Raw genomic sequence first — 248971 nt, forward strand, 5'->3', positions numbered from 1 at the left:
TCTTACAGGGAAAAACTTAAACTGATGTACCCAGAGGGAGACACAGAAGAGGGGGCAAAAATGTATAAGCAAGAAATATTTCTAATTGTCTGAGAAAAAGAAATGAAAAGTAGGTAACTACAGGATGGTTCTCTCTATATTAGCTGTAGCCCAGATATAGTCAAGCATAAAGAAATAAGAATGAAGGGAAATGAACAAAAACGACTGTTCATCAAGAATAAACAGGCCAATAAAGAGGCCAGGGAGTCCGATGACACCATGTCTGCCATTGAGAAGGATTTAGTGAAATAGTAGCCAAGTAACGAGACTTTTTTCAGAAGATATGAAAGGAAAATGAGGAATCCAGCTTGAAATCACAACCGGCCATCCACAGGGAAGCAAAAGACTGAAAACAGATGCAACGTTGATCATAACACTTCAAATCAGACAAGCTCATTTAAAGGACTCAACTGGGGAGGGAGAGCAGGGGGGTAATAAAACACAGAGAATAAGAGAAGGAATTTTGCCTATGTAGCAAAAGCAAAGCTGGAAGGAAACGGTTTGGGTGTATTACCCCAGACCTCAGAACCACCACCACAAAAATTTCAGAACATAAATCCTGGATCTGTCAGGCTTCACATTAATTAACATGTTTGAATTACCAACAACACTTCAAATATACAAATATCCTCTGAGTGAAAGAGACTAATTTGCTTCAGGACTCTGTAAATAATGGAGAAAGCAAAATACTATAAAAAGATACCTTATCAAGGGACAACATCAGATTCGTTGTTTTGGTTTTTTATATGCTTGCAATAGAATGAATAATCTTATGGCAAAACTGTTTCTTACTTTATGAGATTAATTATACATAATGGTATTACTAAGTGTTACCCAATAAATTAGGGGCAAAGACAAAAGTATTTTTTAATATGGGGCCTACCATGACAGACCAGATCAATATTTTATCTCATTCACTACTTGATGATTCAGAAAAATAAACAAATAGTTCTAGCAAGTGGTTTGCTTGTGCCCTGGAGAACAAAGGTTTATATCCTCCCTCCACAGCTGATTGTAACAAAACCACAGATATTCTTCCTACTCATGTGTCTAATGCTTGAGAAGTGCCCGTCCTCAAAAGTAACTTATTCCGTATGTTATTTATATGACTGCATTAAAATATTTTTTGATCACTTTTTTTTCTACTTTTATATGTTGTCTTTGTTTTAGTGCAAGGCATTAATGGGAGATTTTCTCCACCGTGTAAAATTAATCACTTATTTATCTCTTCCTTCAGTAATTCCAATATTTTCCAGATTTCTACATTGGCAGTTTCAGGGATCAAAACCCTGGTCCACAGAAGTACTTTTGGGGAAATACTTGGTACATTCAAATCTGTCAAAACTCAAGTTTTCCTTGTCTTCACTTTACCAAAACAATATTGAGCACGTAAACTCCAAAGTGCCATTCCAGGTATTTAGCAAACTGCCGTGGAAACAAAGGCTCCCCCAAGCTGGTCTAGAAAAGCACATAAAGATAAACCAGAAATAAATATCACATGCCTTGCACATACACAGGTACTCAGTAGTTCTGCCAATATTCAAAGTGATGCCAAAGCTTAAAAGCTATTCTGCATACTCCTGAATCTGCTTGTAGAAACTCCTCTACTTTTAACCTAAAAGAATCAAGACAGAAAAGCTTGTTAAACTCAGAATGTAGGAGACTTAACAATGCTCTACTCTTCCCAAACCTGGTGGTATCTCCAAGCAGCAAAATATGAAGAAGACAGACACAAACCTCCAACACACACCTTTTCCTTTTAACCTGCTGGGAAACTGAATGTGCTGATCCTTTCAAGCAAGGGTGCAAAAAAATCCATTGTACGTGGCAGGGCTCTCCTGACACATTACAATCATGCAAAAATTAAGGGACTTTTTTGCAATTATATCCTTTCATTGCTAACTATCGGAGAAGACTCTATGAGAATGCACTCCTTTCCTCACTGCAGATTCCTTTATACAAAAGTACAAAAATTCACTTTATACATGCCAAAAAACTTAGAGGTCCAATGTAACTGAAATACCCTGTCACGCTGGAGACACAAATTCACTCTCAGATCTCTGAACATCACACATACAGCCCACTTCACCACAAACACTGGGTAAAGACGAGGAAAAAATCCTGCTTTATATTTAAGCTTACAGTTAACCAAGCAATAGCACACACACATGCCAAAGCAAACCACAGCCAACTATCTTCATTCACGCAAAGGACCTTTGTGACCGTGTCCTGGAGAAGGAAATAGAAAATAATTACAGGGTGGAAGGGAAAGCCAGTCAACTACTTTCAGAGAGATGCACCTTAAAAGCTAAACCCACCAAAAGCACCATCCATCCCTGTAAAAGTTTAAAAGTTTATTTCAAGCAATGGAAATAGCTTCTCTAAAATCTGCACTTCCCAAAGCCTACCCCTTTTAAACTACTGGATAATTTCAGTATGCGTTCCTTCAACTGTATCTTCATCACAAGCAACAACTGCTCACACTTTAAAGCTCAGTATAAATGTACTATATTGAAAGAAGTTTTAAGGTTGTAATTAATGCTCTGAAGCAGCAGAGAGAAAGTTCCAAGATTCACCAGCCCAGCACTGAACGATCAGTTTGGTTTAGGAGAGCATGGTGGTAAGTCAAGCAAAACCACAAAATGTTTGTTCAACATACAAAAAAATTGCTAACATGATTTCAGAGGTTTGATGTTACAAAGGCACTGTCTGAAGTGATATTGTATAACTGTTGGTTGGACGGGTTAACAGAACTGCTAATGCTGAAGATCATTAAAAAAGTTGAAACAGTCTCCCTAGTAAAGCCATGGGTCCAACACCTTCTTCAGATCAAGACCGGATGCCTTTCTTAAAAGCAATCTTTAATCAAACACAAGACAGTGGACTCAGTACAGAAACAAATGGATTAAATTCTGTGGTCTTGAGTTATGCAGAAAAAAAAAAAAAAACAGGAAAAGTATTTATCAAATTTCAAATGCTTTTTAGCTCCTTATCTCTCCAGTTAGTCCTACATAAAGTCCGGTTTCTTTCTCATGATGGGTTCACACATTTGCTTAAATCTGCAGATGAGTCCTCAGATTTTGCTCTCCTGCGGAACCTTGACAGGCAGCACAGTGAAAGTGACAGCTCCAAACCAAGGCAACACGGCTGCCCAGCCCACCACGAGAAACAGGGAACCTGTCAGCATCCATAGCCCCGCTGCTAACAAGGGTAGGAACACTATGAATGGAAAAAGATAGGCGCCGGAGCACGTTATAAAAAACAACAGTCTAACACTCATATGCTTCTCAAAGCCTTCAGCGGTGTTCTATGGGCAGTCATTATCACTATTCTGAAACTCCTGAAATAGTATCAGATGCGAAACCTCCACACAAAAACGCTGACAAGATTTACATCTGCAAATGTTGTCTCGCACATGCACCGAACACTCCGTTGCTCAACCATGGAACACACCACCCCAAAAACATCCCAGTGCACAGGAACCCAATTTTTTCCTGAGTGCTACCGTAAGAAGTCTCAGGTACGCTTTTAGGAAACACTCCCTCCCCTGCAGGGAAATGTGTGCTACTTTTCTGGAAACAGGCAAGAGTTTGCATCAGAAGCGAGAAAGTCTGAGAGATTTCCATCAAGTCACTTCTTCCCATCGCTAAGTTTAGCCTTCAGCTATGGTAACCGACTCAAATCCAGTGAAACTACTCCAATAAACAGCAATAATAAAAAACAACATAATCACTACATGTGCAAGAAAGGTAGTATTTCAAAGTAAGCTTTCATTGACCTAAATCTGCACTGTTTATGATAATGCATGAATAACCTGTATAGTCTCCGACCTAGATTTGGCCACTCAAGTCCTGATACAATACACTGCTACCAAAACAGAACACACGACACTTCAGTCCATGATTCACAAAACATTCCTGCCTAACCCAGAGCCAGCCAGGTTACCCAGAAGCCCAGTTGACAATGAAATAGCTCCTTTCCTTCCTTCTAAGCCACACACGGAAGGTACATGAATCATTATCAGGAAATTTAACTTGCTTGGGTTTTATGTGTAATAACTACTCTGCAATAAACATCACAGGCAGTGAAAGTTCAGAGAACTCTGGATGTTTCTCCATAGGCTCGCTCCTAATTCCTAGACAAAAGTAATAGAAAAGTTTTCATCTGTAAGATTTCATTTCATTTATCAGTATGGCAAAGAAGCATGCAGTCCAGTGATGCCAAAATTCCAGGCAATTAAGGATGCCCTTTAAGAGATATGGAGCAGTAACAGGACAGTGGTGGCACACGAGAAAGGAAAGGGTGACAGGCTTCTCTGCAAGTCTCCACATGGAGCTGCAAGAGCGAGACAGCGCCTGGCAATCAAGAAAAGAAGGCAACTCACGTTTATCTGTCAAAACTGCAGAGTGAAAATGAAAGCTAAGGTAAATACCGAGAGAGGGATTTTTCTTTCTTCCAATTACTTCATATTCTTGAAACTAAGAAACATGGTACCAGCTGAACTCGTAACCTACACCCTAAGCCAGCTCTGAGCCCTCCTCCTGCCAACAGCTAAGAAGCCGGCTCTATACTGGGGAAAAAAAGCTGTTTCCACCGATTTTTAAGCTAAACGACTTCACGCCCGGCACGCGGGGGTCTGTGCAGATGCGGTGCACACCCGGCCCCCCCCGGCCCCGCGCTCCGAGCCCTGACCGGGCCCTTTTACGCCTCCGGGCAGCCCCCACGGCCTGGCCCGGCCGCCTCCCCCCACTCCCGCAGCGGCCTGTCCCCGGCCCCCCCCCCGCCCCCGGGGCCGCCTCCGCTCCCTGCCCACCCCCCGCCGCCACCGCACGGTTCCCCCCGCCGCAGCCTCCCGCCAGCCCGCCCCCCGCGTCGCGACAGTATCGCGACAGGCACTCGGCCGCCCGGCACTGACCCCCGCATCCAAAATGGCGGCGCCTGCTCCCCGCGGCGGCGGCCGCTTCACATATCGGGCGGGCGGGCGGCGCCGCAGGCGGAGGGGCTCGGCCCTCCCTCTGTCCGCCCTTCTTCCCTTCCCTCCCCTCCCTCCCTCCCGGCGGCGGCGGCAGTGCCGGCGCGGCCGCCGAGCGCGGGGTCTTGCCGGGCCGGGGCCAGGGAAACCGGCTCCGCACCCCTCTCACTGACGTGGAAACAGGCGCACCGCAACCCGCTGCCTGGTTACTGCGCCAACGGACAGCCCGGAGAGCCAACCCGCGCACGATGCGGCGGGAAGCTGGCTAAAACGGCCAATGGGATCACGCTCTCAAACCGGAGGAGGCGGGTCTTCAAATGACAAGCGGTGAAGAGCCAATGAGAGGAGAGAGGGTAGAACTAGCAGAGCCGCTGGCCAATCGCGAAAGAGTCCTGCGGCGGCGGGGCGCGGCCTCGCTGCTGCGGGCGCAGCAAGGGTGGTTGAGCGGAAGGGCTGCCCTCGCAAAGCATTGTGGGCCGGGCCGCCCGCTCCCGTCGCGTCCCGGGGCCTATGGGGTCACCGCCACCGGCGTCGGGCGGGCCCTGCGCCACCGGGCCGCCCCGGGGCTGGCCGATCGGCCTGGGTGGGGATGTCTGAGGGGTGCGGGTCCTAGCCAGCCCGCCCGGCCACCCGGGCAGGGTGGGTGACCGTGCAAAGGCCCTTCAGACTCGTGTCTGCAGGCCTTCCTGGAGGAGAAGCACAGGGAGCGAAGGGTTGCGAGGGACATGGGGCCTGTGAAGCCACCAGCCACCTGTGAAGCCTGTGATGCTTGGACCAAACACCTCTTGTTGGCAGGGTGAAGCAGTGGCTGCAGCAGTGCTTGTCTGCCATGCACCAGGGGTGCCCCAGCGCACTCCTGCAGCCTCTTCTCTGGAGCTGGTTGTGAGGTCGTGCCCAGCAAGCAGCTTGTTTCCTCCTGGACACCTCCCTGGGTCCCAGTTTTTGTGTTCCCATTGCTGGAACAGCTTCCCCTGACTAGGCACCGAGTGGGAAGGCAGGAAAATTCAGATGGACAAAACGCAGCTGTTTATGCATAACCCCGCTGGCACGCAGCTGTTAGGAGAGCACACACAACGGCACCCAGAGGGGTACATGCAGCTTTACTGTCCTCTGTGGTCCTGCTCGGCTGGTAACTTTCCTCAAACCTGAAAGTGACTGGTGCTTTGCTCAAGTTGGTCTACAAGCCGTGTGGTACAGCCACAGTTCATCCAGCCCAGCTAGCCTGGCAGCCAGGGACCACAATTCAGTTTAACCACTCTTTGAAGCCAATTTATTAGCCAACTCTTTGCAGGAAGAGCAGTCACAGCTTTGCAACCGTACGGCACCTAACACAATGAATTCTTGGTGCTGGTCCAGTGACCTCAGCCACTTTTTTATGCATCAGTGTCAATGCAGTGTCCTTTAGTGGCACTAATTTGCAGGGGTCGTTCTGCTTGTTTAAGCCTCCGCCCGTTGAACTTGGGGCAGAAGACAGAAGGTCCCTGCAGTTATCCAACAGTTTTATAGCGCTGGCATCTGCAGCCAGGTCAGTTGGGGAATCTGTTGTGGCAGGTGTTAGAGTGGTCAAAGCAGCAGCTACCCCAAAGTCTTACACTCTGTACAAAAACACACAAATCAAACTGAAGGTGAAGGAAAGGTGAAAGGGTCAAAAAGTATTCATTTGCTGTCCTAATCACAACATCATCTGCTGCAGTGTGGTTGAAGGAGGGAAGTTCTCGCACCAAGGCTCAAGGAAATGTGCGACAGGATTTTTTTTCTTGTTCAGCCGAGACTGACTCCAGTGCCACCCTGAAAAATGTCCAGGTATCATCATGTCCTTCTCCTGAGGGCACAACCTCCAAGAGAGGGTGTTACAGGATGGGACACTCTGGAAATGGTGGTCACCAAATCCTTCCCTTTCCACAGGAATAGCTGCCCGAATATTGCCTGATCAAGAATCAATCTATCTTAGACTGAAACTACTGTTACCTCCCAGCTGGAGGCCAGGGGACCTTCTTCAGCTGGGCTTTACCTGATAAACACATAGGAAGTCTTTGGAGTTGGAAGCCACCTAAGCAATGAGTGAAGGTTTGCAGAACAAGCAGATTATTTGCTAGTGCTTTCTCCTTCCCTTCTGTCCCTCTCCAGCAGCCACTAAAGCCCCGTGAATCTCCCAGCTGTTTGGACATTCACAGGAGTTTGTCATTGCCACTCTGTCCATCCGCTCCCTGCTCAGGGAAGGGGATTTCGGGTGCTGGCTTGGCCATTTTGCACAGCGCACCTCAGTCCAGGTCTGCCAAGCTTCCCTGCCCTCCCAGGGAAGGGGCTGGAGCCCTCTCGCTGCCTTCCTGCCCCTTCCAGTGCCAGCTGGAGCTCAGGCTCCCACCGGGCCCGATCTGGTGAATCGGAACCTGCTAAGGTGTTATTTATGGAAGCCTGTCACGGAGCTTCAAACCAAGCCAGCCAGGAGCCTTCTGCTTCACCCGAATGCATCTTAGTGCATTAATAAAGAGCAAACATTGCAATGTGCTTTGCATTTTTTACTTACAACCCAGCACCGCATTGTCTGGAGAGAAAAACAATACGGCACGGCCCCGCGCTGCCTGGGGAGAAGAGAGTTCACTCGCACGCACTACGGCACCGCGTTTGTCAGCCCTCAGACAGCCCAGCACCGCCCCGGCTGCACAGAAAATCCTGCTGATGTGACAGTGCGGCACCAACGCCCCCAGCTCAGCAGCAGCGGAGCAACCTGGCTTGCCCGGACCGCCTGATCCAGCAGCACTTGGCCAGAGCGGCGGACAGATTGGGCAAGCGCGGGCAAGTTGGAGCACTCTGCATCAAACGATCCAGGTGCAGGAGCAGGACACAGGACAATCCCTTGTCTCTTTATTCTCAAGATATTGCACTGGTTCTTACACACAGCGTGGTGCAATGAAACCAAAGATCAGACCAGCACAGTCTGTGCAAATCCCTCAGGTTCCTGATGTCTGGTCAGGAAAGCTGCGCTTTATCCTCACTGCAAAGATGCAGCTTTTCAGCAGAGTTTCTGTCTGGAGTATTCCTCCTCATCCCACAAGGAGCATATGGAAGGGCTGCAAACTCACCCACAATCATGCCCTCAGGCCTTGCCCAGGTACCTGGTCACAGAATGATATCACAGAATGATATGGGGTTGGAAGGGACCTCTGGAGATCATCTAATCCAACCCCCTGCCAAAGCAGGTCCACCCAGAGCAGGTTGCACAGGAATGTGTCCAGGTGGGTTTTGAATGTCTCCAGAGAAGGGGACTCCACCACCTCTCCAGGCAGCCTGTTCCAGGGCTCTGCCACCCTCACAGGAGAGAAGTTCCTCCTCGTGTTTAGATGGAACTTCTTATGTTCAAGTTTGTGCCCATTTCCTCTCGTCCTGAAGATGCAGAGCAGCCTCCTTAGGCTACAATGCCCTGCCAGCTGTTCTACTGCCCGTGTCTCAGGAACACACTCCTGCACTTCCCGGTGACACGAAACTCTCCCGATGAACATCCCGATGTAATGTTTTCCATTGTCTCTTCTTGGCTGAGGCAAGCCATGCCTTTTTGGCAGGAGCAACCCGCGCTCGGTTAGTCATGTCTTCGTCACCTCTTGGCTAGACTACAGCTACGTGATACACCTGGGCATGAAGCCCACAGCACTTGGCAAATGCCAACCAGAGGAGCACGCTGCAGTGGGAGCCCTGGCTACCACAAACACATCAAATCTACCCTCTGCTCCCTAGGCCACCTTCTGGCTTGGAAGCTAAGCCAAATTCAAGCCCGAGTCCTGATCTTCAAGGCATTTGATGGCATGGGCTCAGCATGGCTAAAAGATCAGTTAAGACGCAAAGATGGAAACCATGATCAGCAATCAACAACTCCGCCACTCTCCGAGAGCAGTGGAGACATCCAGCCTGAGGAGCGGGTTTGCCTGTGGCAAAGACAGGGTTTTCTCTGAGAACAAGCTCTTTCCCGGCTGGTGAAAAATGAGGGATGTCTAAGATGCTGAGTAATTCGCTCCTTTTGCATATCCCCTCTCTCTGCCAAGATGTGAGTCAGGTTCACTCTGGGTTTAGTTTGCTTTTGCTTTATTTATTTATTCATTTATTTTTATTTTATATAGAATAGAATAGAATCATAGAATTGCCCAGGTTGGAAGGGACCTTTAAGATCATCTAGTCCAACCATCAACCTAACTCTGATAAAAAAACCATCACTAAACCATGTCACTAAGCGCTATGTCAAGCCGTCTTTTAAATACCTCCAGGGATGGTGCCTCAACCCCTTCCCTGGGCAGCCCCTTCCAATGCCTGATATAAAACAACAACGTCCGTCTCCTGAACTCAGGTGAGGTTCTTGGTCTCTTCCCCAGCAGTGAATTCTCCAGCTGGCAAGACAAGACGCTCTACGGCTAGGAAGCCTTGGCACTAACCTGCAAGATCTGCTGCTACTGCATTTCAACAACAAACGCGAGAGCGCTCCCTCCCAAAGAGACCCTCCGGGGGTCAGTCCAACAGTTGCACCAAGGTTGTCCTAATGAAAGACTCCTAGCGCCGGTCCCTGGATGGTCTAACCCAGCATCCTTCCTACTCCGCTCCACAGGGAGCAAGCGTGTGACATAGCGCCGGTTCATATTTCCAATTGCCCAGGGGAAATAGCTAAAAATACCTTTGTTTCATTATTCCTTGAAAGCGTAAGCGCTAACCGTACTCGCTGCGGGCTACTGACGCTGAAAGCTTTGGAGGGAAAGGGAAGCAATCCAAAATGGGGGTCCCTTCGTTGCGGCAGACCTTGAGTAAGGTTTTCAGCGTCCCCGCGGCACGTGGCGATAGAGGCAGGCTGCCCCGTGGAAAGCGCTAGTGCTGCCATACTGCGCCTGCTTCTCTTGATGGAAATAACCCTATGCCGGGATGGATTTAAAATCTGGGCTGGAAAAAAAATAAGTATTCTATCTCGCTGTCATTTTTGGCAGGCAAAAAAGCAGGAAGGCAAACACACCTCAGATTACCACCGTTGAAGGAACACGATTAGTTTCTCGTGAGCGCGTCAACATTTGTGCCTCCTTTTAAACTCTGCGCGTTTCTACTGAATCGACGTGTTTATGAATGTTTTTGAACTGTAATCCCTGACTCCTGGGTCTGCTTAACCTCTCTTTACGTCCTGTGCTGCTTCATGTGCATTTGTCTTCCCATACGTATCTATATGCCGTGTTATGCATTTGGCAGGCTCCCTACATAGGGCTCGTAAATCACCCGGGGTTAAAATTCACTCCTATCCTCACAACATTATTTCCTAATCTCTAAAACACGGCAGTGGAAGAGCTTGAGGGTGACCTTTGGCATCATAAATCGGCGAGCGGGTTGACATGGAAATGACCTCAAGAAAATCAGACCGTAGAATCCCGCATCCAACTCCGTGAGAGCCTGGAAAGGGGATAAACCTCTTCCCTGGGCTCCGGTGTCCTGGGACAGGACGGGGAGGCTGAGCCCAACTTCTGCGAACCCTGCGAGCCCTGGGAGAGGAGGGGACGTGTATGCTTGGAGTGAAATCTGTGTGCAAACACCTCCGAGGCTTGCTGTGAGCGGGGGACGAGCATCTGGGGACATTTCAGGGGGGGGGAATCCCACCCTGCACCACCCCACCGGGATTTGGCCGTGAATTTCGGCAGGAGCCAGGCTGGAGCCTAAACCACCGGCAGCATGAGGGTCCGCAGGCGGCCATCAGCAGGCGCGGTGTTTCCCGCACAGCCGGCAGCCCCCGTGTCCCGGGAAAAGCGGCACGGAATTGCCAGAGAAGCGCTTCTCGGTACGGCCGAGAGCCGGAACAGTGCGTACGGTAATTAGCCGGTAATTAGTATCCCCTGCAACGGCTGCTCCACCGTAAAGGGCAAGGCTTCCAGCAGCCGGCTACAGACTTGGCTCCCCCCAGAACGCTCTGCCTGGCTGGTGGCTCTAACCGTAAAGCCCGCACAGGCTCGCCGCGCCGGTACTGAGCGGGGGGGACGACCCGCACGGGCTCCGGGGTACCGGTTGGCCAAGCAGCGAACAAGGCACGCGGGCAACGGTAACGGCAGCGGTAACAACAATATGTAAGTGTATATATACGTAGATATACATATAGACACCCGCTACGTGCCCTCGGGGCTGGCAGAGCCGTAGCCCAGCGCCCGGGAGATGCCCTCGCCGGCCCCGCCGCTCCCCCTGCTCCGCCGCGGCGGGACGGGGGCGTGGCCAGCGCGGCGGGGGCGGGGACTACCGCCCTCCTCCGCCAATCCAGCAGCCGGGATGCAAATGAAGCGGCGGGCGATTGGGCGGCGGCGGCGCGGGGGCGGAGCTCAAGGGCGGGGCCGGGGCGGGCGGCGCTGGACGGGGCGGGCGGCGGCGGGCGCGCAGCTGGAATGGGGCGGGCGGGAGCGGGGCGCCCGGTGCAGCTGGCGGGGGGCGCCGGCCGCCCGCCATAAAGTGAATGGCCAGGGTGAATGGGAGGCAGTCGGCCGGCGCCCTCCGCCTCCGCCCTCCCCGTCAGCGAGGCGCAGAGTGCCCGGGGAGCCGGGGGGATTTACTTTCTGACAGCGGCAGAGCAGCCCGGACCGCGGGGCGGGGGCCAGCTTCGCCCCTCTCGCAGGATTAAGGCCGCTCAGCCGAGCCCGCATCTGGAGCCGCTGTAAGTGTCCCTCCGTCCCCGGCCTCCCGTGCGGGATTCTCCCCTTCTTTCCCCTTGAGCCCCTCTCGGTGCCAGCCGGCCGCAGCCCTTCCCAAACTGACGCGGGACAAGAGCATCCCCGGCGGGGCGACTGGGACCGGCAACGCGGGGGCAACCCCGCTCCCGCCCGCGCTCCGCCGCCTCCGGCGGGGCAAGGGGCGAGCGGGCGGATCGGGCGCTGCCTTGCCGTCCAGAAGGGGTCCCGGGGCCGTGTGCGGCGGAGCTGCCCCCCAGGCGCTGCCGGCACCGCTGCCCGCCCGGCGGCGGGGCGCGGTGCCTCCCCGTTCTGCCTTTGCGGGGCCCGGCGGCCCCTGCCTGCCGCCGCCGGGGTGCCGCAGCCCCGGCCGCCCCCTCGGGGCCGCTGCGGGCCCCTCCCGGCCAGCGCTACCGGAGCCTCTCGGCGTTGCTAAACTTAGTCATTTTCCACTCGGGCGAGCGGGGCAGGGGCTGTTTAAATTAGCCGGGGCTCGCTGTAAATAACGGCGCTGCGGGCTGCGGCTCAGCTGTCTGCAGGGTCCGGGGGAGAAGGGCGCGGGGAGCAGAGGCGGGGAGACGTCGCCGGGGAAAAGGAAGGCAGCCCGACGGCTTTTGGACAGTTGGATAGATGATATTTATGTAACGGGCTGGCTCCTGTTTACAGCAGAGCCGACCTCCCTGCAGCGCCGGGGAGAGGGCGAGCCGGCCCCCGCCGCGGACGGGGCGAACCTGCCCCGGGACGCCGCTGGCTGCTGCGCCCCGGCGGCCGGGACTCCCGGGGGCCCGACCGGGAATAACAGACCCGGTCGGGCTGCGGGGGAAGGAGCGGGGAGAGCGCCGACCCCCACGGCGGCTCCGCCGGGAGCTCCGAGCAGCCCCGGTGGAGAGCGGCCGCCCGGCGCCGGGAGACTGCGGGGAGAGGCGGCGGTCGGACCTCCGGGCGCTTGCAGGGGCTCCGCCGCCTCCCCGGCGCCGAGGACACGGTGCAAACCGGCGCCCTTCCGTCCCGCCGGGTGCCCGGGAAGCCCGGCCGACCGCAGCGGGAGCCCGACGGAGCCCGGTACCGGCCGCTCCCCGGGCTATTCCCCGCTCAACGAGTGCGGCCCCGGGGGAAGGACTAGCCCGCCAGCGCGGCACCCCCTTGTCCTTCCCCCTGTCCTCCTTCTCGGAGCGGAGGAGAGGGACGGATTCGCCGCGGCTCCGGCGGGGGAGGGCGGCTGAGGCGGGGACCGCCGCCCGCGCTCCGCCGCAGCTGCTGGAGCGGCCCCGGGGGGGCGGCGGGGCCCCGGGGGGTGGCGGGCCCGGTGCCGCCGAGCGGGGCACACCTGTCGGCCCCTCTCCCGGCGCCCCCGCGGCTGGACAGCTGAGGGGACGGGCTGGGGGGGGGGGGGGGGGGGGGCCGCTCTGCCCCCCCCAGCCACATCCCCAGCAGCGCTAGGCCCCTGCAAGAGGCGCTGGCGGGGGTCGGTGCAGCCCCCGGTCCCCGCCGGGGCTGGGCAGCCCGGAGCAGTTCCCCGGCCGCAGCTCCCGGGGCTCCGCACACCTTTTCCACCCGGCCCGGTGGGACAGGAGATGCAGAGCTCGGCTCCGCAGGGGCGGCCGCTGAGGGGTACGCTGCTGCGGGACCGGGGAGGCCCGGCAGAGCCCGGGTGTGAGCCCCCAGGCATCACACCCCTGATGGGTGTCATCAGCCGGCTGATGCTTCGAGGTGGCGGTGCCTCAGGAATCAAAAAGTGCCTCCTCGTTCCTTTGCCTTAAGAGCGAGGCATCCTCCCGACCGATGGGCCCGTGATCCGTGCACTTTCTAAGTGGAGACTAGCGCTGAAGGCAAAGAGGGGAATTTGGCATCCCCCCGACAAGCTTGTGGGTCCTCCACGCCCTGGCCCGTGGCCTGGAGGGTGCTAGGGATGAAATGGCTCTATCCCCTCTGCAATTTTGGGAGACTCTAAAAGCAACAGCTCAGGAAGATGTCTTTCGAGAGTGTCATCCCTGTTCCCATCCCACCTTCTAAAGGCAGGAAAAAGACCACCTTTTTGGCGATGGGGTGAGGGTCTCTCTGGCTCCCCGCACTCCTGTCGGTGAGCCGGAGGGATGGGTGTTTGTGCAGGCTTCGATGGTGCCTTGCTGTGAGGGACAAAGAACTGCCTGCTGGCTCCTGAGGGACCAGCAGAGCATGGTAGCTGCTTTCAGTCTTTGCAGATGTCTGTAAAAGCAGAGCAGAGCTTGATTTTTCGTTAGCAAATGGTCGTAGCATGCCCTGTACTCCTTATAGGGAGCCCTCACGGGGAGATGTCCTTCCCCAAGAGCCTGGAGAAGGGTCTGGGCAAGGGTGGTGCCTTTCCTGCTTTTACTGGTGTTACAGGGTTTGGGTGCCCTTCAGCCAGGGCTCCCGGATGAAAGCCCACCTGTATTTCTGAGTTGTCTCCTGACCAAGGCACTGGTTTAAAGACCAGTATCTCTCTCTGGCAGAGAAACTGTTGCAAGCCTCACTTAATATCTATTACATTTCTATAAGGGCTTAATTCAGGCAATTAATAGATCTGCAAATTGTGACTAGATTGCAAAAGTGTCGGTTAATGTACCCTACGGAGAATTGGCAAAAAAGAGCGGCATCTTCTCTCTCTGTCAGATGCTACCCAAAACCTTGAGATTGAGAGGTGAGGCTGACTTTGGAGACTGCCAAAAAGAAAAAGCCAGAAACCCGATCTAGGAGACCGCTCCAAAAGGAAGATGAGATGAGCTGGGGCCATGAGGTCTGTCTCGTGACCTGGCACATGTGCCCCGGCTCTGGGGACAGGGGAGGTACCTGGGCTGGGAGCGAAGTCCCACATGGGGAGAACCGGTGGTTCTGTGCTGTGCGCCCTGCGTTGGGAAGGCAGCGGGATGAGACCGTGGAGGGAGGGAGGGAGGGGGTCAGAAATGGGAGGCTGTGGCGTCTCTGAGAAGGCTCGGTGATTATCTGGCTGTTTGAAAATGGGAGATTGCTATTTACTTAGGGCCTGATGGCAGAGGGGGCAAGGCTCCCCCTCTTGCCTCTTGCCGTGGGCTGCCGGCGCTGAGGGCATCCGGCTGTGCCAAAGCCCGGGCATTTGCTGTTGGCAGGGGGACGGCCTCCACCAACTGGCATCAAAGTTAGTGCTGAGGCCGTAGGAAGAACCCTCTCTTGTCAACACCGGGCTGAAACGGGCTTGGGGTTTCAGATGGCTGGAAAACGAGGATTTCTGCGGCCAGCCCGCCGTGCTTCCCTTCCTCCCCTTTGTGTGCCGCTCCCCCTCGCCAGCACCCCTGCCCTCCTCCCGCCTCACCTCTGAATATTAATGCCTCTGGCAGATTGGATAATAATGTGACTGGGAATTGAATGAAGCTGGTTATTAGCTCTGGGCTTCCTTGGGGCATTTAAGGGAGTCCACAGGCTGTTCCTGGAGGCTTCGCAGCATAAGGGACCGGGGCCGGAGTCAGTGCGGGGGGGGGGGGTTGCTTCTGTGGGAAAGGATTTGCTCAAAATCCTTGTCTCCCTCTGACCCCGGAGGGGGACAGCTACGGCAGGCTGGCCAGAGCCACAAATTCCCGTGGGACGGTTAGTGATGGATCTGCTGGTTTTCAGCAACAATTAAATATGAAAAGTTGTTTTCAGGAAGGAACTAGGAGATCTAGCTGGGCAGAAGCTGAGAAACGTTTCTTTTATTATTAAGCTTTAAAAAGAGATGGGGAGCGAGCAAGGGAGGTCTCCTTCTTCCCTCCCCACTACTGTTGGAGTATCGTCTGGCTGATTTGGGAAGAGGGCACACTGAATAGGAAATTTCCCGCTGATTTGCGGGGTACAAGTTCAAACTCAGAGCCCTCATTTCCGCAGAGCTGCACCTTACGGTCTCTCTCCTCGGGAGCTACCTGGCCTTTCCATGGGCGTCTCTCTGGATGCTTTAGCACGATATACCCCTGTCGTGCAGAGGAGAAACTGAGCTCTGACAGAATTACCTCATCTGAGCCAGCAATACAACCTCTGTCCCTTGACCCTCAATCCGATGCTCTTTGCTATCTCCCAAACCGCAGCCCCACCAGAAAATAAACATCTACACCCTGTTAACTAGTGCAAAAGAGGAGGGAAACCAGAGCTGAATTTGCAGAAGCTGCTATTAATTTTGCCCATTTGATTTTTCAGCTGTTCAAAGCGGTCAGAGATGCATTAACGGGGTTGTAGCTGCTGGGCATCTCCGCTGATGGGGGGACCTGGGTCCTGCCTGCATTAAATTAACCCCTCAAAATCACCATCGGAGCTGCTGCGAAGGAGACACCTGGTTGTAAACCCCAATCAAAAAAGTTCCGCAATCCTAAACCTGAGAGCCTAAAACCCCACTCCTGTCTGTAGGATACAGCACGTATGCTGCTCCATGTCACATAGCCCCGATCCTGCAAACTCCTCTTATTAAATAAACGCAATTTATTTACTACTTGGGGAGCTGCAGTGGGATGGCACGGGCCGGAAGGGTCAGCGCCTGCAGAGCTGCCTGCAAAAACTGAAAAAGTACAAAGATGAAATAAAACGGACGACTGGAGAGTTCGCAGTTACTTTTGCCTCTCCCTCTTCATTCCTTCTTCCCCATAACCTCATTTCAAGCAGAAACACCCCCCCCCATCGCCTTTTCTCTCCCTTCCAATGCTCCCATTTATGCAAGTCTAATTTTCTTTAAAAAGCTAATTATAAATGACCAGTGAGAAGCATGAGGATTTAACCGTAAATCAAATTGACCTGTCTGTGTGTGGACATTTTTATTTACTCCTCTTTCTGAAAAACAAATAAACAGAGAGTCCCTCCCAAATAAAGCAGCTCCCCACTTAGATTTGAACACACTTTAAAAGAAATCTCTTTTGTTTTAGCCATTTTTGTTTCCTGTTTGTTTCTGAGCTTAGACTTGACAATGAAAACCACATGAAATTCCCTTTTTGTTCCATCAGTTTTATTTTTGGTGCCACAATATCCCAATTTCCAGTTCTACAAGTTGGGGTTTGGATTTTTGTTTCTCTTTTTTTTTTTTTTTTTTTTTTGGTGGTTTTTTTATTTGTATGCATTTATTGCAAGATTGTTTTTTATAAAGTAAACTCATGGAAGTTTTCCTCCAAAATAAAATAAGAAAGAAGTTCAAGAGGACTAGAGGTATCAGGATGATTAAAAAAGTAAAATCTAGATCTTTAAGCTAAATTACTGGAGCCATAAAGGTCAGCGTGAGTACGGATCCATACCTAACCAGGGAGAAATTCCAAAGTGATGAACAATATGCACTTTTGTGTCCCATTTAAATAGGTTTTGCGGCTTAATTTGTGTGGGTTGGGTTTTAATAACGGTGCTTAAGAACGTCAGGGCTTGGGCTCCGATGTTCCCCCAAGTCCCGGGCCAGGGGTGGGAAGCTGGGGAGCTGCAGGTGGGCTTTGCTGGGCGGCTGTCACAGGGGCTGGGAGGGGGGCAGAGGTAGTTTCGGGGGTAGTGTCCCTGTCCCCGGAGCCGGCAGCCTTTGGAGACAGCTCACATCCCTCTCCGAGCCCCGTCCCTTTTCTCTCCCCGACCGCTTTGATGGGATCGCCCCAGGGCCAGGCTGGATGAGTAATTAGTGCTCTGCAGCTTTGCTTTCCTACCCACCCAAACTGCCTACCTCCCAGGGCTCCGCATGGGATGCAGCCTCTAGCAGATGGAAAAACTAAGGATTTAGGGAAAAAAAAATAAATAAAATAAAAAAAAAAAAAAAAAAGACAGACTTTGTACGCAGTCCTCAGGCAGCACAGTGCATTTCAGGATCCTGAAATTCAAACCTCTTGTTTTGCTGCTTGCCACGTCTGTTGTGCCCCCGAATTTAGGGACACGGGAGCGCTTTGCCGTGGTCCCGAGTGGGACACCACACCTGGGCAAGTGGGGACGGGGATGGAGACGGGAGCTGCTAGCCCTCCCTGCTTGACCACCCGCCGTTCCTCCCCGTTGCCCGCGATACAGGCGATTTAACCGTTCGCCCGGAAAACCGGGTGACCCTGCGGGCCCGATCCTGCCCGCCCCCAAACGCTGCGGGGATCGGCCCCAGCGGTGTTTGCAGTGGGGAGGGGCCGGTGGCCTCCCTCGGTCCACTTCAAACAACGTCTGGGTAAACAGGCTGACCTTCAGGGCATGATGCAAGGTCCATAAAGGCGGCGTGGGGAGGGGGGGGTGTGTGGGATGGGTGGGGGGCGAGCTCCAGCATCTCTCCCGCAGCCGCCCTCCTCCTGCCCCAACCCTACCAGCCGCAGTATCCCAAGGAAGAGGGGAGGGATGCTGCGGGCTGAGATCATCTGCTTGTTTTATTCACGGCAGCCTGCGTCCTGCAAGGGTTTTCCTGCCAGAGAGCTTTTAAAAAAAAAAAAAAAAAAAAAAAAGAGAGAGAAAAAGACAAATCATCAGGAAACCTTACAGCCAGGCGCAGCAGACATCGGCTCCCTCCGGCGCTGCGGGTTTGCACTGTGAGACAACACATCCCTCGGAGCAAGCCAGCCGCTTCTGGGCTCGTGTTGCCTTAGTCAACGGAGCCACTCGTTGGCCATGGTGGCTGCGTGGCCGTCACAGCACCCTTAGCAGTCGCTACGTTTCCCTTCGCAGCCCTGCAACCCTCTGGGCCAGGTTGTTTTAAAACAACAATCCAGCACCACCGCCACCCCCTCCCTCCAAAATAAAAAGAAAATGCTTCTTTCTAGCTGCCGGTTTGGCCAAGTTTTGTCACAGAACAAATGTTTATGATCAAGCCAAACTTCTCCAGAAAGGATTTCCAGCAGAAGTGCTGACGGATGGCGGACACGGGCAGCTCTTCAGTGCACCGGGGTCGGCCAGTCCTAAGGGTGTTACATGCCGACGGCACGGCGGGGTCCTTCCTGACCTTCAACCTCCTGCATCACCCGCTTGATTAGGGGCTTTCTTGAGCTTGTTTACTAATTGTGAGAATCATTTACATCTTCTGAGTCATCCGCTGCCCCTCCATCTGCATACAAAACTCCTGACAGCAGCTGGAGTCACAGAGCTCCGGTCCTTGATCTCGCTATCTGAGCCTCCCTAAAATGGGCCAACTTTACGGCCGCAGAGGTACGGCAATGACCCTGCCACGCTGCTGCGAGCGCAGCCCCCGCGGGAATCGGGCCAGTTTTCCTTTGACTGCCGGAATAATTAGTCAAATTCATACAATCGCCCAAATAAATAACAGCGACGCATACCGATCTGCTGATGCCAGGCCCCGCTGCCCTTTGCTGCCGGGCGGGCAGCGCGTGCCCGGCCCCCGAGCTGCAGGCAGGCTGCCCGTGCCTCCCACTCCTGCCCGGCATCCTGGTCTCCGACCGTCTCGTCTCCCTCCCGGCTCTGCTTTTGCTCCATTTGTGGGTGCAAGGGACAATTGCGGTCCCTTGTAGGATGTGGTTGTGCAGACACAGGCTGGGATGGGACGCTTTGAAGCCATCCCTGCCGGAGCGGGCAAAGGCAGGCAGGCAGGCACCAGTGGGGTTGTTTTGGTTACTCAATTCTCCCAGGCAGAATTTCTTACTGAAACAACCTCTTTTCTCCCTTCCCCAAAGCAAAGGGATTAATTTCCCTGAAGGACTTTTCTCCCCCCTCCCCGGAATCACAGACCGCGCTCTCGCTCCCAGCGCTCCTGCGCCGTGGAGCCGCACTGCGCCAGCGACTTTGTGCCATCGCAACTCGTTCGGGCAAAACCGTGCCTTCGCTGGTTAATTTTGTTCCAGATGCCTAACAAACAAAATAAGCCGTACCAAAGCGTGGCTTTATTATAAATATAACTGCATAGTCTGTCAGAAAGAAAATCCCAGTCCTGGCTGGCGGAGCTAAGGTGCTGGAAGCCTCACTGAGGCAGAGCATCCAAGGGATACTGGAAAGCCAGCCGGACACAGCCAGACCTGCAGCGCAGGGCTTACAAGAAAACAAAAAGAATGAATGTTTAGTTTAGGAAAAAAAAAAAAACCAATTTTGCAGAAGGTCTGGCAGAACGTTCCTTCTGTGTTAGAATTAGCTCTTTGCTTCCAAATTTTGGGTGCTCTTTCAAAGACTATCCGGGCAGGCTAAGGGCAGCACTGGGGTCCGAAGATATTAATGCAAATAGCCTGCTTTAAGCCAAGCCCAAGAGCATTGCCCTGTCTCTGCAGACCCCCACGCTTGGTCTGGGGGGCCACAGATGCCCCCCCCTCAGGGAGGACGATGCGTTATATAGGGGGCATGGTTAAATCAGGGCGCTTCCCTGATGCGGGGGCATGGTGCAGCCCATCAAATAAGCGAACGGGACACATTCCATTGTGGGCTTTTTTTGCTGCGGACATGGGTATGGAGCTGTCAATCCTTGGGACGTTTCCATTGTGATAATCCTCCGGAATACGGGTGGTTTATTAACCCTCTGCTGTCCAGAGCAGGGGTTTCGGCTGTCACCCTCCTCCTCCTGTCAAAGCAGAGGAAGCAGGAAGCTTGCTCTCACCTTGCAGGCTGCCACCAGCCCCCAGGGAATGCATTAGGCAGTGTCCAGCGAGGCTGGGCATTTCCCTAACACCTCTTATCTGAGGATCTGGAAGCACTTAAAGGAATTTTACTTCATTGCCTCTATCAGCTCAGACAGGCTTATTAACATCGTTTCTGAGATGAAGGATGGAGTCCCAGCACAGCCGACTGGTTTTACCTACATTGTAAACGAAGTCAGCGACAGCGCCGTTATCTGCCCATCCTCTCCTCGCCTTGTGGTACCAGGAACTTCTCCGTGGAGCCATCCACAAGAAGAGAGTGGAAACAGCCTGGACACCCTCTCAGAAAGCCAGCCTGTGCCACTGCTGCTGTGGTTCGCATGGCACCACATAGTGCCAGCGGTGCCACCGTGTGCGGGGCAGCGCCAGCCAAGCCAGGCAACTTTCTCCGACAGCAGTAAGATCCCAAGCACCTCAGGGAGCTTTGGCAATTCCTACTGATGGAAGGGGAAAAAATCCCCACAACCCAAACCACCTTCCACCGGAAACCCACCACTACGAAACCACCCAGCACTGGAGCTCAGGGGTTAGTGCCCAAGTGTGAGGGACTAAATCGAGAAATAAAGTTTATTATAACCTGTGACTCAGCCCTCGCTGGAGGCCGATGATCCATTCCGAAAGCACTGCTCAGCCAGCCTGGAGCTGTGCACAGCCTGAAGATTTTTGGAGGCAGGCAGCTTGCTCTCCTGTCCCCTAATGGCTCCGTGCTCTGGGTCACTGGTTGGCTGCTGCTGTTTATCTTCCAGTGATTAATGGTCGCTCTCGGTTCCTGCTGCAATTCCATTAAGATTAGAGACTTAAAGCTACGCTGAGATGTTTAGCAGTGGGTGACCCTGGTCTCCCCGTAGTTGTATTTCTATAGTCTTGAAGAAATGGAGATTAACTCTTGTCTTGTGTCCCATCCTTTCAGCTTTCCAGCTGCAAGGAAGGAGCCCCTTGCAGGCAGCGCTCGTGTCGGCTGGCAAAGAGAGCCCGGGAGCGATTCATGGGCTGTTCATGCTGTGGCACTTGAAATCCCAGCCCGCGGGCACTGGGATGGCACCATCCCTCAAAAAAATGCATATATCCGGAGAACAAAAAGCTCTTCCAGGAGGGGAAGCTTCAGCCCCTTCCCCTTTGACATGGGGCAGAGGAAGAGGCAGGGGCTGCTCCACCTTAGCTCAGCCCCTCCTGGGGACCAAAGTACAGAGGCAGACCACCTTCCTGAAAATGTACAGTTGAATAGAGCCCCAGATGTTTATCCCTGCTCAAAGTAAGCCAGCACACAGGGAACTGAACATGAGAGGAGTGAAGCAATCAGCCAGACTCCATCAGGAATCTAGTGACTCCCAGCAGTTTGACTTCTGGGATTGATGAAGCAGGAAGAGACGGCTCTGACCCCAAGACATCCCGTGTAACATCATACCTTCACCTCAGGGAATGGAAGAAAGAAAAGACACTTCCCCCCCCCCAACTAATTGCGGAGCACCTTTCAGCCTGAGGGATAACCCTGAACCCTTTGTGGAGACCAGCAATCCCAAGCAGAGGCTGCAGCTTCTCCTGGACCACGAGGATGTGCCGGTCCCTCCTACCCGTGGGCCACCAGTGGTCCGTGTGCTGCTGCCTAGGGATCCCAAGTATCAGGTCCCTGCTGAAGCACCCCGACATGCCCACGGGAAGCCAAATAACATCAAAACAACCCAAGAGATGGCTTTTCCCCTCCAGACCAACCTGCCAAAGCAGGTTCAGCAGGTATCCTGCTCCCTGATGGTAGGGCAGGGAGCTGAGCAGCATGCACTTGTCAATCTGAAGGCAGCTCTCAGCGGGCAACATCCACATCACAAAAGCCACCACTATAATTAGCCTTACTTGGCGCGCAGTCAGCCTTTATGTTTCCTTCCCACCCCTCCAAAAAAAACAAGCAAAGGCATCTTTGCTGCCGGGTGATGGAGCGGCGTGTTACTGAGAGCCAGGAGAGAGGTCACAGGGACCCTCGCTTGCTCTTTCTGTGTAAACAAGGTTGCCCTCCTCGTGTAGAAGTGCCCTCCTCCTCCTCCTGCCCCGATGGCCCTGGCTTGGGCAGCCCGGCACTGACGCAGAAATAGAGAGGGGGTGAATTTGAAAGGAGAAGAAGCCAGGAGCCAGAGTCACTCTCTTCCTCCCCCTGCCCTTCACCGTGCCCGTGGGGCAGGGAGAGCAGCTCCCCATCTGCCAGCATCATCCCGCAGGAGCCAGGGAGAGGATGCGCACACATACCAAATGGAAGAAAAGGTGCGTTTGTTACAGATTTGGGAACCTTTATGTTGGGAGCAATTACGTACATCGATGGAAGGAGTTACAGGCGCTGGAGCTGACAAGGAGCCAGGGCTAGTTCTACAAAACCTGAAACCTCTGAGCAAACCTGGCAGCGTGTTACTAGCACAGAAGCTGACCCTAAAGAAACCATTCTTTTACGTTAAAAGAAAGCGAGATGAAGACTCAGATGGAGATGATAACTTTGATATTTTTCTAAAGACGTTTTTGAGATGCCGATTTCAGTAACTCCCTGAGACCAGGCAAACAACTTAGTAGAAATGCCATGAAGGTTTAGCGTTGACTTTCTTAATGTCTCTGCCTACAGCGAGATCTAGCCAATGTGGAAGAAAGGTCCTTTAATTAAATCCGAAAGGGCTGTATAATCTAGAGTAATACCTTCAGCTTTTTGTGTCAGTGATACGGGGTTGCCTTTGGGTAAATACATTGGTACAGAGCTCATGTGCTGTCCCCATCACAGGCTTTTCCTGGGGTCCTTCATACCTGTGTTGAGCAGATCCCCCTCTCCCTTTGCTTTTGCTTCTCTGTGGCCTGCTCACAGCGAGCTGAGAAGGTCCTTCCCTGATGCCACCACGTAGGGCACATGCAATAGGTATGTAATTCCATATACACATACAAAATCTCCTCTCCGAAATCCTCCTAGTTTTAAATTTGGTTCTAAAAGCAAACTTGGTCTGAGCCGCGAGTCCCAGCTTCAACGTGAATATGGGCCACACTTTACAACCAGTTTTAATCTAGGTGTCCACTCCACCTCTGAGGCAGGCCAAGCACCCTGTGATGCGCCCAGCGGCTCGGATCAACCTCGGAACCACTGCCCTGGCATGCTTCGGGATGGGGCATGAATTTTCAGGTTTCCCTGAGGCTTGTACCTTGTGGTGTTGGAACCGGCTGTAAAATACTCCCCTTTGCTTTTCCCATCCCCACTCCAGTTTGCACAGATGAAAGCAATGCAAGATGTGCAAAAAAGAGTCCCGAAGCAAACAGGACCCCGCGCAGGAGGACACTGTCCTTCAGTTACAGCAAGGCAGGAGTCTGAATTCCTCCTTAAATCTGGTCCAGTACAGAGTCAAGCCCTAGAAGAGAGGAAATTGTGCTTGACAGATGCAATCATATGCAAATGGCTGTAGAAGAGGGGAAATTATCATCTACAAACATTGGGCAGAAATTCCATCTGCCGCCGCCTCAAGAAGGGCTCTTAATAAATTCTGAGACAGCAAAGTGACACACATCTTAATCAAGACTTAATCCATGGAATTAATTCACTGCGCGTTTCTGCATAATTCCGAGAGTAATGCTAAAAGCCACGGCAATATCAGCAGCAGATGGACTCCCCCTACTCCATGCAAAGGTATTAAAGAAAACACAGCCCCTGTCACATCACTTCATGTACACACACACGGCAAAAAGCAACAGGGCTGTGCCCTGCCGCTGCCAGGAGCTCTCAGAGCCAGCGGACATCAAAGGTCAGGCTCGCAGCGAGGTGGAAATGGAAACCAGCATCATAGCAAAGATGGAACCCCGGCCACTTCTTTCCCACAGGAGAGGAGAAGCCTGGAGTGAGGCACAAGGTCTGGGAAACCAGCACCGGGTCCCTTCTTTAGCTGCTGTTTTTGGGGAGCGCTGATTGAGGCCGGTGTGGAAATAGATTCGTCGGCACCCGGGAGAGGCTGGGGATGGAGGTCGAGCGAAGGGGAAAGCGAGGGGAAACTGCTGGGGGTTTTGCGAGTGAGATTCTGCTGCAGAAACCAGGCGGAGAACCATTAGGAATGGCTGCCTGCCCTCTCACCACGGCCTGGGAAGCACGCTGCAGGTATGGGGGTCAGCCTTGCCAAGGGCCCCGCTCAAATTGGCAGGAGGTTTTAGACAGCTCTGAAAATATATTCTTAGTCACTGTCATCCACCTCCAAAGGAGGTGCAACAGCTACGTGATTAATCTCTTGTTTACATGTCTAAACGCTAGCGCAGTCCAGACGAAATACTGCCTTCAGCGGGCTCCCTCCCCGTCACACGTTGGTCGGAGGGGCTGGGGCCAGAATCCAGTCTTCACAACTGTCCTCCACATGCAGTTTGGGAGTCCCAAACACCTGGTCCTAACCCTTCTAAACCCAGGGGTCCTAGACTCTGGCACAGTGCATCAGCTGCCATTAGGTTTTAGGGCGAGGAGCTCCTGGACTGGGAAGGTGAGGTATTAACTGGGCTGACTGGAGCTTCAGGAGCTGCTGTGGTCCCCTCAAAGCAGTCCAGCCTTTGGAAACCATTACACCCACGCTGGTGGCAATGCATCATCCTGCATATGGCAGGGTTATGATCCAAAACTCAGATTAAGGGCTAACACAGGGCCAGCTCACCTTTCCAAGCTGATGTGGTTGGGCTTATAGCACTTACTGCTTCGTGCCTGCCTCTTTGTGAGTGCCCAGTGTGGTCCAGAACAAATCGGTGCTCTCAGCCAAGCTCTTCTGGGCAATACAGGAGAAGGGTGGTGAGGCACTGGAACAGGTTGCCCAGAGAAGCTGTGGATGCCCCATCCCTGGACGTGTTCAAGGCCAGGCTGGATGGGGCTTTGAGCAACCTGGTCTGGTGGGAGGTGTCCCTGCCCATGGCAGGGGGGTTGGAACTAGATGATCTTTAAGGTCCCTTCCAACCCAAACCATTCTGTGATTCTAGGGTGCGGGGGCCCCAAGAAGGGTATGATGAGAATAATTGATCCTGGGACAGAGAGGTGTGGAAAGAGGTGGTAGAGGAGTCCCAGTGGTGCCTGCAGGTGCGGGGAGCAGCACCGCCAGCTTCCCAGCTGGGATGCTTTCATCCAGGGGAGGTGGCTCACAGGGGCACAGGATGGTCACTTGAGGGGACTCAGGGAGCCTTCAGCCAGGATGACCTAAGGCTGGAAGTGAGCTGCTGCTGCTGCAGCCAGGATCACTCACCACCAGGCACCCAAGGGTGTGTAATGCGATTCCCGTGTTAATTCAGGCTCCAGAGATCCTTATGTGCCCTAAAGGACTCCACTCGCCCTGCCTGGGTCCCTGCTCCTGGCAGTGACTCTGCGGGCAGACGTGCCTTCCTATCGGTGCCACACACAGAAGTGCTTTTTCTCTGGAATGTGTGCGTGTACATCCACGTTAGTACACCCTGGGAAGCTCTCCTTGGGCTCGACCGGTTTGTGGAGAAGAGGAGGGAAGCTGGGCAGGGAGGATGGGGAGGTGGGATGTCTGGGGAAGGTGCTAACAGCCCTTGGCTGGCCCAGAACCACTTCCTCAGATCTCCGTTACACAGCATGCTCCTGGCGTTGCTATTTCAGTCTGAATGTCACCTATAAATTGGAGGCTCTTTCTCTGAAGGCTGCAAATAGAAGTGTCACTAGATGATCTTTGATTTATAGGGAAGCTCAGCAGAAAGCCTGGCATGTCCATTTTCCAGCCAGGAAACTCAAAGGAGTCCAAGGATCACACAGGGATCCTTTGCTTTTCCTAGACCTTCCCTCAAGGGTTGGCAAGTCCTTCCTAGAGGGGGGTGGGGAGAGGTCACACAGGCAGATTCATCTCCCTAATCATCCTGTGCCTGCTGCTTTTTCAGATTCCTCCTCCTCCGATACCCATCCCTGACCCATGGATTTCAACCTGCTGGCAGACGCGGAGGCTCGCAGCCCAGCCTTGTCTCTCTCGGACTCTGGAACCCCTCAACACGAACACAGCTGCAAAGGGCAGGACCACAGCGGTGAGTGCAAGAGAAGCCCCCAACCCATCCTTGCAGGTGGATCCAGGTGGCCAGTGGCTCATGGGAGCCAGCTGCGGTCCTCCTGGGGACACGCTGAGCATCCTCTCGTACCACGAGCCAGCACAGTGCCGTGGTGGCACGGCCATCCCAGCAAGCAGGGGAAAAGCACAGGGGACCCGTATTGCAATGACAGCCATGGGGAGGGCAAGAGCACCATCCTAGTGATGGAGTTGCCTGGCCCTGGCTACAAGAAGCCACAGCCCACAGCAGGCAGGAGTCAGGCAAGCCAGGTCACTGCCCAAGCAAGATTTTACTGTGTTTGCCTACACCGGGTCTCCAGAGCAGGAGAGCTCTCCTCACAACACGGGAAATCTCATCCAAGGCACAGAAGGCTACACCTGGTTATAAACTGCCCCCCCACCCCCTTTTTTTTTTTTTTTTTTAAAACTCCATTTAAATTGTTTAAGTTGAAACTTTCCTACGGATTAACCTTGGGCTGAACTTTGCTGGTTCAGGCAATAAGAAGGAAGAGAAACACCGTCTTGCCCTTGGCTTTAATTGAAAAAGCCTGCAAGGCTCTGCAGCGAGCTGCTCCTGTGCCAAGGAGCTGCCTCTGACCTTTCCCAAAGGCTGGACAAACCCCAGGCCGACCTCATTCTTTGTCAAGCTCTGAAGAAGAAACCACCACCATCCACATCTGCTCAGAAATTGGCTACCAAATGCCACGGCTTCCCCTGGATTTTGCATCTATCCTGTGACTGCTCCATCCCTCGTTGCTCTGGACGCGGCAGGACAACGGAAAACTGTCCCTGCCAGTGCCAGCGCGAGGAGGGACGAGGGCTGGGGACAGCCTGCGTAAAGGCTCCGGGCTCACCCACGTGCAAAAGCTAATAGGCATAATGATGCAGATTAAAATTCCCCAGAGTAAGCATCGTAAAGGGAGTGACGCTGGGATAACTGTGGTCGGAGAATCCGCCCACCCAGTTCCCCCCTGCCCGTGTACCTTAGTTGGGCACATCCCCAAGCGCAGCAGCTCCTTGTCAGCTGCTTCGGATGCACGGCGGTCGTCTCCATTCAAGTGGCCTTCCCGATCGAGCCCACCCTGGCACGCCGCAGAACTGCCAATTTAGGAGCTGACTTTTTTTTCCATTAGGCATGAGCAGCTAATTCCAGCTATGACCGCAGTCCTTTCATTGAGTGGGCGAACGTGCGCGAGATATATTCCACCGCCTATTTTGGGTGGACAATAAACGCCGGGTGCCTGGCTACGTCAGTCTCCCTAGCTGGAAATAAAGTGTTTCTGGGAGGCGGGTGGTTTTTGCCAGCGCTACCTGCGCGCAAAGGTTGGCAGCTTGCGCAGTCGCAGCAGAGAGGCCGATGGCAGCCCCATGTCACCGGCGTCAGGCAGAGCAGAGCGGACCACCGAGGGCTGCCCGGGACGGCAGCATGAATGCTTCTGGCATTCTCAAAGGAGCAGCCTCCCTTCTGCTTCCATCATCCCCAGACCAAGAGATCCTGAGGACAGGGAACTGCTGGAAAGAGTCCAGCGGAAGGCTACGAAGATGATCAAGGGAATGGAGCACCTCTCTGATGAGGAAACGCTGAGAGACCTGGGTCTGTTTAGCCTGGAGAAGAGAAGACTGAGAGGGGATCTCATCGATGCTTATAAATGTGTAAAAGGCAGGTAACAAGAGGATGGGGTCAAGCTCTTCTCAGTGGTGCCTGGTGAGAGGACAAGGGGCAACAGACAAGCTGGAACACAGGAAGTTCCGTCTCAACATGAGGAAAAATTTCTTTCCTTTGAGGGTGGCAGAGCCCTGGAACAGGCTGCCCAGAGAGGTGATGGAGCCTCCTTCTCTGGAGACATTCAAAACCCTCCTGGATGGGTTCCTGTCCAGCCTGCTCTGGGTGACCCTGCTCTGGCAAGGGGTTGGACTAGATGATCTCTGAAGGTCCCTTCCAAGCCCTCTGTGATTCTGTGAAAGGAACACAAACCTTGCTTGACTGGTCTCAGCTGTTGGAGAATCCCCAGTGTCCCACGATGGTGTGTTGTGGTTGGTGACACTCCCTTCTGCTAGGTTTCATCAGGCAGCACAGGTCAGAGGGAGAGCACAGATGAAGAGGGAGGATGTGAGGAACTGCCCTGCATCCCCCCATATTCTGCTCCTCAGCATGGATTCAGGGCACCCACAAGGTCCGTTCTTCTGCGAGTCCCTTGTTTCTCTATATTTCCATGTTTTTGGTCCCCACTGCAACAGCCATTTACAGAAGACACTTTTTCCCTGCCTAGTGAAGAAGCAGAAACAGAGGTGACACCCCCTATAAGCAATGCTCAGGAAGAACCACAAATAGCAGGTACAGAAACAGAGAGGACAATAAGAGGAATGTGCAGCTGCAGTGATTTTTCCAGGCTCAAAGTCAGGATTCCTACATCTCTTTGGGCTTCACGAGATTTGTAGGAAGTTCTACACCAGAAGATGAATACCAAAGCAAGATACTTGGTGAGCTCTTCCACACAGATGCTGCCCATAAGCCAGCTGTACCATAAGCCAGCTGTACCATAAGCCAGCTGTACCTCCACTGCGTTCTCCTTCCTTCTTGATCGTTTCTTCCTGCGTGAAGAAGGCCAGCCCTGAGCAGGAGCTCCCGATTAGAGCACAGCCTCCTCCTTCTCAACAGCCCCTTTGGAAATCCGCATTTGTTGGGGGCTCCTGTGGGAACATTTCCCCCATATGCATCAGGCTCTTAATTAACCCAGACTTAGCAGATGAACAAACAAATCAAATGTCCCTTCGCCTGAGCCATTCCTAATAACTAGCTCAGACGCGGTGGTGGCATCACTCACCTTTTAGTCTGTTTTAGAGATGGATAATGCGGGAATCTCCCTCTTCCAGCACTGGCTTAGGGCACCGAGATAGAGAAATCAGTTTTACGTCCTTGGCAAGAACCACTATAAAAAAGATCCACATGAAGAGCCTGCTTCCGAGAGTTCTGCTGAATGTGGATCCCCGCATGAAGGATGCTCATGGGAATGAGGAAAGTGCTACAAGACCACAGCCAGCTCCTGCCGTTCCACTTTTCAGGTCCTGTGGCTTTGTCTGTTTCCATAGTGCACTGGGAAAGTTCTCGTGCGGGTACACCCTGGATGGAAACACCGGCTGGTCCTGTCACTGGGAATGGGAGACAGCACCTTCCTGCTCAACTTGCGCCCTGTTGTGAGCAATAGCCAGTTCTCTCTCCTTCTGTCCGCTTTCCTGCTGGTGGATAGGATTAAACGTGCCACAGAAGCGGAGGCAGCTGATGGAGAACCCCCATGGCTTCAGTCGGTGCAACAAATCCCCACAGAAACAAACCTATTCTGGTGGCACCCAGGCTTTCCTCCACGAGGAGCAAGTGCCTCTCCTGCAAATGCTCTCCATGGCTCCAGCGTTGCTCCCTTTGGAGAAAGGCAGGCGCAAGGAGCTTTTGTGGGGCATTTTTTTCCACATCCATCTGACTTGAGGAACCCTTTTTTTCCCCTTGCCCACTTGATTCCAGGTTACTGTTTTCTTGCCTCCCTGCTTTTTAAGGGCTGTAAAGGACACCTTCCATGTTAGGATTTTTCTGGACTTTGAAGCCTTTTAAGCCAGCTTCCACTTAAAACACAACCAAACAAAAAAATCCTTTTAATCTGAATCTCAGCAAAGTGATGCCAGGATTTTTTTTTTTTAAAGGTTCTTCTCCCAGATACAGCAGTTTGGCAACTGTTTGCAATAATTTGTACGTAGTTTAGCTGAGTATTTCCCACTGTAAAAGAACATCTCCCCTCCCTGCTGTAAACCTGCTTTTCAGTTGGAACTGCTTCCCCTTGCTTCTAGATCAGAGGAAAGAGGAGGTGAACATCAGATATTAGTTCTTTTCACAGGAATAATTTTCTTCGATGGGGACTCGTCTTGGTTCCCAGCAGAATTAAGAAGTAGTTGTCCTCCTAGGATTGCCCGAATGCTCAAATGTGACATTTTCTTTTGACAATGGGAGACATTTATATTTGCATTCTGCCCCTGTCTGCAGAGCACCGACAGCTCCAGGAGAGGCTGTGGCCCAGGAAAGGACCTGGCTGGCCACCTCCAGCCACGGCAGCTTGAAGCTCAGCGTTAAGGCCTGGGTTTAATGCCCAGGAGGAGGCTGAACTGTACTTTTCAGTTAGATACCAGTGTGAACACTGGAGAATTTCAAGATGTTCATTTAAGGGGCAATGAAATGAAAGATGCTGCCTCTAGGAGAGGGATCTCGGAGTGAGGAGGAAGGCAGGGGCTAATGGACAGGGAGATGTTGGAGTACTCCATGGTAAGGTCTAAGAGAAGCTTTTTCCTACTTTCTAAGAATCAAAATAATGTGCACCTGAATAAGAAGGTAGAGGAGTAAGAAGGGAGGAAGGATAAAAGTTGTGCTCCTCAGGTTTAGTTAATTTAAGACCCTCAACTTGCAATCAAATAGCAATTTGCCTTCTCCCATCGCTTGCCCACAAAAACACTGCTGGATCTTTTGCTGTGTCCTAAGTGGCAATTTCTGTTTGATTTTTCTAAAGGGTGCCTCAGGCAGCAGAGTAGGAAACTGCTGCCCTGGGCAGGTTCTGCCACTATCACCCGTCTTAACTGTGACAAATGAAAAGCAGAGATTGGAAGCCTGGAGAATCCAAATCCAGTCACTTGGAAGCTGATACCCCTTTACAGAAGTTAAATGACGGCAGGACGTGCTGTATCAAGGAGCCGTTGGTTTTGGTATGGGGAGATGGGTGAGGGAGGGAGATGGGACACTTCTGTGGATGCTTCTGCAGCTGCTGGTGGCCAAAGCAGAGGGGGACATCACTGAGCATGCACTGGTTACCCCAAGGACGGGCTTCCCAAACCCATCCAAGCCCCCGACTTAACTCAAGGGGATCTTTCCCATCTCTCTGTTCCTCGCACAGACACCGAGAAGTCCCAGCAAAACCAGACGGACGACTCCAACCCTGAAGACGGCTCGCTCAAGAAGAAGCAGCGGAGGCAGAGGACGCACTTCACCAGCCAGCAGCTACAGGAGCTGGAAGCCACTTTCCAGAGAAACCGGTACCCAGACATGAGCACCAGGGAGGAGATCGCAGTCTGGACCAACCTGACAGAGGCACGAGTCCGGGTAGGTCTGCCGCCCTCCCACATCTCAGGCCCAAGCTTGTGGGGAGGAAGCCATCTGTGGTACAAGCCACCAAGCTGTCCCCAAACCGAGGAAGGAATTAAGGGCCCTAGAAAATTTCTCTGTCCTGAAAACACCTCACCAGGCTCTACATCTGAGATTTGACATCCAGCACACACATGGCCCAGGCTGATGGTGCCTTCCCCATCCAGTGCCACCTGACAATAGCAGGAGGATGCAAAGCCAAGGTTCTGCCCCACAGAGCCCCACCAGCTGGCTGCCATCACCCAGCAGGCCCCTTCCTTCCAGTGCCATCATCCCCCAGCCTTAGCCTTGCTGGAGGGCACGCTCTGGGGTTCCCAAACCACCGTGCAGTCACAGGCGTAGCGTGGCAGGGCTCCAGCTGGAATGAGAGCTTCTCTCCGCTACTAGAAATATGAGTTAGCAGCACCATGAATAGCCTTCCAGCAGCTTCCATGCTCTAGGAAGTTATATTGTTTGAGTCCCTCCAGCGCTAACAGATTTTCCTGTTAGAAGACAGACTTCTAACACCCCACCCCAAGCTGGTCCTGAGGTGAAGTCAAAACAAGAGAGGTTATTTCCTCCACTCAGCAGCTGTCAAACCACATCCCCAAAATACTTTGCTCCCAAGTCACACAACCCCAACGCCTCCTCCTGGGCTGTAGTCACTTGGAAATACAGCAAGTACTTTCCTCCCTTTTCCCCTATATAAAGGGCATCTGTTTTTTGGGCGAGGTGGGTTATTCTGTACGTTGGAAAATGGCAGTGGTTGGGTTTTGATGTAGGTGGTGATTCTCGCTGGGAGATGACCCTGCAGCCCAGACATCTTACTGCAACCCTTTCCTGATGCACAGCGTCCCAGCTCTCTGAGAGCATCCCTGTCCGTTTAACAGCTCTCGCCTTCTGGGAAAAGAGACCAGGGCAAGGTCCCTTCCAGGGACAGCCCAGAGCCATTCCCATCCCTTCCCTCTCTCTCATAGGTCTGGTTCAAAAACCGCAGAGCTAAGTGGAGGAAACGGGAGAGGAACCAACAGGCCGAACTGTGCAAGAACAGCTTCGGAGCCCAGTTCAACGGACTGATGCAGCCTTACGACGACATGTATTCCAGCTATTCCTACAACAACTGGGCCACCAAAGGGCTCGCCACCAGCCCGCTCTCAGCCAAGAGCTTCCCGTTCTTCAACTCCATGAACGTCAGTCCCCTCTCCTCCCAGCCCATGTTCTCCCCACCCAGCTCCATCGCCTCCATGACCATGCCTTCATCCATGGTCCCTTCTGCGGTGACGGGGGTACCGGCCTCCAGCCTCAACAACCTGGGAAACATCAACAACCTGAACAGCCCGAGCCTCAACTCCGCTGTCTCCTCCAGTGCCTGTCCTTACGCCTCTACAGCCAGCCCCTACATGTACAGGGACACGTGCAACTCCAGCCTGGCCAGCCTGCGGCTGAAGGCCAAGCAGCACGCCAACTTCACCTACCCGGCAGTGCAGACGGCAGCCTCCAACCTGAGCCCTTGCCAATACGCCGTGGACAGACCCGTATGAAGGGCCGCCCTCCGCCAACCGGGGACTTGACCTTAGCCTGACAAAAGGAGACCTTTAGCCCTACAAACAGCCTACGTCCTGCAGAGAATGAGAGTGAACACGAGAGAGCAAGAGAGCGAGAGAGAGCGAGCGGCAAGCAGGCAGATGGACCTCTATGAAGACTTGTCTAACTATCGTATGGTGAATTTTGACTGTCTTTCCCCACCCAAACCCCTTCCCCTCTTGCCCACCAAACCTCCTCCTTTGTGGTAAAGAAACCAAAACAGCCTACTGGAAGCCCCATGGGGAAATAGGAGCCCCGACGTGCGGGGTCCTTAACCCAAGGGCAGCAGAACCAAGTGTGTTCCTATCTGCCCTCTCCAAGCCCCGCAGGGGTGAGCTCCTCGAATCCCCTGGGACAGCACAGGCAGCCGGACACCACCCCTGCAGGGAACAGCCAGGGACAGGGCAACGCGGGGGGATGCCATTCGCTGACCAGTTCTACCTGCGCGTGCGTGAGGCTTCACTTAGAGATGTCTCACCCGCTTATTTATCACACAGCCAGTAAGGAAAGCCTTGTCTCAGTCGATTGGCATCTCTTTATAAGGCATTTATACACGTGGCCCTTCAGACTTGAAGCCTTTAGGAACTGGGAGTTGTAAGGATATAAATTATGTGTGTGTGTATATATATATCTCATATATATACAAATACATATATAGACATTAAAATACGCTTTTTTTGTTGTTTTGTATGTGAAATAACCTACAAAGTAGACCTTAAAACCAAAAACCCTGTAAAGCAAGCACATCCACCCAGGCAGCGTTCTGCCTGTCGTGCTTTACTGCTTCAGTCATTTCCAGTTAGACAGGAACACCTTTGCCAGTGTACATCCAAAGCATCCCCTTTTGCAACGATCAGCTCCCCCTTGCACATCTCCTTCCCTTCCCTTCTCCAAATCCCATTTCCAAAAAAAAAAAAAAAAAAAAAAAAAAAGATAATAAAATAAAAGTTGGCACAATCCCTTGAAGGCTTCTGCCTGTCTGGTTATTGAGAGCACAAACCTGCGTCTGAGGGCTCAGAAATCAAGCGCCGGCAGCCCAGGCGAGGGCGAGCATCCTCAGGAGCACCGGCACAAGGCAGCCCAGATTGAAACAAGAGCTTGAGGTTTGGAGGAGCCATCTCTGTTCCTCACTGAGAAATCAAATGCCCGGCTCCTCGGGACAGCCAAAGCCCACGGACACGGTATGAAGGGGAAAACGAGCCCCCCTTCCTGCTCCCTGCCTGCATGTCTCTCCTGGCTCAGGCTTCCCCGCCGCTCTGGATGGGGGCAGTGCCTTTGGGCTCCTGGCAGCCCAGGACAGGGAGGCCCCCAGGCACTCCTGCTCCAAACAGCAGTCCCCTGGGGAGAGGTGGCTGCAGAAACCCTCCCTGCTGGCCTGTCCCTGCACAGTTTCTCTTGGGAAAGCTGTAAAACCGAGGTGGGTCTCCCGAGATGTACATATCCCAGGGGGACCTGTGGCTTCAGCAGGTTCCTCCAAGGCCCCAGGGAAGCTCCACGTGCAGCAGGGGAGCAGGGCATCCCTACCCAGTGCAGTCTCCTTTCCCTTCATCAGGCACACGCTCCAAGGGGAAAGCACAACTCCCATGTTTTACTTTTCTCTTAGGGAAAAAAAAACACAAACAAACACACCAAAACACATCACCACAACAAACTATCGTACTTGGATGAATAGGACAGGCAAACCTGGCGTAAACCAGGTTTCTGCAGTGTTGTTAGCACACTGAGAGGAAACAAGCTCTTTGCTAAGAAGGGATCCTTGCTAGGACACAGTAAGAGGTCCCTCACAAGCAAAGCATACGAGCCAAAGCCTATTCCACAGGGAGCAGCTGCTGCTGAAGGTATTGGTGAGCAGATGCTGAAAGCAGCCACAGATGTTAGCCCAACTCCACTGTAACAAAATTGTTCTTTGCTCTGAGCTAATCCAAAATGAGGGAGCCAAGTTACCCTGCACTGAAACAGCTACCGCTGGAAGCACAACCCTATCTGCAACCTGCGTTCAAAGCATAAACATCTAAAACGTAAGCATAGAACATACAAAACAAGACCATTCATTGTAAGCTGGATCCTACCTTGCCACTGGGCACCAATGCTGCTGAGGTAGCTTCCGTGGTGAGTCTCCGTTCCATGCTGCAGCCTCCGTCCAGCAGCCTTCCCCCCAAACACATGGCTCATCTTGGTGCCATTGTGTTTAACTCCGTCCTCTGCCATGGCTCTTCCCCCTAAGGGAAAAAGGAAAAGCCTGGGCTTCTTTCTAACTAATCATGTCCTCCACTGAGCCTGACTCACAGCTGAGTCCAGCTCCTCTCCCTGATAACCCAAGCCAGGTGGTGCCACAATCCTCTCCAGTTCCTTGATGAAGGAGCTTAGCTCTTTGCACACCTGGCCCATCCCCTACACCTTTTCCATGCACCCTGCCCCTCCACCCTGTGCTGATTTCAAGCACCAGTGGGAACACAGCAAAGCCAGTACAAGTATCTCTCATATAGATACATCTTTGCCTGGAGAAGAAATCAAAGGGAGACCCAGCTTCCCTTTCACTTGGGTGATGTGTCTATGGAGGGAAAGAAAATTCTCCCTTCTCTTCTCCCCAGTCGAAGCCAAGAGCAACACGAGCTCCTCCTTCCCTTTTAACCTGCTCCAGTAGCTGCACTTTGCCTTGAGCAGTTTCTGTGCAGCTTTGCTTGTTCTCCATGTTGCTGTGATGCTTGTGAAGACCCTCTACTTGTCCCACAGAGAAGACAAGGTTCAGTTGGGGTGGGCCAGTACAGCCTCCCACATTCAACTCCCTCCCCATGGGGCCAGGACAAGGACATCATGCTTTCTGGTCCAGCATAAATACAGCAGGTGTCCTACGAACCTTCTCCAGGACCTCTCTGTCTCTCAGAAGTCCTCAGACTCTCCCCAGCTGCATCCCCTTAGTACTGCAACCCAAGGAAGTGGTTTTTAGCAGGGTCCTGCTTATTCAAAAAACCTGTTGGGCAAGTAACTTTGTCACTGGATACTTCCCGATCTGCAAATTTAGCAAGTGCACATTCTCCTCCATCATTCAGGTCGTTAATGGAAACGCTGAACAAAACCAGACCCGGCACAGATGTCCCTGAACTTCACTCAACAGATCCCTTCCTTTTCAACAGTGAACCGTAGATAACTCGCGGGGTATAATTATCCAGTGGGTTTTGTACCTGCCCAACATCCCATCTACATCACGCTTAAAAGTCTCTTAAATGGCAGCCAGGGCTCTTCTTCACCATGCCCTCACCCTGTCATAGGGGAAAAAATCAGATTATATTGACCAGATTCCACTCTTGATGAGTCCATACGGCTCCTGCTCATCTCCACTGCTTACAAGTAGGGAGATTATTTGCTCCAGCAATTTTTTGGGAGGCGGGTGGGTGCGAGGATTTAATGCTCGGCAGTTCTTGGCTTTTGACCCTGGTCCCCATTTTGAAGGGTGGGCTACAAAGCTTCCATTTTACAGTCTTTTCATGCCTCGCCGTCCCTGGGTAGTTCTCGGGGGCAAGTATTTCTGGGATTGCTTTGCATGAAGTTCACCACGCCCAGATGGTCTGAAAAAAAAGTCCCCATTTATCTAAATACTCTCTTACTTGCACTTTCCTTATTCAAGGCCAGCCTTTTACCCCCATCGCCGGCTTGGCTTGTGCCACCCGTTTCCCCGTAGCTGTCTTTATCTAAAGGCTAACGCAACGTGCACCCAACAGTTGGGGGGCCTCAGTGGTGACCATCTCCTTGCTGAAAAGCATCGCGACGCCGTCCTTGGTTGGTCCCTTACTGTTAATGCAGCGGAGAATTGTTTTCTTGCTCGCACCGCGAGTCTCAATAGAGCCCCAAATCACAGACTGGATGTGAACATCCAAGCTCCTGCTGGAGACAGTAAAAATTGGGCTCCGGCAGACGGGTAGCTGGAAGAGGTGGATCTAATTCCTGTCTTCATTGCCTTTTAGGACCTGGTTGCAGCTGGGGTATAGGGGGGGGACGGGGGACGGGACGTTCGTTACCGCCCGCAGCATCGGTAACGTCGGGGGGAACGGAGCGGGTCGGTCCGCGGGTGACAGCGGGGGAGCTGGTGTCACCTAGCTGCTGGTGTCACCTAGCTGCTGGTGTCACCTAGCGGCTGGTGTCACCTAGCGGCTGCCAGCACCCAGGGCAGCCCGGGGCTGCGCAGGGATGGGGGATGCCGCCCTCCTGCCCGCGTCCGGAGAGACGGGAAAAGTCTCCGGGCAAATCCTTTGCCTCTCCCGGTCGCCGCCGGCTCTCCGGCCCCGCTTCACCGGCTCTCGCAGCCTGGGGCTCCGTCTCCTCCCGCCCTTGAAGGCTTCCTCGCTGCAGCAGGTCCCATGCCCAGCCTGTGCCAGAGCTGCAAGGCTGCTGCCCTGCACCCCGCATCCTCCCCGCATCCCCCCGGCCACTCCTAGGACAAGCTGCTCCAGCTCCACAGGGGTCCCCAAAAGCACCTTCAGTGGGGACCACGGCTCCCCCTGAGCAACGACTCCCACACAAGAGGAGCAACTAATTGCTGTCTGTGCCCTCAAAGTAAAAAAGAACCAAAATAGACAAAAATTCAAGACACATCCCTTCCAAAACAGGTCGGTTGGCTATTTCAGCTCAGCAGCAACGCATAAGAAAGACTTTTCTCTTCTGCACAGGGTACCAGGAGGAGTCATTTCCACAAAGCTTCAGGGAAATAGCACTGACCTGGGGAAGGAGGATGCCGTTATTAGCTCCCCGAGCCCCAGCAAGCACCACCGCTTTCGTCCCACCCGCAGCTCAGCACTCCAGACAACTTACCGACAGCAGCAGCAATATAAAACACAGGAGAAATCAAAGCCTTCCCCTGCCTAGGTCTGGGCAATTTATTGTTATTTCTTGTTTAGCCAGAGAGAACAGCAGGGTGAAGGGACTGATGCTGGGCCCATGGTGTGCACTCCCTGGGGAGGGTGTAGGGCAGGGGGGTTAAGGCAAGCCCTCCTGGCAGCATTGGAAGTACCCTCGTTCTGGGAGGAGGGATGTGGCCCTTTGAAAAGCTGCATTGCCTCTTGGAGGGGGAGAGAGGGTCCTTAGAAGATGCTCTCACCAACCCCTCCTTCTGCTGGGGTGACTCCTGCCACGTGAAAGATACTTCCTACCCCAGAAGCCTGCATGGATGGACCAGCAGCAAAGAGCTCTTCCAGAGGTGAAGCCTTCTGGAGATGAAGAACCTTGCTCTGCACCACTGAGAGAGGCAGTGCTGGCAGAGCGAGGGTGGTCGGGCAGCTCATCTCATCCCACAGAGCATCACCTCTGAAGCACCAAGGGCACGCCAGGCAGTTTAGGCAGAAAAAATAATTTTATACCTCAAGTCTTAAACAATTCCCTATCTCAGGACAGTAAGCAGCAAATCGACTACGTTGCTGATAGACAGCACGTTTTACTTCTGCCAGGTCTGAAGAGTACGTAGGTGTTTGTGAAAGACTCCAGATACCATCCAGGACAAGTAACAGCATGCCAAATCCTGGTAGGATCCAAAGCGCAGGAAATGGTTTCTAGGAACACAGAGAAGGTAACCTCTTTCCTAAGAATCTCGCAGGCAAATTAACAAAAACTAAGCTTTGGGAAAGGTAAAGAACAACGAGCATCTGTGTCTCCCTGGCCTTGCAGGTCAATCACTTCCTGAGCAAGTGGCACAAAAAAGGCTGTACAGAGCAGTCTGTAGGAGGACTTGAATGTGGTGGCTGCGTAGGGGGAGACAAGAAAGAGGCTACACTAACTAGGACAGTGGCAAAACATTATCGGTGTGGGGGACAGGGACAGTGTAGGCACCAAGGTCTTCACCTGCTCGTTGGCTGCTGGCTCTGCAGCTGCACTGTCACCATTCCATGTCGCGCAGGTGGTGACATGGAAACAAGGAGGCGGAGTAGTTGATTTTTAAAAATTATTTTATTTTTTAATTTATTTTAATTCCAGGTGGGATATGCCAGTTCAGGCTGGAGAGAGAGTGCACACACAGCCAGCCTCGCTGGGGCAGACCCATGCTGGTCTGAGCTATGCTGCCACCCCCACCAGCGCAGAGGACAACCAGTTTTCTGCACTGGAGGCAAGGGCGAGCAGGCCAAGATGGCACATAGCCACCTCCAGATCAGCTTGTCGTCCTGCCTGTGACCATTACGTGTGGTTTACACACCAGAGCAGAGTGGAAGCCATTGAGGGATCTCCTTGCACAAGCACTGCAAGCTTTCATTAAAGCTTTGGGTAATGCTCTGATTCCTTATGTCACCTTTCACTGCGGAGAATATGACAAAAACCAAAGAACAATCTTGGTGTTCTTGATCAAAACATGTTTTACAACCCTTTTGGTGCCAACAGACGTGGCATGGCAGATAAGCCATGATTTTGTTACACATACTGCAGTTTGCTTTAAGTAGGTTTAAGAGGTGGGAAGAAACATCAAGGATAAGGAAATAAACTTTCTCTCCCGATTGACTCCCTAACTTTGGAAAGCAACTTCGGTTTAACACATATTACCCTGGGCTGTTAGGCTTATGTTCAGCTAATGCGAAGCTTATGCCCACATAAGTGGTTGCCCAGAGAGGTGGCGGATGCACCAACCCTCAAAACATTCCAGGTCAGGTTGGATGGAGCTCTGAGAGACCCGGTCTAGTTGAAGATGTCCCTGCTCATTGCAGGGGGGCTGGGACTGGATGACCTTTAAAGGTCCCTTCCAACCTAAACTATTCTATGAGAATCCCTAGATGCAAAAGCTGATGCAAAACAAGGTATTATTTACATTTTCTGGCACTTCAAGTGGGGGCAGCTCTGTAGAGATTTTTTTTAAAAAGGGCAAGAGCCGGTAATGCAACGCAACAAACAGCATAGCTGTTCGAAAGCCAAAGCTTCGAGGACACGAACACACACATTTTTGCGTAGATTGAGGCCTCATAAGCACCAGTCTGTTCATTGCTGGTTTGGGCAAAACACAGAGAGGGGGCATAACTTGTTCCAAGGAGAGGGAAGAGCTGCGAGTGCCAAAGGTAGAGATCTTCAGTTAGTGGTGTAGGCAGGAGGAGGTCCTGACTCAGGGAAGAGGCCGAGATCTGTGCAGATTTACCGATTTCCCTGCATCGCCTCTTTTCCCCAAGTGTAGCTGTAACCCATCCTCCAGCCACCACTACACAGGTGCATTTCTTGGGGGGGGCGAAACAGAAAACAAGCAGGGTAAAACCCAGCAATTGGGAATAGTCCTTCCCAGTAGCTCCCTGGATGGCGTTGGACTGGCAGTCGGTAAGAGACGTAGCAATAATGGCTCTTCTTTACCCTGGCAAGATACAGCCATAAGCAGCAACCTTCATGCCAGTATCCAACCCTCACTGTACAGCGGTTGAGCATGGTCCTTCTGAGGATGCGTGTGATGATAAAATTGGGCATTTGAGAAGAATTTTGCATAGAGCTAGGTAAAATATCATCCCTCGATGCATATATACTCTTCTGGGAAACACACTGGATGGGACTGCCCTCCCTCTGCCAGGCAAGACAGCGTTTCCCAAACAGGACAAAATCAAAGCAGACCCACTGCATGGGAAGATGAGGCCTCTCAGAAGGAACTACTTGGAGTCCTTACTGGTGCTCCAAGTTGTTTCTTGCTCCCTGACCTAGTTGCTCTTACTGCTGTGAAACATCTCCAAAGAGAAAATAACGTAAGTTGTAGCTGATGTCCTAAGGGTTAAACAAAACGATGGTGACATCAAGAGCTATTAACCCAAAGATGTTGTAATCTGCAATCAGCCTCTGGATGAACGCTATCACGGCTCTGAGCTGAGGGTTACAAATCCCCTGTGAAACACCAATGATGAAAACCACCTCTAAGAAGCACTCTTGCTGGTTTTGTGGTAGCACGTACCATTTTCTAAAGAACCTTTTGTTCTTGAAAGCCTGTAAGTAGGCCCACTGGTGTTTGGAAACCATGATTAAGACAAGTTCATTAAGTGAGTAGCTGGGCTTTTGCCTGGAGTTGCTGTGTCTTCAAACTTTGTTCTGAAAACAACAGTCAAATACATGTGCAGAATCCAAAGAACCTGAAATTAGCAGAGAATTTGTCAATTTAATTCCTCAGAGGCTGTTTTCACACTTGAAAATTTAGAGGCTGAAGGAGACCGGTCTGACTACCTAACAAGCTCTTGAACAAGTCCATGTACAAAAATCCTATTGAAGGACTTCTGATTAAAGGACTTCTGATCAAAGGTGTCCTTTAAACAACCTGACCAGCTACATCTTTATTACAGAAGTCACAAAACTCAGGCTGAGTTTAAGGACATCTACAGGCATTCATGCATGTACATACTTGGGTTTTCTGAACTGTTCATTAAAGAGAGGCTTTGTACAAAACAACACGCAGAATTTCTCAGCCAAAACAGGTCTGGTGCTTTAAACAAGAGTAAAATAAGGCACAGCACAATAACGATGTTATTGCATTAGCCAAATTGCCGCCATGAGCCTACGTTGGTTACGGTGTGTAAGAGCTCTCCACCCTGCATTCTCAACCACACGAAACACCTTCTCCTTTGCTAAGCCAAACAGAAAAGCCCCAGGGTCATTCACGTGGCCAGACCTTGCCAAGGGCTCTGTGTTGGTCCCTCTCCACTTCATCATTCTCCTGCTCCAGAGCCCAATTAAGTCACCTGCACTTACAGTTAGAAGTTACTCCAACACCAGACACACACAGAACACCACCACTTTCCTCCAGTTGAAGGCTATCAAGGCTGCAGAGTCTCGGTCTCTTTGCCGATCCCAGGCAAAGCTGAGAGAGCAAAATGAAATTTCAGTGCTTTGCTTTGTAAAACCCACTGGCTGCAGAACTGGGACTAAAGTGCTGTTCCTGTAACCGGACCAGAAATTGTTCATTTCTGTCTTTTCACTAAAATAAAACAGTCAGCATTCATCCTATTTAATTCTGTCTCGGGAACTATTTTGATCCCTGGTAAAGCTTTGCTCGCCACCACCAGCTACTTGCCTTTTTTTTCCGGCTTTTTGGAGAAGCCCTCATGAAAGGTCTTTGGGAAGTCCTACTGATGAGAGCCCACGCTCCTTTATTTGGCACTGAACTAATGCAGAGGATTCCGTGGTTGGCAAGGCATGACCTGCAAAAGAGGACAATATTCAAGCCTTTGGTTCGACATTTGGGGGTTTTTTTTCAACCCATTCTGTGCCAGGGTTACTGTAACACAACTTCCATGATCAGACTCAACCTCTTCTTACAATATGGGTGCTACTGGGCAGCCCTGACAAACCCTGGATGGGTTGTAATCCAAACGCTGAGCTGGGAAAGGTGTCTCCAAAAGGTCTGCAGTTGTTTCTTCAGCTCCTCCCTGCTTCCTAACCCAAACCACAGCCGGGGAAAGGATGGCCCATTCGACTCCCAGGAGCTAAGGCTGAATAGGAAAGCAGCTTTGCATCCAGAGCCGAGGCCTGAGGGAGCGCACACAGGTCTGGAGGTGGGGGTATTATGAAAACATGTTTCTTCTGAAACAAGAACAAGGCCCTGAAGGCCACCTCAGCCAGACCTGGGATGAGAAGGTGGATGTTTTTGCTCTTAGGCAGTGGAGGGCAGGGGCAGCAGCAGACGGGCTCATTCATGGCTTGAAGGGTTCTTCTCCCCGTCGGCTCCAGCCCTGTGGTACTTATAACTTCTCATCTTAGCCACGCTGCTTACAACTAATTATTTCAGACTTCCTCTGAGATGCCTCCCGGCCTGATCCTAATTCAGCCATTTTTTATTTTTTACTATCTGCAGTTACTCTCAGCTTTGTTCATTCATCTCCTGCCAAAATATGTCTTAGGTACCACCCCTCACTCTGCTGATCCAGGGGGCAAGTGTGAGAGAAAAGAGAGCAAAGTAATTCATTTTAAATTCACCTTTTGCCAAGGTCTCTGTCTTTTGTTCTTGCTGAGGGCCCCTCAGCTTCTTGCCAGCTTAGTTTTAATGAAAATTAACCATCAACTCTTCTTCCCAGTTAGTTTAGATTTTAAAAAGACTGGTCTTAATAATAGTCCATGCACTTCATTGATGGGTTCGGGGCAGTTTAACTCCGGTTGAAGCCTCTGTTGAACTCGTATCATTGGGATTATAACACTGAGTCTACCACTTGCAGAGCATGTAATGTTGTTTGTGGGTTTTTTTTCTCTCTTTTTTGGCAAGACACACAGCATCACTGAGATACCGCTCACCCCTCCAGGGAAACCTCCCTCCTCAAATAAATCAGGGTTGGGACCTTTGTACCAATCTGATAACTCGCTTCTCCTGGGAACAGGGGTGGTTATAGGTATGAGGTGCAAGCCCTGCTGTGGACACAGCTCCAGGGAGGTCCTTAGGGGTACAGGAGGACTTGTCTGCTCCAACAGTGGTCTCCATGGCAAATGGTCACTGCTGGAGACTGGACACCCACAGAGCCTGGGCTCATTCCCTTCCCCCATGGGAAGCATTTGCAATGTGCAAGCATCAGAGGAGGGCATGATCCACGATCTCAAGAGCATCGAAGAGACGCATGGGGACCATGAGGGAGAAGTCCATGGGCAGAGCCTGCCTGTTGGAGGAGAGTGGCTGGGGCAGAGCCGTGCACAGGTCCCTGCATCAGCCAAAAGGAAGGGTTTCCTGGCACGGAGCTGCTCTTTCCTCACTGTTGTTTAATGACGGGGTGAGTCCAAAATCATTGTCTGTGAGGAGCCGTCCTCCTTGAGGCTTTCCTCTCACAGCTGGAGTGATTGCACACTTGCCTGCAGAGGGAGACGGCTCCTCTTTATTAGCCAAATTTTGTTCACACAGTTTGGTGCCGCCACCTTACCAGGCTGGAAAAACCAGCCACGGAGCTGACGTGGCCCTAGGGCAGCCCACGACCAGGCTCTTCCGGAGGGATGCTGCCAGGGAGGTATGTGAGGACCCCCCCCCAACAAAAACACTGGGGATGAAGCAGCAGTAGCTGTTTGCAAAGTTGTCCCAGTTTGAGTGACAGAGGACTAACTTCTCTTCTAATGCTTGGGAAAAACTGCACTTTTAGAAGACTCTAGTGTCTGAATTTGTGAAAATACTTACTTTATAGCCAGCTCTGGTGTGCAGGTTTCAAGGTCTCAGTGTTTTTGAGCCTTGCCAGCTGCAGGGACGAGGAGGAGCGAGACCCGGGCACTTGACCCAAGCTGGCCAACAGGATTATTTCATACCACGAATGCCACATTCAATATAAATTAGAAAGTTTTCTGAAAAGTTCTCTCTTTTCCTTGATGGCTGTGATTCTGAGAACTTCTTGCCCTGGTGCTGGACCTCTGAGGTCTTCCCTTCCTCCCAAAGCCGTAGCAATCACAGTGTCCCACGCTTGCTGTCCCTGCTGGGAGGCCACAGCTTCCTGCTGGAGGAACGTGCTGAGTATAATCCTTGTGTACTTTATATCGATATTGGGACCAATATTGGTTCTTTAGTATTATTAATGTTAATTATTTAGTCTTATTCTATTAAATCTGTTTATATTTCAACCCTCGGATTTCCTTTTTTTCCCTCCAATTCCCCTACCTGGGTGGGGAGGGGTCACCAGGTGATAGAATAGTTGTCTAAACAAAATAAATTGTTGTGGGTTCCTCAAACCACAACAGAAGTCCTGCAGGAGAGCAGCATTTGAGGCAGTGCCAGGCCCTGCTGTGTGCTCCAGCAGTGATACGGCCACCAACGCTGGGCTAAGAGAGGGGTCACAACAGGAGTGGTGTGAGCGTCTGGCTTCATCCCTTCCCTTAAGGACAGGGAACTGCTGGAAAGAGTCCAGTGGAGGGCTATGAGGATGGTCAAGGGAACGGAGCACCTCTCTGATGAGGAAAGGCTGAGAGACCTGCGTCTGCTTAGCCTGGAGAAGAGAAGACTGAGAGGGGACCTCATCAATGCTTATAAACCTCTAAACGGCAGATGACAAGGGGATGGGGTCAGGTTCTTCTCAGTGGTGCCTGGTGACAGGACAAGGGGCAACAGACACAAGCTGGAACACAGGAAATTCCATCTGAACATGTGGAAAAACTTTACTTTGAGGGTGGCAGAGCCCTGGAACAGGCTGCCCAGAGAGGTGGTGGAGTCACCTCTGGAGATATTCAAAACCCGCCTGGATGGGTTCCTGTCCAGCCTGCTCTGGGTGAACCTGCTTTGGCAGGGGATTGGACCAGATGATCTCGGAAGGTCCCTTCCAACCCCTACAATTCTGTGATTCCCTGTCCCCAGAAAAGAGCTGCTCCCAGCAGAGATGCTACCCTCAGCCTAGGGTTTGTTTTTCCCGTAGCCACCACCTGGAAAACATGCTCATTTGCAAACCCAGGGTGTCTCAAACACCAGGATGTCTCCTGCTCGCGGGGCTGCCCTGCCTCAGCATCCAGCAGGTTTGCGAGGAGCTGGGAGAACCTGAAAAGCTGGCTCATGCGTGCCCCAAACGCCTCCCTGCCCGCAGAGCCACTCGCAGGGAGTTTTGCAGGCAGTAGCGAGGCTGCCAAGCTTTCGGCATCCCGCTCCGGCTCCCCCCGTGCCCTGCCAAGGGCGAGACCGAGAGGCAGAAGGGCTCTGCTGGGCTTGCAGCTCCTGGGTGAGGCTTCTTCAGCCCTCCTAAAAAATATTGACTCATGACCTCCTACTTTGCCTTGAGGGGGACCAAAAAAAAAAAAAAAAAAAAAAAAAAAAAAAAAAAAAAAGGCTTGTTCCCTGCTTGCTGCCTCATAAACCACGGTTTTAATTTCCCACATTACGCCACAGCCCTACCTGCCCGCTTCAGTGCCTGTGACAGGGGAGGGCACACGGTATCCCAGGGGCACCTTGCCCGGACATCGCGTACCGAGCTGAAGGCAGAGCTGCCTGAAGGATAAAGCCCACCCACATCCCTTCCCCCCACCAAGGCTTTTAACGTGCGTGACAGGCTACTCATTATTTGTAACTGAACTTAATAACTAGCTTAAGGCTTTTGTTATACTTTCCTTCTGTATTCAATATTGAAAGAATAACAAGGACAAAAGTGAAGAGAGAAAATTCTCTCATTAAAAGAGAGAGCCCTCATCACTAATGAGTATATCCAAATACTTCCAGAACCCACCCCCCCATAACTCGAAGAATAGCTCCTGACAGTTTCTAAGCCTGTACACAGCTTTTCCCTCTTTTCACTTCAGGGATGCTTTTTGAATATCCAGTTCTTACTCACAGGATGCTTGGGCAGGTTTGTGCTTTAATCCATTAAAAGTAGTTCTCACCAAATTGTTGAATCATTTTTTAACACACACTATATTTTGACTCCCTGGCGAGGCAACTCCCAACTCTGCTCCGCTTTTGGAAATGAAAGTAGTCGTGAAAAGCTCAAGGAGTTAAGGACGTATCTGATCGGAGACAACACGCTAACGCTGCGGGTGATGCCAGCTTGACCTTCTTTCTGAAGTTGTGACTGGCAAGAAGGCAGCATCCCCAGTAAGATGGAAAACAGACTCAGGTTTTTGTAAGCCTTGAGACAAGCCACTCAGCTGGAGCATCGGTTTGCAAACACGGTGCATTTGTCCTCTCGCTCTTTTTTCTTCTCTAATTTCAAAGCAAACCAGCTCTGTCTCCACGCCAAGGCTTCCCAACTCACTTGCTACATTCAGCCTAATCTAAACAGCCAAACTCTCACACAGGCAGCAGTAACGGTGCCCCTCTTCCACCCCAGAGATGACAAAGAACTGAGAAAAACGTCCCACCTCCACCCCCTTGTCCACACTCATCTGCCAGGAGATGACAATAAAGCCACCATAGGGCAACTGGCAACGAGCAGACATGCTGCAAAACTTGTAACAATACCTTTTTTCCCCCAAAAAAGGTTGCAGGTATCCACATTCTACCACTTCTCTACAATCCCCGCTTTTCCCTTATTACCTGTTTGTTAGCAGCTCACCTTGCTCCTATCTCCTCCCACCCCTCCTTGGAGATGATTAGGCTCTACATCCTCAGCTCAAGAGGGCACGAATCCACATGGGACTGCTACCGAGCAAGGCCAATGGGTTGCCATGCCCACCACTGACCATGGCCAGGCTTGGGCATCCCAGGAGGCAGCAAGGAACGCCAGGAAGAATGACTTCTGCCATGGGATGGTTACAGGTCCCAGCTTAGGTCTATGGGCTCTTCTCATCCATCCCTGATGGCAAATGGGATTCCCATCCGGCGCCTTCTTCACTGCGGCCCCTCTGCAAGCTGAGGGTTGGGAAGGGAAGGCAGCACTGCCAGGATACAGAGGAGCCACTGAGATGGGCACTGTCCCAGCCCAGAGCATCCCAGGAGCCCAGCCAAACTGCTGATCACTAGGTTGCACATGGCGACACATCTTTCATCTGGAAAGAGAAACACGTGCAATAGCAAGCAAGAGCAGAGCCTGGAAACACCAGCGAGGGCAGCTGTGGCAGTGAGGTTACCCTCCAGCTGGTGCCAGCGCTGTGATGGCTCCAGTTGAGAGCACAGAGTGGAGCCCTTGACCCACAGCATGTGGCATTGCCAGTTGGACCATCAGCCAACACTGCGGGTGGTGTGTACAACTGGGTTCACCTTAGAAGCCAGGGTCAGTAGAAACACATGGGTATCACGCATACCATGTCCCCAAGTGGGGCAACGCTATGTCTGCTCACGTTGAAATGAACAGACATGTCTCTTCTTCAGAAAGAGCTGAGCTTGTTGCTTCTATAAACGTGCTGTATGACCTACGACCAGCTCTCCAAGCTACTGGCTGCTCTTCCTGTGGTCCTGGAACTTGCATCTGTTCCAAATTCTTCATTTATCACAGGTTTGGAGTCTCCATGGGCATGGGAGTGTGTGTCACACACTGGCAGAGGAGGAAAGACACTGCCCGAAACCCTGTGGGAAGACCAAAACGAGTTGCTGACAGAGGTTTGTAAGGATCCAGAGGTACATGGAGACCATAGCAGCAGTGACAAGAAGAAAAAGCGCTTTAATCTTACTTGAACAACATCCTGAGAGAACTACCACACAGGGGAAAGAATATAACTTTATTTAAAAAAAAAAAATAATAATAATTTAGCTCAAACACAAACAGGATTGCAGAGGGTTGATGGAAGCAGGAAGAACAGTATTTACCCACAGAACTTAAACCAGACCGATTTCATTCTCTTGTAGATGATGCTCTCAGCGCCCTTCCCTGTCCACAGCTCTACTTCAGGTCCTCACCTGCACATAAGGGAATCCTGACTCCCGGGGCTCTTGGTAACAAGGCAGAGGAGAAACGGTGTCTGCCACACATGAAACGTTATTCCCACACCTCCAGAGCCTCCACGGACATCCAGAAAAAAAAAAAAAAAAAAAAAAAAAAAAAGCCAGAAGAGCAACACCAGCATCTAAACCAACGTGCAATAGAAAGGGAACAACATCGCACTCCTCCCTGGAAGTCTACCTACCCATGCCCCATTCCCAGCGTCCTGGCCAAGTGCTTCCACCCCCGCCTGTATCCGCGCCCCCGCCCACAGGTGCTGTACACAGAGGTGTGCACGCAGGGCTTCGCAATACTCCTCCCTCCCTCCCCCCGGCTTCCTCAGTCTTCTCATCCAGACCTGCTGATCTTTCACCCCTCTCTCTTTCTCTCTCTCTCTCTCCCCCACTCCGTGCCTGCGTGCCGTACATTTCTTGGCACAGCAGCAGTTCGTTTTTCACAGCGACGGGATGTGCCCTGGAACACGCCGAGCCACTACTGCAGTTTCTTCTCCTCTGTGAAGTGGCCTTTCAGGCAATTGCCGTTCTGGTACACAGGGCTGGCCCCCTTCCTCCTGCACCACGCCACCGATTTGTAGAGGACGAATCCGATACCGGCCAGACACAGCAAGAGAAGAGCCAAGATGTCCAGGCAGAAGTACTCGTACAAGGAGAGGTCGTAGACAGCAGGGCGAAGATACGGAGCCCCCTCGTGCCGAAGGATGTACTCCAGCCAGTACACCGTCCTGTTGAGAGCATGCATCGGTCGGTCCAGGTGCAGAGCCGAGATGAGCTTGGCCGCTTTTCTGTAGCTGCAAGGGAAGACGACAAGAAGTTATCCTTCTGACGGGAGCTTCAAAGCTGAGAAGTGGTCCCAGATGGCCAGTGGTGCCTTCAAGTTCCAAATGATACCTTGGGAGAGTGGCAAGTTTCTCCCACCACTCTCTCCCTATCTGCCTCTGAAAGCCACTCCGATAGCGATCGTTAGCCACGGCAGCGCTAGCCAGAGCGCGTTGATACTTTTGTGTGTTGTTAACAAGACCAGCGGTTCAGCTCCTGCGTCCCCGCTCAGCGGGTTCACGTGGATTGTCGCCTTCTGAGGGGAGTTTTCACCCAAGGACCTCACCCAGCACCAAGCCACAGTTGCACGCTTGATAACTGGCAAAATCCTTCAAGGTACTGAGTCACAACAACTTACGCTGAGATCACTACACTGAGATCACTTACACCTGTGCCCAGGTGGCCAAGAAAGCCAACGGCATCCTGGCTTGTATTAGAAATAGCGTGACCAGCAGAAGTAGGGAGGTGATTGTGCCCCTGTACTCAGCACTGGTGAGGCCACACCTGGAGTATTGTGTCCAGTTTTGGGCACCTCAATCCAAGAGAGATATGGAGGTGCTGGAGCGAGTGCAGAGGAGGGCAACGAAGCTGGTGAAGGGCCTGGAAAACAAATCCTATGAAGAGCGGTTGAAGGAGCTGGGACTGTTTAGTATGAGGAAGAGGAGGCTGAGGGGAGACCTCATCACTCTTTACAACTACTTGAAAGGACACTGTAGAGAGGTTGGTGCTGGTCTCTTCACACAGGTAATTAATGACAGAACGAGAGGGAATGGCTTCAAGCTCCAGCAGGGTAGGTTTAGACTGAACATCATTAGGAAAGAATTTTTCACAGAAAGAGTGGTCGGGCATTGGAACAGGCTGCCCAGGGAGGGGGTTGAGTCACCATCCCTAGATGTGTTTAAGAGACGTTTAGATGTGGTGTTGGGGGATATGATATAGGGAAGAACTTTGTAGTGTAGGGTAGATGGTTGGACTTGATGATCCCAAGGGTCTCTTCCAACCTGGATGATTCTATGATTCTATGATTCTATTGAGAGCTCCTAATAGCTCATAAAAAAAAAATTAAATAAATAAAATCAAGCTCTCGGACAACATTTCAGCCACTAGCAGTTGCACGTGTCCTGTTGGAATGCAGGAGCCCCGTGTCACCGTGCCGCAGCAGACCTAGGAAAAGGCAGAGTATCTGGCTGCCAGAAGGAACAGAGGGAGCACTGCCTGACATCCACGGCCTGTGCTAACTGCTTCTACAGAAAGCTGTTTGGACAAGGCTGGGGAGATCCCAAGGTGAGGTTGTGATCCCACTTTCCCTGTGGACAGGCTGGCATTGAAAGGAGAAGAGGTTTGGGCCTCAGCATCTCAGAAAGCTTTCTAAGAAAATCGCAGTCAGAGCCAGAGGGCTAGATTATGCTCTCCAACAGCAAATGCTGGAGTATCTCCTCCTGGACCGCATCTCAGGACTTCAAGGCACTAACACGTCTGGCCCGCTGAGCGACGCTTGAAGCTCTGCTTGGCCCAGAAGCCACCACAGGCTGTGTAGGCAGGGGTCAACACAAAGACACACTGGTCCCCACACACAGACTGCACCAAGGAAGAAGCTCGATGTGTCCAGACACCTCACCTGGGGTCAGAGATAACTGTGACGATGGCCTGGTAAAGGTCCTCCTCTTTTACTGTGCTCCAGTCCATGAGGATGCCCATGCCCTTGGCCTGCACTCTGGTCATGATGTCAAACTGGTCCCCGTAGAAAGGAAATCCCACCACTGGCACACCGTGATAAATGGCCTCAAACACGCCGTTCATCCCGCAGTGGCTGACGAAGGCTTTCACGTTGGGATGGCCTGCAGGCAAAAAAACCAAAGGCAGCAGGTCAGCGCCTTCCACGCTGAAACAGAGCTACCGGTGGCTTCCTCAACACACAACGTTGGTGCGTGTTTAGAGAAAACCAGGGACGCTGAGGAGAGAGGAGGCTACCCTTTGGGAACACACCTGGATTTCAGCAGCCCAAAACTCGCCAAGTAGCACCTGGAAGAGGAGGGAGATGGAGGAGGGAGATAGGGGCCAAGAAGCAGCTTCAAGCAGGTGTTAGGTGAGGACCATGTTTTGTACAGATCAGAGGGCGCAACAAGCAACTGACTGAGACCCACAGAGGTGCTGTTGTCCTTGTGTCGCCTTTGCTGTGGTTTGGGCTAAACTCCAGGGATGTTGCCAGGGGTGCGCGCACACACACACACACAGCCCAGCCTTACCTAGCAGGTCGTTCTGGGGCAGCCACCCCATCATCAGCGTGTTCTCGCCCAGGTTTCTTGGCTTCTGCCCAAAGTATCTGTGGGAGGAGGTAAAGGACAGGGGAAAAACAAAAAAATAGGAAAAGAAACACACAGAGAACAATTATAAATTTGGTCAAGATCAAGAGATGGAAAGCAAATTCTGTGCTTTGAGATGTTTGAGATTCCTCAGGTTAAGAGGAATCCCATTCCCTCCTCACCTCCACACCACCCTTTGTGGGAGGCGAGCGAAGGCACCAGCCATCTTCTCCACCAAGTCGCTCGGAAGAGCTCGGATCCCAATCCCAAAGGAGACGACGACAACGCCCGCATCTGCCGCTTCCACCCAGAGACGCAGACCCTGCGGGTGAAACACACACAGCTACCTTGAGGTCTAGTTGGAGAAACGCCCTCCCCACTGTTGCTTCTGCCAGTGGAAAGGACGAAGCCAAATCCTCCTGGAGCACAAAGCTACGTGGTTTTGACCCAGCGACAAACTCTAAACCCGCTGTGATTTCTGCATCCAGCCAGGCAGAAATTACTTGAGGACCTGCTGGGCTTGGGAGCTTGCAGGGAGGTGTCAAAAACGTGCATTTCACAGCTTTACCTCCTGCTTTGGAGGTAACACGACTACTCTTTGGCGAGGAAGGCTCTGAAAATGTAGGGCCCACATAGGAACAACCAGAACAGCCAAGGAGATCGGAGTAAAAAGAGGAAGGCTATTTTCCACCACCACTAAGGCAGGAGGCCTGTCAGGGTCTCTCAGACAAAACATCGTGTGGCCAGAGTGGGGAACAACCTCTCGCTGGAGATTCCCCACAAACTTTCCACTGTTGAAGGCTTCTGGAGGTGGCAGAAGGCTTTGCCATCCTGCCAGGAGACTTCTACCTATCCTTGGCAACTACTTGCAGGTAGATTTAGTGTTTGGCCATTAGGCAGAGAGGTAGCCACAGCTCCAGGAAAAAGCACAGCTGTTTGTCCGTCATTTAGAGGCTACCTATGATGCTACATAAACAGATGTGTACCTAGAACTGAGCCTATACTTTTTTTCAACTGGGGCCAGAAGGCTGCAGGAAGAAGAAATCAGCCCCCACAACTACTCTGGAGCAAACACAGACTATTCCCTTTTATGCCAGACTGGGCTGAGCCTATTTCTCACTGGGGAGTCTGTCCTGCTTCAGGTTTTTCAGGTATCACAGTCAGGAGCATTTTAGGGAAGTTTCCTAAAAATCCTTCTTTGAATATAAACACTTCCATGAAACAAACACTGTAGAAGAATGTGAAGGGCAAAAAAAAAAAAAAAAAAAAAAAAAAGTTCTTCGTGTTATTAAAGGAGAAAAAAAAAAAAAGGACGGTTAATTCAGAATATCTCATTAGTATTAACCTACAGGTTGGGGGACCATGGTACAGGAGAGTTCCAAAGCACATTTCAGTGTTACTTTCTGTGGATGTTTGTCCTTTGTTGTGTGCTTCAGGGACTCAAACCTAACATCGCAGAAGAGCTTAAAAAGACCAAGAACAACCCAACAACCAAGAATCAAAAAGTTTTCAACTAAGAGATTTTGGCTTCTCCATTCTCTTGAGTTTCACATCTTTTGAGCAATACAACCACTAAAACCAGGAAAGAAGTGAAAGTGCTAGTCTTGCTTTTCTAGAAAAACTTACAGTGACCCATAAACCAGATGATTACGTTATCCATTATAATTGGGCCTTAACCTTTGACTTTCAGAAATAGCATTCAAGTTGCTAGGGAAGCATGGCTGACCACCAAAGGTTCTCACCATCTCCTAGGTACATATCTATATTTCACTGCGTCCTAATTAAAGGAACTCGCAATCATAGCGTTTCAAATGTGAGGAAATAAACACCTTAATTATATAACTCTCTCTCTCTATATGTATAATTATATAACTCTGCTCCAGTTTGGATGGGAGATTCCTTAAGCTACACCTAGACCTACAGAGGCCCTCTCTTCTGCTGGCATCCTGTAACCTGGGTACACACATGCCTGTCTCCTAGCATGACAGCCACCGCCTACTGCAGGTCTACGGACTTACCTCCATCATTCTTCCCTCAGGCGCCCTGGGATCAGTTCTGGAAGCTGCGAAGCACATGAGTAATGCCCCAGCAAACAACTCCCTTCTTTATAAAGGCAGGTGTGTACGTGGCCAGATCGGACCAAGCCAGTGTTTTGCAAGACCTGTGAGGTAGCCACTCTCTGACACAGCTTTTGGAGCACCCTACACGTGTTGCATTACCTGCATGCAGTGCCAGATGGGAAAGGGTGATGTGCATCCACACACATCTGGAGAACTTCTGTTCCAAAGCACCTGACCTCACTTTTTCCTTTCAACTGGAAAAAAATGGCACCCAAAAAATTGTCTCTATTAAAGCTGCCATCAGAGATCTTGACAGCCCTCTAATCATTTGAAACTTGAACCTTATCTCCATTTCAGTCCCTTAGTTGGGACACCAGGACAACCTAACTGCCCGAGTGTCATTATCCAGGTCTACTTCCCCTGAGGGTTTGTCGAAGTGGTAAGGCAGTGGGAGGAATGGCAGACAGGTCCTGCACTGTTCCAATATTGTCTCCAGTTGGAGGCTTTAAGAACTTGTTCCTCTGAACTTATTACTGGAGATAGTGAGGTACGGGCCAGAGAAAGCCTCTGGGATGCCTGGGGAGTTTTCCCTCAGGGCTGGACCTTGAGAAGAAGGGGATGATACACTTCAGTTTTGTACACATTGGGATTCCACATTGAATTTGATAAGGGAAAAAGCAAAGCTCTCCTCCATGGGTTCTTGATACTACAAGCTCAAGGACAGAAACGCCGTGCAAGAAACAGGATTAAGGAGGAAATTCTGGACTGACATAGATCAGTGATGAAGCAATGAAGACTTCTTGTTCTTCCCATTTCCGCTTCAGGTATAGGAACAAACAAGCTACTCGCGATCAAGTCCCAGGGGCAACACTGCCAATTTAAGACTTCCACCACCATTTCATACGGACAGTGAAGCCAAATACTGCTTCAGCGTGGACAACTTAATTCTGCATCCTCCATAACTCCCCAGATTATTGTGCAATCCCACCTCAAAGCTTCCCTGCACTTACCACTGGAAGGGGCTTTGCAGGCTCCGCGAGGATCCCCCCTGTGAAAATAACATGGGGGAGAGTTGGCCGGGGAAAGTCCAGCACCACATCGTTACAGAGGAAGAAGAGGCTAGTTCCATGGACAAGGTCCAACATGGATGTCTTTGGCTCCACTCCGTGCTTCTCCATGAGACGTTCAAATTTGGGCAGGATGATCAGCTTTGTGGCCACGCGAGTGATCATGTAGACTAGGAGATTCCAAGTCCTACCAAAGAAGCTCATCCTGTCTGTCATCAGGGAGTTGAACTCGGGGACATAGGCAATGGGGGAAGTTGCACCAATCTCCGCTGGGAACCAGAAGCCAGTGGAGATGACAGCATATTTGACATGGAGAATGTGGGCCAAAATAAAGCCGCACATCTCATTGGGGTCCACCAACAGCAGGTCAAAGTGCTCATGCTGGAGTTTCTGCAGAAGGGTCGAGTTTCCCAGCACTAGGTCACAGTTTTCCAGGTACTTCTCCAAAAAGGAAAACATCTCTAGAGATGTCATCTTCCCTTGGAAGACACGCTTTATCTTCTCCTGCACCCAGGCATCTGCGCTCTCGGTGCTGAAGATACCCCAGTACCTCTGCATGCGGAAGCCAGGCAGGTAGGTTTCCACATCCCGACCCTCGTGAAGAAGCAGCACGGGGTCATGGCCCCGGTCAGTCAGTGCCTCTGCCACTCGCATGAAGACTCGCAAGTGGCTGTCGAAGACTATGGTGGGCATGATCAGCACCTTGGCACAGTGAGACGGCTCCAGGCTGAACACAGCCACCAGGAAGAAAAGAGCAGCAGGGCATGGTAGCACCTTCGTTACCTTCATTGCTGCAAGGAGAGAAACGTGCCATTAATATAATACGAAATGCTCTGTCGGAGGCAACTAAACTGGGATTGTTGTTGCAAAACCAGAAGCTCATGAGCTGGGAAAGGAGAGGAGAGCAGTCTGGAGTTTATCACTGGGGAAAAAAACCCCCAACAAACAAACAAAACCCCACCATAATAAAAAGCAATAAAGAAAAAAAACCCACAAAGATAAAACCCCAACAAAGTCAGATACCAGGGTGTATCAGGGGAGTTTTCCAGAAATTCAAAACATCTTCTCTGTGCTCTTAAGGCTCAAAAACCAGCAGCCTGACTTGCAGAGAGGGAGCTCTGCTGGGTCACAGCACCAGCAGAGACACTCGCTGCTCGATCCCCGGTTACCGCTACAGAACCAGCGCAGCTGGATTTCATTTCTATTTCTGCCCAGCCAGAATGGCCGGTTCCCTCTGAGACCTTGATGTCTGCGCAAGCTCGCTGGGAGGCCTGCAGAGCCCGGTGGGAATGCCAAGAGGCACACTCCAGCTTTGGAGCTGGCCTCCAAAGCCTGGCAAGCCACTTTGCTCAGCACAGACAGGGCAGGAGCCAGCCCAGGTCACAGCAGAACCCTTCAAGAGGAACCGCAACCCCAGAGGTCTGGATGGAGAGCTGCTCCACCATGGATCAGTCATGGGAGAATGGGGACACTCAGGGAATCATAGAATAGTTTGGGTTGGAAGGGACCTTAAAGATCATCCAGTTCCAACCCCCTGCCATGCATGGGCAGGGACACCTCCCACCAGACCAGGTTGCTCAAAGCCCCATCCAGCCTGGCCTTGAACACCTCCAGGGATGGGGCAGCCACAGCTTCTCTGGGCAACCTGTTCCAGTGTCTCACCACCCTCACAGGAAAGAATTTATTCCTGATATCTAATCTAAATCTCCCCTCTTTCAGTTTAAAACCATTACCCCTCATCCTATCACTCCCCGCCCTGATCAAGAGTCCCTCCCCATCTCTCCTGTAGCCCCCTTTAGGGACTGGAAGGCTGCTGTAAGGTCTCCCTGGAGCCTTCTTTTGTCCAGGCTGAACAATCCCAACTCTCTCAGCCTGTCCTCATAGGAGAGGTGCTCCAGCCCTCTGAGCATCTTCATGGCCCTCCGCTGGACCCGTTCCAACAGGTCTGTGTCTTTTCTGTGCTGAGGACTCCAGAGCTGGACACAGTGCTCCAGGTGGGGTCTCACCAGAGAGGAGCAGAGGGGCAGAATCCCCCTCCTCACCCTGCTGGTCATGCTTCTTTTGATGCAGCCCAGGATGCGGGGGGCTTTCTGGGCTGCCGGCGCACGTTGCTGGCTAATGTTGAGCTTCTCATCCACCATCACCCCCGTGTCCTTTCCTCAGGGCTGCTCTCCGTCCATTTTCCGCGCAACCTGTATTTGTGCCTGGGGAAAAGGGCTGGGAGGGGAAAGCCGGCGCCAGGATACTGATGCGCTGGAAGGCAACAAACCCAGAGATAACGTGCAACACCCGTGGCACACTGACGCCCCTTAGTCACACTCCTACAGCCGTCATCCCATTCCCAGTTTGGTGAAACACCCAGCATTTCTCTTGTGCAAGGGGTGTTGCTACATCACTGGAAGCGAACGCGCCTCACCCACACCTTACATTATTTTGGGAGAAGAATTACATGATAATTATTTGGGAACAGTCAGAAGCAGAGCCGTGTCCTGAGGACCCAGTTCAGACATGCTGGGGGGGGGGTGGGCGGGGAAGAAGTTACAATGGGAACAATTATAAGTGGATTTTGGATGGCCCCACATGCTAAAACCCAGAGGGGCGGGAGGGATGTGGTGGAGCAGAATTTGGTCCAAGGTTTTCTGCCAGCCTCCCCACTATTGCTTGATCAATTAGGAGGCAGGAAAGAAAGTCACGGATAAGATCCTGCTAAATACAATCTCCAGGCTCCCCTCAGCAGCTGGGTATCTCTGGCCAGAGACAGCGCTTGGGGGTGCAGACATGGGAGAAAAAGTGCCATATTCCCTCCCCCATTGCTTTCCTGTCCCATGTGGGCATGGACATGGGACAGAAACAGCAGCCACTGGCTGAGACCCTCCCCTGTTTCAAAGACAACCCCTCCTAGAGCTTGGATTGTCACCCTTCCCACCCAGGGACAACTGGATGGCTGTGCCTGCAGGAACCACGAGAAATGCAAGAGATACCAAGGGAGTGGTTGGACCCATAGAGCAAGAGCTCCAGGAGGACGGAGACAAAGGTGATGGGCTGGAGAGAAGAGAGCAGAAGCCCTGCAAGGAAAGTAAGGATCTGCCCAGGATCCTGCCTCCCTGCCAGCAGGAACAGGCTGGTGCTGGCCACCACGGAGCTACAGCCTACGAAGCTGGTCCAGTTCTCAGTGTACTTGAGAGGTCCAAAAGGGATTTATCCTGCCCACACCAGGGAAGGTAAAGCATTTAGCAGTTCCAGAGCACATAAGCTTCCAGGGCAGAGAGGGAGGGATAGCAGTCCCGTGCTGCTGGCCTTCTCCAGGACAGCAGGATCCAAGGACATGCTCCACAACAGGAACAGGTACAGGCTTGTCCTGAGGCACCTGGTGGGTCATACACATACCTAAGTGTGTTGAGAAGAGCAGAAGAGGTGGTTTTATATGTGGGGTGGGGTTTTTTCCTCATTGGACAACAAGGAAAAGGTGAAGAAACAGTGCAGGTGAAAGGAATAGTTATTTAAAAAAAAAAAAAAAAAGTCACCCATCTTCAGCAAGGACAGTGTCCTGTCACAGACCTACATGCCAGACATTTCTGAGACACTCGGCTCTGTTAGGATCCTCTGGGGGCTACCAAAATCCAAATGACAAGCACGGGGTCAATCTCAGCCCCCAGGCCAGGGGCAGATGCTGCCACAGGAGACTTGCAGACTGCTCTTGCCTGCTTCATCCCTTCCAACATCAGGAGCAATCCCTCAAAGGTGCTGGCTCAGGAATCCCTTCTCCCTGCTCAGGCAATAAGGGAGGCTGTAAATCTTCCCAGGTGGTGGGAAGATGCCAGGCTGCAGGAAGGGACCATTTTCCTACTCCAGCTCAATACCACCAGAGCTCATCTACGCTCTGTCCATGCCCGGAGAGATACCCTGGCCACAGCTTCAGCCCTAGATCTGTGCTGGATGCATCAGGCAGGTTTTCAACCAGGCACATCCCTGATTTTCAGTGCTCCTGGAAGATACTGCAGGCATAACGACCACCTCAAAGAGCAGCACTCCGCTGTCTCCATCATTTGTTCAGCAACTAGCCACTGTTAGGGTCTCTGGCTGATAGCAAAGGGGAAAGGAGAGAAGACCTAAACCTTATGCACACAAGGGCTAGATGAGGAAAAGCTCAACATCCACCTCCTCATCTCCTCACTTCACCTCTTGCCGACACCCAACACGTAGCTACAGCCACCCCAGGAGCTTTGCAGCAGGATCCTCCAGCAAGGGCAGGAGCTGTAGCCACTGCAACTCTGTCCACAGCCTAGCCCAGCCCTCTTGGCTACCTCACTGTTGGTCTTCAGGAAACCTCCAAACCACTGGGCACAGGAATGGCATTCTGCTGGGAGGTGAATTCACAGCCTGTGCCTCAGCAGAGTTGCAAAATGTAAGTAAAGGACAGATCCCGTGCTAGATCTGAGAGCAGAGCAGACAGAATCACCTCCATCATAGAATGGTTTGGGTTGGAAGGGACCTTCAAGATCATCCAGTTCCAACCCCCCTGCCATGCACAGGGACACCTCCCACCAGACCACGTTGCTCAAAGCCCCATCCAGCCTGGCCTTGAACACCTCCAGGGATGGGGCAGCCACAGCTTCTCTGGGAAACCTGTTCCGGTGTCTCACCACCCTCACAGGAAAGAATTTATTCCTAAAATCTAATCTAAATCTCCCCTCTTTCAGTTCACAACCATTCCCCCTCATCCTATCGCTCCCCTCCCTGATCAAGAGTCCCTCCCCATCTCTCCTGGAGCCCCTTTAGGTACTGGAAGGGTCTATAAGGTCTCCCTGGAGCCTTCTCCAGGCTGAACAACCCCAACTCTCTCAGCCTGTCTTCATAGGAGAGGTGCTCCGGCCCTCTGAGCATCTTCGTGCCCCTCCTCTGGGCCTGTTCCAACAGGTCTGTGGTCTGAAGTCCTGGGCTAGGGGCTAAATTAGGTAAATATTGCAAGAAATAGCATTGCCACGGAAAACAGAAGGCTTGGAAAGGCAGAACATACCCCTAACTAGTGCTTGGTAAAGCCATGCAAACTGGTTGATTTATGCAGAGCAATCCCCCTAAACACCACAATTAACGCTAAAAGTCAGAAGTCAGGGCTCAATAAAACTATTAAAACAGCCCATGCCACAGAGGCTTGAAGTTTCACTGCCACAGAAGTCAGGGCAGAGGTAAGAGCCAGGACCAGAGCCTGCCACAGGAGTGGTGGGCAAGGGGTGGCCCTCGGGTGACTGCCACCATGGGCAGCAGCATCCCCGCCTGCCCTGCGCTCCTGGCCACCATCAACTGCTGGGAGTTTGCTTTCAAACCCCTGGCAAAGCACTGAAATCGAAACGGGAGGCAGCACAAAGGGAGCAGAGAGAAAACATCCCTCAAACTCCCCTGAGAAACCTCATCCTGGGCTGAAACTGGCCCTTGGTTTTGCCCTATTTAACACGTTTGACAGGGTATGACTTTGATATCATTAGAAGGCTACATCAACTTAACTTCAGGGAAGTAACTGAAGAGCTACAGCTCTAAAGATAGACATTTCTTTAATTCAGCTGCCTTCTATCAGGTTGAAATACTAAAACCTCTGACAGCCAGCAGTCCAAGCAGAGAAGCCCAGGAAGAAAGGGCAGCAAACAGACCCCATTGCAAGGACCCTGCCCTTTACATCTCTCCCTCTCCTCCAGTATTTTATTGCCTAGTTCCTGCCAAGGACCAGGAAACCCTTAATGCATGTGGCCGAATTATTTCCCCTCCTCATCCTAGTCTCTATCCGGTGTTTTCGCTGTAAACTTCTCAAGAGTTAACAAAGCAGCACAATTCATTTGAGGCCAAAAGGAAAAGGCATCTTCACTTGGATGCTCAAAACTCTTCCTGGAATATGAAACCAAAGTTTGCCTCATCTGTTGGGCACAATCCAGAACAAACAGGACCATCTGCTACCTTCGTGTTGATGACAGCCAGCCCAGTTGTGGCTAATTTATGGAAGCCAAAACTCCATGCAAACAGGCAGGTATGCAGCTCGGAGAGCAATTCTGCCACTGCAGGAAGATATCGCGCTACAAGCAGGAGCTGCCCAGGGGAATCTCGAGTAAAACCTAGAGGATACAACGCTGTATAAAGTAAACTTAATAAAACATACGTTGAAGCAGGGAAATCTAACCAGCAATCGCATCCAACCCAGTGCTTGGGGGGCTTCTGTGCTCTGGTTTTGGATTATCACAGACTCCTGCTTCACCAGAGTCACCCAGGTAAATAACTCTAAAATTAACTAACTATTATAGTATACTAATATTAGTGTTACAGTATACTAAGACTAGTATTAGTATTTTAGTATAGAAAACAGTGCGGAAGGAAAAAAACTTGCCTTCAAGTATAAACTTCCCCAGGCAGCCTCCAGCCCTGAGTTTTTTTTAAATATTGTTTGCACGCACAGCAAATAGTGCACAGTCTGCTCAAAACAGCGTGCCTTTCTACCATTTGTCTTTTGACACCTTCACGGTGGCTCACAAGAAACACAGAGAACGAAGCAAACCCAGATGCCCCAAAGACCAAAGGGAACAACCAGAGCAGCGATCGAGTCAGCATCAGAACGACTCGTACTTCGCACCGCGCTCCGTCCTACTCCACCCACGCAACGGCTTCAGAAGGGCTCTGCTCATCCTCATCCGTTTTGGGCAAAGATTGATGTAGTCCCCAATCAGTTCCAAACTTTTGGGACCCTTGGGCCATCTTCAACATCCTTCCTGGATCATCGGAGTTTTATGGAGGAAGCTCTACAAGGATAAGTAGGAACCTGTGGGCCAGCAGGAGGCTGGCAGTCCACAAGTCACAGCCAGGGAGCCATGATACTGAAGAAAAGAAATAAAGATCTACATCTCAGCTTGTCAAGGCATTTGAAACTACACACATCTTCATGAACCTGAGCTGGGGGATGGTGTCAAACCCCACACATTTGCTTCCCCACCTCATCATACATTAAATCCACGTAGGTGGTAAGCGAGATTCCCGCCCACTCCATATCCACAGGCTTCCTGGTCGTCTTCTGGAAGGGACAGAGATGGGTTTGTGACACCATGCGCTCTGCGAGAGCAAGTTTTTCCAGGCGGCCTTTCCCCCTTGGCTTGCAACGCGGCTGCAAGACAGAGAAGCGGCCGACGGGAGGCTCTGCTCCTTGCGAGCAGCCTCAGCTCTGCAGCGTGGAAGCACTTCAGAACATGATTTGTAATCCCTGGATGCAAGAGATAGAAAGGCTCGGGGCCATTGCCAGCTATTCGTGTGAGCCACAGACCTTGAAGTGAGAGCGCACGACAGCTCAGCGCACATTTTGGTCTTAAGAAGGGATTACGTCTGTACGACAGTCAGGTTGAACAAGTTCTTGGGACTGCAGAGAAAACTGGAGAGATACAAGCGCACCAACCTTCAGAGAAGAGGTCAAAGGGGATGAGGAAGAAAAGTCTCCCATTCACTGCCCTGTCATTTCAGCTTCTTTCTGCAGAGAAGCGCCACATTAAAAGAAAGAAGACATTAAACTCCCTAGAAGGTTGTGAAACCTTGTGTAGGAAGCACTGGGGATTGATAAAGTCCTGACAGACAAGTCTGATCACATTTGACAAAATTACAGCAGTAGAGAAGGTAGAGGTGAGCCTTATCTTCAATAAAACAACTGACGCCCTGACGTAAAAAAAACCCCCAAAGAACCAAACCAAACAGCTCCTTGGCTCTGAGCACACCGGAGGAATGAGACCTGGCTGAGCTGCCATAAACAAAGGTTGAGGAGGGACGCAGAGGAAGAGGAGGCAGAACAGGAGAGGGAAGGCACTCCTGAGATCCAATCTCCTAGGGGAAGATGAAGCAAGCTCCACAAAAGCCCTTTGAACGTTTGTTCGGGTGCCAAGGCTCTGATCCCGCACGGTTAAGCAGATGCTTAACTCGCGCCCTTCAGTAGCCCCGTTGGAGGTACCGGGGCTGCCCACACCCGCCTCCTGGCACAGCCAGGGACCTCAAACCGCCTCCCTCCCTCTTTTCCAGCCGCGGAGGAGCAGCCGGGAGCCTCTTGCCAGTACCTCGGAAAACTCAATCCAGCCCTTCGGCGCCCACCCGGACGGCGACCGACAGCGGCCCTGCGGCTCCCGGGGCCGTCACCGCCACCCCGGGGGCTGCCTCCGCCGTCCCGGGGGCTGCCACCGCCGCCTGCACCCCCAGTTCACCCCGAGCCCACCCGTGACCCCGCTGCCGCCGCGAATACCCGGGGGCAGAAGGACCCTCCTCCCCGCACGGCAGCCGGGCAGGACGGCGGGGCGGACGCCGCAGCCCGTGGCCGCGCTCGCACCGACGGGGCGCTCCCCGGTCCCCGTCCCCGGTCCCCGTGGGGTGCCGGCACCCACCTGCAGCGTGTCCCGCGGGGAGCCCGGCCCGAGTCGCGGCGCGGCGGTAGGAGGGGAGCGGATGCCGCCCCTCCGCCTTCCCCTTTGGGGCCGGGCGGCGGCGGGCGGGGCCGGGCGGGGCCGGGCGGGGCTGCCCCGGCCCACGGACCGCCCCGCCCGGCCGGGCCGAGCTCGGAGGGTCGGGTCGGGACGGGACGGGACGGGGTACGGAGAGCCGCCCCCGCCGCTCCGGCAGCCCCAGCGGGCAGGAAGGCAGCGACTGGCTGCGGGGTTGGTGGGGGGAGCCCAGCTCCCGCTTTGTGTCTCCCACCGCGCCAGAGCGTCAGAAGGATGTCAAAGCATCTCCCCAGCCTCCGGTGATGGACCCTACTGGGGGTCTCCCAGGGCCAGAACCCCCCCCGCGGGGGCTCTGTGAGAGGAGGGGAACGGGACGCGCTAGTCGGGATGCGATGGTGGCGGCACAGGGACAGTGTCCCAGGGCACCCGCACAGGCCGGGTGTGTGTGTGTGTGTGTGTGTGTCCTGTTCGTCCAGTTCCAGCGTTAACCACATCTGGAATTGCACAGGGAAACTAGGCTCCATAGGGTGATTCCCTTACAGCAGGGCGGCAGCGCAGATGTAGGTTAAGCCCACCCGGCAGCTGCGAAAGCTCGGGGAAGGAGCAGCGTTTCCCCCCTAAGCGTGAAGCACAGGGAAGAGCACGTAGCTTTGAGTCCCACAAAGCATTTCCCTCCCCCGGCACTGGTCCCACTTGCTCAGTCAGGCTGCGGATCTCCAGGGAGACTAATGACACTCTTTTTGCATCTGCTGCTGAAACTTCAGAGAGTGCTACACCTTCTCCTACAGCATCACGGAAGGCTGCGGCAGACAGCGTTTGTTGTGGAGCCACCCAAGGCCCAATGCGCCTGGTGACTCCGTCCAACCTTTCCATAGAGAAGCAGCACAAAGGGTAAAAATACGCGTTACAGCACACAAGAGCTATTAGTAAAAGTTTCTTTTCCCCGCGCACAGGAAAAGATCACAGGGGACACAGAAATGACTTCTTTTAACCAGGTATGCATGGAATTTCTGAGTTATACCGATTGTTTCTTATTCCCATAGGCTGGTGCTATTTCACTTATATCACTCAGGTGGTAGCCATACTGGAGAAGACCTCACAAGATATTCTGGCGTGAAGGGACTTGAGAAGCCTGTTCGGATTGGTGTTAAGTCAATATTCTTTCACTTGTTTTCCCCAAATTTCTCGCAGTTACTCAACAGCCAGCAGCACAGGCCACCTTTGAGTCCTGACGGCGCTACCTACACATAACTAAGGAGAGAAAAATTGATTGTAGATAGATGTAGCCAGATTTATCACTCGAGACAGTGCTTCGTTACCCCCAGCACTGACACCCTCCCCGTTCCCACCTGCTCTTCCACACCTTTAACTATCGGATCCACTCAGACTACAAAGGCAGCAATCTTTATTTCCCGAGACATGTGTTAAGCTCACACTTAAAATAAACTTTTATAAAAACTTTTGATTTTGGGGGTAAGAGTTAACAAATGTTAAGCTCCTGATTAACAGAAAAAAAAAAAAAAGAGGGCAAGTTAACAAGTCACAAGCAAGATGATGTTCAAATCCCCAAGCAGAAAATACTCTCTTCCCACCGTCCTTTGGCCTCTAACCTTTAACGCCTTGTAATAACCGTGGTCTCCTGGGCCCCTTAACACCGCAGCCGGGAATCCAGGCACCGGCCTGATCAGTTGCGGAAGCCAGAGGGGGAACTCCTGAAAAATGCTCACTGGAAAAAGGTGCAGCTCACATACACGGGGGTGGCTCATCGAGTCTCATCCAACCCTCAATTAGGCGACACTGCTTTGCACACAAATGTAGCCTCCTTGTAACAACAGGGCTCTTCTCATTGTCACCCTTCGGGTGGGAGGGAACGGAAACATGGAAATTGGGCCCTGCGTAACCTCTCTGGGTGGCCGGCAGTTTCATGAGATGGGGGGAGACAGTTCCCACAGCCCCGTTTCCCAAACACGCACTGCCACTGTTCAATCCATACCGGCCATGGGCTCAGCAGACTGCTCCACAAACTAAAATTAAATTAACCCACCTGACGGGGGAAAATTGTGCGGGAACCATTTTCTACCAGATGTAAATTACACCAGAAACGAGGCAGTCACTGAGGGAAATGTGGGAATTCAATGAGGAAAATCAAACCCTCCTCTCAACAGCAGCAAGCCATTATATTACCTCAGTTGCTCATGAAATTGCAGCTTAAGCCACAAGTTACTGAACTTGTTTGAGGCTCCCCATATCGAAGATGTACTTGTAGGGAACTCTTCAAATCTTACAGCACCGGGCTTGCCTTGCCTTGGTGCTATGGGGAAAGCAGCATTTTACTTCTTGAGAGGGATTTAACAGATGGAAAACAGCTCCAAGAGCAAGTGATCCAACCCAGAAAAGAAATTTAAGGCATCAATGATACATTCATCTCGACTCCTAACAAGCCACACGGCACATTGCTGGGAGCAAGCACAAGCTGGAACATTTTCCCTTCTGAGAGAACAAGGAGAAATGCCACACCAGTCAGAGCCTGAAACAAAACCACAGCGAAAAGCAGAGCCGGGTGGAAAAGAGGGCTTTATCTCCTCTGCCTCCTTACCCATTCCCTCTGAGCCAAGCATCACAACCTCCATGCAGTTCCTGCACATCTCCACTCCCCAGCTACGTTCCCAATGAAATCGGTATCAGGAGAGCCACAGTAGTGCTATAAACCTTGGTCTTTCGGACAACAGACCCCAACTTGCAACTTTAAACAATAGTTACTCAACTACTAAGGTGTATTTAGACTCTGCTTCTCTAAATCCTCTGGTCGTTGGCCTCGACAGGAGTGGAAGGAAGAGGAAGGTGGGAATTTATTGCAAAGTGAAACCATAAAAGAAGGAAACGGAAAAGAGGAACCCTGTCACACTGCCACTGTGAACTTGAAATGTCAGGTGGGGGTGGGGATTACAGCCAGAGGGTTCAAATCAGTTGTTGCTCTTACAGTAAGTAGCCAAAGGCAAGTTACAATACTTGCCATTTCACAGGTATCTGAGTTAAACTGACTGAAAAAGAAGTGAGAGGTTAAGATACAGGTGTGAGAATGATTTCTTTTTCTTCTACTACCTTCTGGGCAGCAAACCAAAACAAAAAATTACTGCCAGCCTTTTAAAATAAGACTGTAGAAAATTTAAGTCTTGGAGGTCACCCTAGTGGTGCCGATAACACCAGCTCAAGGACGGTTTCAAAGCAGGGGCCTAAAAACCAGAATTAGAAATAAAAGAGGGAAACATCCAACCATTTTCCCACATCCCGACACTGGAGCTGCCTGCCTCACAAATGGGCTAGGGGAAGTAGCATTCCAGGCAGGCTTCACATCCATAATGTCCACATGCCCATCCCAAGCCATTCCAGTGAGCAGATGGTTTATGAATTCCCAAGGAAACATTCTCAGTCACTTTCAAACTTGACAGAATTGACTTGGGTCGATATAGTGCCCCCACGGTAGCTGCCTCGTTTTTTCTTTGTCTTCTCATGACGGAAAGATTTGCCTTTAGTGAATTTCAGGATATTGTTAGCCTTCTCACCCCAGTCACCAGCTGCTCCTTTCTGCGAGGGATGAAGGGGGAGAGGAAAAAGAAATTCAGGTCAGTACCCAAGAGAGTAAAGGCAATGCTTTGCACTTCATCCTACCCAGCAAACACCAGTACATTAATACTGGAGCTGATAGCACTCTCCCACACACCTCCCGCCAGTGCTCACACACTTCCTAACAGCACCTCCTGGTGGAAAAAGGTCCCACCAAAAACACTGCCCAGAAGCAGACCAAGGCTGCTCTGCCGAGCTTTGTTTGCAGAGGTCAAGCGTTACCACTCTGGGCACTACCTAGTCCTACCTTTGCCTCAAATGAGTTATCAGCGACGCGGGCATCCAGCTCAATCTCTTCTTCCCTTACGCGGCGGAACGGAGAGGCTGGCTGTTAAAGAAAATGAGATACAGTTAAGTGCATATATAGTGACAACCTCCTTCCTTCCTTCCCCTGCAAATATGGAGCTCTGTTCACGTCATCTCAGCCATAGAATTGCCCAGGTTGGAAGGGACCTTTAAGATCATCTAGTCCAACCATCAACCCAACTCTGATAAAAACGATCACTAAACCATGTCACTAAGCGCTATGTCAACCCATCTTTTAAATACCTCCAGGTATGATGCCTCAACCACTTCTCTGGGCAGCCCATTCCAATGTTTAATAACCCTTTCAGTGTAAAAATCTTTCCTAATATCCAATCTGAACCTCCCCTGGCGCAACTTGAGGCCATTTCCTCTTGTCCTATTGCCTGTGACTTGGGAGAAGAGACCGACCCCCCCTGGCTACACCCTCCTTTCAGGGAGTTCTAGAGACCAATAAAGTCTCCCCTCAGCCTCCTTTTCTCCAGGCTGAACAACCCCAGCTCCCTCAGCCTCTCCTCATAACACTTATTCTCCAGATCCCTCACCAGCTCCATTGCCCTTCTGTGGGCCCGCTACAGCCCCTCAATGTCTTTTTTGTGGTAAGGGGTCCAATCTTAAAGTGTTTCTCAGATTCATAATTCTTTCCCTTTTTCAGATCAGGCAGCTCGAGGATGCTCCTGGGCAAGCATATTCAATCAACCTTTGCCAGAATAATTTTATGCACATATGTGCACTCCTGAGGGTTCTCCAGCCAAGGTTCAAGTACTTGAAGAAGGAGTAAAATACAAATAATCCTGTGGGCCCAACCTCCCCCAAAAACTCAAAACAAGCCCACCACTTGTTCAGGAAGCAGAGATGCCTCTCCCGCCAGTCACCACAGTTCACCCTCACTCACCCGTTTCACCTTGGGAACTGTGTGTGGTGTTTTAGCTTTAATCTTTGCCTTTTTACTCTGTGGTGTCTCTGGCTCCTGAACATCTTCCCTCTTCTGTTTCTTCCTGATCGTGCCTGTTAGATGTACAGCAGTACAACTTCAAAAGGAGTAACTGCAGGGTTGGGAAAGGTAATGACATCTCTCCCCCAGAATGCAAACCCAGTGTTGACACAGGTGTGAGAATCAGTCCCTGCATTACCTCACCCAGAAAACAGACACTAATAGCCATTCTGGGACAGCAAGGATTTTGCCATCCTATCCTAATGGATAATTTTGTGGAATAGGGTACCTCTATATTAATGATTTAGTGCACTTCAGAAAGTTCTGTCGGTTAAAATTTGACAGTTCTTGGAGTCACACAGTATGCACTTGCACACATCACTAGTGCATTCAAGGCAATTTTCCTCCTGGAGGATAAACACTGAGATTGTGCACTGGGGCATCATCTACTGTGTCCCCCTCAACACAAACAAGGTCCTCCAGCAGTCTGCCTTCCTGTCACTAACAACCTTGTGCATCCACAGATGGCAACTGGCAACAACTGTACAGAAATGTACTTCATATTGCCACACATTCCATTGCTGGCAGATATGAAATACAGACAAAAAGGATCACGTTAAATTAAAAACTAGCCCTTTCCTCTCAGTACTGCACCAAATGGCATAATCTAATAGCATATAGAGATCAGACTGAATATTGTTTAGGAAAGGCTCCCATTCCCGCTTAGCTCAGTGACATTGCCTGACAGACCCACTTCCCAGACTGTAAGTAATACCTCCATTGACTTTTCCAGTCTCTTCTTCAGAGCTGCTTTCGCTGCTGGTACTGCTGCCACCAGCTGGCTTAGACTTCAGGTTGTTTGCTGCTGGAGTGGATGCTTTTGGTTTCTCTTTGGAGGCAGCGGTCTTAGAACTGTTTTGTGCCCCTTTCCCTGCCTTTTTGGGCTTCTCATCCTCTTCACTGGAACTATCCGATGAGCTGCTGCTACTACTACTAGCAGCAGCTGCCTTCTTCCCCACAGCTGCTTTTGCTGCCCCTGTAGATTTGGTGGCTGGTTTCGCTGCTGGCTTCTTTTCTTCTTCTTCACTGCTAGAGCTCTCAGAGTCAGAAGTGCCTGCTTTGGGAGCTGGGGTAGAAGGTTTGGACAGTGGCTTACCCACTTTGCCAGCTAATTTAGCTGGAGTGCCTTTTTTCTTCTTCTTCTTCTCATCCTCAGAGCTGCTGGAGCTGCTATCTGAATCAGAACTGCTTTGTGCTTTCTTTGTGACAGCTTGTGACTTCTTTGTTGCAGGGGTTGCTGCTTTAGTTGTGGGCTTCACAGGGGCCTTCTTGTCAGAGCTATCAGAATCTAGAATGGAAAGGAAAAGAATCATCAAGGTTAAGCCCCATTCCTTCAACATGAAGATAACATACAGATTCAATGTTGATACACAACATTAGCTGCTTGAAACACCACTGCAGTGAGTATCCCTGTCTAGCTGCAACCTCAGACCCTGCCCAGAAACACAGAGGTCTGAGCAAACACAACATGCAGGTGGAAATTCTCTTCTCCCACCCCGATACCTGAGCTGTCTGAGGAGGAACTGGAGTCTTTCTTTGCTTGTCCAGGCTTGACAGCTACTTTTGCTGGTTTGGGACTATTCTTTACGACAGGTTGTTTAGCTGGGACCTTACTCCCTACCTTCTTCTTGTCATCTTCAGAGCTGGAATCTAAACAAACAAACAAAAAAGTATGTTCTTAAAGTTAATAAGCTTCTGGTGCAAATTACTTTAGTAATAACATGTACATCACTCGTGGGGAAGTAAAAACCAAAATGGGTTGTGGCCCAAGGCTGAGCCACTAGATAACTGTCACTAAGTAGCATTTGATGAACATAAGCATTCATCTTTCCACATATCTTCTCTATTGGGAGGAGGTGGAACAAACAGTTTAAGTTCTTCACTAAGGCATGCACAAGGAAGCAGATATTTGGAAAATAATGTAGGAGAAGAGGTATGAAATAAGGGACTGGAGAAAGTACAGGTATCACCAAGAACAAACTCGGGGAGAAGAAACATCGAGAAGCTATGTGGTAAAGATGAAAGAACAGGCAAGAAATGAGGCGATAAAACTGACAAAGCAGGGAAAGTGAGGCAGCAACAGCACAGTATCTCATTTTAGTTTTCCATTTCTTGTATCAGATGTGTTTAGCAGCAGTCTGAGGATGGACTGGAGACTCCTGTGTACAGATATGCCTTCCTATTGTGTGTCGCAGCAATCTGGAATGCCAAGTCTGATCTATTCCACCATTTCTAAACACTTTAATAATAGTAATCAAAACCTTGTCCATTTGTGAGAAACTAGACAACAAAACCAGAAAACAGAACTCCTGCCACCTGTTGAAGGGTGACACAGTCTAGTGCTGGCTGGCTGCAGACACGGTGCCCTGCTGTGGCACCAGAGCTGTTGAGATATACAACAGGAGGACCTTGATCTTGGAGGTGAAATGTAGCACATCGGGAACTTACATGGGAAACACGGCATTGCAAACCTTAAACCTCATCAACAGAAGATACAAAGCACACTGCCGCCATTTCTAGGGTCACATTAGAAGGCATCTTTTGAGTCTATTTCAAACTTGGTACAGAGATAACATTTTTTATTTTGGAAACTTCTCCGAAACACAATGGGGTAACAGAAACCAAAAATCTGAAGAGACAGATTCTCAAAAAGTGTAACCATTAACCATCATGGTAAAACCTGATACATGATGCCCCACCCTTTCTACACAGTAACATGCAGACTTTTCTGCACTTGCCAATGGTCTCAGTGTTGTTTCATGGTCAGACTCCACTCCACATAGAAGGCTGCTGGTTTTTAATTTCACACCTTGTTGCTATGGGGAGTGGGAAACTTTCAAGCTCATACACTAAGCATCTTAGCAGATATATCATTATACAGACACCTGGCCAATAAAAACATTAGCAAAAAAAAATAATCAAAACTTTATTTCTTGAATTACCTGAGTCACTGTCAGAACTGGATTCAGCCTTCTTGGTGGCCGCAGCTTTGTTTTGGGGGGCTGAGACTGTTTTAGCTACTACTGCTTTGCCTGCAAAAGCAAGTTTAAAATTAACTGGCCACATCCACAGCAAACCTTTGTCCCAAGATACAACCCTTTCCAGATATGTGTTATGGTTTCAGCTGGGATAGAGTTGACTTTCTTACTAGCAGCTTGTATAGCGTTGTTTTGGGTTTGGGATGGGAATACTATTGACAGCACCCTAATGTTTTTCGTTGTTGCTACGCAGCCCAAGACATCTTGGAGTGCACAAAACGTTGGCAGGAGACACAGCTGGGACAGCTGACCCCAACTGACCAAAGGAGTACTTCATGCCATGTGATGGCATGCTCAGTATATAAAGCTGGGGGAAGAAGAAAGAAAGCGGTGACATTTGGAGTTAGGGTGCTTGTCTTCCCAAATAACCTGCTTTCCTGGAGATGGCTGAACACCTGCCAGCCGACGGAAAGTAGTGAATGAATTCTTTCTTTTGCTTTGCTTGTGTGTGGCTTTTGCTTTACTTATTAAAACTGTCTTTATCTCAACCCACGAGTTTTCTCATTCTTCTTTCTCACTCTTCCCCATCCCACTGTAGGGGGAGCGAGCGAGTGGCTGCATGGTCCTAGCTGCTGGCTGGGGTTAAATCATGATAATGTGAAAAAGCTCCCTTCTCAGTGCCACCAGCCGCTCAACCAGCACATCACAAGCCAAGCAAGGACCTGGCCAGCTGCAGTAATGGGCCTGGCTTATTCCCGTTAAACTGGACGCTGATGACTTTTCAGACCAACACATGCCAAATAATCCAACCCGCACAGGTTGGATCCACAGGTCATATACAGTACGGTTTGGGATGCCATCAAATGACTCAGAAGCTCCAGAGAAGTAAACAGCAACACAGACCAAAGTCAAATGGCTTTTTTAAGGAAACCAAGACGTTGCCAAAACTGCACCATGTAGTACTTCCTCTGCAGCCTCCTCTCCTCACAACATACCTGCTCCTCCCTTTGGGGGCGCCTGCTCTGCCTCATCGCTGCTGTCTGAAGAGTCACTGCTCTCAGCCTTTTTTGCAGGAGCCTTGGCAATGCCTTTCTTCGCCTGCGCAGCTTGAGGAGGTGGTACAGCACTGTACTGACCTACAAAGAGAGACACAGCATTCAGATGCTTGCCTGATAATGTGAGCAGCACAGGATATGTTTGTAGCTACAATAAAAGACACTAGTTTATAATTTGAAAGGTTACATCCACCCCACTGCTACCTCCTGTTTCTACTGTGAGTTTAACTCTCCACTTGGGGTTCAGCTGACACAAACATCTCTGCAGAAGTTTTCTTTGCATTTTAGAAGAATCGGAGCTTGTGTTGCCAAACTTTTTAGAAAAAAACCCAGAGATGTCAATTGTTGATTGTTTTCATTTACTACCTTCTCAAATCCTCCAGTTAATCCAACTGAGTTTTGATGCTTGATCCTCCATTCAGATTAGCTCTCTACTGGAATCCTAAAAGCGCCACTCTATTGAACAGAGGCCCATTTAGCCCATCAACTTCACAAAAAGCCTAAAAAAGTTTCAATTGCTGCAGTTACAGAATAACCAAACCACCGGCAAATTAATTCCCAAATCCCAGCAGACAAAAAACCTGCAAGAAGAATGTACTTAAAGGCTACCTGAATAGGAGACATGCAGCAAACTAGGCAGAGCTTGTCACAATCTCTCTCACTCCCCATCCCTTGCTTGAGGAAGGAGCTGAATTTGAAGCTCAGCCCCAAGAGCACATATGAAAAGAGCTGCTGTATTTCTGGTTCACGATACCACCACCAGCACCACCTGGAACCTTGTGTGCAGCAAGATGTGCCTGTGGCCTGCACAGACTTCTCCTGGGACAGCAGGACTCGCAAAAAGCATCCTCCCACCCAGCAGCACCAACATTTAGTGCTTACCGGACTTAGGCTTTTGTTTTGCAGGTGGTTTTTCATCATCTGAGCTGTCAGATGAGTCCTCACTACTGGAACTTTCCTTGGCACGTTTTTTTTTCCCTGGACATACTTGAGTGGCTGCAGGTTTTGGCAGAGGTGATTTCTTGGGAACAGCCTTATCACAAGAAGGGAAGAAACGCACATTAAAAAACAAGTTACAAAAATCTTGTGGGGACAGCTGGATGTGGATCTTGTTTAACTCTATGCCTCACTAAAGAGAGCAAATTTTGAAGACAAAGCAAGAGAGATTTACGAAGATTCTCAAATGCAAATTTTAGGAAACACAGGAGCATCATGATCTTTCTGGCCACTCTGCTGTGGTTTTCTGCTGCATGAATCCCTAAAGAGGAGCTCCTTTAAGGGGCACAGAATTGACTGAAATGGTAGCAACTGCCACTTGATTAAACACAACTAGGATTATTTTTGTGTTGCAGAAAACATTTTTAAACACTCCCTAGTGGAAAACTCAAAGTTACAGATAGCTAAGCACAAAAAAAGTCATGCAAAAGTGAACATATAGCAGAGAACACAATATGGTTATAACACAATGGGATGATTTCCTGTAAAAGGAAGAAGCATAGGAAGCAGTAAGGAGATAAGAGGTAAGAAAGCACGTGCATGGAGAGGTGCTGGAACACATAATCCCGCTGTATAAGGAGAAGGAGGCATAAGAGCCACAAATACTGTGCTAAGCACCTGTGTAGTCTGTGCCTTTGTCTACACATTTCACAGTCCCTGCAAGACAGAGATACACCCAGTTACTAGACCCCTACAGTGTTCAGGAAGTTTTTTATGGTCTAATTTACCTTCTTCGGTGCAGCCTTTTCCTCATCTGAATCTTCACTACTGCTGCTACTGCTCGCTGCTTTTCCATTCACCACCTTGGTGGCCGCCGGGGCAGCTTTACTTCCTTTTGAGATAAGTGAAAATGGACATTACAAAATATGCTATGGTAGATGAGGGGTAATTACATTCAGCATAAAGCCAATAGGGCAGATTAAGGTTGTTTTATCCTACTGCAAGCTTAGAGAAAGTTTTCTGAACTATAGCTCATTGGAAGTTCTAGGGCTAAAGACTCAGTAAAGATCTTCCCTGCTTTTGAGGGGAAGACACTGGCAAAAACACAACTTAAGCAGTTAAGGTTACTGATTACAGCTACATATGCAAACAATGCAGCATTTGGGACCAGATATTTTATTTGCAAACATTTCTACACCCCTTCCATGACAGAAGCAGACTGGACTGGAGTGTAAATGGCCATGTCAGCAGATTTTCAGACTGCTATATTAATGCATATGTTTTTGCATGTAGGTACAGCCCCCATCACTCCTCCCCTGGTGTTTTTGGTTTTGTACTTTGACTCATGATACACAGTAAGAGGTACCTGATTTAGGTGTTGCTGGTTTTGGTGGCTGTTTCTTTGGTGTTTCTTCATCTGAGCTGCTCGAGTCAGAGCTGGAACTCTCCGCTTTCTTCTGAGGCTGAATTTTGGTTCCAGCTGGCTTCACCACGGGTTTTGCGCCTTTCTAAACAACAGGAGGGAAAACCGATCAGCCCTTGGAGCCATGAAAAGGAGGCTAACAAGTGGGACATAAGTACAGAGAGTATAAACAGCTGTCTTTCACAGAGGTTACCATTTTGACTTGGAAACACCACTTTTCCTAATGGTTAAGGCCTGAAAATCCCTGGATAATAATTTTGCTCTAGGAAACCTCCCAGAAGCCCATGGGAGACTTCCTTTGCACCTCAGTCTCCAGTTCTGCCTCCTCAAAAGGGGGCAGCTGTGGGGCTGGCACTGCTCTCTTCCTTCTTCAGATTGCACTAGTCTGAAGATGCAACTCTAGCTATTCTCCTCTACTGTACACTGACATCACTCTTCCCCACCAGCCCTTCTTAAGACTATGACTGCAGCAAGAAAAAGGAAAGAGAAGATTTTCTTTATATACGTAGAAAAAGATAAAATTTGTTTTAGCAATTGTAAATAAATCTTTCCCTGAAAAAAGGTAAGCCCTGGCAGTCTTCGGACAAAAGCAAGAAGCAGACTTGGATAGGAAACAAAGTAAGTGCTGGACATTAATTTTTCACAGGATCAGTTCAAATGGCACACTCCACTACAGAAATGTCTTCTCACACTGCACCTACAGCTGTCGAGGCACTTCACAGTTCAGGAAAAGTGAGCCCAATTTCAGAGAGAATTCTGCTGGCCAAATTTGCTGTTACCCATCACTGTCAAACACACACTGAAGAGGCTGGAAAGAAGAGCTGACCTTTGCTGGCTGCTTCTCCTCCTCCGAATCTGAATCATCACTGGAGTCCTCGCTGCTGCTCTCTGCCTTCTTGGCTGCAGGAACCGCTTTTGCCTTGGGCACAGCTGCTGCTTTAGCTGCAAATAAGGGACAGCACATGTTGAAGGTAAGTTAATTCAAACTTTCACATACCTATACCCTGAACTAGTGGATATCAGGGCAAAAGGATACACTAATGTCATTAAACCATGACTGACTGTTTCTTGAGCAGGGTACAGCAGAAGACTCCAAAATGGGTAGACATGAGGATAAAACAAATTCTAGATTTTATCTTTGCCATGTACCACATTTAAGTGCAGATTTCTATCATCAAAAAGGACACCCCACAAGGTAAGCGTCCCCACAAACGGAGATAGCATTAACTAGGTCTGCACACCTCCCAGCTTACAAAAACCCACTGAACAAGCACAGACTTCCAAAGCGAACCACTGCAATGTTTGTTAAGCTTCCAAACACTTTACTTAACATATTTTAGCCAAATCTACCCTTCCTGGTTACTGATTGCTTTTTAATAACGTGGAGCAAAAGAAATCACTTTGCCTGAAGTTATATTTGCAACTGTCCTTGTCAAATAAAAATCAGACCTAAGTTCAAATTCAGCTTTAGGATGGCTCAAGTTGAAGACCAAATTTTCTTTCTGTGTGTCCTTGTCTACTCCTTCCCTCCCACAAATCTGCTGCTATACACACAAAACTGTGCACATCATGATTAAGGCAAGGCACACAAACAATGCCAGGAATTGTTCACCACATAGAAAGTGCAGTGGAGAGACATATTTTTTGTAGCACTGGGACACAGGCTTGAGAGAAATGAGAGTAGTAATCTCACACAAGAAGCAGGTGAGTAAGAATGCTTAACATCTCTCTGGAACTCGAGGATACTCTCTACAACTGCCCTGCATCAAACACGTCATGGTGCCCACCAATACACAGAAGAGCCTGAAAAATTCTAGCCGTGCAGGAGTTTTGTCAAGTTAGGCATATGTTAACAAATGTGAAAGCTTTTATAAAACCTGAATCAGTTTTCCTACAACAGCAGGATGAGAAGCCATTCTTTAAAGCTCTCAGTGAAACTGGGAGTCCCTGGAAAATAGCATAGAAAAAAATGAGGTACCTAACATCCCATGAAGAGAGTATCAGCCCAATCTGCATGCACTTAAAACCCAATTTCACTCAATATTTAAATCAACACATAATGTGAATGTATTGAAACAAGTAGGAGTAACCCTGATGAGATATTCTATCAGCGAGTGTTTGGAAAGCAGAATCTCTATACAGACGTGGTAAAAAGGTAATGAAGGTGTTACTTCAATAGCACCTTCAAAACTCAATACAGCCTGATGCCTTCACCAGTCTCAGCTAAAAGAGACAAACTGAATGGCTAAAACCTTCTCGTGGACACAACCCCTGATGAGCTTAAATTATCACTGGATAAAGAGATCACCCTTTGCTAAGATAAACATGCCATAGGAAAAAGACCTGCCAGAAACAAGATCAGTCAATACAAAACCAGTCCTCAATAGCTGCTGATGGACCTCAAATGAGTCGCTGAAGCTGAGCTCTATATCCAGGCAAGGAGCTACCGTCAGACACAAACCCGGCCCGCCCCAGGGCCACTCGCAAACCCCACCTTGTTTCTTGGCTGGGGGAGTCTCATCCTCCTCGCTGGAGCTGTCATCGCTGCTGGAGGACGGTTTCCTCTTTGCCTGGGAGCCATTGGGAACTAGCTTTCTCTTCTTGGCTGCTGGAGACCTACCGGGAGAAAGGGCAAGCTGGGAACTTTGTGAGGCGAGGGCCAGCCTGGCGGGAGCCTGGCAGCACAGTGCTGACACCCCCGCCGCCCCTCCTCAGGCCCAGTAAGCGCAGCCCCCGCCGCCAGAGGGGCACTTACTTCAGCCAGTAACTGAAGATGTCCAGGAGGGAGGCGGCATTGGGGTCCTGCTCCTTCTGCAGCAAGAGAGAGACCATAGTGGTCAGTCGGTCGGTTGGTCAGTCAGCACCCCCCCCACCCGCCTCACCCCTGTCAGTCAGTCGGTTGGTGGGTCAGTCAGACCCCCCCGTCAGTCAGTCCGTCAGTTAGTCAGTCAGCCCCCCTCACCACCGCCCACCGTCAGTCAGTCGGTCGGTCAAGTCAAAACCCCCCACCTCGCTCCCCGCTTCCCCTCTCTCCCCTCACCACAGCCCTCCCCCCATCAGTCAGTCAGTCAGTCAGTCAGTCCGCCGGTCGGTCAGTCAGACCCTCCCCCCCCCCCACTTCGCTTTCCCCTCCTTTCCCCCCGGCCCCCGTCGTCGGTCGGTCGGTCGGTCAGTCAGACCCCCCCGCTCACCGCCGCCCCCCAGTCAGTCAGTCAAAGCCCCACACCAGTCAGTCAAGTCACTCCGTCGGTCAGTCAGTAAGACCCCTCTTCACCTCGCCCCCCCCACCGCTCCCCTCATCGCCGCCCCCTAGTCAGTCAGTCGGTTGGTCAGTCAGTCAGTCAATCAATCAATCAGCCCCCCCCCCCCCCCCCACTGCCGCCCCTCCGTTAGTCAGTCTGCCCGTTGCTGTCCCTCCCCTCAGCCCCCTGCCCCGCTCACCGCCGCCGCCTCCTTGGCGAAGGCGCGGGCGGCGCCCTCGAAGCGGTTCTCGCGCAGGAAGGCGAGCACGAAGGGGAAGAGGTCGCTGGGCACCGCGCGCCACTCCGCCATGCTGCCCGCCGCCGCCACGTGCCGCCGCCCTCGCGCAGGCGCACGCACCGCGCCGCGTTACGCACCGACGTACGCCAGCCGGGGCTCCGCCCTCGCCGCCATCTTGGGCGCTGTGAGAGGAAGGCCCCGGTGCGGTGGAGGGGAGGCGGGCGCCGTGGAGGACCACGGGGCCCGCCTTCGCTTCACCGCGCCGGGGCGGGTAGGAAGGGTGCCCGGAGGAGGGGCCCGCGAGGTAGGGCCGTCCTTCCCTCCCGGTGTGAGGGAGTTTGGAACGTCCCCGCCCGGTGGTGGCGCCCGACCCTGGGTGAAGGCAGCAAACAGGGCGGGAAGGTGGTGCAGAGGCAGGCTTAGGGCGGAGAGGAGGAGGAGAGGCAGGCTTAGGGCGGGGAGGAGGAGGAGGGAACCCATCACAGGAAACTCAGGAGTCTGCATGTGGCCGTGGGAGACTTCAGTGCACTTAAACCCCTTTTCCCCCTGTCAGTTTACTCCTAGTTGTAATCCATTTTAAATATGGTCACTGGAAGGAGAATGGTAGGGAGCAGAAGAGCTGTTCTATAGAGAAGAAACCGGTAGATGTGGGCAACTTAAGTGCAGGCAGTGTCCTTACCAACAGGGTGCAGTCCTACATAGCTTGAACATGGCAGGCAGAGCCAGATGCTGACAAGATTTATCGGTAGTCTCAGGAAAGGTGAGCAATGAGCCAGGCCTAGGATCCACATGAGGAATCTATTCAGGAGCAAAGGGAGATAGTGCTAGAGAGATGGGGCAAGTGAGACAATGTGCGTGTAAAGGACTGTCTATACAATTGAGCCAGAAAAGAAATTAGGGGTAGGGTTACTTAGAACATAAGTTTGAAGGGTATCAGGGAGGTGAGGTTGGAGATAGGACTTGAAAAAGACACATCTACAAAATAGGACAGGCAAGTACTAAAGGCCCAGGCCTCGGCTTAAATGGAGCTTCTGGGCCTATGGGCAAAGAGTGGGTGTGGAAGCCCCAGGTGAGGCTGATCAGGACAAGCATGGCCTGTTAGCGAACTCAGGACCCTGGTCAGGAGAAGATTTCATTCAGCTGTTTTATCTTGCGATGGCTTTAAATTAGTCATGTCTCCACTGAAGTTTTTTACTTCTGCGAAACTGAAGGTTTGCTCTGATGATTGTAGTGCTTTGTTCTCATTGCCCTTTGTGATGGGGCTTTTTTTGATTCTCCTTTATAGAACTATAAAGCCTACTGAGGGCAAAGGAAGAAGAGAGCCTCATGCTGAAAGTCTTGAGTAAGAGCTGCCAGGGTCAAACCAGCAGTAGTAGGTAGGTTGTGTTATGCTTTTTACGCTTTCACTACCTGGTCTTCTGCTCTTAACCATCTCTAAATGCTGCCACACCCTGCTGTGCTGGGGTTCTGTCCCTCTTGTGTGCCTGCTGAACACACACTTGGGCAAGTTCTATGCCCAGCAGAGACCACCTGGTGCTGGTGTCTCTGGAAGGTGCTGCATTTGCAGTGCTGGGGAAATATAAGCAGCTCATGCAGAGGTAGATTGTACTGTAAGATTTTGTCATTTTGTATGGGTGCTGTTGCCTGTATTGTAGAAAAAGGACGTTCAGCTGAGGGCTTGTTAAATGTGTGCTTTGTTTTCAGATGCCCCTGCTATGGCCTGCCCCTGTTATGTATGGAATAACTCAGGGCTCTGTTGCGGAAAGGAAACTGTTTCCAGGAACCAGTATTTCTCTCAGTTCTTGTAGCTTCCATCCATAGCAAGCTACAGCTGCAAGCTTCATCTGCAAAGCTCAGCACAAGTTCTGTGCTTTTGTCAGCATCAGAAAGGAAGAAATGCTGGTATACTGTCCTTATTTTAAATCCTGCTGTCTGAAGTAACTGCTAGGAGGAACCAGGGAGATTACTGGCTGTGTTTGCTTTGCTGGCTCACTTCTCACCTGGGCAGTAAGCATTTCCCTCTCTTGCCAAGCCTTTGCAGTAAGGTCTGTTCCCAGACTCAAGGCAGTAGTGAAAGATCTTGAGATCCAAAAAGCAATCAAATCCAACCAATTTATGCTACTACTTGTGAATTCCTTTGCCTCCCCTCGCTTATTCCTCATAAGTCTCTTCAGTTCTTTCCCTTGGCTGGCGTATCTCTTGGTAAGCCTGCAGGGAGAGCCGCTCATCTCAGAAGCGAGCACCCCTGCGAGAGGTCACTGCTCTTGCCACTCTTTTTGTGGCCAAGAAAAAGTGACGAGAAATGGTATGGGTATTGGAACACTAACTGAATCCTTTCCTTGTTACCCCTCAAACGTACCTGGCAAAAAGCAATGGTTCTGGAGAGAGCAATTTAGTCCTTTTCTTTGGTCGGGGATAAGACAGACCCTTGAGAATAATGCTGTAAATGCAACCGTGTTGACATGCTGCAGTGACTTGAAGGGAGAAAGGTTAAGACTTGTACGGTCAATTCTGTGCAAAGGAGGATGAAAAGCTCCCTCTATTTCCTCATTTTGTTCTTAATTCATTACAAGCTGTGTAACTCTTTCCCTTAGGCCAGCCTAATGTTCTAGAGTGTAAAGGGGCTTTTGCCTCAATCTGTCATCTGATTTTTCAGGTGGAGGTTGCTGTAGACGTTGCTGAAACAATGCGCTAGCAGTTATTTTACTTAAGCTCCTTTGGGGAAGCATATTAATTTCACTTTAGTGGCTTAGGAAGTTTAAACCCTAAAGTGGTTTCCTGTGGGCTTCGCATTGATTAAATAAAATACATAGCATCCTAAGTGACACCGATAGGTATGGAGAGGCCCCGTGGGTTCTGACTAAGCAGGAAGCTGGCTCTGCTGGTCCTTTGTATGATACCGCAAGGCTTTAAAAGCTTGTTCTAAGGAGCATGTTCCTCCTGTAACATCAGAGAGATTATTTTGGTTTTAACTTTTTATTCTGGAAGTTAGAAGAGCGGTGTTCCTCTCCTGTGAAGACAGGCTGAGAGAGTTGGGGCTGTTCAGCCTGGAGAAGAGAAGGCTCTAAGGAGAACTTATAGCCCCTTCCAGTACCTAAAGGGGGCTACAGGAGGCATGGGGAGGGTCTCTTTATCAGCGAGTGTAGTGATAAGATGAGGGGTAATGGTTTTAAATGGAAAGAGAGGAGATTTAGATTAGATATCGGGAAGCAATTCTTTCCTGTGAGAGTGGTGAGACACTGGAACAGGTTGCCCAGAGAAGCTGTGGCTGCCTCATCCCTGGAGGGGTTCAAGGCCAGGCTGGATGGGGCTTTGAGCAACCTGGTCTAGTGGGAGGTGTCCTTGCCCATGGCAGGGGGGTTGGAATTAGAGGATCTTTAAGGTCCCTTCCAACCCAAACCATTCTATGATTTTATTAACATAAACAGCTTTACAAGGGAAATAATGTTGAATAGTGATGATAAAGCCATATACGTGGTTATCCATCTGTTTTACTAGTTCTTAATTGAGTATTATTCCATAGTAGTAAAAAAATTTGGCTATAGACCCTAGTTTTCAACTAGTGAATTTTTGTCCCTCACATAAATCCCAAGTAGACCCTGTATTTGCTCGCTTCTCCAGTGCCCAGGTGGGCTTTATTTTATTGTACATTTTTCTGGAGGATTCAGATGGGAAAGTGCTGTTTTCTCCTCTGCCTACCTGGAGTTTCTCATAAGGCTTTATCGTCAGGAAGTGTTTTTTATCCTTGTATTTTCCGATTTGTGGGAGCAAATGCTCTGTTTTTAGAAGACGGGCTGTGGCATGCAGTTTGTAAGCTTCCAGTAGGTTTTGGGTAAAGGAAGATTTGGAGGTAACAGTAGAGTTTAACTTCTAAGATAGAGTTGATTAGTAGGAAACAGTTGATTCCTTGCTGGTTTTGCTTTGCTGAAGTGCATCAATGCAAGACTTCGCTGGTTCTCAGCAAAGAAACGTTTCCGAATGTGAATCAGTGCAAGTGTTTTTTAACAAGTTTGCGAAGGAATAGTCTGAAATAATTATTTAGGCAGAATTTGTTGCTTTGTCTTCAGCGACGAAATTAGTCCTTCTCTCTGAACTGTAACAGTGTCCTTCTGCGGCTTATTTTCTCTGTACTCAAACATGAGCACAGTCATAGGGAAATCTAAGTTAAGAGACTGCATCTTCTAGAGGCAAACGCAGAATATCAAGTGCTTCATTCTTTATGTGGAACAACTTGGTTTTCCCTTGGAAAAAATAAAACTCCTTTCTCATAGGAGACAGAAGTCAAAGCCTAAGTTAGGGGTGTGCGTAAAGCCGGTCTCGCTTGTTCTCTTCCGCAACCATCGCTCTTAAGTTTCTCCCCACTGAGGATGTGGAGTTTCTCTATCACTGTAACTCAGAATCATGGAATCGTCAAGAGTTGGAAGGATCTCTCTAGAGATCATCTAGTCCAACTCCCCTGCCAAAGCAGGGTTGCCCAGAGCACATCACTCAGGACTGCATCCAGGTGAGTCTTGAAGATCTCCGGAGAAGGGGACTCCACACCCTCCCTGGGCAGCCTGTTCCAGGGCTCTGGCACCCTCACCCTAAAGAAGTTTTTTCTTATATTTGAATGGAACTTCCTATGTTCCAGTTTGTGCCTGTTGCCCCTCATCCTGTCACTGGGAACCACTGAAAAGAGTCCAGCTCCATCCTCCTCCAACGCACCCTTTAGACACTTCTAAGCATTAATAAGGTCTCCCCTCAGCCTTCTCTTCTCCAGGCTAAAGAGTCCCAGCTCTTTCAGCCTTCCCTCATAAGGGAGATGCTCCAATCTCTTAATCACCTTTATTGCCCTACGCTGGACTCTTTCCAGTAGTTCCCTGTCTCTCTTGAACTGGGGAGCCCAGACCTGGACGCAGTATTCCAGTTGGGGCCTCACCAGTGCCGAGTAGAGGGGAAACTCATGACCTTCCCTCGCTGTAGCGCTGTTTCCTCGCCCCCCTATGGAATATATGACGGGAGCCAGCTGGAAAAGGGCATTTCCCTCCTATGGCAGGAGAATCCCGCCGGGTACCTGGCAGGCGATGCGGAGCCGCCCTGTGCCCGGTTCCGCAGGGGGCGCCGCGGGGGCGGCCTCCTCGGCCGGGCGGCGGCGGGGCGGGGCCGGGCGGCGGGACGGAGCGCCCGGCCGGGGTCGAGGAAGCGGCGGCCGGAGGGACGCGCCGCGCCGTCCCACCGGCGATGTGAGGGAAGAGCAGCGGCCCCTTCCCCGCCAGCCCCGTACCATGACGACCCCCGGTAGGTGCCACGGGAGCCGGAGGTGGGGGGGGAGCGGCGGGTCCGGGCGGGCTCTGCCCCGGCGAGCCGAGTGCAGCCCGTTAGACTTGGCGCCGGTAAGCGGGGAGGTAGCGGGGCGCTGCCCGCCGCTCCCGGCCCTGCGCGGCTTTGCTTGTCCCTGACGCTCTGGGGAAAGGGGAAGGAATGTCCCCTCCCCGAGTTTGGGGGCGCCCCGGGGCTCTTCTGAGCGGCGGTGGCTCCGTTGTTCGAGGCCGGGTTGCTGCGCTTTCTGCCTTATCTCCCTTCGCTTGGCTTGAGCTCGGGGCAGGTGCCAGCAGAACTCTCCTGTGTCTTTAGCGCGCTTCGTGCTGGCAGCTCAGCGAGCTCTGAGGGAGGGTATTCTATAGAGGAATCTGTCCCTGCTCAGCCTTTGCCGCCTAGATGTTTTTCTGTGACTTTTTCTAGAGAATTCAGTTCTTCCTAAATACTGCCTTATCCCCCCACCCTATTTGCATACTTCCTTTTTGGGGTATGCCCCTTGCCACAGTGGCAGAGGATCGCAAGCAAACTGAGCTAGGTTGCCGTCAATGAAAATGTTCTAGGTAACATATGTGCAGGTAAAACTGATAAGAATAGAGCTGCGAACTCCAGGGGGAGAGGGGTTTAGTCTATATTGTGCAAGTCTTGCTAGTGCCCAAATCGCAAGTTCCCCTCCCTGCAGAGAAGCATATGTGTTTTATCTAAAAAAGGAAGAACGTGCCATTCTCGGGATGTGAAGTAACGTTGGTGTTTCACTGACGCGTATCTCCTTGTGATGTAAAAATAAGCTCAATGGAGGCCTCGAGAGACTTGTGGGCGAAACTACTTTTCTCCTTATAAACAGAAGGTGATTTCACAGATACTCTTAAAAGTAGAACAACTTTAGGTTCAGATATCGTAATGCAAATTTCGTGCTCCTACCACTGAAGTTTGGTTTGCAGAAGTTTTATCTACTTTGGTTCTGCTATTTCCTCTCACTTGTGTTTGCAGCACTTGATTTAAAGTGAACGTTTTCTATTCCAGTCAAAGTGAGAGGTTTCGCTAGGGTGTTAATAATTATTGCATGTGATCACGATTACTTTGTTATGCATTCCAGCCAGGCAAAGAATACATTCATTTCCTCATACATCACTTAAATACACACACTTCAGACACTGAAATATGAAAGGTGCTGAGGACTTCTGTTAATGACCCACCAGCTTCTAACACCTTGTGGAAGCACTCTCTTAAGAATTTGGTTATTAAGACACCTTGGATTGCGTTTCATTTATATCATAGGCAATTAGTGAATCCCCCTCTATCAAGGATTGATAATTTGGACTGACATATTCGTGTATCCTCCATACACATGCATCCCAATGCAAACTGATAGCGGGCTACATAGCACTTTTTCACTTAGTCAGAATTTGAGGTGGATTTGATCTAGCAGATGAAAATAGATATTGCCACTGCATATGATCATCTGAGTTAGAGAAAGATTTTGTCTGTCAGTTTTTTTTCCATGGTCTGTGGACAAGGAGAAGTCATGGTCTACTTAGGGGAGGGATGGGAAGGGTGACACAGAAAAGCTGTATATTATTAGAGGCTCTGAATTTGCTTTATGGGACCCACAAGTACAATGGAAAACTATTTATGATCTATAAATTGAAAAAGGTGAAACCTTTTGGCTTGTAATAGCAGGTAATAACAGTTGATGAGGTCTGATTCAAATTTGGGAAGTGTTAAGTGGGCAAGGTGTAGTCTTACCTGGAGCTGATATGCCAGCTTCCCCTGATATCCTTTAGCTATGTCAGTGGTAATTGGAACCTTATGATATGGCCATAATACACTATCCCATATTTGCTCTGAACTCAAAGATTGTTGCCTCGCTACTCCCAAACACGGTCTGAAGGTGAGCCTGATCTGTTTGCTTCTCAGAGAGGGACTATGAAGGCATGATACAGTCGTCTATCACTATTATTCTCTTTCCATGATCCTTCTGTGATTTTGACTGAATTGCTTCATCCCCTTCCATTCTGCGTGCAGTTTATAAGATAGGGAAAGCTTTGTATCATGTTCCGTCTCTGTGCTGTTTTGCCTGTGGTCCTTCCACCTCAATCAGAGGTCTTAGGCATTTCTGCAGTACTGGTTGTTAATCTCTCAGTCTTTTGTCATTGCTGTATAATGGAGTGGGCAACTAAGCACTGAAGAGGCAGTGACAGCTGGAAAGGAGTCCAAAGGTTATGTTTTATCATTGCAAACTGCAACAGAACCCTACCTGGATGTTTTGCTATTAAATAAATAGTTAAACATGCCTTGCAATATTATTAATAGTGCTGACATTTTGTAAACAGAAGCAAAAGTCTCTTTTACACCCAAAGTTTAGGAATGCAGAAACAAGGTATTGTTAAAATTTAAACCAGATTACACTTGAGAGATTTTTGAAAGATTTTTGAAATGGTTGGTTGGCACAAATCTTTTTTCCTCTTGGTATTGCATATACTGTTCATATCTTCCATATCTTTCTTACTTGAATTGAAAGCTTCCTTGTGTTTGTTCTTCCAAAACCAGCCTGACAAACGCTGACATCTAAGGTTAGGGATTAAAGAAATAAAACGCTTGGTATTCACCTAGGGATTTCCTTGTATGTGTACAAAAGGCAGAGTTACGTTGTGCTTTGAAGTGTGCTCTGAGTTTTTCTCTGATGTGTGAAGAATTGTGGGAAAAACTCCCCAAAACATTCTGTATTCTCCATTTATTACACTTTCCCCTGAGGACTGGGCAGTAGTTGGTGCTGCAAAGGGAGGTATTTGGTTTGCCAAATAATTACGTGATCCAGGAAAGCGAGTCCCATGTCATCCTTCTTTTAAAAGAGGATGTTGCAATTGAAACTATTTCTAGATTTTTGTTTTCTTTGAAACAGTCTCATTGCTGACTTAAGCTTAATTAGCTCTTCAAGACCCACTTCCAGTATTTTTGCTTATGAACATGAAGACTTTCCTTGACTCTAAAAGTGGAGTCAGTAATTTTATTTCTCAGTTCTCCTTTTAAAAGCATTGTTCCTCCACTTATCCTAGAAGTGTCAAAAGCTGTAGGAGTTATGGTAAGAGGGCCAGGGGAGAGCTCGGTTGAGGGGAATGGTTTTCCTGTAGAGCAAGTGTTATCTAGGGAATCACTGCCATTCCTACACACTAGGTGAAGTTCCTCCCTGCTGGGTGCAGAGGCTACACTGCTCTGGGTGATGTTGTCTCTGGGGGTAGAAATACTGGCAGGGGGCTTTGCAGAAAGTCTGTCAAATTTGCATCTTTTGCCTACATAATGGAGAAGGGAAGCTTCTCAGATACCTCATGCCCCCTACAGCGCAACTAGGGTCTGGAGGTGGGACTTCTCCCAGAGAACGCCAGGGTAGGACTTGAGGAGCCTTGGGCACATCTCGAAGAGTCGCTGTGTTGTCTCCCCATCTGAGGAGGTCGGGCTCAGCTGGCTGTGCTGCCGTGCGTGGGCTCCATTCTTGGCAGACGTGCTGCCTTTTCACACTGTGCTGCACGTAAGTCAACACGTGGCACTGGAAGCAGAAGTGTTTGGTGCTCCTTCCTTTCTAGAATAAAACAGCTGACCTGAATTATTCTGTTTGGTTCTCCTGTTTCTGCCCATGTGATTCTGTCATCTTAGTCAGGTGGTGTTCAGCCAGAAGCAGTATTTTGGTGATAGTGGTGTTCTCACTGGTGTGAAAGCCATCTTTTTTTCACAGCAGTTCTGTGAAGCTTTAAGCTCTTAGCTTAAAGATCCCAAGGCTTTGGGTCTGTTTGCTTTATGATCCCCTCCGTTGAGAATGTTGTCTCCTACAAGCCTCCATCAGGGGTTCAAGAGCTGTATTCGCACAGAAACATGTAGCTGTCGTAGTGAATACTGCTAAACTGCAGTGTCTGTGTTCTCCATAGCTAGGACATCATCCTTTCACTGCTAGAGGCTTTCCATTCATGCAGATGACCATAATGCTCTTGGTTGAGCACACCTCCACACTTCTCAACTGGACCACTTCTGTTCAACTACAGTTTAAAGTTGGTAATTGTATGGTTTAGAGTCTAGATGTCATTTCAGGCTTCGTTTCTTAATGAAGGTTCTGGGGAAGGTGCAGAATGGAGCCTTTGGAGTCTGTTTAGTTTTGGTTGAATTTTAATAAGGTGACTGCAAAACTGTCATCTTCAGTTCTGGTAAATTCATTCTCTGCAGATGTTCTTTTTGGCATGTCAAATTTTACTTTAGTTACAAAAATCTGCCCTTGCTTGCTTCTGGATGGAGATGAGTTGGAAATGTCGACACTTGTAAAGAGTCAAACTGGAATTAAGAGACAACAATTTGCTAATAAGATATGAAATCAGCACTGAAATCTACCATGAGACCAGAGCCATAATCCTCAAATTTGGGCAAACTTCTTCACTGATGAATGGAAAAAATTGAATTTAGACGTAAAAGTTTTCTTGAGATTGGTGGGAGAGCACTGCATCATGTCATACTGGTTCAAGCTACATGGGATCTTCTGAGCAAGCTGGGAACAGTTTTAGAAGTGCTTTCATTTCAGAGCACAGAAATGCAGGAGTGTGTAGGAAGGAGTTATCTCTAGAGAATTAGGGAAGAAGTCCACTTTGGTGAGCGTGTTTTGGGCTGTGTTATGCCCACCACCAGTTCTTTCCCTCTGAAGAGAGTGTTGGTGATGCCAAAATGGTTGGGAAACCTTTGTGTGCCAGTTCTGGGGAAGGACTCAGACTCTTTGCAAGCTCGTGTTAGAAGCCTGAATGATAGAACCACTGTGCCGCGAGCACTGGGGCTGGTGTACCCTTCGGTTGCACGCAATTTTTTGCAAGCAGTTTGCTTTCTGCTGCAATGAGAGCAAATATCTACCACCATGGAAGCTCTAGTGACTTCCTGTAAGCATTGTGGGACCTCATTTAAATAAAGGCCTTACTTATTTTAGGTGTGCTGTGCTTGGTGTATATTCCGCTTGAGCATGTAACGGTCTGCAGTTGTGTTGCAGAGGCCCTGTAGTTGCCTCAAATGATTTCACTTCACACGCAAAGATGAACTCCCCTTTTCAAGCTAGTTTGTTTTGGAGGTCGGGTTTTTGTGGGTGGTTTTTTTTTTTTTTTTGCTATCGACATGCTTTAAATCTGTAAATCTCCACATGTGGTTTGTTTCACTTGAAACTACATAGGAAATCCCCTTCTTTATAGGAAGATTTTTGAGAATGAAAAAAATACTTAAATTTTAGTGGGGTAAATGCAAGTAGGAGTGCAGCCCCCCTTAGAATTGCTTTGTGGCTGTGAATACCTCACTTTGAATGTATATGCTGCTGTTTTGAAGTGCTTTGGAGCTTCAGACATGAATTATAGGGACAACCCCATGGGTTTTTTTGCAGAAAAACTGTGGGTCAGTTCTTGCTTTGAATTTAATCCTCCTCCCTGTGATCATCTTGCACCTGTACAGGAGCCCCTGGAGGATACGATGTGCTGATTGTGTATGCGAGTGACGCCACGGAATGGTGTCAGTACCTCCAGAACCTCTTCCTCTTTACTCGGCACATTCGAAAGCATCGGATTCTGAGCTACCAGCTGGAAGGCGAGTCTGCCATCTCCCACCAGGAGCTGGACTTGTTCAACAGAAGTCGGAGCATCATCCTTTTGCTATCTGCTGAGCTGGTGCAGAGTTTTTATCTCCCTTCTGTCCTGGAGAGCCTTCAGGAAGCTTTATGGCCCCCGTACAAAGTCGTCAAGCTGTTCTGCGGTGTCACGGACTGTGATGATTATTTGACCTTTTTCAAGGACTGGTCTCAGTGGCAAGAACTCACAAATGATGACGAACCCGGTGCTTATCTTGCAGCTGTCAAGAAGGCTATTTCAGAAGGTAAGATAGTAGCTGAGGAGTTGCGCTTCCTGGTCAGGGGTTGGAGGAGGGAGATACGTGATATTGTTCATCCATATTTTAGCACTGGTAACATGTTTTACTGAAATAGAAAGCTAAAGTAAATTGCACAACCTTTGTAAGCTAGGAAGTTTTGCAAGCCAATTTCTCTATGCCTGATCTCATTCAGGAGAGGTTACCAGTCTGAACGTTCCTAAGCTCCAGAGGAGTGTGTTGTGCTCCTTTCTCATAGTTTCTGTTGAAATGAATGTAAAGAACTCCAGGGAGTCGTGGTGGTCAGGATACTTTTATGACACTGCCATACAGTGTTACACTGTTCTTTGTCAGCCTTTGCAGGATTGGAGTCCTGTGGTTGCATCTTGGATTAAGATTTATGCGTATTTAGTGGCGTAAATGAGGCAGTGCAGTCTTCTAGTGTGTCTGATGTTGTGCACATAAAGGTGTTTTATGCCAGGATAACAATGGCAATAATTGTGATGACAAATTTATCACAATAAAAATAAATGTTGATCTTGGCCAAAACAGTCCTCCCAAAAAAAGATGACTCGGAGATTGTGCTGAAGGCGCCATTCTCGGGTATCCAGGTCACAACAGATGTTTCCTAGTACCTTGTGAAAATCTGCCTAAACAGAAATTTGCGTCTCCCTTTCAAACATCCCTAAAATATCTTAGTTTCCCAAGGGATAACCGAGGGATAACGTGGTCTGTCTCCTTTGCTTTCAGCCTGGAAGAAGACAAAACAATGGCCGAGCTTTTTACTCTGAAAAATAGAACTGACCAGAGATTCAATTAACTTTTTTGACACTTTCTGGCAAAAGTAAACATTTAGTTACTGTTTTCCTGCAAACTTGGGTCTAGAGCACAGCACCAATATTTTATTGATTTTTTAGATACACTATTCAAAGCTTGGGAGGTTTAAACAACATCTCCGCGAATTACTAGCGTTAATGGTTTTACTTAACATGTCCAAGGACTGTCAGAGTTATTTTAGGCCAGAGCAGGAGTAAATTCTAGTGTAGCTGAAGAGTGTGTGAGACTATAAAGGGATGTTGATGCTGAAATCTCTTCCCGGAGCCAACTCTCAACAGTCTTTTCTGACCACGGGGCAGAAGAAGGACTCTTGCTTCCTGGGCTGCGGGTGGAGCGGGAAGCGTACATATCTCTGTCCTTCATTAGATGGACTGGGTTTAGTGGGAGGTTTCACGTAGCCAAGTGGATCCATACCAGTGAGAGGCTTTCACCCATCTTCCTTGTTTCGGGCGTGTTAAAAATCAAAGGGAATTTGAGGTGAAGGGAAGGGGCCGGCTGTGGGAATAGATCAGCTAGAAACCACTCTGGATTAGTTGCTTCTCTCTCTATAGAGAAGCTGTGTTTGTCAAAGCTAAGCACCCAAAACCTGATTTTAATGCTGGGAAAGCATATCTGTTGGCAGCGATGTGCTGAATGCAGAGTCTGGTCAACTAAAGAGCAGCCTCCACTCTCTTTGATGTCGGATGCAGTCAATAAATTGTGTTAAGCTGACCTGACTCTCTTCCTCCGCTTCAGCAAGTGGTTCCCCATAGGTGAGGTAGCTCTCTCTGTGTACATCTGGCTGCCCCTTGGCATGTTGGGGGCTCTGCCAGGGGGGACCTGGGGGCTGGATATTCCCAGCACTTCTCAGAGCACACCCTGGAAGGGGGAAGAGGTGAGTCTTCCTTCTATGCTGCCCGTCTGAGCATCTGGGGAAGTACGTCTTGCGTGCCTGGCTGTTTAGAGGGCTGGCTGGTGTACATCTTACGGCACAAGTTCTTTGGGGTAAGGCTCTACAGTCTGACTTTTCACAGTTGGATGCAGAGTCCTTCTCCGGAGGCGTAATCTGTGCTGAAAGTTAGCATGTGCTGAAAAAAAACTGTGCTTTAGCTTTATGTAAGTGGTGTTTTGAAAGGGAGGTTGTGCTTTGGATTTTTGTTGTTTCTACATTAAAAGAAAACCAAACCCCAGCTTATTTTCTCTTTTCTGACTCAAACAACCATACAGTGGTCTCAAACTGACTTCAGAATATCTAGAAAATATTTGACTGAGAGAAACAAGGAGATAAAAATGAACTAATTTGCTGTGGAGCAAACTACAGAGGGCGTGCTATGGAGTCTGCTGTAGCATTTTCCAAATGGTTTGGTACACAAAAGTTGAGAATTTCTGGACTTCTTTTACTATTACGGGAGGCCTACCTGATGTGAGCTGTCAGCTGCATGCGAGAGTTGGGTCATGTCAGGCTGTCTCTTCAGAGCAGTTTCCAAGGCAAGCCCTTGGCTGTCACTGAATGATGTGAAGGAAGAACCTACTTAAGACTGGCTGGTTTCACAAGCATTTGGATGAATGTATAAGATCCTATCTCTGTGTGGGGAAAAAAAATTACTAAGTGACCTCTTCCATGGTGTGACTCTCCAGACCAAGTTTTGTGAATGGCCTCAAATGCAAATGTTCTGATGTCTTCCTCTGAAGAGAAGACAACCCCAGGTGTACACAGTTCCCTTTTTGGGTGAAACTGTGAAAACTTTCTTCTTGGTTGGTAATAAAAAGAAATAGCATCTGCCTTATAGTTTGGTTGCAACCAACCCCAGACTTAAAGTGACAGTGTTTGTGACAGCAGACCTCTCCCACAGGGAAACACAGCCTGTGCTCTGCTCCCAGGACTTCATCGTTGGGATTTTAGATGAAGGCTTTGAAGTTAACTGAGACCTTCTAAGAGCTCCTAAGTCCATTCGCTACAGCAGACTGAAATTTTCCTGAGTGGGGCAGTCCTCAATTCCTACAGCACTTAGAGAAATTTTATGACCATATTTGAGACTATTTCTCTGGGTGTCTTCCTCTGGGAAGTACTTCTCTCCCCACATGTTCACCAGTATTTTTAACAGCAGTGTCAGCACTAACCCTGAGGCAAAAATGACCAAGCTTCAGCTTCCTGATAGTTGAATCCCGAGCTGGTGGAGCATATGACACAAGACACGGTGAGGACAAATACCTCTCCAGAGCCTGCACGCTGGCCCTGCTCAGGCTGTGCTCTTGCCTCTAGCGCAGCTGTGAGGCTGTGGTTTGTTTAGTGCATCATGGGAACATGACACCCCCAGACATCACACGCTTAAAGTTATTTTAATTTTTATTAGTTTAGTACAAATTCAGAAATGAGGAAGCACTCATCTAGCCTTGTTGAGAACCATGTGCTGACGCTGACTCTTGCTCTCTTGTAGATGGGACATTTTTACTTCTACAATTTCTCAATCCTGGCAAACTACAGAGGGTGTGAAGGTTTCCATTTGCACGCACTCCTGCTGTGAGGAAGTTTTTCAGGCTGTGCTATAACTGCTGAGGACGTGGAAATGCTCAGGGTGGCACTGTACAAGCCAGCTCAGGTCTGGCAGGGTATAGTCACCAGCCAGGGTCACCAGCAGTGACCAGCCTGTTACTTAAGTCCTCATCTGGCTTGTGATACCATACAGTGCTGTGCTGGGTGCTCTGGGCAGCTGGGAATCTGTGACCTTTCTTTTCCTCCTGTGTTCTCAAAGCTCAGTTGACGTCTGTTTTGTATTACGCACATTTCAACTTCTCCAGTTTATTTCAGCTCCTACCTGTGTTGTTGTGAAAATTTTCAAATTTCCTGCTTTAAATGTTCATTTTTTCCAAGGCGTTTGCTAATTAATCAGTGGCTTTGAACTTTCTGTACCCAAGCAAACTCTTGCAGGGAAAAACCCAGGGAAGTTGACATCTGCTGAGATGGTTAAGGTGATAACTGAATGAAACGGCAGCTCTGAACCGTGCTGTTGAAGGCCAAGTGCAGCCTTGGCTGAGCAGAGCTCTTGTGCAACGAAATGGACAAGAACAAAAGATCAGTACGAGCAAACTTCATATAAAATAAGAGGGTCAGAAGTGGTTGTAAGGAAGTACGTAGTGAATATGGAGGATAGTGGGCAGTTAGAAGGAAAATGAGAATTGTGCTGGAGCTGCGTAGATGACGAAGAGCTGGGAAGTTACTCCACCTAATGAGGGGCTCATTGAGAGATACCAGAGACCAAGGCAGTGAGCTTTTGTTAGGAGAGAAATAGCATAACAGAAACAACATAAGCTGTTATAATTCTCCCTCCTGTACACATCAAGGAATTGAGTTAACTTCCTGGCTTTCTTCTGTTGCGCTGGTGAAACCACGAATGAAACTTGAGAGCGTATCACAGAATCATTCAGGTTGGAAGGGACCTCTTGAGATCATCTAGTCCAAGCTCCCTACTCAAGCATGGCCAGGTAAAGCATGTCCAAGACCACGTCCAGTCAGGTTTTGAATGTCTCTGCAGGTGGAGACTTCGCAACCTCTTGGAGCAACCTGTTCCAGTCTTTGACCACCCTCAGAATAACCAAGTGTTTTCTTGTCTTCAGGTAGAATTTCATGTGTTTATGCCCATTGCCTCTTGTCCTGTCAGTGGACAGTATGGAGAAGAGTCTGACTCCCTCTTTTTCATTCCTTCCCATCAGGTAAATATTGATAGGATATCTCCAACTCTTCTTTTCTTCAGGCTGAGGAGTTCCAGCTCTTGCGGCTTCTCTTTGTATGAAAGATGCTGTGTTCCCTTAATTATCTTCGTGGCCCTGTGCTGGATTCAAGCTGTAGAGATAAAGTAACCTTGGAATAGGCTGCTGTGAGTTTGAGGTCAGGTTTGATAGATGCATAACATGTACTCAAGTGTGTCTGAACCCAGGGGGATGAAGTGGTAGCACATGGGAGATTCCCTTCCGCCTCACACTTCTGTAATTATTTGATTGCTAACTTTTGCTCATTGCTGCCATTTAGGGATAGAGCCTTAAATTCACAATGAATTTTTAAGTTTGGCAGGAGCTGCTCTCCTGTTACTTTGGGGGTTAATAATAAATGATTTGGGTGTTCAGACATGAGACATACTATTTATGTATCTCGAGATTTCTGCAAAAAGGCAGGCTTTTTGTGGAGTAGCTCATTGGCCAGTAGGTTTTCCATTTGATTGTTCAGACAAGCTCTGTGTTAGCCCTTGATGCACTTATGATCTGCTTTACTGTGTAACTGTTTCAGGACACAAGCAAAGTGAAATCCAGTGTTCTCTGGTATGTTACCCTTACACTGGAGATACCCTGAGGAATGACAAAGCAAATACCATAACCTATAAGAATAGTCTGTGGCTTTTGTGGATAAATATGAAAACTCTCTCTTTTCTTTCCCCCCTCTCTTAAAAATATGTTAAATCACATTTAATACTTTTATGGGCAACTTTTCACTAGAAACCACAAAAGCCACCAGACAATAACAGAGCTGCACACTTTAGCATAGGACAGTGGTGATCTTATCTCAGGTGCCTACTACAACAATTCATTGAGGTGTGGGTGCTTTGTACTCTACAGTGACATTGGTAACTATTCCTAAGACAGTAGCAGCTACGTTATCTATTGTGCTGTGTCTGTTTCTGGCAGGTAGCACTTCAGTCAGGACCTCTCTGTCAGCCTGAGACTTGCAGGTGAGGCAATAGTGAAGGGGATGCCATAAACTGGGAACTGCAACTTTCCTCCCCACAGGTCCATTCTGTCCTGCGTGGGAACATGTTCCTACAAGGAATGTGCTGTGGTGTGATTTCCGGTGCCTGTGGAGTTTGCTGTTGCATGTGGATGCAGAACAAAACCTGGATTGAGCAGCTCTTCCCTGTGCTACTTGTTAAATTTCATAAAGCGTGGTCATTGAGGATCATTGGGTCCAGAAAGTAATCCTGCCAGGAAAAGGCATGACATGGCCAAGTACTTAATAGGAAGGTTGTGCCCCCCCTCCCCTCCCCCCCCGAGGATAAATCCTGGAAATAAAGCAGCCAAAAAGAGTTCTGTGAGTTAATTTGACACCCCTGCTCATCTTCTTAGAGAAGGATCATGAAGCTGTGTCAGACCAATGTATCTGTGAAGCATCTGTGTAATCTTTGGCCTTACAAAAATGGTGCTTTGGGACCAGTTGTATTGCTAGAGAGCTGGCACTGTATCTCTGAGTCTTCAGCTTGTGAGCAGACCCCAGTTCATGCAGATTTAACTTACTGTGGTGTTCCTCTAGTCCCGCTGGAGTCTCTGTACTTGTCTGTATGAGATCCTAGATAAGATCCTAGCAGTGTATTTTCCTCACCAGCTGATGTCTTCAAGCCCTCATACTGTGGTCCCATGTCCTCACAATGTTCCTGAAGAGTTTCCAGTCCCATGCGTGCAATTGCCATTCTCTGCGAGATCCATTTTGGCCCTTACGAGGTTCTAGAAACTGCAGATTGGGTGTGGATGCCTGGGCCAAGTTCGTGATTTCTACTTGCACCTTCAGAGTCTGTTTGGATATCAGAAGTACAATAAAGGAGGTGGGAAGGGACGGGAATCGATGTACAGACCTAAAGGGACAGGGAAATGTGAAGCTGGGGACCACTTGGTGTTTACTTCTGGCTCTCAGTGCTCTGTGGAGGAATACGTTCTGAGTAGTCCTATCTCAAAGAATTACATCCTGCTTTTATTTTTGCCGGTTTATTGGAGTGGTCGTGAAGACATGAGGTAGAACAATTATCTGCTGTGTTGCAGTCCTCCCTCCCTCCCTTGCTCCTTCCCCCCCTTTGAAGGGGCAAAATTCAGTGAATTCTTAAAACTGTATTTTTCTCTGTTATATTGAGCTGAAATAGAAGATATGCTTCTTTGACCCTGCCCTTTGAAGAGGAACGGGTGAGGTATTAGTCAGCCCTCTGGGTGCAATGAGTCTGCTTCGTTCATGGGAGCTCTGCAGCCTGGCTGGTTCTCACTGCCCGGCAAGGAGAGGAAACTCTGATGCTCTTGCACAGGAGTTAAGGTTGAGAGAACATACTGGTAGCATGCCCTTCCTTGCAGATGCTTGCATGGTTATAAATGATGCTGGAAATGCAGAGACTTCAGAGAGCTGGTTAAAGCAATCAGAGAAACCTTAACTAAGCCCCCAAGTGATATCGAGAGAAATGCACAAATGTCCTTATCCATCTGTAGCAAATGGGATCAAGCAGTTGAAATAGTCTTCCCAGCTGCAGGGTGGATGCATTGTTTGTCGTCAAGGTGCTTCATGAAGTTCCAGTTTATGCACCTTAAAAGCAATACTTCACAGCTTGTCTTCCATGACAGTGTGAGATTCAAGCAGTGCTAGCAGAGGTGCACACTGGCTTTCTAGACAATGAAATGATAGCCCGGAACTAGTAAAGTACAGAAACTGGTGTGATTAGGAACCATCGGGCTATAATAGACTTCATGTACATGGCAAATACTAATCATGTTTCCTGTAGCTTGTAGTTCTGATAATCGCCCCACGGGTTCCTTTAAGATAGTGACTAAGCCTGATTCGAAGTATCTATCAATGCCAGCTACAAGGCTTTAAACCACCTCCTTAAAATAAGAGCCCAGTGACCATCCCTGATGGCTTCTTCCAAGTTTGGAACAGCTGATGTCATTTCTGTAAAATCTTTGCAAAATTGTGTGGCCGAACCAAAGATGCTTTACAGAGCAGGTCTGAAGAGATGTGTGGGGCAGACTCCGTGTTGTTGCAAAGACCTTTGTTGTGCATACTTGGACAGTTGTTTTGTTTCTAGGGATGCATTTTTGCAGGATTTTCATGGCTGTTTGTTATTACCACAGAAAACTCTCGACACGTTTTTCAAAAGTGACTTGAGAATAACAAGTGGATCTTGAGTTTCCCAAGGGGAAGTTTCATCTGTGGCAAAAGCTGACCTTAGCAAAAGAGTAGTGTTCCTTGTCCTCCAACTTTCATCTGGCTGGACGATCTAATGTGGCACTGGACTGCAAGGGTTGTATTCCGAGAGAGACTATTTCAAGGAGAGGGAGGGCAGGACTGCCCTTTCAGTAGTAATGTGGTCTTAGATCTACTGAAGCCGCTTGTAGAACCATACCTTCAGTCAAATAGTGATCTCCTGGGATGTTTCCAAAGCTGCTACTCAGCTCTCTTAGGTGGATTTCCAGCTTTGTGAGCTTTTGCGTGGGCAGTCTTTTCTGTCATGGAAGTGTTATGCTTTGTGCTTAAATTGAAGCAAGGAGATACTGCAAGAGAAGAGATAATTCATCACCGAGTTGGATATTCATGTTTCTTGCATGTGGTTGCTCAGGAAAACTCGAATCAGTGATGGTTGTAATGTGATTCTCGGCACCCTCAGAAATCATCAGCCACGCACAACCTTTTTCAGTGTGTGTTGTCTCCTTCTGGCACCAGGTGGTTGAAGTGAACTATTCCAGCCCCTCTTTCTTCACATTTTAGTCACGTACACGGTGTCTGTTGTCTGCGTGGCCAGAACCCTGTGTCTTCCTCAGCAGCTCTTTCTCATCTCTGGCCTGTTCCTGTGCGCCCCGGCTAATTCTTTAGGTTTATACGCTTAATCCAGTCACAAATTGACCGCTCGGCCTTTGAGACCCTCAGGCTAACTGAGAGCTCGAAGAATTGAGTTGGCATGCAGCTTCTGAACCATAATAGCCAGGCATGATTTTAGCTTGAGGCAGGCATAGTGTGGTACATATTTGCTTGAACCTTAGTGAAAGAACTCCAAACTAAATACACTTTGGATTTGTAGTACGCTCTAGACATGGTCAGATAAACTATGTTATCTCTGTGTTATGAAGTGGACTCTGCATTTCACCCCTGAGCTGGCAGCTACTGTCTTTGTAGTAGGTATGAGTGAAATGTATAGATGTTCCTCCTGGTCCTGAAGTCCAGGGACTGGCAGCTTTAGCTTCTGCCCCCGTTGTCAGCTGCTGAAGCAGAGATCCTGGTCCCGTGTCTCACTGACGCAGCCAAACACGTGCTCTTTTCCGCTGGTTCTGCTGTGTGGGGCCATAACCTCTGGTGAAAATAAAGACAAGAAGGGGAAACAGGAAGGGGAAAGAGGGCTGTGATGGGTGCAGTTGTATTTTAAGCTGGCACAGCTCTTTCTGTTGTGAACATCTGCCCCCAGGTGAACGCACAGATTTATTTTTTTTAACTTTTTTTTATTTTTTGCAGCTCAGCAGACTCACTAAGCCAGGTTAACTCTCTGGAGTGAGGCATGTGTTTAGGCTGAAACAAAGTCTTTTCTGGACGAGTAACAGCACTGTAGGGGCAGTGTTGGTACTCACATGCTTTATTAGGTAATGGAAGAAGACATTTCTTCTCCAGGACTGTGCATGGTCGTCTAATGAGGTTTCTAAGAGCAGAATTCAGCACAATCTCAGAACAATATTTTGAGGGGTCTGTGTTTGGGGAACATCTGTCTGTTACTGGGGATGGAGAAAAACCCATGCTGGATTCAGACTGTGTGCTTTCCCTGGGTCTTGCATGTTGCAGCTGTAAAGTCACCGTTATCTCTGGTGCATCCAGTTCTTTACATTAAAGGTCTTGCTCTCAGCTCAGGGCTGCTTGTGAATGAACAAAAGCTGTGAGTTTGAAAGAGTTTTGCAGGAGGCCATAAATTGGAATTTCCTCTTTAATCTATGATAGGATTACTGAGTGTTGGGGAAATTGGTGAGCTTCTGTGAAACTTCCCTGTGCTTAGATCTTGGTGGATGGTGCCTTCATGCAACCTGCAGCATTACAGACCACTGTATCCGTGACAGGAATTCCATTGGCATGTTAATCCAGTTCCCATTTCCATCTGTTGCTCATGCAGGAAGGAATTCCCATCTGGGATTCCTGCCCACACTTCTGCACATCAGGAAATGTCCTGTGAGGTGTGATGGTTATACACATCAGTCTGATTACGGTTGCTTCGCAGCTGACTTTGCCTCCTCAGTCCTGTTTTTCATCTGACATAAATAATAAGTGCCAGGAATAATGAAAAACTGAGCCCAGCCCAAGCAGCCAACTGGAAGTTACTGGTGACATTTGTCCCTAAACTGGAATATTCCCACAGAAGGTACCTTTGATCCTGTGGGTTACCTTCCTGTTCTCTGCCAATTTTGCATCTGCTTGAGGTTTTTATTCTACCACTCTTTCCTAGTGTCTGGTATTTTTTCATATTTTTTCTTTTTGCTTTCTCTTCTGTGTCCTCTCCAGTCTCGTGGCTTTTCAGACTTTCCTTTCTTAATGTCACTGTTCTCAGAACTACGTGCTGTTTCCTGTTCCTGCAACCCAAGTATGGTATTTATTGGCCACTTTCTCATCCCTACCTTCCAGTATTTGTAACAGTGACATGGAGTTGCCCTTGGCATTGTCAACAACTTTTGGTGACTCAGCTTTCTCAAAATCCTTTTCATTTCAAAGATAAAATTAAAAAAAAAACAAAACAAAACAAAAAAAAAAAACCAACTTGGAAGCAGCATTTGGCAACACTGACCAAGAAAAGTGAACGGAGTCACTCACTTGGGTTAAATTTTCATGGAGATCATGAAAGCCTCTTGCACTCTGCTACAAAGACATTTTTCTCCTTTCACTTCCATGTGTGTAGTTCTAAAATACAACAACAGAAACATGTTCTTTGAAGTTTGGATGAGATGTGCCTTATAAAGAAACAGTGGAGTAATGTGTGTTTTTGAGTATTATGGATATATATTGTCCTAGTAGGTTGCAAAGGTAAAAACTGGCTTCTGGCTTCTCACTATTTGCTGAAACACTGGTCCTGGCAACAGGTCTCTTAATAACCTGGTTTTGTTCTTTGTAAGAATACGGCTTACCTAAGAGGTGCACAAGCGGATATGCACACATGGGCTGAAGCAAAACTTGGCACAGAAAAATACAAGTTGTTTCTTTGGTGGAGCATAAGAACTAGTTTATTGTAACTCCCAGCTTTACAGGACAAATGAAACATCACCGCTTTCTTTGTAGAACTGAAAATGGACCTGTTGGAGCAAGCCCAAAGGCGGCCCACAAAGATGATCAGAGGGCTGGAGCATTTCTCCTATGAGGACAGGCTGAGAGAGTTGGGGTTGTTCAGTCTGGAGAAGAGAAGGCTCCAGGGAGACCTTAGAGCCCCTTCTGGTACCTAAAGGGGGCTACGGGAGAGATGGGGAGGGACTCTTGATCAGGGAGTCAAGTGAGGGGTAATGGTTTTAAACAGAGAGGGAAGATTTAGATTAGATATTAGGAAGAAGTTCTTTCCTGGAAGATGGTGAGACACTGGAACAGGTTGCCCAGAGAAGCTGTGGCTGCCCCATCCCTGGAGGGGTTCAAGGCCAGGCTGGATGGGGCTTTGAGCAACCTGGTCTGGTGGGAGGTGTCCCTGCCCATGCATGGCAGGGGGTTGGAACTGGATGATCTTTAAGGTCCCTTCCAACCCAAACCATTCTGTGATCCGTTTTCAGGTGCTATGCTTGTAGATGAGCTGCTTGGGGTGAGGGGTTTGGAGAGAAGGGGAAGATGTCCCATACTTTATTTGTTCTATATGGACAGTTTTACAAAGTCTTACATTTTCCTGTTTGGTTTTTTTTTTTTTTTCACCTGCTGCTTTTCTGCATGCTTCTCTCCACTGTTGAAAGGGGAAATGTTGCTACAGCAGAACAGAGTTTTGAAGTGGGTTATCCCAAGATGTTTCACTGCTGAGCGTGTATCTCCTTGGTAGAGCAGGGGCTCTGAGGTTGGCATGATGACAGATAACCCCCTGACTGCTTTTTCAATACTCTCTGCCTGCTTTTCATAAATGCAGCTGGAGTTGCTCTGGGAGACTTAATGTCCTTGTTTGCACTTGGAAAATGAAGCTAGTGAGTTACAAGCTTCAGGTGATGTCAGGAACTCTCTTTGAGGGCCTTCCCTCTTGCTCTGGGTGTACTGAGATGAAAGTCCACAGCCTTATGAAAGGTAGTTGTCTCAGCTGGTCGATGGACAGAGTGGGAAGTGTTCACAGATGGCAGTGAGGGGTTAGTCCACAAATGCAGAACCTGTAGGGACAAGCTGTTGCCTAGATTGTGCCATTTGCATGAATATCTGGATGACAGAGTGGTCTGGGCAGGCTGCTGACTCCTTCCCAGCCTTCGTGTGTCCTGTGGCGTGAAGGGCTGACTTCTGAGAAACCACAGCTGTCAGCTCCATGCCGATAGCCCGCCCGCTTAGCCAGGAGGAAATGGATGACGGAGCGAGCTGCTTGCGCCATACAGCAACAGGCCAAAATAACTGGCTGCTTCCTACTAGTTTCTAAAGTTGCTAAATGCCTCGTGAAGCGTGTGGCCGTGCCCACGTTTTGCCCTGGGTTTTTACCAGTTTCTGCAGGGCAGGCGTGCGGGTAGCCTGGCAGGCCAGGCCAGGAGGGGCTGGCGTGGAGCTACTCTCTGTAGCTCAGCTACTGAGGCTTCCTGGAGGGGGCCACGTTCTTCAAGGGGAAATGTGGTTGGGTTTCTTGGACCGCATCTCCTCCCCTTGCTGCTATTCTCACAAGTATTTCGTAGCCTGTCGAGTGTGGCCTGAGGTGGCCTTCGTTTAAAGGGGAACAGAAAGGCACCCTTCAGTCAAGGGCTGAGCCGTTTATAACCACGAGGTGTTCATCTGCAGCAGCTGCTCATGGAGAAGCTCAATTCAGGTATTCACTTAACTTTCTAATGAGTCTGTTGATCTCCTCAGCGATGGCCTCTCTGGCCTGGGTATTGTTACAGGGATCTAATTGTTGAATCTGTATACGCAAATGCGTTGTCGTTGCTCAATTATCTTAGTGAGTGGGCGGCCTCATCTTAACAATGTGTCCCTTTAGAGCATGGATATTATCAAATGTAAGGGGCTGGTTTCCTCTTCCAGTGCTTGCATGTTCATGAGTCAGTAGCACATGACTGGAACCTGCGAGGTGACCGTAGCATCACTCCACTCCTTACGTGGGAAGCTGGTGATTTGCAATTTCAGAATTTTCTGAATGAAAAACCAGATGAATAATTCATACCCGAAACTCCGAGTGCCTGTTCCGACAGCTGTTAATCCCATTACTGATTAACATTGCTTGCTTCTTCCCATATTACCTAACAGCTCTGGTCTTACATATGACCTCCGGGCAGTCAACTCTGTTACGAGAATGCGGAAGTGCAAGACAGGATCGGGCAATGCCAGAACTTCTTTAAAAGCTCATTATTCTTTATCTGCTAATTTGTTTCTAGTATCAAATAGGCCGGGTGGCTTGTTCTCTCCTTGCTCCCTTGCTTACTGTAGATGTTGTAGCTCAGATTCACGGGTTTAGGTTTCATTTTCCTCTGAAATGGACTGTATATCGGGCACGTGAGATATAAATTACACACTAATGGTTCCATATTGGGGTGGGGATGATGCCCTTAGGATCCTGACAAGTGTCAGCTTGTGGGATCTTGCACAATCATTAATGCTTTGCTGCAGTTTGGTCATCATTGGTGCTCTTTTATCTGCAGTGAGCTTAGTCTTTCTGGTTTAGTCATATTGGAAATAACCAACAGAGATTACAGAGAGACTGTTCTACTAACAGTTTGCCGCCTCTTCTCCTCCTCAAAAGACATGGTGTCTTGCTCTGCATGTGCCAAACGCCTGACGTGACAGCTATCACGTAAGGGAAGGATGTGGGACCACTGCTTTATTTTCTCCTGGGCAGCCTGGCACTCCCAGGTGGGAGAAGTCCACCTTTCCCTAAGAGGAGGGCTCCCGAAACTGGGGTCTGGCTCTTACAGCTGATGACATGGGCAGTGTCAATTAAAATATTGAGTTAAGGAATTTAAAACCTCCATCCATTTTCTGTAATGCTTAGTACCACCGTCTGAAAATGCAAAAGACCCCCTTCAGTACAAAGCTTTGTGTCACAGTAGTTTCCTAGACAAATCTGCAGGTTTGTGTTGGTGCAGTATTAAAATCTATTTGCTAAATTATAAGTACTGTTCCAGGTTTGTTTAAGAAATGGTGGTGGTGGTGGTGATGCCTTACTTGAACTTTACAGGGCTGCGCATTTTTGGCTCTACTCTTTCTACAGCAAATATTAAAGCAGCGCTCAAAGTTGTACTCAAGCGAGTAGCTTTACTTGCCATGGGGATTCATTCACATACTTAAAGCTAAGCATATGTGCATCACTATTTGTGACAAAAATTTCAGCTGATTGATTTGGTAAAATTTTGTGGTTTAAAACCTGTGTCCTGAAAGCAATGTTGCATTCGTATAACTAATAAAATCCCACTTAAATGTATAGAAAATATATTAAAAAAAAATAAAAAAATGTGCATGACAATTTCAAATATCCTAAGTTTGTCTTTTAAAATAATAATAACCAAGTAGTCTAGATTTAAATTCCTGACTGACTGGAACAGGACATGAACTCCTAATAGAAGCCTGCTTTAATAACTTTGGCTCTCTTGAGTTGTGAAACCTTGATGTAGCCAGAGGTTGGGGGATTCTGAATAAAACCTGGACTGTTGGCAGCTTCACTGTATGAATTCCGCAGGTTAGTGTGGTTAGTTGCTTAGGTCTTGCTCATCGGGGCTGAGCATCTTAAATAGAACATTTCTTACTAATATAAAAGTTCTGCCAGTCCAAATCTGAGATTTTAACTAGTAAATAATTTGTACTGCTCTTTACAGATGTGGTTTACAGTAAATAGTAAATAACAAATAGCTTCCAAAATGTTGTTGTAAATCCTTGGCTGTTTCACAGTTTTCCAAGGTTTGGAAAATTTTGGCCATGAGAGAGAGAGAGTTTTAAGAATTCTTGCTATTCTAACAAGAGGAAGTCAGTGACTTTCACCCTGTGTTTTGGGAGAAAGGAAAAAAAGGTGTGAATCATGTGAATCAAGATGTAGAAACTAGATAAGAAAGCGCTTTTGACTAAGTAGATACAAAATTGTTTGTTGTTTCCTTTCTCTAGTTGGGAAAAGTATTTCCTGGCAGGGGTAGGAGAACTGCAATCGATTTGAATTCTTGCTAGGTTTTTTTTTGGAGCCACTGATAAGCAGTTTGTTTGCTCTTCCATCAACTTCCATGCTGTTACTGGAAAACAGGAATGAGAATGTTGTTTTGTACACACAGATTGCAGGGTTACATGTGTTTACTTCTACTCTTGGGTCTGTTTGGGTAGAATACTGTTATTCTTCAATGCAAAGGCTCTGGTATGTTTCAGTTCTACTCTTGTATAGATACAGGAGCTTATAGTTCTTGCTGGAGGAACAGGATCCCTTCAGTCTACTGCCTCATGTCAATGCAGTAATGAACTTGGGAGTTGGAGTGAGCAACATAAGCAGCATCCAGAGATGAAAGAAAAGTTGATTTTCTTCATTTACTTTAGGAGAGAAAGGCTAAAGGCTGCTGCCCATCCTGTGGTGTACTCAGAGGGCAGCTGAAGTCAGATGAATCTATTGACATACTAATTTTCCTATCTAACATGAGAAGGGACTATCCATCTCAGCAAAGAGCGGCGTTGTTGTTTGTTTCATAAGCATGTTCAGTGCTACTTCAGCACTTCTGTATCTTTGTGAATTTTTCCTAGCAATACTCTCTAGGGAAATGAAGAGGAAGCTCTGTAGTTTCCCTTTATTCAACTAGATCCCCTTTTTTGACCGTTACTTTGAGAAGAATAGCAAGTTCCACTGCACCACCTCACTGGCTGTTTCTCAGGATGGATGTATATGATAAGCATTTTTCACCAAAGGGGAGTGATCTAACAGGATTCTATATGCTTTATTTTAGACTCAGGCTGCGACTCTGTGACTGATACAGAAACAGAAGACGAGAAGAACCCAGTTTACTCCCACAGACTTGCCATGAGTGAAGAACATGGATCATCCAAGAGCACTGGGGACCATCTGGTGGTACAGCCTGACCGCATACGGTGTGGGGTACTGTATGTCCACTCCTTGGGCTCCGTTCTTACTATGGGCTGGTGCAACCCATGATGCTGCTCTGTAATGGACAGCGTTACAGGCCTGGGAATTAGTTCCTCATTCCTTTACTTCACCTTCCTGCTCCAGCCCACTGTCCTCAGTGTCTCTGTTTCATCAGCTGGGTTCCCTCGCCCCAGAAATAGCTTGGTAACATGCAGTGCCCAGTGTTGTCTAGGCTGCAGTGTCACTTATTGACAGGTAGTCTCATTAACATAGCTGCTTGTCCTGCGTGCTGTGAGGCAGGTTCACACTCTCGACTTCCCATCTCCCGTTCTGCTGAGATTAGGGATGCAGTCTAATATGACAGTTCTGGTGCATGTCCTGCAAGCGACTCCGAAGAGCTTGGACCATGGTTTCCTGTCTGAGAAACAGCATTTCTTAGTATAAGATCCCCTCAGATCAAAAAAGTCTAAGTTTCTTCCTTTGTTTCTGTTCAGAACGGGGCTGTGCTGCTTGAGGGGAAAAGACTGATAGAATTTAAACTAAATAATTTTATAAATCTAGCTTTAATCAGTTTATAAATCTGGCTGATAAATCTGGAGTTTTATCAGCTTACATGCATGTATCTATGCTGGTGCAAGCTGTAACAGAAGGCACCTGCCCAGTTACTTCATAACTTTAAGATGCTCATGAAAACCATTCAGGACCAAGAGAATGACAGATGACAGTTCATGTGTTAGTTGCAATGACAATAAGATCCCTCAAAAAGGGACTTCATAACATAATCACGCTTACTTTGTTAACCTGCATGTTGTAATGCCTTTTCTTTTAGGTGCAGACAACAGTTTATATTATCATGAAATGCAAACTAGATGGCGAAGTGAAAACTGAAGTTGAATTCTCTCCAGAGAATGCATCCTCTGTGCGTGTGCTGGCTGAGATGGAGAATGAGTACACGATCTCTGTTGAGGCTCCAAGTAAGCTGGGCTGAGATTTTCCCCCCTTCTCCTCCCATTCCTTCCTGTCTATCTCAACCTGCCTGTCCTGGAAAGTGCCAGAGGGATAAGGGTAAAGATTGATACACAGGAAAACTTGAGGCCAGGAAATCTCGAACTTGCGTTCTCATCTGTGATACTTCTGTGATGAGGAACTGAGACAAACTGCTGCTGGGGGGCTCTGTTTTCCCCTTAGCAGCGGCAGGGTTGCAGCGTGGACACGCCTTACTGGGAGTTGTGAGAGCAGATTGCAGCTTGTAAAGTGCTTTGAAACTTAACTGCGTGTTATAACCACCACCGCATTAGCGTTGGCAGGGCACCAAGAGGAGGTAAGTGCCAATAAATGATTGCATGACTGTAACAGCACGTGCTTAATGTGTGATGATCTCTTTGTGATCAGAGCTGAAACTATTTATCCTGGCTTGCATTTTTAATTTAGGTAAGTTCTTTCACTCTAGATATTTACACTTAAAAAACTTTAGGCTGTCTAAACTTTAGGTTCATGATTTCAGAGCCTTACAGATTGATAGTAGTTTCCCAGCATGATTTTATTTAATCTGTTTTGGTCTGTTCTCTTGAAGAGTCATTGGGAGAACAGAGACTAATAGTCACTTATAGCAACTCCTGTAAAGTCAGTGAGGTGGATTGATTTAAAGAAGGTGACCTCACCCACATAAAAATGTTCAACTTAATCTGTCTTAAATCAAGACTTGTAGTTTAAATGTGGACCTGGAAACTAACTTGCACTTTGAATTATAAACATGACCTTCACATTGATGGAGTGTACAACTATCTGTAAGCTCTGCAGCTGAAGTTTCTAACAGTAAGAGAAGTATATTTTTAATTCCTTTTGCATGTGACTATTTCATAATTTCCTGAGTTGTTAACAGCCAAGCATATATACAGGGAAAGATTAATTTCAGTGGGATTCAAAATATTTGTGTTTCAAAGAGGAAGTTCAGACCTATGAATGTGCACTGGACAAAACAGCAAGAAGCTCCCAAGGTGCCTGTACGAGATAAAACCTGTCCATGGGTAAAGTTGCAGAACTAGAATTCTTTTAAGTTGATTTCGTTCAGAGTCTAGTGAGGCTGAGAGGGGTTGCGGAATCCCTAGTGACTTTCCTGGTTTCTCTACCCTTATTCCCCAGTTCTCGTATTTTATGGCATGGTTTAGAGACTGATCCAGAGAAAGCTGGAGGTGGAGAGATGTGAGGCTTTGAGGTGGTGTGTTGTTAACATCAGTGGTCCAGACTAGGGTTAGCAGAGGACCTGACAGGTCACAGGTGGTGTGCATTGACATGGCTATGAAGAAGGTGGTTCCAAAGTAATCTCCTACCTAGTGTTCAGACCAACATAATCTCCTTTTTTTTTCCTGACTCTTCATGAATTCAATTCCAAAGAAACTGTTTTGGTATCCAGCTAGCAGTATCTCCCAACTCCTATCTCCGGGCTGTTTGATACAGGCTCATTGTTTGCTCTTAACGGTAATTTCTTCTCTTTCTTTTCAAAGATTTAACCTCTGGGACAGTGCCTCTGCAGATATATTCAGGTGACTTGATGGTGGGAGAAACAAGTGTCACCTATCACACGGACATGGAGGAAATCAGCAGTCTCTTGGCCAACGCAGCCAACCCAGTACAGTTCATGTGCCAGGTAATGACACCAGCAAAGAGCTGCTTTGGAAACCAGCTCTGTCAGAGGCTACACAAGTGGACGTAAGCAAAAGCGCTTGCCATGAAGTAGCTGTTCTGAAATGAAGAAACGCAAGGTTATTTAGGGATTTACCTGTCCAGGAAGTAGGAAGTAACAGTTTTTTGTGCTTCTAGTTGCATGAGTGACTTTCTCATTGTGCTCTGTCTTGTTACAGAGCGTACAGTTCTTATCTGCTCAGATTAATGATACTCTGGCCCAGGAAAGTATTCATGTTCTTTGCTTGACCTGAACATTGCCACCTTCAATGTTTATGCCTACTGTTTCCTGATATATGCTAAATAAAGAAGCACCTTATAAATCTCACCTTAACCAAATCTCCAGATTCCCCCAAACAAAATCACTTTCCATTTATATCTAGGCCTTTAAAATCGTGCCGTACAGCATAGAAGCACTGGACAAACTGCTGACTGAGTCACTGAAGAAGAACATTCCTGCCAGTGGCTTGCACCTGTTTGGAATCAACCAGCTGGAAGAAGAAGATATGACAACAAGTAAGTTAAATGATTTTTGTTTTCATTTCAAACTTCATCTGTATCAGTTGTTTTACCTTGGAGCTCCTTGATGCTGCAGTGTGTGTTACCTGCACAGACTGTCTCAAAAGTCTTGGATCTTAGCCCAGGAAGCTACATTTCTGATGAGGCCTCTAGAAGGGGGATTGCCATCTGGTTTGGGTGACCCTTTTTTTATTACATGCCTCAGTTTCGCTTCCTTGCACTGTGACAGATGCAGCTATGTAGACAGTGTCAAATACAACCAAGGTGAAAAGATGATGCTCCCCTAAACATCTCCCATATTTTCTCCCTTGTTCTTCTCCCAGTTCCATGTGGTATTTCTCCCCAGCCCAGTCCTTTTCCCCAACCCCATAACTCTGCTCTAAGGTGCACAGTGGGCACTCAGCCGTTAGATTGGTGTGGCACCATGACACGGTTGCCTTACAGCAGCTGGATCATACTGCAATGATGATCTAAGAGGTCTTTGCAAACCTGGGATCCTACATACGTTAAGGTGTTGCAGTGCCAGATTCCCCACTAAAGGTCATAGGACTCAAGCCTGCAGATGCAGTTGATTTGGGCAGTTTAGCTCCATTTTGAAACATCATATATATTTTTCAGGGCTTTCACACCTGCTTTGGTCTGTGTGTTTGCTAAGAATTTTGTTTCCCCCCTACTGGCTCTGTTGCTGCTGGAGAAAAACTTAGAATCTAACAGGCTCCTGTTCTCACAGATCAGAGGGATGAGGAGTTGCCAACACTGCTTCACTTTTCCGCAAGATACGGGCTGAAGAACCTCACCGCCTTGCTGCTTACCTGCCCTGGAGCACTGCAGGCCTACAGTGTAGCCAACAAATATGGTCATTATCCAAACACCATAGCAGAAAAGCATGGCTTTAAGGATCTCCGCCAATTCATTGATGAATACGTGGTAAGAGAGAGCAGCAGGCCTTTTGCATTGTCCCATTGCACCCACAGCGGGTGTGGGCGGTGGCACCAAGCTTGGGTAATAAAGGGCACAATGTGGAGTGGTAGGTGTAGAAGACAGACATCCAGCCACACTGAGAGCTTCCAGGCTGGAGGGCTGGGTGCATCTCTGGAGCTGGGGAAGTTCTTGGGGAGAATCTTCCAACTTCTTTGGAAGTTCAAAAGCACACAGCAAATGAGATGGAAGCAGAGATTGCTGTGCTGGGTTTCCTTATTCATCCATCCATCTAACGAAGGTTCTGCAGGGGTGTGGTTGGTACTTGGTGTACTCTTCTAACCTCTGATCTTGGCAAAACTACAGCCCCTTCATCCCACTTACTTTAGGGAGCGACATGGGAACAGAATATGTTTGGGAAGGTGCAGTCTGAGGTGCTCTCTGGATTGCTTATTAGCTCATTCACAGCTCATCTGTGTAGTCTGCCTGCTCCACACTAAATCCATTTCTTCCTGTGTTAGGAAAGCTGTCTGTTCCATGCTTGGTCTCTCTGGGAGTCAAATTCCCACTTCAGTTCTCTTTATGCTAACCCTGTCCCCCTAAAAAAGCACTCTGACTTTTCCAGATTATGGCATGGACCCAACTCCAGCTGTACCAGGTTTCTGTGGGTGTGCATGGGATTTATCCTTTCTTCCATTTGAGTTGTTTCCAGCCTGTATGCTTCAAAATCATGAGCAGCTCCTCGACTCAGATCACGTGAATTCTTGAGCAGATTTTATTTGCCTTTGCTTTCGGTTGAGAAGTTGCGTCTGGTTCTTAGAATTGGGGCTTGCTTCTTGACATAAGCATGAATTTAGGGTTATACATTAGAGCTAAATAAAGGTCATTCCCTGTTCTCAGAGCAGGAGGTCTGCAGAAACTGTAATTTGTGTGATTAAAATCTTTGCATTGGGGTAAGTTAGAGATGTTCAGGAAGTCCTTCCAACCTCTCACTGCAGTACTGTGCTTCTCCCGTGTCCTCCTGTCCACTGGCACAATGGCAGAGCTCTGTTGACTAGGTCCTGCTTACTGACCATCAAGCTGTCTGTGTGGCTTCTCTGTGTACCAGAGCACACAAACAATCTGCACCAGCGTGTCCGCTGCAAGGTAGTGACTAGAAGCATGTGAATTTAGTAGCAGTACTGGTGTGGGTATCTGAAAATCCCAGTAAACCCCTTACTCGCCTACTTTTCTTTCTGCACCTCCCTAAAGCATTGTGTGAGCTACGTGCCTGACCCATTGCCTGTGGAGGGAAGCATATGTAGACAGTTTTGACACACGTGCCCTGTGAAGGCCTGTCAGGTGGCAGTTATGGATGGATGAACATCTTGTAGTACTGCAACCAATTAAGATGGCTGTGCTTGTGACACAGTTGGAACTTGGGGAGGAGGCTGGGATGAAGCTTTACATTTTGCTCCCTTGCGTGGTTTGGTAAAGACCTGCATGGTTTGGAGAAGATCTGCTTTGCCCTCTCTCCCCACCTAGCCCATGTTACAAAGATGTGAGAAAGGGTTCTGCTGTCCTGTGAATCGAAAGTTGCCTGTGTTACATGCAGAGCTGCCAGCTGTGAGGTTTCCTGTTAATCTCACAGAAAAGGGTCTGTGTACTCCCACTCTGGGTGTTACGCGCTGCTGCTAATGCCAAGAAACCGAAAATGAATCTAGACCAACGCTAAAACTTTGCTTTCTTGTAAGCGCTCTGTGTGTGGCAAAGCTTTTCCCCTTATGGTCAGCTACGCTTTCCTCAAAATAGCCTTTGACAAGCGTTTGCATTTTTAGAATGAGCTTCGCTTATATTCTAGAAGTTTGCAGACATCAGGTAGGATGTGAAATTGAGAGGATGAGAGGCTGTAATGGCTACTCAGTATGTGTCAGCATCGACTTGTTTCACCCTCATTATGTATTATTACAATATAGATCCTGAAGGCTGGGCCTACGCAGTTGTAGTGGGGATTTAATTCCTTTGAGAAGCCTTAGTCTTTGCAAATGGGCTGCATTTAGAAGGTTTTTTTCTATCAGCAATGGGAGAGTGTGATATCTCTTGCTTCCTTTGATTCTCCAGATTCTTTATTTAAATTAAACTTGAACATTTTTTTCTTGCCTTTCTTCCTCTCCAGGAAACTGCAGATATGCTGAAGACTCACATTAAGGAAGAGCTGATGCAAGGCGAGGAGGATGAGTCTGTCTATGAATCCATGGCTCATCTATCCACTGACCTGTTAATGAAATGTTCTTTGAATCCTGGTTCCGATGAAGAACTTTATGAATCCATGGCTGGATTCGTCCCTGGTCCCCCAGAAGACCTCTGTATGTATATTCATAGAATCACAGAATCATGGGATGGTTTGGGTTGGAAGGGACGTCTAAAAGTCATCTAGTCCAACTCCCCTGCAGCGAGGAGAGGCATCTTCAACTAGATGAGGTTGCTCAGAGCCCCTATCCAAGAGGGCTGAGCTGGTCAGTCTTTCTTAGACATGGTAGCACCTCAGTTGAGTTTTAGAGTAGGGCTGGTTAGATCTTTTCTCCTCTAACCACAAGGTAACCATGCTCCAGTTCTGGAGGCTGTTCATGTTGGCTGGCTGATAAAATTGCTCTAAACCTTTCTTTAATTGCCAGTGTACGAGATAAGAGCTGTTTCCTCAGTGCTTTAAGGATGACCTGAACCCTGAACAAGTGAATTAGCATTTGGAAGACATTGGCATTTGCCATGTCTTGCTCTCCTGAGGCCCAGGGAGGTAGGGACACTGACTTAGAGACACTGGTAGAAAAGAACACTATGTAAGATGTGATTTTACTGGCAATGAGGAAATGAAAAACAAGAGCTGACCACCTACCTCAACAGCTTGAGAACAAAAGAAGTGGATATCTAGAAATAGGTGTACTGAAAAGGTTATAATTGAAAAATCATTATTCATATTCAGTGAGGGTGACTGCAAATATCAAGTTAAGTAGCTATGTTAAGCAATTACTTATCTGCCTATTTGGTCTGGCTTCATCCCACTGATATATTTTATTATTCCCATGATGAGAAGGGAATCTAGCTTATTATAGATTGAGTACCTGCATAAGGACTTCGAGTGTTTCTGCAGTTTGAAGTGTGCTGCCTCAGGGAAAAAGCTTTCTTACTGAAACACTTTTGCTTATGGACTATATTTGTCCTGGGCTGTTTTTCTCCTCTTTTAGATTAAATGATGTTATGAAACACATTTTCATTGATTAAGGAGTCCGCAAGACTGTAGATTCTCTGCCTGAAATCATAAACTCTTCTCTGCAAAGATTTGTTTGACGGCTGCAAGGATAGTTTTGCTACCAAATCCAGGATTATTCTGCCTTCAGGTGGAGATAAGCAGTAAGGCTGGTTGGAGCCCTCAGGAACAAAGCAGCTGCTGTTGTTCACAGTAATGGGGACGAGAGTTTCTAAATTTTTGGAAGCTCTGCCTGCAATAGTTGCACCTCTGAGTGGGATTCATTGACTAAGTCTGTGGAGGGGTAAAAAACATGCTTAAAAACACTAAGGTCAACTTGTATTCTTCTTCCACCCGTGAAATGACCAGGTCTCTCAGAAACTATGCAGAGGATATTCCTTCCTTTTGTGGCTGCAAATCAAACTCCCTGTAATTTACAACTTTTGAATTGGACTCTGAAAATATTCTCATATTTGTTCAGATTTAGAACAGAATTGCTTCCTGTCAAGAAAACCATTGGCCAGGCCTGCAGACTGGTGGTGGAAGGACTACTTGTTTTAAGGCGCTTGTTTCTTCTTCCCTGCTGAAGATCACCACTTCCCTTAGTCTGCTCGGTGGCTTGTGTGCCTATCCCCTTGCCTGTTTCTGTCAGACAAGCCACAATAAGTTAAACAGTTCAACTATGTAGGTTTTACTGCCCTCCCTTCCTCTGATTGACAGATCTCAGGAGGGAGTTTGGCTGGTGTTTTGGGCGAATAAACAAAACAGAGCCTGCTTGGCTGGAGATGGAGAGCTAGCAAAGGTTGCCATGGGATAGGAAGGGTTGTGCATTCGAAGCCGAAGTCAGGCTGCTTTCCTTAATCCTCCTTAGAGGCAAAGGCCCAGCAGGCACATGTCCTTTAGGGGGAGCTTTTGCAAGCACAGCCACATCAGCAGGATGGCAGAGGTCTCTGGGGTCAGTGCCAGAAAGTTCTCCTGGTTTGCAAATGTGCTGGAGGCTCTGTGGGGCCCGTAGGACTAGAAAGGTAAAAACCCAGGCTATCCCTAAAGTAGATACTTACGATTCCTTTACTGAAAAACAGAGCTGAATGGGTCTGCATTTGAAAATGTTTTCCTCATTGGTGAGAGGATGTATATGGCTTATCTGTAATTCCTCAGCGAGGAATGTGTGTTTTCTGCTTCTTCCGGAGTTGTAGTGTATTGCTCCTGCACACAAATCTCTGTTACTTTGCACTCAGGAGTCATTTAGTGAGAATCTCTGTTTGTTACGTAGTCTGTTACTCTTTGCCTGAAGAATATTTCTAGCTTGTCTCAGCAGTGCTTAAAATCTACCTGTATTATAACAGGTAAGGTTAAATTGGCACAATGCTTGACACTTAGATTGGTTCTCTCAAAGTGAAGTTGTTTCAATATTATTTAGAAGACCAGTACACAGACAAACCCTCACTGAAATTAGTGCTGCCTGGTTTAGAACTGCCATCACAAATAAAAGCTTCAAGCTTTTGTACCGACTTAAAGATCTGTGAGGATGAAGAAATCTCTAAGAAATCTTAAACAGCTCCTACTGAGGTACTTTCTCCAGGTCAGAGTGGTCCTTACGTGAATAGTTACGGCTGTAGAGGACAATACCTGGGCTAGTTTAAGTGTAGCCGTACCGTGGCTGCGTGCCCGTTTATTGTGATCAAGATATGCTTCCACCACAGTTTTTTCAGAGACTGATCACAAAGGAAGGGTAGATACCACACGGTCGATTTGTCTGGCAGGAACTGGTTTGAGAATAAGGTAATACAGGACTGGAGCCATCGTAATGAGTTTAAAGTAGTAGCAAATACTTGAATATTGGAGTATTCTGTTAGTTCTTGTATTCTTCATCCTGCTTTTGATTTTTCGATGCATTTGGTCCTGGGGAAACACTTAACAGAGAGTGCAGAAGCTGTGCAAGGGCCCCATTTTGCTTAAACTGATGCCATGTGAGTGTTGCACACACCTTTGTTGAGCTGCTGGTTGTCCCTTTAAGTTTTGAGATAAATGATGGAATTAAAAAACATGGAAAAGGTTTTGTTCGTCTATAGAACATGCCTCCCCTTCTGCTGGGTGGGAGGGGGGGTATTCTTTCCTGGGTAGGTCTTAATGCCCCGAGCAGTGTAGATTAAATGAAGTACTCCCAACCAAACCAGTGGGAGCTTACTAGCTCCTGCTGTTGCCTTGTTTGCTCTTCTTTAATAATGAGATTGAATTGCCTTATTTAATTTCTTATCATTAATGTAATTGTTCCAGCTTCAAAAGAGCACTTCCCTCTTACTACACTTTTCAAATACCTGTAAAGTCAAACATAGTTTTCCAGAACATGCTCCAGGTTGGTTCAAGTTGCTGGTAAATGTCATTTGGCTGAGTCACGCACTGCAACAAACAGCAGCTGAATAGCAAAAAGGGAGAGTTATCTCCATTATATCAGTCTGGTGCTATCAACTGCAGCATCAGATACAGTGCTTTGCTTTTCCTGCTTGCCTTTCACCAGCACCTTCTGCTGATTTTAATTTTTTTTTTTTTTTTTTTGCAAAACTATTTTGAGTAGGCTGGAGTTGTGTGCAGGTGGGGCTCTGAGAGCAAGGACTCTTGAAAGTGCCGAAAACCTGTTTGATTTGTGTGAAGATTAAACTGCCTGGTCTGTGCATGTGTGTGTTATTATGCTCTTTTACTTGGGGACAGAGTTAGGCTGTATTTCTTCTGTCCAAGGCCAGACAGTGGCCAAGGGCTGGTGGAAACAAGTCTGGACTCTTGGCACAGTTTCCATATTTACGAACTGTGTGGACACTCAGATCCTAGATAGTCTGAGTTTCATGCAGGGGTTTAATCCTTTATCCTAGAGAGTTTCAGCTGACTAAAATCTGTTGTCTGCACTGTAATTTGCAGATCTCCAACACCTAATAAAGAGTAGATGTTAGTTCACATATAATTAAGTTGTGATGCTGTTATTCCACTCGCTTGCATATCCTTTCCCTCCTCCACCGTTTTTATTCTCTTGAGACCAAGCTTTTCAACACTGTCCTCTTTGTTTTGTTTCTTTTTTTTTTTTTTCTTAGTTAATCCAAGAAACAGCAGCCTCCTTGTTATCCTTGAGCAAACTGAGGGAATTGTGCACAAAAATGTAACTGCTTATAAGGTTCTGAGTTGTGGTTTATGCCAACACATTGAAGCCTTTGTCTTGCATAATAAAGGGCTGGTCTCTGCACAGAGGTAGCTTATTTTGTGGGCAGGAATACCTGGCATCTACTGTTTGCAAATGTTGAAAGGAGGAAGGGTGTTATTACTTTGTAAAGGGTGCCCACACATGGATATTTTAGCTGTTGGGAAGGGTCTGTAGGTCATAACTCATCTTCTGTCTGTCTGTTCACAGGCTGATTGAGCTCCCTTCTGAAGCCTTAAACCCTGCAAAGGGAAACTGAAACTCTTTGCATAAATACCTTTTAGCTACTAAATTCTGACATCTAGGAAGTACTTAGCCCTCTTCCTGCTAACCCTTTGGACCAGCTTTCCCCAATAGCCTCCAGAATAATCTGGGGACCTTTCTTGTGGTACTCAGCATTTGTATGGACCACCTTCTTGTCACCTTTTGCAGCAAGTGGAATAGAAGGTGTCATTGATGAAGCTGAGAACTACTTTTCAGTTTTGGTACATTGGTGAGATGTTGGGTCTCATCTGTATCTCAGACAGGCCTGTGTGCAAGAGGTTAGCGAGGTGGCAATTATGTCTTCTAAGGAAAACTAATTAGTTGATGAATTTAACTACATTGACTATGTGATAGAAAACAAACCCTGCAGTATCCTGTTGCACTGCTGGTTTGGTAATCCTGCAGAGCACACCCAAAACAGGGAGGTCACTGTTCCCTCCACAGAGAAAGAAAGGAACCTGGCACTCCTGTCACATTCTGTTCTGCCCCCAAATCCATAAAATAGGGGCTTCCCTCTGGGCCTGTATTTGCTACAGATTCATTTCTAAAAGCTGTTAAAAATACCCAAGGTGGAAAAATCACTCTACAGAAGAATACAGGTCTGTAAGTTCTTTAGGATGTTCAAATGTCAAATCTGTGCTTCCATGTAGTGCAGCGGTACTTAAGTGAACTTTATATTAGGTTGGTGGTGAACAGATCAGCTTCAGCAGCGTGAAACTTGGCATGGACTTCAGAGCTCTGGAGAAGCAGCTGGTGAGGTTAGTCCACACAGCGTGCAGTATTGCTCTGGCTGTGCTGGAGGTGTTCCTGGGAGGTTAAAGCTTGGTTGGGTGCATTCATATGACTGTCAGTGGGTCCTTTGACAATTATTCTTTAAAAAAAAAAAACAACCCGCAACATTCTAACAAAGTGAAATGTTGCTAGCATATTCTTACCCTTTCTCATAATCTCCTCAGCTTTGCAGGAAAAAAATAAGAAAGGTCAGAAAATATTAAAAAGAAATTTATAGATAAATACTACATATTATCTCATGTAACCCAAACCATCTTGATTACGTAGTAATACATATTTCACAGTATGCCTCAACAATTCACTTGTACAATAAGCCTTAACAGTTGATTTATATCACTCTTGTTTTTAATATCATTAGGAGCATGGTTACCTAACATTTAATTTTAGGATTAGTTTTAGGGTTATGATGAAGTTGACCCCTTTTTTTAAATCGGAATTCTTCATGTCAAAACAATGACTTAACAAAGTATCTTATTGTTCGCTGTCATGCCTTTCTCAATACTAAATTATCCTTTGACCCTCTAAACACCTTCCAGTCCAACTAATTAACTCACCTGGCTCTTTTGGCTTTTATCCAATAAATAAAATAAATACTGTCTTCTGTGTTATGGGCAAATTGCCCTTAATGTTTGGTTTAGCCAAGTCACAGAGTTTTCCACTCAATTTGGCCTCTCAGGAGCACTGTGCAGAGGCCAAACCCTTCACCTGGCCAACACACTCTCAGTAAGAGCTAATCCTCAGCGCCTGCTTGGAGCCTTGTCAGTAAGCGATGTTAGTCACCCTTCAGCACAAGCATCAGGCAGAGATTTGTGCAGAGTGGGCTGAACACAGCAACTCAGGAGCCTTTTTTGAGGCAAATATGTGGTCAGTTGCCTGCTTCCTCTTCAATTTTCACCATAGACCAGAGGTCCAGTCAGAAATATCACATCTTTTTATTGTATTATATTACATTCTTCCACACGTTTAAGAGCATAATCAACAGGTTCATCTTTCTGATTTTTTTCCCAGATGTGGAGATGCTTCAGTCCAAACCAGACACTCCAGCTGAAAGAGATGAAGTTTCTCTAACTACAAAAGACTCAATGCTCCGCAAGTTTTTAGAAGGTGAGACCTGTTTGGAGAGAGGGATGGCAGCGGCACAGTTAAAGCAATTAAACAGAACTTGACGTTTCTCCTTGATCTGTTAAGGATAAGAGCTCATCTGCGCTGTTTGAGATGGATAATAGCTTTGCCTTGGTGGGTACAAATGAGGCACAAGAAAAAAAGCAGCTTGTGAGGTGACTTCACAAATGCAGTTAGTTTCTTACCAAAAAGGAGGAGTGATTTCTAGCTGCAGTCCCTGCCTACCAGTGAATGCAAGCACACAGCTGGTATCTATGCAGGAATGGCTGTCTTTTGTCCTTATCCTAGTGATGGGAATTAATTCTGGTGTCCTGATGTGGGTGCAGGCTCCCCTCATGGGCAGAGACTGAGTATAAAGTAGAGCAGCAATAGAGTGAAGAATTTTAATGTAGATGTTTTATTCAAAAGTCCATCCATTGAAAACAGGAGCCTGGAAAGGGGAAAAGAACTGCTGGCTCCCAAACCTGATCTACTCTCTGCCTCTCCAGTGCTCCCTCTGCCTTCTCTGACCAAAGCCAGACCTTCACTCTGTGCTATCCCCGCTGAGCATGATCGGGTTGTCCAAGCCTTTTCCTGACTCACCAGGGATACGGGCTCACTTTTTGTTGGTGACCCAGCTGGACTCAGAGCAAGATTAAGTCTGGGACTCTTAACATCTCGTTCTATTTTCCCTGTCAACACCGATGCTCTGGCATCAGTCCCATTGCCTTGACTCTACTGGGTGTTACAACATCACTAAAGGAAAATCATCCCAATGGTTAAATTATTGACTTGTGACTTGGTAACATAGTAGGGAGTTAGCCCAGGGGCTCTTAATTCTTTTTGCCAGCATGCAAACAGAGGGAAACTAGCTTTTAAATCGGGTATGACAGCATTTGATGATTTTGCAGTCATGCTAAGAGTGAGAATAGAATGGAGATGATGAGGTGGTATAACTGGTCCTGTTAAGTACAGATGTATGTACTCAGCTCCCTCTGAGACACATCATTCTGAGATCAAATATGTTGTCAGCTGATGGCGATTGCTCATTTCAGACAGAGGAATAATTCTCTGTAGTACTTTGTAGACCACCACAAGCAGCTTTTGGAAAACAGTGCTCTGATTTGTTAACTGTTATGGTATGTTAATTAATTGGAATTAATTGAACTAACTGTTCCTTGAGTTCTTAAAAACAGTTAGGAGATTTTCCACTATGGTTTCTTCACCAAAACAGATGGTACTGGCTTAGTGGCCAACACTTACATGCTACTAGATATTGAAGACTTGATTATCAAGTCATGCCTTGAAGGGCTTTGGCGCTTTAAGTCACTGCAGAACTGGATGTTTTTGCCTGTGAAATGGCCAGTTTGGTAAGAAGGAGGGATCCAGTGTTCAGTGAAGTGTCTAGTTGTTTTTCTTACAAACCCTACTCTGTTGTAGGCAGCAGCGTGGATGTGCCAGATTCAGAGGAAGGAGTTTACCAGCGGTATGGTGAAGATGTATACTACTCAGTGGAACAAGATACTTTTCCACAGGAAATGGCTAGCAGACCTCCAGTTCCTGTTCCACGACCAGAATCCAGCTCTCCGCAGCCAGACAATGAGCTATACATCTCCAAAAGTGAGTTGAGTGCCAGGACCTAAACTATAGACTAGTCAACTGTAGAATGGCCTTGACATGGCCTCCAATTGCTGAATAAACACCAAGAAAATCTACACATTCCTGAGACCTGTGAATTATTTGGCTCTGGAATATTTCTCGCTCCATAAGAGCTGGATTACCTTTGGGATCCAATTTCAGTTCTGTTTTTCATCTTCTGCCTACTCTGAAAATGTGGGGATATTGTATCCTGAGGTCTTGGCCTGAGCTTGCTCTTAATGAAAATAGTAAGATTACCCCCAAATGGCATAAACAAATCCAATTAAATAGGAGAGATTCTGATATTATAAGGACACAATCAAGCTCTGTAATGGTATCATTGATTCAACAGCATTTGTATAGGACATGATTCTATACCTCAGTACCTCCCTCTGAGGTGAGGTTTAATTGAAATTGAAGAAAATTGTGCCTCTTAATTTGCTAGGCAGTTTTGGAAATCTTGGTCATATTTCATGAACATTCTATCAAGAACTACAGTAACATGTGGGAGAGTAATTTCAGTGACGACTTCTTTCCTCCATGACAGAACTGTGGGGAAAGCACGTGCAGTTTTCTCCTGGAGCTAAATTCTTTGAGGTCAATAGAAAGAGAGGTCTACTATACAACTCCTTATCTTATTTTCTTCAATGAACTTAGTAGGGTAACAGAAGCTGTAACGCAGTATAGAATTGTATATGCTTCCCATATTCATCCTTGTTATTTCTGTCTTCATTAGATGCATTTCAGTATCTAAAGAGTGTTTGTTTTACAGTTTTTGCACAGAAAGCTCAAAGACCTGAGAATCTCTATGTTCCCAGAGGAAGGGTTAAGAAAGGTAAGTCAGAAGCTCACTCTGAAAATATTTGCAGTAATCCGAAAGCACATCTGCTGAGGTAGCTTCATTTGCATGAAGTGTGACAGAATAGTCTGTTTTACAAGGCTCTGGGGATAATTGTCCTATATAAGTGACCCAACCTTTCTGACCATATGTGACATTGGAAACTTTGTAAGTGCGGAGTGTGAGAGGGGTACCCTTTTATCACACGCTGTACATATCCCCTGTCTTGGAATTTATCCTCAGTCAGGATCATAATGATCATTGAAGTCCTTTTTTTATGCTTTGACCCTTATTACTTCATGGAGTCGATGTCCCACTTTTGGTCTTCTGGATACAGCCACTGCCCATTGATCGTTATTTCCTGGGATTTAACCTTTAGTGAACCGCTTGTTACTGATGTCCGCACTTCCAAAACTGTGTCCTTATTTTCTCGCCCTTATCCTGTGCGCTATCAGAGTGCCAGGAATCACATCTGAACTTTTATCTCATGCGTTGGGAACTCCTCTTTATGTTGCAAATGGCTTACAAAGAGCAGGCATCAGTAGAGTGAGTTTTCACCTTCCTGTTTCTGGAGTTACGCCGCACAGAGTCTTGCTTTGTGACTGCCAAGGTGAAAGCTCTGGTTTGTGGATTGCTGAAGAGAGAGAAGATTTTTGCAGTGAGGAAGCAGAGCACTTTAAGGAGTACGTTTTGTGCTGTTTGCTTAAATGATGTTTTTAAGAATAGAGATTATCCCTGGGAGATATTTGCATGCAGGGCTACTTCTCAGTTGGGCTTTTAGCCCTGACAAATAGCAGGATGGCATAAGGACAAAACCTTTTTATGGTTAGGGAAACATTCAGTCTGTAATATTAATTTTTTAATTTATTTTTTTTTTGGTATCTCTGGTATATCAAGGGTGCTTGAGTTTCTCTGTATTCAGTGAGGAGGGCAGATAATATTCAATAATATTTTTGGTGTTGTTTTCTCTTCAGAGACAATAGTCAGGCCTGTAAGGGACCTGTCTCAATCAAGCATCTACGATCCGTTTGCTGGAATGAAAACCCCAGGTCAACGGCAGCTGATTACGTTACAGGAGCAAGTGAAAATGGGGATACTCACCGTTGATGAAGCTGTACTTCATTTTAAGGAGTGGCAACTGAACCAGAAAAAGAGATCAGAATCATTCCGGTTCCAGCAGGTACAGGCTTATTCCACTGTTTAAGAAATACAGCTGTCTCTCTAGGTGTACATCACAAGCTGTTCAGTGTGGGTACGTTTCTTTCCTGGTTGGAACAGGAAGACCGGTAATGCAGTCCCCCAGTTAGCAGAACTCTCTCCTGACACGGAGGGGCTGTTCCCACGCAGCAGTAAGCAGTTTTAAGCAGTAAGTAGCTGTTTTGCAGATCTGTTTGTCTTGCAGTGGTGGTGTTAGTTTTTGGAGAGCTGCACACTAGGAATTAGGCCAAATCCAATTGGCTAAATTACCTTTCTAGAGGTTACCTAGCACCTACCGGCTGGCAGGGGACTTCCGTGATGAAAATTTAGCTTGTCAGTTCTCATCTATTTTGCATCAGTGAAGACCCAGTGTCCCAGATGGTGGATTGGCTTTAAAGTCCTATCTTGTAGATACTCTGATCCCTCCCTGAGTGTTTGATGGCTCCAGGACTACCTGCTCTTTGATGGGTAAGGTCTAACAACAGTCATTAGTCATTCGGGTGGCTTAGCTAAATGAGGGAGCCGTTTAGTCTGATCTTGTTAAAGATGTCTCTGCTTACTGCAGGGGGCTTGGACTAGATGACCTTTAAAGGTCCAACACATCCTATGATTCTATGTTGGCAGCAGCAACATAATGACTGGTGGAGCTGGCAGTCATAGTTTAAGACTTCCGTTCTCAAGTGGGGCTCCCTCTTGAAAACCACTGCCTGCTTCTTTTGGAGCCTTTTTTTTCATGCTGCGGGACTCTGCTTTCACACTTGAGGTGCTGGTCTCCGGTGTGTGGTGGTGTTTCGGGAGCTGTCAGAACAAAGCCAAGACTTTTTCTCCTCCTTATTCTCACTTGGAAGGGTTCTCTCTACCCAGAAACAGTCAGAGGAATCCCTTCTGTCAATAAAGAGCACAGCGGTACTTTAGTAGATGTCTGTAGCAGAGAAGTGGAATGCTTAGTGCCTCATCCCATGAGCGGCTTTCAAAGTCTCTGCTCTAGACCTTCATGGTACAACAATTGCTCCACCTGCTTTTCCACCTATTCAGGGTTTTCCTCCTCTTACATACGTACCTATTTCCCTGCTGGAAAAGTTGTCTTTTTATTTTTTTTCCCTCTCCACCTTTCCTTCCTGTAAGGTGCAGTGTGCTGCCACACACTGGTGAAGAGACGTTGCTCCCACTTACATTTCCAGGTGTCCCCTCTGGCTTCAGTGGGAGCATCCTGAACTCTTTCTGTGGGACATGTGGCAGCCTCCTCTGTCTCTGCAGTCAAAATTATCTGTTCATTAGTACAGAAAGGAAAAGGACTGTGCAGTTGCTTGAATGTGGGTCTCATTTCTGTGCCAGTGTCAGAGTGGAAACAGAAAATAGAGGGAGTTCTAAACCTAATGTGCTGCTTATCTGCAACTGCCAGTGAGTCTGTGAACTTGACTGTCTTGGTTTGACACAATGAACATCTTAAAAAAAAAAAAAACAAACAACAACAAAAAAAAAAAAACAACAACAAACAAAACCCCCAACAATTTGGCTTCTGAAAGGCCCACATGAATATCTGAAGGGAATAGATTAAAACCTGTTGACATAGTTTGGACTTCAGCCAGGTCTAGCAGGCTTTGTTACAGCTTGGCTGCAAAGTTAGCTGAAATACAATAGTGGTCTTGTCAGAAAGCTGCTCATCCTCCTGTTATCTGAAGCCCTGAAAAGAATATCTTGTGATGTTTTTAGGAAAATCTGAAACGGCTACGAGACAGCATAACCAGGAGGCAAATGGAGAAGCAAAAAAAAGACAAAAGTGCAGGTAACAGTGTCTGATTCTGACATTCTCTGGTAGTGAAGCAGCTAAAAATATTCAGGCAGAAATGTCTCTGTGTGTATTGTAATTATATGATGTCTTAATATTCACATCCATATGCCTGTTGGCTAAAACATAGGGATGTTGCTTTATTCCTCAGTTTTCCGGACTGAGGAAAGGATGCCCACATCTGTGGAAGCAAACTTCATTCATTCATGTACAGTTATGATCACCCTTATGTGATTGTGTTTGACTTTGTTCTGGGGTGCAAAGCTGTCTCTGAGGCTATACTTGCAGAGGCACTTCTGAGTTCTTCTTTTTCCCTTCCAGATTTGGAAATTACAGTACCCATTCGACATTCTCATAATACTTTGGGGAAACCAGAATGTGGAATATATGAATACACGCCCAGGAAAAATGTTTTCCCACCAAAAAAGGAGTTAAAGCGAGGAGACTGGAAAACAGAAAGCACATCCAGCACAACAAGTAAGCAAACCCTGACTGTTGCCCTCTCTACAGAAAAGCTGGGTGGAAAACACTTCCCCAGCCTGGAGTCAGCTCAGGTGACAGATCCTGAATCCCAGTGCTGGCACCACCACCCCAAACCCTGCATGCCTCAGGCTGCCTTTTCTTAAAACTGTAAAAGCAACTTCAGGTACAGGTTTGGACGTCTTGTGTCTGCATCTCTGCAGGAGGAGAACCTGAAAGCTGAGCAAAAGATTCCCTTGAGCCTTCTCTGGGAAGGCATATCACCCATCTTCAGGTCTTAAAAGCAGATGGCAGCTGCTCTCTTAGAAAAAAGGATGCTTCCTTGCTGTGACTCTGAGCAGACGGTGTTCTCTTCCCATCTGAAGGGCACAGTTACATTGCAGGCTGGGAACCAGTCTCTACATGTCATTTCCTCAATTGTTGTAGATAAAGGACAGCATTTTTAATTGGTAGCTGTGGGGCCTCTTGAGTGACTTGGGACAGTCTGCACACTTTTATTATCTTTGGGTTTTTACTAGGTTTCATTTATGCAAATTAAATCCCTGCATTCTTCCTGTTACTTCAGACGGAGCAATTCTTGCAGAAATCATTAAGATCATTTTGTTCCTCTGAAAGGAAAACTGAGTCCCAGTGAGGTTACTACCTTTGTGGCTCTTGGCAAGATATATCTGGCACACGTCCAGAGTAGGTGCCAGAAGCAGCTGACTGAGCCAGTAACTTGCATATAAGCAGTTGTGAGAAGTGTTAACAAGCCTGCAGAGTTCCCTGCGTGCAGCTAGGCTGTCTTTCCCATGGCACAATGGTGGGAACAGACCCTAACACAGTATTTAGCACTTTAAAGTGCTGCTGTTTATCCCAGCTGATAATGAGAGTTACCTCACCAAGGCTAGGGAGGGACTGCATCTTAGAAGAAAACCTCTGCAGCCTTCATTTCAGTACTGCCCTATAGAACATCATGTATTTGTGACTGATACTGGCCATAGCAGTGCAGGATTTGTTTGTGAACTGCTGTCCCCTTCATAGATGGCATGACCAATGGCAAAATCATTCCCTATTCTGAGTCTGTGCAAGTTAAATGGGTTTGCATAAACGTTTGCTGAAGATTGAACAAACTTGTCATTTTTAGATCTGGAATCATAGAATCACAGAATGGTTACAGTTGGAAGAGACCTTAAAGATCGTCTCGTTCCAAGCCCCTGCCATGGGCAGGGACACCTCCCACCAGACCAGGTTGCTCAAAGCCCCGTCCAGCCTGGTCTTGAACACCTCCAGGGATGGGGCAGCCACAGCTTCTCTGAGCAACCTGGGCCAGCGTCTCACCACCCTCACAGGAAAGAATTTCTCCCTAGTATCTAATCTGAACCTCCCCTCTTTCCATTTAAAACCATTACCCCTCGTCCTCTTGCTCCACTTCCTGATCAAGAGTCCATCCCCATCGCTCCTAGGAATAGACTAGGAAACATTCCTGTGAAGAGTAAGGATCATTATTATTGTGAGAGCAGGTGGTGAATAGTTATTAGGAAAAATAACCTCTCAAGCAGTCACTAAGTTCAGAAATGAATGTGTGACAGTGCTCAGAGCCATCTACCGTATGTATAAATGTTGCGTGTGTCACACTTGGGAAAATCTTTACCTGAGTTACCAGCTGGTATTGGCATTGGATCTTTTCAGTTAGATTATGGCTGGGAGTATTTAACCAGAAGCCTGCCTTATCTAGGGCAGAAATCTGCTAAAAGAAAGCAAAACAGATTGGTTTTGGCCCTGTGCTCTGTTGTATGAAATGTCATTGTTTAGATTCTGAACATGTGAAAAATGATAGTGGAAATAAATTAATCTAAAGAAGCATTAAATAGTGTGTGCAAGAGGTAAGCATGAGGTTAGAAGGAGTCCTGAGTTAGTGATTTGCAGTTAAATCACCAGGATTTAATAACAGATTGTTTTCTTTCGCTTACTCGCTCCAGGTAGTGCCAGTAACCGCTCCAGCACTCGGAGCATATTGAGTGTCAGCAGCGGGATGGAAGGGGACAGTGAGGTAAGCTCTCACCTCTGCTATATACTGGTCCACCGGTCATAAGTACATGCCTTTGTTTTTGTGCAAAAGAAAAGGAGCTCAGGGATGGCATTGCATTTGCAGAAATGGCAAAATGTAGCCAGTTCTATTGTGAAGCAAACAAGAACCAAGTTCCGCTGGTCTGTAACCTCTTTTCTTCATTTTGTAGGACAACGAGGTCCCAGAAACAACTAGAAGCCGCAGCCCAGTTGCCCACCAAGCAGAGAGGCTGCCTTTCCCAGAAAGGCCTCCCAGAGTGCCTCCTCGAGGTGCAAGCAGGTAAAGCTGAAATACAGCTCAAAGAGGAGCTTTCAGTGAATCAATACGGAAGCCTCGGGCAGAAGGCAAGGCAGGAAGCGAATGTGTCTTTCCACAAAATCTACCAGGCTGTTGTCTATAAACACACACTGTAAGGCATTGTAAGATCCTTGTTTCTCATCTGTAATACTTAGTGGAATTGGTTTCCTGGCTGGTAATGTGGCTGTTCATGTGGTCACGCACTGCAAGTTCTCTTCATTATTGAAGCGCACAACACCTGCCATAATAAGCCTGACCCAGGTGGAGCAGCGTCCGGCCCCTGCCAGAGATTTAGCACCTGATCCAACTGAGAAGATCCTCTGGGAACATACAAAGTGTAGTGCAGAGGGAATTCCCTTTTGGCATTCCCTTGAACTTTTGTTCTTTTTACAAATTTCCGATCTCTCCAGAGCACACTTGTTTACATATATGATTGGCCTCAAAGTGTGAACTGCGCTGGTTTTGTAAAAGGTGTTGAGGGGTTTTGCCTTGATTTGATCAGACCACCGCAAACTTAAATAATTTGTAAACATTCCTTTAGTCCAGCCGGTGCAAGTCTATGAAGTCCAGGCTCCATAGGCTTATCTAAGTACAGATGCTAATAAAATTATCCAACTATTAAAATACTAATTACTAACGTGTGGGTCCAGTAAGTTCTGTGTGTTGGCTTGGCTCTGGCAAGAATATAACAGGAATTTATCTGTAGTTAGTTTGAAAAAAAGATTTTGAATATTTTGATCTCTTCCTATTGCCCTTCCTCTAGTTTTCAGGAGAAAGCTACTATACTATCAAAGTTTTTACTCCAACCAAGTATTACAGCATCTCTTTCCCGTAATAGTAGACTTACTGCACCTGAAGAGCAGAAGAACCTGGACAGGAACAAGGTTTCTGGCACCTTGGCATCTGTTCCGTTGCTGAATCACTGATAGCCTGTTTCTCTTCTTGTGTGACTGTTGCTTATTCTTAGATCCGATGTTAATGCATGCGATGTGTTGTTCCAGAACCCTATTCTCTACTATTTTTTTTAATGCATTTGTATTCTCTGTCTTTTTATAGGCCTGTAAGCTGCGAAGGCTTTTATCCTCCACCTGTGCCCCCAAGAGGTCGCTGAATTTCTGTTTGTATGTGTGTTTGTACAGATATTTTTGGGTTGTCTTAAATTATTTATATGTGGGAGCCAAATGTTTTCTTCCCCTTCCTCCTCCCTAAAGCTCTGGTGACTTTTCCCGTCATTTTCACTGAGACTTCTTGGCCTTCTGTAACTTTTTTGCTTGGAAGAATTTTGGTGCTTTGGGATTTCAAGAAAAAGTATCATGGTTGGGAAAGAGAACGCTGATGTGTGTCTTGGCAGCCCTGCATCACCATGAAATTTCCCTTCGACCAAGAAAGAACACGTGTCCTTTTAAAAACTAATTCCTGCTAAGCATTGTTACCAAAGCCCTGGATACAACCTACAAAACTGGAAAATGTACTTGAAAAAGTAAAGAAAATAATTGGTTTGAAGGCTTTGTTTGAAGAACACTTAATTACAGCGGGAGTAGGTGAATGTACTGCTGTTTGGTGTTACACTTCGGGTATGGACATACCGACCTTTCAGAAGGTGTAGAATCTCCCTCCAGCAATCCTTAACCATGGAAGGATAAGAAGTTGCCTTTATTGAAGAATGTATTTTGCATACAGCCTTGAAAATGCCTTTCCCTTTCCTCTTTCCTCCCTGAAGAGGACAGACATTAACGAGGTGGTGTGTGTGCTGCATTTACTGTGAAAATTCCCAAGGCAGCTGGTAAAGGACCTGCTGTATCACAGAACAATTGTACTTAAACCTTTTTTTTTGGGAGGGAGCTGGTATTTTGTTACTTTAAATCATATGACTGACCTCTCAAATTAGAGGGAGGAATTGGCAGCAACTTCATGTTCTGTATCTCTTACATTGTTCACTGTAGAAGCGATACAAAGGCGTTTCACTTCATGCTCTGGAATAGTAGAGTGAGTCTCCAATGATAAACGCACACACCTTGCAAACCCCAGCTGCGGAGTTCGCCCACTGCAGTGGAAACGGGCAGCCCGGGGACTGGACTCTTCTTCCCCTACTCTTCCTCTCTAGCGACGTGAATCTGCAGCAGCTGCGTCCAGCCTTTCTTCTGCCTGAGGGCTTACACACTTAATGAGAGCTTCCCAGTTTGGCTCTCTGTGTTCCAAATGTAGAAAGCATGTAAAGCAGAAATCAATTTGGATTCCTCATCTCAAAGGACTTGAATGAAATGGTTTGGTTTTTTTGGGTTTGTGGTTGGTTTTTTTTTCTTCCAGGCCTTGCAATCTTCTGAGCATATCCTGGCCCTTGGGGTACAAGTGTAGTGAGTACATGCGTACCATGAGTGATACAGATGGGGAATTCTGCAAGATAACATTCAGGATAGAGAATTAAGCATCTTTACTCGGTTTTCAAGCCATTCCCCCTCTTCCAGCCCTGAGAGAGACATAGATACATCAGTATTAGGTGATCCCTCATGTACAGGTAGCACATGGATAGCTTCTGTCTGGTCATGTCAGCTCCCTCTTACATCCCTTGCTCTCTTACAGCTTAATCTGTAAGAGAGTAAGGGATAGATTTTGTAGCTCCTTTCTCTTGCAGGGTGTTAAAGCTCCTGCAGAGCTGCAGGAGGTGACAGATGGCGACTGTGACTCAGGCAGCACTGAGTGAAGGTGGAGAAGCCCCTGCTGCTCTCAGGGGTATAGGCATAGGCCTAAATATCCTCTATACATTAAACTCATAGGGTATAACTCCAAGTGCAGTTCATACAGCCTCGATGCAGGTGTTGTGCTGCAGGCCCACAGCTACAGAGGTGACCTTTTTATTTTATATTTTTGTTTTTTAAAGGCTCTCGGTGCCTTCTCCATTAACTGTGACACTGCAGGCTCTCACTGACAGTTTGCTCTTTGTTCACAGTAGCTGGGGAAATGATGAGGTGGGAGCTGCCCTCCTGTGCTCTTCTTGGAACAGAACAAAGTTACCAGCACTATTCAGTCAAATTGGAAGGAGGCTTTGGTGCCGAAATGAGGAAAACGGTAGCATGGATAAGTGAAGGAAATGGGGATAAAAGAAATAAACTAAAAGAGGAAATTCAGCAGCTTGTTTGTCTTCAGCTGCCGCACAGGCTTTCGTTTGCACACAGTGGTTTTGCGCAAAAGTTCTCTATCTCCTTAGTGCTGGCTGCAGCTGCAATCCAGAGCTTGGAGCTGTGATGTGATAAGAGGAATTCATCTGCTTTCACATCTGCCAGGCATAACAGAAGGTAGAAATGCTGTAAGCAAGCTGTAACAGGGCAGGAAGGGAAGAGCAAAATATGAAAGCGTGTCATGCAGATTTCCTTTCAAAGCTGTTGGACTGAAGCAGCCCAGGGATCTGTTTTCCCCAGCTAATTTTTAATTCTGCGCCCCCTGCATGCGATAGCCAGATGTCTTCTGTGGGAAGGGTTTATCTGAACTGCGTCTGAGGGTTTGCCTTTGCACAGTCCTAATACCATGGCTGTGAACTGGACTTTTATTGCATGTGCTGCAGTGAGTTTATATTTGAACTGCTGAAAAATAGTTCCCGAGTAGCCTCTCAGTCTCTCTCCTGTTTGCAGCTTAAATACTTCCTGATCTAGCATGAAAGACCAAATGCTAGTGGGGCTCTGGTTTGGAGGAGAGCTGCGAGAGGTGGGGCTGGGTAGTACTATAAATGCTCTCTGTTCTGGCCTCTTTTTCACTGCGTAAGGGGGGAAATTGAAGATGCAGCTGTGGTCAGGCATTCCCCTTCTCACTTTCTCTTTGTATCTTCTCCTGGATTATTTGGGGATCTCACTGATCAGCAGTCACAGCACAACTCTGGTTGAGGAGAAAAGGAACAGCACTAAAATGACTTCACTGTTAAATGCAGGTCAACAATGGGGATGGAGGCATGACTTCCGTGTCTCTTGCAGGCTAGGCAGAGATGCACCTTCTTAGCTGCCGAAACATGTGTTCCACCTTGGTTTGGTTTTATTTTGTGGCTTTAATCCTCTTACGGCTCAATGTATGGAGTCCTTGCCTGTGCAGACTCCAGTTGTGCTGGTGAGCACATGGCATGAAGTGCTTCCACCCAAGAGAAGTGCACTGAAACAGAAGTGCAGAAGACACTGGAGAAGAAAACTGTGTGCGACCAGATTGTTGGTTACTGAAGAATGTCCTGGGGGTGGGGGGCAGAGGGGGAACGAGGCGTGTTTCCATCAAACATTACAGCTCAAGGACTGAGCAGATAATAAAACTGCTGGTAAAAAGTAAATGGCCTGGCCGCCTGTATGGGCATCAGCCAATCCACCGAGCTCAGGTGGCAGCTGGCTGGCCTGGGGAAAGTGTTAGCCCTTTGCACAGTGTGCCTTACAAATCCCACTGCAGCAGATGGCTCTGGCCGGCCCCGGTGTTAGCGAGAGACTTAAATACTGAATAAATTGAAGATACTGAAGCCTCCTCTCTCTCTCTCTCCCAAGGGTAAGCCGCTCCGTTTTGGACTGAGATGCAATGACTGGAAAGAAGCATATGGTGTTATCAAAGCTGTCTAGTTGTTTGTTTTCTTTTAATATAAAACAGGGGTTTTGAATGGGTTTTGACAAGTATCTCTCTACAGCGACCTTGGTTCTACTGAAATAGGCAGGAGACTGCAAACATACTACCTGGAAAAGGCTTCATGTAAGCGTAGCTTGCTAAAATATGTTCAGGGAAGGTAGATCGAATGCATAAGGCCACAAGGGGAAAAACTTTCTGTTTGGGTATGGTGGAAATGGTAAATAGGGACATCTTTTTGCATCATTACTACAAACCATGGATGGCGTGTAACAGCACGGAGCAGCTCCTGCGTTCAGTTTGTGTCCTTCATACTATCTCCATGTCTCTGTTGGCTTGGGCAATATTTGAGAAGATGGTGTAGCCCCTATTTTTTTTTTTTTTTAAATTGTTTCTGTATTTGTTCAGTTTTAAAATTGCCTGATCAATGAACGCTTCATACTGTGAGCTTTTTGGCTTGGGGTTTTTTTTTAATTGATTTAGTTTTGTCTTTTTTTTTTTTTTTTTTCCACTTTGGACTTGAACCTTGAGGAGTTCCGAGTTCACACACAGGTTTTTGCAGGCTTTACCTTACCCAGCGCTGACAGAAAACGTTCCGCTCCTCAGGTCTGGGTGCAGCTCTGCCGCCTCCATCCCTCCCCTGGGGCAGAGGGGGCCGTTTGCGCTTCAGCCGCCCCTGGCTCTCTGCAGCTTTATTATACTTATTTTTAAGGGCACTTGCGCGCGGCCCTGTGTCACGCTGCCCTCAAATAATTTTAGATTATCTCATTGATCCACACATTATGACTTTATCAACTATAAAACAATTCCCCCAATTAAAAAATAACCGAGCTTCAACGCCCTCAGGCTGCAGGCCGCAGTGTCTCAGGCGCCCCCGGTGCCCCAGCCTTCCGGGTCCCCACCGCCCCCTCCCTTTGTTTCCGCTGCCCCGTTCCGCCCCCTCAGCAGGGGAGGCGCCGAGGGGGAGGCCGGGCCCCGCCGCCGGGCAGGGGCAGGGGGGTGCCCGGCCCCGGCCCCGGCCCCGGCCCGGCCCGGCGCTGCGCTCGCCTTGGCTCCCGGCGGCCTCCGTAGGCTCCGCGCTTCCGGCGTGCGGCCGGATGACGTGGCCGGGCGGAGCGGAAGTGGCGTCGCAGGTCGGCGTTGGCGGCGGGGCGCGGGCCGGCTCCGCGGCGGGGCCTGCTGCGTGCGCGGGGACGCCCAGGCCCGAGATGGCGGCGCCCGGGCTGCGGCTCTGTGCGGCCGCCGCGCCGCTCCTCCTCCTCCTTTCCCTCCTCCGCCTGCCGCTGCGCGCCCGCGCCGACGAGCACGAACACACGGTAAGGCGGGTCCCGGCCTCCGCGGGGGGTGCCGCGGCCTCCCCTCAGCCCCGGCCTCCCTGTCTGCTGAGGGGCGGCGGCGGCCCGGGGAGCGCGGCGGGGCGGAGCGGGCAGCGCTGGGCCGCGGCCTGAGGGGTTTGGGGGGGGAGGGAGGAAGGAAGCGGGCGCGGCGGCCTTGGCGGCAGGCGGGCGGCTCCCGCCCCGCGGGGTTTCCTTCCCACCGTCTCCGCTGTGGCTCGGACCGTGCGGGCCGGGGCTCCCGTTCGCTCTAATTCGGTGTGAGCGGGACGCTGTGGGAAGGGCCGCCGGAGTTCTCGGATCCGGTTTGGACATCCGTGTGGCAGCCGTTAGCGTGGCAGGCGGGCGCTGCGGCGCTGGGCCGGCTGCCGCGGGTCCCCACCTTTTCCTGCAGGAGATAAAAGCGGCGGGAGGTGTGCGGGGGCCTTGTTTGGCCAGGGCTGCCTCCCTGTTTGATTTGGATTTCTGCGGGAGAAGTCATTTCTTCCGGGAGGATGTTTGCGTTCGCTTCAGAGCTAAAGTCCAAGCCGGAGCCCCTGTTCTGCGTCGTGACAGCCCGGGGCGGGGACAGGCGGTGGTGGGACAGGTCGCCTCTGGGAAGAGGGAGATGTCGGCGGGGGTCTGGGCTGAGGAGCAGGAGCGGGGCAGGGGGTTTCCGGACCTGGAACACGGACATGGACCCCTGAGGAAAATGGGTGCGTCAAATACCAGTGACCTGAGCGCTCATCTGTCGGCGTGAGGGTAGTTTTCCTAAAGCGCTGGCAATATCACCCAAAAGAATCTCTAGGAAGTAAATCCCAGCGCTTCATCGGTGTCTGATTTTGCCTCGGAGCGTTGTTTCCCACGGGTTTTGGTGTGGGAGGGTGGAAGTCTGCGCCGTGAGCTGAGATGTGATTTTTGGAAGGAGGCTTTGCTGAAAACCATCCCCGTTTCCTCACAGTCGGAACGGATTAGAGCGTGGCTGTAATTAAACACAGTGTCTGTCTGTCAGAACTTTTATGCTCTTGAGCAGCCTGGCTGGTGAACGCTTGCACAGCTTCTTGATAGAGCTTTTTCTGGGTGTGGTATGGTAATCTTAATAAGTGTCTTTAATAAAATAGATAAGTAGCATCCATAGTTGTTGTATAAGCAATAGTTAATTAGTTGCCCGATTCCATGAGACTTGAAAACTGTTTAGTATTGTCTTTATTTCTTTAAAAGCTAGTGGGATTTATCAGTGCTGCAGTTAATGGTAGGAAAGCTAATACTGAGTACTTTCAAGGAGCTGATGCTCTTTGAACTAGCCTAGCTCCCGGTTTTGTTGCTGATCCTGGGTTTTAGGGTTAGGTTTCTGCTGAGGTGAGATGGTTTTCCGCATAGCACTGTATTTCTTTTAAAGGCTGTGTGACGTGAGGGATTCCTCATTCATTTAACATTGATAGTCTTCTGAGGAAAAAAAGATTTCATAAAGCTGCCATTGAATTTATTTACTTTTTCACTTCAAAAGTGAATTTGATGGGTTTTAGGTCTTCTGAATAATTACTTAAACAATTAGCAATGGAAATAAAAAATTCTTTTTGAAGGCTTGTCATTTTTTCATCTAAATTACTCAACTCTTCAAGATTGTAACTCTGTCTCTTGTTCACGTGGTGTCTAGTTTAGTGGCATCACGTGACATGTTAGGAATAACTGATGTAGGAAAACAGTTACCTTTTTTTCTTTTTGGAATTCTGTCTCCTTGCTTAGATATTTTGATACTTGAATATTGTACAGGAGATCGGAGTGAAAGCATTAATAGCATGAATGAAACACAAACAGGGTTTTGCAGCAGTACACCGATTTGGAGATTAAGAACCTGAAGGAAATGTTCCTTAAATACTGCATTTTAATGAATTTCAGGTTTTGAGTATGATTGCAATTGGAAGATTAATCTTTCTATAACCAAAGTGCTTTATTACATTGTAATTACTCGCTTTCGGGGAAGTGGAGGGGAAATAGTAGAACTATCTAGAATAGTAGATTCAGGACTTGGTAACTTCAAAATGTCAATTTTCACTGACTTTTAAGACCTGACTCGTATTGGGAGGAACACACCCCATTATGCACTGCTGTTTCCTTATTAATGCTTTAGTGTGCAGCTGCTTGTGCCCAAGAACTTGGTTGTGTCTGAGTGAAGGTGTGTCCTTATATTTTGCCACAGTTTACTTTTAACTGGCGAGGTACAGGGCCTTATCTGTATCGAACACGCTGAACGTTCAGAAGTACTGACTTAAGTGTTTAATGCTCTGTGTTAGCAGGGTAATTTTTAAATTCCTGTACTGCTGCTGTAATACATAATAGCATACAATACTTATAAAATAACACACGCATGTGGTATAATATGTATTTCTGTATTACTGTAAATCGGCTGCTAATGTTTTATATGTGTCCTTTGTTTTATAACTGTAGGGCTGCATAAGCAAATATCATAAAAGGTAATTGTGAGAAGACTGCACACGAAGCTCTAGGACTATAAGTACTAGGCGTTTCCAGAGATATTAGGTGTGGATGGCTTCATTGGATCAACAGCTAAATCCTTTATAGTAAATTTGAATTAGTCTTTAAAAACGGTCTCTGCATGTCTCTAGGGGAAGAATAGTATAAATACAATTATAAGATAAAGACTTAGGTATTTAAAATAGATAGTAAAAGTGAAGAGAAATTGGGATTTGACACAGCATTTTAAATCCCCAGCATCAAAAGACAGTGCAGCAGCATAACTTCAAACCACAATAGAAAACTTATGAGAAGCTAACTGAAAACTTGTCTGCTGATTCTTTAAATTATTGTCATACTTCAGAGTGTGTTGTGTACCTGCTTTTTGCCTCTATTCTGATAATTGCAGCATTTTTTGACAGTTGGCCTTTTACTTGAGCAAACGATAGTATAGATGAGATATTGGTGGCCATATCACAATCATAGAATCATAGAATTGTCTAGGTTGGAAGGGACCTTTAGATCATGTAGTCCGACCATCAAATATATATATATATGTAAGTATAGCATATATATAGCAATATATGCTGGTCCTGCAGAAGCAGGGTTGGTGGGCTTCTGCCTGGCCTTTGCTGTCCCATCTTCTGTTGCTAGACTTGTTGGAGTTGATGACAAAATAGACAAACCACAAAAATATTCTGAAATACCCTGGGGTTTTTGTTATAGGGGAATGGTCTAGGGAGTAGGCAGCATTTTAATTTTAATGTTGTTTCAATTCAATTATCGGTGCTCTGTAAGCATGGAAATGCATGACAGACATTGAAAATAAACAAAACCCAACCTATACTGCGTAACAAAATTCCTAAATTATAATGATTGAGAAAAGCATTTTCGTTTGACTTTTAGCCTGGTGAAGTACGTTAAAGCCCTGAGCCTGTAAGGCTTGTTTAAAATTAATAAGTAAAATTTGGAGTTTGTATAGTATCCGTAAATTGTCAGCTAGAGAAACACTGTAGAAAACATTGCAGTGCGTGTGAAATACCTCTCTGCATACGAAGCTGTGTGCAGATGAGCAGCCTGGTTCCTTTCTGAAGTTCTCGTGGTTCCATTTTTGAAGAGGTGAAATAAATGTCACGGAAGCAGGACATGGTGTGCTTGAGCAACCTTGTGCATCTGGGAAGCGTATCAGTGAAAGGACTGCGTGTACAGTCGCTCAGCCCGTGCTGCCGGTACGGTTCTAGCCACATTTTGGTGAGGCCTCCAATTCAGAGAGAAATTAAGAGATGTTACTAGAAATAACCTGCTTTATCTGCAGGAGAGCGTGAGGCTGAAATCCACAGTTTGAGAGACTATGGATGTGAGCTGCAAATGTTGAGTATTATCACAGGTGCTCGATAGATAGGATATCTGTAAGATACTGGGGACTATAAACCGGGGCTATTACCTGCAGATTGAGTCCTGATTGCTGTCTCTTATTTCCTCTCCTGCTTCTGCAGCTTTGCTCTGCCAGTAACAGATAACGTTTGTCCTTCCCCCCCCCCCGAAAGATGCACTGGTGTTTGAGGACCTACATTGTGGAAAGCCTCACTCCAAGCTTCAGCTTGAGAAAAGCAGTAAAATTGCGTATTTTCTGAAAGAAACTGTCTCGATTTGAATTTATTTTGCTGAATATCACGTGAGATTTGGTGGTTGGAATCCTCTCTGTGCCTCTATTCCTTTTTGCAAAGTGTTTTCATGGTTTAAAAAAGAATATCAAAAACCTGCCGGTCTCATATCTTTCTTTGCAGGCTTTCATATACTGACTTAATCTAGCCTTAATTGTTTTATAGGGTAAATAGCATATTCCTTGTGCTTCCTTGCTAATTTCTACAGTTGTGCAAAGAGAACATTCAGTTGCTTTCCACATCACGAGTGCCCTATTTGGTAACAGGAAAGAAAGATGCATGTACTGTGCTGAAGATGGCCTCGGAATTGCTGTGTTTAAATAGTTTTTAAACCATGCAGATGTATGGAAATTGTATTAAGCCTCAAAGTGTCTCAAGCACCTGAGTTTCCAGTAATTGTATTGTCATGGGAGAAGCCTACACTTGGCCAGGTCAAACTGTGCGAGCTTCAGGCCAGTTTAATATTCTGCAGGGGACTGGGATGGTGGTGTTGCCTTGTTATCGGTATAGATAGATTTAATGTGATTTTTTTTTTAGCTTGTACATGCACAACATCTCTATAGCCCAGTTCTCTGAACAGGCAGTTGTGACCATATTGTGCTGCTTTGGAGCAGATGTCCCCAGCTGTGGTGAGGGTTGTAGCTGATAACGTGATTGCATTTGAGGTGCAGACTGGTTTTCCACCACCTGGGTGGCAATTATGGGGAAAAAAAGTTTGTGAAGGTTTAACTTGCATTAATCAGACTGTAGCAGCATATGGTAGGTAACTTGTGTTGATGCTGAGACTCGTTCAGCCTGCCCCTGTGGGTTCGCACAGTTGAAATAGATTATATACTCCATATAGTTACTGAATTACTGAGCTGATATTAAGCTTAGTGCAGAAAAAGATGGAAAGCCAAACTTGCTATGTTTACAGAATGAGTATTACATTTTTCATAAATTTCAGTAAGTAAAAGGTATTTAACATTGTGTTTTGTAGTCTCTCATGTTTGGAAGTGGAGAACTCTGTGAATTCTGGCACTGTTACCGTGTTGTTAAATGCTTGTATCTGTCAATTTAATTAGGATCTCTGAGCTATATGCAGTATTTTGTCCCTTCAAATGAACCAGAACTGGGAGAGCTTGCTGAGATATACCAGGGTGGAGATCGCAGCATCTTATTTGTTGAGCTTTTTTGCCTTGTCAGTTACTATGGTCTTAATAGGACACCGGTTTCCTTCTGGCATGTGAAAAGCTGCCTTTCCACCATCTAATTCTGCTAACAAGTCAGGAAAAAGAATGAAGAACTAAAATGAATTTCTGAAATAGCAGTACTTCAGTACAGCAAAATAAGTCCTTCCTGTTAGGAAGATGTTTGGTGCTTGTTTTCATAAGGGATGAAGATCAAATTGCATTGACGCATAAGCGTAACTCTAGATATTAGATTTATGTCACTCAAATTATCTGGAGTCTACTCTGCGGATCATTAGTTTTGCTTCAAATTATTTTACCTTTTGACGTTTTATTTCATTACTGCTTGCCCCTGTTGCAGGCCTCAGTAGTTTAGATACAGCTGTAGTAGGAATCTGTTTTGTTTCTTTTCCAGAAGTCCTATGGTAGTGATGGGTCAAATAGTGACTCAGGACCCTTATCATACATGGAATGAGAGCAAGAAAGTTTTATTTAGGTCTCTTAGGATGACAGCTATTCTTGGGGAATTTAACTTGTATGAGTGATGTGGATATTCTTGCACGTTGTAGCCAACGTCCTCTTTTGTTTGTTCTGTACCTGTAATGATGGGGAGTTCTTGAAACTTTTTTCATGTTTTCTGGGCTCTGGCGGGAGCTCAATGAGTCAAAGTATTCTTCTTACTGATCATGTAGCAGAAGATAAGGAAACTATCACGCTTACCTTTATATCGCTATATAACAATTTCTGAAAGAGACCATTGAACTCTTCACATCCTATCTTGGTTTTAATGAACTGAACTTAAAAGTCCTCATACAGAGGTGACAGAACAGCCTTACAAGACACTCTAGTTCTCTGTCTTACCTAAATAAGAATTGTTTTCCTGTAAACTTGTTGACAGTTATTTGTTGCAGATGCTTTGATGTTGTGAAGGCAGTATTGAAAAAGATAAAACAAAACCCAAAAAACTCAAACCACCACAAACTTGAACTCTTTGATAGCGCTGAGTTCTTGCCACCAAATTAAGATTATAAGGATATGTCATGACAGGGAAATATATTTAAACGTGAAAGCTCATCTTGAGAATGAGCAAAACCCAACAAACATAGGGAGAAGGAAATCTGTTTGAATTTCTACTAAACACCCCCACCCCTAAATTCAGGCTGAAGCTGCTTTAACTGGGTTTTTTACTGCAGCCCCCTTAATTTTGGGAGGGCACTGGGAGCACCTGATGGATTGCAAATTGCTGTGATGGGGGATTTGCTGATTGTGAGGGAGGTGTAGCCTGGGATGGCTGAGGTACCATGTTCGTTTGTGTAGCAGTCCCGAACAGATTCCTCTTGTGCTGTTCTGGGATGCTCGTGAGAGAGGAGGAAGTAATAAAAGTAGACTGAATTATTTGCTTCTGTTTGATTTGGTCCCTTTTCTCTCCAGAGCAGACTGATGGCATCTTGGAGTCATTGTGGGAAAAGCCTGTGGGCCCTAAAGGAGAGCTAAGCATCATGGGGATAAGAGACAAGCAAAGACCAAATTTATTATTGTAGATCCTGTAATTACAGTGTAGCTACATTATTAAATCAGAAAATGTAACAAGATTTTGAATAATATGTTCTTAGGAAGTTGGTTCTGTCACTTGAAGGTAATTTGCTATCGTACCGAAAATGCAGAAGTCCCAACTCGGCGTGAAGAAGGCCAGAAACAAGAAGCTAAGTAAAGCAGTGGTCAATGCTTGCTTTATTCGGGCACTGTCAAAGATAAATTCACAGACCTAAGGACGTTGTCATGTTCTATTACTGAAGGGTGAAGAGAGACGTAGCTGGGTTCACATCTAAGCTGTGACGTTACGGGGAGTGATGCTAAAGTGGGCTCTTGACAAGACCAGTTTGAGGAAGGGCTGAAAATATGTTCTGCAGCTGTTAGAGGAAGAAACAGAAGACGTGCGAGGCATAACAGACTAGAATGAGATATGGACCAACTTGTCCCTTGCTACATTGGCAAGAGTGAAAGGCGGTATCGTAGCGCAGATTCCACTATCTACTTCTGCTGCTGAGGGGGCTGGAATTGTGATTTTTCTTTCTTTTTTCCTTCTTTGCCAACTTTCTTTGAACTTGGGCAACTGTGTCTCACTGGTACAACCTTTTTGGTTGCTGATATAGAGGAGGAATGTCTGCTTTTTCTTGCTGTGTTGTTTATTCTTTCTTTGCTCCTTCATTGACATTCTTTACCTGTCAGAAATGTTCTGAAGTATGTGCTCTGCAAACGGGCAGGTTTGTGAAACCGGTAAGCGTCTGAGCTCTGCTCAGAATGAAATTAGTAAGATATTTAAAGTTTCTTGATGGAGATTGCTTACACGAGAAGCTGGAATGACCCTTGTGCATCTTTGTAAACAAAAAAGATGAGGCTTGTAATTGAGATGATGTGTTAGTGTAAAGGGATTAAATTATTTCCCAAAGCATGTTTGTTTAAATCCTCGAGTTTAACTTTTAAACACTTCATCTGAAGAATTTACTGCATTCCACGTGTAGCTAATTATTTCTGAGTTAACAATTCAGTATGACTGTGGTTATTCAGAATAAATGGAGTTGAAGAACCTTTGTGAAAAAAGAGAGATGCAGAGCTGTATTCGATATTTTAGCTGTGTACTGTGAAATAGTTACAGCTAATTAACATTTTACTTCCTTTTCCTTTCCAGTGTGTTCTGTGTTTGCATATTGGTTTTGAAATAGTACTTTATTCTTCTGTACTTTAAAAAAAAGAATCAGGATTTATATGGTGATTGTGCTTGGAGGTATGTACAGTTATAAGTAGGGTGGTTTTTTTTCTGCCTTAAAAGTGCTATCGCTGTCCCTGCTAATCTGTTGAGATTGTAGTAGGTGAAGAAGTTGTGTTGGGTGAGAGGCTTTGTAGTAACCAGCAAACCTGATACCTCGTCCCGATGCATTCAGATACAGTGCAAGTAATGATTTCACATCACTTAATTCTCCTGAATTCACGCGGTATTTGAATACCGATAGGTGCGTGGTTTTAAGGACTTTTGGGTTGTTGAAAAGTTATAAGGGCTTCAAAAAACTTACTGGCTCCTCACCAAGGAGTAAGTTTTCCTGGCTAACACTAGCTGTGGAAAGTGAAGGCGGGATGTTCCCAGAAAGAATTTTATTGCAGCCACCAGACTCCTTGCTGTTCTGTTTTGGTTTTTTTTTCCTGGGAGAATGTTGGAAATGCATCAAAATACAGTCCTTCTGTCTGACTTTTTTGCTTCTTGGCTACCGTGGGTATGCTACGGTTTAATTTTAGCGCTTCCTGTGAGGCGTTGTGCTCTTCTGGGAATTTTGAATGTAATTTATATCATTACAAAAAAAGAAAATGAGTTGCGTTTTAGGAAAATATGGTACACCTGTCACCATGGGTAGGTTGCCTGATTTATTTGCTAGGATCTCATTTAACAAGATCTTAGTAATATTTCCTTTCAGTGAAAATAAGTTGAGTTTTGCTTTTTACTGATGCGTGTTTCCACAAAATTTGTAAAAGCTTGTTTATTTTTGAGACTTCCGCTCTCTGCATCTTCTGCTTCTCTCTTAAATTTATGTGAATCTCCCTCTTCTGATACTTTAGTGATAGGCTCTAAGAAACTGTATGATCAACTAAGCTTTTTTTTTTTTGTAGGAAAGCAGGCTGACAATCTTGTCCTAGAATCCCTGCCGCCCAAAAGACAAAAATACTCAGCTGTCTTTAAATGTAACTGCTGCGTATGACTGAACAATCCTGCCTTGCTAGTTAATATGAATGAGTTTCTTGAATATTTTTGTTGTGCTGGGCTTCTCATCTAACTCAATAACTTTTATCTTTCAGTACCAAGATAAAGAGGAAGTTGTTTTATGGATGAATACAGTAGGACCCTACCACAATCGCCAAGAAACATACAAATACTTTTCTCTTCCTTTCTGCGTGGGATCAAAAAAAAGTATCAGCCATTACCATGAAACCCTAGGAGAAGCACTTCAAGGAGTGGAATTGGAATTTAGTGGTCTTGACATCAAATTTAAAGGTAAGCGATTGAAAGTGCATTTAGAGACTTAAAACCCCACAAACCCTTAAAACTTGATTTTTGAATGAGAAGGACTGACAGCTTGCTGCTGGTAGCAGCTGAGGGTATTTCAGATTATTGGTTGAAACTCCCTGCAAGGTTTTCTGCTGCCGTTGGCTTTTCAGTTTACTGTAAAGTTTTCATCTGTGTACCCTTTAAGGAACATCCTCGCAGCAGATACATGCTTCTCAAGTAACTGATTACATTTTATAAAGTAAAATGAAGCTTTCTGTCTATGAATGATTAAAAGTATATTTACTGGAATTAATATCCTGGAACTATCAGTTCTAAAGATCTATTTTTTTCCAGTGATGTTGAATACTTTGCAGACTCTCTGCAGTTGGAAAGGAGTAGTTGAGAGCTCAACATCTCAAAGTTCTACCTTAACACAAAGTTAATTATTGTGTCCTTCTGGTTACTGTGTAGTTTAAAATTCCTTGGACAAATACCTTTATATTATTTGCTCTAACTCATCATATGCCAGTCAGGACGGAGCCAGTCTGGTGTTTTTTCTGTTGTTGCCTGCCCTCTCCCTCTTCCCATACTGTTTCAGAGATGACATTCAGCTTCTTTTGCGAATGCATTTCTTGGTGTTAGGGGCTGAGTCCTCTATTGCATAATTTCTCTGCGTGTTCTATTTGGTACCCAGAGTCCTTTCAGATAGCTGTAACTGGTAGTTGCAGAGCCTCTTTTTGTGTCTGTATTGAATTTTAACATTTATATATTTAATCCAATTTGGGGTTTTGTGTATATGTATTTTTTTTTTTTCCCTAGAGGGCTACACTTCATTGCATCACCAGTGCTTAACTGGATGGAGAACTTAAGCATAGTGTCTCTTGTCTGAGCATTTACAATAAAATGGGACTTAGTTTCTAGAAGTTGCAAAAGTTTTATCCAAAATTGGACATCTGCAAAATAAGAGACTTGATGTTTTTGTTAAAAGTAGAATAAGTGGACTAAAAGTGAAAAGTTTGTTAAAATCATAAATTTGTCATAAATTTTTAAGTTGCATAGGGGATAGCATCTCTGCATTAAAGGAATTTGGAGTTGAATCTTTCCTTTTAAGAAAGGAACTGTATTTGCACAGGCACTGGAAAACAGTCCTGTTACTGGTTTGCAAGACTCGTAGCCTGATGAAAATTTTATTCAATATGGGAGAAGCAGTTTTTCTGTCAAACCTCATAGAATATGCTCAGAAATGCAAAATGGAAAGAACGGCGAAGGCAACTGGCAGCACTTCAACATGGCTGTGAAGATTAAGTAATACTTTATTGTCAGAATATGATAATATTCTGCCAGTTATATGTGTAATTTTTACTTCCTTTAATTGCCCCATCTTTACGAAGAGATTGTGTTATTCCAGTGACAATTGTACTCTCTAGATGCAGCACCAAATTGAAAAGACTGGAAGGTTTGTGAGTTACTGTTTACTGTTATGAAGTACCCTATTCCCAGATTTATTTTCTCAAGGTTTTGTAGTTAATTTATTCCCCAATCATATAAAATTTTTGCTAGACCAAGTGTTTTGTGTTGTGACTGGGAGCACTGAGCAGATTGTGCTGGTCCAGAGCTCATTTTTCAGCAGTTCAGTCCCAAACCTGCCCTTTTCCTTATTGTCCTGGAGGGTAGTAATTTAGTAATCTGCTTTTAGAGTGGAAGTGTTGAGATGATATTGAGGGATATTGAGGGAAGAAAATGGACTGGCTCAACATCAGAAACTGGCTGAAGTGCTTGAAAAATTTTTAGGGGTCCAAAAAAGCTAGAGCCTGACTTGTACCAGAAGTACATGCAATAATCAGGCTAATTTAGACTTGTAAAGGATATTAATAATCTTTTTCCTAAAATAACATGAGATGGATGAAACTTTTGGTTTATCTTTTGTCTCCTCTTGTGACCACTGTGTTGTTTGTAGTCAGATGTAGTTTAGCTTTCCATACTATTTGCTGCCATTTCTGAGGGAAATATGCAGAGCCTTGGACAACATGCTTTTGTGAATACACTCTCAAATTCTTCTGTAAAATACTCTAATAATGGGGAAATTAACAAGTTTCTGTATTGGTAATTATTTAATCTAACACTTAGAAAAAAAGATACTTAACATCTGTTTTCTTAAACAAAAATAAGTACAACTTGGGTAATACTCAACCCCGAGCTCCCCAATACATAGAAATTGGTACCGATTCCTATTTGACTCAGAGAAGTCTTTTGGAATTCGGAATTACAGGGAGCCAAAGTCATCCCAGACTAACATGAGTTCAGAATGGTGGAAAACTGCTGTGGTTTTTGTACCTTGTGGTGGTTTTGGGTTTGATTACGTCCCTGCCATATTAGTTTGTTGTCTTCTGTAGTTCTTTACAACAGGTAAGCCTGTTTTCGTTAAGTCTTATTTTGACTTAGGAGTTTTAGATTCTGATTCACAGATGCTTGTGCTGATATTTTGACATGGAAAGCTTTAGATTTTCTCTATTATAAAGGATTATTTATTGTGGAAAAATTGAGTGCCATTTCTTCAGGGTTTAAGGTCTGGTCTTCCACTCATACTATTTTTTTTTCAGGTGCCTTTTTGCACCTCTGATTGCTTTACCAGTACATACCCAGTATGTCCTTGCTATATTGGGGTGTATTCTTCCAGACAGACTGAGCATGAAGTCATTGAAAACAGGCTTTGAATGTGTACGGAAGAGTAGAAGATTTCAAAAAGAATCAGGTGTTTATTGCTTGTAAGTGTAAGTGGTTGATGTGCCGGTACATTTCCCAGCAGGTGGGGAATTTCTCTTCATCCACGTCCTTGGTTGCTTTTAAAAAAAAAGTATTTATTAGTATTATTATCACACTGGTGCTCTGTATAGACTGATAATGTGTATTGGACCCGCAGGGAATTTAACTCCTGACCAAAGTGGCTGCAGGTCAGATGTTTTCTCTGAAGCAGATGGTACACGGTAGCTGGTTGATGACTAAATATGTGTACATGGTCTGGGAAGCTGTCCATGTGCACTTCTAGTTTTTTCCCCTTACAGTCTGCATCCTCTGCATAAAAGATGAAGACAATAATCTCTTTGCTGGTAGCTGGAATCCAGCAGCTTCTATATCAGGAGGTGCTTTAGTATTTCTAGCAGTGGATCCATGAAGTGAAATGTGAATGGGAGTCAACTCTATTTTACTGTGTTTAATCTGCTATTGAAAGTTCTAAAATTTCAGAGTAACAAGTATAAATTAATTGTAACAAATATAAATTAATTGTAGTATTTGTTAGTACTTATTTAATATAAAATAATGCAAAATTTGTTGAAATCCAGATCCCCTTGATATTCAGCCTTGAAAGTAAAAACTCAAAGCAAAAGACTGCTGTCTGAGATTTATTTTTTAAAGGCTTAAAAACCGTCATAAAACCAGTACAATTTATATCCGATGCATGTAGGAAAATTTAAATTTCACAGAGCAGCCTTTAACATTTAGCATTTGTGTAAGGAATTCTTTTCCAATTTTGTTGTTGAAATGTGATGATAGCTGGGATTTTTGGTCTCTTTAATGGTAGATCTCGTTCTTGGCTGAAGTGGTGTTCACTTTTTTTAAAAAAAAATATAAAACTGTAACTGGATTGTATTAGTGAAATTGAATTTTTTTTTCTAATGGATAAATTTTATCTCGTTGTGATTGATCCATGCTCCCACCTCTGCACCAGTGGTCCACAAATTGCTGCAAGGAAATTGAAACTGTCGTTAGTAATTTGTGGTTTGATTGGGTTTTTTTCCTTAACAAACAGAAGCTTATGTTTTGGCACCAATAGATTCATACGTTCTTAAGAAAAAGATAGGGCTTCAAGGAGTGTTGCATGTCTAACATCTACAACTGAAATAATTAAGAGCTGCTCAAGTCCCTTTTAGTAATCGTTTAGATGCTTGAATCTGCATTAAAATACCTAACCATAGGGACCTGTCTTTCCGAATGCTGGCATGACTGTCTGAAAGACCTGTGCAGATTTTCTTCATGAATCTGTGAAGCAGTTCTAAGTTCTGAGTTAAAAGGTAATTGTGTTTTTCCCCATGTGTTTTTGGGATTATTGCAAGACTAACAATTGGGACTATTTTTCCTCTTGAAATGAACGTCATAAGAGTTTACAAAATTAAATTAGATTTGCATTTTATACTTTGGGATTTTTATCCTCTGAAGTGACTAAAGGGGAATTAGAATTGTTATAATAAATTAGCTTCTGCAATAAAAAGCAGTTCCCTTCTTAACATAGTCTGACTGGACAGTGGTAGGAGGTAAGTGTGAAACTGCATGTTGTTCATTAAATTAGAATAATTATTTAGGCTGCAGCTGTCAGTGACTGAAGCACAACAGACTGTGTAAGTGACACTGCTGGTTGAATCAGTGGACCCTGCCTGTATTTTTGAAATAGAATAAGAAAATTATGGCTGTGCAGAAATGTATTCTGCTGATAACGGAGATTGGCACTTGAACGCTCGTAGTGGTGACTGGTGAGGCAAATCTACGGTGTATTTAAGAATCCATGAAGTAGGGTTTCTTTCTGTGTTTAAAATTGTGTCATGTGAAAGGGTACCTGCGCTGTACAGGACAGCTGGATTTCCCTTCTGCTACAAATATGAACGATATTGTTTTTATAGGTCTCAAATCTGTATAAATATCTTTGTGAAGAAAGTAATGAATTATTAAAATATACTTATTACAATATAACTTTAAGTTATCAGCTGGCTTGTTTCTCTGGTCAGGCTCAATCTGGAGTAACAATGGTTTTTATGTATTATGTCGAGTTGTTTATTCAGCCATTTGAATTGACATTCCCTATGTTACACCCGAGACCTAGTGAATTATTAAATGTATTGAACATTGGGATCAGTGACTTCAATTAGAAAATTAATTTTTGACATTGCCATACAATACCAATTAGAGAAGATGAATTTAAAGGGGAAAAGGGTTTTTTTAATGCGTTTACTTAGAAATGTCATTGCAGTCATTTCGCTTCAAATGATATTTTAAAGTCTCTTTTTTTTTTTTATAACAGCAGCAGAAGCCACTGTTTACAACCTGGAGCACTGGATGCAGAATGGCTTATTTCAGTTAGGTTAAAAAACAAACAAACAAACAAAAAAAAAAAAACAAAAAAACCAAACCAAAAAGTGTTAAATTCCAGGGATCTGAAAGCTCATGGAGTAACTTGGTAATAGATTGCAATCTCTTTCACCCTTGTTTTAATTCACAGTATATTTTCTTTTGACCTCTGTGTGTTGAACAGTCCTTTGTGAGTCAAAAAAATTTAACATTAGAAAAATGTTATCCTTTATTTGAGTATAGTATGAAACTGCAAGAGAGTGACAATAAAGTGCCAAGTATTTTGGAAAGAATTAATCCCTACTTAGCAACAAATCCAGAAGATAGGGATTCTGTTGGTTTTTTCCTTTTAATTAATGTCAAGATGACTCAAAAAAATCTGTTCAAGTGAAAAAATGCCAAGCAGAGGCATTTTGAAGTGGAAAAAATGCCAAGCAGAAGCATTTTTTTGGGGGAACATAGTCCAAAAAAGTACAGGATCCAGCTCAGTGGAGGCATAAACGCAAACCGAGGCCTGGATTTCGAAGTCTGTGTTTCAGCTGTGGTGCCAGCTTCAATGACTTCCCTCTCCTAAATTTACCAGTACAGGTCCTGAAAATGTAATCCGTGATCTAAGAGTCTTCTTGGGACACTTCTTGACCTGCATGTTTGTTATTCCGTTGTTCTTTTTTTTCCCCGGCAAAAGTTTTATTGCCTAAAAAATGAGTCTGAAAAATGATAAAATGTTTTTCGGTTAAAAAATGAGGCTTAGAGTGAGTTAGGTCTCGGAAGAAACAAAAATACAGAATATTAGAGTTTTCATAAGAAGTAGGAGAAGGAGATGCATCCATCCCAGAATATCCAGGGGCGCTGTTTTCTCCAGGGCTGTAGGAAATCACTGTGACTGTGCAGGGCTGCGGTTGGCTGGTTTCTTACTGTCCTGCTTCACCAGGCTCTGCTTGACCAGACATACTCTGTATATTTTCATTTTGACAAATTATCGTTATCAGAGAAATAATCTTTTGTGTTGGAAATATTCTACTTGTCGGTGCTTTTTCTGTGCAGGTGATTTGATTTTCTTTATAAGCTTTATATTGCAGTTAGTGTATAGAAGAAAGTAGCTGAAGTTTGATATAGGCTGGAACTGGGCTTGGGGCATGAATTAATTTTACCTACTAGAAATGGGTCCTTGATTCCACTCATGACAAAAAAAAAAAGAGGGAGGGAGCTGGAAGTATTTATGTTCGTTTTGTTTCACTATTTGCAGAGTGAAAACATACTAAGAAATGGATTGGGGTGGGTTCTAATTCTGTTGCTGCCTGAATAGTTGTAAATATGAACCCTTTTGTCTTTTTCCACTTGAAAAGGGATATGAAAGAATGGCTGCTAACTGCATTACTTACGGATTGTAGATGTGGAAAAATAGCTTGCTGGCTTGAGGAGGTGGATTTGTTTTATTTCCAAATGCAGCCTCTCGTGCATACTTTGTGTTATTCCTATTTTTGTCTTCTGTCCTTTTTTTTCTACCTTTACCCTGCTTTGTTTCTCCGTTTATGGTAGCTTCTTGAAAATTGCTGAGAACTTTAGAAAGTTTTATTTTTTTTACGAACGGTATTCCCAGTCATTGAGCCTGATTATACTAAAATGGAGAGATACTATCGTAATGAGTTGTTGGTATTTGTTAATAATTTCATACCTCTTGTTAAAGTAAAAGGTAAAGCTAGATCTTAATTTAGTGTGGGTGAAATAGCAAAAGGATACTTGGAAAACTTTCCTTATCAAGTCTGTGGGAAGCTTCTGCAGTCACAGAATCAGAGAATGGTTTGGGTTGGAAAGGACCTTAAATATCGAGTTCCAACGCCCCTGCCATGGGCAGGGACACCTCCCACTAGAGCAGGTGGCTCAAAGCCCCATCCAGCCTGGCCTTGAACCCCTCCAGGGATGGGGCATCCGCAGGTTCTCTGGGCAACCTGTTCCAGTGTCTCACCACCCTCACAGGAAAGAATTTCTTCCCAATATCTCATCTAAATCTCCCCTCTTTCAGTTTAAAACCATTCCCTCTTGTCCTATTGCTCCCCTCCCTGATCAAGAGTCCCTCCCCTTCTCTCCTGATGACTTTAATGGTTCCTTTTTAAATGTCCTTTTTTGTTAGCTGCCCCAGGATAGCCAAGAGGGCTTTGAGACTCCAGCAGTGTCCGATGTCCATTCCTCCGTTTGCTTGGCTTGCCTTTGCTTTGGGCCAGCTCATTAATAAATCATTAACCGTGCTGTAATTTTTTGCAGACGATGTCATGCAGACCACTTACTGTGAAATCGACTTGGACAAAGGAAGAAGAGATGCATTTGTGTACGCCATCAAAAATCACTATTGGTACCAGATGTATATTGATGACTTGCCGATATGGGGTGAGTGATATTATGCATAAACAACTTGATTACAATTACAGGAGTCCTGTGCCAGTGGGTTTCATGGAGTCATTTAATGACTCAGCTTCATTAAAAGAATCTCACAAGTATGTAGAACTTTCATAACCAAATAATACAAGTAAGTTGAAGGGTTGTTGCATTGGAGGAACAGTAGGATGGCTTGGACTGGTGAATTGCAAAAACAGTGAAAAGCTGTTTTGTTTCTCAAGCGCTGATCTAATAATACCGAGTTCTTAGGGTTAAATTCTTTTAAATGTTCAAGTGAGTGGTAATTAGATAGGTCAGATATAAGGTCCATGTTAAAGTGTTCATGAATAACAACTTTCACAAAACTCTTTCAGTGTTTAAACTTTATTTTGCTAGATCTTGTGTTTATTACTAATGTTAGAGCTGTTTCATTTACTTTGGTGGTAATTTTGTGGCTTTTAACAGTTCTGCATGTGCCATCTGTGGTTATATGAAGGAGTTTTATTTTACTTGTTTTTATACAGTTCTTAAAATTGCTTTTGCTGAGTATTATTAATCTGGGCTTAGAAGTGAACTGAATAAAAATTTGTGTCCTTATTGCCATTGTCTGCTAAGATTTCTGGGTTTTGTTACTCCCTTGTAACCTGTGATCACACACCTAGTAAAGGATACTGTGTAGATCGTACTTTGCACTGATAGTGATCAACCAACTCCCCCAAGCCCTAATCTCCCTGTTGTAGGTACAAACTAAAGGGAAATGAAAAGCACTGCAAAATGCTTTGTTAAGGTAAGATCTTTGTTTCCTGTGTTCCGTGAAGAAGGTAAAACAGCCCAAAATAAACAACAATCCCACAACTCCTACAGTTCAAGCCACATGACAAAAGTCTTTTTGATAGTTATTATGCTGAATAGTGCTGTCCATCATTCATTCATTCTGGATTTTTAGCTCACTCTTATAATTTTAATTGGTTTTAGAAAGTAGATATCTGATGAGCATAAGCCCCAGCCAGAAATGCTAGTCCTTTTTATTTTTTTATTTATCTGTTATTCAGGAAGGTTCTTGCTCTTTTTTATATATATCTGGTTTTAAGAGATAACGTTATAATTCCTGAGAGGAGAAGTACTCGTGTTGTATTCGTTCTTTTCAGCTGATTTGCTTGGTATGTGTAACAGCTCTGTGGCAGGGCTTGGAGTAGACCCTAATTGATCTGTGTGGCCTTTACTATACATCTCGCACAAGTCGTCATTCCTAATGCTACAGCTAACAAACACGTAGAGTCTAGGTACTATCTTTGTAGGGTATTACAAAGTTGGTTTTGATAGTTGTTTGGAACTTTCTGACCTTGTGTTCCAAGTCTAGTTTAGAAAACCGTGAATGTAGCTTATCTACATTAGTTCTGGTTTTGCTGGATCTCTGTTCAACAAGAAGAATATTTCAGGCTCTGGGTGCATGAAAAAATATCTTGTGCTGAAATGGCTTTTTTGTTACTACGTGATACAGTCCTCCTGTTTCCTGGCAAACTTTAGTTAGGTTCATGTTTTATGTTCTTCATGATTTTTCACCTTGGTAGGGCTTACTAATGTCAAAGTCATACCCACAACCATTAATATTTGAATTTTTCCTTAGGAAGTCCTCAAAATACCTGATAAGGAGTACTCTATTTTCACTAAAGACTAGGCATAAAATAACTTTTCTTAACTGCTTAACTGAGGGCAATGACTTCAAACTGCTGTTTGAGGGCTTTGGAAGGTTTACACTTTATTTTCTGACCTGAAAAAAGGCAACCAGATCTTTTTAAGTGCATTCAGATGAAATGATTCTATTTTTCCTGAACAGGAAAAGCCACAGTAGAGTGACTGGGCTTGACTGTCTTTGTCACAGGCCATCTCTCTAAGTATATGGAGCACTATGTTAGTTCACTCCTTCAGGTAGTTGTAGATCAGAATGTCCTTCAGGTAGTTTAGAGGTTCTGCTTTGTCATGGGTTTGGATGGTACCATGGGAGCAGATGGTGTGCCAGGTGTAGGCTGTATGGCCTGGGCACAAACTGGCACGTGTTCCGTGTGGATGGCACACACGAGGCAATCCTGACAGATGAGCATGAGTAAAAAACATGACAGAAAAATACCACCTTGAAAATTAAAAAGCAGAGGTGCCATTCCTTCATACGCCTGGTCCTTTGTGATAACCTATTCCATATCCTTCACCTATTTGTTCTCCCACTCCCTTCCCACCTTTGCTGATTGTGGTTTTCCATCTTGTATGTGACCTTTGGTAGGATGGTCTTGATATTAAAGATGACACTTGCAACCTGTGAACTTGGTGAAAGCTAGACTTGTTGGGTTTTTTTCATCAGCATAGTACGTTCTCTGGAATTTTCCTGGATTTTGTAGCAATTTATTGAAAACTAAGAACTTAAGTGTGGCTAACATTGAATTCAGCTGAGTTCTGATGCTCCAGGAGCGTCTGAACAGCTTTCTGTTTTGGAGGCACTAAAAATCTTCAAGTAAATGATAACTTCCTCAATTTTTTCGTGAAAGTAACAGAGAGAGTAGTCAAAAACTATCATTCTTGGCAAGCATTGGAAGCTTCTGTGCAAATGAGAGCAAAAAGTATGTGTGTGGGAGTCAACTAATGAGGAATACAGAATGAAAGTAAATTTTTTAAGAGGAAGAGAAATGAGTGAAGGGAGAGATGGGAAAATACAGAGGTCTTGGCTAAATTCTGTTCATGGAAATTAAATCTGTATTCAGCCAGTTGTTTATCTGGTAAGAATTCCAAATAAAACTAGAGGAACTCTTTTGTCTTCTGTTTCTTCTTCAGTGTTTGTAGCTGTTTTTAATACCATTACAAGATGCTTCTTGCAGATACCTGTGGATTGAAGATGTAATCCAAGTATTAAAGTTGAAAAGAAGTGATTAAGTTCTGCTGTGTTCTCTTTACTGTAGTTATGTTGCTTTTTTAGCTGACAAAATTTTTTTCTAAGGCATATTTAAAAAAAATAATTACAGAGTATTTGAAAAACATACCTGCAATTGATGCTTATGCTTGTTTCCTACGCAGGTATTGTTGGGGAAGCAGATGAAAACGGTGAAGATTATTACCTTTGGACTTACAAAAAACTTGAAATCGGTTACAATGGAAATAGAATTGTAGATGTCAATCTGACCAGTGAAGGAAAGGTGAAATTGGTACCAAATACAAAAATCCAGATGTCATATTCAGTAAGTAATTTGGTGATGCATCTGTAATAGGAAATTCTACGTGGTGAAATAGCTCAACAATAGGTACTTGTACACCTGGAACTATGTATTGATACGTCAGGCTATATTAGAGGAAGATTCATTTTCGCTCCTTTGAATATTTTGTTTCATTGCTGAAAAACCTTGACAGGTTTATTAAGAATAAATATAAAAATGGTAACTTTTGAAACACTTCAAACAACCTGAAGCTTCTATAATCTGCAGAAACGTGTTTTGGTGGGAAAGGAACATGTCCCCAAAGGTGTGGAGACTAGAAGTATAGAAGACCCCCCAAGTAGGCGCGCATTTTCTTAATGTTTGGAGCTCTGATACTTGCATCACAGATTTGGAGTGATTTTGAGCTAGGACCAAAACCCTGTATAAGCCTTCATATTTTGCAAGCAGTTAATATCAAAGCTTATTTTGTTTTTGCAATTCCAGTAGAAAATTCTTTTGTTTATATAACCTTATTAGTAAGGTTTTCTCCAAAGCCCTCTGCTATTACATTGAATTGCTATGATTAAAGGTAATGAATAAATGATGTTTGCTGATCTGAGATTACGAATTTAATTTTTCAGTTTTCCTTCTTATTTATTTGATGTTACTTAAATGCGTAAAGGTTCACTCCTCGTTCCCCACATCTGTATACAGAAGCTAGTTTTTAATGCATTGCTTTTCTACAATGTGTTAGCAGTAGGTGTCAGCATAAGATTTTATTTCAAATGATATTCTTGCCACTGTTACATTTGTCTTGTGCTGAGGAAGTTGCATAGTTTGAAGTGCAGACAATTGTTTTTTATATGTGCTTCCTAGAATTATGTTTGCACTAATCTCCCTATTTCTACTGAAAAATCGATAGTAGAAATTTTGAAACTTTGTATTTCAAATTCCATCAGCATTTTGAAGTCCGTTTGCTCTCTGAATTTTGAGGTGGAGAGCACTGAGCAGCTGCCAGTAATGAAAATAATATTAGATGTTCCCTTAAAATACTTTTAGTGTACAGAGCTCAAGACTTACTTACCCAATTCTGTTGGCACCACTGGGCAATTCCAGGGCTGGCATGTGTGTGTGGTGGTTAATTCACAGATTGTCTCTGGTGGATTTGTTCTAAGCAGTACTTGTTAGTGGCAGATGCTCTAACAAGAAATGTATCTGCTTAAATCTGAAAAATACTTTCTGTCACTATATTAGTAGCACATCGTTAGTATGATTAAATCTTCCAAATCCAAAGCAGTCCTCTGTGCAGCTCGTGGAGTAACTGATAGCAGTAATATGCCCTTACCCTGTGACAGTATTGCCATAAACACATAGTTTTCCAGCTGGTTTCAGAGTTATTTATTGGCAATTGAAGTGACTAGATCGCAGAATCCTGTGGTCTTATAGATTTTTTTTTTTAGGCTGCAGCTTTTAGCTTGTAGCTTTTAAAACTTTAATGTCTGTCTTTTAGAGTCCAGCTTGATCCCTTTCATCCGGTTCCCTTCCAGCCAGCTTGTATCTCAGTTTATGCCCTTTCCTATTGGCATCTGGTTTAAATCTGCTCTTATATCTTTTCATTTTCCTCAGTTCTGCTGGACTGCATCTTTTTTCTTGGGCACCGTACTTGGAGAATTTAGGTACAGATGGTTTCACTGAATATCAGTTTCAGTGCACAGCAGCAAAACAGATCTCAGCTGCCCTTGGGGGAGCAGAAGTACAGGGTGTTGCCATCACTCAGTGGACGCTGGTGATGTTCTCCACGAGTCTCTTTTCATACGATGCAGCACGTGGAAATGTTGAGAAAAGGGGGTGTGCTGGCAGCAAAATAAAATGTTTGGAAAAATTCCACTGCTTTCTAGCACATTGTTCTTGAACATATTTAAACATGCTTTATTTCTCTAACCTTTGTTCTGAAATCTTGGGCAAATTTGGGAGGATTTTTCAAAGGTATTGCCTTATCGTTTTATGAGTGTCTACTGTGGGGGGAAAAATATCATCTTTGAACTATTCCTTTGACAAAACTAAGGTCATTTGGTGGATTTTGGTTTTGGCACCTTCAACATGAGTATCTTTATGAACTACTCCTATAATAATGAAAAGGCTTTGTTGTATTTGGTGACTAGAAGTTTGTGTCTTTGGTTAGTCTTGCAGAGACAGCGAGTGCTGTGGTGCAACACTGATTCTTCCTTGTTCTTAAACATAAGCATAGACAAGATTAGATCCATGAGCCAAGGTGGATGATTTTCATTCTATGTCTGACCTGTAGATACCAGTCTTTAATAACATCAGTCCGTTGTTTTTGCCAAAACCTGAATTCATATTGAAGAAAACATCTGAAGTGGACGATTTTTAAAATGTGATTTGGATTTCTGCATGTTAGTATAGCTGAACATATTATAATACAAATTTTTCTCTCTTAGGTGAAATGGAAGAAATCGGATGTGAAGTTTGAAGACCGATTTGACAAGTATCTCGACCCATCTTTCTTTCAGCACAGAGTACGTATTGTTCTAAGACAACCTTACAAAATACCCCTTCAAAATAGTTCCTTTAGTCCGGAAGGTATCATGGAGTTTGGGGATGACACCTTTGAATTTTTGGGTGTCCCAGGTGTTCTGAGACAATGAAACAGACACGTCTAGAACTGTAGGTTTTAAGTGATAGTTCTGTTGCTCAAATATAATTGGATCCAGTTTTTTAGAGCACTTCAGTAAATGTGCAGACAAGCTCCAAGCCTGCAGCAAATACAAGGCAGTTCAAGGAAATAGGTTCACGTGATGGGAAGCAATGAAGTTTCAGGGACACAACTGTACGATTTGTTAGCTGAATAACTGCAATTTAACATAGGTATGCTTTGTACTGAAGTAAATGCAGAGCAAAAAGCATTAGCGATGTCAGTTGTGACAGTTTAAACCTGTGGTTATAATTTCCTTAAGGGTTGTACACTGAGCTGTATTGCTTTCTGAAATTAGAGGGTTTGGAATCGGTTTGGAATCTGTTTGGAGCTCAATGAAAGCCAGATGTGCTTGTCAGAGGCAAAATAATGCTGCTGCACATTTTGGTCCTGTGCAAAGCAATGGTTCCTTTAGCTTTTTAGCTGTGAGCATCGCTTTTACTACTTCAACCTCTTCTCTAGGAAGGCAGCAGTACGTCCTGATGCCTTTCCTTTACCAAGGGAGCATGCGCAGCCACTTGTTTGAGCTGTGATACCTTTGCCATGAGCAGACGTGGCTGTTGAAAAGCTTTATATATGGTGTTTCACAGGCCAGTTTTAGTGGGACTTTCTACAAATGTTGTGTTACTTACAATATGGGTTTATTGTTACTTAGCTAGAGCTGAAAGCTGTCCTGCTGGGCAACGATTTATCCTTATTGGAACAAATTTGAAACATGTTTACAGTTCTAAACCTTAGGGATGTGTTTTCTTTTTGTAGATTCACTGGTTTTCAATTTTCAATTCTTTTATGATGGTGATCTTTCTGGTTGGCCTAGTGTCTATGATATTAATGAGAACTTTGCGAAAAGATTACGCAAGATACAGCAAGGAGGAGGAAATGGACGATATGGTAAGATCTGCATTCGTGCTTTTTAAAATCTTTTTTTTTTAAGGTTTATTGTTTTCTCTTTGTACATTCATTGTGTCAGCAGCTCTGAATGGCTTTCTTCAACTGGAAAGAAAAGTGCCGTGTGTGTGTCTTGAAAGTGTTAGTGGTTTTCTTTATAACATGCTCTTAGGTTGCAACGCAGAGTTCTGTCTGTAATCACTGTGTTAATGTTCATATCCACACTTAATTTAAATAAGATCCATTCTGAGTGTGTAATAGAAGCCTGTGTATATTCCTAAGCCCTTCAGATGATTTTAGGGACAGAGAGGGAATCTGATAGATTTTACCGCATTGTACATTCAAGTAGTAATTATTGTTGTCTTCATAAGCATCTGAAAAGTAAACTTTTCTCCAAGATTTGATGCATTCAGGAGAGAAGAGATACTTGCACTTGGAGTTGCTTTAATAAATCAAACCTTTAATTTGTGCTGAGCTTGTGTGTTTGTCATTAATTGTCATGACTAGGCTTAACATTTTTTGTTGTTGTTCCTAGGATAGAGATCTGGGTGATGAGTACGGGTGGAAGCAGGTCCATGGAGATGTTTTTAGACCATCCAGTCATCCTCTAATATTTTCTTCGCTTATTGGTTCTGGTTGTCAAATTTTTGCTGTGTCTCTTATAGTCATTGTTGTTGCAATGATAGAAGATTTATACACAGAGTAAGTATAATTTTGCCTTCCGCATATAAATGCTTAAATGAACAAAATAATTACAAAAATGAATATTCTAACTGGCCCAGAAGAAAAATGTTTGAGAGTCTTTATATTTAGATCAGATGTAGTATTCAGAAGAGCTCTTTTAAGTTATAATGAAACTTTGTCCTACTCTTATCACTTGAGTTGGTCTCCTTTAATTTTACTCTTTTAATGCTTGCTTTTTCCCTGATTTATTATGAAACTAGTTTGTTGTTCTGCAGCATCATGGATAGATTATATGGGAAATAAATGTTGAGGTACATATTTAACTCCCGGTTTCATCTGGAGTGACAAGATACTACTGTATTTCTTACCCTATTTTTCCCCACCATGTGTTGTCAATAGTCCTGTTTACTGCTGACAATGCATTAAGCCAGTTTAACCGCAAGTCTTCTCAGGAATGAAGATTTAATTTCCTAAGTTCTTTCGAACAGATAATGCTTAGCCTGTCTTGCGTGTCAAACCTCTAGCAGTAGGTGGGCTGTGGTCCTGGCTGCAGAGAATTAATTTAAAATAAACAGAGAGTACTCAAGTTTAAATTTAACACACCACTTGCTGTTCACCTAGTTCTCTTCGTTTACATTTTACTTGTTTGAGATTTTTGCTCCTGGATAGACTTCATCTGTTTCTGTAGTGATCATATTTTGGATACTGGAGGGATTTTCCTATTTTTTTATGTTTTGTTTTTTTACAACTGCTGTATTTTAAGTAATGACTAAAACTTCAAATCTCTGTTCTATTTTCCCTTGAATATCACCTGTTGATTTTAACAAGCTGTAATACTTCTATTGTGCCACTAGAGAGAACTCTTGGGTTTTTTTTAATGGTGTGTTTAAAAAGCCACTCTGTAGGACCAGCATCTTGGCATATTTTCATTTTTCATATGGTGTTATTCCCCCCTTGTGCCCCATGGTTACGTTTCTGGCTTGATTTACATACACGTTTTTAATTGTACAGCATGTCAGCCCTTTAAAGGGGGGAATGAAAACACTTCAGAATGTTTGTGCGCTGTAGGGAAGCTGTACGTTCCTAATGGCAGTTGTAGAATGTGCCAGAACAGTAATTTTTTTTAAAATATATGTGCACTTAGTCTTTTATTGCAGTAGACCTTTATATCACTTTCAAAGTGAGTTTAATTCTGGGTGTGTAACAGAACAGTTGACCAAATCCGGTGCAGGCAATTCTTACAATTAGGAAAATAGTGATGTGAGTGAAAAAGGCTGTAAAGCAGAATAACAAGAGTGATGGCCTGTCAGTGCTCTTCAGGGCTGTTAAAACTCTTAGGGATCGTGCAGCTGACGCCAGCTAGAGTTTCTCTGTGAAATTTGGTTGTGTCAGCTATTCATTTATTAATACTGGTTTGTGTTTTGAGAAGCTTTTGCATTAGAATATTTGAAATGTGAGCAAGCTCGAGAACAGGAAATTTTGAGATAATTTTATATGAACATGTGCTGGTCATTTTACTAGTAGCCTTCATTTACATGTGTTACTTCAGACTGTGCATGGTCTTCTGGGGTTTCTAAATTGTCTTAAGTTAGGAGGAATTAAAATTGGTTTGTCTAACCAGTAGCTTTTGAAAATGGAACTATTGCTTTTTTTTTTTTTTTTTTTGAGAAGCAAATGTTAGCGTAACACTCCTTCAGTGTTTGTGACCAGCAGGTATACTTGCTTAGTTCAATCCATGCACTCATGGAACCTGACTGTACTAAAGATTACTTCTGGCAGGTAGTAATCAGGTAGTCAGTAATGGTCCATCAAAAGTCAAAATGCCAATAGTCTGTAATCTCTCAGGATAACTAATGTGAAGAAAGTCCAGCAAACTGGCTGAAAACCTTCTGCTGCCTTTCGCTATCGAAGAGTAGGGGGAAGCAGCTCTATTCATGAATAACACTTAACATCTTGCTATTCTTAGACATGATTTTTAAAAATGTATTTGGAGATGGCTTTTGTGATTTAAAATTATTAGCTTTGCCTGTAAAATTTCAGAAAAATTATGCCAAAGTGAGTACTCCAATATTTAATGAGGTGATAATTTAAAAATGACTAAACTCTTCTGATTGGACTACTCCATGCTGATTTGTGGCTTCATTATAGTATTTATAGTTTCTAAATCAGGTTTTCTAATTTTCTGCAAGATGAACACTTTTGATATTAAAAATTAATTTCTGAAGGATGGCAGAAACATCATTCAGAATCGTAGTATACTTTTGTTAATACTGGCCTTTATGTTAAGAACAGAGCACCATTTATCTGCAGTAGTTGAATCTTACATTTAACATATGTCAAATAAATAGTTCAGTTCTTTATGCACAAGGTACACACATCCAAATGTCAGTATTTTGATCAGAGCTGAGATTTTTTTTTTTCCCCACTCCAGTGGAAATAAATGCATGTTGGAAAAGAATGTAATATTTCAGAACTTTTTCCCAGATTGAATTAAACGTGGCCAGAAGCGTTGGATACAGACAGTTCTCGTTGTTATGCAGATTTTACAATTTAAGCACTTTCAAATTTTTACGTTATCTAAAAATAGTAAATAACTGCTTCTGCTAAATGTATGTGTTTTCTGTAATCTTTTGCTCTAATACTGTTTGTTTTTCTATTTCTTTTACCAAAAAATCGCTTATTATAGGAGAGGATCAATGCTTAGTACAGCTATATTTGTTTATGCTGCAACATCGCCAGTGAATGGATATTTTGGAGGAAGCCTTTATGCAAGACAAGGAGGTAAATTGATTTCATGTTTCAGCATTTTTATTACATTGTTATGTGGAGAAGTTCTTATTTTCTGATTTGCACCAATATAGAGATGTCCTCACGGAGTTAGGCCATTCAGATGGAATCCATTAAATTCCTAATAAAATACTTTGAGTATATTGAACTTTCATATTATTTCCTATTCAGTATTGGCTGCGTTTTCTAACTGAAGATACCTGAAGTCTTTTGTTAATTTTAAAGTAGTAAGAGCAAAAGTAGTGTTAACAGCTGTATCTTATTAATTGCTTGTTATACTCTTGTATATGATCGTTTGGCTCATGATATCCGGAGAGTGTAATAGTCTCTCCCTCTTCTGTAACATGCTGTTAAACAGCTCATGTCATCTTCTCCAGATGACTCCTACATAGACCTCGTCTATAGGTACTGGGGGGGCTTATATTTACTAACACGGAAAGGATGTACTTACTAGCCCATTAACTGTGGATGGAGAATAGTGTTTATAGCATATTTTAAAGAAGGTTATTCTGCTTTCCAATATGTGCTCTGCTTTATACTTAGCAAATTCAAAATGAGTATGAGTAGAGAGCAGAAGCCCAATAAAAATTGACATAACAGATTTGGACAGGCTGTCTGCAAGTGCTCTCCACTAGGCCTCCGGATTATGACCAATTAACATCCTTGCAGTCCACTAGCTTCATCTGTTCCCTGTGCTGCAATAAAAGAGTAATCAATATCTATTACCTTCTACAGTGCTTTAGAAAAAATAGTTCTGGTAAGTTTGCAAAAGAAAATTTGTATCTTTTTAGCGTGACATACCTGGTAGTATTCTCTCTCCACTGCACTCTAATCTGCTCCGAGTTTGGAGGTTAGACGTGTCTTTTCATTTGGCTTGTGTATAAACCTAGCAATATGTAGAAAAACAGATCTAGGTGAATTCGGGTTGCTCTTCTAAAATGTACGGGGCTGTAGGGTTCGGACCGATTTGCTTTTTATTTCCTTCTACAGATCAAACATATATTGAACCGTGAAGTGCTAATTATGTTGGCTCATCATGGTGAAAATGCACATAATGGTCTTGAAAAGCAAATGCTAGTTTTCTGACTTTTCTATTTAGTGCATATTACAGATGCATCTATGGTGTAATGAATTTAAATATAGACAGTATTTAAGAGCATAGAAAGTTAAGGGCATACAGACAGTGAAAATTCTTGTGTTGTTGCCCAAGAGGGTTTTTTTGAGCTCCACAGGGAGCTCTGAAATTAGCAATAGCTGCTAACAAGTGTTGCTGTTCCCTCTATGCCTGGGGTGTAGGAATCGCTTTCCTTCCACCTTTTCTGCTGTTGAAGATGTCCAAGTTGACTTGTCCTGTATATTAAATGCTGTGGCATTTTGCTTTATACCAGGGATAGCCAGTTCCTTAAGTGTGTCCCGAACATATGGAGTCATGGAGTCAGCTTAGTTGGGTCAAGACAACCCAGGGCATGTGCTGAGCTCCCGTGAGCTCTTGGGGATCCCAGGCTCTGCACGGGGCCAGCTCTGCTGTCGTTCTCTCTACTAATCTGCAGCTCGTGTACACTTACATTTCATACCCCGATTTCTTTGGCCAGCTTAGTCAGCATATGCTGTTCTTCAGCCGAAATGTTCTCACGCTGTATCCCTTTTCCTGTCTTTTCACCTGACCTAATAAATTGATTATTGCACTGCATCTTGCGAGTTGCCAGGAGTCGTGTGAAACTGTTAGTTGACTCTTGGCTCTTGTATCGATGCAGTATGTTGTTACTTATTTCTTTCACCTTTCGGGGGGGTGGCAAAGTCGTCAAATGCCTAAATTCTGGAGAGCTTGCTGATAACTTTTTAAACGAAATACGCTGTATCTCACCAGTCCCATTGGAATGTCCCTTCTTACAGGAAGGCGATGGATAAAGCAGATGTTCATCGGGGCCTTCCTTATTCCAGCAATGGTGTGTGGAACTGCCTTCTTCATTAACTTCATTGCCATCTATTACCATGCTTCAAGAGCTATACCCTTTGGAACCATGGTGAGTCATTTTACTGGAGAATTTACCTGCCATAGACACAGGAAAACTACATTTTAGTCTAAATACAATTTTGAGTCATAGCTTTAGCTTCCTGGTTAGAAATGTGTTCCGGGAGGTTTTTAAGGTGCTTCAAGTATAATTCGTTTTAATCTTAATAGTTGGCATCCAGCAGCTGTTACAAGTCTTCTCTCTGCTTAAAATGGCACTTCTGCTTTGTATTCATGCTTAGTGTTAGTACAACATGGGAAGTTAGCTCAAATTTTCTTCTGGGTGGCCAATGCAAACTGGTTATAAGCTAAAACGCAATACAAAAGGATTTCAACTGAAATCTATTTCCAAATCATTGCAGTCAAGCAGAAGAAATAAAAACAAAAGATGAACCAACAATATGAGATGAGAAGTCCTGAGGAGATTGGGCTTGACGAAAATGTGTCACTGTCTTCACTTTGTGGAGGGGTATTTAGTGTCCAGTTATGGTCTTGTGTCTATGTATTAACCATGTCATTTGAAAAACGATGCTGGTTGGATTACTTTCTCATTTAATTGTGATGACTTCTCTTGTTTCTCCTGGCTTTTGTCAGGATTTTGTTTGTTGTCATGGCCCTTTCAAGTAACCTCGAATAACCCTGTCAATGCAATGTAGGAAATAGTGGCTTGGCACTTTGGCAGAATTTCTGTTTGAGCTTGCAAGGGGTATTATTTGAGAGCAGAATTGAGTTTTAACCTTTTTTTATAGCTCCCTTCTTCACATATCAGTTTTTGTGATATGTTAAATTGTTCAATCTGTTCAGAGATGTTTGAGTAGCCTTGGATTCCTCCTTAGTTTAAATCTACCACAAAATGAAGCTTAGTATCACAAGTTCTGTCTTCCAAATTGTATTATTTGGGATATAATCAAATTCAGTAAAATATACTGAAAATACTTCTTAAGAACACATTGTTAATGAATGTAGTAGAAATCATAAATGGTAATAAAAAGAGAGACAATTCTCAGTTTCAGGCAAAGGCTTTCAATAATCTTCTACTGATGGAGGAACCATTACTTTGCACGTACATTGCCGGTTCTGGTCACTTCCTTAGTAGTAGTATTTTCAGTACATGCCTAAATACCAACTTTTAAAATTGAATTCGTTGTTACAAAACTACTAAATATAATATCAAGCTAAACATGTTTGTAAGCTGCTGATTGAATTTTTCTGTTTCTCTTCGAGAAGTTAGACTAAAAATTCTGTCTCTGGGTATGTTTGTATTAGTCGGTCAGTGCCCCAAAGGAATATTGTATTGGTTTTTCTTTCCAAAGCAAGTAGCCATATACAGTACTGTCAGAAAAAGTTTACAACATTGATATGTGCAAAGAGGCTCTGTTTTACTCCTGAACAAGCATTTATGATACCACATTTCTCACTTGTATTGCCATTTGGAGGTCAGGAACGCCAAGGGAAGGGAATTCTACCTGTGCTGAAGTTTGTCTTGTAAATCTGTTCAGCTGATTTGTATTTGAAGATCATGGAAACGTGTACACGCAAAAGCAAATGGGAATATAAATCTTCAGGGGTCACTTAATCAGGATGTTGGGACTCTTTATACACAGTGGTTTTAATGTTCTCAAGGTTTTATGAACGTGTCTGAATCATTATGGCTGTGGCAATAAACTTCAGTGGAGTTAGCAGACTTTTAGTAGGAGCAGGTTATGAATCGGAAACTTCATCAGAATAAGCCATGCTCTAATGACTTCAAATCAACTAATGAAACTGGTTTGCAGAAGGAAATGAAAATTGTTTGAAATGACTGTGTTTATGCTTCAGGTTGGAGTCCCCGGGAAGCCCTCTGGCTTTATGGATAAGATACCTTTGTTTTCAATATAGAGAAACTTCCAGAATTCTCTAGTGCAAATGTGAGGGGAAATAAAACCTCTGCCATCTAAATGTACTAGACCACAGAAATTACTTACTGATACAACTTGAAACCACCCTTCTTGATTTAAATTGCTGGCAAGAATTGCCACCTCTACTCGACTGCTGTAAATCTGCAAAAAAGCAGAAACTGAGTTGCTGGAAAAAATCTCTGCGCTACAAGGTTGCTAAGAGACTATGCTTAAATATGATATGCCCGTTTCCCAGTGAACTGCTGGGTAGTCTCCTCTCTGTCCCTTAATTCCTCCCTCCAAACAGATTTTTCTGTGGAGCGTAGGTAAGGACAGCTGATGGCGTCAAAGCCAAGACGTGCAAGCTACAGCTGCTGCATCTTTCATCTGCCTGGTATCTGGTCTTCCACACTTTGTCTTAGAATGCTCAAATTGATTGGGCTCTTCAGGACCTTCGTACACCTCGCTGTTGCTGCAGTCTGGTTTGAACTTCAAAGCTTCGTTCACCTTGTCTGTCTCCTTCCCGACGGCTGGGATCTCCTCGAAGATGTGGCGGGGACTGGGAAGATCCAAAGCTTGTTCCTGAAATCATTCTTCGGTCTTGGGACTCTGCCTGTAGCCCTTTTGGTTATACATGCAAGCTGTCCACCTGTACGGTGACAAACCTTCTGTAGGGAAATACACCCTGAGCCTCAAGAAAGGTTTAATCTCTTCCCTGGGATACCTTTCAGCTGCCCTTCCCTTCAAAATGCGATAAAAAATGTGGCAGATTTTATTCAAATATGAGAGCTTTTTAAAACTTAATGGTTTAAAGCTTTCAAGTGCCAAAGCATATGAAGGAGATAAAAGTTCTGGGTCTTTTCTGTCATCTCTTCACCTTTATAGAAATGCAGTGGGTACTGTTGAATTCTTGATTCTTTTGGAGCCCAAAGTTGATTTTTTGGGGGATATTTTGTTTATTATATCCTGTTATTGGTGAACATAGAATTCTTCTGAAAGCATTGTACACCTTGACTTACCTTCTCTTGATTTTGGTCAGTCTTTTTGGTGTATTGATCAGTCATCTTTCTTTTTTGTTCTGTTTGAAGTTTATGCAAAAAAAATGGAGCACTGAACAATTCAAAATAATTTAAAGTAATGGCAAGTGAAGTGACCTCTCCACATACCTTTATGAGGAGTGTGGTGGTAGTTCTATACAGAAATACTTCCTAAGTAATGCAGAATTTCTTATTGAAATAAGGCGTGATTGAATTTGAATTTGAAGGGACCATCTTAATTCTGGCATTTCATAAGTTGTGACTGCTTACGTTGTTCTGTGTGATACATAATTTAAAAATTTCCATTCAGGCTGCTATGACTAATGTAATATTCTGGCTGCAGAATCTATGAAGCTTCTATTAAACTGTTTAAGATGTAGCATTTTTTGTTTTGTTTGAGCAGTAGATTCCTGCGTGGCTAATGTTTCCAGTATGCATTTTTAATGATTTAATTAAATAAGGTTATGCACACTGAATTTCTCCTGGGATGGAGATCCTAGTGCTTGCATCTTTTATACCTTGTTTAAACTAGAAAAAAAAAAAATGTTTCCTCCAACGGATAGCTTAATCCAGGCTGCAGCCATCCCTGACAGCTTGAAGTCGATGTGAATATTGTCTGCTACTGGAAAAGGAGGATTTGGTAGCGCCAAAGATTTTCATACCTTAAGCCATATAAGGAAAGACACCTGACTAAAAATAGAAAAAAATCTATTATATACAGTCAACAGGGTGTTTCCTCAGATTGCTTGAAAGTGGCTGTGGAACCCTTGGTCAAAAAACTAAATTTGCTGAAAATAGGCACAGCTTAATGGTTCTGTCCAAATTTTTAACAGTTCAATTTATTCCCCAAAGCGGCACCCTAGATTAACAATTTAGTTGTAATAACGTTAATATCACTTTATTTTGAAGCCTTCTATTCTTTTCTTATTCTGTATAATTTTTGGGCAGGTGATGGGCAGAAAACTGTTTCTCTGTAGAGATTCAGTAACCTCTACATGGGGGGAGAGTCTCACAACTGGGAGTGCAGTTTTGGTAGCTGACAGGAAAGATCAAGCTGCTGCTTTGACAGTTAATTTTTATTGCTTTTCTCCCTTGTGCATTAAGCAGTCAAGGCACCGTAGCCTGCCAGTAGCTGTTTAATATTAGATATGCTCATAAAAATTTTAATTATCACCTTTGAATGAAGTTTAATCTACAGTTGTCAGAAAATATGAAACACATGGCACTAGAACATAAATTATATCCCTCTTGACAATGTTTCCTTTCAAATAAGGAAAACTGAATCCTGCACGTTCAGTCAAGGGGAGTAGAATATTCTTTCCCCATGAAAACAAAACAAAAAGGGATTAGAAGGAATGCAGGCTTGGTGAGGTTGACGATCTTTTCTATGGCAACTAAACCCCACAAACTAAATCGGATGCTTGTGTATAAATAAGATATTTTGTACAACAAAACTGCAACAGTTTTGATATGTTTTAATGTACTGGCTTGGTAGAAAAACTCCTGTAACTTGTGTTCAATAATGTGGATTATGGAGAGTGTGTGCTTGTTCGTCAGATGGAAAACTGGGTTTGTGGATGTAGTAGATTTGCCAGTTTGCATAATTTGTGTTTTCTGAAGTGGTAGTTAAAACCGTTCTCTGAATTTCTCTTGGCTGCTGTTACAGTAATACTTCTTTCAAAAGGCTCACTAAGACCTAACTTTCTTATCTCTGCCTGTCATGCAACAGGTACTATTGGGGGTTGGTTTTTTTAGTATGTTACCAGTGACCTTTGCAGGGAGGGCACAGCAGGTACGTGTGGTGATCTGCCTTCCTTTCCTCTTAGCATACGTGATGGACAAATGGAGACCAGCAAGTGCCTGAGCTGCTTTTGCCATTGTAATCTCATTCTCCAAAACCTTTGAGGTAGAAGTCTCATAACTTCATCTCTTTTCCAGTTAAGACACTTGTGTGCCCTGTGTTTGCTTCGGTTTGGATTTAAACTCTCAAGGCTTAGGCACTGCCGAGCCTTCATCGTCGCTGCCCTCGCCATCCGTGGCAACAAGCAATACCTCTTCAGTTTGGGAGAGAGCAATGTCTTCAGCTCAGATCTGAAATTAAGAGGAACATGCCTGAAAAGGCAGAAGCTGGAAAAGCCAGTTGTCTCCAGTCATCTCTTGCATCCGGATGAGACTCTTGCTGCCAAGAATGAAGAAAGTCATTTACAGCAAGCATCGGTCTGAGCAGGTCGACTACCTTTGAGTCGGACAGTGAGTGGAAAGCAGAAAAGAAGATGCTACTGAGGTCAGCACAGATCGTGCTCGTTGTAATTAGCACTGGTTGTGTTGGCCAACCTACCAAGACCAGCAGGATGCTGCCACTGAGGTGGATTTATCTCAGAAGACAGAACATTCACGTTTTTATCAGCTTGGACAGTTTATCAGAGACAGGTGGGAGCAGGAGACATTCCTGAGTCTGCACTATGGTCTCTGTTTGCTCGCTTAGTTGGGCCTTTGCAGTGCAAAATCATCTCAGATAATTTTTAGACTCCTGAATGGCGCCAGGAAAAAAGAAAAAAAATGCACTTCAGTTCCAGCTGTGCTCCAAACATCGCATGGCATTGAGACAGGCAGTTCATTGTTTAACAAAATGTTGACTTTACCTAATTGCTGCTTACTAGATTGCACTGAAGATGCTAACTGTTCTGTCTGAAATCAGTTCATTTTTCAGCCCAGTGGTTAATGGAATGTTACACCATTATCAGCGATGCTTTGACACTGATCTGGTAACAGAACCACAAGCACTCGGGTTTTCTGACGGATGCCAATTAGAAGCATATTGGGAACAGGTTGGCAGAACTTCCTGAAGCCATTATTCAAGGAACCTTTGTCTGTCTCAGCTTGTTTTATGCAGATAAACATTTTAGATTTCAAAGCTGCTGCTGAGTCAGTCTCCTGGACAACACAGCAACCCTGCCCTGCCGTTGGGCCAGCAAGTTGGGCCTACTCCTTGCCCACCTGATTTGAAGCCATTGAGCTCTGCAGTTGGTGTCACTAGAATGAGAGTCTATCAACTGCCTTTCTTTACCAATAAGCTGGCAAACTCCTAGATAATTAGGCCTGGATGGTTCTTGCTTGCTTCGTCCTCTGAGGTTATGTTCTTTGTGGGTTCCCTCTGGTCAATATGTTTTGCAATATGGACAGTTCCAAGGTACGAAGTTTTGTTCCAGGTGAGCTGGGAACCCAAGGCTGTTCCTGGATAATTTTTCTGCAGTAAAGCTGTGGCTGCCCCATCCCTGGAGGGGTTCAAGGCCAGGCTGGATGGGGCTTTGAGCAACGTGGTCTAGTGGGAGGTGTCCCTGCCCATGGCAGAGGGGTTGGAACTCAATGATCTTTAAGGTCCAACCCGAACCATTCTATGATTCACTTTCTACCACTGTCTCCAGTGAGGGTTAATTTCCAAAATCAAGAAACGAAGCTCCAGACACCTTGATAACGGCACTGTAAAAGGCAGTTGTGGCTGGATGAGCAGTACAGATGCCCTTTCATGCTGCCTCTGTCTGAGTTTCTGGCCTCAGTCAGGTTTGAAACCCACCTGCCAAGGGCCAGGGAGCACCATGGGCAGTTGCCGCCCCACGCCTGGAGGTCCTGGCCAAGTAGGAAGCGGAGCAAGCTCTTTTTGCAAATGGCTTCAATATGGTCAGCTCAGAAATTCTTTGGATCCTGTCCAGGCCTTAATTCTAGAACATCTCTTCTACTCAGTGGACTTCAAATAAGCTGGCACTTTTTAGTCAGGATTTTAGTAAACGTAAAGGACTGAAGATGTTTGATGTTTCTGATACTTTTTTGATATTTTTCTCTGAAAAATCTCTTCTGCTCGTTCTTTTCAACTGAGCAGTTTTCAAGTGCGGATCCTGCATCCGTTCAGGGAGTGAGCTTTATACTTCTGTAATTTATTCTTAGGCAACATCAGTGTCCTACCTAGGATACTATGCTTGATAACCTGTGGGTTTTTTCCAGTAATGGAAGAAGATAAATGGGAGATACTAAAGATGTATTAATTGTGTAAAATCTGCTTTATTATTGGCAAGTATAAATATTACTTAGCTTTTCCTTATTTATCAAAGAAGCTTCATATTTTAGAAGCTTATGATGTAATTCTTTAATAACCTCTCCTCAAAGATATACAAAGCAGTCTGGACAGTGCTTCTGTGCGTTGAACACCTGTTTGGTGTACCCTTCGGTGAAGCATGAAGGCTTGCTCCATCCAACCCCAGGCAACATTTTCTATACATATTTGGCCTAGTAATGGCAAGTCAGTAATAGAGGAACAACCCACTGGCTTTTGTCAGATGTTGCCTTAATCTGGTGTGATTGACTTAATGCTAAGTTTGTATTGAGCTAATGTAATGCAGCTCCTCATTTCACAAAGTGATTCTTGCTTTTCAGCTACTTGCCATGGATTTCTGTAGATATAACATATGTGAACAGCCTGCCTTTATCCTGTGGTAACTGCTTCTTAAACAAGTCGGTGCGTAGCTCTTCGACCTGGTCCTCCGTCCATTGTTTAGGATTAATCTGCTGCCGTGGACTTTGTGTCCTGATGGAGTGAAAGAGGAATATGGCTGCTTTTCTCAGGAGGCACCAGGGTGTACTCAGAGCCTCAGGCAACCATGCTTTTAAAAGGCAGTATTTTCATATGTTTGCATAGAGAAGGTCACAGGGTCAATATTAAGAACTGTAATTACTGCATTACAGACAACTGTTCTGTCTTTAATTATCAACATCAAAATGTTAACACACTGGCTACTGCTAATTGATTTTGTGCTGAAGAGTTACGAGTAAAGAATGTCTTGCAAAACACTTTGAATTTTCCTGGTTTAGAAGATAAAAATATGTTGCCTTCAAGGAATAGCAAAAGTAGAGCTACATACATATACTGGAGAAAAGATCATAGAATCATAGAACGGTTAAAGTTGGAAGGGACCTTAAAGACCATCGAGTTCTAGCCCTCCTGCCATGGTAAAATTTTAGGGGAGCTCTTCCATTGGAAAGAGCTGGAACATTGTCTTGACTTTGCTGCTTTGTGCATAAACCTGATCTCTGTGTGTAATTAGGGCCATTGGCCTTCTAAATTGTGGACCTGTGCGTATCAGTGGCTTTGTGCGTACTTGTGTCTTTGACAATCTGTGTTCTTAATCACCTGGTTGGTGGATAGTGGAGACCAGACCCAAAATTTTGCTTGGTAGCATTCTGACATGGCTTTGCAATTCTTGTTTGGGTTTCTTTTTTGGATGGGTTACAAATTTTGCACCCAGCAGTTATAGTTTTTTATGCAGCTGCCCAACTGCGAGATGTTAGCTCCCAGGGATAGTGTACTCTGCGGAAGTTCAAGAGAAGCTGACAAAATTTTCTGCGATGAAGTACCATGATGATTTCCATTTCATTCCTTTGCAATGTATTGAGTATAACGATTAGATGAAAGCAGTAAAAAAAAAATCTATAATGGTTCTCTTCTCTCAATTGATGCAAGAAAATATACTCGGTAATGTTTATTAGGAAGTTTCTCTGGAAATAGATCCTTCCATTTGATAAAATAGATGTGTATTGACTAATGCTTCATAACTAGGAGTATGATTCTACAGCAACGACTACTAAGGACTTATATATACGGAATGGGTTGGTTATCTTCTTTTGTCATCTTAAACCTGTGGGGTTTTTCTAATTATTGTTTTATTTTTTGCTTACAGGTGGCAGTGTGCTGTATTTGTTTCTTTGTCATTCTTCCACTGAATCTTGTTGGTACGATTCTTGGCCGAAATCTGTCAGGACAGCCTAATTTTCCATGTCGTGTCAATGCAGTGCCTCGTCCCATCCCAGAGAAAAAATGGTAAAGAGAAGCATCCACATTAACTAGATGTATTCACTTCAGTACATTTAGAATGGCTTTTCAGATGTGATCATTAAAAGTTTTTCTAGGATACCTTTTTTAATTTCAATTGGCTTGTGTCTAGAACACCTCTGCTGACATTTCCTTAATAGGATTTTTCTGTTGAATAAAAACACCAAGTGCATTTAATGGTTAACAGCTGTAGCGAATTTTACCATCCTGGATCACTGATTCACATTTGGCCTGAAATGCTTTTCAGTCTCTTATGTAAAAAGGATGGTCCCAACCCAATTCTTGATGGGTATCTTGAAATGAAACCTTTCCTCTTTGGTTAATGCCCCTTAGAGATTTAGGGTTGAATGTGCCTTGGAGGCAGAACTGTTCTGTTTAATGGTCTCCGTGTACGAGCCGAGACGTATTTGCAGGGTGATGGTGGGGAGAAGCTTGCAATGCTGTTCCCAGTTCTGCACTTTCGTTGAGGGCACAGAGCCTAAAATACTCCAGGTATATGGTTTGAATTGCGAATAAGCCGTTATTATTTTTGAAGTGAATATAAAGGGGTGGGTGCCTGGTCTCAAAAGTAGACTTAAGTTTTTGGAAAATCATGAATGCGGTCACTTTTTCCTATTAATTTAATTCTGAGATGGAAGCAGCAAGCTATGGAAATGAAAAAATCCTCAAAGGGTGTTTTTAATAGCTTTTTCTTGCTTTGCCTGTTCAGAGGAATAGAACAGACCAAGTGAAGGGGACGCTGAAACGTGTACGCCCACGATATCCAGGAAGTGCCACACACTTAATCTCTTGTTAGTGCCGAGTTGTGCAGCTCAGATGCTGGGATTTGATTTATATTGTGACCCGTATCTTGGGAATCTGATGGATTTTTCTGGATCAGCATGACAGATAAAAAGAAATAAGATACTTCTCCTGAAGCTGATGAAATTGCACACCGTCAACTTAGACGAGTCTCCCTATAAATAATAAAAGAAGCTGCAAATTAAATCACTGGTTACTAGCTAGATTCAGCATGATTGCAAGTACTACACAGAGGTCACCTTTAGTCAGTGACAGTATCATCTACAGGTAGCTGAGTATTCATTTTTGGCCATAGGCTCATGATTCAGTATAGCATTAAAAAATAAGCACTGCTTCTTAATTTTATAACTGTTACCCTGCAAAATTTTCTTTGTGCTTTTTGCTGTATTTGAAGCCACCGACAGCTTTGAGTTTTCACTTCATTCAAGCCTAATGGATGTTATGGGCCTTGATTGCTTAGGCCCTTTTTGGGCAAGAGAGATTCTTTCTTTAAAATTCTAACCTTTAAGGCTGGTTAGATGCCTAATGTCGTGCCTGTAGGCGATAGGCACAAGACTTACGTTTTGTTTCGGCTTTCCCCAGTAAGAACTCCTCCTTCTATCCATACACATGACATCTTGGGGGGAATCTTCTTTCCTATATGCTGGTATGAGACAGAAATGTTCTGTTAGCAAGCTTTTTAAATAATTCTCCAAGCTATGTTAATTATCTGGTTATATGTCTTAATATGTTTGTAAATGAAAGATTAAAATTGTCCCTAAACTAATCTTAATATCTTTCAGGTTCATGGAACCAGCTGTTATTGTTTGCCTAGGTGGAATCCTCCCTTTTGGATCAATTTTTATTGAAATGTGAGTACGTCAGCTATTTGTCGATGTGATTAAAAAGTATGGTAATTTAAATTCAGTCACAATATCATCTGCATATTTTGTTTACTCTCTTCAGGTATTTCATTTTTACTTCATTCTGGGCTTACAAGATCTACTATGTTTATGGCTTTATGATGTTGGTTCTGGTTATCCTCTGCATTGTGACAGTTTGTGTGACTATCGTTTGTACGTATTTCCTGCTCAACGCAGAGGATTACAGGTGGTAAGTATTGCATTATTTGCAGAATTAAGCAGGTTGTGAGAGTTTTAGAGAAATGTAATGTTCTTCAGTCTAGATGGGTCTTTCCAGTGTTCCATGTCCAGATTTTATCTGTAGGGAATAAATGCAGTTCTTGGATCCTTTGTGTAGAGGAGCTTTGTGTGTGTATGAGCATCTGTGTGTGCGTGTATATATGTATAAAAAAATAACATGCTAAGGCACACAAGAATATGAAGAAGCATCATCACTTGGTCTCAGCGGTAGCTGTTGCCGTAGAAGCTTTTGTTACTTACAGCAGACAACGCGTAGATTTTGTTAAATACGTCTGTAGAATCAGTATGTTGTATTTTCAGGTTAAGATTTTAGCGCATTGTTGCATCTTCTTGGGAAGCCTTTTGGTTCGATACATAATGTTCATGTGTGTTTACTTTCAGGCAATGGACAAGCTTTCTTTCTGCGGCTTCAACTGCGATTTATGTTTACATGTACTCCTTTTACTACTACTTTTTCAAGACAAAGTAAGTAATAGTTTTCTTGCTTGAATATCAGATTACTGTATTGCCAAATAAGTTTGTTGAGAAAACCGGGGGAAAGTACCTAGCATAAATTCTTATTTTTCTTTTTCAGGATGTATGGCTTGTTTCAAACATCATTTTACTTTGGTTATATGGCAGTATTTAGCACAGCTTTGGGAATAATGTGTGGTAAGTTTCAAATGTTCAATTGACAGTTTTCTATCAGAATTTTTCAGACTGTCATGTTTCTGATTGTAGCTCTGTTGTTTTGGTGGTGGAGTGTGTATGTTTGCAAGGTGTGCTCGAAAAAGCTTAAAGTCTTTAAAAAGAATCTTAGACTTCTCTGCTTATACTTGGTTCCTACCTAATATAGGAGTTTCCGTGGATTGTGTCTTCTGATAGGAAGATAATTTATGTACTGTGCAGAATATTTCACCCTCAGGGTGAGCTTAAAAGACAGTTCTCGGCATGGAAGTAATCTAATAAAGTCAAATATACTTGTTCACCTCTTAGCTTTATTTTTATCCTTTGCTTTATGACTTTCAGGAAGTGCTACTTGGTTCTTTTGCACTTTCCTATGATGTTGTTTGCTTTTTATGTGTGCTCCTTATTGAATACTTTCCTTTTCATTAGTAGTAGATGAATAGTCCTATAGATTCTAGTGGAAGGATTTCTTTGAGTTAGGTATTTGAGACACACGATGTCTTAGAGCAACTTATTTTCTGTAAAGTATACATTTCTTTATGTTACAAGAGGGTTGGTAATTTCACAACGTTTTATAAAAAGTGGGGGGAATCATCTCTTTAACTGCTGAATACCTGTTCCCTTTTTCTCTCATACAATCTAATCTTGCTTCATCAGGTTCTTGGCACACTACAAGACTTCCCTGCTGTTCTGGTAGTCTTGCAGCCATTTTTTTTTTTTTTTTCCTTAATAGGCTTATACTTTCAGCTCTAATCTATTCTTTTTAGAGTGCTCAGACTGGTATTGATTAAAACGTCTATGATGCAGAAGCCAAGCTTGCCCACCAGTTTCTGTAATTAAAATGTTTTTTAAAACATGGAAAAGGAAGATTGTCGAATGCTTTCTTATCATGGTAGGACACTACTTGATGGAATATTAGAGTAAAATCCAAATTTATTCAAAATCAGGAAATACTTTAACAAATTAAAGTTTATTTCCACAGGTCTATTGAGATTTTTTTTTTTTTAAGTGTGTTGGAAGAGAAGCTGTGAGATTCCTTTTTACTGAGAACTACCATTTTCAGCATGCGGAGGGAAGGGAAAAAAAAATCCCACAAAAATTCTTCTGTCAAAAAGCATTTGTCTGGGGAACTTGCTGCCATTGAGGTCTAACAAAGACATTTGTGTTAGAGAATTGTGCAGTGTGCATGCTACCGACTGTACGTCTCCCGTGAAAAGTGTGTGGAGCTGTGCTTTGGAGGCTCACACGAATGGGCGTCTTTGGTATCACACAGTTGGATGTGAGATGAAGGAGTTTAGGATCCAAGGAAGCCACAGGGAAACTCTCTGGAGGTTTGTGTCATCCAACTCTGGTTTTAGTGCCCCTGACAATGCCCAGTGAACTCAAATCCCACACGTAGAGGGATGCTTTGATCCACAAAGTCTGCTGCCTTCTGCAGAGCATCTCAGTTCTGGGACGGGACAGTAGGGAGCCCATGAGAACTTCCAAACCTTTTGAGCTCCTCGTGCTTCCCTCTTAGTGACAGAAAAGAATAAAGCTTATTCTGCAACTCAGTGGATGGCTTAGGAGGTGGGTAGCATAGAAAGGCCTCTTGCAATACCACACTTGAGCATCCAGATAAATAAGTATGATTGAAGGGCTTTTTAAAAAAAAAAAATCTGTGCTTACAAAGTCACAAGTATAGTAAGTGTTAATTGGCTTGAAGTAATAAATGGGAATTAATAATTTTCTGTTTTGTGGTTGCTCTTCCTCGCTATTTGGATTTTTCTCTTTATTTAAAAGCTTGTTGTTCTGCTGAAATATGCTTGCGGTCTGTTTCTGCTAAACCTACATAGGCCATAACCAAGTTAAACATCTTATCAGATGGTATTTATAATAAATAAATAAAATCATTCCCTTTATTACGGATTTTTTTATTCAAATGAGCAGACTGTCCTGCATTTGTTTCAGGAGGACATTCTTTAGCTGTCATTGTCTAGGGTTTCCCCCTCCCCACGCCATGTTTTATTCAATGGCTGTGAAGTAGCCTTGAGGCTTAACCCCTGCCTTGAGTATTGGCCATTAGTGGCCTGCATGGGCAAGGCTCCTGTGATTCAGAATAGGTTCTGATTTGTTTATGGGGTTGAGAGCTTGTGGTCTCATGTGACTGCTACTCTCTGCTCCTCCCCCTCACTTCCATCTCATGCACACATTCTCTAGATCCCAAATGAAACACAATTAGTGCTTTGTTCTCCCAAATCTCTGATATCTGGCATCGCATCGCTAGAGAAAACCCTCAAAGAACCAGTTCTGGAATGTAGCTGAGTTTGGCAACTAAAATGGGCGTTGGATGTGTTGGCAGTGTCTGCTTTAACAGGCAAAACATGATGACTCTTAAAACAGGAGTCCAGTGCAGTTATTTTGTCCTTTTGCTGCATAAGAGAGTAGACGAGTTTCTTCAGGCTACAGAAGAACCTGCACGTGGTCCCGTATGACTCCAAGCTCCCGTCACCTCCTCTGCACAGCCCGTGCTTGGGTCTCTCATAACGCTCTATGGGTGTCTCCTCCAACTGCCCGACCTCTGCTGCGTCCTCAGCACACTTATCGCTTGCAAGAACAACCTGATCTCGCATGTGCTGTATTTCTTTTATTCAAACTCTACTTTGTCCAAGTTTGCAATACAAATCCCTCCTTTGCTGGCCAGTAGGATGGTTGTCATTGTGTTTATGCAGCTTGAAAATGCTGTGCAACACAGAGGCTGACTCCATGAGCTCTTTACTACTCTGGTAGCATTGGAACGGTGCATCAGGTTTGCCTTGTGCAGATTTCCTGATTAGATACCAATGTTGGGCTTTTAGGGGTCTGAAACCCAAAATTCTGTGTAAGTTTAATGGCGGACCTTATGAATTATCTGAGCAGGCCCCAGGGTTTAAAGAATTCTTCAGGTTCTGAATATATCTGCGGTCAGCAATGCTAGCTACAGGTCTGCATGGCCTTAAACTCTAAAGGCAAAGAAAATTTAATATTTTTATTGAAAAATGAAGTTTTGGCAGAAATTTTTTTTAGCATTGGTTAGGCTTTTGTGTTTAACGCATCTTATGCAAGTCTGGTGCGTACCAGATCACTGAAAATGTTGTCTCATGCTTTGTTCTGGGCTTTTCTTTATTGCTTCAGGGAAGCAAAAATATCTGTTTAGAGTCCTCAGTCCTTTATTGAGCATCCAAGTGTTTGATGTTAGGAGTTCTCTTATCTTTACTGAGTTGTAGGTCCTCACTTCTCTATCCTTTTCTCCCCATATTTTATGATGTGTTATTCGGGCAGTCTGGCAGCAGTTCTCTCTAATTCTTGCTTGATTTTTCAAATTCACTTCTGACCTGAGAGTTAGCCAAAGCGACTATTTACTCTCATTTTGCTCAGAAGAGATGAAGGAGAAACACTGAGGGGTTATTCCCTGCGGATATCCTAAGACAACAGCGTTTATTGGGCCTGGCAAACCCAAGGCTCTGGGTTTGACCAGGTGTTGCTGAACCTCTTTCTCAGAAGAAGTCTTGGCCCAGCTCATTTCTTTCCATTTTCTAGCTGTTCTTAGTCCTGCAGTATTTTGGGTTTAGCATAAACTGTTGCCCCTATCAAAACCCCAGTGACCCGTTCTTTTATTACTGCTGTGACAATGCATACTCTGCTCATGACTCTTACTAATTTAAAAACCACAGGTTGCAATTTCCTTTAACTACTAACTGCTACTAGTTTAATCTCTTTGTACGGACCTCCTTGGAGTTTAAGACTCCTGGGATGGGGATCTATTATTATTTGTGCCTTGTGGGAAGGAAAAAGCCATCTGCCAATAAAACACTCATCCAGAAGGCATGTAACTTCTAATAAAAACCCGCCCTCCCATCCACCTTCCCTGCAGAGTGGGTGATTGTATGTTTTTTACCCTCTGTTCAGGAAAAGGGCCCCGGTTATTGGCAGCAGTGGGGGGGCTGCTATATTTATCGAGGCCAAGTGAGCATGGCCTCTTGGTAAGATGGCTTAATGGATTTAGATTGCTAGACTGGGGGAGTTCTTGCCAGACATTCACTGGGAGCGTGGATAATTAGAGTTTGAGAACAAGTATTGCAGGTAATTTTCCGTGTGCAAAGTGCGTGCTTTATGTGACCCTCTGTTTAAGTGTGCGTGTTTTATATAGCTGGCTTATTTTTGGTGCTCACCTCTCTAACGTATTCAATATTTCTTGGTTTATTTTGCAGGAGCTATTGGTTACATGGGAACAAGTGCCTTTGTTCGTAAAATCTACACTAATGTGAAAATTGACTAAGGAAATAAGAAAATTGAACTATGGATCAGTTTCTGTTTTCTTGGGGATGAACTTGCACAACAAAAAGCGAGAGAAGAGATTTGGGTTTCAACACTGGGCACTATATGGGTCTCCATTTTGTGGATGGCTTAAAAGTAACATCTATTTCATTGATCCTAGGTTCTTACTGACTGCTTTCTCCAACTGTTCACAGCAAATGCTTGGATTATATGCAGTAGGCATTACTACAGTACGTGGCTAATCTTCCCAAAAAAAAAAAAAAAACCAACAAAATACAAAAAACCTAGCTCATTAAAGATGAATAGACTAGCTCTCTTCAGTGAAGAGGACAAACGGTTTATTTAAAGCATTTGTTCCATTCAATAAAAAGAGGGAAACTTGGCTGCTAAAACTACTTGATTAGTAGTCTTCCTGGTACTTAACATTTCTAAATTATGTAAAAATGGCGTTCCAGAAAGATTACTCTTCTGATTTTTACTGCCATTGCCAGGATAGGAGGTATGTTTTATATTTTGACTCCAGGTGCTTTTTGGTTTATTTGCGATATCAACTATACCCTACACTCATTTGTTTAAAAAATAATTTAAAAAAAAATATAAAAAACCCATATGCATGTAATATATCAGCTATTGTTCTAGTTGGACCAACTTCCCTTTATTTATCTTTAAAGTAATATCCAGCTACATCTTAAATCCATCCAAAGAAAATACAGTCTGAAGACGGGATTCGTTCTCTGCAATGCAATTTACTGTACAGTTAGAAAGCAAAATGTTAAATGAAGAGGATTGTTTGTTTTTTAATAAACACCTTGAGGTCTAGATTAAAACAAAACCAACATTTTAACTGAATGTCTAAAGTGATTCTCCTTTTTTTCCAAGTTAGTCTTGCATTATTTTTATTTTTTTTTGTTTGGGTTTGAATGAAGATTTTCCTTTAGACATTATACGAGGGGTAATAAGTGTATATAACATTAAATAATGTAACTTAGGTGTAGATCCCAAATGTATTTGGATGTACAGATTTACTACAGAGTACTTTTCTGATGATTCGGTGTAAAAATGTGTGAATTTGGGTGGCTTTTTCCATCTTGCCTGCCATTGCATGAAAAGTTGGGGTTTCTTCACAATGTGTGTATGTCATGCTTTTCTGTTCTATTTCCTTTCTCAAGCTCTTACAGGAATTAAATTTGTAATTTAGAACATTTTAATTTTTGTTAATCCTCTCTGGACACTTGTGTAACATCAAAAGCACAGTTGCTTTAGAGTGTTCAGAAAACTAAAATAAACTTTTCAGACAAAAACAAAAAATGTTCCGATTGTGAAAATAGATGAGTTTGCAGTTGAAAAATGTTTGAAAGGGCAATATTGCTGAACGCCCAGTTTCTGTACACCATATTCCTCTGGTTTTCAAATCCCCAAACCCCATGCTTTGAATTTAGAATTTGCTTACGACTGTATTGTACGATACAGCTCCAAAGTGGATGACCAGCCCAAAAAGATGCTTCTTGGCTGAACTCTTTGTGGAGAAATCTTGATTTGTGATTCAGCGAGTGTACTGAGAAAGGTGGGGGTGAGCGCGGACTGAAATAAATGGGCAAATAAAGGTTAAATCTTTCTAAGCTGACTGTTAATGATGCGCTGTGTTTAGCTAGAAATACGCTGAATGTGTTTGTGAGGGATTTGAGAGCCAGTCGGCTTGATTTGGTTGGGTTTTATTTTTTTAGGCATGTGCCAGCTTAGGGATGTTTTCATCAATGTGGCTGTCTGAAATAGAGCGCCTGCCATGGAGAAGGCAATTTCCTGAATTTAAAAAAAAAATAAAAAATAAGGAGAGTATTTGTATTGATTCATACTGCATGTATCTCTCTAAAAAGTACTGATGATGCAGTAGCCATGAGGAGAAACAGCCTTTGGGGGAACTGAACTGAGAGGTGACAGTGACGAGCAGTGCATCCCACTGTCCAGAGCTTCTGAAAAGGATTTTTGAGCTTTCACCTCTGATTTCCCCGGCCAGTTTTAACCAATCAGTCAGGAAATAATTAAGTTTTGCTTCATGTGAATGGTTGGTGTCTGTACCTGAACACTGCCGTTGAACAGAAGAGAAGTTGGGTTTTTTTGGTTGTTTTTTTGAAGTACAGGCTGATTTTGAGATGAGCTTATAAACCAGGTCAATAGTTAGTTTTCCTGTGTTCCAAAACGTGGAGACTTAAAGCAAAAAATGGGTTTTGTGTGAATTCTCGCTAGTGGGAGAAGCCTTCTTTTCATCTATGTTCTTTGAAATCTGAAGCGAGAAGCCGTAATCTCCACCCAGTAAACACATTTAAGTACTCCGCCGAGATATAAGTTGTTTTTTTTTTTTTAAAGGGAATATTTTGCTAATGGCTCTGTTTCTCTGTTTAGGACACTGCTATGTGATTAGTCCATCAGAAATGTCACCAAACCGTTTGTGAATTTCATTTAATCATATTTTAATGCCACAGCGCGGTGGGCTGCCTACTTGCTTTCCCTCTCCTTTGGCATTATTAGCTTTTTTTTTTTTTTTTGCATATCCAGATAGGACCGTATAGCTCTTAAAGTGACATTGAAAAGACACTGCACAGGCATCGCTTTTGTTTCTGCAAGCACGTTCCTCTGGAGAAGTACCGTGTTCCAATAATTGACGTTTTTATTCATGTTTTTATACTTCTGCCCTAGCACATGCGTAAGTGGGGGCGTTTGCTTTGTTTTCCCCCTTTCCTTTTGGTTTCTGAAGGGGTGCGAAATGTGACCGGTTTCCAACAGCTTGTCATTATGGTGGTTGGGGCAAGGCTGTTCATTTGCCTCCCAAAAAAATCTGTGGATATAGCTCGAACCATCTTGCTTACTAGAATTTGGAAGCTCTCTGCTTAGACGATGTAGTCCTTCCTCTTTTATGGAAGAAATAAAGATCTTACAGCCAACACTCTTCTTCCTATGGTTGTTTTTTAGGAGTTTCTGGTTCTTGAATGGAAGCTTTATGGATGACTCTTCAGTTGGCCGCTCGGTGCTTCTCTTCCCACTTCTGGTGCAGAGAATTGAGGAAATAGTTGTGTAGCAATAACCAATCTTGATCGAATGCTTTAGATAACTGAAAAGATTTACAATTGTATTTGAGGCAGAGTGCCTATAGAAGGCACCTCTGGTACTTCAGGTATGGAAAGTGGGTGAACGCTGGACTGGAGATAGTGGAGACTGCAAATAAACATTACATTATACTACTTTTTTTTTTTTTTTTCTGATGTCTGAATGTTTTGAAGCCACAGTGTCTATTAATTGCTCTCCAGAATGACATTCAGAAGCGTGTAAAGGGCACACAATTAAATTGGTTTTGGTACGATAGTCTAGGTGTGTTTCTTTAACAAGTTCCAGCTTAAACAAGAAAACAACCAAGCAAAAAAAAAAAACCCAACTAAAATTCCCCCAAAACCTAATACTGTTGAATTTTAACGCTTTTGGTGCTAAAACTGGGTAAAATTAATAGCATCTTCTTATCACTGTCATTACTACAGAAAGTTAATGTTTTACTCTTGCTTCAGCATCACCAGATCCAGCCAAATTTGCCCAATGAAGTAGACGTTGGCAGTTTCACTGAAGACAGCGAAATTGTCTAACTGGGAGCTGCGTCAGCAATTTCTCCACCAGAATGTGGCCGAAAAGCATAAGCTTAGGGAAAAAAAACCCCAAGCCTCCTACCTAGTCCATGGACTGCAGGCAAGTAAACTTGAGTGGTTGGAGCTGGAGTTGAGGGGTCCTCTTACCTTGAATTAATCCTTAATTGTGCAGATTGTGGTTCATTTATTAAGAGTCAGTTGGTCCTGTAGGTTTATTTCCCAGATATTTTTTTTTTTGATCCCAGGAGAGCCAGCAGATTAAAATAAATCACCTCTTACCAGGGTCAGCACTGAAGTCACAAATCACTCCACCACTGTTGGACCTCTGTTGGAAGAAACCCACATTTCCAAATTTTGAAGCAGCGCATGCATGGCTTGCGTTCTTCAGGAGAACATTTTCTCAAGAAAAACCCAAATTTTGATGCCATTTGTTTTCCAAAGGCAAAAGTACAGAAGTGAACCTTGCAAAGAACGTTTGCTTTTGGCTAAATGGCTTCAGTGGGAAAATTCTCCTAATATTCTGAGGGGCCACCTGCAAGTAGTTCTTCGTGTCTTGCAGTTTTATCCAGGAGGTGCTTTTCCAGTTGGGGGAAGGGGCTGTTTCACTATTTGCTTTTATGACTAGTTACGTGGTTCACAAATTTTTCTTCAATTCTTGGGTTATAGCATGTGGAACCAAACAAAAAAAAAAAAAAAAAAAGGGAGAACCCATCAATCTGGAAGACTTTGTGCAGTTCTGGTAAATTCAAGCAGTTCTCAGAGAGAATCACTTTAAAGGGCAGAAACGCACCTGGGATAATGGATAAGAAAAGGGTTGTTTTTTCTGGTGGACTAACCTGTTTTAAAAAAAAACCAAAACAAACAAACAAAAAAACAAACAAAAAAAAAAATCAGCAGTCAGGGTATCGCTCACCCCCAGCCCCGTATGGGTTATGGTCCTTTTGCTTTCATCGGTGCATTGGCCATGGTGCAAGGGTCTTGTGATATCCTGAAGGGTTCAGCTGGCAGGAGCAAAGGGGATGCTGTTGTTACAAGTGGTTTTGGCATGTTGAGAGGTCCATTTTCTCGCCAGCCCCTAGAAATGCAATACAGAGCAATATGTCAAGTATCTCTGGAGGTTCTACCATGCTGAGCCTTCGTTTTAACAAACCCATAGGAGTTTTCCTTACATTCTAGGCAGAGGATCTCCTTCAAGACCTTGGGCTTGGAGCGTTCCAAAACAGAAAACTGTTCGAGTTCATACTTGTTCTTCAGCTGGCATTGCGTGACTACAGCATTCCAGAAAATACATCCATTTTTAGAATTGGGAGTTCACATGCGATAAACAAAATACTTAATTCTATAGAACTGTTACTTTTTGGGGGGGAAGAGGGAGTTCCTACTACAAAACAATCTTAACTTAGAAATAAACTCTTCTAATATTGAGGGACATGCTTTCCTATATAGAATCATAGTATCATAGAATGGTTTGGGTTGGAAGGGACCTTAGAGACCATCGAGTTCCAACCCCCCTGCCATGGGCAGGGACACCTCCCACCAGACCAGGTTGCTCAAAGCCCCATCCAGCCTGGTCTTGAACCCCTCCAGGGATGGGGCATCCACAGCTTCTCTGGGCAACCTGTTCTAGTGTCTCACCACCATCATAGGAAAGAATTTCTTCCTCATATCTAATCTAATCTAAATATGATGCAGTAGGTGCCTTCATAGATTCCGGTTCACCAAAGCGTAGACTTAAGCCCTAGAAATGTGAAATGCTGTGCTGGGTCTGGGCCAGAAAGTCCAGTCTCTGATAGTTCTGTCTAACAAGCTGCTGAATGCAGAAAAACACGCTACTGTTGGGCACCACACTGGGAGTATTTTTTTTTTTCCCCGAGGGCTGTGCGTCGCAAGCTTTTACTTGGTTTCTGACAAGTTTCGAGAGCCGTAGTTAACTTTTTCTAAGAAGCTTCCAAACACGGCTGGGAACGTCGCACGTTCAAACTTAATTTGAGGAATCTTCTGGGGCTGCTCGTCCTCATTTCCCGGAGGTTTGTCTCAGAAATTTGGGAGTTGCGTGATGTACTAAAGCACTGGAGAAGACGTGGTGGTTTTCTGGGCTGCTATAGATGTAATGCTCCCTTTTGACTTCATTTTATGCTGTTTTTTTTTTTTCATTCTCAATTACTGTAGTCTTGGTTTAGCTGTATTGCTTTATTGCGCTGAGAAAAATGGCATATCCTACCCTTGGATTATGTTCTCAGCGTCGGGCTTTTCTTGCTCCGCTAGAGAGGAGTAGCTGCAGGAATGGGATGGAAATTTTCTCATTTCCTTTCTAATGCCTGGCCAGGAGTTGGCAGGTGAATTAGCGAGTGTTACTCGCTGTTCATTTTAAAAAGAGATCTGGTGGTTTTCCAGAGACAGACACCCGTTTACCTGCAAGAACTGGAGGCTTTTTTGATAAAATGTTGAAGAGATGCTGTTCGGTTACTTAAGTTCTGCATTTGGACTCCGCAGAATCATTTGTTAGTAATTTGAATTGCTTGGCTGAAAGCTGATTTTTGTTGATAATTTTTTTTTCCTCTGTTTATCTCTCTATCAGAAAGTGATCAAACGCCCACTTTTGTCTGAATCTGAAACGTACCACTTTTTTTAATGATGTGTATGGTGAAATATATAAAGAAAAAGGAAATTGCTGTTCCTGGTTTTGGTGATCTAAAGAGTGAGATGTAAGATGACCCTAATTTCAAGTATCGCTCACCTAACGAAGGGAAATACCTGCCGTAGCCAGGTGTGCGGTTTGGGTGAAGATGTCACTACAGATAAATCTATGTACAGAAATCCTGTAATTGGGAAACTTCTCCAAGGTAATTTTCCATGAAGCAGTGTCTCTGCTGGTTTGACAGATTCATTAACTTCTACCCGCCGTTGTGAAACGGCCTGAACTCTGGCAGCGTGTGCTTCCAGCCTCTCTAAAGGGTGCCGGTGGAGAAACGGGTAAATGCAACTATCCCAAATTTGTCTCATAGCAGAGGCTGGGAGAAATGTTTTCACTTTCCCACATCCATCCCTTTGGGGGAAAGAGAAAAAAAAATTATTTAAGACATTTTTTTTTTTTTCCTATGGCAAAAAATTCTTCGGAAGGACCAAAGGATTCACTGTTCAGAATTTTGAGCTCGAGACATGATTTTCCAAAGGTGTTCCCATGCCCCCCCCCCCCCCCCCGGCCCCGCTTAACCCTGCGGCAGAGATCACCACAACAACCAGCTTTACGTGATGCTTTCCGAGCACAACCGACTCCCGCGTGAACCCTGAAAACAGATTTTCTAGTGAATTCATGAAACACTCGCTTTCACGTGTCTCGGTTTGGGAGCCAGTGGTCAAGCCGAAGTTCATACTTTCAGCTAAGACAGATTCCTCCTCCTGCCCCCCGCAACGGCTTCTCTCTGACTACACCTCAAAAATACCCCAGAAATAGCTCGTTTTTCCTCACAAACTTTAAGGATTGCAGAAATGGTGGGGAAAAACGTTTGGTGGTTTTTTTGAGGTGGGATGACTTAAAATCCTGTCTGCTCCTACTCGACTGAACAAAAAGGAATTTTCCAACCGTCGGTTGCTTATTCCTGGCTTCCCGAAGCGTCGCTGCTTGCGTATAGCAGGGCTACGTTGTTAAATGTGTGTTGAGTGGTTAATGCCCGCGTGGCTGTGACCAGTGAGCCCTCTACAGCGCGTTTCAGAGCCCCGGAACACGTTTAAGCACGTACGTGTCAGCGCCTCTACAAATTCCTTTTGGGCACTGAATCATTTCACCGTAAGTGAGGTATTTTCTGGGTGGCAGCGCAATAAAATTGATAAAAATGAAGGACCCGCCCCCAGCTTTACTGCAGGAGAGGCTAAAATGAGAGATGGAAGAGAAAGCGGGGATCGATATTAAGGTTTTTTTTGCCTGGATTTGTCAATGACAGTGGTCAAGCTGGTGGAGAAAGGATGTCCCTAAGAGGGGTCAGCTCTAGGAGTGATGAGGGGAGTCAAGAGCAACGGACTGATGGCTAAAACCAGATGGAGGAAATGGGCAAGGGGAGATGGGGAAGGGTGGGAAGCCCATGATGGTGCTAACGGAGTAAATGACGGTGTGTGGTGAAGAAGAGGGATGGCGATGGCTCTGCAGAGCGCCCGGTGGTTCCCATAGGAAGGGATGCTCAGCACATGGGGTTACACCTGCAGCAGGGGCTGGTTCCCACCAACAAGGAAGCAATGAAATAAGCAGAAGTCAGGGGGATGGGAAATGCGGGGGGAAGAGGAAGGAGAATGCTTTGGGCTGAGAGATGTGCTCCAGCTGTCCAGGGCTCCATCTGCTTTTGTAATGGTGATGTACATGGAGGAAGAAATACCTTTCCGTGTTCAGGGAGCTAAGAGCAGGAAAGGAGATCTCTGCTTGTAAGCCCAGAGAGAGCTGAGGAGTCAGCAGTGGGACAGGATCCAAGGAGGGGGGTGCCTCAGTCGCTTTGCTGGAAGATTTGATGGACCCAAGCGTTGTCAAGAGAGAAGAAGCAGGTCTTGTGGAAAAAACTATCAAACCTGTACGTATGTTTTGGCCCCGGGACATGTTGTGTGCAGGGATATTCCATCAGCGCTAAGTAGCTCCCACGTAGCTTTGCTCACGGATGCTGCTCAGCGCCGTGCGCGTTCCTGCTCAGCAAGGCTTGGAAAGACTGTGGATTTTGTTTGTTGGGCAGAAGGGGGATTCTGCAAAGGAAAAGGCTGCCTTTGACAGTGATGGATATAGCTCCTTTTGTTTGCAGATAGTTAACCGTTGGTGTCACGGGTTGCGCTGCCGGTGTGAAACTTCACTGACTCTCTTACCAGCTCAGTTGAAAAAGATAATTTCCCAGGGCTTTTTATCTTCCTTATTTGCACTGATGAGGCACCTGCCAATCAAGATGATACGAGCTGGTCTTCCAAACCCTGAGAAGCTGTCGTTACTCTGCGTGCGCCGCTTCGGCTGCCGGTTGCAAAATGCCGTGTTTGTTACCGAGAGCCATTTCTAGAAGGGTCGAGAAGCTCTCGTGTCAGGGAATGGACATCCAGAAAGAGTCTGCTGTAGCAGGGGAACTTTTCTGTTCACGTGTGGATAATAGTAATAGACTCTGAACTCCCTCACAGGCTCGTTCTAATTGCACAATTAAGGAACCACAATTTATTTTGCTCCTTTCTTCTTCAGATCTGTGGGATTTTCTCTTGTGTGCCCATCCATGCATATAATAGAGCTTATACGTTCAGGAGAGGTTGGGCTCCCAGCATAAGGTGCCACCCTGGAAGGGGGTTAGCAAAGAGTTTCCGTGTGGTCCAAAGACTGTCCTTGGTGGATGACATCCCAAATCTCCACGCTGCTGACACAGGCAGTACTTGCTCTGCCGATCCATGATGCTGCTCAGGGAAGATGTTGACCCACCCTTGCAAGCTTTTATTTTCCGGCTTTCCATACCCTCAGAAAGTAACGCTGCCAGGACCTTCTCTAGAGAGAAGAGAGAAAGGTGTGTTTAGTGCTCTTATCTCAGGTGTTGGGAGTTCTTCTGAAGCACAGGTGGGGATCAGCCTTTCCTTTTAAAATAACCATTTGCCTTTGTCTGACAAAGTCACAGAAAGTAGCAACCTAATGCAGAAAAAAGTCAAAGTTGTTAGTGGATGTTTGTCTACATTCCTCTTAAAAAAACTACAGGGGTGGAAATGCCCTTGGTTCTTCGTGGCAATCTGCTCAAGGGCTTTCTTGTTTGACTGCTAGAAAAGCTTGTCTGAAACCTAAATCTTCCTCGGTGCAGCTGATGCTTATTCTTCCTTTATGTATTTGAAGAGGGGTACTGTCTGTTCCTCTCTCCTCTGTGCAGGTCTCGGCTCAGATCTTCCAGAGTTGTACCTAAAGCACCTGGTAATCTTAAGCTAAGATGGTGAGATGGAGAGCAGCAGCAAGCTGCTTCTCTGCCCATGAGGCCTCGAGAGCTAGACTGGTTTCCAAAATTACCATTCCTTTAATTGTTTCTGTGCAGGACGCTCATCAATGGGTGGGTCAGCGGCATTTCAAATCTTCATGAGTTTGGTGTACTCATTTTGGGCTCCTGTTCAAAGAGGAGCCTGTGTTCTCCAGGCTTGATCTCAACAGGTGGATGTGCTGTTACAGCCCCAGTTTGATGACCATCCATGAGGAGTGAAGGGCAGAGAGTTTGGAATGAGCATCCTCTGGGAAGGCAAGTGCCCAGGCAGCTGTTTTGGTGCCCAGCGTTAGCAGTTAAGTCCTAGTCACAACCTTGACTCATCCGTTGAAATGTATTCTTGTTATTCCTGTTTTCTCCTCGTTTTGCCAAGGCTGGTGCAGCAAAAGGGTGTTTCACTCTTCCAGAGAAAATCTGAGACCTTTCCCATGTACGTTTTTTCTGCTTACCCTGTGAGTGATGACCCCTGGAGCAGCCTGAGACTTCCCTGATGGATGGCTCAGACTCCCCCACCTGCTGACCCCCGTCCTTCAGGTTTCTCCTCTGAGACCTACTTGGAAGCATGAAGTGGAGGAAACCCTGTGCGTCTTCTGCTCAGCTATTGCCAGAACTGCTTATGTCAAAGGTGAAATGCAGGTCCTGGGTGTTAGCATGGACCAGCTGCATTTCTTTGGGCCACAGAAATAAATGGCCAACTTGCTCTGTCTCATATCACGGCTCAAAAGACAACAAGAAAGTTTCTGAGGTGTTGGTGGATACCTGACTGCCGTCACCTTGATTAGAGCCCCCAGAAAATGCAGATTAGACAGAAAAACGTGGGTGTTAGAAGTTTTCCTTGGGGTGTTTGTTGCGCAGAGGGTAGGATCACGTCCATCACGTGCACAAAAACGTCTCACGCTATTTTTAGAGTGCCCCTGCTGTGATGTCTTGTACTTTGCTGGTAGTTGTTTACACGGCATCTGGTTTTTATCTTTCTTGACCTCTCCCCTTGGGTAGCTGTGTGGGCTGTGTCTCCTCCGTGCTGTGTGCTACAGAAGGCGGGTGGAGAACCTGATGCCTGGGGTGGAAAGCAGACAACCCGTGCCAGCCTCCCCTTCCCATGGGAGGGGAGTCTCCTCTGTGCTCCCCAGCCAGATGTTTGTCGTTACCCCATGGGCTTCTCATCAGTTGTAGAAAACTCTAGCGCGTTCGATCAGCAGAGCTTTCGACCGTGGTCTTCATGCCAGGGTTTGATGCAGCCTTTTTGGCTTCTGTGAAGGTTTGGAGAGGATATTAATTTCCTGACTTTATCTTTTCTGGGAAGCCAATATTAAATGGGGGAGGGAGGGAGAAAGGGAGGGAGGGAGAGGCAGGAAGGCTTTGCAGTAGCTTGTGTTGCTTCTGAGGAGATGCCTGAATCACGTTGTGCCTTTTTATGCTCAGGTATCATTCCTTGCTGTAGAGGAGAGGAGAAGTGACAAATTTATGGGCAGCTGATGGTGAGCCATCATCTGCCTGAGTGAAGGCAGGGTTTGGAGCCGGCGCTGTAACGGGAAACACTGCTCGAAGATCCTGCTGCAGGAGCTTGGAAGTACACAGTTGGTGAAGGGAAGAGGGAGGATTGATGGAGCACGGGGAGATTGTGGTGTGCACGTTCACCCCAAGAACCCCCCACTGGGCTTGTCCACTCCTCAGCCCTCCTCTGCTCACCATCTGTAATGTCTTTGCTTCACGCTGTGTCTGTGGAGCTGCACGAGGATAGGTGAGGGACCCGTAAGTGTTGCTGCAGCCTCGGACCATAACGTCTTGTCTGAACAGCATCCGTGGTGTGCTGGATCCAGCCTGGAGCACCTGGACCTTGTGAGACAACTCACCAGGGAAGTGGTGGAATCGCCATCCCTGGAGGTATTTAAAAGATGGGCAGATATGGTGCTTAGAGATACGGTTTAGTGATGGTTTTTGTCAGTGTTGGGTTGATGGTTGGACTTGATGATCTGAAAGGTCCCTCCCAACCTGGGAAATTCTATGATTCCATGACTCTTAAGACTCTTCAGCATCTTAAGACTCTTCAGCACCAGGTGGCTGGCCTTTGGGAATCTGCTGTTTCCCTACTGGAGTTAGTTTAAGCAGCAGAGACATCCCCCCTGTGGGGACTTACCTCCACCACAACCCAGTAGACCCCAGTATGATGCTTTCCAAGGTGCTCCTGCTGTTAAAGACGCCCCAGAGATACCGTACACCGGTGGTCCACCAGCTCAGATGCCACAGGGTGGGTTTTGATGCAGCTGAGGTTCTCGCACACGATCCATCCGCCTGATATCCCGCGCCTTGCGGGATACGGATCATCCCAACCCCCCCAAATTTCCACTAGGACCCCCCAGTTGCCCCTGAAAGCTGCTGGAATGCCCTCAAAAAGAGAGGGGGGAGGAACAGATGAACATCCTCAGGTTTTGTCCCACCTTTCTTAATTTCCCCCTTATTTACCTAATCACTTATTTCCCTTAATTCCCCCCACGCACACCCCCGGAAATGAATTTATTTTAATTTAGTTTGAGGGGGAAGGGGGGGGAGGAAGGGGGTCACCCCATCTTTCTCCACCCCGTGGGTCACCCCATCTTTCTCCAGCCCGTGGGTCTTGCATGGGGCTTTTAAGGCTGCGGGGCCAAATGGTGTTTTCTTCCCGCGACGATTTATTTTGAAGGGGGGGGGGGGGAAAGAAACAATTAAAAAAAAAAAAAAAAACAACAAAAAAACAAAATAAACCCCCCAATGATAATGATTAAAAATTATTAAAAATGTTAATTATCCATATTATAGCCCAGCTTTTGCTGGTCAAGTGGGGAAACCGGGAAAGGGATGGGGTTCTCCGCCCCCGACGGACCCCCCCCGACCCCCCCGACCGGTCCGGGGCGCGGGTCCCCCGCGCCCCGGACCGGTCGGGGGGGTCGGGGGGGGGGGTCCGTCGGGGGCGGGGCATCGGCGCGGGCGAGGACGCGATTGGCTGTCCCTGTTTTGAGTGACAGCGGCGGCACCCCCCTCCCCGCCCCGCCGGTTCCCGCGGCGGCGGGGCTGCAGTGCCCGCATCCCGGGTAGCCGTGCCGCCCTTCTCCGCCGCTATGGGCCGCGGGGCCGGCCCCCTCCGCCGTTTGCTGTTATCGCTCTTACTTCTACCTACCGCCGGGACGGGAGGACGGGGAGCCGCCTTCACGGTAGGGGAACCGGAGGTGGAGGCGGCGGAGGAGCAGCAGCAGCTGATGGAGTACCGCGATCCTTGCAAAGCCGGTAAAGGGGAGCGGAGGATTTAGGGGTGTGGGGGGGGGGCAACTCCGGGAGAAGTTTTTAAGGATGGTGGTGGTGGCGGACAGGTGTCCCTGCCAACGGCTTCTCGGGAACCCCCCCGGTGGAGCCCGGGACCGGCTCCTCCGGGTTCACCTGGTAGAGGTGGGAGCCGTCTCGGCATCCCGCTGCTCTTCCCGATCCCAGCGGGCACCCCGGGGAGCTCCCCCGTCCCACCGGTGAGAGGTATGTGGGAGGGTGGTGGTTCTGGTTGCCCCCCAGCCTGCTCCCCCGCTTCCCCTCTTACCTGCGGGTCACAGCTTCGGGTGGTTGTTTTTTTTTTTTTTTTAAAAAAAAAAGGGAGAAATCGGCCTGGGGGTCTTTTAAAAAAATTATCTCGCGCTCCCCTACCTGTTATCCACCCCTCCCGGGTCACATCTCCTCTGGAAAGCCAGGGAAATGCCCGGCGGTGCACTGTTTTGGTGGGGTCCCCTCCACCCACCGCCCATCTAAGCCTTTTCCGTGCATTTTTACAGCCTGTTGGCAGCTGTTCCAACTTGTCCCGGGGTTCCCTCCGGCCCGAAGTTGCGGTGCGAGCCCCGCAGAGGCAGGGAGCGCACCGGCGCTTCGCGGGCTACCGCTCCCCCCGGCGGGGCTCGCCCGGCGGGCAGGGAGCCACCGCCGCCAGCCCCGGGCTCCGGCCGAGCCTCCCTGCCATCCCAGAGACTTTAGAGTTGCCTGTGGGCGAGTTACCGCATCCCTCCAGCTGCCGCCTCCCTGCCTCCTTCCCTTTTCCAGAGTTTTTCGTTCCCGTGTTTGACTGCGCTCAGTTGTTTCCGAGTTCGCCGTAACCCATTTTAACCGGTTGATTCCCCCCCCCCAAAAAAAAAAACGTCCGTCATCCCTAATAGCTTAATTCGGAGGGAATATAACCTGGAATTTTCACTCTGGAAAACTGGGTCGTACTCTTGGTGTGACTGCTACTCCCTTTTCCTTCCAGCTATCGGGAAACGGTGCGGTCTTGTGAATTGCTTCTCTGCTGGGAAATCGGGAATCGATACCTTGTTAGTCTTGTTCCATTTACAGACAACTTTGTGCAAAAGTCCTGTTTTCTTAATAGTGTAGCAATCGCGGGGGGGGGAGAGAGAGAGAGAATGAAGGAGTTTTCTTTGTGTGCCGTGGTCTTGGTCTCTCTTTTGAGGTGGGGTTTTGCCCCCCCCCCCCCCCCCCCCCCCGAATGCTCTCCTGGCTGTCCCTCAGTGTCCCTTGGTGATAGCGTCCCTTGTTATCGGCTCTCTCCTGACTGCTTTTTAGGGGACTTGTGGCCGTATCGGCTCACGTCGACGGGCAGTGTCTATCAGAGCCCCTCTGTCTTGTATTGCAAGTTGTTGAACTGGCTTTGTACACGGGCTGTGTGGTGGATTTTATTCCAAAATTCAACTCTTTCCTCTTCTCTCCACAGTATTTTTTTTATTTTTTTTTTTTTTTTTGCACGAAACATTCCCTCGATCAGTAAGTGGTTTGATCTATGGTTTGGTGGGGTTTTTTTAAATTCTTTTTAATCAGTATGGGACCCAGCCCACCCAAACCTGCTTTACTGTATTTGTGTCTGCTTCGGACTGGTAATGAACTTGTCTGTCTGTCTTTCCAGTGAAAGTAGTTGTTAGTGACAGAGCTGTGGCTCAGACCTGGAGAGCTGCAGGTACAGCGCTTTGGCTTTCCCAGCTGAAAACGTATTATCCTTGCTTTCTCCTCAAAAGTACGGCATCATCTCTGATACGTCTCGCTTCCACTTGGGACTGTTGGGTATCACTGTCAGGTCAAGTACGCGGAGGATGAGGGATGCTCCTTTAAGGACCACATAGAGAACATTTACTTTAATTGACTTACTTACATCAAACAGGGAAACTGTGGCAGAAAAGAAAAAAATAAATAAATTAATTATTTCCCCAACCTGCCACTTACCTGCATTTGCTGTAAAACCTTTTCTTTCTCCTGCAGTCCCCTCGTCTTCCAGGCTCTCTGCCTCTCACTGCTACAGGGATGCAGAGAAGAGCCCGGACTGCAAACGGCAGCCTCCCTCCGTCGTACGGAATGATATGGGGTTGGAAGGGACCTCTGGAGATCATCTTAGCACATCCTCGCCTCCCCTCCTGGTGGGCAGAAAAATGTTGTGTGTTATTCCTGTCAGTTCAATTCAGTCAGGATCAGTCGCGGAAATGATCTTTATATTCTGACTTCTCAGAATATAAATAATACTTTCCCCTTTTTCTCTAATGCTTTTCCAACGTCTTCTTTCCCATAGAGAGGAAGGAGTGAACGGGACCTCTGGAGGTCACGCAGCCCTTTCCTGGAGCCCAGGGCCAGGCTGGTGTTTCTGCCAGGGCTGGCACACCTCTGTCTGCGGTGGGGGCTGCCAGCCAGCCTTGCCTGGTGTTGCTTTGGCTTTCCTGAGGCTCCAGTATTGCCATTTAAGCCTGCTTTTCTCCCCCAGTCTGCGAGGCTGTGGGAGGACAGCACGGTGCCTTCTGCTTTGTTGCAGCCCTTCTTACCGGCTCTCTCGGGTTTCAGTCTTCTTTTCTATGGATGATGGGACTCCGACTCTTTCAGTCTGTCCAGACTGGCTGTGCTTTCTGGCTCTCAGATCCAGTTTCTTTCCACGTGGGCTGTATCGACCTAAAGTGCAGAGTCCTTGGGCTACAAGATGCTCCTCACATGCCCTGTACCTGTCTCTGTGCACTGAATGGCTCCAGGTTTTCAAGTCAGCCCCAAAAAAGAGCAAGGAAGGCTTTTGCCACATGGACCTGTGTTAGACCCTGCCTCTCCTTCTCCCCTTGCCTTGCACTCACAGCCTTCTTCCTCTTCCAACGTTAGACCATTAACAGAGTTAAGCAGGTGTTCACTGCTGAAAACGCCATCCCAAAGGGTCAGTCCAGTCAAGGTTAACGAGTGAAGAGATCTGTTTCCATAAGTGAAACGAGATGAAGACATCTCTAATGGAGTCATCACTCCAAGACGGGCTATGTCAGGACATGGACCTGTCAGAACAGGTCCAGAGGAGGGCCACGAAGATGCTCAGAGGGCTGAAACACTTCTCCTGTGAAGACAGGCTGAGAGAGTCGGGGTTGTTCAGCCTGGAGAAAAGAAGGCTCCAGGGAGACCTTAGAGCCCCTTCCAATACCTAAAGGGGCGACAGGAGAGATGGGGAGGGACTCTTGATCAGGGAGGGGAGCCATAGGATGAGGGGTAATGGTTTTAAACTGAAAGAGGGGAGATTTAGATTAGATATCAGGAATAAATTCTTTCCTGTGAGGGTGGTGAGACACTGGAACAGGTTGCCCAGAGAAGCTGTGGCTGCCCCATCCCTGGAGGGGTTCAAGGCCAGGCTGGATGGGGCTTTGAGCAACCTGGTCTGGTGGGAGGTGTCCCTGTGCATGGGAGGGGGGTTGGAACTGGATGATCTTTAAGGTCCCTTCCAACCCAAACCATTCTAGGATTCTATAAAAGGAAGCCTTTCACGCTCTCTTCCTGATGTTCTGTAGCAGCGATAAGTTGTCTTAACTTCCTTGGGCCTGAGCTTCTCCACTGGTGGGACAGTGTCAATATTTGTCTAGAAGCGTGCCTGGCCGAGAGGGCAGTGATTGCAGACCTGCTGTGAAAAGCTCGGGTGCCCGGTATGTTTTGTGAGGGGAAGTTTTTGATGGTCTGTGGGAACAGAGCTGGCACTGTGAGGCTTGCGGGGATGTTTCCATTGCTGCTGTGGGCACGGGCTCCTGGGCACGGTCTTGTGGCTGCAGATTGTGTGCAAGCTCTTAGACCAACTGCTGCTCCACTTACGTGTTTTCCAAAGCTGTTAAAACTACTTTTTTTTTTTTTTTTTTTTTTCCCTTTTTTTTTTTTTTTTTGCTGCAGGCTAATGGCTGTGACCCAGAGGCCGTGATGGATTTAGATCTGGCAGGTTACGAAATGAAAGCTTGCCAGTTCCTCATCCTTGCAGCTCATGCCCTGAGGTTGAGTGCAGACTGTCGATGGTTCGTCTGCTAGTCTGGGAGTGCAAAACCTGGCACGGGTTTCCTCTCTGTTGCGTTAACTCAGGGTGCAATAATCTCCAGCAGCAAGGCAGGACCCACAGCACAGGGCAGTAACCTCCTAAATCACTGCACCTACTGAGCTACTGGTATAAATGTTTCCAGTTACCAGGGCTCAGCTGGTGGGCTGTAACTCCACTGCTGCTCAACCTCGTAACTCCAGCCATCCAAGATTTCCTTTTCACCGTCTGTGGCTTCTTTCCTGCCTTTTTGATAGGGTAGGAAGGGAGGGCAAAATGCCCGAAAGGCTGATAAAAGGGACAGTTGAAGCAGGGCTGCACCGTGGTTTCAAGGTGCCGGGGGTTGAGGTGACAATGCTCTGCCGGGTGGGTTTTGCTGAGTGTTGTGGCGGGTCACTGGAGCTTGTCAAAGGGAACGGTGCAAAGGTTCCTGTCCGGATCTGCTCCGTTACAGATGGAAAAATGTCGTAAGCCTGACCTGTGCTTTGGGCAGATCTGCTGCTCAGAGGGTCCAGCTAAAGACACCCAGGTCCGAGTGAGGCTGCCTGGCAGAGAGGCAGCAGGAGAAACTACAGATGTCTGGTAAAAAAAAAAACAAGTGCGGCCTTCTGGGGCTCCTCAGGCAAACTGGAACCAAAGGAATTAAATAGGCTGCAATTTGTTCTGGTAGTTATTTTGGTGCAAGCTTATATGAACTTTAATTTGAGGTGAAGAGCAGCATCTCTGAGGTTCAAAGTGACCTCTGGAGATGGCATAGTCCAACTTGAGTCGATAAGGGGAGGTGGGAGACATAAATAGGAAGGAGAGCTGGGCCCTGAATAATTTGTGCCCTGGGTATTTGCAGGCTCGATGACACATTCCATCCAGCGGCAAGCCTGTGACGAGGCTCTTTTCCACTTGCCGAATGAGCAGGTGAGGAGAACAAGATGCAGTTTGGTCTCAACATCTTGGTTCCTGGGTACTTTGGCTCCTAGTATGGTGCCTCCTGCCCTTTGTGAGCTGGAGGTGCAGCATTGCTTCCCGAGGCCTGGCATTTCCCAGGGTGGAGGACCATTCTTGATGATCCAGTTCTTGATGGCGGCCTTCCTGCCATCTCACAAGTTGTCCTCTTTGGTTTGGCAATGGTGGGATCGCTCGCAAAGCATGTGCCGACTTGCCCTTTCCTTGGGAATCACCGATGTCTGTGGAGGAATCTCATTTGCAATTTACGGATTGTCCGTAAAGCTTTGAAGCCTCTGAGCTGGTGTGGAAGGTCTAGGTGAGTGGCCAGTGCCTCTGGCATGCGGCTCTGAGTTGTAGAAGACGGTGGTGGGAGCCAACAGCTTACCCAAGGGTGGTCAGTGTGGTGGTGGTGGTGCTGGGAGCTGAATCCTGGTCTCCTGACATCTGAAGCCATGTGGGCTTCCAGAAGAGAAAGTTTCCTTCCTCCTTTCTTTGCCCCCAGTACTTACACATGTGCTTTGAGGGAAGAATCTGGGACAGAACCAAGTCTGTGGATTCTTAGCATTTAGAGAGGAAGGAGAAAGCTCTCACCAGCGATCGTTCCCCTTATGTTTCACCCTGCCCCCAGTAGGCTGCAGAAAGGGTTAAATGCTCAAGGAGGAAGTTGACTGAGTCATTTTGGGTGGTCTGGGAAAGAATGAGAGAACAGACTGTTCAGCCTTTAATTTACCTGCTTTGGGGAGGTGACAGCAGTCACGGAAGGGAAAACAGGTGGGTGAGGACTGGAGACACCCCGTCTTTACAAGCATTCGGTGATGCAGCCGTTTGCCGTTGGGGAGGCTGTGTTCTGCAGTGAGGTATAGCTGCAGCAGAAGCTTTCTCCTCAAAGGAAAAGTTTAAGGTGGATTTTATTATAATCCTAGCCAAGAGCAAGCTAATGGCTGTGGCTTAAAGAAAAAACAACCACCAACCATTTTCTTGCAGCTTGAGATTCCCAGGTACAGAAGCCGTTCACCTGGGGAATTTGAGAGCAAAACCTTATCATCCCTGGGCAAAGGAGCACTTGAGATCCATGTCTGAAGCCCTTCCAGTGTTTAGCTGTCTGCTTGGGATCTGACAAAAACATGCTTGATCTTTGACATTTCTTGGGGTTGTGTTGGATCTGCTTATCCCACGTGAGATTAAGACTGGGTGCTATACCTACGCCTTGGGATGCAGCAATGGACAGGACAAGGGATGGGCAAGCTTAGGACAGGGGGCTTTTATTTCCTTAAAGAAGCCTGGGAGGATGGGGAAGAGGTGTTTTGCAGTTCTCATGGATGCTTCTCCCCAACGACCTTGTAGAGCTTTTATTGAACTTTGTGGTCTGGGAACAGTTCACAGGTGTATGCCCTTGACCACAGCCCACACAGGTTCGATCGATGAAGACTTCTCATTCCTCAGGTGTTCTGTGGTGTTAAGATTTAGTAAGTCACAGAGACCCAGCCCAAAGCATTTGGAAACTGTGCTGCAATTCTTCCAGGCTTCACAAGTCCACAGAGCCAAGGATCTTGGTTTGGGGCACTTTCTGCTTCTGTAAGTATGTTCTGCCTCTGTGCTTGGAGTTTTTCTTCTCCCTGTGTCGTGTGTCTGCACCTTGCTGAGCGGTGAGTCCAAGAGCTGGCTGTGTTGTATTGTTAAAGCCACCTCTTTCTCACTTGCTAACACCATGCCCCTGGGTGTCTCCCAGGTGAGTAGCTGCTGCCCTGAGTTGGGAAGAGCTGGGTAACTCCAAATACCTGCTGCAGCGTGTTCAGGCTCAAGCATTTGTACATATCAGAGGTGCCGTGTGCCTGAGACACTGGATTTTCTACCCTCTTTTCTGTAATATGTCCATTTCTTTATTTATTTTTGTTGCCTTGCTGCAGAGACCCTTGTGCTCTCTGCCCACTTCCCTCTGTGTTTCCTACAGATCCCTTTCGGATGTTCCCCCGTCTCCCTTTTCCTGAAGCTCTCTCCGGTCCCTGCCTGGAGGATCGCTCAAATCCTTCTCTGCTTTCTCCTTCGGGTGTTCTGCGATGCTTTCTCCCCCCAGGCTGTGGGGTGCCCCATCTCCTCTCCCACCCAGGGAGTAACTCACGCTCTTCTCCCTGTGGTCAGAAGGTCCTTCCATCCTCGCTCACCTAACAAGTAGCCCTGTGCTATGGTGTGCATTTACCTGCCGTGTTGGGCGTGATGAAACAGTTCTGTGCAATAGGCTGTTTGCTCTAGTAGGTGGGCTGGTGTCCTGATGTCCCCTTTCCTTTGAGAAACCAGAGGGGAATGGTGGAGCTGGCTTCTGCGAGCTGTCTCTGCCAAGGAGACGGTGTTGGGACTGGGGAAAACGCTGACCTGACATGGAGGTCTGGATGCTCTTTTTGGAGATGGGCAACCTTGCGAGGAAGGAGGCACCTCTGACACAACAGCCTGGTTGTCCTGAACCACTAGTATTGCAGGTACGAACCTGCAACAGAACTGCTTTCAATTAGTGCTGAAACGTGCTTTCACTGCTCAGAAGGGATGGATGGTTGAGCATAAACCGGCTGTTGTTTCGATTCAGCGAACTAGGTCTTCTGTTTGGGTTTTTTTTTTCCCCCCCTCCTTTGTTGTAGCTGAGCTCCCAGAAATGCTGATCTCCAAGGGCGCCTGTACTTTGATGTTCAGATCCACTCTAGCACTTCCTGAACAGAAAGGTTCCCTGTCAATAGAAACTGCTTAAATGTGCAAGGAAGCCCTTGATTAAAGAACTCTCAATGATTGATTGCTCTTTCTTGGCCAGTTTGTGTCAGCCTAGCTTAGAATGGAGAGAAATGTTCAACTGTGCGTTGAAGGAAGCCCACGTGAAACCCCAGCCGCTGGTAAATCACCCTCTGGTTTGACTGATAGGAATTGTCAGAGACCCGCAGCTGCTGCCAGTCCATGAATCAGCTCAGCTTTAGACCCGAGCGGAAATTCGCATCCTCTCCAGTCATTTTGTATTCGTGCAAATGTCAGCACCCAAGCACAAAGCATCTGTTTAACCTCCCCATCCGCAAACCCCCAAAGCTGTTTGCAGAGCAAACCGTACCGCCGTGTCATAAGGCACAAGTTCAGGTCTGCTGAGCAACGTGCCTCCTCCTGTAGAGTTAGTGTTGGAGTGTAGTTGAGTTCCTTTGTCTCCTTATTAGAAACTGGTTGGAGGGTGCTGAGAATGACCTTTCTCCAGGCCTCATGGGACCTGTGGGTGCTGCCAGTCTCCCACTCCTCATCAGTGCGGCTTTGAACTTCGGGTAGCATTGTCGGCAACTAGCATTGCCACAGCAGCAGCGCTTTCATTTGCTCAGAACTTCGCCAAAATTAACTGTTTTGGTTGGTATTTTGCATGCTGAATTTCAGGTGAGACCTGCTGGGGGGTTGGTCATTCGTTTCAGAGTTTGGAGGAGAGAGATTTATGTGCAAACTGTGCCCTGCTTCCCACCAGCAGTGGCCCGTCCCCTCCAGGAGCAGATGTCTCTTGTGGACATGGAGGGTTGTCCACACTGATGTGTGTCGGCAGGATGCTGTGGGATGAAGGTATTTGTTCAGAAAGGCATTGGTTTTTTGCTTTAAAATTCCCCAGACGTAAGAACACCTAGATGTAGTGGACTTGCCAAGTCAAAACTCCCTCTTGCAGAAATGCCAGCGTTAGGTCTACTTGGGAGCTTGTGATGTTCCTTGGGCACGAAGGTAGACTCGAAGGCTGTGACCCGGAACTCTGCTTCTCTCAAACAGCTGTCCTGTGCAACATGTCTACCCTGAGACTGCATGAAATAGGGGTATCAAAGGAGACTTTGGCTGCATTGTCCACGTCTCTGTTGCAGAAGTTGGGTAGCGGGTAGCAGATGAGGCAACTGCTGCAGGAGAGGCTTGGACAAAGGTCTTTGAGCTCTACTGGACTCGAGACCCCGAACTGAGAAACAGCAGTTGGTAAATGGTCCTGGCAGGCAGTGGGGGAACCTGATACAGTGACCTGTGGGTTAAGCGGTCTTGAAAAGGATGGAAGTCACGCGCCTGCATTTCCCTTAGCGAGTTATCTTCAGCCTAAGTAGAGCTATTCCTTGGGTGGCCTCTTGTCAGTAGCTCACGCTGGATGTGGGCAGGAGAGTGATAAAACAGTGAGAGTCTACATTTCCACGGACCCTGTCAGTAGGGCTCCAGTCAGCAGAAGCTGTGCTTCAAAGCTACGTACACCTGGCTTCAGATGTGTTTGGTAGTCCAGAGGCCTAGTTCCGGCTTCAGTGGCCACCAGATCTTGTACCCTGCTGTTGTCCAGTCGCTTCCCTGCTGCCTGTGTGTTCCTGACAAGAGTAAGGCACAAATTTTAGCCTAAAATTGAGTTTTGAGAAGTTTTGGCTGCTGGGCCAAGAGCTTTCCGAGTTACTTGCACAGTGTGACTTCTGGTGCTGTCTGGTGTCTGTGGTTTTATTGCAGTTACTCAGAGACCTGTAGACCAGTTCTTGGGGCTGACCCTTTGGGGGCGGCTGGGGTGGCCTGTTGGGCTGTTTTTTGCAGCGGAGAGAAGCCTGTTATTGCTGTGCTGTGGATGTTGGAAGTGTATTTTGCTCTGAGCTGCAGCTGGCCCGTGTGTCAGGCTGCCGACGTGTTGTGCAGTTGTGACCGCTGCCTGGGTTTAATCTCTAACCTTTGATTGTTCTTGAAAGCATGTTCTAGGGATTGCATTCCCACCCACACTGCTCCTCTGACCCCTTCCATTTCCTGGGTGTCTAAGTACAGAACAGAAAAGATTCATTAACCTGGCAAGTAACCTCTTTTTATGGGGGAAGTGATTTTCCGTCACGCTCTGTTAGATCCTATTGATTTCTGTTTTTCCCCTCTTTGGCCTCTTCTGCCATATATTCTCTTCTTTGTCATGCTTCAGTAAGAAGGTGATATGTGATATGCTGGGTGGGTTGTTTTTTTTTTTTTGCTGTTTCCTGGGCAGAAAGCTGGGATCTCCTAAGGCCATTGCTCGAGTGCCCGAGTCTCTGCCTTTTCTTGGAAAGCTTTGTTGTCAAGGTGAACCGCTGGTTAGTAATGGGATGTTGATGTGAGGAGTAAAACTTCAGGCTGCCCTCTTTTTTTTTTTTTTTTTTTTTGTCTTGACGTTGAGAAGAGCATTTTCTGTTCTTTTGCCCACTTTGCCTGTTGTACAATCCCTCATCTCCCGGCAGAGGGGAGTTTGCCGTGGGGTTTGCGAGCACGAATAAAGTGAAGACCCTCAAACCACCAGGTGTGCCGGCTCCTTCTGTCCTCCTAGGCAGTGCTGGTGGCTGGGTCCTGATGCTTTTGCAACGTCTGAGTATTTCCCCTGCTTGATGTGAAATGGTAGGAGCTGCCAGGTTTGGGCTGTCCCACAGGCTCGTCATTGCAGGCACAGACGGGCAAGAGTGAAGGGAAGAGCCGTGTCCTTGGAGCTGGGAGGGAGGGCATGGGGGTGTCCCCCGTTTTAGGAGGAACGAGACATTCTGTGTGAAATTCCACACGGGGAATGTGGAAAATATTTCCTTCCCAATGAGTTCCCTTCTTCCTGTGCACAGCTGTGTATTCCTCCCTCTGGACAGTCATTTTTATGCTAATGCAGCTATTGCAAAGATAAAATATTACAAAGGTAAATGCTAAGCACATGCTCTCTGGGCAGGTTACCCCAGTTCTGAAAAGTCTTTTTGCTGTTCTTTTTGTATTTGATTTTTAGGCAGAGCCTTTCTGTGATTCAAGGCAGACCGGTAGGTGATACTTCACTAGTTGGAGAAGTAGTTTCCCTTCCAAAAGTACACCTTTTTCTCACCTTTTTGTAGTAATTTTTCAGCTTTCACAGTTCTCGCTAAATTCCTCCTCTTGATGTATGAATATTTTATGGTAGTCCTGTGCGGAAGTATTGCAATTGAAGTGTCACAGACCTAAAATCGAAGGGAGCATTGTTGTTTCTTTTAGATTTTTGTACTGTTACAAGAAGCCGTATTCTGAAGAAATTGGTTGGCCTTTGCACTGCCTGTCCTATTGCTGCTCAGCTTCAGCTGATCAGGATGAGGAGCTCTGCCCAAGGGGAGAAATAAAGTTTGCTGCAGCAAGGTTTGTCATCTAGGTTGTCCTAAAGGAAGCTGCACTTCCCCTAAAATAGGCAATTAAACCCTGAGGGGTCAGTGAAGGGACATGAGCTCTGTTTGGAGACCAAGCAAACTGATTGATGGGGATGTGGAGTGGAGAGCTGTTCTCCTGGGTCTCAGCAAAACGGGGCCTGGCAGTTTGGTGTCAGGCTCTTTGGAGGCTTCCTGACGTGGTTCAGCTTCAGGAGAAGGGGGAAAAGCTAATGGGAAATTTTTGTAGAGAAAGAGGGCAGTGCTTGGTGAGTGGGACACACCATGAAACTCCTGAAGACCTTAAGGCATCGTAGTCTTCACTTTTAGTTGTGAGTTGATGCGGGGAATCTAACAAACCAGCTCAAGAGTCTTAAAATGCGTAAGATTCAGTATTTAAAGTTGTTTTCCTCATACTGCTTTCAAGGCTTTGAACTTTCAGTTTCTATGTTGTTGTTTTTTTTTCTAAAAAACTAGTTTCCTCATGTCCTCATTCATTAACCCCGAAGACTGTTAATATGCTTTGAAAGGGGGAACAATAATCTGTACCCGTTAATACAGTTTGGAGTAGAGACTTTGGAAGGTCTTGTAGCAACACTGCCAGCTTTCCCAGTTTTGCGATCAGCAGAAGAAGGCACCATTGAAGGAGCAACTGGATGTGGGGCTGGCTGAGGGGGAGGTCTGGGACACTTTAAATTTAGATTAGATCTTAGGAAGAAATTCTTTCCTGTGAGGGTGGTGAGACACTGGAACAGGTTGCCCAGAGAAGCTGTGGCTGCCCCATCCCTGGAGGGGTTCAAGGCCGGGCTGGATGGGGCTTTGAGCAACCTGGTCTGGTGGGAGGTGTCCCTGTGCATGGGAGGGGGATTGGAACTGGATGATCTTTAAGGTCCCTCCCAACCCAAGCCTTTCTATGATTCTATGATAAAATACACTTTGGAAGGATGTTTGCTATCCCATGTGAATGCTGGGCTGGAGCTTGGTGACCTCTCCCTACAGGACTGCTTTCAGAATGTTCTTTCAGTCAATATGAAGGCTCAAGGGATTATGTTCAGTGGGTTTAAAGGTCTTTCTTCCCGTGTAAGGAGCGGACCTCTCTTCTGCTCCGTGATGCTGTTGAGCAATGCAGGCACCTCCTGCTTCCTCGAGGGCTGGCCTGAGGATGCCATTGTCCTCTGGAGAGAGAAACTCTGGAATGAGCCTTTTGGAGAGGCTGGAGATGAGGGATGGGGTTGTGTTGCAGGTGGTGCCTCTTCTCTCATCCTTCTGCTGGTGGTGAGGCAGAGAGGGTGAGGGATACACCACAAGGCCTCTGCATCCTGAGGCTCTTGTTATTCATTATCAAAAGCCAGCCAGCAACCTCTGTTACACTGTCACGAGCCAAGGTCCTGGCGTTGTCTCCATCCCCCTGCCTTGCCCCGAATTTTGCTAACATGCATGAATGCAGAGTCCTGAAATTCAGGTTCATGGTTCCAAAGTTCATGGTCTTGAGAATAAACAAAAAACTATTGTGGTGGCTGAGAGCTGGGTACCCCATTAACCCAGAATCATGAATATTTATCATGCTGGATTACAAAAGAACATAGAGACTATATTGTATTTCCTATAACTTTATTTCCATGGCATCTTTTCTTGGCGGGTCACTTTAATGTAAGCTTTGCTTATTTAGTTGCACACTTTAAGCCGATTAACTTTTTACTAATAAAATGTGTGTTGACTCCCTTTGTCCCCTCTCCTGTTTGTTTGTACCTACACTCCTGTGACAAAGAGTCACAGAGAACTGCTTTAAGCTCCAGCTAAATCCCCCTGCTGGAAGCTTTGAACGAGCTGAATGTGTCTGGGGGGGTGATTTCAGCCTTGCATTTTCTCTCTCGCCGCCTGGAAGTTGGGCCCTGCAAAGCAAGCTCTTCTGAACACCCCCTCCGTTTCTGAAACCCTTTGTGATGCTTTGGGGTTTGGCAGGAACCATCCAACCTGTTACTGTGGCGCTCTGAGCCGGATCAGAATAAAAACTGCTAGTGGGTGGAATGGGAGAAGCTTTCCGGCCATGAAGACTGGTTTGTGACTCTCGTGTCAGTAGTTTACCAGCTGGTAACCACGTTATTCCTTCTCTGCTTACGTACCTTGCCCTGCCATTCGATGCCCAACATACTGCATGTGACTTCCCTCTTGGAGCATCCCAGAGAGATGATTACATCCTGCCAGTTTTATTAAAGATGCTTTACAAAAAATTTCTACTTTTCCACCAAAGGCAGTCCAGACCAGAATTTTAAAGTTAGTTGGGAGCCTAAAGGTTTGGATAAGCACTTGGAAAATACTTTCTAAAGGCCTTTTATAAATCTGTTCCTTTGTATTTGGAGCTTTGCTAAAGCTAAAATGATCTCTTGGAAATGTACTGTTAATATTTAAGAATGAGCTGATCTGCCTCAAAACACACTCAGTAGCCTGTTTCCCTCGAGCCAGCAGCAAATGCCAAGGGAGGTGTAGAAAAGTAGGGTAAAACAGAGTGATATGTCCAAAAAGTCTCCCTGACTGTGGTAGACTCCCCAGTCCCTGAGCCAGAGTTGGTTCTCTGTCTGTTATGATCTTGGATAGCTTTGTCTTCCATCTGCTTTCTTTTTGAACCTGCATAAGCTTTTACCATCCATGGCCTCCTGGGATGAGAAGTCCCAGAGCTTTTGCAGGTGAGTATGGGACCACTCAGGTTTGAGGGATAATTTTGAACGTGCTCATTAATTTCCTTGCAGTGGAGAGGGGATGACCAGAGGAGGTGCATGCCGTTGCTCCCCCATCGCCTGTCCTCTCCAGAGAAGTGTCTAAAAAAATCGTGGCGGGAGGTGAGGAAGGAAGGACAGTGTAGGAAGGGGATGTTCTCACTGCTATAGTATCTGGGCATCTTCTAGTAGTGGAACTTTGAAACTCCTGTTACTTTGTTAAAGTTTTTGGTGAGGTTTTATGGCTGAAGGCATGGATTCAGAGAGCACCTTGTGTTTGCAATGGCCCTGATTTCAGGGAAGGACATTGTGCCTTTACTACTGGATCCCTGAGAAAGATGATAAAGTTGTTCTTTCCCCAGTCTCAGCTTAGTTTGGCTGCTGTTTTGTGGTTGTATGATAGACATAGACAGGTAGCTCTGTGGCATCTGTAGATGGCTCCTGTTGATATTCATCACGTGGACAATCAGTAGGTGCTCTCAGTTTCCTCCTGGATGAGTAAAATAAAAATTGGATTGACGCGTTAACATCACCCCTCTGGCAGCCTTGTAGTTCAAGAGTCTCCATCGTATTGGCGTATCTCTGGAGTGGTGTGTATACTGCAAACACTGTGGAGTATTTGAATGTTTCTGATGAAGACTGATGCTGGGCAGCATTGTCCAGATAAAGGAATGAAAACAAGGACATGAGGCTACTTGTACAGTTGAGTGTGGAGAAGAAGTTGTCAAGGGTTGGTTGCTTTGTTTGAGGAACAGTACATTAGGAACTGAGTCATGAAGATGCTCAGAGGGCTGGAGCACCTCTGCTATGAAGACAGGCTGAGAGAGTTGGGATTGTTCAGCCTGGAGAAGAGGAGGCTCTGAGGAGACGTGATAGCCCCTTCCAGTACCTAAAGGGGGCTACAGGAGAGATGGGGAGGGACTCTTGATCAGGGAGGGGAGTGATAGGACAAGAGGGAATGGTTTTAAACTGAAAGGGGAAATTTAGACTAGATATTAGAAAGAAATTCTTTCCTGTGAGGGTGGTGAGACACTGGAACAGGTTGCCCAGAGAAGCTGTGGCTGCCCGATCCCTGGAGGAGTTCAAGGCCAGGCTGGATGGGGCTTTGAGCAACGTGGTCTGGTGGGAGGTGTCCCTGTGCATGGGAGGGGGGTTGGAACTGGATGATCTTTAAGGTGCCTTCCAACCCAAACCATTCTAGGATTCTATGTTTTCTGGACTACCTTAAATATTACACTTCTGAACTTCCTCAGACTTCTAGACCCTGGTAATACCCCTTCTTACCAGTGGATTTTCTTGCTCTCAGCTCTTTATTGTCTGTTGGTGAGGGAGCTCTGTCCTCTCATGTGGGTGTGTGAAGAGTGGGTAGAGCTTTGCTCCTCACAGTACTGCCGGTCTGTGCAAAATCCCAAGGGGAATCAGAAGGCACCAGCTTGAAGACCTCCGTGCTGGGCAGTGCTGCTTTATGGTGGTGTTAATCTTGTGCAAGGTCAATATTAAAGTAGGGGTGTGTACCATGCAGGGAAGGACTGGTGTTTGATGGGTTAAAAGTTGTGGTGTTGATGTGGCTGTGGAGGGATAACTGATGGGGGGGAGCAGGTCTGCTGCTGCTGGGTTGTTACAATAGCTGGAAACTCTTTTTTGATGGTGACAGCCCTTCTGGAAAGTGCTTGCATTTTGCTTTCTGCTGATCCAGAGCTGGCACAGGAATCCTGCTCCCTGACAGTGAGCTGGGGGCAGATCTCCCTGCTCATCCTTTCTGCTAATGGTGGGAGGGAAAGGGTTTTGCTACAGCTCCTTCAGGCTCTCCTGCTGAACTACCCCCCCTCCTCTTCTGGAGGAGCAGGAGGTGTTGGAAACCAGCTGCTGGAGCAAACGCCTGGGTGATGGATCCTCTTTCTGGCCCAGCACAAGTGTCCTTCTGCAATAAATGAGCCACTTCCCATTTCTGGTACCTTCCTTTTTCCAGCAGTGCGGGTGACCCTGCAGATGCCCAGGGGTGCTCGTGGCAAGGCGCTGTGGGAAACCGGAACCGGTTTCCAGTTTGCAGTGTTTTGGGCAGGAGTTTTCTCCTGATGTTGGTCTGCCTGGGGCTGGGAAGTGTTTTCGGAGCCTGAGCCAAAAAAAAAAAAAAAAAAGGGCTTCGCTGCCTCAGAGCCAGGCTAACGAAGGGAGACCTTTCTGGCGCTGTTAAATCCTGGCAGCTGCCCCGAAGCAGCTCTGTCCCCTCTCCCTTTTGCTCCCCTGCTTTTGTCAAACCGCAACCTCCCGCTTCAAAGGCGGGCACGCTCCTGACGCAAGGCTGTTTGCTATCCAGAGGGGACAAACAGCCTGTCAGGGAAAGAAGTTGTCTTCATTCCCCGTGTAAAGTTGTTTTATTAAGGCTGGGAAATGTCAAAATCGAAGTTGCTTTTGCAGCAGCCCTGCTTATGCATTGGGGTATTCGCTAATTATACGGCTTCATTACGCCGCTCCTGGAAGAGATCCAGCTGTGGTGTGAAAGGCACTGGTGATGACAGGGACCCTTTCTCTTCTCTTGCAGAGCTGGGGGGTGGCCACTGAGCGAGGATGAGATAAAAAACCTCTGTCTTTTAGACAGCTGAGTGGCACCACGGCAGAGTGTGCGCTGGTGCTCTACATCAGTGTTCCTACGTGGTCCTGAGGAGGATGGTCTTCCCTCCCATCTTCTTTCTTCTCCCAGTGCTGGTGAGCTGTGGAAAGTGAGAGGAATCAGGGACTGAGATTCATAGATTCATAGATTGGTCCAGGCCGGAAGGGACCTCCAAAGGTCATCTAGTCCGACCTCCCTGCAGTCAGCAGGGACACCCCCAACTAGACCAGGTTGCCCAGGGCCTTGTCGAGCTTCACCTTGAATATCTCAAGGGAAGGGGCCTCAGCCACCTCCCTGGGCAACCTGTTCCAGTGTTCCACCACCCTCATGGTAAACAATTTTTTCCTAATATCCAATCTAAATCTCCCCTTCTCCAACTTAAAACCATTGCCCCTCGTCCTGTCACTGCAGGTCTTTGTAAACAGACCCTCCCCAGCATTCCTGTAGGCCCCCCTCAGGTACTGGAAGGCCTCTATGAAGTCTCCCCAGAGCCTCCTTTTCTCCAAGCTAAACAACCCCAGCTCCCTCAGTCTGTCCTCATAGCAGAGGTGCTCCAGCCCCCTGATCATTTTGGTGGCCCTCCTCTGGACCCGCTCCATCAGGTCCATGTCCTTTCTCTATTGAGGGCTCCAGACCTGCACACAGTGCTCCAGGTGAGGTCTCACCAGAGCAAAGTGGCAGAATCCCCTCTCTGGATCTGCTGGCAACACTTCTTTTGATGCAGCCCAGGATGGGATTGGCCTTCTGGGCTGCGAGAGCACATTGCCTGCTCATGTCCAGCTTCTCGTCAATCAGCACCCCCAAGTCCCTTTCCTCAGGGCTGCTTTCTAATACCTCATCCCCCAGTCTGTATTTATACTGAGGATTGTTTCTTCCCAGGTGCAGAATCCTGCACTTGCTTTTGTTGAACCTCATGAGGTTCATCTGGGCCCACCTCTCCAGCCTGTCCAGGTCCCTCTGAATGACATCCCGTCCCTCTGGTGTATCAACATCACACAGCTTGGTGTCATCTGCAAACTTGCTGATGGTGCTTTCAAGCCCTCTGTCTATGTCTTTGATAAAAATGTTAAACAGTACTGGTCCCAGGACGGACCCTTGAGGGACACCACTAGTCACTGCTCTCCATCTGGACTTAAAGTCATTGAGTACCAACCTCTGGGTGCGACCATTCAGCCAATTCCTTATCCACCGAACCGTCCACCCATCAAATCCGTATCCCTCCAATTTGGCAAGCAGGATGTTGTGAGGAACTGTGTCAAAGGCCTTACAGAAGTCCAGATAGATCACATCCATAGGTCGCCCCTTGTCTACTGACCTAGTCACTTCATCATAGAAGGCCACTAGGTTAGTCAGGCAGGACTTGCCCCTAGTAAAGCCATGTTGGCTGTCCTGAATCATCCCCCTGTCCTCCATGTGCCCAAGCATGGCGTCCAGAAGGATCTGCTCCATGATCTTCCCAGGCACAGAGGTGAGGCTGACAGGTCGGTAGTTCCCAGGGTCCTCCTTTCTACCCTTTTTAAAAATGGGTGTGATGTTTCCTTTCTTCCAGTCTGCAGGGACTTCACCTGACTGCCATGACTTTTCGAATATCATGGAAAGTGGCTTTGCAACTTCATCAGCCAGTTCCTTCAGGACTCTGGGATGGATTTCATCAGGTCCCATGGACTTGTATATATGGTTGAGATGGTTGAGAACAAACTGGCTGTAGCTAGTCTTCACTGAGAGACCCTCCAGTTTCCATGAAGGTTTTATGTACCAGTGACCAAATGTGACTGGAAGGCACTAAGAGTGAGTTAGCGGTTTATGGAGGTGTGGGAGGTAGACCATATTTGCCTGTGCATGAAGCATAAGCCTTGTTGAATGTCATCTTCTGCTGGATGCTTTAAGTGAGTCCTGCTGGATGAGGAGACAGCTCAATGAGGCTGGCCTCTCTTTCTGGCCTTCCCTAGGAGGTAAAGGATTAACAGTGCCTCCTTCAAATTACTTAACACCATGGTTTTATGCCAACTCTATCACATCACAGCAGATGTGAACAGTGCTGAATGCCGTGGAAGGCCTTTAAATGCCAAACAGCTTCTATCTGAGATCCTCCTGACTTCAGATTTGCCTTTGATTCCATTCTGGAACTGGGTCTACTAGCAATTATATTTTGTCTGAATTCCACCACCTTGCCTTTGGAGATGGCCACGTGTTGATTTTCCTTCTATCCCCAATCTCCTGATGTCTGCTCATGAGGAGACTTGTGCATTCTGCAGTGATGTCCCCAAAAGCTACATCAGGCTGCGACGGAGAACCTGGGTATGTTCCTAGTGCTTTCTGAGGGCAGCCTCCCATCACCGTAGCCTCATACTTGCGCGTGCTCCAGCCTTCCTGCGGAGTTCAGGGCATGAAATAACTCCTGTAATTTGGACCCACGGGAAGAGGCTGAACTGGAGAGGACCCTGCGCTGATAGCGGAGGAAGCAGAGGCGGCTGCCGTTAGCATGCTGAATCGCACAGCGTTTTCATTCATTCCAGCTGTTTAACGGGATTACGCGAGGAGTGGCTTCTGCCCGCAGGCACTTAGTGCCTATGGAAATCTGCAGCTGTCTGCATCGGTTACGTGCAAATCCAATGCCTCCCCTTTCTGCGTAGGAATTTATGAATGACGGAAACCATGTGAATCAATTGCATGAGTAATTTTTCACGTGCTTCACATGGGATTCGAGGGGGACTTTCAGTTAACTGTGTCTGCGGTCCCCGACAGCCTCCCCAAAGGTGGGGGAGATGCTTCGGGGTGGCCAGTAGGTGTAGGAGTAGGATAATGTGGGTGAACGTGAATCCCCTTGCCTTGGGCAAGGAGATGAACGCCCTCATCTTCAACGTGGAGCTGAACACCCCTTTCTGTAGCATGACTGCCTTGTGAACTTCAAGAGAGGGAAGGTAGCTCCAGCACTTGGCTGCAGTAATGGATGGAGCACTGGGCTGAGGGGCTGGGACATCCAGCTTGACCTTGGATTCTGTGACCAAAACAATTGCTTTGCTTTTTCAGGACAGCCTGAGAAACACCTCTTTGGAGCCTCTATTTGGTACCTGCTTCAGCAAGTTTTGTGTAAAGAGATGAAGCAGGTTTTACTGTGCAGGGCCTGTTCCAAAGGACACAGATTCTGCATTGCATTTTTGTGCCCAAAGGACACAGATTCTGCATTGCACTTTTGTGCCCAAACCACAACAGGGTGCCAATATAACGTGCCATTATTGACAAGGAAAATAGCAGCATCCATGTACTTTTCCCCTTTGGATTATTAAATCCTTCTAAGAGCCTCCCCTGCATTTCCAAATAGAGATATTTATTGTCTGCTTCCCTGACCAGATCTGCTTTTCGGAGAGCAGTACCCCTGAGTGAAGGCCTTATCTACCTACCTGCTTGGTCCTCTCATCTGCCCAGCTACAGACCACTAGTTTGGATGTGGTCTGGCTGTAATATGGCAAATGACATGTTGCCAGGCTGGAACTGGGCAGGAAGACACAATGGGTACAGTAAAAGTGAGATGCTAATTTTGGCTGCACAACAAAATGTGGAAACATGAAATTATAGAATGGAGCTCCAGAGCCTCATTTGTGCCATGGGGAGTACCAACAGCTACAACCTGGCACCTGATGGTGATATCTGTATGAGGGCTGAGCAAAAAGCATCTCTGTCCTATGAGTAACTCACTCCTCTGGAACCCAGAGCAGGGGGTGGTTTCAGTGCCTGACCTGATAGACCTTCTTCACACGTTGAGGTGTTCATTACGGGTCTTCTCCAAAGCTTACTCATGGCGGTCCATAAACCATATTGCTGTGGTGGCACGATCATGGGAGGACGTAGAGTCTGGACCGGTCAGCAGCATCTGACTGCAGAAGGGGCTGGAGAAGCTCAGGCAGACCTGGGAACAAAGGAGCTGTTGCTCCAAGCTGCGTGGTGAAACCTTTCTCTGTGGAAGCCAGACAATCTCCCCATTTATTTGCAAGTGGCATTCGGTCACAGTTTTTTGGCAACATATGGAAACTGTTTAAATTAGCCGTAGGAGCCATACGTGGAACAGATGCATATTCTTGAGCAGGCTTTTGTCACTGATGTTTGAGGGAGTGAAGGGTGCAGCTGGCTCACTTGGGAAGTGGGGAGCATGTCCTCACCCAGATGTAGTTAAGTGCCTGAAGTGAAACGGAGAACCAGAACGTTACAGGATGCGTGTCGACAAAGACCGACTTCTCATGGGCACCTACTGCATAAATAAGATGAAGGCATGTGATGGCACTTAACCCTTCACTGCTCTCCTGAATGCTCAGTGCTGCTGCAGGATAAGTTGGGTCAACAGAAGACTCAACTCTAGAAGACTCTGTTGGGTCAACAGAAGACTCTAGAAGTCCATGGCTGTCTTGCTTGTGTCTTCCACTCGTATGCTGGTATTTTGACCCACTAGATTAAAGCTCTGAGGTTTGATCAGAGCACAGCTCTACACCTTTTTGAGTAGTCTTAGTTAACAGAGAGTAATGAGATCTTGTTGAAGAAAGCAGAACGTTGTGACTGCTGTGGCTTGTGGGTCTGAATCTCGAAAGGAACTTTGTATGGGGAGAAACTGCACCCAAAATGTCTCCATAACTGGAGCTGTGACAGGTTCTGGACTTTAAGTCCTTGTGGAGCTCTGTGCAGTGGGAGGGTTGTGTTGCTGCACAGTCCTAGATGCTCACTGTGGTGGGTATGGCAGGGACGGTAAAAAATGAATGTTAAGAGCATCGACTTTATATGTGCCAAATGTGATGGGACAGACCAAGGTGAGAGTTCTGAGGCAGTGGTGAACGGTTGCTGTGGATGTTTGGCTGGCAGAGATCAGCTGATGCGGGACAGTAACGCTGAAAAGCAGGAGATCCTCTTTGCTTTATACAAATGATGAGAAAAGGCTGGTTTTTCAGGCTTTTTTTTTTTTTTTTTTCTGTAGGAGTTTAAAGCAGGCGGGGAGTTACCAGGGGGAAATGGGGTGTTTAGGGGGCTGTAGTCATCTCCCTGAACCAATTGTTCCTTGCAGCAGCCTGTGCTCTGGGCTGCATCATTCTGAGCTGGCAGCACAGTTCCCACCCGCGGCATCGCCGTATTCTGCAGGATTGTCCCCTTCTGGGAAAGCCACCTCTTTGGATTCCACGGCACTAGAGGTCAGGTTGCTGTGATCAAGGTGGGTTACTCGGCAAATGCCTGTTTCTGGGCAAATTGGTGGAACGGGGAGTTTCCCTGAGGTGTGAGAGCAGCTTCTCAGAGGCTTGATGGGCTGAGCCCTTCCCCGGGCGTGTGGGCACCAGCAACCGCCGACAGGCACAGGCAGCACCTCTGGTTTTCCCTTTGCTGTAAGCGTCAAAGGCTTCATATGTAAAACCAATGTGTTTTCAAATTTACATCTCTTGGGATGTGTTTTAACCTTTTTTTTTTTTTTTTTTTTTTTTGTTCATATGTTTCTTTGAACTGTTTTTGCCCGTGGTGAGATTTTACCCGGAAGCATCCTTGTCACAGGCGTTACTCTAGTAATGTTCTGCGTACTGCAGGGGGTGGAGCGCTTCATTTTCCAAGGTTATTTTTAACTCCTAAATACTTGTGGCGAGGCCAGTCCAGGATGGTGGCTGGATTCTCCACAAGGAAGGGCTGCGCTCCGCTGCCAGGGTGAGCGATTTCCACTCCTCCTGCTCGGGGTGCCGCTGTCATTTTCTGTGCGTAGTATCTCCCTCTGGGGAGTGTTTGTAAAGTTTGATTTTTTACTTTTTTTTTTTTTAGAGGGAAGAGGGAGTAAAGGAGATTTAATCCGTTGATCCTCTTTTGTTGGGTTTTGTTTGGGTTTGTTTTTTTTTTTTTTTTGGTTGGTAAGGGGAAAAACTACATTTTTGTGTTTCTCCCCTTATAAACGCAACCTAAATGCTGTGCTTGGGACTGCATCGCAGCCCAGCGAGTGCCTGGGACAGAGCTGGTGCCTTGTGCAGCCAACCTGCTTCCTTGTCTTCTCTCCTAAACTTGGGTTTCTTACCGCTTGGCTGTGTTGTGCTACGAGACACACTCGCCCGCTTCCTCTGCTCTCACCTCTCGCTTTTTCTTGACGCTGTGATTTCGTGAAGGGTTCCAGTCCTGTGGGATGCTGAGCCTCTCCTTCCCTGGAGCAAGCTCAGTGGTCTGTGGAGGTTCTTGCTGGTTTGCAGAGCCAGGACCGTGGCATTTGCCCACTCCCTGAGATCACAGAATCATAGAATGGTTAGAGTTGGAAGGGACCTTAAAGATCTCATACACGGATGGCTTTTTTTTCTTTTGGGTGTCCATTCCGCTGGGCACCTATGCCTGGCTGAGGGCACGAACCCCGCTACAGTCTGGGGGTGCCCTTGGTCACATCCCATGCCCCTGCCATGCCATTCAGTGCCGCAGCCACTCCGGCTGCTAATCTCATTCTGATCTCTTCATTGTTGTGTTTTTGGCAAACCCAATTCCCCACCCAGGCCTGAGAATTTAACATCAGCACATTTGCATGACTGATCGGATTTGTCTCGCTTCTATGACGACATTGTTTCTATGGAAAATTAATGGATTCTCACGTTGTATTTTTAATGGCTGAAACCACCCCCCTGCCACCCTCTCATCCCCGAGCTCTCAGAGGGGAAGTCTGTAAACAGCTCAAATTAGCTATCCTCCGTAAATAGCTCCCATTTCTTTCCTGCCTGCTGTCCATTTCTTTTCTCTCTTCCAACAGTGCTGCAACACTCCTCTCCTGGTGTTGGGGGATGAAGAACAATGGGTAAAATGAGCCTATGTTTGCTTTCCTTGTCTGGCCCTTGAATAGATGTGATCTATCATGAACTACCCCCTTTCATCCAGGACCATGGGGTTTGAAGTTGTCAGCCTGCCTTAAAGTTTGCTCCGAGCAGGCCTGGGTTGCTACCTTCCTTTGTGATTTTTTTTTTAGGATGCAGCTCAGCTAATGGCTCCCTGCTTCTGTTCATTTTTGCCATGAGCCAATTTCTTCTGCGGGTGGGCAGGTGGCAGCGAATTTCCTGCCCGTTTGGGGTCACCCCTTCCCCTGCTGCAGTGTTTGGGGTTAGAACCGTGAGTGTTAGAACCAAGTAGTGTGTCAGGCCACCTAAAGGAAGAACATCCCTCCCCAAATGATGCAATTAAATAAGCTGTAATGGTTCACTTTGCGTCGTGGGCACAGCTGGTGAAACATCCTCAATAGGGGGACAGTGCTTAGCCCTTCAACCGCTCCAACTGAAGTTTAGGGTTAGAGCAGCTTTAGTCTTAAAATTCCTAGTGCCATCTCAAAGGTTCCTCAACTAAATTTCAAGGAATAAATCCAGGACAATCCCCACGGCATGGGAATTACCCGAGGTGAAGGTCTAACCTGGATTGTCTCCTCCCAGAAGACTGAAGCTGGTGGCTAGAAGGCTCAGAAATTCTCTCTTGTGGGACAGTTGCCAAGGGGGGTGCAAAGTTTTAGGTCAAGGACTCCTAACCCATGGTAGCAAGGACAGAAACTGCTGGCACCCGGTCCCTGTGCCTGTCCTTGAGGCGATGCTGGGGTAAGTAGGTAATCCCTGACTGCCCCCAGCCTTAAATGGTTGACTGCTGAAAATCAGGCCCTTTATTCCCCACAAGGCAGAGGGGAAGGTCCTTTGAAAAGAGCTTGTTCCGTTGCCACGCAGCTGGGTTGCACTTGGTTGTCCTTATTCTCCTGCCTACCCCAGACTTGGCTTGTTCACTGGGGTGTTCTTGCTGCTGAAGATCTTGCTTTCAACCCCACAAGCCCAAGGTGAGGTGGTGTCTCTCACTGAGGATAGGAGGAGTTACCGGGGACCTCCACTGAGCTTTATCTTCCTATTTTCAGGTTTTAGGTCCAGATATCTGGAGTACAAGAGCAGCCTGGAGGTCGTGTTTGCGAGAGGAACAGGCTTTGCACTAGCGCTTTTGTAATTAAGATGCACTACTACGAACGGCAGGCAGGAAACTAGGGGGACCTGATTGCTTAGTTACTTGGGACAAAAACGTTGCCAATTTTTTTAAGCAAAAATGCTGCAGGTATGGAGATAAGGTGGTTGATTTGAATTCTCATGGTGGTGGTGGTGGGGGAGAAAATGGGGCGGGAGAGGATCCGCTCAGTGCTGGCGGAGGCTGGGCTGAAGCAATCGGCTGTGCAAAGTGTTGCTTCTCTTGAATGCGATTGTTGCTGGGGGCTTTGGATTATATTAGCGTGGAAAAAATGCCTCCGAGTGAAGGGCCACAAATCATAGCTGGGCCAATAGGGAGGCAAAGGGGACTATAAAACAGGAAATCAATTTAATACTCAGTGGGTGTTTGCAGCGTGCTCACCCTTCCTTCAAATTGCCAAAGGAAAGATTAATTAAAGTTATATTGAGCAGCAAAAATGATGGAGAGTGTGAGATGGGGCTTGCGTGGTACAGCTTTCTCCATAATTAATTGACAAAGGCATTCTTGGATTTCATTACCCAGAACCTTGCTATCTCCTGCTCTTAAAGGGCAGCTGAAGTGACGCTGGAATTCCAAGCCAGCGTTGCTGCCTTGCAGGTTGAGCTAACGAGGAACATTTCATAGGCAATTGGGAAGGCGCTACCTCTGTCAAGTGGTGCCACCGCGCTATTTATGGGTCCTATCGTTTAGGATCAGGCCATGAAATGCTTTCATCTGCTTGTGGTTTTGTCTCCTGGTTCCCACTTCTGCCAAGGTTGAGCCGTACACGCTGCGAGGTGGAGGCGCTGGCAGGGGATGGAGATAGCTGGTGGCAAGGTCTCTAGTCTCTGCTGCCTTTATTTAGTCAGAATAACTTTTGAGCAGGGTGTGACAAAAGCTGTAGGAGGCCAGGGCTTGTCTGGACCACTCGCTAACTGCCAAACAGGGAGAAAATTTTACGTGGCTCCCCTTTCCCTGCATCGTGATCCAGCTGCCATCTGTGTCCCTTCTGTGCTTCTCATGAGAAGCTGCACCTGATCAGCGCTGCCTTTGTGAGAGGCTTTTCCTGCTTGCACCAGCAGCTTTTTTGGGGGCCTGTTGTTTATTACTTTCCCTCTGCCTCTCTGGAGTAGGCTTTGGAGACAGCAGGGCTTTTTGCCTTTGCGATGGAGTTTCAGAAGCCAACTCCTGTAAGCCGACATGCAGCTCAACTCGCCAGGTTCCACCTGTCTGTGACTACAGCGTTTCCTCCCAAATTTCCCCTTGAAGATCTTCACTTGGTCTGATGCTGGAGCTTCCCTTAAATCTGGCTGAATATGAAGCTTTCTGCTCTTGTCCCTCTGACAAGGAGCTGCGGCAGTCTTCTCTAAGGGTGTTTAAACACTTTGTGGTGCAAGAGGGAGTTTCAACATACCATAAGGGGAAAGTTCTGCTGTCTGCCCAGCAGTCCGAGGTCTGGCAATCCTGGAAGTTTGTTTCCTCTGGTTTCCATAATAAATTACTGAATATGTTCACTGCTGAAGCAGCTCCAGTCTTTATTGGCAATATGAGCACCATGGCCATGCCCCACTTCTCTTTGTCGTGCGTTATTGCCGTGGTGGCTGGTAGCACCTGGCTGTGGGATACTGCAGAAAATAATAACGTTTTGTTTAAAAAAAAAAAGTGTATGTATAACAGTCTCTTGATGCAAGGCCAGCACTAGATGTTTCTAAAGTCAATTGTAATTGATTGGGCCACGAAGAGGAGAAGGTTATTGCTGCTTAGTGCAAATGCTGTGTTTGGCACTTCTTAAACCAGCTAGGTCAGAAGAAACAATGCTTGAGTTGGTCAAATTACATGAAGTTGGCAAATTAAGGGTTTCTTTTTTCTTTTGTTTCATTTTTGGCAAGGGCATCTTGCCAGGCTGTTGGCTTAAAGAGAAGATACCAGGTCTGTTCTGAGTCACTGTTGGCTTTTCCTCGACGTGACTCTGAACTTTGTGTAACTTGGAGAACAAACAGACTTATGAACACTAGCCTTGTTTAAAAGCAATTTCCTTGTGCTTTCTTCTACAGGCTAAGAAGGTGTCAGCTGTTCAGCTTATGGATGTAGGTAGCTAAAGACAAAAGATGTGTGCTTTCTTATCATCCCTGGATGCTCTGAAGAGAGATTGTTGCTTCATAATCCACCTAGTTCAGTAAAAAATGGGGTATTTTTCTAGCCTACGTTATGTGCAGACTGCTTTCTCAAACACTAAGTAATAGCAAATGGAGACAAGTCCAGGCAAGGATGGGATGGGGTGGTATCCAGTTGAGAGCTAGACACTAGGGTGGGGGGAAGAAATGCTGAGCTGGCAGAAGTTGCAGAGGAGGAATCTCACTCCAAAACAGTGGCACAGGGTGGAGGCATGGGGCTTGCACTTTGGAATGAGCTGGATCTGAAAGCCCTTCTTGGCTTGTGAGAAAAGAGGGTGCTGAAATCGAGCCCTTCTCCTCAGCAGAGTGGGGCATCTGTGGCCATGGTGGAGCTGGAACAGGTTTCCCAGAGAAGTGGATGCCCTGTCCCTGGAGGTGTTCAAGGCCGGGCTGGATTGGGCTTTGAGCAACCTGGTCTAGTGGGAGGTGGGGGTTGGAACTCGATCTTTAAGGTCCCTTCCAACTCAAACCATTCTATGAGTTGGACAGGAGCCGGGAAGGCTACCTGTGTCCCTCAAGCAGCAGGAGGGGGTCAGGGTTGTCTGGGCAGAAAGACAGCCAAGTGAGTTGCAGAGCTTGCTTTCACTTGTACAGGAGTGAGGTCTCCACAGCTTTCAGGCAGAACAATTCGGAGATCACAGAATCATAGAACGGTAAGAGTTGGAAGGGACCTTAAAGATCATTGAGTTCCAACCCCCCTGCCTAGCCCCCTGGGGTTAAGGCAGTCCCTTGGGTTTTACATACCACATTACAGGGGAGTAGCATCCTTAACCCTGTACGGTGGTCAGAAGCACTGGGCAGCAGACATCCCCCTGCGGTGATTTCTTAGGAAGAGGCAGGTGTTTAACCATTTAAGAGCCCATAGAGGGAGCTGCTTTGCTGCCTGTGGCATGGATTTCCAGTTCTGCGTGTCCACATATGCCCTCCTGCATTGCTCCTTGTACCAGGAACGGATTCATAGACCACTGGACTGGAGTGACTGCCATGTTGATGTGGAAAAGGTGAAGACCTTGAGTGAGGAAGCCACCAGCAGCAGGAGAGTTATCAATATTAAAATGGAAAGATCTTTCTCCTAACCTGATTATGGCAGGCACTATAATCCATGCTAGTGAATTGTTTAGTTTTTGGTTAAAATAACAGGGCATTCAGCCAAGGGAGAGCATGTATCGTTCCTTACAGCTGGTCATTGTGTACGTTCACAGGTATGTTTGCAGCTTTGGACAAACTCAAGCCCAAAGTATTTCTTTGCTCCTGCATCGTCACCTTCCAGGAAGGGCAATTCACTGAACGTGAATCAGAATTTCTGGCCTAATTCGGTCTCCTGCAGATAACTTCCCAAGAGAGGGTGCTGTGGGAGCAGTACATGTGATAATTTAGACAATTCAGGTTTCTGCAGAAGTCTGAACAGGGATCCAGACTCTGATTCCCAGGAGGTTTTGCCGGTTTTGAAATACTTATTGCCATTTAGAAGTAGACAGTCTCCTTAGACATTCCCTTACAAACTGAGACTCGTTTCTGAAATGAAACGTGTTCCCTGGGCAGGGGAAATCCTGCCCGCTGACAACAGAATTGCCGAGTCCCTTATTGCCAGGAGACCCTGCTGATGCCAGACACCAGTTCTGGCTCCAGACACCCTTGCTGTGTGGAGGGTTTCCCACCGGAGCCTTCAAGCCAGCTTGTCCCTAAAGCCGGTTGATGGGAAAATTCTCATCGTTCCTGCTGAAGAAAAACAAACTGATCCAGATGAAAACATAACGGCTGAATATGGTGGTCTTGATGCTTTTCTTTTACTCATTACTGCCTCTTGTTCCCCATCCTCCTGTGGCTTGAGTGTCTGATGCCCAGGATCTGGCCCTATTGCCAAAGTATTGCTTTAGGATTTTTTTCTTTCTCTTCTTTCACTGGTTTCTGCCTTATTTTGAGGCTTTGCTCTTCCCTCTGACACAGCTGCTACTTCATCCAGAGGATTGTGGTGAGTTTTCTCCTCAAGGTGTAAATCTTCCAGGTAAATTCAGGCAATCTTATCAGACCACAGTCATCGAGCCCCACGTTGGGCGCCAATAAATCTGTCGTGGTTTCGGCCGAATTTACCAAAACCAGACCGACAGATGGCCCTTCCCCCTCCTTTCTTCCCCCCCCCAAAAAGAGGAGAGAGGAGAGAAAGAGATAAGGAGATTCAGAAGTTTAGAATGAACTAAACTAGTTTAATGAAGAATTAAAATAAAAATAAAGAAGAAAATAATGAAATAGATACAATCTATACAAAACCGTATCAAGCTCCCAGGATGACAGTCACGTCACCGGCAGGCACTGGGGAAGTCCCAGACTGGACTCAGCGATGGATGGGAACTGCATTCCAGCTCTGGAGTCAGGAACACACGGATCGGGATCAAAGGCAGATGAACAGACAGAGTCCTCTCTGGACGTCGGCCATCCCAGGAAGGGGCTGACTCTTTGATCCCTCAGCTTTATACTGAGCACGGGGCAGATGGGATGGAATACCCCAGTTGGTCAGGTTTGGGTCACCTCTCCTGTCCACTCCTCCCCACCGATGTGACCCCTCTACGTTTTTTCCATTTCCGACCCCCTAAGGGGGCAAATAACGAAATTGGCTGCCCTTGGTTGTTACAGCAGTAAGTATAAGCAAGGGCCTCCCTGCTCACCGTTCCTTGGCATGGAGCACAAACATTGGTCTGATCATTCTGAGAACGAGCAGTTTTCTCCACAATATGCCGTTAATTTCAGAGAGTTAGAGGAGGCCTAGCTAGGATGTAAAGTTACAGAACAGAAAATTGGTTCAGTTTTACTTCAAACCGGGACAGTAGCATACTTTGGAATACCGTTCTGCTGGCTCCTGTGCCGGCAGGTGGTTCAGCAACAGCAGCAGACCCGTCTCCCCACGAAGAAAGAAATACAGAGGTGCTGGGAACACACTTTGATCTGTTGATTTATTTATTTATTGGTAGACTGTGGCCAGCCCTGAAAATTAAATTTCCCAGCACTCAGACCTCTCAGGTTGGGAAGCCACAGCAAAATGCTCAAAAATAACTTGCGTGTTTTTTGCCAGTGCGTGAATATTCATTTTGTTGTTTGCCAGGAGATGGCACTCGTTGTTTCCTACCTGTGTCCGTGTATCTCCAGCACTCCTTGCCCGTGGCTCATGTGGCCGAGGTGGGACGTTGATTTTCCGATGTCCTATTCCAATATGGTGCAATCACCTCTGGAAGAAGAGGAGCTGGTGCCCAAGGGTCTTTTAGTAACACAGATGATGGAGAGCAGAGATCTGGGTGGGGATAGACATTGGCCCTTGCAAATACATGTGTGATTGACCTCATGGAGGGGTTCAGGGCAAAACCAGCCAGCGTGTGGCTCATCACTTGGGTGATACAGTTGAGTCTGCTGCCTGAGTTGCCTGGTGGTGGCATCTGTTGACGCCCACAAAACTGGAGGTGCCAAGGTTGATTGTGCAAACGCTTCTTCCTTGCGTATTTTGCAAGTAGTCACGAGGCATCCCTGCTGGAGAACCATCTACACGCAGAGTTTGAGAACAGTAGCAAGAACTGAGTTTGAGTCGTGAGTATTGATGAAACAAGGCTGAGGCATCTGCCTGGGTTCGCGTTGCTGTTGGGTTTTCATGCTCGTTGCTGTACTGCGCTGTGGGAAACCTGCCAAGCAAGAGCAAAGCCCTCCCAGCAAAACTGTGCTAAAACTACGCTGGAGGAACTGAAATGAAGTCTGTCAGTGTGAGCTGTGCCAGCTGGCTGCAAGTTCAGACGAGACCCTCGAGCTGATGACACTCACTACCTTCGTGTGGCCCTGGCCCCGCAGAAAGAGGTCTCCTTTGGCTCAAGGTAGAGGGCGTAGTCCTCAATCTAGGTTCAGATCCCATTCAGCACCTAAAACCAGGCCATTCCTTAATAAAAGCTTCCGTCAGTGAAAGAGTCTGTGTTTGAGGTGGAGTGGGCTGGAGGGAGCTTTCTTGGCAGGGTATCGCCTGTTTCCAAGGCCTCTTTTTCTATGAATCTCTGCCTCAGCTGGTCCTGATGGGTGCTACAGGGAAAATTGCAGTGTCTCGCACAGCGCCCGGGGGGTGACTGCTCTGCTGATCCCTGTCATCAGCATAAATCCACGCCCTATACTGATGCCCTGGTGCGGGAATGGGGGCTTCCTGGCAAGGGGTCGTGGCGGGCAAATGGGTGAAAGTTTTGCCCCAACTTGGTGGCTGGAGATCAGTTCAAACACAGACATCGGGTGACACTTCTCAAGCGTGGAATTACATTCTTCTGCCAGCTCAAATGGCTCTCGTATACTTGTATAAACCTGGAGCTGACTGCGGTGAGGGTGAAGGATACCCATCCCTGGGTATTTGTCTTGAAATGTTAGAGATCAGCCTTTTTTTTTTTTAGCAAATCACAAGATTGCATTTTGTTTTGAGATGTGTTTTTAAGAACATCGTTATTCAGTTTTCTGGCTGAATACCAGAAGCTTGTCGTGGTGATTTTTTTTTCCCACTTTTTCTTTCAGGGAAAAAAAATATAAAAAAAAAAAAAAGGTCAAGGATTTTGTTAAAAGACCTGGATGAAACACACTTTTTGTGGAAAAGGAATATTTTAGACGGTTGTGAACACTTTTGTATTGAGTTCTCATAAGAGAGAGCAAAATTATTTTTCTCCTCTGAAATCAGGTTGTGCTGCTTTGAAGGTAGGGAAAGGAGAAAATGCAAGCAGAGAATGGGAGAAGGGAATTGGCTGGGAGGGGGTGGGCAAACAGATTGGAGGTGATATACAAGGAAGAGCAGTGAAGATTTTATAAAGAAGACGCTTTGGGCCATCACATTGATTTGGAGTATGCCAAAGTGTGTCCCACCCCAAAAAGTTACTGTGGAAAATGAGGACTGTGAAGGCATTGGTGGGTTTGGACACTGTGGTCGTGTGTGAAGCACCTGGAGAGACTGTTCAGCCTGTCCTAGAAAGAGGTCTTCTCCTGCCCTGTGCCATCTGCCATACCTTCCAGGCATCCTGGCACCTCTGTGCACCGCGTGCGATGCAGACACCAGCACGTGGACTGTCTTCCTGGGGGAGAAACGTGCTGAAAATGAAGACAACTTGCCAGGATTTGTTTGTTAAACACAGTCTTCCTTCCCCTTTGCCCCTACAGACAAATGCTGTCTGGCTGCGTATGCTGGGAGGTGGTAAGGTTAAATATTTGGGGTGGTGGGTGCAGGTTTCTAGTCCAGCATGGAAGCAGACTCCCTCATATCGGCTCCATCAGCCTCAATAATAAGAGCTGCTTGGTGCTTGCTATCCACAGCGATTAATGCCTCTTTTTAAAGAAAAGCTGGCAGGCTGTCGCACCGAGTGTTAAGGGTTTGCACCTGGCTGTACACTGCAGAGCTCTCTGCCAAGAGAAATACTGGTTTCCAAGTTCATTAGCCTGCTGTTTGGAGATTTTTAATTTTTTTTTGTTTGTTTTCCTTTTTTTTTTCTTTTTTTTTGGAAACCCTCCCATATTAAATTAAAAAGGAGACCTTGGTAAAGGAAATCAGAAGGGATGCTTTGAGATGCTTCGTTTTCCAGCAGTCTCTGAACTATTGACCCTTTAAAATGAAGTATTTGGGCTTTCCTGTGGGGCAGCTCCCGTGGGGTGGGAGCAAAGCGCCTTTCAGGTTTGCGTGCCTTTAGGAAGGAGCCTTTGACAGCGCAGGAGAAGTTGCAGCGCAGCATTCTCAGCCGGGACTTCCAGCGAGGAAAGTTGTTCAGCTGGTTGGGGACTGTGATAAATCACGGTTCCCCCGGAGCACGCCGGGACTGTGGAGAGCTGGAAATAAATGCTGGGGAAATTCAGCTTTTGTAGCAGGCCATCTTTCAGGATGATGTATGGCTTTGCAACAGAAAGAGATTCCTTTGCTAGGGCTGGGAGAAAACTGCTGCCTTCCATTGGGAAGGGAAAATGTAACAGTCCTGTTGATCCATGCTGCAGGTTTGCCCTGAAAGCTGTGCTTTGGCATGGGCTGCCTTAGCCTGAGAAAAAAAACCTGTGTGGTACTAATGGAAAAGAGCCACTGAGCATCCGAGGTGGTGGCAATTAGTAGGGAATGGCTGTCTAGTTGGCCAGTATAATAGTGACTTACAGAATGTGGCTGGGGAGGGAATCAGATGGCATGGGATGCTGTTTGCATCTCTGCCCCTTGGCTGCAACGTTGTCCTGAGCAAATAATTTCTCTGGATGGACAAAATGTCTTCTCTTCAAATTGCAGTCACAGGAGCATGTCTCTCTGCTTTCTTCCACTGGCCATTCCCAATCAGCTTGGGATGTCTGGCCATGCTGGTTAGCTGGTGGGGTTCTGACAGTGGTTCAGGCTCTTCTCTGTTCATCGTGAGGGCTTGAATCACCCAGAAGTTGGGAAGAGCCTGGGTTCTGGGTTTGTGTAGCAAACGGAGGCTCTGTCTGAGATAAAATTGATGTCAGTCTGTGTAGGGGTTTGTCTGCACTCACTGGGGTCTCTTCTGGACCCGTTGCCATATTTCTGTACTCTGGGGTTTGGTAGCACTGTCACGGAGACCCAGCCAAAAAGCCAGATCCAGCCTCCTTTGAGGCCATCTCCCATTCCTCTGCTGTGGCTAGGTAACCAGGGGAAACACCTTTGTTCCAGGGGAAGAGGGAAGCATCGGAGTCCTGCTCCGCTCATGCCAGGGCTTTGCTGAGATGCAGAACAGAGGAGGCAAAGGCTGCATCAGAACCAGTGCCGAGCTGTGTCAAAAAAAGCCTCTCTGAGTTAACTTTTCATAACTCAGTTGCCACAGATCTGATGGCAGGTTTCTGATATTCAGGCAAAGGCCCTTATTTCATTTGGTCTTGGCAGTGAAAGTGAGAGGATGAGTAAAACCCCTTGGTTTCTCAGGCCTAGCATACTTTGATCAGTGATGTTGCTAACGTAGCAATGGGATGCTTCCCCCCTCCGCCCCCAAGTAATGTAAATGTTGACTTAACCAGAGGAGAAAAAATGATTCCATCAAATCTGGCCACTGTTGCAGACAGCGACTCAACATTGCTCCTTGTCTGACTTGCTGACTTCTCTTGAGCTATACCACCGATCAATTTGCTCTGGGGTTTTTTTATTTATTTATTATTTTTCATCAACCTACGCAGGCTTCTCGTATGAGTTATAACAGCCCTGTTCGTAACCTGTTTGTTATCTCTGAAAGATCTGCTCTGCTTGGTCAACTGCTTCATCGCCTGTGTTTATTTTGTTCAAATTCCCCCAATGGTAACTATACACTGCAGCATCAACTCCGTCAGGATACTCCCAGGGTATAATTTTTTCCACTCAAATGATTTCCAGTCTGTTTCTCTGAGCTGTGAACGTTGAGGTATCAGTTTGTTTACCTTATTTTCATGGCTTCTGGCTGAAACTCAAGGATTTTTACAAAACTAAAAACTCTGCAAACGTAAGTCTGGGTAACTGATCCACAAGGGGACAAATAACTGGTGTTTCTCTGCTGAAGTGGAAATGGTAGGATGGCTCTCGGCTTGGATTTCTTCTCTCTTTCTTGGATTTTCTTCTCTCGCCCAGAGAAGCTGTGGATGCCCCATCCCTGGAGGTGTTCAAAACCAGGCTGGATGGGGCTTTGAGCAACCTGGTCTGGTGAGAGGTGTCCCTGCCCATGGTCTTCAAGGTACCTTCCAACTCTAACCATTCTGTGATTCTATGATTTAGAGCAATGCAGTGGTTCTGAGTGCTAACGATGCGTATGAGGTCCTGCAGGCTGACAACTGTGGCCTTAGGATGTACTGCTGAGCTTGAGTCCTTCACCACTGTCCTGTCTTATGCAAATTGTTGGCCTGGGGGTGGTGTGGATGCAGCATCTCAGGATCTAAGCTGCAACTTAGCCAACTCCTTCACAATAACTGGGGAAATACCAGTGATTGTCCTCCTTGTAGGCTTTAATGAAAGAATGAACGCCACCACCTTAGCACCTGGTTGAGAGCCAGACCAGTAACAACAATTAACACAAGGAATCCCAGCTCATCAGCTCCTTTTGGTGGATCTGCTCAGTGGCTTTAATTCACATGTTGTCGCCTGGTCTCCAGCGACGTCCACTCCATCTGTACTTTTAAATCTACTGCTGTGTATTACCTTTTCCTGGTTCGTGGAGTATCTCCTTTTAGATGCCATACTTAAGAACTGTACTTTCCTTCCAAAATAAAAACTAAACTAATTACAGTTTGTTTCTCTCCAGCTGCCTTTTGGGGAGATATCGCTTTAGATGAAGATGATCTGAAGCTGTTTCAAATAGACAGAACTGTTGACTTAACAAAGCACTCAGATGGCAACGCAAGACACACTTCAGGTAAGGGTAGCCCCAGGGCGGTGATGCTTTTTTTCCCCTGGTTTCATCCTTGGGGAGGAAGGAGTTCCCTCTTGTTCTTGACGCCTGTTCCCACGGGCAGGGAGGCGCATGCAGAGCTTAGTTATGTGACGGAGGGTGGGATCCAGCTCTGAACTTCATTAAACAAAAAGCAAATCGCGGTTGTATTGATGTAGCCAATCCCATCTTGACTGGGAGAGGAGACTTTAAAATTTACAGCACTGGGCTCTTTCTACAAACGACTGCCTTTCTGCAAATTTGGAAGGAAATGTGTTTGAAATAGGGACACTCGGTTTGGCATTAGTTTTGACTCTTATTGTCCTCCCCTGCTTTTCATGCAAGGTATGATCTTAACAAAATAATGCATTTTTTTGGCTGTCTACCCAGGTGAAACCCACTGCAGTCTTGCATACAGACTATCCTTAAAGTGGTGTTATAATTGAAATAGAAAATCAACACAATTGTTAACCTATGAAGCCAATAGATGGGGTAACATATGCTTACGTTGCCCTCCTGAAGAGCTCTTATACGTGCTGTCTCATGCCAGACCAGAGTTGTTTCTGAACTCAGGAGCTTCAACCGGACTCCAGCAATAACAGCTTCTGACACACTCTGCAGCTGGTTTGGAGGACTCCCTGCAGCATTGTTGTCTCTACTCCACTTTACGCTGCAGGAGAGAAATTGTTGGAAGGTCTGAGCTCTGAGAGACAGCAGAGGGACTGGAGACAGAGCAGGTCAGGACAAACTTCTCCTCTCTCTCTGCTGTTACACTCTTGGGTTAGCAAGTAGGGTGAAAGGCTGGGTAAAGCCAGAAATCGCTGAAATCACACATTCACCTGACCCCTGTGCATCTCGGCTCATATTGTATTGTTTGTAAGGGCTGGTGGCTGGTTCTGTTCCCTTGTCACTGCCTGGCTTTGGTTTCAGAGCATCTAAGCAGTGCGTAGGTCCTGTTCTGAGGATCAGTGCTCCGGCTTCCTGTTGGGATGAGTGTGAAAGATGACACATCCAACACAGAGGCATGCTTTTGATGTCGATTTAACTGATTAAAATCATGCAGATGCTGACATTCTGGGCAGAGGAGGGCTGTCCAGTTCTTCAGATTACAGCTTGCTCCCTGGAAGCGTAATTATCCTGCACTGTCGTGTCACTTAGCCCATTGCTATCGTGTTTCAGGCTGTGGCGTGTTCTCAGGTGATAGGTAATTAGGAGTAGGTTGCCTTCAGAGGAGAGGGTAAATCAGAAAATGAGGACTAAGTAAGTGAGACAGGCAGCACTCATCTCTTCCACATCCTTTTGTTCCTGAAGTTATATGAGGAGACTACCGAGGAAGCAAAGCCAGATGGTGTTTAACTGTATTGGTTTGCTCTGGTGGCTTTTTTACTTGTCCTATCTAACATATTTCTTTTCTCTCGGCACTGGTGCCAGATCTACACCGTCTGGCAAATGAACTGAATTTTATAACCCGCATCTGTATCATGGGGATACAACTGGCAACTGAGCACCACGCAGCCGCTCACTCATTCCCCCACAGTGGGATGGGGGAGAGAATCAGAAGAGTAAAAGTGTGAAAAACCCGTGGGTTGAGGTAAAGATGGTTTAATAGTTAAAGCAAAAGCTGTGCATGCAAGCGAAGCAAAACAAGGAATTCATTCACTGCTTCCCACGGGCAGGCAGGTGTTCAGCCATCTCCAGGAAAGCCAGGCTTCATCACACATAACAGTTACTTGGGAAGACAAATTCTGTAACTCCAAACGTCCCCCCACTTCCTTCTTCTTCCCCCAGCTTTATATACTGAGCGTGATGCCATATGGTATGGAATATCCCTTTGGTGAGTCGGGGTCAGCTGTCCTGGCTGTGTCCCCTCCCAAATTTTTGCGTACCCCCAGCCTACTCGCTGGTGGTGCGAGGAGCAGAAAAGGCTTTGACTGCTTAGCAACGACCATAAATGTGTGTTATCAACATTATTCTCACCCTAAATCCAAACATAGCACTCTGCCAGCTGCTAGTAAGAAAGTTAACTCTATCCCAGCCGACACCAGGACATGCAGGCACTGGTGTCTTACAACCATGGCTCATGTTGTGTGGTTGGACTAGTCTCTTCCTGGCACCTTTTATTGACTGAGGCAAAGCTGGTGCATCATACGGTGCTTTGCACAACGTGAGTGGTGATGACATGTCACTTGCTTGGCCCTGTCCTCATCTCTGGTAGGCTCTATTTGTCCCCCTGAAAGTGCAAGGTGACAACCAGGCAGCCCCTGTTCCACGGAGCAGGCACAGAGGGGTCTCTGTGTTCACCTGCCCTGCGAGGGGGCTCTCTGCAGTGGCAGGAGGGGTTGTTTCTTCTCCTGTGGGGGCTTTCTGGACACTTGTGTGAATTGTAAGAGGGTGGTCTGCTTCAGCATGGTAGGGATTGGGACCCATTCTTCCCTGGGAGAAAGTCCTGCTCTCCCCTTTTTTTATCTCCAGTGGGAAGAATGCAACCTCTGTACAGAAGCAGCCAAGTCCTTTTATGAATGGGACCCCTTGAATTATAACATTTCAGAGTTTCCTAAAGCTGTTAATCGGATTAGTTGTATAGCGGAGGAAGTACTTAATACGTATATACAGGCGCACAGGCTCTTCGTATCTGGGAGCTGCAGTTCTGAACACGCTATTAGGCCAGGCATTCTTCTTCCCCTGTGTTGTTTCCTTGTCCCCAGAAAATGCTGTTTGGCTGGGAGGAGGGGTGAAAACTGTGCCACTTGACACTGTTGGGCTGTTTGTAGGCACACACCCTGTTAGCTTGTGTGCAGCATCTGCAGCTGCTAGGCTTTGGAGGAAGAATGCTCTGGAGGTTCCCATGTTCCTATGGGTGGTGGTGGACATGGGGTCTTCATTGGATCCAACTGGAGATGATTTTTTTTAGTAAAAGCTCTGCCTTGGTTCATGAGGGCTGAGACTGTCGGATGTTTCAAGGTTTCTCATTCCAACTCACAGAATTACAGAATGATATGGGGTTGGAAAGGACCTCTGGAGATCATCTAGTCCAACCCCCAGAGCAGGGTCACCCAGAGCAGGTTGCTCAGGAACGTGTCCAGGTGGGTTTGGAATGTCTCCAGAGACGGAGACACCACCACCTCTCTGGGCAGCCTCTTCCAGGGCTCTGCCACCCTCACAGTAAAGAAGTTCCTCCTCATGTTTAGATGGAACTTCCTATGTTCAAGTTTGTGTCCGTTCCCTCTTGTCCTGTCACTGGGCACCACTGAAAAAACTCCTCCTCTTCACCTTGTTCCTGTCTCAGTCTAGAAAGACAGCTACGCCCTTCTGTCAGCCCTTGAGAGAGGAGCCGGGAATCTGATCTGAGGATTCTGCCACAGATCTCTGAATCGGCAGTGCCCTTGGTTTGGCTTCTGGGAGAACGGATGCCTTGAAATTCAATGTTTCCAAGCATTTTCTCAGCAAATTCAGAGCTAGTGTTTCATTCCTGCTATCTGGGATGTAAAGCAATGGACCAAATAGCATTGTCCTCTTGGGGAAGTCACAGAGCAGGGTCGTGGTTCCTCCCCTCTGAGGGACATTGGCTCAGAGCTCTCTGGTGATCCCCTTGAAGACTGCTCATGTGGGGTTTACAGTTAGGGGTAGCTGTCTCCTTGGTATCCAACTTGGTACCTTGCTTTGGAGCTCTAGCAGTTATGTCCCTCTTTGGCTTTGACTAGATGTCTCGGTCCAGTGTGTCCGGGTTATTTTCTGTGGGAATTACATCACTTGTCTTATGTACTTAAAGCCTTTTGGAGTGCAAAACATGACCTGACAGTCCTTATTCATATCAGCAGTCTCCTTTGCTCCAAAGGAGCTTCCTTCCCAGGGATTTGTCAGGAAGAGCACAGGTTGAGCAGCTGAAAGCTGCGGAAGGCTTTCCAATAGCATCTTGCCTGCAGACATCATTCTCTGATACATTTATAGCAGCGGGGTTTTCTTCAGGCCATGCTGAGGGAAAGGCAGGCACGATGGCAGCCTACAGCTAAGTCTAGCCCATTTTATCCAAGTAGTTTTTAGGTGGCTGCGTGTTGATCTCTGATGACTCGGTTAAAACTCTGAGCTCTGAGTTAGTAGAGAGTCTTTTCAAACAGTGCTGGTGACCTCTGAGTGAATCTCAGGAGACATCCTCGTAGAAGAGGGCTCAAGACTACCAACCGGTTCATTTCTCATCTGGACCCTTCATGGATTTCCCTGAAGATTAATTCCAAAGTGCTTTCCTCCAACCCAGTTTTAAATCATTCCCGTAATGTGACTTCTGTGCTCCTTGCCACAGGTTGCTTCACCTGAAGCTTAGTTTTACTCTCATCAGTGATTCGGTAAAAGAACTGTTTCAAGTTGCACAATTTGACCTTTCTTTGAGTTGAGGTAAATTTTTTGTAATTTTCTAAACTGGGAAAAAAAAGTTTGGTTTTTTTTTTTCCCCCCATTAGCTACTCTTCTTTGAAACCTAGGTCCTAAGCTCAAAGAATTGCTTGTGTTCCTTTTGTTTGCTGATTTTTATATTAGTAGAGAATCTTCAGGCCAAACTGTGCCTTCCACATCGCCTATTCATCCTGCTGTAGCCATCTGTAATGCCACATAAAAATCTACCAAAACGGAAATTTCCTCCTCCCCCTTAAAAATGCTTTGCAGATGGGAGGGGGGAGAACCCGTAAGGGATGTTGTTAAAATGGAAGTGTTACTTTGCATTTAAAATGTTTGTTAGCTGCCTCTCTGTTTCTGTGAGATGAAATTTAGACGTCGTGTTTACTCTGAAAATCAGTTGTTCTCATGCAGTGGTGTTGAAGCGAGTACCCTGGGGGTTTGGCCCCGTAGAGATACAGTAATGGTTCAAAACATAATGAAATGCATCAGGTACCTGGAGATCTTCCAGCGAGCGCTATCCTCAGCAAGCCCATGCTTCACCGACTCCTAATCGCTTTGATGAAAGATTGTTTTTTTTTTTTTTTTCAAAGACCTTACAGTCTTGAAAAGTTTCTCACAGATTTATATATTTTTATTTTTTTTTATAACTTCAGCAAAAATATTTGCTTTTACAATATAATTTTAGTTTAGAAGAAACTTGAGTCAAAGCCTAGAGGGTTCCTGTGCCGCCGAGAACCCCTGGATGGCTTTGGAATGTGGGGAAAGAAGGAAAAACCCACAGGCAGGCTGTGACTCTGGAGTGTCACCTCTCTTTTGGACCCGAGTGAGCCCGTTGGTGCAAGATGATGGTCTCTGCTTTATTGCTTTATCTGCTGAAGCATTCGCCACAGAGGAAGAAGGCCTTTTCTTTTCTTGCCATGCCTACGAGAAGGATGTGCCTATTTAATCCTAGCGGGTTTAATTTAAGTCTTTTCAGGCAGCTTAGTGATTAAAGGGACTTTTCTGTTATATTACCTCTTTCCCTGATATTTTTTTGTATTACGGAGGCGGTTTCTAGTCCTGAAAGGCACCTCTGTGAGTGAGAAAGGCGAGTTTGTCTCTCCTGGGTCTGGCAGCGGTGGAGGAGGCGACACGGGAGCCTGGCTGCCCTCGCCGATGCCACGCTGAGTTGGACCTGCTGCTGAGGCACGGACTCTACACCCCGCTGCCGCCAGGAAGGCTTTCCAAGAATAGTCAGAACAGGTTTTCTTTGCCCCTGACCCTGAGAGGTGTTTAGGCTCACGGCTCAAAGGCCCCGGTGAGGCTTTTGCACCACCACAAATGAGCGGCAGGAAGGATTTACGGAGCGTCTTCGCTTGCTGGAGTGAGTGATACTTCAGGTAACAGCGCAGCTGGGACAGGGATAGGTTTGACCCCAGGATTTCTACTGATATCAGAGGGGAGACAGGGGCTGCCGTGAATGGCTGGAGGCTCTGACAGAAAATTAATGCAAGTTGTTCTCTGGCAAACGAGGCTGACAGGAGTTCTGTGTTAAACCTTTTTTTAAGAGGAGCAGGGAGTTGGTTTGTTGGCATAAACCAGCTCTGCCTGGAGAAGAGAAGACTTTGTGGAGGCTTTATAGCCCCTTCCAGTACCTAACGGAGTACCTAAAGCCCCTTCCAGTACAGGAGAGACGGGGAGGGACTCTTGATCAGGGAGCGGAACGATAGGACGAGGGGAAATGGTTTTAAACTGAAAGAGGGGAGATTTAGATTAGATCTTAGGAAGCAATTCTTTCCTGTGAGGGTGGTGAGACACTGGAACAGGTTGCCCAGAGAAGCTGTGGCTGCCCCATCCCTGGAGGGGTTCAAGGCCAGGCTGGATGGGGCTTTGAGCAACGTGGTCTGGTGGGAGGTGTCCCTGCCCATGGCAGGGGGGTGGAACTCAATGATCTTTAAGGTCCCTTCTAACCCAAGCCATTCTATATTTCTGTGCTGCTCTTCATCGTGCTGGGAAGCGCAGGCAGCACCTCTGCTGCTTCCCCAGATCTGCACAAGGCCCACATCTGCAGCAGGCTGCTTTGCTTTTTCTTGCTTTGGGATGCCCGTGGTCACCTTGTCTCACGGGACTTTTCCTGTTCCTGGACTGGCTCGTAGCTTTTTTGGTAGAACAATGTTCTGGTTTGAAAAAACCCATAACAATTTATTACTGTTTAGACAATCATTCTATCACCCAATGTCCCCTCCCCACCCAGGAAGGGGAAGCAGGGAAAACAAGGAAACACAAGGGTTGAAATATAAATAGATTTAATAGAATAAGACTAAATAATTAACAATAATACTAAGGAACCACTATAGATCCCAATAATAATGTAAGATCTACGAGGATTATACTCAGCTAATTCTATCAGCAGGAAGCTGTGCACTCCCAGCAGGGGACAGCAAAGGTGGGACACTGTGGCTTCAGGAGGAAGGGAAGGGCTCAGGGGGCTGGCACCAGGGCAGGAAGTTCTCTGGGCCACCACCATCAAGGGAGAGCGAGAACTACGTGGCAAATTTTCTAATTTGTATTGAATGTGATGTTCGTGGTATGAAATAATCCTGTCGGCAGCTTGGGTCAAGTGCCTGGGTCCCACTCTTCCTCATCCCTGCACCTGGCAAGGCTTGAAAACACCGAGACCTTGAATCCCACATACCATAGCTGGCTATAAAGTAAATATTTTCATGAATTCAGTCTTCTAAAAGTGCAGTTTTCTCAAGCATTAGAAGAAAATCAGTCCAGTGTCGCTCAAACCAGGACACACACAACAACCCAAGAATTGCAGATTTCACTGCGATGTGCATAAAACTGCTTTGGGGCATGGAGGCAAACCTTGAAGAGATCTGGAAGGGAGCAGAAGAATGTGCAGTCCTGTGTGAGCGCACACCTGAAGGTCTGTATGGTGCGGGGGTCGGGGGGGGGAGATGGGTGCAGTACTTTTTGAGTTAAATAGCAGCTTTTCGTTCACCTGGGGGTGGGCTGTCAGCCCCTGGAACTTGCTTTGCTGCTCTCAGGCTCCATTCTTGAGGCAAGGTGTTGATTCCCACCTGAGCTGGGATTGCTTGCAGGACAGGTCGCTCAAGTGCGGCTCTCCTGCTAAGAGTTGTGGTGTTTAGCCTCAGGATGGAGAATAAATAAGGTGCTGGAAGCAGTCACAGGAAGGGCTTCTGCTGCTTCACTTTGGGAGAGGTTGCTCAATCGCAGGGCTGTGGCCAGTAGTAGCGTTGCACAGTACTTCCAAGTCCTCTTTGATGCTACTGATGAAGTGAATTTTGAGTGAAATTGAAGTCAGTGCAAAATGCGCTTCCAGAAGAATGCAAAATCCAGGGATTTTAGACCATGACCCTAAGATTCCAGGGAAGATCTGATTTATGGATTTGAAGGAGAGATGGTTAAATTCAGCTGACTCGGCACACAGATGCCAAGCTCAGAGCTGTTTTTCCCTTGTAACTCTTGTTTGACGCCCTGCTGTAGTGGCACTTGGTTCAGGGTAGAGGGGGTGGACTTCAGCATTGGTGGATTCAGGGCTGTCTGGGGCCCAACCTTAAATTCATTTAGGCTTGGAGCATATCTATGGGTTGTGCTAACTTAATCTGAGCTGCATTGGTTGTAACTGGCCAGGAGCAATGCAAATAGCTATGTACGTGCTGTAACATAACCCACATCTGTGAACTCTCTACAGGGGTCTGCTCTTCCTCTGGGAAATCTTTAGCGAAGGTTGCTTCCTCTTCTGTGGGTAGAGAAACATCTTTGTTCCAGGAGACCTGTCTGAGGGCTCGGTCCATCTGTTTCCATACCTCCTTTCAGTTTTCCACAACACGTGGCGTGCTCTCTAGGGATGGCTCTTTGCAGTCCTTGCAGCCTCTTCGCAGGAAGAGGAGCCTCAGCCCGCTCTGCAGAAAGGTAGGTGCCAAACGCCTGACACCTGGCCTGATGCTGAGGTTTGTGTAGCTGTGCCAAATGATTTTCCTATGACTAGCCCCAATGTTTACCTTCTTGAGTCCATTCAGCAACCATGAAATGAATTTCCCGTAGTTCTGTACTTTGCTAAGGCAAGGCAGGGTGAACCGAGTAAGTCCTCTAGAGCTGAGAGTGTTCTTGTTCACGCTGCTCTTCCGAGTTCCTCCTTTCTCAATTCCACATTTCTGTCCAATAAGCCAGTGGTCTTCTCTGCAGAAAAGCAGATACTATTTTTTTTTCCTTCCAGCCCAGAGTCTTGCAATCCTATCGCAACCTTCTCTGACCTGCCTGATTTTCTCCATCATGAAGTAATTCCCTAGAAAGCCCACAACCCTTGGCTGTTGCTGATGAACCTTCTAATTCCCCCTGTAGCTAAGGCTCTCCTGCTAGCAAATGTTAATCTTTGGGGCTGATATTTTCACTGCAAATGCTTTTCTTTTTTGATTCCTGAGTGCCAAGTTGAAGTACTTCTTGGAAAACATTGAGAGGGATTTTTCTCTCTAATTGCTGATCTCAGGGATGCCCTTTTGCTAGTTACAGGAACAGAGCCCGCAAGTCTGCTGCCTGGCGGTAGGAGAGGAGAGAATGTGATCAAGTCGAGGTGACAGTGTGGGACATGTATAGGTGCAAAGAGGACAGATCATAGAATCATCATGGTTTGGGTTGGAAGGGACCTTAAAGATCATCCAGTTCCAACCCCCCTGCCATGGGCAGGGACACCTCCCACCAGACCAGGTTGCTCAAAGCCCCATCCAGCCTGGCCTTGAACACCTCCAGGGATCTCCCTTGGAAGGTTGGAGAAGCAGCCCTGAGTTGGAACAGCGTGTCTGTCAGGAGCGGGGAAGTTGGCTCGTTGGGGATGTCTGCCTGTTCTCATCCTGCCACCGCTACCGGATTGATGTGTCAGTCGGACAGTGCCTGTGGGGGGATCGCACAGTCTTTGGGTCCAGAGCCCTGGGGATTTGGTGCATGGCACATGTGCTGGCCCATCCAGTGAGCTGCAGCTCCATTCACAGACACGGGTTCTGCTCTGGAGGGCTTTGCATCTTACACTTCCAAAAGCACAGCAACAGGCCAGCTTTGTGCTTTTGGCTGGGCTGTTTTGCCCTTTCCACACTGCTTGCTTCCAGTAAGGAAGAATTCCCCTCGCTGTTCAGTGTGGGGGCACAAGAGAGATGCAGAGCAGCAGCTCATTTCTTTGCTCTTGCCCTTGTATGTGCGAGGGATTCTTCTCATTTCCTCACTCCACAAACTCCTGTGTGTTGCACATTCAGCCCTCCGTTCTTAGAGATTCCTGCTCATCCTTGGGTTACCCGTAGCCCCTTCCCCCTTGCCCACAGGGCTGTGTTCTCCTCTCTCAGGAGGCAGTTTCACCTTGACCCATGCCCGGAGAGGGTTCGGTGTGTTTGGCCATTTTTCCCTTCTTGTATTCACTGAAGGGAGTTTGTTCTTTTCCTTACTCGGCCTCTTCAGACCTCTCCCTTAGATGATACGCATGGAGAGCTCTCTCACATGCGGACAAATACTGTCTTACGGTTATCCCTGCTTCCCAGTGTGGCTTTTGTTCCTAATTTTGCTGTGTTCTGTCCAGTCCCTGTGTGACCTTGAAGTACAATGCTGGAGAAAGAGTGGTCCTTGAGTGCTATGTAATGTTTGAGTCAAGATCAGATGTTAATGGCGGGCTGTCCACTGCCTCCCTAGGCGGTGAGGTGCTGCTTGTGACGTGCCTGAGCAGCAACAAGAGATGCCAGAGTCTTTACTCCACCTGCCCCACTAAAAGGTATGCAGACTCTGATTTCCTTCGGACTAGGGTCTTTGCAGTACGACACGTTGCTTCAAAACCAGTTGGGACCGGTGGGGCTTGCAATGTTCCTTCACACAGTGTCCCAAACGTGGCTTGTGACAAGCAGAGAAATGCAATATCTCCTCTTCCTCCCTGTGCCTGTGATAAAGGTCCTGCAGGGCAGGGTAAAGAGAGTCCCAAGCAATAGGTGAAGATGCCATCGGTCCTTGCCAGAGCACGGCTGAATGACACAGCCCTACGACTACTTGCTCTGCATTTTCTGTGGAATAAGATGTACTTTTTTCCCCTCTTGTCTAGGTTCCTGGTGGCAGCTGGTCACATGCACCACAAGGTTTGTATTGTAAATGCACTGTTCCCTGAAATCAAGTTTTCTGGATGGCAGCCTCCTGCCTGTCAAAATAAGTGGTTTTATTTCTGCTGTGCAGCCAACATTCAGCCTTACATAGTTTTTCTTTGAGTGGTTTTACGAGCTCTGCAATATTGCTCAAATTAATCCACACAAGCAGTAAAGCTTTCTCTGTTGTAACGAAAATCCCCAGCTATTTCAAACTCTGCCACTTATTCATTCTTAGTGGAAACTTTGGTTGTGTTTATCCTGCGAGCCCAATTCATATCCTTCTTTCAGAAAATCAGCCAGGAAGGCAGTAACTCCACGTCGCTCTTGTCAAACGCCGCACATCAGAAATTAATCAGCTTGGATTTTGTTAATGAGCAATTAACTTTAAGCACTCAAAGACATCTGCAGAAACGATATACGTTGATGCCACAGTTGAAGATGCTTCCAAAGAGCCTTTTTCTATAGCTCCTTCCTTTTCGATGTGGTGCCACCATCGGCGTTGGGCGTAGCTGAATCCCTGCTGCTCTCTGCTTGGCTTTGCCTGGTTTTGGCTCCCATCCCCATTACTTACCCCGGCCCCAAAGTTCTCTTTTAGGCAACATCTCTGGAAGTTGGTGCTGGATGGCATTATTAACCCTTTAAGGAGCTGGGGTAGTCACCATGTAGAGCATTCGTAATATCTGATTTCTGTTTGCAACTGTCTTGCTCTCGATCGCTCTTAATTAAATTTTCTTTCGCTCTTGTCTACAGCTGGTGTAACACTCTGGGAGGCTGTTCCTTTTACTGATGCCAGAAGAGCCTGAATAGTCTTTTGTGTTTAAGTGGAGGTTATTAAATAGCTTTATATTAATTAACTGTGATGCAGGGAACACATGGGCAAATGTACTTGAGGAGATCAGTTTATCCATATGGAAATTACATTAGAAGTTCAATCCATTACTCTAATTGTAAAATTTGACAGTGCTTAGCCAATAACTGCGGAATTGCATAAATCATGCGTTTGTTTCAGAGCCGGGCAAGTGCCTATTTCCTTGAATACTTGCTCAAATTAAAAATTGAATTTGCTTCAACTGCGTAAGGCTGCCTTGTCGTTTCCGAGAGTGTTTTAGCAAATGGATTTGGAGGCAGAAATGGTCAGGGAAGGAGTAGCCATTGCAAGGTGGTCACTCCACGAGGGTGGCTTGGGATGCCTTGACCCTCAGGTTCTCTCCTTTCAAGCGGGGATGTTGCTGTGCCCACAAAATAAATGTTTTTTACCCCCTTCAGCGAAATAGCTGGCAGATCCAAGAAACAATCGCTGGCCAAAATGGCCTGATGGATAATAGCAAACAACAAATAAATTAGAAGAAGTTGTAAACTGCTCGTGGTTGATTGCGAACAGAAAGGGGTTACATTTGTGGAATAAATGTGTTCACTTCGGGCTGCTTGTTCAGACCTAATTTGGAAAGAAGGGCTGGCGCTTGTAGCTACAGTGGACAAAAAAACCTTCGCTGCAGCTCCCCTTTTCAAATGGCAGGGACAAAGTATTTATTCAGCTGTCAAGTGGGGAAAGAAAGCAAATTAGTTTTAGGCTGAAATGCGGGGCTGTGTTTGCTGCTGTAGTTCTGAGGCCAGATGGTGACTTGGACAGCCCTGGGGAATGGGTAACAAGTTTCTCCGGGGCAAAGATCAGAGGCAAAAGGAAATATTCAGATTGTCTTGCTGTTCCACTTCCCAGAGCGGAGAAGATAGCATGAGATGTGCAGAGCTGTGCTGGGGAGGATATTGGCCGCTCTTCTTTAGTGGGCAGCTCGCTGGAGTGAGGAAAGCTCCTCTGCCACTTACCCCCACTTCCCCCGCTGCGTCTTTAATGACTGCAAACGATTCGGGCATCTGTTTGACCACGGGGCTGGAGGTGGCATTAAAGCTCCCCAGTGGTGGCCACATTTGGCTTGTGCTCCCAAAGCTTTTCAAGCCCCACTTGCCCTACTTCATGCCTCAGTTTCCCTGCTGTTGGCAATCAGTCTGGGGTGTCCCTTAAAGGAGCTGTGGTGGAGCTGGGAGCTGGTAGGTGACCAAGCAGACGTGGTGTCTCTGCTATATCTGCTTAGGGTGCTCCACTGCCTGTTGAATGTGGCACTGGCTCCTGGGGGTTTAGAGGGCACCAAAAGGGTTGTTCAGCCTAGAAGAGAGAAGGCTCCAGGGAGACCTTAGAGCCCCTTCCAGTCCCTAAAGGGGCTACAGGAGAGATGGGGAGGGACTCTTGATCAGGGAGTGGAGCCATAGGACGAGGGATAACGTTTTTAAACTGAAAGAGGGGAGATTTAGATTAGATATCAGGAAGAAGTTCTTTCCTGTGAGGGTGGTAAGGCACTGGCCTGGGTTGCCCAGGGAAGCTGTGGCTGCCCCATCCCTGGAGGGGTTCAAGGCCAGGCTGGATGGGGCTTTGAGCAACCTGGTCTGGTGGGAGGTGTCCCTGCCCAGGGCAGGGGGTTGGAACTGGATGATCTTCAAGGTCCCTTCCAACCCAAACCATTCTATGATACAAATCTCCAGGAAGCTCCGGGATTGGGACCATTGGAATATCTGGGCGGAAAGCTGGGAGGAACGTCTCTGTGCTGGCATCACACGCTCTCCGTGGAAAGGAGCTTTAATTGCATTCAAACGTAATTTAGCTTCCAGTGTAGTGTTTTCACTTTGAGTTAATTTTTATCCAGTATAAACAAGGTAGGGAGAAAACAAATGGATTAGGAAGAGGGAGTGGGAGGAGCGGTCGGGCTGGGCTGTGGAGAGCCCCGGGCTCTGACCGGGAGCCCACAGCTGGAACAGGGAACGGGGCAGGGGGATGCCACAAGGCAGCTCCGGAGCTGTGCGTGGCCGTGCCCGAAGGGGCCCAAGGTAGAGTGAGGCTGAAGTGATTAAACTGTGCAGGTCAGAGGGAAGGAGGGGATGTTCTCGGCAGGGGGCAGGAGGGTTTGTACAGCCTGCTGGAACAGTAGTGGGTGAACCCAACCAGCTCTTACCGTTTCCTTCTCACCTGCAAGTTCACTTCTGGTTTTACTTCCTTTCCAAGGAATGACAGGGAAGGAGGAGAATTATTGTGAATTGAGAGGAATGTAGTGGAGAGGCAGACGCCGGTGATCCATCGGAGTGGTGAGAGATCAAGTGCAGTGGGGTTGGGGGCTATTTGGCGCTACGTGTTTTGGTGTTGGTAGTTGGTGCTTTGATGTTCTGGGAGTGGGGGAAGTTGCACACTGTGTGGGGCCACCTGGCCGTGCAACAGACATGCACGTGGCCGAAGTACTTGTGTATTCGCTTTAGCTTTTAATTTTCCCTTGCCTCAGTAAATGCACTGTAAGCCAGGGACTTGCTCTTTCTCACTGGAAGAAATTGGTGACATTGCACAGGTTGTGGGTAATTTTATCTCTCATTTGTCTGTCTTTTTACCCCAGGGAACACAGGTGGTTGCTACAGCCTGCAGGAAAAGGCCCCTTCCAGTCTTCTCAGCCCTTCCTTGTCTCCAGAGAGCATTGCTCTCTGAAGCCTTGACTCTTGGTTGAAAGGTTGGTGGAGAGGTTGGGTTAGGTTGTCCCGTTTCTTGCCAACGCCTTCTGTAAAAAGAAGATCCATCACAGTATTAAAACGATGCTGCCACTTCCAGAACAGCAGGGAGTGCCCAGGGAGAAAAGAGGGTGCTGGGGAACGGTGCTGCCTACGCTTCTGCTCTGCCTGCTGTGCCGCTCCAAGCAGGGATGGCCAGCAGAAGGGCTCGGTGCTTCAAGTGCTTTGCAGCTCACGTTTGTGGCAGCTCTGCGTTTGCTTCGCTGTGTTCACCTTCCTCTTCTCGTGAACTTCCCCGGGAGGCCGGTGTCCTCACCCTGCACAAGCATTTGCAGAACTGATGGGGAGATGACACATCTGCTTGTCAAGCCAGTGGACCCTGGGACTCTCCTGAGTTATTGCAGCTAGTCAGCTTACTCTGAATATGAAAAACAGATTCCTGCAGGGAATTCGGGCTTCAGAATTCTTCTCCTTTTTAATTTATTTTTCTTTAAGTAAATTGAGGGAACTTCGGCTATTCCACTGACAGGAAATGCTGAAGGATCTATCTCAAATCATTTGCTCAGATCTCCAGGGCCCTGGGGTTTATGAAAGGTTTTTTGCTATAGACTCTCCACCAGCTCTGGGAAACATCTGTTCCACATTCTGAAAGCGTTTTCCCAGCAGAGCTTGTTTTAATAAAATCATCACTTTCTCTGTGGTTAGAAAATCCAGTGCAATAAAGTGTTTTTTCTACGCTAAAAAGTTGTTGACCACTGGTTAACGAGGAAGTTAAAAAGCATCATGTAACATTAAGTTTGACTTATCCTGTTCTTCCAGAAGCTTCTCTGATGGTCATAATATGACAGAGTTTTCCAGAACTGAAGCTCAGTGACGAGTGTCTAATGTTACCTGCGCTTCTTGGTTTTGTTGATGCTTCGTTATAGCCTCTGAAATCCAGTCTCTAAGCTGTGGCATGTGAATAGCATATATATTAAATGAAAGTAAGGTGTTTTAAGGCCTAGACAGGGGAAGTGAAATTGTTAATAACTTTTTTTTTAATGTATTTTATGATGTTTTTTTCCCTGGTTATCTCCCAGCTCTGAAATAGCCTTTCTTCCACAGTAAGACATATTAGAAAAAGTCTTGCTGAGGTTCAGTCTGCGTGAGACCAGATAATTATGTGTATGATCAAGTTATTCCCTGCCGAATAAGAAAAACAGGAGAACCCGGCAAAGTCCTTAGTGCTCACTGGGGACTCCTTTGTCCTCAGTGGAGGTGATGAAAGTAGTGGCTGTACCTCCAAGTTCAGCTATGGAGCCTTTCCCCTGTGTGGACATCAGACCAGGGAAGGAAGAGAAGATCCAGTGAACACGGAGAGGGTCTTCATTGGTCTGGAGAGGAAAAATTATCCTGGCTTGGGATTGCTTTCATTTTAATGGGAACTGGAAAAAAGGGAGATGTTGCAAGCTTCAACCCATCCAGCTTCCCATGCAGGAAAATTTTATGTTCTCAAACTGCAATTTTTCAGACACCTACAGTTCCTGTTGGATTTTAGAATAAAATTCTAAATAGGCGTAGTCTGAAAATGAAGCTCCAAGCATCTCAGGATAGACTGACTTTTCTCCTTTGCTTTCAGGTGGGTAACTCATCTGGCCCCAGAGTAGTGTTTTCAGATAAAAGCTAGAAGACAGGTGGTGGTAAAATGTTTTAGAAGTCAGTTGCCTCACCAGCAGCTTTGATGTCTTACAGGGACTCAACAGAAGGGTGATGGGTATTTCTAGGCCCACTACGTGCGTCCCAATTCACCAGTGAGCTGCTTAGTCACTTTGCCTAGATTTTCCGCTCCTTTTTCAGACAAGATACCCCTCAGGGTTTGTAATCAAGTGGAAGCAAGCACAGAAGTTTTATTTAGTAAGGGGTCTGATTGCACCCTCTTTGGTGGTTCAGACTACTTGGGTTTTTACATAAAACCCCCAAATTAGGACATGCACGGCAATAAATACCTTCCACTCTAAGTTGCATCTTGTGGAAGACAAATTTTCAGGTTTAATATATTACGACTTCTGCTAGTCCCACCCTCTCTTGTGGGACATATGGGCACTGAACGGAGTCCGCTTCCTGCTCTTTCATCATGTTACACATCCTTTATCCTGTGCTAGTGATACAAGGGGATGGAGCACCTCTCCTATGAAGACAGACTGAGAGAGCTGGGGTTGTTCAGCCTGGAGAAGAGAAGGCTCTGGGGAGACCTTATAACAGCCTATCAATACCTGAAGGGAGCCTACAGAAGAGCTGAAGAGGGACTCTTTGTCAGGAAGAGTGGTGACAGGACAAGGGGCAATGGTTTTAAATTGGAAGAGAAGAGATTTAGATTAGATATAAGGAAGAAATTCTTTACAGTGAGGGTGGTGAGGCACTGGAACAGGTTGCCCAGGGAAGTTGTGGATGCCCCATCCCTGGAAGTGTTCAAGGCCAGGCTGGATGGGACTTTGAGCAACCTGCTCTAGTGAGAGGTGTCCCTGCCCATGGCAGGGGGGTTGGAACTAGATGATCTTTAAGGTCCTTTCCAACTCTAGCCATTCTATGATTCTATGATTCTATGATTCTAAGGGAACTGCAAACAGAGTATTTTTGATGGCATGCTTTTGCACCCCCTCTCTCTCTCTTAATATGTTGTCTTTTATTTTGGTTCCAGTTGAACAACTTGGATTTCCTTTAACAAAATTGGTTTTTCGTTTTCTTCTTCTGGAAGAGTGGGAGAAACTGCTTTCTTCCCAGCGATGCTGCAGCTTGCTGCTTTCTGCTTCACTGGACCCTTACCCACCACCTCAGGCTGCCCCTCTCGTTCCTGCAAATAGTTTAGGCACCTATTCTTCAGCCGGGGTTGCAAGCATAGAGGATTCATCTCAAATTTATGGCACATTCAAGCTACTAGGCTTTTCTTTCAGTCAGCCAAGCTCCCTTGGCAGGGCTGGTCTGTGCAAAAGAGAAAAACGAGTTGTTGTACAAGTGTACTGTAGGTAGAAGATGAAATATTCCCAGCCTGGACGGAGAATCCCTCGTGTGTTCTCTGCCAGGTCATGCACAGAAACGAAGTTATCTAGTTAAGGAGTCCAGCGGTGTGCTGCTGGGGTTGTAGCTGTTAAGCAGGAGAAATTTTTAGGAAGGACTGAATGTCAAAAACGTGGGAGTTAAAAGAGCTTAGTACGGCTCCCTGCACGAAGGCATGATCTAACGAGTTCTGTATCATCCCTGGCTGTGGGAGAAGCAGAAGAAGCTTGAACAGTCAGGCTGGAGAAAGGTGATGTCTAGTCTGGCCCAGCAGCAGGCGGGAAGTACTGAGGATGAAAGTGATCTTGGAGGGCTTATTAGCTGCTGGATATATATTTAAAAACAGAAAAGTCAGTCCTGTTGTATTAGTCTCATTATGGGTTACTGTAAGTGGTAGACCAAGCCTGCCTTTTTATTACTGTACTGGCTTTCCACAGAGCATCGTGTCAAACTGAAAATCTCCATTCTCCTCTTCAGTGGTTCTAATGATAATAGGCTTCAATACATACATGGGCGTTTCATGCTCTGGAGCAGTAATGCTGGAATCAGCTCTGCTCTTGGAGGTGACAGAACAGACCAACAGAGAGGTACAACTTCAGGAACGTGCTGAGGGGGCAACGGGACGTGCACGTTGCCTGCAACCTATGTGTGGCTGCTTCCAGATGCAAGATGCATTTCTTGGCTTCCATATTTATTGATTATGGCATGTCTATTACTTATCTTTATTTTGCAGGGATCACGCATTAGCCTTCTTTTGGGAGGAATCAGAAGAGAGGGCTGAATGTCTATCAAGTCACTTTAACCTTTGGGAGATGCTTAGGTATCATAAGAGTAGGAAATGTCTAAAAGCTCAAGTGAATTGGAACAGCATCTTCCAAAATTCTAATGTATGATTCAAAAACGCCCTTGTGGGAGAGAAGGGTGTGGGTGCTCCCTCTCTGTACTAGTGAGATTCGTGGCGTTTGAAAATATCCGGTGTATCTGCACACTCATATCTGGCCTTTGTGTAGCGCTCTCTCTTTTCATCGCCTACAATGAGGCAAAAATATGCAAAGATGTTGTAGATTTCATTAGTCACACTAGTTTATTCAAACATCTCCTTTGCATAAGAAACCAAGGCCTGCACTGATCTCTGGGAAAAGAATGTGCCCGCAGCTCGGAAAAGCCGTCTGCGCAAAGGACACCGCGGCTCGGCAGAGGTCAGCAGCCCCGGGTGCAGGAGAAGGGGGCCCGGCTCTAGGGTTCGGTGCCATCATTTGCAATTCAATCCCATCCAGTTCCTTCTTAGGAGAACAATTCACTAAATGCAGAGTCGTTCTTTTTCCCTAATTCACCATATAATTCACCTCCCGCGTTCAATTAAGAAGCAATCTGTTTGTGACTGGAAGCAAGCTGCATTTATTTAGAAATACAAAATTATTCTTTGCTTCAGCAAAGACCGCATGCCTTCATAATTCTGGTGGTGAATGGCTTGTTGGGGTTTCCTTTAAATGGGATGGGATATTTTGTGAAAAATAGCATACTTTGGGGGGGGATGAGAAGTCCTGGGGATGTAAAATTTAACAGAGAAGAGGAACTTTTGTTGAGATTGGGCTTAAGGAAGTGACGAGGACTGGGCATGAAAGAAAACAAAGGGAAATCTTAGGATGGGACATTGAGGCTGGAAAAGAGTGATAGAGTTCAGAGCAATCCATCTTGTTGAATCAGACTTGTTCCTGTTCACACATCTAGTGGCTTTTGTCCAGTCCAGCTCTGTTAAATTATGGCACTTCCTTTGGGAGACAATCCCCTGATTTAGTGAGTCTCTTGGACCAGGAAGCTTTAACCTATAGTCAGCAGACAGTCTGAGTATTTTGCTTTCCTCTGGTTTATTTTATTTGCTGTCTTTCATCATCTATTTCCTGATATTCTAATTAGTTATGGGAGTATAATGTCGGAGAGGTACAATTTGATACCATCCTCTCAGCCCTTCCCAAGGTGTCGGGGATGTACCTTTTCCCCTGTTCTTGCCCCCTTGGAGGGGCTGGAGAAGGGTTTGTGAGAAGCCAGCTCTAGAGCAAAAAGAAGCGTTTTCCAGCTGGCAAAGCAAGACTGGTTCAGGGGCTGGAAGATGTCTAGCTCTCTTGAAAGTGAGACCTCTCTCTTGAAGTGTCCACAGAGCATCCAACAGGGCTGTGTGACTGACAGTGTCTCCCTTTCTGCATATGGTGGTTGATCATGCTATTTCTGTTTTTCCCTTGCCACCGAGACTGTGGAAACTTGCTCTTGCGAATACCTCTGCAGAGATCAGCTCATTCAGCCTCCTTTCTGCTCACAGGAATATAATAATAAGACGGGGAAGGAGAGAGGAGGACAAGTGGTGGTATCAAGACCACCTTCTTAAGGCTGTGATTGTAGTCCCAAAGCACATTTTATTTATCTGTTATACATCTTGCTGTCTCACGTCTTGTGCTTTCTCACCCAAGGCACTGGTTTTGAGTTCTCCCTCCTACTGCAGTCACCGTGGAGAGCTTTCCTGCCAAAGAGGTGCTGGGTTGGTTTTCCATTTTGCGTCTGTGACCGTTCAGTGGGTTCTGCCCAGGTTTCTGGCTTCTGTGGTGTTCCCAAGTTGGACCTTGCAAAATGGAAAGTCCAGGAAACCTCGAAGACAGCTGTAGAAAGAAGACCCTTGTTCATCTCACTTCACCCTACCCCGTTTTCCAACCACTTTTCTGTCCCTTTCACTGCATTTTGCTTCTGCTTTCTCTGTTCTGAAGGTTGTCTTGCTGCTGGATGATATCCTAGTGCTCCCTCCCCACACTCAGCAGCTGCTGGTACTACATAGAATTCAAATCTCAATACTATATGATTGTCGGTCAACCTGCATTTAAGAGATGGCCAAAATTTGAAAACTATCCCAGGAACTTTAAGTGCTTCATGGAAGATTGCATTTGGCATAGCTCAGGTTACCAATGTAGCAAGAGGCTGGAGCAGGTACACTGAACCAGCGTAAAATGTCCCAAGCCCCTTCCTTGCAGAATTCTGGTTTAAACTGTGAATATTTGCACCTATTGAAATGTCCCCATGCTGATTTTCAGAAATTCATACATATTTTTTTTTGTACACGGGCAGGAGACATCTAAACAAGCCTTAAGATGCTTTGAGTTACACAGTTGGGTGCACCTCATGTTGGAGATTCCATACTTTCGCTCCCTACTCCCCCTTGGTCGGACAGATCCCTGGGTAGATTTTACGGTAGGGTACAAAATCATTAAGCACTCTGAACTTTTTATTCGCTTAAACATTTTTAAGAAACTGAAAAATACCACAGAAAACCAACATTGTGAAAACACATCTGCTTCTTTACCCATTTTGAAATATTTAGCCACTCAGAGTTTTGGGGATTTGGGGGGAGGGCTTTGTTGGGTTGTTGGTTGGGTTGGGTTCTTTTTGCTTTGCTGGCTAGCATTGGGGGAATTAGTTTAGAAACAGGCATTTTTAGGGTAAGCTGAAGATGATGGTTGTGGGAAGAAAGATTATAAAGTATTTTGTGAACGGTAAAATAATAGTTATAAAATCGAGATGGAAGATGCATAATTCAGGGTCTTCTCATTGCTCTAAAAACTGCTTTGATTAAAACATTTATCCATGAGTTGCCTGTGTCTGGCACCTTGTTAGCCCAGTAGCCAAGTGAATATGAAGTGGAACTCAGTCCATCTCCTGTTGTTGCCTGGTTGTGATTCTCTCTTGAGTGCTGCTCATGGGAGGGTTTTTTGTAGACCCTTAGGACTGTAGGCATCAGGGTGGACATAACAGTGCTTACAGAAATCAGACTTTAGTGGTAACGTGTAAGGGAGGGAGATCTCAATTTGCTTCCTGCAACACAGGTGAGTTTGCACAGTTGGTGTTTTCCTTTATAGTGAGCAGAACTATTTTGAAGTTCTCTGAACCAGAAGTGTGAACAAACTATTTGTTTTAAGTCAGTTTCTGGCACTGGATGACACTTTAAATCTTTTTCTGTGACAGAATGGATCCAGTATTGGGGGAAGATCCTATTTCTGTGTCATACACCAGAAAAACTACAATCAAGTATTGGGCTATTGCTAAATATCATGGTGCCTTAATGGTCAAAAGACCAGTAGGGGCTATAAACACAGGTCTATCTCCATTCCCTAGCCGTGTTACTTTTCTGGGGAGCCAAGATCGCTCCCTGAGTCTTCATCTTATGGTAGAGGATTCTGAGTGCACTCTTGATGAGCTGGACAGCCAACCTGGTGGAGTGGATTCTGCTGCCCCTGAACCCTGCTGCCAGCAGTGCTCTGTTATGGCATATGGCTGGGGAGAGGGTTAGGCACAGCACTGGTACAAAGATGCCATGGAACTTCTGTGGTTTCTGTGCCCAAGAACTGTGACACCAAGCAGTCAAATCCCTTCCCCAACATGTTGGTGTCTTGTGCATCACGGGAACATCGCAAGTCAGTTTTCCATGGAGGAAATAGGAAAGCCAGGCAGGGAGACGCTCAGAGTGGGACCAACAGGTTTTGTATTGGTGCCTTCTCTGGAGGGAGCCACCTCTGGCCAAGCTGGGGACCTCTGTGTGCCTGGCAGTGCCTGGCAAGGGAGAAGTAGCCGGCCCTGGGTGAGGTACAGGAAACATCGTACTGTTCTACCTGCTTTGGTAGCCAGTGGGTATTAGCATCACCAAGAAGGACTTTCATTTTCAGGTGAAGGTGAATTCAGGCCAGATGTATAAGAGTTGATAGAGCTTATTGGTCTGAGTGTAGATCATTCTTTGCCTTCATTGTGTACCTTTCTAAATTTGAGATTTAATAGTGGTACTTACAAGGAGGGTTGGTAGCAATAGTATAGCTCCTATTCTCAGTAAATCTCCATGGAACTAGCTTTCCCCAGAAGAGGCTTTCTGCCTATTCAGTATAAGGAAAAACTAAGGCACAAGATGGTAATGAGGTGTGAGGTGTCACTGTAAGCTGGGAACAAATCAGGAGAAGAGTTTGGCTTTATCAGGCTCTTAGTCCTTGTTCCTTGTACAGGGAAAGCAGCCAGTTTCTGTGGCTGCAGACCCACAAATGGCATCACTGACGTCCTTCCTGTGTCAGAGCTCTGCCAGCCTACTCACCAGGAGATGTGTCTCTGCTCTGTTTCCTTTGCAGGAGGCCTGGGAGAACAGTCCCTTGTGTCCAGTGAGAACGCCACTTCAACCGATCATAGTAACAAAGCAGTTAAAAAGGGTAATGTGGTACCCCACCCAGACCTTTGGGTATCTTTTATTTACTTTTTTTTTATCCCCTGTAAAACCACGTTTTGTCCTGTGTTACATGTGTGTGCCTCCATGCCTGGGAGACCAGCCTTGCCCAGGCATCTGCATTTGTTGCTGTTGGTGGCCTCTCTGCAAGGGTGGGTTTGCCTTGTACAGTGTGGTGGGTTGACCCCGGCCAGCAGCCAAGGACCCACACAGCCGCTCGGTCACTGTCCCCCTTCTCCAGAAGGATAGGTGACACAGCAGGAACAGCAAAAGTGAGAAAGCTCATCGGTTGAGATAAGTTTAATAAGAGAAGGAAAGAGGAAAAAAACCAAACTCAAACCCAAGTGATATAAAGGCAATTGCTCACCTCCATCCACCAGCAGACTGATGGCCAGACAGTTTCTGAGGAGTGGCTGCCTTGGAAGACAAAACCCCGCAGATTTTAATTGCTGAGTGGGGTGACATACGGTATGGGATATCCACTTGGGTCAGCTGTCCCAGCTGCATCTTCTCCCAGCTTCTTGCCTATCCCATGTCTACTCACCTGGGGAGTGGAGAGGGCTCAGCAGAGTGAGAAAAAGAAGGCCTTGACACTGTGCAAGCACTGTTCAGCAGTAGCAGGGACATTGGTGTGTTATCAACACCATTTTAGCCACAGATCCAAAACATAGCACCTTATGGGCTGCTCTGAGGAAATTTATCTCCATCCCAGCCAGACCCAGTACATGCAGGTAGCCATGACTGTCACCAGGACAGCAAAACCACTTTACTCCAAGGCAGAGAGTGTAATGCTCGCTGGCTGCTCCTTGCTGTAGGGATGTTTCAGCTCAACCAGTTTAAGCTTCTGTTCCCCTGAAGTGATGAGAATTTGCCCAAGGTATCGTGCTGCGGGTGAGGAACAAAAAGGTTGGTGGCACAAAAGCGTGGACCCAGGGTCCTCTGTGCAGAGGTCCTACTGCACCATGTACAGGAGAAGGTGGGGCAGATGACTCCTCGCTTGGCTTTGCTGGGAGGAGCTGTCTGTGTGCAAATACACAGAGATTTTGGGCAGCCCCAGGAGCAGTTTGTGACTGGGAGACAGGTTTCCAGAAGATTACTCGTGTCTTGAGACCCTCTCCCTTCTTCCAGCTGTGGCCGTTGTAATGCCCCAGCAGTACATCTGTGGAATTGTGTATGCGAAGAAGGGGAGGGCCAACCTCAGAGGGTCCATCAGCTAGTTTGGGGATGGGGCAGCTTCTGAAATGTCGGGAAGGTGCTCAGGAGGAAGAAGAACAAAAGTCAAATTCCAATCTTTGTCCTGCAACTCAGAGCAAGGCCTCCAGCGGGAAGGGCTGGACCGGGTGAAGCAGGAGGGAGGGTTTGAAGTTTATTCCTTCCACCCCCCTACACTGCCTTAATTTCTTTCCCGTGGTTTTGATCTCCTCAGCCTTGACAGTAGTGGCTTCCTTGCCCGTGCTGCTGCTGGAAGGATGAATGACAAGAGGCTCTCGGCAGCTCCTCTAGTCACTGGAGGAAGGTCTCAGTGGGGCTTGTGCTTTCTCGTAACCCAGCAGCCCATGTCCCTGACTTGGGAAGCAAAGCTGTGACCAGTCTTACTGATTTCCATACGAATCACAAGACCACAACTGGAGCTTAGATCCCTCTTGGAGCTTCAGAGAGGCCCACCAGCACCGAGAATCCACCACCATCCGTGCTGCCTCTCAAGGCGAGGAGATATTTTCCCTTTAGGCCAGCGTTCTCTGGAGGAGTAGACACCCCTGCATTCTATTATTCCTTTGCCCAAGTCCAGCTGATGGGTTGGCTGTGCAATACAGGCAGCTTATCTAAGAAATGGTGTCTACACAGTTCTTACACACTAGTGCAGCCCAGCTGGACTAAGGCTGCTTTGAGGTTTGGGGTCACCCATGGCAGAGCAAATAGAGGACGAACAGCCAGGAAGCTCTGAATGGGAGGTATTTTCTGGTGGATGAGACCCACGCCACATCAAAAGTGCAACTCATGTAGGGGTAACCAATATCCAAGGCCCTTGCAGGGCAAGGGACAGGTCCTGCCTAGAAGCCTACATGAATCCTCATGGCCAGGACCGAGCACCACACAGCCAGGGATCCTCTGCCATTTTAGCAAGAAATGAGACACGTGGTCGGTTTTCCCTTTTGTATTTTTGCCCCTTTTCAATAAATGAAGAGATTCAACACGGATGGAGATTTGGGCTGGGTATAGAATGGCTCAGTTTTTCCACCCTGAGCATCCCTCCTCCATCAGAGACTGTCTGATCTGAATGTGTTTCCAAACCACCCAAGATCTACCATGTGAAAATGAACACTTTAATACTTTTCAGCCTTGAGAATATGTTTCAGGCTAAGGGGTCTTTCCCCTTCTTCTGAGGCCAACTGGAATGAGTAGCTGTTGCCATTGTGAAGCTAACCCTGCTGGAACAGACCTTTCCCTGCAGATCTGGATCAACAGGGCAGGTTGAGAATATACAGTGCCATCTGGGCTTCTTTGACCTCCCTTCTCCTGTTCCCCTTGTTTAAGTACTCTGCCCCCATCTCTGAAGTTGCTGTTGGAGAGAGTGGGTGGTTAGAGATGGG

At 46.6% G+C, this 248971-nt stretch overlaps 5 protein-coding genes across 5 annotated transcripts; 3 read left to right on the plus strand and 2 right to left on the minus strand.

The window, feature by feature from the left end:
* Positions 1 to 26063: 26063 nt before the first annotated feature.
* On the plus strand, positions 26064 to 33868 carry PITX3 (paired like homeodomain 3). The gene is made up of 3 exons (XM_074154246.1): positions 26064 to 26204; positions 31153 to 31358; positions 32357 to 33868. Exons 1-3 carry the CDS (start codon positions 26096 to 26098, stop codon positions 32918 to 32920), a joined length of 879 nt encoding a protein of 292 aa, XP_074010347.1. The 5' UTR covers positions 26064 to 26095; the 3' UTR covers positions 32921 to 33868.
* A 14808-nt stretch (positions 33869 to 48676) lies between these two features.
* Positions 48677 to 55239, minus strand: LOC141469398 (2-hydroxyacylsphingosine 1-beta-galactosyltransferase-like). Its single transcript, XM_074154912.1, has 5 exons — positions 54394 to 55239; positions 51506 to 51645; positions 51267 to 51343; positions 50639 to 50858; positions 48677 to 48992 (listed from the first exon to the last, which is right to left on the minus strand). Exons 1-5 carry the CDS (start codon positions 55237 to 55239, stop codon positions 48677 to 48679), a joined length of 1599 nt encoding a protein of 532 aa, XP_074011013.1.
* Positions 55240 to 64277: 9038 nt separating this feature from the next.
* Positions 64278 to 78105, minus strand: NOLC1 (nucleolar and coiled-body phosphoprotein 1). Its single transcript, XM_074154353.1, has 14 exons — positions 77652 to 78105; positions 76966 to 77021; positions 76705 to 76826; positions 75037 to 75152; positions 74154 to 74295; positions 73576 to 73679; positions 72734 to 72884; positions 71792 to 71932; positions 70761 to 70850; positions 69322 to 69468; positions 68534 to 69106; positions 67720 to 67832; positions 66769 to 66849; positions 64278 to 66482 (listed from the first exon to the last, which is right to left on the minus strand). Exons 1-14 carry the CDS (start codon positions 77760 to 77762, stop codon positions 66324 to 66326), a joined length of 2106 nt encoding a protein of 701 aa, XP_074010454.1. The 5' UTR covers positions 77763 to 78105; the 3' UTR covers positions 64278 to 66323.
* Positions 78106 to 82834: 4729 nt separating this feature from the next.
* On the plus strand, positions 82835 to 127884 carry PIK3AP1 (phosphoinositide-3-kinase adaptor protein 1). Its single transcript, XM_074154355.1, has 17 exons — positions 82835 to 82967; positions 88449 to 88865; positions 104493 to 104641; positions 105459 to 105603; positions 107134 to 107276; positions 107695 to 107827; positions 108561 to 108757; positions 110904 to 111093; positions 117223 to 117318; positions 118756 to 118935; positions 119726 to 119788; positions 120766 to 120971; positions 122702 to 122774; positions 123099 to 123254; positions 125219 to 125289; positions 125477 to 125586; positions 126661 to 127884. The coding sequence occupies exons 1-17, from the start codon at positions 82955 to 82957 to the stop codon at positions 126713 to 126715; spliced, it is 2397 nt and encodes a 798-aa protein (XP_074010456.1). The 5' UTR covers positions 82835 to 82954; the 3' UTR covers positions 126716 to 127884.
* Positions 127885 to 131282: 3398 nt separating this feature from the next.
* TM9SF3 (transmembrane 9 superfamily member 3) lies at positions 131283 to 176869 on the plus strand. The gene is made up of 15 exons (XM_074154505.1): positions 131283 to 131501; positions 140653 to 140848; positions 148223 to 148345; positions 151397 to 151557; positions 153972 to 154049; positions 154985 to 155116; positions 155649 to 155815; positions 158484 to 158578; positions 160478 to 160608; positions 169239 to 169378; positions 170974 to 171042; positions 171137 to 171283; positions 171715 to 171798; positions 171908 to 171984; positions 176229 to 176869. Exons 1-15 carry the CDS (start codon positions 131283 to 131285, stop codon positions 176294 to 176296), a joined length of 1887 nt encoding a protein of 628 aa, XP_074010606.1. The 3' UTR covers positions 176297 to 176869.
* Positions 176870 to 248971: the final 72102 nt, after the last annotated feature.

The sequence above is a fragment of the Numenius arquata genome, chromosome 10 (genome assembly GCF_964106895.1).
Source record: "Numenius arquata chromosome 10, bNumArq3.hap1.1, whole genome shotgun sequence".
Classification (NCBI taxonomy): domain Eukaryota; kingdom Metazoa; phylum Chordata; class Aves; order Charadriiformes; family Scolopacidae; genus Numenius; species Numenius arquata.

What these genes read in the sequence shown, in the direction of transcription:
- NOLC1 (XM_074154353.1), bottom strand. Translation starts at nt 77,762, where the DNA reads ATGGCGGAGTGGCGCGCGGTGCCCAGCGACCTCTTCCCCTTCGTGCTC. An exon ending in ATCTTCAGTTACTGGCTGAA is followed by an intron (nt 76,827 to 76,965) that starts GTAAGTGCCCCT and finishes TTCTCCCGGTAG; the next exon opens with GTCTCCAGCAGCCAAGAAGA. An exon ending in GCCCCCAAAGGGAGGAGCAG is followed by an intron (nt 70,851 to 71,791) that starts GTATGTTGTGAG and finishes TTGCTTTTGCAG; the next exon opens with GCAAAGCAGTAGTAGCTAAA.
- TM9SF3 (XM_074154505.1), top strand. Translation starts at nt 131,283, where the DNA reads ATGACGTGGCCGGGCGGAGCGGAAGTGGCGTCGCAGGTCGGCGTTGGC. An exon ending in TGATGACTTGCCGATATGGG is followed by an intron (nt 148,346 to 151,396) that starts GTGAGTGATATT and finishes TTTCCTACGCAG; the next exon opens with GTATTGTTGGGGAAGCAGAT. An exon ending in AAATCCAGATGTCATATTCA is followed by an intron (nt 151,558 to 153,971) that starts GTAAGTAATTTG and finishes TTTCTCTCTTAG; the next exon opens with GTGAAATGGAAGAAATCGGA.
- LOC141469398 (XM_074154912.1), bottom strand. Translation starts at nt 55,239, where the DNA reads ATGAAGGTAACGAAGGTGCTACCATGCCCTGCTGCTCTTTTCTTCCTG. An exon ending in CTGCAAAGCCCCTTCCAGTG is followed by an intron (nt 51,646 to 54,393) that starts GTAAGTGCAGGG and finishes TTTCACCCGCAG; the next exon opens with GGTCTGCGTCTCTGGGTGGA. An exon ending in CCACAAAGGGTGGTGTGGAG is followed by an intron (nt 51,344 to 51,505) that starts GTGAGGAGGGAA and finishes CTCCTCCCACAG; the next exon opens with ATACTTTGGGCAGAAGCCAA.
- PIK3AP1 (XM_074154355.1), top strand. An exon ending in AATTCATTGATGAATACGTG is followed by an intron (nt 108,758 to 110,903) that starts GTAAGAGAGAGC and finishes CTTCCTCTCCAG; the next exon opens with GAAACTGCAGATATGCTGAA. An exon ending in AATCATTCCGGTTCCAGCAG is followed by an intron (nt 120,972 to 122,701) that starts GTACAGGCTTAT and finishes TGATGTTTTTAG; the next exon opens with GAAAATCTGAAACGGCTACG.
- PITX3 (XM_074154246.1), top strand. Translation starts at nt 26,096, where the DNA reads ATGGATTTCAACCTGCTGGCAGACGCGGAGGCTCGCAGCCCAGCCTTG. An exon ending in CAAAGGGCAGGACCACAGCG is followed by an intron (nt 26,205 to 31,152) that starts GTGAGTGCAAGA and finishes TTCCTCGCACAG; the next exon opens with ACACCGAGAAGTCCCAGCAA. An exon ending in TGACAGAGGCACGAGTCCGG is followed by an intron (nt 31,359 to 32,356) that starts GTAGGTCTGCCG and finishes TCTCTCTCATAG; the next exon opens with GTCTGGTTCAAAAACCGCAG.